This window comes from Amia ocellicauda, chromosome 22 (genome assembly GCF_036373705.1).
Source record: "Amia ocellicauda isolate fAmiCal2 chromosome 22, fAmiCal2.hap1, whole genome shotgun sequence".
NCBI lineage: Eukaryota > Metazoa > Chordata > Actinopteri > Amiiformes > Amiidae > Amia > Amia ocellicauda.
The window spans coordinates 8,858,668-9,117,597 of NC_089871.1; the positions used below are offsets into that span (position 1 = coordinate 8,858,668).

General features: G+C 46.2%; 11 protein-coding genes across 30 annotated transcripts; 7 read left to right on the top strand and 4 right to left on the bottom strand.

Moving 5' to 3' along the window:
• Positions 1-5,722: 5,722 nt before the first annotated feature.
• ulk2 (unc-51 like autophagy activating kinase 2) lies at positions 5,723-30,396 on the top strand. Its single transcript, XM_066695285.1, has 27 exons — positions 5,723-7,114; positions 8,987-9,079; positions 9,716-9,757; positions 15,035-15,067; positions 16,027-16,063; positions 17,247-17,420; positions 17,523-17,596; positions 17,688-17,789; positions 18,319-18,377; positions 18,736-18,818; positions 19,102-19,152; positions 19,243-19,331; positions 19,487-19,658; positions 19,856-19,916; positions 22,381-22,530; positions 23,299-23,444; positions 23,609-23,704; positions 24,309-24,586; positions 24,740-24,927; positions 25,206-25,315; positions 25,534-25,671; positions 25,911-26,122; positions 26,629-26,810; positions 26,930-27,048; positions 27,258-27,415; positions 27,808-27,943; positions 28,045-30,396. Exons 1-27 carry the CDS (start codon positions 7,025-7,027, stop codon positions 28,107-28,109), a joined length of 3,138 nt encoding a protein of 1,045 aa, XP_066551382.1. The 5' UTR covers positions 5,723-7,024; the 3' UTR covers positions 28,110-30,396.
• Positions 30,397-31,359: 963 nt separating this feature from the next.
• LOC136717945 (aldehyde dehydrogenase family 3 member A2) lies at positions 31,360-41,234 on the top strand. The gene is made up of 11 exons (XM_066695527.1): positions 31,360-31,545; positions 33,120-33,282; positions 33,851-34,082; positions 35,528-35,613; positions 35,918-36,126; positions 37,190-37,307; positions 37,438-37,579; positions 37,829-37,995; positions 38,192-38,291; positions 38,665-38,903; positions 39,806-41,234. Exons 2-11 carry the CDS (start codon positions 33,121-33,123, stop codon positions 39,818-39,820), a joined length of 1,470 nt encoding a protein of 489 aa, XP_066551624.1. The 5' UTR covers positions 31,360-31,545; position 33,120; the 3' UTR covers positions 39,821-41,234.
• A 1,114-nt stretch (positions 41,235-42,348) lies between these two features.
• LOC136717720 (aldehyde dehydrogenase family 3 member A2) lies at positions 42,349-51,747 on the top strand. 4 transcript variants are annotated; one of them, XM_066695186.1, is made up of 12 exons: positions 42,349-42,875; positions 43,264-43,350; positions 46,156-46,359; positions 46,682-46,913; positions 47,026-47,111; positions 47,274-47,482; positions 47,628-47,745; positions 48,087-48,228; positions 48,441-48,607; positions 48,795-48,894; positions 49,157-49,419; positions 50,378-51,747. In XM_066695186.1, the coding sequence occupies exons 2-12, from the start codon at positions 43,342-43,344 to the stop codon at positions 50,384-50,386; spliced, it is 1,539 nt and encodes a 512-aa protein (XP_066551283.1). In that variant the 5' UTR covers positions 42,349-42,875; positions 43,264-43,341; the 3' UTR covers positions 50,387-51,747. The 4 variants fall into 4 exon arrangements, with proteins under 4 accessions (XP_066551283.1, XP_066551284.1, XP_066551285.1 ...); XM_066695187.1 differs by having other exon boundaries at positions 46,196-46,359; XM_066695188.1 differs by lacking the exon at positions 43,264-43,350 and having other exon boundaries at positions 46,196-46,359.
• A 1,037-nt stretch (positions 51,748-52,784) lies between these two features.
• Positions 52,785-61,684, top strand: ca4c (carbonic anhydrase IV c). The gene is made up of 8 exons (XM_066695191.1): positions 52,785-53,114; positions 56,358-56,396; positions 56,684-56,848; positions 57,406-57,557; positions 57,716-57,808; positions 58,082-58,148; positions 59,379-59,542; positions 60,416-61,684. The coding sequence occupies exons 1-8, from the start codon at positions 53,060-53,062 to the stop codon at positions 60,599-60,601; spliced, it is 921 nt and encodes a 306-aa protein (XP_066551288.1). The 5' UTR covers positions 52,785-53,059; the 3' UTR covers positions 60,602-61,684.
• A 331-nt stretch (positions 61,685-62,015) lies between these two features.
• asl (argininosuccinate lyase) lies at positions 62,016-71,173 on the bottom strand. Of its 2 annotated transcripts, XM_066695190.1 has the most exons (17): positions 71,034-71,173; positions 70,681-70,735; positions 69,766-69,960; positions 68,675-68,758; positions 68,401-68,457; positions 67,134-67,231; positions 66,618-66,695; positions 65,490-65,567; positions 64,959-65,011; positions 64,763-64,825; positions 64,557-64,671; positions 64,304-64,388; positions 64,131-64,190; positions 63,900-63,983; positions 63,671-63,751; positions 62,695-62,801; positions 62,016-62,337 (listed from the first exon to the last, which is right to left on the bottom strand). In XM_066695190.1, the coding sequence occupies exons 2-17, from the start codon at positions 70,693-70,695 to the stop codon at positions 62,148-62,150; spliced, it is 1,443 nt and encodes a 480-aa protein (XP_066551287.1). In that variant the 5' UTR covers positions 70,696-70,735; positions 71,034-71,173; the 3' UTR covers positions 62,016-62,147. The 2 variants fall into 2 exon arrangements, with proteins under 2 accessions (XP_066551287.1, XP_066551286.1); XM_066695189.1 differs by having other exon boundaries at positions 70,681-71,152.
• A 5,772-nt stretch (positions 71,174-76,945) lies between these two features.
• On the top strand, positions 76,946-83,729 carry LOC136718561 (tapasin-related protein). Its single transcript, XM_066696322.1, has 8 exons — positions 76,946-77,142; positions 78,166-78,390; positions 78,819-79,103; positions 80,145-80,486; positions 81,050-81,379; positions 81,968-82,069; positions 82,235-82,254; positions 82,842-83,729. The coding sequence occupies exons 1-8, from the start codon at positions 77,094-77,096 to the stop codon at positions 82,854-82,856; spliced, it is 1,368 nt and encodes a 455-aa protein (XP_066552419.1). The 5' UTR covers positions 76,946-77,093; the 3' UTR covers positions 82,857-83,729.
• Positions 83,730-83,795: 66 nt separating this feature from the next.
• On the bottom strand, positions 83,796-173,149 carry rap1gap2a (RAP1 GTPase activating protein 2a). Of its 14 annotated transcripts, XM_066696313.1 has the most exons (25): positions 172,967-173,149; positions 163,019-163,054; positions 112,216-112,300; positions 104,973-105,008; positions 103,444-103,488; positions 99,372-99,404; positions 98,331-98,540; positions 97,867-97,970; positions 97,106-97,184; positions 96,701-96,754; positions 96,015-96,098; positions 95,444-95,544; positions 93,966-94,095; positions 92,491-92,646; positions 91,465-91,536; positions 91,124-91,210; positions 90,893-91,027; positions 88,767-88,904; positions 88,382-88,494; positions 87,872-87,985; positions 87,551-87,668; positions 87,155-87,272; positions 86,815-86,888; positions 86,683-86,728; positions 83,796-86,420 (listed from the first exon to the last, which is right to left on the bottom strand). In XM_066696313.1, exons 1-24 carry the CDS (start codon positions 173,008-173,010, stop codon positions 86,720-86,722), a joined length of 2,175 nt encoding a protein of 724 aa, XP_066552410.1. In that variant the 5' UTR covers positions 173,011-173,149; the 3' UTR covers positions 83,796-86,420; positions 86,683-86,719. The 14 variants fall into 14 exon arrangements, with proteins under 14 accessions (XP_066552410.1, XP_066552414.1, XP_066552405.1 ...); XM_066696317.1 differs by lacking the exon at positions 103,444-103,488 and having other exon boundaries at positions 172,967-173,148; XM_066696308.1 differs by lacking the exon at positions 172,967-173,149 and having other exon boundaries at positions 86,815-86,885.
• Positions 173,150-190,142: 16,993 nt separating this feature from the next.
• xaf1 (XIAP associated factor 1) lies at positions 190,143-196,637 on the top strand. Its single transcript, XM_066695950.1, has 8 exons — positions 190,143-190,233; positions 191,200-191,335; positions 192,321-192,377; positions 192,677-192,917; positions 194,211-194,278; positions 194,606-194,827; positions 195,066-195,141; positions 195,406-196,637. The coding sequence occupies exons 1-7, from the start codon at positions 190,193-190,195 to the stop codon at positions 195,111-195,113; spliced, it is 813 nt and encodes a 270-aa protein (XP_066552047.1). The 5' UTR covers positions 190,143-190,192; the 3' UTR covers positions 195,114-195,141; positions 195,406-196,637.
• Positions 196,638-205,872: 9,235 nt separating this feature from the next.
• Positions 205,873-209,446, bottom strand: tekt1 (tektin 1). Its single transcript, XM_066695912.1, has 8 exons — positions 209,344-209,446; positions 208,626-208,830; positions 208,318-208,483; positions 207,828-207,956; positions 207,322-207,465; positions 206,922-207,144; positions 206,447-206,643; positions 205,873-206,283 (listed from the first exon to the last, which is right to left on the bottom strand). Exons 2-8 carry the CDS (start codon positions 208,807-208,809, stop codon positions 206,124-206,126), a joined length of 1,203 nt encoding a protein of 400 aa, XP_066552009.1. The 5' UTR covers positions 208,810-208,830; positions 209,344-209,446; the 3' UTR covers positions 205,873-206,123.
• A 3,620-nt stretch (positions 209,447-213,066) lies between these two features.
• On the top strand, positions 213,067-218,659 carry LOC136717668 (tricarboxylate transport protein, mitochondrial). The gene is made up of 9 exons (XM_066695106.1): positions 213,067-213,438; positions 214,000-214,107; positions 214,588-214,687; positions 214,987-215,125; positions 215,510-215,594; positions 215,716-215,820; positions 216,052-216,167; positions 216,476-216,549; positions 216,852-218,659. The coding sequence occupies exons 1-9, from the start codon at positions 213,192-213,194 to the stop codon at positions 216,964-216,966; spliced, it is 1,089 nt and encodes a 362-aa protein (XP_066551203.1). The 5' UTR covers positions 213,067-213,191; the 3' UTR covers positions 216,967-218,659.
• Positions 218,660-219,855: 1,196 nt separating this feature from the next.
• On the bottom strand, positions 219,856-244,768 carry smtnl (smoothelin, like). 3 transcript variants are annotated; one of them, XM_066695103.1, is made up of 10 exons: positions 244,379-244,768; positions 236,864-238,452; positions 224,330-224,411; positions 223,660-223,959; positions 223,468-223,542; positions 223,223-223,304; positions 222,690-222,833; positions 222,429-222,549; positions 221,921-222,072; positions 219,856-221,161 (listed from the first exon to the last, which is right to left on the bottom strand). In XM_066695103.1, exons 2-10 carry the CDS (start codon positions 237,305-237,307, stop codon positions 221,035-221,037), a joined length of 1,527 nt encoding a protein of 508 aa, XP_066551200.1. In that variant the 5' UTR covers positions 237,308-238,452; positions 244,379-244,768; the 3' UTR covers positions 219,856-221,034. The 3 variants fall into 3 exon arrangements, with proteins under 3 accessions (XP_066551200.1, XP_066551202.1, XP_066551201.1); XM_066695105.1 differs by having other exon boundaries at positions 223,468-223,539; positions 244,379-244,767; XM_066695104.1 differs by lacking the exon at positions 244,379-244,768 and having other exon boundaries at positions 236,864-238,505.
• Between the last annotated feature and the right edge of the window lie 14,162 nt (positions 244,769-258,930).

A 258,930-nucleotide genomic window follows, 5' to 3' on the forward strand; every position in this document is an offset into this window, starting at 1 on the left:
TAAAAGAAGTTTCCATTTCTCACTCTGGACGTGATGCAGCCAATTTCTGTTTAAATTTCTCAAAATAAAGTATAAATTAGTAAAAAACAGGAGCAAGAAAAGAGGTCTGTACCTGGATCTTAGACTCGGGGAGCCCAGTAAGAGTGGCCAGGGACTCCTTCATCTTGATGTCGGGGTAGTGGGTGAGGGAGAAGGCCTTCTCCAGTTCGCACAGCTGCCCTTTGCTGAAGACGGTGCGCTTCCGACGCCGCTGGGTCTTGGCGTAGACGCCCCTCAGCATCTCCTGGTTCTCTGCGGACAGACAGACAGGGTCCAGTTAAACATACAGCCCACACAGCACCGTCTGGGCGTTTCGCAGGACTGTGTCTAAATGGCCCCTTTCCTAGTGGAAATGTTTATTGGTTCCCTTCCCAGCCTCCCCTGTGCTTCGCTATACTGAACAAGCACCACCGAGCTGCTCTGGATTTACTACCCTTGCCCAGTCTTGCAGATACAGAGCTGAGGGATATGCAAGCCAGTGGCTGTGAAAGAGAAAACACACAGCTGACTACAAATGTACCTAAGTAATAACGCAAGCGAGTGAGTGAAGGGGATGAGTCTGGCCCTGCAGGAGTGTGCCCGTGTTTGGGGGACAGTTACACACCTCACACTGCACCCCCACCCACAGGATGTGAGATCCCAGGGCTGCAGTCCCATCACACGCTGTCGTCCGAAGTCCCACTGGGGCCTTGAGGTGAGGAGTGGAAACTGTTTGGGTTCGCAGCGTCGCCTCAACAGCTGGACAGCCACCCTGCCAGAAAACAGCTCTGACCAAGCCACACGGAGACCTTCCTATCTTTCACATGCACCTCTCTATTTGCTCATAATAATAACCACAACAATACTTATACTAATGTTACAGCCTGTTCTGTTAAACAATATTTACAGTTCTACATAATGAATGCACTGATACAAACAGCACAATGTGCGCAAAGCAGCCTGACTTCATATCACACGCATTCATGAGGAACTCAAACCCAAACCCCGGGTCCGGTGCTACTACAGCCGACCACGACTACATCACATAAAAGCTCCAGGAGAATCCTTACCTTTGCCGGGGTGTGCCGGGGTCTGCTGGGGTGCGGCGGGGAAAGACCAGTGCTGGGTGTAAAACATGCCCATCCCGCCGGGCTGACGTGTACCATCCACGCAGTAATCCATCTCCACAGCCCTGTTGAGTTCCTGTTTCCGCCGTGTGGTCAACCTGCAGTGGTCTTCCCGATAAGGATGGGGTTGGTCTGAGGATGTGGACTTTTTATACCCACTCCCCGAGCTGGCATCTCTGTGTCCTACACGCCCACCCCTCACTCCCAGGTTGCGCTCTCTTGCCCCCCAGGCTACACAACTAGCGCCCTTGCCAACGCTTTGAAGTCTGGAGATGGATGTTGTGTTGCTGGGCCTTTGATCTCAACGAGCTCATAATCGCCCATTAGGACAGACGGCCAGACTGGGACTGGGAAGCTGCTGACTGACCACCGTCTCAGGAGGCGAGAGCCGGGTCTGCGGCGCATCCTCCCAGACACTGGTGACTCCTCTAGATGTCCAGCAGAGAGACTGTGTACCTGTGTGTGTATATTGCGTGATGATTGTACAGGTGTGTAACATCGACACCTCCTTTGTGCCGGAGTGTCGGAACACGAATTAGGACAGAAACGAAGGAGATCACACGTTTGCGTCATTTGTGCACGTTTGTGCGTGTTTATTGAATCGGCAGTTTGCATATGAGTTAACTAACTTATATATGTATTGAGAGTGGTATGGATGCACAAGATGTCAAATCTGGCGTTTATGCTGCGTATGAAGAACAGCAAGAGCATTATTATTATTATTATTATTATTATTATTATTATTATTATTATTATTATTATTATTATGTAATAGTAATATTATAATAATAAAACAACCACCACAACAACATGCCAATAAAACAAAACACAAACCACCCTTTAAAACGTGAAATGTGGGTTAAAATATAATGTGAGACCTATTATCCTAAAGTTATCAAATCTACTTTACAAACACTTCTCTACATTTGTTAGTGTCTATCCAGTTACTTACGAATGGCAGAAATATTACAGCCATTAGTCTTAAGGTTAATACTAACAATATATTCTATATGTTTGTATGCGTCGAGTAAACAATAATAGATATAACTGTTAAAAGGGTAGGGCGCAAATTTGGGGGACTTTTTAAATATAAACGTTTCTATGTTTTTGACGTGGTGTGCATTGGTTTTATATACCACATTGTTTGTTGGTCACAGTTTAAACATGACATTTTAAACTTTAGTATTGGGGTACAATTTGAGCTCAGTTGCTCTCCTGCAAACATAGGCGTTTTACAGTCATTTAAAAGGCATTGATTATACATCCGTACAGGACATGTTGGGGGAAAAGGGCGGTGACGTGTTGTGTCGCATTAAAACTTTGCTAATGGGGGGAACAATGTTTTATTGGGAAATCCCTTGCCTTTCGCATTAACAGCGAAACAACATCAAACGCTTCGGAGCCCCTATTGTTCTCCAGCGTCTTTTCATTCGGGATCCCGATTATTGCGCCATTAACACGAATTAAACTTAAAAGCAACACCCGCACCTGCCGGGGCTGCTGGGATAGCTGCTGTTAGCAGTCTGTAATCGCTGGGGACGTGTGGGTTTGAAGTTTGCGGTAAACTCAATTGTATAAAACAGAACAATATAATCCTTATGTTCTCGATACAAACTGAAATAAATCGGTGTTTTAAAATGCAAATCAAGTTGATGTTCTGATTTTCGCACCGATTCAAGGAAATGAATGGGGAATTTTCTAGGTCTAAAGATGATTTGGTACTTTTCTTTTTTACACTTTTCCCGACTTTAATTAAAGTCCACATCAAAGCATGCATGAAATGCGTACGTGCAGCCGGAGACCCTTACTGGAGAGCTGGTGACACACCCTGCCGCTAGAGGGCAGGCGGGACCTCACGCTTCTCAGGTTGCCAGCTCACATTGCCTTGGATGTGCATGAAATCCCTGCGCTTTGCACTGAACCTGTGCAGGTAACGCGGCACGGAAAGAAGTATCAGCCATCCTTCCTGATCCCCAATTCAAACTATTTTAAATAATATATATGCATTTTAAAGAAAAGTTGAAATTAACGTTTTAAATAATTAATAATTGTTTAAAATAAACATTAACTGAAGATATTTTAGCTGCAGTCAGTGATACAGGTGATATTATTATTAGTAGTAGTATTATAATTATTATTTCCTGAGAAAAGTGACTCTTTGAGGAACTTCCCTGATGTGATTTTGAGGTCTGGAAGTCTTGTTTTGTTCGTGGGTGACACTAAACTCCCCTTATTGTGCGATCACTCCACTCCAACCTGGGGAAAGATGTGAACCACTGTGCATAACAACATACACACACAGGAAGACGTAGTTGTTCTTAACATTGAAAAGGCCATTTCAGCTGAAAGTCCTGCAAGTCCCAGGGTGTTTAATCTTTCCCACTGGACTGCAGAACAAAACGTGTTTATCTGTGGAAACAGTACCAGAGAATCCAGTATGAATGAAACTAACCAGCTCAACTGAGTGAGTTTCAGGGAAACCCCAGTGAAACCCGGTGTTTGTGGCACCCATCAAGATAAGTGAGAGATAGTGTTGAAAACACACAATAAACTCCAGGGGTGTATATCTACATCTTATTATAATATATATGAATGATAAAATATATTATTTAAACTAAGCATGTAATTGTAAAGCCATTTCCTGGATTGAAAGTTAAAGAAACTCCTCTTGGTCTGGGTTGAGGCAGATGAACAAGCTGGCAGATCTGGTAGTGAGGGGAGGGTGATGCTGGGATAGAAACAAGTGAGGACATGTCCCTCTGTCCTCAAATCCTGCATGTTTAGAGACACTTGTCCAGCTATGCAGTGTTCCCTTACTGTGTAACTCAACACACTGTTGTCCTGTGCTGGCCAGAGTTGCGCAGGTCACAAGACATGCTATGAGTAAGTGTGATGTCATGTTCTAGTAATGTCTCATGTCTTAACAAGAGAGGCACGTATTACTAAAGGCTGTTGCTGATATATATATATATATATATATATATATATATATATATATATATATAAACAATAATAACTTTATTTTGAGAGCACCTTTGACACAGTTTGCATCCCACAGTGTTTTACATTCAAACATTTAAATCATGCAAATATTAAAATAGTAAGTTAAAAGAACAATAACAAAAGTAAATGACAATAACAAATTAAATACATAAACAATACACATAGAAATATTAAATAATTACAATTAAATAAATTATAAGTTATAAGTAATTTAAATAAAATAAAAGGTAGAAGATCATCTACAGACAACCTTAAGAAGATATGTTTTCAGTCTGTTTTGAATAATTTCCAGATCAGCAGGGACACACGCACCCGGGGACACAAATGGAAATTGGGCTTCAAGGCATTCAAGACAGAAAACAGGAGACACTTCTTCACACAGAGAGTAGTCACAATCTGAACAAACTCCCCAGCGATGTGGCTGAAGCTGAAACTTTGGGATCATTTAAAAACAGACTGGATAGGATCCTTGATCACTTAGTTATTAATGGACACCAAACGAGCACGATGGGGCGAATGGCCTCCTCTCGATTGTACACTTTCTTATGTTCTTAAGGTGCCTCTCTGATTGCTCAAGGTCAGATGTCCCAGAGTCTTTGGGCTTTGAGGCAAAAGGCTGTTTCACCAGATTTCTTGGGTTGACTTTAATTCAGTCAGTACTTCTGTTACATATGCTGTGCCAACATGGACTTCAAAAAACAATAAAATGACTTTTAAATCAATTCTATATTTCAGCAGCCAATGCAGTTTTTTATTTATTTTGTCAATCCTGTAATCTTTCAATAATTGTATTTTACATACAGTATAATAATCTGTGGATAATCTAACCTTCACTTAATAAAGGCATGGACTAACCTCTCAGCATCAGCCCTTGTCTATGTTTCTAAAATGGTCTTATTTACAATCTTACAATGAATTTGGACATTTAAATCAGCATCTAATACATACTGATGTTACTTTGACCTCCAACTCACACTTTGCAGCAGTTTGCAGCGCTATCTCATACATAAAATGCTATTTTGGGATTTCATTTGGAAAACAGAACATCACACTTAAGTGGTGTTTGTAATGTGGGGTTACTGCAGTTCATTGCTGGTTGCGTAAATAATAGATGTTAAGGAAGTTGTCAGGGCCTCCAGCTATCAGTCCCAATCCAATGCTTTGACACTGAAATATGAATGGACACCACAGCCCTGGGCGGACTGTTTCACCTGGCCGGCCACCACTGACCAGTGCGCCGCGCCGGGCAAGTTTTTCTCCGTATCCCCCTCGCTTCCTCACTGGGAGTATCGGGCCAAAACATTACGTAATTGTGTCGCGAATCCCAAACGCTCTCTCTGGTGCTGATACACACAGACCCCGACCCCCCAAAACGTCCACACAGGCTGGCATTCGCTCGCTTTAGTGGAGACTCAAAACTCGGATTCCTCGGTGGCAGCGCCCCGGTGAGGACCCCGGCTCAAACCCACACCGCACACACACACAACCCGACAAAAACAACACAACGCGAGGACTAACCTCCGCGGCGGAAGGGCTGCAAGCAGCGCCGCGGATGGATATGTCCAGAGGCCGGTGCTACTCGCTGGCCGCGGAAGAGGAGCGCTGTCAGTGTGGAGTCGGCGCCGTGCAGAGGTGACACCGAGCGGCGCTCAAACGGGAATTAAACCCTTTAAAACACAGTGTTTCACACGAGAAGAGAGCATGCACGACGACGAATAAACTCCTTGCATTGCTTTTTAATGTTTTGGCAACCTCCCCCCTTTGCTAACAATAAAGCAGGAGCACGGCAGAGACAGAGCGCGGTCTCCGTGTTGTTGTTGTTGTTGTTCTGAGACCCGAAAACCAAGCCCGGGACAAACGAGAATAAAGACCACCCAGCCGCCCGGAGAGACCCTCCACCCTGGACCCGACCATGCACAGATACACAGACACCCAGGCCCGCCGCCTTACAGGCGTCCTCGACCCCTGCGCCTGAGCCGGGGACGGGATTATGACGTGCGATGAGGAATAGTAACAATGTTTCTCCTCGGCTGGTGACGAGTGAGCTATTTCTGTGCGCCGCCGCTGTGGTCGCGCAGGCACCGTGGGGCCGGGTGTGATTTGCGCTTCTCTCCCTCACACACGCAAGGGCGACACAAAGCATGCCCGTGTGAGAGGAAAGGGGGCTTTGTGGTCGGGGTTGTTGCACCAAACGGGCAGGATCGACTTAAGATGTGGAGGGGGCAAGCCCTGAATCCCCGCCGGAGCTCAGAGAGACGATATTAGCGGCGTGGCTCAGAGGTGAAAGCAACATTGTCTCCAACAAGATTGAAGCCCTGTCCGTGAAGGAGGCTCTCTGGTAACATGGCTCTTGTTATGAAAGCTATTTTGGAGGCGGCAGGCATCGCTCAGTGACGATCTGGGTCATGCATGACAGCTGGCAGGAAAGAGACATTTTAAATGCATTATGTGTCTCCTGCTGTCCTGCCCCCACTCCGGTGTGCAGATTTAAATCGCTGTCGTCTTTGCGAGAGGAGCATCCGCAGGGCTGAGGCACCGTCCTGCACCCGGGAATGCAAGCACAACCAACTGTTTATTATTATTATTATTATTACTACTACTATTGAATAAAACAGAACAATTATTTTTTTGTATCCCTTTTTTTATTGTGGTACCAGCACCAAATGAAATCGTATTTGACTGGACTTCTCTCGCAGGTGGTGAGGTGGGACAAAAAGATGCCCGATAAATTAAAAAAACAATGATAGAGAGATAATTGAGCGATTCATAGAGAGCATTGGAAGAAAAAAAAAAAGTGGATAACTGTAACTGTACAAGAAAGAGCATAAGAAAAGGAAATCAAGCCGCTCTGGAGAAAGACTGTCTTCTTTCCAAAGATGGAGGCTGTCGGGGACTTTGAGTACAGCAGGAAGGACCTGGTCGGACACGGGGCGTTTGCGGTGGTGTTCAAGGGGAGACACCGAAAGGTAAATATGGTTTGCATGGGGGTGGGGGGGCATGATCTGTCATCTCAACAGCCTCCTTGTCAATGTGAGTCATCCATTAGAGGATGAGGAGGAGGAGGAAGATTATTGTTGTTATTATTAATGACGTCAGAGCACGCGTGCAGTGCAGGGCTGCTTGATCCCAGTTCAGATCCACCCCAGTGCCAGTGCATTGCAGCATAGGGATTACCGCTGGCTGCTGTGCTGGTCTTGTGTTTCTGTGTCTTTATTTGTCTGGTCTATCACTGTGTTTTGGAGCATCCATTCATAAAGCGGTGCAGATGGCTGAGACGCGACTGAATAGGATGCAGTGGGGTAGGTTGTGATGCTGCTGGGTTTGGTCGCTGCTCATTGGTGTTGTGCATGCCTACACTGCGGTGCCCGGACAGCTGTGCACTTGGATTGCTGCAGTGCTTCAGTAGACATGCTGCACCCTCTCAGAAAATCACCTGCTGTTTTCTTTAAAAAAATGGTATAATTATAGTGTGTGCCAAAAAAATCATATGTGTGTAGTACATATAAACACATGCATACACCTAATTGATATATGTAAAACTAAGACATTAATGACCATTACCGCTATGTTGGGTGCCAGTGCATTGACCCACGTGTCTGTCAAGAAGGCTGCTTAGCCGGGTCAGAACCTGACTGTGGTTTTGGAGGTCTTTGTTCCGGCAGGGCAGCAGCATGGCAGTTGTGTGTGTGTGTGGTGCGGGCAGAATTGGCAGGGCCAGTGTGTGTGGCTGCAGCCCTCCTGGCACTGAAGCTTTGTGAATGCTTCCGGGGATTGAAGGCCATGCTTACATAATACAGACAATGAGGTGTGTGTGTGTGTGTGTGAGTGAGGGAGAGAGAGTTAGTTAGTTAATTAGTGAGTGGGTGAGTGTGTGTGCCAGTCCAGTGCTCGGTCGTCGCCACACTTTTGCAGTTTACTCTCCCAGTATGAACCATTCCAGCTTTGTGCATTGAACCTAATTAGCCATGCCTGATCTTAATTAGAGGGATCTTGTAGGTCATGAGTTCAGGTCCACTCAGCTGGGCTCACGCACAGTGTAGCGTGGCCTGGTTAACCCGCTGGGCACTGTGTGGAGAGCGTGCCATGAACCCGGCAGCGTCCAGGACATCCGCTCGCCAGGGTGGTCCAGTTTGGGGTCACCGTGGCCGATGGGTCAATCCCACCCCGTCAGGGTGAGGAATCTCTCTGTCTTCTTTTCTGACCGGTCCAGCGATCTCAGGGTTGTGTGCTGGCTGCATGGGACAGGGCTGGACTGTGCAGGGTGTAGTGTGCTGCACCATGCACATGCGGCTAAAGCCAAGGCATCTCAGCACAGCACAGCATAGCATTACATCAACACTTGCATGTCTAGCTGATGGGGTCGTTCTTTTGTCCAGGGCGGGCTGTGCAGGAGTCCCGTCACGCCTGACTGGGCCGAGCTGTCGACTGCCAGCGAGGCGTGTGGCTGCCGCAGTGTCCTGTTCAGGGAGGCGCAATTAAACGGAGACACATGTGGGAAACAATTTTCTTTAATAGCCAGAAACTTTAAGTGTACAGGAGTTATTAACCCTGTTGGTTTTGCTGTGTGAATGCTGTCTGTCTGGTCTTTCTGCCTGATCTTACCTTGTTGGTATCCATCGGTTTCTCTCTCTATCTCTCTGTCTTATATATATATTTAAATAGTGCTTACCATTCCCCTGTCCAGTGCTGAACACCAGGGAAGTGTGTCAGTGAGCTGGTCTCATCCCCACAGGAACACAGAGCCGGTACTCACACTCTGATGTACTGGTGGGAGTGGAGTAAGGGACGGGGTTAATCGAGCGGGAGATTAATATTTATTCTCTCTCTCTCCTCTGTAGAAGACGGACTGGGAGGTGGCCATCAAGAGCATCAACAAGAAGAACCTCTCCAAGTCTCAGATCCTGCTGGGCAAGGAAATCAAAATCCTCAAGGTGAGCGCCAACCCTGCAAACACTCACGCTTGTCCTTTATAAATACCCCAGGTGTCTCGGGCAGTAATATATCTTGCTTTTATCTGTCTTCGCTCTCATTATCTGCAGCTGTTGGATAACTGTTTTGAGCGTTTGACCACTAAGATTTTACAGATGACAGAATAGTACAGATGGTCACCCTAAAGGTTTAAAACAGGCGTCCTAGTGCCTGAGGGGCAGCAGTGGGGGGGAGGGGTCTGACACCAGGCCGGGCGTGAGGTCAGCCGGAGTTCCCAGGTGATCCAGTGACCCCGGAGGAATCGGCTCGCTGGCTCAGTGCTGATTGTACGGCAGCTGCCGCACTGTAACTGTATTCTGAGGCCTGGCGAGAGTCTCGGAGCGCGCTGTTCGGATAAAAGCAGTGGATCTGTGTTTTTCGTTAGGAAATGACAACACTGGCCAAAAAAGTGGTGCCCTTCGGCTGGTAGAGGAAGCCTCACGCGTTTATCAGCTCTATTTATGTAGTTATTTTATTTAATGTACACTTCAGACAGATTTTCATATCATGCAAGTAAAAAGTGTCTGCAGACGGCCCTGAGAACAGTCTGCCTGTCCTCCTTCACTCTTTCACTGATTTCTCTCCATTTCCCTCCTCAGGAGCTTCAACATGAGAACATCGTGGCCCTGTATGACGTGCAGGTAGGTGGATGTGTGCACTGGGGTGTGTGTGTGTGTGTGTGTGTGTGTGTGTGTGTTTGTGTTGGCACTGTTGTCGTAGCCAGTGCTTGGATCAGGGAGACCCGGGGATAGGGTAATGTTTACGGGAAGTTAGGGTTTATTGGGTGATGACAGGGCTGGGCTTCATGCTGTGTGTACTTTGACTATCCTTCTCGGAGCTCTAGAAGTGTCTGGTTTACGATGACAAGCCCGGGGTGTCAGACTGCGCTCGTTCTGTCTATTGGCGTGTTCAGAGATATGGGGGCATTGATTTTGCTTCTGTTTGACTTGTTATTATTTGATTTAATCTAATCGATCCCTCGTGCTTTGGGGAAAATCCTTCCCTCTGTCCTGTGACCGCAGTGCCGGCCGGGGGCTGCGGAGTGCCAGGTGCTTACCGGCGGGCGGGGGTGTGTTGTATCTCTATGGGGTCGCACGCTGGGCTGTGTCATTGCGGCCCTCGTTTTCAGTGTGGGGGGGCCTCTCTCTGTCTCGTTGTTTGACTGAGTTGGAACCCCCCTCCCCGCGCTGCAGACTGCCCATGAGCCGCCCCGTAAGGGAGCTGCTTTGCTAATTAAATTGACCTCCCAGAGACAGCTGTGCTCGGGCGTCTGCCATCCTCACCGTGTGTTAACGAGTCTGCAGCTGCTGGGTTAATTGCAGTGGAGTGGAAAAATGGGAGACTGGGGAAAGGGGATTTAAAATCAGGAAAATGGAAAAGGTCTGAACCAGACTGTCCTGGGTGCCATTGTCTGTTTTGTACCCCCCTCGTCCAGTTATCTCCTGCAGAGTCCCGCTCAGAGGCAGCCAAGGGGCCCAATTAACAGACACTTGGGACATATGCCAGCTTGGACTAATTAAGCGATTGTGATCCTGATAAGTTGGTCAGTCAGAGCTCAGCACAGAATGAAAGCCAGGAGGAACCCTTTGGCTCTCCAGGCCGGTGCTACAGATCAGTGGATCCCTGGGAGTGGGCCGGCCCGTCTGAATCACGGGGGCATTGGGGTTCGACCACGGGGGCAACGAGGGGTTAAACCAGCAGCTTTTTAAGGCGGCACCCTGTGCCGGGTCAGTCAGTCAGTCAACCTGAAATACGCTCCTGAGCAGTGGCTACTCATAGTATGGAGATAGGCATGCTGGAATGTGTGCTGAGGCCTGAGGTGCCAGAAATTGTGCGATAATCTATTGTTAGAAGCTTTTGAATTGAGAATTGAGCAGTTTTGTTTTTTGCCCTTTTTGTTTTCTAATTTTATCTTTTTCATCGCTCTCACCAGCGCTGCTTTGGCAGTACGACCCTGATCGGCTCATCGAATCCAAAAATAACGTCAAACGTGGTTTTGTTTTATGTATTTTTTTCCACAACAACAACAACCAAAAAAATACTTCCCCTTGGCATCCTTCTCTAAATAGAAATATGTTATCTTTGGAGGATAAATGAATGAAAATAAATGTAAAAGCTTTCAGTCTCTCTCCGAATTTAACAGGACGTAGGTAGGTACGAAGCAGGGATGTCTGGATGCGGCCGCCAGGAGCATCGATTGAGCGGCCGCCCACGGGTGATTAGAGGAGATCGACAGGGACCTTCCGGTTCAGGATCGGCCACAAGGAATGCAAACATTCGATTTACAGACCCCGTTTAATCACCACGACCTTGATGCGCTTGACATTGTGCTGCTGCGACTCTAGTGGTGTCTCGAGTGATGGCTGTACAGTCAGTGTTTTCTTACCAGGCGGGGAAATCAGAGGAGAGGAGAGCAGGAGGAGAGGTGGTTGGGGGTGGGGGTGGTTAAGGTCGTTAGCAGCTGATTTACAGTCACACAGCCTTTGAAAGGGCAGCCGTCACACATTTCCTCAGCCTTGCAGTCCGGCTGACTCCTGCCCCCATTGTGCAGGACAAGCCCCCCGGTCCACGTGCCCAGACTGAGCTTAGCCAGGCGTGCAGTTGCCTCGTCAGCATTTTAATTACAGCCCCACGGCCGGCAGCACAAACCCCCTGCCGCAGCACATTGCAGTGAGCAGGTGTGAAACGTCTTCCTGCAGGCCGGCCAGCCCATCTAGGACAGGGGTTTAAATTGAAGTCCTGTCATATTGAGCAGTGCAGTTCAGGACTGGACCCCTGACACACACGGTAGCTGCAGTATGTTGGACCCGGCGCGCTGGTCATCTCACTCCAGAGCCACGTCTGCCGTGTGCTGAATGCACAGTTTCCACCTGCGTTTACGCTGGAGGTCGTGACCTCTGGACGGCCCAGTGTTCAGCATTTTGTCTGCGTTTGGCAGCACCATCTCCTCCCAGGAAAGAAGAGAGGAAGGAAAGGTGGAAGATAATAGAGGGATATTCTGTTGCCGATGTTAGATCTCCATTTTGGATTCCTTAGGCTCTTGAAAACGGTAAACTTTTAAAGTTGGATCCCATCCTCTTGAAAGTTCACAGGGTTCACTGTGTGACAGAGGAGGCAGAAAACAAACTTGTGCTGGACAAATTCAGTAAGAAAGGAGGATGTGTGTTTGTGACGGGAAGAGCAGGAGGAACAGAGAGGGACAGGGAGGAGGGTGGGGGAGAGATTGTTTACCAGAGTCGCATGTCTGAGCAGTAGCAGGCGTTCTCAGGCATCGAGCTGCACCCGCACGGTAAAACCTGAACTTCCTGCAATGGGACCGCGAGAGAGTGAGGGAGGGAGGGAGGGAGGGAGAGAGTGGCCGAGAGAGCACGTGCAGTGGGGGCAGCTGTGGAGTTTTCAGGAACTCGAGAAGCGATTCTTAGAAGCCCGAATGGAATGTCTGCAGGGGCTTGTTATTGACTCTCTGCACCGTTTACATTTCATTACAGGCTATTAAAGCCCTAATTCCCTGAGCCCACAGGACATAATACACCAGTCCCCTCTCTCAGTGACAGGTAGCTCAGGCCTGTCTTTGTGTTCAGACAGGAGGGTATCTGTCCCTTTTGTGTGTGTGTGTTTCTGTTTGTGTGAGAGTGCATATGTTACACATCAAGGCACTGCGGCGGTAATGTAAGCACACTTGCGTTTGTTTCCTACACTCCCTCTCTCTCCACCCACGGGATTAAATCTGAGCTGTACTGGGCCTCTTTCTAAGAAAATCTGAGTTTTTTTTTAAATTGATTTATTTATTTATATTTTCATTGAGTTCTCACTGCTCTCTGAATGACCTTCGTTGTGCAGAGTGTGGGGGAAGACAGTATCCAGCATCAATCATACAAGTTTTATGTAAGTTGGGTAAACAAGTAAATCCATCCGGCCTGTGAGAATATGGGGCTGGAGATCACTTTTTGAATTCAGGATTCCTGCAGAGATACAGAGAGCTCCTCGTTAAAAGTGTGAGGGCTGCTCACATCTGGATCCACAGAGCCTCGAGCCCAGAGTCACAGCTTTAGTCACACATCCACAGATTGTAATAAACGCAAATGTTCATTCATAAGATCTTCACACGACAGGGCTGAACCATCTGCCGCTGCTGAGACCACAGAGTCATCCAGCCGCCGCGCACCCTGAGACCTACGCTAAGATGTAGAGGCATTCAGGTTAATAATTCCCCACTCACCCCTACGCAGGTTTTCCTGGGTGAAATGCTGCAACTACATGTAGCACCTTGTTAAAAAGTGCCAAACGTACCAGGGTAAACTGGCATGACATCGGGGAACCGTTGCCAGAGCCGAGTCTGATGTTCTGGTAATTACACCCTGGTGAACTTCAGACAGTGGCGTGTTGTGCGTTTGTCCTAATATGTGTACGGGACGTGCAACGAACTGTGATCTTCACTCGCTCGCTTTTAATTGGTACCGGTTTGTGAACTAGACTGGAGAGTTTTGGAGTCTTTTTTGCTGACGCTGAGTGGAGGGGAGGCGGACTGCCAGTTGTCTGTGTGTCTGCACAAAGTCCAGCAGGTCTACAGCGAAAAGGGGAAGTTTCGGAGGCTGCGGTAATAAAGCGGCCTGTTTTAGAACAGCCTGTTCTGCCGCTTGACTTGTTTATGGGAGCAGACTCCTCAGGAACAGTGAAAAATAGTTTAGATCTGTGTTTGTTTGTTTCTGTGTGTGTGTGTGTGTGTGTGTGTGTAGTATATAGATGTATATTTGGGCTTTAGAAATGTCCCCGTCTGGAGCCGTGTCTGTTTCTGCTCCCTTGCAGTGGCGAAGTGTGTATTTGTTGGAAGTCTTTTAGGTCACTGGGGTTCGTAACGCTAAGGAGATGCTGCCACACTGGGAGGGGCAGGGGGCGAATCGCGAATCGCAGAGCCTCAGTTCTAGGAAGAGCGTAAGGGGATCCTGCCCTCTGTGTGGGTGTGTTTGTGTCTGTGCACCGCTGGGCCCATGTTGCTGCAGATCGTTAGTGTTGGGGAAGGAGAGGGGTCCCCTCCTCTCTGAGCACCCACCCTGCGGCCCCCCGCTCTGCCACTCCCACGCTGGGCCTCTCGGGCACGGGGGGTCTGCCATGTTTGCGACCCTCTATTGTTCCTAACATCGGCCCTTGAGATCTCGCTGCTGCCAGAACTCAGCCCCCTCCCTGTACCCCCCACTACAGCGAGCTTGCCCCTCGCTGGGCCTCTCCCTCTGTCCGGATTCCTGGAAAGCATCCAGCTGTTGAACCCCGTCAGTGCTGACAAGAGGAGGCCCCTGTAGAGAGAGAGTCACATGTCTGGCCAGCCTGCCTGGTGATAACTGCCCCCCCCCACAGTCACGCACACACTGACTCTCATTAAGGCGCTAGAAAACACACTGACTGCAGGAGGCCGACTGGCACGGCTCCACAGGTCTGTGGAAGATGCTGAGGGGTGGCAGAATCTCATCACCCTGCCATATCACAAGGAATCCTGGCCGGCACCGCAGAGGGTAACTATCGAGTCGGTTCCAGACCCCCACCACTCCCTGTGTAGAGCAGTGCCTCCCCTTAATTGCCACTGCCAGCCTGGGGTCCTTGCTACTTGTGGCTGCTGCCGAGAGAGACTCTCACATTGATTCCTGGCTGATCCTGCGCTCGTTGTCTCGTCCTGCAGCTCGGGGGTGTTTGTGTGTTCCCTTCTGGGGGTTTGGGGGTCAATTGGGGAGGAACTCTCTTTTAATCGATTGTGACAGCAGCTGCATAGAGTCAGCGTTTGGACCAGGATCTAATGGACTGCGAAACCCGTCGAGACCAAGGCTTGAGCTCGAGGGAAAAACAAAACGCAAACGATGACAATAGAAAAACACTAAAGAGAAATAGAACCGCTTGTTTGATCTCTTCTGTTTCTGTTTTTGTTTTAGGAAACTCCCAACTCTGTATTCCTGGTGATGGAGGTAAGATCACATCTCTCTCCCTCTCTGTGTGTGTGTGTGTGTGTGTGTGTGTCTGCGCGTATCTGCGCGCGCATTTGGACCCTCAGTACTGTACTCAGTACACACTGGTAGGTATGACCCGCAGGCCCTCCTGACTCCCCTGAGTAATCTGGCCGCATATCTGCTGACTGCCCTCACGTCTGGGTCTGGGTCTCAGTTTCCATCTGGGTCACATGGCCGTGGTGAGTCAGTGGCTGCCTGTCTCCTGGTGACACCTGGCCGCCACTGAGGGCATCGGGAGAGACACGAGGGCCAAACGCACGGCATTTCACAACACTGCCATGCTGTGTGTAAAACAATCTGACCACTCCATCATCCAGTACTTGTGATCGGCACATTTCAAAACCAAACAGTGTCTTTATTTCCCCACATTGTTTTTAAATCTGTGTTGCGATTTTTGCCCAGTCGCACACCTGCATCATTGAGCACTCTCTCTCTCTCGGGGGGCCTGTGCCAGCACTGCTTTAGCCGCTCTATTATTTTGGCACCATTTTCACTCGTTGCTTTAATCGGGTTGGCCTGCTAAATAACAAAGATGCCATTTCGCAATCATGCCCAGCGCTCTGGCAGTTTACAGAAGTTTTCCTGCCCCTGTGCGTGTTGCCCCGGCACAGCTCTTCCTCAGCGCGTGCTCTCCCCCCGCACAGGTCGGGCGGGCGAGGCGGTACGGGGCCATCAGTCTTCTAGAGAAGCACGCGAGGGAGTCGAATTTGGGGCAATACCTTCCCATCTCCAGTTTCCATCCCTAGTGTTCTCTGTAATGTTTGTCTGAGCTGTACGGCGGCTCCCTTTGTCAGTGGAGTTAGTGACACGGCACGGGCAGATCCGTTCTTTAAAAAGACTTCCTGATTGCAATCCTCACCTCTCGGCTGCCATGTTGTTGATGATGATGTTGACATTGTCCCCTTGCTCTCCCACAGTACTGCAACGGAGGGGACCTGGCGGACTATTTGCAAGGTAAGCATGAGGCCAAAGTGGCACACGGGCTAGATGTCATACACGAGTCCTAGATGAGGAACGTGTAGCTTTTGAGGCTCCGCCGTTGGTCCTGGAAGTTGACGATGTTGACAATGGGGAGGAAAGGAGGGGTAAAGGGGTATCTTAGTCCTCTGGTTTTGCCCTTTAAAACTTGTCCGCTATCCAAATCTTTACCGTTTGGTGTCGGCACCCTATCGGTGTGTGGGGGCTCACTGATGACCCTGTGACCCCATAAATTTAAAAATTAGCGCTCATCTTGTTCACATCTTAAAGGATTAGTTGGGTTTTAATGCTGTGCGGAGCCAGAGGTCACATTTCACTCTATATGGCTCAGTGTGTGTTTTAGTTGTGTGTGTTGTTTTTAAGGCACAAATTCAAACGGCTTCTGGGCAGAGAAAACAAACCCTGTTTCGCTTATGCTCAAACCGGACCAGCTGCCAGACCGTCAGGCTGCCTTTAAACGCGTGGGCGGGGTGAGAAACAGAGTTTCACTGGAGTCGAGCTGGAGTGTTTTTGGAAGCTGTCGTGACCCACCGGATCTGCCCGCGTTTCTATTTATTGCTGGTGATGACGTCGGTCCGCGGCCGCCCCCAGCCCCTCGACTCTGGCTGTTGAAGCTCTGGCTCTCTGCCGCGGAGGGTGTCAGAGCATTGATGCGCTTCCCTTCACTGCCTTGGGGCAACAGGGCAACATATGAGTGTAGCCGAACCTGTGAAATTATGGAGGGATTTTGTCAACACGTCTGCATCGTGCTGAACCAACTCCCCCTCACACACTCGCTCGCTCTCCCTCTGTCCCTTGTTTAAATACTGATCCGCTACTATAAATGGAAACTTGCCCACGGCATCATTTCCTCTCTTTGGTTGAGTTCTACTTTCCAGCAAGACCAGTGCCCTGTGCCCCTTGAGCTCTGACCCTGACCGCACAGTCGAGAAACGTGTTAAATCTTTGGACCTGAAAGGGTAGAATTGTGGGGCCTGTTCAAGAGGGGCATCCAGCTGTCAAAGCAGTAGGGCAGTGCCTTCTCGTGTCTCTGTTCAACCCAGCGTCGGCCATGCCGGGGTGAGCACACCGCAGTCGGATTCAGATGTTCGCTGGTGCCTGCTGGCCATGTCCGGTCGTCGGTGCAGTGATGCAGCTGTGTGTGTGTGTGTCTCTGCAGCGAAGGGCACCCTGCGAGAGGACACGCTCCGGGTGTTCCTGCAGCAGATTGCTGCTGCCATGCGCATCCTGAACAGCAAGGGCATCATCCACCGCGACCTCAAGCCCCAGAACATCCTGCTGTCCTATGTGGGCCGCAAGAAGGCCAGCCTCAACGGCATCCGCATCAAGATAGGTAAAGGGTCTTGGAGGATGCTCCAAAAAAACTGGCAAACACGACACTAAGACAATGTTGTCATGATGGGAGAGACACTGACTCCCCGTTCTCTCCCCCCAGCTGACTTCGGCTTTGCCCGCTACCTGCAGAGCAACATGATGGCAGCCACTCTGTGCGGCTCCCCCATGTACATGGTGAGTGTCTCCCCCCCGAAAGCCGGCAGAAACGAGCGGGTCACAGTCTGTCCTTTAACGGCCGCTCCCTCACCGCCTCCTCTCTCTTCAGGCGCCCGAAGTCATCATGTCCCAGAACTACGACGCCAAAGCAGACCTGTGGAGCATCGGCACAGTCATCTACCAGTGTCTGGTGGGGAAGCCGCCCTTTCAGGTGAGATGAGCATTTAATATGTAATAAAAAATGACCTTCTTGTATCAATACCATCTCTCACTAGCGTAGAAGATTGACCAGCACAGAATGGATGCAGTGTTATTATTACTAGTTTTATTATTTATTCCTCAGCATTTATTCCTTACCCAGGGTGCTTCACTTGCAGTCAGTAAATAAGAACATAAGAACATAAAGTGTACAATCGAGAGGAGGCCATTCGCCCCATCGTGCTCATTTGGTGTCCATTAATAACTTGGTGATCTGAGGATCCTATCCAGTCTATTTTTGAATGTTCCCAAATTGTCTCTTCAGCCACATCGCTGGGGAGTTTGTTCAGATTGTGACACCTCTCTGTGTGAAGAAGTGTCTCCTGTTTTCTGTCTTGAATGCTTTCAAGACCCGTTTCCATTTGTGTCCCCGTTTTGTGCTGTTCGCTTGTTAGAGATTTGTCATAAACCCGAGCCTTGTAGCGGTGGCGTGTGCGTGTTTGCAGCATGGCGTGTGACAGGCTGTGTGTTTTGATTGGCAGGCGAACAGCCCCCAGGATCTGCGTCTGTTCTATGAGAAGAACAAGAGCCTGATGCCCATGTGAGTCAAGCCCTTGAGACCCTCACTGCCGTCACTTACATCCATTAAGAGTAGCCGGCGTCACACTTCCCTGTGTTTTAATTTCTATATTTATTGATTGATTTGCCATATTGGTCCGCTGCCGGCCAAGCATCCTCTGTTAACTGTTAACTGCAGCTGAAAACTAAAAATGAAAAATGAAAGAGGATAAAGGAGGTGCGCTCCTCACAGCACCCCAGCTCAACACAGGAAGTCACTCTATATTTAAACGCGGCATAAAACTGATCGCTGATGGCTGCCGTGTCGGTGTGTCTCGGCGTCTCTGTGCGGTTGAGGTCTTCTGTGATTGGCTCTGAGCTCTGTGTGTTTCTGCCCGCAGCATCCCGAGAGAGACGTCCCCCAACCTGGGTGACCTGCTGCTGGGCCTGCTGCAGAGGGACCACAAGGACCGCATGGATTTTGGTGAGTCGGTCACACACACTCACACTCTCACAGACTTGCATGCACACACGTACACACACACACAAACACACATGCAGACACACACAGGAAGCTAAAATTTCTGATCTTTTCTGATCTCGCTGCCAAAAATACTCCAGGCTTTGAAAGGCAGCGCGTCAGCTCTCACACTGATGTCACATAACATTTAATTATAATGTCAACCCCCCCCATACAGAGTGTGATTCACACAAACATGCAGTTGGGTGCTAACAGCTCGCCTCGTCTCTCTTTCTCTTCTCCTCAGATGCATTCTTCAGCCACCCCTTCCTGGATCCCTTGTCCGCCATCAAGAAATGTGAGTGTGAGGCCGATCGTGGTGCCTTCAGAGCTCGGAGGGCGGTGTTATGTTGAACTGTGTGCTGAGTGGTGTTTGTTTGCCCCGCAGCCTGCCCAGTGCCCGTGCCCAGCTGCCCCAGCTCAGTGTCAGACAGCTCCTGTGGCAGCTCCCCCTCCTGCCGCTTCGCCTCCCCGCCGGTGAGTACAGAATCGCTCAAAGCGTGACATCCTGTCGGCCACAGAGCGCTCCCCGAATGTATGCCCGTGGGGATGCCAGGTTGATGGTGTCTCCAACACTCTCTCACCCACTGTTTGTTCCTCCCCCCCCCACCCCCCCCCCCCCCCGACTGCAGTCTCTGCCCGACATGCAAACGCTGCCCTCGGACGTCCTCTCCTCGCCACCCCTCGGACCCCCCAACTACCTGCAGCTGTCCAAGGAATCGGCGGAGAGCACCAGCAGCAAGAACTCCTCCTGCGATACCGACGACTTCGTGCTGGTGCCCCACATCCCCGTGGAGCAGCCCTGTAAGAGAAATGCACACGCATGTGCAATGCACACACACTTCTGAGGTTGTGGTGTGGTACACAGACAGACACGTTGCCACACACACAGACACAGACAAGCGCCTAAACACACACAACCCACACAGACACAATGACACACAAAGATGCAGACGGACACGTGAGCAGCCCTGACCCTCTCCTTTGCCCCTCTCTCTCAGATGACCTGCCGATGGGAGCGGCCGGGAGGCGAGTGTCCAGCGAGTTCCTGCTGTGTGGAGGGTGAGTGACCGTGACGGACAGGGGTCACCCCGGGGCGACTGAGGGGTCACTCTGTGGTAACTGTGGGGCTTTCCTCCCCTGTCCAAGGGGGCCACACTTCACCAACACCATGAACCCGAGGTTTCTGCTCCTCTGCGTCAGACTCAAATTATATACATACGGCTGTAACTGCAATCGTGTTGCGGCTGATATGGGTGTACTGAGAGAGGAAGGCATGATCAGACCTAATCAGTCAAACAGAGTGAGTCGGGTGTTTTAGTTTGAATAAAACTTTCTCCAAGTCTCCTGCTGTGAGCTGTGATGTGGGAGGAACTTGAGGGACCAGTGTGGCCCCCCAGCAACCATGCCATGCCTGTTATTTTTGGTGGTTGAGTTCCACTGTGTTTTCCATGAAAGATTTCGCAACGGAGAGTAGTGAGTGCATCCGCCACCCTGGGGATGTTTACTGTGCGCTGCCGACTCTAGCCGGTTCTGGAGCAGCTTCCAAGTGCCCAGCCTTGCTTTTGGTTACTGCCTTTCTTGTGGTCGGAAATAGAAGCAGTGAGATTTGCAATGCATAAGCTGAGTGTGTTTGTGTGTGTCTATGTGTATGGAGTTGCTGTGGATGTGGCCACGGAAAGAACTCCGTACTGACAGGAAGTGAGAGGAGCAGCAGACGGTGTCGGGCAAGTGTTCCTCGAATCCTCCCTCGAGGCTCACACCTGTCGTGACTGTGCCGTGCTGTGCTCAGCCCTGGCACACCGAGGGTTACTGGGGCCCGCGTTGACGGGCAGTGCAGCCTGTAGAGTTTCCATGACTCTGGTTTTCTCCGAGCCGCCACTCCCCTCCTGAGTAATCTGCCTGGCTGGGATCCAAGGCCTGCCGCCAGGGGGGTCATTGGCTTTCCCTGGAGGACTTTTCAACAGGTCGACAAGCTGTTCCCATGAGTCACAGGCCCTCTGCTGCTGCTGTTTTCCCCTTCCATGTTGCTCCTTCTTTTATTTGTTTGTAGTTTAGTTTTTTTTTTTTTTTTTCCTGATTTGTTTTTTCTCTGCCCAGTGTGTTGAAAGTAAAGGGGTCTCTCTCTCTCTCTCTCCCCCCCTGTCCCTGTCTACAGAAAGAGGTGAGTCCCTGCTGCAGTGTAAACTGCCGGGACTACATGAATCATTGCAGGGGATCCTATACTTTGGGAACACTTTATCACAGGCGGCCTTTCAGGGTTTGCACATGCTTGTATAATCTCGATTAGCGTGGTGTGAATCGTTTGAGCTAGGTAGGAAATTGACACACCTTGTTATAACGGAACTGGAAACCCTTATACAGCAGTGTTTTGTGTAAACTCTGGAGCGTTTCAACTTTCTAAATCTGATTGGATCAGTTTCGCCGTTTCTCGACTGTTTGGCTGACCTCCCCCCATCCCCACCTCAGAACTGCATGTTTAGGGGGCTGGTGTGTCTAGCTGGACTGAAGAGAGAGGCTGGGTTGTGCGCTGTCTAGGATCATGGCTGTGCCTGACCATTTGCGGAGGAACGCCAAGGAAGCTGCTCTGCCTGTGAGCCTCCCAGTGTGGAAAACAAGACAAACAGGAGACTTGCTGAGCATGGTTTCTTTCCTGCTCAGGCTGCGTCACGGGGCCTGTTAACTGCATGTTTTGCACACAGACACCCCTTCCCCTCCAGCCCTCCCTCCACACTGTTAGAGCTACAGGGCAGCAATTATATCACAGCCCTACCCCCTCTTATCGGATGAATCTCTCTCCCACAGACACAGGCACCACCTGCTGATGTTGTTCATAATTATACGTCAGGACTTATGCCCTAAGACATCGTGTTCCTCCGTTACGGAGAAAGGAGCAGAAAAGAACTCTTTGTTATGTTTTTGTTGGGGTTGACAGAAGGGCTGCCTCTTGACTCCCTATTGGCTGGGCTCGAGTTCTGCCTCTGCCCGGGACCCGTCCCCTAACACCGCCTCCTGGGCTTGAACCAGGCTGGTGATTGGCCACTGCCCTATGCTGATTACATGCAGGCCCCTCCTGCCCCGTGTCCTGTAAGGCAGGCCATGTGCCAGGATCGGGTTTCGGTGTGTTGTGAGACTCAGCCCAGACCTAAACAAATAACTCTTACAGACTGTATGCTTCGCCCTGGTTTTTGTGCTTTTTATAATTTTTCCTTTAATAAGTTATTAATTAAACCAGTTTTTGATTTTCTGATACTGTATATGTAGCTGACAAGACAGGAAAAATTTAAACAACAACAAAGAGGCTGTCCTTTATAATACCGGGAACTTCAGTGCCTTTTGTAATTCCGGAAGAGCTGTGTTATACGGACTGTGTGTGGCGACTCCGATCCTCTCCGTAAGTGGCTCTTGGCTGAGCATGGGGGATCCTGTTTGAGTGTGTGTGTGTGTTTTGGTGTGTATCGCAATGTGATGTGAAGAATGGTACCGCACTGCACCGGTTCTCAACCTTCTTCTCTCCCGCACGCAGGTCGCCACAGCCCCCTCCCGGGCAGCCCCCCGCAGTGTCACCCCGTGCAGAGACCACCCCCATCCCTGTGCCCACGCAGGTGCGCAACTACCAGCGCATCAAGCAGAACCTCTCCAGCAGCCCCACCGCCACGATCTACGGCTCCCCCAGGTAAGTGGAGGCGCGCGGGGTGGTGGGGGTGTTCTGTACAGTTCGTTAGGTAGTGACAGGATGGGGACAAAGACACTGTCTGGGCCAGGCTCGGGGAGAGGGAGAGGGAGAGGGAGAGGGAGAGGAGAGAGAGAGAGAGAGAGAGAGAGAGAGAGAGAGAGAGACAGACAGACAGACAGACATCATACAAAACCACAGGGTACGCCTGAGCGGGTGAAGGAAACCTCGTTCTGTTGGTTTTAGTGCAGGGGACATTGAAAACACAGCGCAAACAGAAGCCTGTGGCTGTGGCGGTGGGGGGTGGATTGAAAATGCATCCTGTAGATCGAGTCAAAATGCCGTTGCTGCCTCCAGACAGAGACGGGACCAACGGCAGGAAGTCACCCACAGGGTAATTAACTTTAAACAAAACAAACACTACTGGCGTCTCCTTTGTGCCGTGCTGTCTGATGCAACAGTGTGACACTCCGGGCCCGTCAGGGTGGACTGCTGGCTGCACAGAAGCGAGACAGTGTCGGGTGTTTTCTCTCCTCAGCAGCATATGACTGGCGTCCCCTCCTCCCCCCGTCCCGCTGCTGTTTTCTCCTCCCAGTGAATCGGCAGCATGAAGTGCTGTAGCTGCTGGCGGGCTGGAGGTTGGGGGGGGGAGTTTAATAGGCAGCATGCCCGGGCTTGCACTGAGAGCCTCACACTTTAGTCCGTGCTCCTCCTCCCCCGGCCCCTGTCCTTCTACGCGCTGTGCTGTAACCTGGCCTGTTCTCTCTGCAGGGCCGGCACCGTGCGCAGGTCCAACACCAGTCCCATGGGCTTCACCAAGGTGGGCTCCGGCTCGCCCGCATCTGCCGACACGGCCCCGACGGTGGGCCGCAGACTGTCCACTGGCTCCTCGCGTCCGTACTCCCCGTCCCCCCTGGGTGAGACTTTGCTGCTGCTCTCCTGTCTCCCTGTTTCTCCTGGTCTCCCATTCTCTTCCCTTTCTGTACTTTATCCATTCTAACTTTCCTCCTCCTCCTCTTCCTCCCCGTGCTGAGCGTGCCCATCCGTGTGCCCTCTTGACATGTGCTCTGTCTCCCCGCAGTCGGCACCATACCGGAGCAGCTGGGGCACTGCTGCTGTGGGCACCCGCAGGGACACCCACAGGGACACGAGTCACGCAGCCGGAGCTCCTCGGGAGGTGAGTCTCTCAGCCGCACCCCCGCACTCGCAGCGCAACACCACACCCCCGGTGATGAGCCCCTGTCCAGCCTAGGCTTTTCGATAGCGGCTTCAGTGCGGATATTATTACACTCACACACACGTTCCGGCTGCATTTGGTGCTGGACTGGCAGTGGCGTGATGAGGGCGCAGAATAGTGGTGTAGGTTTTAGGAACCAGGCACTTGGGCCCTGGCAGACTGAGCCATCAAGGGCATCTGTGTTGGGATGAAGTACAGGGCTGATCTCTCTAGTCTGGAGGGCCCCCTAGTGGCCACAGGGCAAATTGTAGCCCTGGAAACCCAGTGTTCAGCTGACTGGAACTCGACACAATGTACACCAACAGGGCCAACTCTATAAAATAAAGGTTATTATGATTATTATTATTATTATATAGTGCCTTTCATATCATATAAAAGCACTTTACAATTAAAAAATGAAACATAAACACTTTAAAATAACCAACACACACAAACACACAATAAATACATTTATTGAACACAGAGGGGTGCAGGGGGTGAAATCGGCCCTGCTGTGGCCCCGCATCTCTCTTCTCTGACCCCTGAACTCTTCGTTCCCCCCCAGGCTCCCCGGTGCCACCCTCTCAGCTGCTGGGGGCCCGCCTGCAGAGCGCCGCCACGCTGACCGACGTCTACCAGACCAAGCAGAAGCTCCGCAAGCAGCTGTCCGACCCGGTGTACCCCTCCACCGGCGGCGCCGCCTACTCCAGCAGCCACTCCCCCCAGTTCAGCCGGCCCGGCAGCCTGGGCACTTCCCCCACCAAGCACCTGGGCTCGTCCCCCCGCTCCTCCGATTGGCTGCAGAAGACCCCGCTGCCCACCATCATTGGCTCCCCCACCAAGGTACGTTTGTGCTCAGTTCAGATGCTGCTTTGGAGGAAAAACTGAAATTGTCAGTGTTTATTCAGCTGATTACGGTCATATTTCACCAATTCTTGTGAAAAATAAGTGTATCGTCCTGTGACCCCGGTGTGACCTGTCCCTCGCTCTGCACAGGCGACCGCCCCCTTCAAGATCCCCAAGACCCAGGCCTCCTGCAACCTCCTGGCCCTGGCGGCGCAGCAGGGCCCATCCGACAGCCCGGCCCCCAGCAGGGCGCACGCGGACCCCCGTGACCTCTGCACCTACCACTGCGTCCCGTACCGCCAGTCTGCGCCTGAGCACGGCAGGACCACGTTCGGCAGGTAGGCCTGTCGCCCCCGCCTCGCCCACTCCCAACTTCCCACTCTGCTCAAACCCTTTGACGGACCAAATTAATGAACTGCTTTCAGCACCTGAAAGTTAACGCACCAAACTCCGAGGTCCTTGTGGACACGGGCCAAGTATTCCTGGTCAGGTGCCTGTGTGAAAACGCATTAGAAGCTATGTCTATCGATCACCTTCCAGATGTCTGTCCCGCTGCCTCTAATCCCCGGGTCTGGGCTCGGCCTCTCTGACCGCTGGCTGCTGCGTGTCATTGCAGGTCCGTCAGCACCGGGAGGCTCTCAGAGACGCAGGTCCGCATCACGATGGGGGGGCAGCCCTGCCAGGGCAGCACCGACAGCCTCAACACGGAGAGACCCATGGACACAGGTAGGACCCCCTCCCGACCGCCAGAGGGACAGTATTGCGCAGTGTCCCGGCAATGGCGTCAATCTGTCTTTCCCTGAACCACACGAGATACCACTGAGAGCCTCTCTGTCACATCGCTCTGTGATTGGCTGTGTGTGAGATTCCGGCTGCCCTGGTTGGCCGTGTGAGCGAGCGAGTGATGAAGTGAGTGACCGCGGTGTGTGCATCTGTGTCCACAGCTCCGGCCGGAGCCTGCGGAGTGCCCTCCCCGAGCGGCGCCAGCCCCCGCTCCGTACTCTTCACTGTGGGCTCCCCCCCCAATAGCACCACCCCCCCAACCTGCAGCCACCTGGGCACCCGGCCGCGGACCACCTCAGGTAAGATGCCCGCCACCCACTGCTGACCGGTTAATGAGCTGTGCATCTTACAGAGACATTAGGGACTTGCAGAGCGCGGGGGAACGCACACAGGGCTGTTAATAGTCTGTTTCATTGATTCATTCATTCACTGTTTAATTTAGTTTTTGTGAGAAACAATATCATGCACCATCAACTTATTATGTTCATTGATAACAATGTTTTTAGCTCTCTCTCCCTCCCTCTCTCCCTCCCTGCAGTTGGCTCCAACAGTTCCGCTGGCTCTCTGTGCTCCACCAGCGGCCGGGTGTACATGGGCTCCCCGCCGGGCGTGGCCATGGGCACCTCCCCCCCTGCGGGCGAGGCAGCGCCCAGCAGTCTGCGCTACGTCCCCTACGGCACATCCCCCCCCAGCCTGGAGGGCTTCATCACCTTCGAGGCCCCGGAGCTGCCCGAGGAGACCCTGATGGAGGTAAGGGGCCCCCGGGGTCTCTCCTGTCCGCTGTGCGAGTGAGGGGCCGTCTCCCTGCCTGGGGGGGTGGCCGAGGCAGGGCCTAACCTTAACCAGCACCTCTGCCCCCCTGCCCTGCCTGCCGCTGGGAAAAAGTCAGGGCTGAGTGAGTGAGGGACGCGTCATCCTATACACCAGCTTTGTTGGGTGTGTCTTTGTGCGTGCAGACAGACAGCGAGACATTCTGACTGACAGACACAGTGGTGTCACAGCTGCTGTCCCTGTGTAAATCTGGAGATTACCTACATATGAGAGAGGGTGAGAGAGATGCAGGCAGACCTGACATCTGCACAGGCTGCTGCTCTTTAGAGACACATTAAGCTCTCGTCAAAATAGAATAATCTCTCTCCCTGGATCTTTGCCTTCTTCGCTGGCTTGACCAAAACATATTAACCTGTGTTTGAGTGTCTGTGTGTCTGTGTTACATCACCCTGGCTATCTGTGTAACTCTGTGCCTCTCTGCGTAGCGGGAGCACACGGACATGCTGCTGCACCTGCGCATGATGCTGTCATTCACCGACTGCGTGCTGGAGATCGCCGCAGCACGGGCGGGTGGGGGGGCAGACCTGGGGGTCTCTGCGGCTACCCTCTATCCCCCCCAGGACAGCGTGGTGGTAGACCAGATCAGCCAGCTCAGCAAGGAGTGGGGGTAGGTAGAGACAGATCAACCGACTGACCGGTGGACAGAGTGGACTTGTAGAGGCCTGGTGGGACTGGCCAGTCTTCCTGTGTCCTTGTGCTCAGTGTGCGCTCTGTCGCCCCCCGCAGACAGGTGGAGCAGCTGGTGCTGTACATGAAGGCTGCCCAGCTCCTGGCCTCCTCCCTGCACCTGGCCAAGGCCCAGATCAAATCGGCCAAGCTCAACCCCTCCTCCGCCGTCAAGCAAGGTGAGCGTCTGTGTGTCCGTCTGCTCAGCCCCACCCCCAATTCCTGTCCCCGTCCCCGTCTCTCTGTGCTTGCGTCCACTTGTTTCATGTTGCTTTTTGTGCGTAAAAAGATACTGAAGTCAATTTCCGTCAATAAGTAAGATTCATTATTTAGAGGTGATGCTGAGTGAGGTGGTAATTAGAGAGATGTTGTCTACCCCCCCACGTAGTGGTGAAGAGCCTGAACGAGCGCTACAAGAGCTGCATCTCTCTGTGCCGCCGCCTCACCGACCGGCTCAACCACTTCTTCTCGGACAAGCAGCGCTTCGTGGACGAGATCAACAGCGTCACCGCGGAGAAGCTCATCTACAACCACGCTGTGGAGATGGTGCGTGAATCCTCCGTCACTCTGTTCACAGGCCTTCTTCAGCTCCACAGCCGCGCTCCCACAGCTTCACACTGGCCCCTGCGCCGGGTCCAGCTCGATCAATTAGGTTCAATTAACTAATTAAAGTGCCCTGGTGGAAAGAAAACTAGCAATGTTCCAGCGAGTTGGGGCCCGTGGCAGGTCATCTTGGCCCGGTCTTTGATTAATTCTAGTTCCAGGAAGGTCCTTAATAGACTTTCAATTCTCACCCAAAGAGACACACCCATAATTGTGTGATTTCTTACCTGTGTTGCTAGCACACTTTTTAACATCAGTTTCTCTTCATCTCCCTCTCTCACTCTCTCCCTTGCCTTCTGCTCCCCTTGCTCTCTTCCTCCCTCTCTCCCTCTCAGGTGCAGTCGGCGGCGCTGGATGAGATGTTCCAGCAGACGGAGGACATTGCCTTCCGCTACAACAAGGCGGGCATGCTGCTGGAGGGGCTGTCCAAGATCCTGCAGGACCCGGCGGACATCGACAACGTCAACAAATGTGAGTCTCTCGCCCTACCCGTTGCTCTCCTGTGCGTCGTGCGCTGCTGAGGTGCAAGTGTGCGACAGGAAGACTGACCCCGTGCGTGTTTGTGTTTGCAGACAAGGCGAGCGTGGAGCGGCGCATCTCCGCATTGTGTTACTGCACGGTGGCTCTGTATGAATAGACGGCGAGGGACCAGATGCCAGCGGGGCGGGGAGCTCTCAGTGACGCCAGCAACGATGACAAGGAAAAACGAAAAGACGAACCAGGACAAAATGGAGCGAGAAATCCATGTTTTTCCCCTTGTAGCATTTTCTGCACTTTTTTTTTTTTTTTTGGTCTTGTTTTTATTATAAAAGACAAAATATAGACACAAAAAAATGGACGATAGTATTAAAGCCTTTTCGCATGGATCGGCTGCCAGAACAGGGAAGGTGCACAAGATCACAACCAAAGAAGACCACGAAGACGTGATGAAGACTCATGATGAAGGAGGAGGAGGAATCTTGGAGACAACTGAACAATTCCTGCCCCCCCCCCCCCTTCAGGCTCCTCACATCCTACTGTACGACTGCAGGGTGGGGGGGGCGGGGTAGGGCAATTTTTTCAGAAAAGGATCAAAATCATATTCCGCAAGGAATTGGATCTAGAAGTCGGCGACACCATTGGAATTATTCGCATTTCAGTTTTTTATTTTTTTAATCACAGTTCTTATTGTAATTCTTACTGTTATTATTATTACTGTTATTAAAATTATTTATTTTATTGGAGGAAATTAACAGAGTCTGTAGGGGGATGTCGGCATGTACTTCCTGCCTGTTCGGCGGGGAACACGAGCTGAGAGGCGGGACTTCCTATGACCCCAAAACCCTTGAGCAGAGAAGGAAGGGCCAACACTGGAAGACACACAAACACAACACACACAGGTTGCATCAAGACGGGAGGAACCTTTGAGGATCCGTAATTAGATTTTTTTTGTTTGTTCGTTACCTTAAGCACTTTATTAACGAGGAGGAGGATATCAGTGGACAGTTGTCCGGTACCAGACGGACGTTTGTTTCGAAGGACGCGGTTTTCAAGCCGGTGTGTGCGGTTGGGGGTCCTCGGGGTCGGTGGGATGATCACCTGCACCGAACTGACCCCTTGACCCCCCAAGCCCACCTCGCCTGGTGCACCTCTCGGGACTGACCGTGACGCCGGCTGTGGGGGGCATCCGAACCACGGGGAGCGAGGAGGGACGCCGGTCTTCCCAAAACAGCGGCTGGACTGAATCTCAGCCAGTGGAGGAAGAAAAGGAGGGAGAAAAAGAACAACTGGGGATAAAAACCATGAACTGGGGGGACTTTTATAACAGTTGGGTGGAGCCACAGTTTAATCACAAAGACGTGAAGATCTGCTCTCCAGGACGCTTGTGGCCCCTGGCGGAATCAAAACAGTCAAATTATTACTTGAGTAGATACTTAACAGTTGCATTTTGTTTAATTACATGGAAAGTGTTTTTTATGTTAATATTAACACTATAGTTATTATAATTAATGATTTTTTGGCGGGGCAAAGACGTTTGGTAGGTGTTTGCAAAGTGTACATATTTTTAAGTTGTGCATGTGTTTCCTCTCGGATGGGTGTGTGGGACAGTGGGGGTGCGGGAGAGCGGAGACGTTTTGGCTGTAGTCAAGGAGCCGGAACGGGCCGGTTGTTTCGTTTAGTGTTTTTAAGGATGAGGAAATGCTGGGAGTCGCTGCATTTCTCCTGGTTACCGCCGTGTTTGTTTATTGATACTAGAACACTGTCATAGTATGCCTGGTGAGTAAAGGGTGAATTCCCATCCTTCAGGGCAAAATCGCTGGTAATCGATGAAGGCATGCCCGAGCTGCCTCCTTAGAGCTTCCCGTCTCTGCTGCCCCCCCGCGCTCAGGGCAGTGTGGCGTGAGACACAGCCCACGAAATGGGCTCCTCAGAGCCTCGATACTCAGGAGGAGAGAGGTTTTTCACAAGGCCTGTGGGTTGAGGAACCGTCCCCAGCCAGGGTCTTCCCTCACTGTACTGTACTTTAACTAAACCTTCCCTGTGAGTTCCTGTGACTTGATTTCCCCTTCCCAGAGAGAGCACTCCACACCACCTACGGCCTTCTCTGTACAGACAAAAAAAGTTAAAGGTTAGAGACTTTAAGCTCTCTGTACAATATAGCACAATTCAGGCATATCCGTGTAGCGCAGACTGCAATCCCTGGACCACGGGAATCTGTAAACACAGGGTGGCAGCCGGTCCCGAGCGTGGAGTCCTGCCCCGGGGGACAGAGGGGTGCGGTGCCCCGCTGTAAGGGACCCCCGGCCCACTTCCACATTCGTGTGTACCTACTTCTGTTACTTCATGGTGGGGGTGAAGAGAGAACTAATTTATTTGTTAATGAAAGTCCATGCACTTATTTAAAAAAATACAATAAAATAAAAAAATAAATGTTTTTAATCCCATGATCTGTTTCATGGATGTTTTTTTTCACTCTTGTGTAGACGCCACGACTTCAGACTTTGTTCACTTAAAGAGTGCAATGATGCAATCCTGGTTGACCTCTGTGTGCTTTGCTTCGCTCCTCCGCTACGCTGTGACACTGTCACCAAGGCTTTACTGCTCCTAACCGGACTGACGTGTTTGGACTGTTTCATGGTAACAACGGGCCCGGGGGTTAACAGTTGGCCAGGATTCAACTTGGTCAGCAAGAACACAAGGTCGATGTGTATCTGATATGTCCTGTAATATACTCTCCCCAATGAGAAGGTGATCACCTGTGTACTGTTGTGTACCAAACTGTCTTTTTGTTATTGGGCTTGTATTTGCATATTATACAAATCCCACACTTTGGGGCAATTTCACTGTATGAGGATAATACTGACAATAATACAATATACTACTACTACATATATACACTATTTTACTAGTTCATTTTGCTTTTATATTCGAATATTAATGCATACTATTCATGAACTAAATTATACTACAGTACTACTACTTCCATTAGAAACTCAGTAACATACAGACGAAGTATCTTCATACTTAAGATGTATACTTGGATGCTATTCTCACTGTATGATCAGTTAACAACAACAACGATAATTTATACTAATAAACTATAACTTCTTAAATGCCAAAATGCTCAGCCCTCTTTTAGCACAGCGTTTAAACCCTGTAATTCACTGTGAAGAATGCTTCCTCTGCATTTAGGTTGCATAACAGAACTGCTCTGAAGTGGCAACAATTTCGACACAGTAACCAGATCAACGCGCATTAAGTTTGCAATATTTTCCACTAAACGCGTTTCCAAAAGCCTGCGACCTAGACCCGCCCACTTTCCCGGGGATGCTTGATTGACGTCGCTCCTGACCAACCAGCGGGCGTGTTTCAACCAAGATGGCCGCCTGACGCTATGTCGCCGGGTCACTCCTGCAGATCAAAGTGCAAAAAGCGGCTCTGTTTACACTACACAATATCTGGGCAACTCGAGCTGAGCTCCCAGCTGATAACGACAACTCCGATAAAGGTCGTGCATTCTCCAGCCAGAACCAGACCCGTGTCGCTGCAGCCCAAGGACTATCAAAGGAGCTGAAGAGAATTGAATTATTGAGGTAACTGTACATATAATATAGATGTATTTCACTTCCGTTGAACTGATTAGCTCAACTTCCACATAAGTATATTTTTAAACGCTGCCTCACTTTAGTGCATCAGGAGGTGTTTTATCACAGGCCGAATCCTGTTCTTTATATTTGTATACGTATTTCATAATAACACGGTGTCACTCTGCTGTCGTTGCATTGTTGGTTTTTGAACTAATTGAAATTTAGATGGATAGATAGTCCCGCCGTGCGCTGGTGCGGGATGAGTTATTGCTGCCGAGGCATCAGATGCCGTTTTTACTGTGCGAGGTGTGAACTGCTATGCTATGGATGTGAAGTTGTGTGTAATGCAGTGTGTGTAATGTGTGATGTGTGTGCTGTGCACGGCGCATTGACACATGTGACACATGCCTGGTCGTGAGGCTGGTTTGGCTGCCCCCACCCCAGCTGTCTTGCTTGCCACTGTGTGTGTGATTACAGGCCCGAGCTGTGCATTGTCAACACCGCGCCCGTTGCTGTTGTGGTGGCTGTCCGGCCAGGTTATTGGCATCTGTATTTTCCCTTCTACTTCGAAGATCCGTTAAACATGAATGTATAGTCTCTTTTAACACATGCTTTGCTAACTTTATAATAATCATAATTGTAATTGCACCACCGCTCCTGTGTTTGAACGACGTGTCCTTTAAATCGGCGTGTTTTACATAACGGTAGGAACACACCCACCCCTCGGTGCAACTGCTGCACAATATAGGCTGCAGGTGATTGGCGGAGAACCCGGAAGTCGTGTCTGCAGCCGGGCGTTGCTGTTTAGGTGTGTGTGTGTGTGTGTGTGTGTGTGTGTGTGTGTGTGTGTGTGTGTGTGTGTGTGTGTGTGTGTGTGATGAATAAATGATAAATGAGGTATCTTTAAAAACGTGGTCAGCAAGAACACAGGGTCGGTGTGTATCCGATATGTCCTGTAATATACTCTCCCCAATGAGAGGGCGATCGCCGGTGACACTTTTTTTGTGTATTGTTGTGTACCACACTTTGTCTTATGATATAAAAATATCACTCTTGGGGGCAGTTTCACTGTATGAGGATAATACTGACAAAAATACAATGTACCACTACTACACATATACACTAACCTATATATATCATGAACAATGTAATTTGCAGATATCTTTTAATGATTTAGAGAGATCTTGAAATATTTGCAGATATCTTTAAATGAATTAATGATATCTCTAAATGGTAATTTGGCTTGCCATAGAATAGTCTGTTGCAGACTATTCGATTAAGTAGGAGACGTACCATCAACTAAGGGGATCTTTCTTTCTCTCCCTCTCCTCGATTTAAATCCTTTCTTTTGGCTTATTCTTAATTGTAACGTCCCCTCTCAACGGGTTAGTGGAGTATTTCAAAGGACCTCATTGTCACCTTAATCACCTCAGCCATCCAAGTAGTAGACAACTGTTCATCCTCTTTCTCTTGCTGTGTTTAATTATAAATATTTCCTGTGTCATGCTGGGTCAGGGGTAATGAGGGGAGGAAGGGGCTCGCCGTTGTTGACCCTGTGGTCTCCATTCTCCCCCTCCCAGCATGTCCCGCGAGAAGCAGGCAGTGGACCGAGCCAGGACGGCCTTCAAAACCGGGAGGTCGAAGCCCCTGGAGTTCAGAGTTCGGCAGCTGAAGGCCCTGCAGAGGTTCATCACGGAGAGAGAGAAGGAGATCGCCGAGGCACTGAAGAAGGACCTCAACAAGGTGACGAGGTTGGACAAAGCACCCTGTCTACTACTGAGATTTTACAGACAGCGTGACTGCGTTTACAAATACATATGAGTTCCTTTGAAACAATGTACCTTTATAATCGATCAAAGATGTTTCTTTTAGATTAATGTGAAATCCAGAGGTCCCTGTCCCCAAAAGCAGCGGAAAGGATGCAGTCATTGCACTGTTTTTACTTCTTGAGTTTAGATGTATCACTTGTTTGTATTCAAGGAAAGCGAGTCTCACAAAGGAGTCCCACTACACAGATAGGTAATCCTTTGAGATTAGTAACGAATTGTGAATTGACTGTCTGGCCAGCCCTGGGAACTCTCTTGTTCCTGCTTGCAGTGCATTGTGGGTTGACTGCTACTGCTCAGGAGTAAAGCCATAGAGCTGAGCTGCACTAGGCTGCCCTGTTGCACTGAAGCCAGTGGCTGCTGATCATATTTGCTCAGGGAATTGGATGTCCGGAGCAGGGATAATGGTAATCCAGTACTGGGTTTTCTGGGGTCTTTAGAGCTGTGAATGCTAACTCTGTGTGTGTGTGTGTGTGTGTGCGCAGAGCCAGTTTGACACCCCAATGTATGAGCTGCTGGGCCTGGAGGGGGAAATCTCTCTGTCCCTGGAGAAGCTGGCAGAGTGGGCGGCGCCACGGCACGTGGAGAAGACGCTTCTCACCATCTCCGACCAGGTGTACATCCAACCCGAGCCCCTGGGCGTGGTGCTGATCATCGGGGCCTGGAACTACCCTCTGGCCGTCACCATCCAGCCCCTGATTGGGGCCATCGCCGCCGGTACGTACAGGACACCGACCGGACGGCTTTTATACTTAATTCCCCATTCAATTCCAGTGTGGCATTCAAATCGGCATGAGAAACGGTCTGGTTCACCTTTAATTTACAGCACCAGATCATACCATTATATAAGCAGGTTGTTGTAGGCGCTATCAGTCCTTCTCGGGGTGAAGTCTATTATTCTTCTACTCTCAAGGTCTAGGGCGGTGATGAAAGACGGGGACGAGGTGAGTGCAGAGCTCGTCTCGCTGGTGATTGGTGCCAGGGCTGTGCACTGGGCTCTTGAGACGGGGGGGAAGGTCATTCACTTGTGAACACATGTACACACTCTCTGTGCTCTTCTTGGGGTATAAGGGGCTGGTTTTCTGTTTTTATTGATTACTTTGTGTCTCTGATTGGTTTTTGGTAGTAAATTCTACACTCTGTCGAACTGAAAGTGTTGGGACAATTTATCATTATTATGATTTAATATCTCCTTTAACCAAGAGGCTACAAGTGCAACACAAGCCATCTAAGTGCTCTCTTCTCTGGATTGCGTTGCTCTCTGTAGGGGGCAAAGTGCAAAGGCCGATTGTAGGACTGCAGAGGAGTTGGCAGACCTCCCAGCCCTGACCCCAGGGATCTTGGGTTATTTAACCCTTTGTGCGGAGGGCTACGATGGTGATAGTTTGCACTCCTTCCCTCTGTGTGTGTCTGCGTGTGCGTGCCGTGGCCCGGTAGCCCCCCCTCCCCCCATCTGCAGACCTCTCGCCTAGCGCTCAGTGTTGAGAGGGGTTACTGCAGTTCAGTGGGTCACAGGGCAGCGCCGGTGCGACCTTGTCCGGTAGACCGAGCAGAGAGCAGGGATTGCAGAGTCACGATTTTAAAGAGACAGTGCCTCGATTTTTACCTTTATTTTTGAAAATGGGAGAGACCACGGCATTAACAGCTGAGACAAATAAATAATATAGATGAAGAGAAACGTGTGTAAATGTGCCTTTTATTCCTCCTTAAATGTTACGGCTTTTAATCTAGGTGACGTGACCTGACTAAGCAAACTACACCACTGTGAGGAAATCAGCCCAGCTTGGTTTAACCCTGATAATCCACCGGCACTCCCAGTGATAAGTGTGAGGGAACATGCTTTAGGCGTGACAGCACATGAGAAACACAATCCTCAGTGGGACGGCAGGCTGGTAATCCAGTGAGTCCTAGGCCCCCCAGTCCTCTGACACCCCCTTTGATATCTTGTACACCTTTTTAATTGAACCTGCCTCGATGTGTCCTGACACCACAGACACACCCAGCTGTGTGAAGGGAAGATTGAGATCCGCCTGCAGCTGTACAGTACACGTATGTAACGCACATAAATTCAGTGTCGGCACAGATCGGTGCTTCAGTCTGGACAGTATATCTCTCCCATTACAATTCTCTTAACCCCTCTCTCTCCCTCATGCCCCCCCCAGGTAATGCCGCTGTGGTGAAGCCGTCGGAGGTCAGCGTTCACACAGCCAGGGTGATGGAGGATTTCCTGCCCCTATACCTGGACAAGGTAAAGCCCCCCCCACCCCCAGACCCTGCCAGTTACAGTGTGGGTGTTGCTCAGCTCTGTGCATTTGTGGCCTCTTTCACTGGTGTATTGTTGTGTATTATAGTCTGTGTGTCTAGCTGTGCGTGTCTGTGATTCTTGCACTGCCGTGTATAACTGCGTTTTGCTCTCGTCAAAATAGAATAATCTCTCTCCATGCATCTTTGCCTTCTTCACTGGCTTGACCAAAACTATTAACCTGTGTCTGTGTGTGTGTGTGTCCGGTGGTGTGCGTCTCTGTGTGTCACCCTGCTGTGTGTCCCTGCAGGAGCTGTACCCAGTGGTGACGGGGGGGGTGCCGGAGACGCAGGAGCTCCTGAGGCAGCGCTTCGACCACATCTTCTACACGGGGAACAGCGCGGTGGGCCGACTGGTGATGGAGGCGGCTGCCCGCCACCTGACTCCCGTCACCCTGGAGCTGGGCGGCAAGAGCCCCTGTTACATCAGCCCCGACTGCGACCTCAGCATCGCCTGCCGGTCAGACAGCTTGGGGTGGAGCCGGGGGGGTATCAAAGGGATATTATTCAGAAGGCTACAGAGATTTAAGAACATGAGAAGAACATAAGAAAGTGTCCAATCGAGAGGAAGCCATTCGCCCCATCATACTTGTTTAGTGTCCATTAATAACTAATTGATCCAAGGATCCTATCCAGTCTATTTTTGATTGTTCCCAAATTTTCAGCTTCAACCACATCGCTGGGGAGTTTGTTCCAGATTGTGACACCTCTCTGTATGAAGAAGTGTCTCCTGTTTTCTGTCTTGAATGCCTTGAAGCCCAATTTCCATTTGTGTCCCCGGGTGCGTGTGTCCCTGCTGATCTGGAAAAGCTCCTGTGGTTTGATGTGGTCGATGCCTTTCATGATTTTGAAGACTTGAATCAAGTCCCCACGTAGTCTCCTCTGTTCCAGGGTGAAAAGGTTCAGTTCCTCAGTCTCTCAGTAGGACTTTCCCTTCAGACCTGGAATAAGTCTGGTTGCTCTCCTCTGAACTGCCTCTAGAGCAGCGATATCTTTCTTGAAGTGTGGAGCCCAGAACTGTACATTGTGGACATTTTTGTTACCTGCATGTAATATCTTGCACTTGTCCACATTGAATTTTATCTGCCAGGTGTCGGCCCACAACTGAATATTATTATTAGATATTATTATTATCTATCTTTGAATATCTTGTGCTGCCGAGATTGTATTGAGCCACCTATTTTAGTATCATCTGTAAATTTCACAAGTTTACTAACTATCCCAGAGTCCAGATCATTAATATAGATTAGAAACAGCACAGGCCCTAATACTGATCCCTGTGGATCTCCACTAACAACCTCACTCCAGTTAGAAGCGACTCCTCTAATCGACACCCTCTGTTTCCTAGACATCAACCAGTTCATAATCCATCTGCTTACATTACCCTGAATGCCTTAGAGGATCAGTCTTTGGTGTGGAACCTTATCAAGACTATGTCGTTCCCAGACTAGGATTGATCACCACGCCCCACCCCAGACCTTCCTGACTGCCTGCTTTCCTCTCCTCTCACCCTCCCTCTGCAGCCGGATCACCTGGGGCAAGTTCACCAACTGCGGACAGACCTGCATCGCCCCCGACTATATCCTGTGCGACCCCAGCATCCAGGACCGGGTGGTGGACGAGATCAGGAAGTCCATCAAGGTGTGGAGCTCTGCCTCACTGCCGCCGATCTGCCCAATTCTGATGCGTTGTTGATAAGGGAATCGATGCCGGGGGAAGGGAAGGGGAGACGGAGGGAGGTGTGACGATGTCTCTCTCTGTTTGTCGGCAGGAATTCTACGGTGCCGACCCCAAAACCTCGCCCGACTACGGCCGGATTATCAACCAGCGCCACTTCGGCAGGGTGATGTCGTTGCTGGACGGCTGCACGGTGGCGCTGGGGGGGGAGAGCGACGAGTCCCAGTGCTACATCGGTATGGCATCCTTTGGAATCCCTGACCGTTATTGTGTGCGATATATTTGCACCAAAACTCAGTATAAAGAGTGGCAAACAGTCACGGCCACACACGGAGCTGCTGTCAATACTTTGCCAGGCTTTTAACTCTTTCAAATGAAACTAATGAAACTCTCTGCAGTAGGAGAGTCTCGTCCAGCTCTGCTTGTGTCGTACCCCTCCATCCCAGGTCCACCCTCTAACCGCAATCTGTGATCCCCCCCCCCAGCCCCCACTGTCCTCAGGGACGTGTCCCCCGATGCCAAAGTGATGCAGGAGGAGATCTTCGGGCCAGTGCTGCCCATCCTGAGCGTGAGCAGCGCGGATGAGGCGATCCACTTCATCAACGAGCGGGAGAAGCCCCTGGCGCTGTACGTCTTCTCCGCCGACAACAAGGTAACGCACCGCTTACACACTGCTACACACAGCTCTACACAGCCACACTGCAACACTTCACACTACCACACACACCAGCACTCTGTTACAGACTGCTGCACCGCTATGCTGGCATTATAAACTCTTTCACACCTGTGCACCGTGCTCTGCGGGTCTCTGTGCCATCTCGCTCTATCACCCCTGCTCTGTGTTACAGCTCATTAAACACATGATCGCAGAGACGTCGAGCGGGGGGGTGACAGCCAACGACTGCCTGCTGCACTACTCCGTCAGCGCTCTGCCCTTCGGGGGTGTGGGTAAGCCAGGGCGCTCCCTCACACATTATGGGGTGTGGGGTGGTCAGGGATGCATCTGCCCAGGGTCTGTGAGTACCTCTGACTCGGGGATGTCTGGTTAAGCCAAACTATTTTAGTACACAATTTAATTTATTAAGCAGATTGTTACATCAACTAAATCATTAAATTAAACAAGAAAAGGTTGAAGAATTTCAGTGCCTTTAAACACATTTATATTCTCCATCTGTTTAAAATTATTAATTAGCTCTCATTAGGGCAAATTACTAGTTCAGTGGAGTCCCTGAGAGCAGCACAGTGCGGCCCTGGGACCAGTGCATTGAAACACAAGTCAAAACGTTGTGGGCCGCAGTCTGAGCTCTGCCGCCCCCTGCAGGTAACAGCGGGATGGGCTGCTACCACGGCAAGCACAGCTTTGACCAGCTGAGCCACCTGCGCGCCTGCCTCATCAAGTCCCTGGGCATGGAGAGCATGAACAAGGTGCGCTACCCCCCCATCACCGCCGAGAAGCTGCGCTGGGCCCGTTTTTTCATCCTCAAACGGGTCAACCTGGGCCGCGTGGGCCGGCTGGCACTGGTGGCCGTCCTGGCGGTGCTGGCCGCCGTCGTTCTTCAGGTAAGGACCAGAGAACCCTCTATGTCTCCCTTGGAACAGGAGGCCTGTTCTGTCGGGCTTTGTTGTGATTGTTCATCAGTTGTTCTCTACGAAATCTATCTGAGATTTGACAAACTGAACCACAATTCAGGGAGATATTTGCCACCACAAACGCCAAACCACCGCACTGAGGGAGATGTTTGTCTTCCCTTAGATGGGGGAATAGCGTAGCGAACGTGTTGATTTCCTAAATTACAGATTATATCTGTTCCTTGATTGATGCCGGGGGGTTTCTGATCACACAGTGGCTTCTCTCACCTGTGAGGGTTGCCAAGCCTTTGTGACCAGAGGCATCTCATTGGTGGGTTTGCTCCACTGCTCACCTGCACAGAGACCCTGTGTGGTTTGAGCACCGCAGTCCCGAGCGGGGAGATCGGATTGAGGGCTGACAACAGCCTTCAGTCGGACAGCCTGTGATTGAGAGCACCGGCTCAGCGAAGGCAGTAATGACAGGGAGAGGCTGCCATCACTCCTCCCCTGCGGCAGGCTGAGCCCTGAGGCCGGGTAGAGGGAAGCGCAGAGATGACAGAGTCGGCAGCACTAAGGAGCACAGATGCACCCGACTCACCGACCAGCCTGGCAGAGCTGGCGTATCTAATTGTGCCCCCCGGCCCTGCCCCCACTGGTGCTGTTTCCCAGCCTCCTCCAGTCCCGTCTCTGGGAGCTAGTTCCTTGGTGGGGGGGTGTCAGCCACAGAGCTCAAGTTGATCAATATGTTCTTTAATTATTTTTTAAAGCTGGATGTCAATATTAACAGGTTTGCCCTTTATTTTCTAACTGTGTGTGTGTGTGTGTGTGTGTGTGTGTGTGTGTGTGTGTGTGTGTGTGTGTGTGTGTGTGTGTGCGTACACTCTGTCTTGCAGAGGTTCCTGCAGTGAGGGCGAGCTGAGGGGCGCCGGGTCTCTCCCTGGGGTTTCTGGCCGACCCGGCGCTGCGTGGCGAGAGCCCAGCGTGGCGCTGCCTGACAGATCCCGCAGCTCCGCACTGCTGACGGCTCCTAGATGAAGGAAATCAAACCCACTTTTATGATTTTACTAACCTGCAAATAGACGAAGACTCTTTCAGTTAATTAGGAGAGGGTAATTAGCCCGGCCGCGTTGAGCACTACTTACTGCTTCTCTTAGAAAATGATGGTTTGACGCTGCGTTTCCCATTAATATTGAATGCACTGGCTTAGGTAGAATGTGTTGAGACCAAACCTAGACCTGCAGGTTTTTTATTTGTTTTATACCATTTTAAATGAAAAATAACCTTTAATTTCCATTATAGCACAAATGGAAAGAGTTCTAACGTTTAGAGTTCTAACGTTATCTGGTGCTTTGTCGCGCGTGTCCATCGCCGCCAGGAACAGAGCGTTTAATGAAGGATTGTAATAGAATCTAAATATGATGACTGTGGAACAAATGAAGGCCGCGTCCGTGTGTTCGGACGTGGCACCTCCCATCCCTGGATCCAGCCAAGACCATTTCAAGAGCCCGACATTTCCTCATTTTAAATCAGCGTTTTTAAAAGTGGCCTCAATCGTCCACGAACATTTCAGAAGGTCTCTGGTGCAGCTGAGCGAATGCAATATGGGGATATAGCGACCGTGGTGCCGCGTAGTCCAGGGGTTCTGGTGCACGGTCATTCGCGGTGCAGCTGCCTCAGTCCCGGTCCCAGGGGTGCGGGTCCTTATCCACTTAAATGCCTGATCACTTTAATTGCATCACAGCTTCGTCTTAATTGGTCCGTTGGGCGGCCTGCTGGGGGGCGATGATGGGATCTATATTAGGGGAAATTACTGGAAAAGAGAAGCTGTGATCTTTTGGTAGATTTGTTTATTTTTTTTGCCTTCTAGATCTTTAAAAACCTGCTTCAGATTCAGATGGATCTAGGAGCAGCTGAATGTTATTTCGGAACAGCACTTTTTGTTTTTAAGAAATGTATATTTTTTTATGTTGGGAAAAAAAGGTTCATATCACTTGCTAAACATGCATTTGTGTTTGTCAGAGTGTAAGATGTGGCATAAAGGCAACACATAACCTTTAACAGTAACTATAATATATATAATTAACCACTGCATCTAAAATCCTGAGCAAATTCCACTGAAATATATATTCTTAAAGCTTCTGTTCTCTATCCTAGTGAAATATATACTTTTTATTATCTCTTAGATGTATTAAAACATGTTTATTCCATATTCAATCCATGTTCAATGAAGGAAAAGATCAGAGCATTAATATCGGACTGTGGACAGGTCTTCCTTTCCTGTAATTCTCACTGTATCCTAATAAACAGAACGACTGACTGACAGTGCCATCGCTCCTGTGCTTCCTTCCCACTGGGACCAGTTTCTCTCCCTTATTCAGCACCGGCTCATCTCCACTCATATATATACGGCTGCTATCTATGAAGATGACCTCTGCAAATGACTCTTCTGTGGCTACGTGCTTGTGTAATTATGAAAAATCTGTGCTTTTGGACAGTCATGTCATGATCTTCACCTTGAGTCGCCCACTCACTCCGCAGTGACTCCAGAGATGTCCATACCAGTGCTGCTTGACTCCAGGGAATGTCGTTGCCTCTTCCGAGGGCATACGTGTCCACAGTCTCGCTTCCAGGGTCAACACCGGGCTTGTCATGCACTCTGCGCTGCTACACACACATTCATTTTTAAATCAATACACGGCTGTCCTGTGGGAGTCTTTATTGCGCTGCGCATGAGATCTTTGCAGCTCCAAGAAATACCATAATTCATCAACAACAGCTACAGTTTAAAAGTGCGTGTCACAGTACTTTTGATATCGGTGAAAGTTTATAATTGGACTCTAGTGATATGGTTTAGGTTAGCAGTAGTATCAGTTATCAGCTATCGTAGGTAAAAGTCCTGTAGCACCCCAGGGTGGCTATATTTGGCTTATTAATATATAGGTGAGGCGGAGGGGCTCTGCTTCAATCCATATATGAATTTCCCCTTATAATAATGCACAAAAGAAATGACCAGTACCAGACCAAGGCAATAGTAAGGCAATTAACACAAAAGCCATATAGTGTGACATGAAAGTAAACCTGTAACAGATATACTGTGCCTAAATGTCAAACGAAACACAGTGACCTGATCCTTGACCTGTGAGTCTCAGACATTATCTTAAACGGCCTACTTGTAAAGTCAATAATAAAAATAATAAAGAAAAATGCTGTGGAGGTGTTATTCTTGCTAATAAACCCAAACAAAGATATGTCTCCACAGACCTTTCCAAATAAGTTCTTAAAGTCACAGACAATTAGAAGAAAACTCGTTAAAAAAATCGTAATAGCTTGTGTGTGAGTTTGTGTGTGTCAGTGTGTATGTGTTTGTATGTGTGTGTGAGTGTTTGTGTGTCAGTGTGTATGTGTGTCAGTGTGTGAGTGTTTGTGTGTCAGTGTGTATGTGTGTCAGTGTGTGTGTGTGAGTGTTTGTGTGTCAGTGTGTATGTGTGTCAGTGTGTATGTGTGTGAGTGTTTGTGTGTCAGTGTGTATGTGTGTCAGTGTGTATGTGTGTGAGTGTTTGTGTGTCAGTGTGTATGTGTGTCAGTGTGTATGTGTGTGAGTGTTTGCGTGTCAGTGTGTATGTGTTTGCGTGTCAGTGTGTATGTGTTTGTATGTGTGTGCGTGTCAGTGTGTGTGGTGCTGGTGGTGGGGGGGATCCCCTAGTTCTGCGACACTGTCTGTAACATTTAAAATGCAATTAGTGGAGCAGACAGGCCGACCCCCCGTGTCCCCGTCGCGGCGCTCCGGAGCAGCGGGAGCAGAGAGAGAGAGAGAAAGAGAGAGAGAGAGAGAGAGAGAGAGAGAGAGAGCATTGCGCACACGGAGCACAGCAAACACACCGCATAATAATATAGTGACTGCAAGAAGCACTGACACCGTTCACATATCTGTACTTACTGTACGCGGAAGACGACGGCTTTAAGGTAAGGCTTTAAAACTGTGTTGCCGGTGCGGTGCTACTCCGGAGTTACTTAACTTATACAGGAAGATGTCGCTGCTCTAGAGGCAGTTCAGAGGAGAGCAACCAGACTTATTCCAGGTCTGAAGGGAAAGTCCTACTGAGAGACTGAGGACCTGAACCTTTTCACCCTGGAACAGAGGAGACTACGTGGGGACTTGATCCAAGTCTTCAAAATCATGAAAGGCATCGACCACATCAAACCAGAGGAGCTTTTCCAGATCAGCAGGGACACACGCACCCGGGGACACAAATGGAAATTGGGCTTCAAGGCATTCAAGACAATGACTTGTTCTTTTATTTCTATTCCTTCATTATTATCTTTTTAACAGTTGTTTTCATTCCCTTCGAAGAGATCAAGGTGCAGGTGTCACGGAAGCAGCCGACTGCGTCCCGCCCTGATCTTTACCCCGCACCAACGTCTCGTCAACATGCTCAACGTGAGCAAACGTACAGATTACACACACACTGGCGCTGTCCAGACACACCTGCGATCAGGAGATGATAACGTAGAACATGTTAAAAAACAAAAGAAAAACACAACTCAATAGCATTTTCACACAGTAGGATCCAAGTGGTAGATGATAGATTTTTGGTGGGGGATGGTTGTGCTGGTAAAATTAAAGGTGTCAATTAATGAAGGATTCTCTGTGTCTCTCTGTGTGTCTCTGTCTCTCTGTGTCTCTCTGTGTCTCTGTCTCTCGGTGTCTCTCTGTGTGTCTCTGTGTCTCTCGGTGTCTCTCTGTGTGTCTCTGTGTCTCTCTGTGTGTCTCTCTGTGTGTCTCTGTGTCTCTCTGTGTGTCTCTCTGTGTGTCTCTTTGTGGTTCTCTGTGTCTCTCTGTGTGTCTCTGTCTCTCTGTGTCTCTGTCTCTCGGTGTCTCTATGTGTGTCTCTGTGGTTCTCTGTGTCTCTCTGTGTGTCTCTGTGTGTCTCTGTCTCTCGGTGTCTCTATGTGTGTCTCTGTGGTTCTCTGTGTCTCTCTGTGTCTCTCTGTGTGTCTCTTTGTGGTTCTCTGTGTCTCTGTGTGTCTCTGTCTCTATGTGTGTCTCTGTGGTTCTCTGTGTCTCTCTGTGTCTCTCTGTGTGTCTTTTTGTGGTTCTCTGTGTCTCTCTATGTCTCTCTGTGTGTCTCTTTGTGGTTCTCTGTGTCTCTCTGTGTGTCTCTCTGTGTGTCTCTTTGTGGTTCTCTGTGTCTCTCTGTGTCTCTCTGTGTGTCTCTGTCTCTCTGTGTCTCTCTGTGTCTCTGTCTCTCGGTGTCTCTATGTGTGTCTCTGTGGTTCTCTGTGTCTCTGTGTCTCTCTGTGTGTCTTTTTGTGGTTCTCTGTGTCTCTCTGTGTGTCTCTCTGTGTGTCTCTTTGTGGTTCTCTGTGTCTCTCTGTGTGTCTCTTTGTGGTTCTCTGTGTCTCTCTGTGTGTCTCTCTGTGTGTCTCTTTGTGGTTCTCTGTGTCTCTCTGTGTGTCTCTTTGTGGTTCTCTGTGTCTCTCTGTGTGTCTCTATGTGTCTGTCTCAATGTGTGTCTCGGTCTCTCTGTGTGTCTCTGTCCCTCTCTGTCTCTCTGTGTGTCTCTGTCCCTCTCTGTCTCTCTGTGTGTCTCTGCCTCTCTCTGTGTGTCTCTGTGTGTCTCTCTGTGTGTCTCTGTCTCTCTGTATGTCTCTGTGTGTCTTTCTGTGTGTCTCGGTCTCTCTGTGTGTTTGTGTCTCTGTGTGTCTCTGTCTCTATGTGTGTCTCTGTGGTTCTCTGTGTCTCTCTGTGTCTCTCTGTGTGTCTTTTTGTGGTTCTCTGTGTCTCTCTATGTCTCTCTGTGTGTCTCTTTGTGGTTCTCTGTGTCTCTCTGTGTGTCTCTCTGTGTGTCTCTTTGTGGTTCTCTGTGTCTCTCTGTGTCTCTCTGTGTGTCTCTGTCTCTCTGTGTCTCTCTGTGTCTCTGTCTCTCGGTGTCTCTCTGTGTGTCTCTGTGTCTCTCGGTGTCTCTCTGTGTGTCTCTGTGTCTCTCTGTGTGTCTCTCTGTGTGTCTCTGTGTCTCTCTGTGTGTCTCTCTGTGTGTCTCTTTGTGGTTCTCTGTGTCTCTCTGTGTGTCTCTGTCTCTCTGTGTCTCTGTCTCTCGGTGTCTCTATGTGTGTCTCTGTGGTTCTCTGTGTCTCTCTGTGTGTCTCTGTGTGTCTCTGTCTCTCGGTGTCTCTATGTGTGTCTCTGTGGTTCTCTGTGTCTCTCTGTGTCTCTCTGTGTGTCTCTTTGTGGTTCTCTGTGTCTCTCTGTGTGTCTCTTTGTGGTTCTCTGTGTCTCTGTGTGTCTCTGTCTCTATGTGTGTCTCTGTGGTTCTCTGTGTCTCTCTGTGTCTCTCTGTGTGTCTTTTTGTGGTTCTCTGTGTCTCTCTATGTCTCTCTGTGTGTCTCTTTGTGGTTCTCTGTGTCTCTCTGTGTGTCTCTGTGTGTCTCTGTCTCTCGGTGTCTCTATGTGTGTCTCTGTGGTTCTCTGTGTCTCTCTGTGTCTCTCTGTGTGTCTCTTTGTGGTTCTCTGTGTCTCTGTGTGTCTCTGTCTCTATGTGTGTCTCTGTGGTTCTCTGTGTCTCTCTGTGTCTCTCTGTGTGTCTTTTTGTGGTTCTCTGTGTCTCTCTATGTCTCTCTGTGTGTCTCTTTGTGGTTCTCTGTGTCTCTCTGTGTGTCTCTCTGTGTGTCTCTTTGTGGTTCTCTGTGTCTCTCTGTGTCTCTCTGTGTGTCTCTGTCTCTCTGTGTCTCTCTGTGTCTCTGTCTCTCGGTGTCTCTATGTGTGTCTCTGTGGTTCTCTGTGTCTCTGTGTCTCTCTGTGTGTCTCTTTGTGGTTCTCTGTGTCTCTCTGTGTGTCTCTCTGTGTGTCTCTTTGTGGTTCTCTGTGTCTCTCTGTGTGTCTCTTTGTGGTTCTCTGTGTCTCTCTGTGTGTCTCTCTGTGTGTCTCTTTGTGGTTCTCTGTGTCTCTCTGTGTGTCTCTTTGTGGTTCTCTGTGTCTCTCTGTGTGTCTCTATGTGTCTGTCTCAATGTGTGTCTCGGTCTCTCTGTGTGTCTCTGTCCCTCTCTGTCTCTCTGTGTGTCTCTGTCCCTCTCTGTCTCTCTGTGTGTCTCTGCCTCTCTCTGTGTGTCTCTGTGTGTCTCTCTGTGTGTCTCTGTCTCTCTGTATGTCTCTGTGTGTCTTTCTGTGTGTCTCGGTCTCTCTGTGTGTTTGTGTCTCTCTCTGTGTGTCTGTGTGTCTCTCTGTGTTTCTCTGTGTGTGTCTCAGTCTCTCTCTGTGTCTCTCTGTGTCTGTGTGTGTGATTCAGACATGCCCATGGAGAAGCAGGCAGTGGATCGCGCTCGGGCGGCCTTCCTCTCTGGGAGGTCACGACCCCTGGGTTTCAGAGTCCAGCAGCTCAAGGCGCTGGGCCGAATGGTCACCGAGAGGGAGGCGGAGATCGCAGCGGCGCTCAAACACGACCTCAACAAGGTGTGAGACCCGCCGCCGGGAACCATCACGGAGGGGTGCTTCTCTGTGTGTGTGTTGCAGTTCTGCCCCTTTTTACACTTGTGTAACTGTACCTGCTCTTGTGTATTTTCATTTAATTGTGTTTGCTTGTGCTGGTACACATCCTATATTATCTAGAACTTGCAGTTTAATCTTAATCACTAACTTGCCTTGGATAAGGGTGTCTGCTAAGCACATAATTGCATACATACACTCATCAAAATTAGTAACAGTACTCTAATACTCAAACCTCATTCTGAGAGTGTATCAACTGGCCTGACCCCTGACCCCGGCGGTGTTGCAGAGCCAGTTTGACACCCTGCTGTTCGAGCTGGTGGGCTTGGAGAGCGAGATCCGGCTGGCGGTGGACAGCTTGGCGGAGTGGGCGGCCCCCCGGCCCGTGGAGAAGACCCTGGTCACCATCACCGACCAGGCATACATCCAGCCCGAGCCCCTGGGTGTGGTGCTGATCATCGGGGCCTGGAACTACCCCATGGCGCTGGTCCTGCAGCCGCTGGTGGGAGCGATCGCAGCTGGTGCGTCTCACGATCTGCCTCCATCTGTCTGTCCATCTCTCTCTGTCACACACACACTGCCTCGGTCTCTCTCTCACTCTGTTTCAGTCTCTCTGTCTCTCTCTTTCTCTAGGCAATGCGGCCGTAGTGAAGCCCTCTGAGCTCAGTGAACACACATCTGGGCTGCTGAAGGAGTTACTCCCTCAGTACCTCGACCAGGTGAGCGTCCCTCTGTTGCTCTGCCTGCATTCTGACACCGGCGCTCCTGTGTTTGTGTGTTTGTGTGCAGGCTGCGTCCTGTTGTGTCTGTGTCTGTGTGTGTGTGTGTGTGTGTCCGGTGGTGTGCGTCTCTGTGTGTCACCCTGCTGTGTGTCCCTGCAGGAGCTGTACCCGGTGGTGACGGGGGGGGTGCCGGAGACGCAGGAGCTCCTGAGGCAGCGTTTCGACCACATCTTCTACACGGGGAACAGCGCGGTGGGCCGGCTGGTGATGGAGGCGGCCGCCCGCCACCTGACCCCCGTCACCCTGGAGCTGGGCGGCAAGAGCCCCTGTTACATCAGCCCCGACTGTGACCTCAGCATCGCCTGCCGGTCAGACAGCCTGGGGTGGAGCCGGGGTGGGGGGGCATGCTTGGGTCTCGTCAAGAAGTGTGACAGCAGAGCACACAGGCCTGCTTCTGTGTGTGTGTGTGTGCACAGTCCTGCAGCAAGGGTGTGTGTATCTCTCCCTCTGCAGCCGGATCACCTGGGGCAAGTTCGCCAACTGCGGACAGACCTGCATCGCCCCCGACTACATCCTGTGCAACTCCAGCATCCAGGACCGGGTGGTGGACGAGATCCGACAGACACTGCAGGTCCGACGGTCCTTCTGCCTCTTTGTCTGTCAGTCTGTCTGTCTGCCGCTTTGCCGGGGCCTCTTCTCTCTAAATCCCCATGTGCAACAGTAGTGCCAGTCAGACTACGCCCTCTCTCTGCGGAGTGAAATCAGACGCACAAACACAAACCACTGAGCCACACAGAGAGCTTTGACACCAACTGTAAAGTATCTGTAAAAGGGAGTGGGAAGTCCCTTTGGCAGGACAGGGCTGCCAATCCAACAGTAGCCGGTGCAGAGCCGGGCGTTGTGCCATGTCTCGCTGGGCAGCCAGTCCGAGCGCACACTGAGCGCCGCTGTCTGTGTCGTCTTTGTCGGCAGGAGTTCTACGGCGCCGACCCCAAAGTCTCACCCGACTACGGCCGCATCATCAACCAGCGCCACTTCAGCAGGGTGATGTCACTGCTGGACGGCTGCACGGTGTCCCTAGGGGGGGGCAGCGACGAGTCCCAGTGCTACATCGGTACGGAGACTGGGCGGGGGAGGCTGTTAATAAATGATTAATAAGTGACCCTGCAATACAGCGGGCGCAGGCGACCCTGGCACTTCCAGCTGCCCAGTCTGTGGTCCAGCTGTTTTTGAGTGGTTGTAGTCACTCCGGCTGCCGGGTCAGAGAGTGCTAGATCAGTACACCATTGTTCTGAGGTCACATGCTACTCCTCCTTCACCCCCCAGCGCCCACCGTCCTCAGGGACGTGTCCCCCCACGCCAGGGTGATGCAGGAGGAGATCTTCGGGCCAGTGCTGCCCATCTTGAGCGTGAGCAGCGCGGACGAGGCGATCCGCTTCATCAATGAGCGGGAGAAGCCCCTGGCGCTGTACATCTTCTCCGCCGACAACAAGGTAACGCACCGCTGTTACACACTGCCCCCTGCTGGCGCCACACACTGCTACACACACCAGCACTGTTACACACTGCTGCACACTCACACAGGATGGTCACAGGCTGGAGACAGGGGATTGCTTTGACTCGAGGGGTCTTCCCACCTGACCTCCCCTCTCTGCCTGTCTTCCTCTCTCCCTCTATCAGCTGATCAAGCGCATGATAGCGGAGACGTCCAGCGGGGGGGCGATGGCCAATGACGTGCTGCTGCACTACACCCTGGACTCGCTACCCTTCGGGGGCGTAGGTGAGCGGCACGGCCGACCGGGCACTTAAGTGTGTGTGAGAGGAGTCGATAATTGACAAGTCACGAGTACAAACTAATCTGCCAAGAATCTAAAAACAAAAACAAAAAAGTTGAATTTAACCGAGTCAACCGAGAAAGAAAAACATTGCTTTTCTAACCAGAACACAATGAAAATCTCGTCTGGACTCTCTCTCTCTCTCTCTCTCTCTCTCTCTCTCTCTCTCTCTCTCTCTCTCTCTCACTCCCTCTGTCCCCCCTGCAGGGAACAGCGGCATCGGCAGCTACCACGGCAAGCACACCTTTGACCGGCTGAGCCACCTGCGCGGCTGCCTCATCAAGTCCCTGGCCATGGAGGGCCTGAACCAGGCACGCTACCCCCCAATGGACCCAGGGCGGCTGCGCAGGGCCCGGTTCTTCATGCAGAAGCGTGTCAGGAGCCACTGCGGTGGCTGCTGTGTCCTGGCCGTGTTCTCCTCGCTGCTGGCCCTGGGTCTGCTCATCGCCCTGCTGGTGGTCCTGCTCAAGGTACTGTGGTCAGGGGTTGGGGGTGGGGGTCTCAGATGGGGTGAAGCGGATGCTGGCGAGGGTCCAGTCAGGAGGGATCGACTGTTTTGGATGTTGTTCTTTGTTTAGTTTAGTGTATTGGCGGCCAAGCTGTTATCTGCCTACGTGGGAAAATAACAACCCTTTCTAATAAATAAAACAAATATATACAGACGGGTGACAAATTAAAGGAAAATCCAACATAGTGTCTCAGTAAGGTGTTGGGCACCACGAGCCACCAGAACAGCTTCAATGCTCTTGGCACAGATTCTACGAGTCTCTGGACTCTACTGGAGGGATGAACACCATTCTTCCAAAAGATATTCCTTTATTTGGGGTTTTGATGATGGTGGTGGAGAGCGCTGTCTAACACGTCGGTCCAGAATCTCCCATAGGTGTTCAGCTGGGTTGAGATCTGGTGACTGCGAAGGCCATAGCATATGATTCACAGCATTTTCATACTCATCAAACCATTCAGTGAGCCTTCGTGCCCTGTGGATGGGGGCATTGTCATCCTGGAAGAGACCAATCCATGCCAGGAAAATGCCCCCCACAGCATAACAGAGCCTCCGGACCCCCTCACTGTAGGGTCCAGCAGTCAAGCCTGTACCGTTCTCTTGGTGTCCCACACATGCACTCGCCCACTTGTGCAGAACATGAGCCAGTTGAGTGTCTGTGTGACTGAAGCTCCTGCCATTCGTGCCCCAATAATGACCCCTCTTTAAAAGTCACTTACATCCTTACATCTTGATCCAGAATCAAGGTCAACTGGGCCTGCTCAGCATTTGTATACATGCCACAGAGCAGGATAGTACACCTGTTTGGAGGCATCTGCATTCGTTATGTTCCTCCACTCATTTATTTAGGTTTGTCATTTAAATTGTCATCCTTCTGTACGTATCAATACTGACTATTTGTGTGTGTTTTTGCCTCTTCTCAGGGCAAATGAAGACAATGCGAAGAGAGGGAACTGCTGTGTGACGCAGCTAAGTGGACATCATGTTCTGTTGTCACTTGTTTGTTCATAGTCTTATGTTGTCGTATGATGATTGTTATTGTACAGACAGTACGGATCTTTTTTATGCTGAGGACCAATTTTATGTTTCTTTTAAAACCGTCTGGATTGCCAGTCCTGTGCGGGGGGGGGGGGGGGAGCGTGGCTCTGTTTGTCTGTGCAATAATCATCAGGTGTGTATCCCCCCAATCTCTACAGCAGTGTTTCCCCACCTCTTCAGACCCCTTCCCAGTAATCCCTGATATAAACTCTAATACAACACTGACCTCAGCTTTTAACCCAAAATTTGGATGCTTGCAAAAAATTAATAACACATTATGAAAAGGAAAATACAAAAGATTTCACCAGTTGTAATACAGTAATTCCCTGGATTTTGTTCCATACGAGCTCTCAATTACTTAATTGAAGTAATTATCTCCTAAATCAGAGCCTTTTAATAATTTTAAACAGTAGGGGTTTGAAGTTAAGTACAGATGTGTATAAATAACTTATTAAAGAACCAACTCTTTTATTACACAATTTAAACAGTCAAATCCAAGCAGATTATTAGTTCAATTAAAGGTCAATTAAGTAACTGAAAGCTCGGTTGGAACAAAAACACAGTGTTGCGGTTTCAGGAATTCTGAGAGGATACACCAGTGAAGTGTATTCCAAAACAATAAATACATGTGAACCCGGAGCCCTCCTCCAGTGAAGTGAAGAAAAGAACTGAGGATGTGAGTTGGAGACGCCTTTTATATCTTCAGATAGACAATAGGATGCAGTCCAATCTATCAGAAGTGATTACACCTTGTCAAATAAATAAAATAGTACAATTGTACAAATAGATTTACCACATGCATAATAATTAACATAGACCTCAGTTTGTTGCTGTTGTCGTTGTGTTTGTTGAGTTAATTGGTGCTGGTCAGCGTTCTTCAGGCAGCAGAATTTTATCAAAGCCATGGTTTAAAGCCCTCAACTAAATGTCTGAGCCCCAAAACACGCAACCTGTATACTGTTTGTGTAGATTGAACTAACCTAAAGACAACATCTGTATACAACTCCAAGACACTAATTAGCCCCCAGAAAGGAGTCAATACAAACTAATGATTTGCTTTATAGACACAACAGAATTAACATGAAATCACTAACAATACAGAGAATATAAAGAAACAAAAATGTAAATGTATCTCTAACTTTGGTGTTGTAATGTCATATAGGACTGACAGCTGACGTTGAAAGTGTTGACAGTGTACGTGCCATGAAAACTGTATAAACTGTACAAGAATAAACGCTGTGCTGTTTGTTTTAAAGTCTGTCTGGGGTCTGATCAATCCGTCACCTTGTACCGCCTGTTGCGCGCTGACACTTCCTGACAGGGGGACCAGGGATCAGGGTCCGGTCAGACACTGTCACGGGTGAACCAGCTGGCCTGTCGGGGGTCGGGGGGCCGCCAGTCAGACAGAGCACAAGCTGGCCGCGCCCCTCATGTCCATCAGTGATGCGGTCTGACAGGCGTGGTATTTGCATGTTGTATTTGCTTGTGATATTTGCATGCGGATTGAATGCCTTTTGATGGTACTGGGGTCTCCTCTGTGAGATCACGGAGAGAGGAATCGGGGTGTTTATATCCGGCCGAGTACGAGGACAGGACAGGGTGAGGACAGGGGCACTCTTTGTGTGTTCTTGATCCATTTATATTTTTATGTTTTTACGTCTGCTTCGGCCTTGATCCTGAGAGCCACCGCAACAAATCAGAGAAATAGTGTGACAGGGTGCAAACGTGATACCATTCAGACACAACAAGGCCATCAGTGACTGGGCTTGTAAAATGGCTAGGATTTTCATTTTATTGTCTTTATGCTGTATTTTATCACACAGCCAAATGATGATGATTACATTATTCAGATGATATTGGATTTGAATAATAAGGTTTTTTGGAGTGTGTCCAGATCAAGTGAGCCGCGCCCCGGGGTGTCAAACACTGTGGCTGGAGAGAAGAGACTCCCCGGGATTTTAAGGGGAAACTAAATTTGAAGTGTCCGGAGGGGAAATGACTGCGAGATTCGTCTGGGATGTGTGGTTCACCCTCTTCCCACTAGGTGGCACTCAGACCCAGGACAAGTTTGCTCAACTGGTGGTTCTCTTGGAAGTCCCTTGCAGGAGAGAGACTTTGACAAGAGCTGAAGCGAGGCTGGTCGTTTGCCCCCTCACTCACACCCTCCCCGAGCGAAGGGGCAGTCCTGGAAGACGGAGGGGCGTCCTTCCTCGGCAGTGTCCAGCAGTGCGTTTTGAAAGGGGAGACGGCAGCGTGGTCAGAGACACCGAAATGCTGGCGGGTAGGAAAGGCAAAGGAGACTGAGCAATGCTGTCCATCAGTCTGTCCTCCCCTCCCTCTGCTGTCTCTGGAGGGGTAAGAAGAGGGGTGGGACATAGGAGGCAGGAGGAGTTGCTGATCCTTCTCCCTCTTTCTCCCTCCCCCTATCTCTCTCTCTCTCTCTCTCTCTCTCTCTCTCCGTCCCTCTCTCTCTCAGAAGCGCACCTGTGGTGTCCCGCTCAGCCCAGTGATCTGTGTCAGTCGAGCCGTCCCTGTCTCAGCCTGTCAGGAGCCTCAGCTCAGCAGTCATGTCCAGCGCTCTGTCCCTCGCCGTTCTGCTCTGGACCGCCGCCCCAGCCGCAGGTAGGACAGGCACTCGCCGGCCTCCCGGCCCCCCGGCAGCCTGAGACACTTACTCACAAATAATGGGCACTTAATATGCGTGGTGGTGCGGAATTTGCAGCTTGCTTGGCACACGTTCCCTCTGTGCATTCGTGAGTGTGTGGGAAAGTGTGGGAGTGTGTGAGTGAGTGGGTTTGTGAGTGTGTGAGATTATGTGTGTGTGTTAGTGTGATTTGTGTCAGTTTGTGTTTGTGTGTGATTATGTGTGTGAGTGTTATTATGTGTGTGTGAGAGTGTGATTGTGTGATAGTGTGTGTGTGATTATTTGCGTGTGAGAGAGTGTGTGTTAGTGTGCGAGTGTGTATGCGTGTGTGTGTGTGTGTGTGTATCATTATTATTGACTTAATTTGATAGCAAGCTTCAACACAGGCTGACTTTCTTTACACTTCTCAACAGATTTACACAACACAAAGTACAATAAGTGCAAAATACAATATACTGCAACATACAACGTAGTTAATGTGAATTTAAAACAAGTGCAAAACACAGTTACATCCGTCAGGGTGGGCTGACCAGGTATCATTATCAATATCACCTTTAGCGATAATAATCATAATGTTTTCATAATTAAGAGGAGATAAACAGCGACATTATCGTATTAAAACTGGCAAAACAATTAAAGACGAATTCGCATGCGTTATGGGCCTTTATTAGGCACTATAAACACTATTGCAGCATAACGGGACTGAATTGGGCTTCAACAATGTAAATAATGCCCAATTACAAAGTGAATGTCTTTGCGTTTAAAGGCTGCTTTAAAATCCCACTGGGTAACACGAGAGTCATTGTTGCCCAAGCTGCTGCGGGGAGGACAAACCCTGTGCGCTGTAGATGTAGCCTTTTCTGCTTTACGGTAAGTCTTGAAACATCACATCCTGACACACTTGCTCCTCTGTGGTCTTACCGATGAAGGTGATACTTTTCAGTTTTAAAAGTGACTGAAATGATCGAATGGCACAGAACAATCACAGATACAGTTGCTTATAAAATATCCCGGGGCCTGGATAGGTGTTTAAATGTATATATCTAATTAAACAATTAGACCAATTAAGTAATTGAGGACTCTGTTGGAATGAAAACCATACACACCGCCCTTTGGAAATTGAGTTTGAGACCCCTGCTTTAGAGACTGCGATAGCTCCCCTGCAATAGTCGCTGATTTTAGGTCTGTTTTACACACACGTTGCAGAATGTTTGTCAAGAGCTGATAACCCCAATGAGCCTCAAGCCATTTCACTCTCACCTACACAGTGCAGGTGACATTGGGCCCCCACACGAGGGCCAACGTCAGAGTGCTGTGAGATTCGTGTAGAGACACAGCTGGCTGCTGCTGGGCCTGTTTTTACATGGCAGCTCATACAGGCTCATTATGAAAAGTATAGGGCTTCGGAAATGTGTTGTGGTCAAACTGCTTATTTCTGACACGCAAATAATGATCTCAATGGAAATAGTCCCCCCAGGGTGTTTTCCTCTCTGTCCGTCTACAGATGTTCAGCTCATGATATCTGAGGCAACCTGACCACGCTTTGTGTATCAGAAATGTGTTGCACAATATCTTTTTAATATCATATAAAATCAATACTTCCCTCATTACTTGAGATTATACCCAACGAATTTGCTTATTGTCAATGTCACAGCATCAGTGTGTGGGTTAATTGCTCCGTGTCAGGTGTTTGTATTTACATCGGACATTGTCACCCCGATGAAGATCTCTAGTGGATCGAAACGCTGATCTCCTCTCCGATAAAGAGGACTGTTTTGGAGCAGGGGCATAAGAGTGTGTTTTCTACTGTATCTTTACTCTTGATCTGTCTTTACCCAGCACCGAATAACATTTTGGAGGAGGTGCGTTTGTTCCTTATTTCTCTTCGAGTTGCATTCAGGAAATAGGGGTATTTGATTGTGCGATAAGCTGTCCACCGCAGGTTTTCTCAACTCTGTGTGCTCTGGCCTGCGGTTGGGACACGGTGATGGACCTGCATCTGCTCTCGTCTGCATTTCTGCCGTGAGGGTGCTCTCTCCCTGCTGCCCGGCCCTGTGGCACCAGCTGGTGAAACTCCACGCCGTGTCTGCATTCATGGGGCCACGACTGACTCCATGGTTTGTAGCCGTTCTTCCGGTTTTCATTGATGCTGCAGACATGGGCAGAACCCAGAGGTGCTTTTGTAACTGCTCGGGAAATATCTGTTCGGTGCCGCCTCGGTGGTAACCCACTGTGTCGGCCTGGGTGACTCGAGCGCTGTGCCAATGCAGAGTTGGCACTTTGTTGTTGTTTGGTGGTTGTTGTCATTATCAAAGCGTGAGAGGAGAACAGTGTGGTGCGCGTCCCTCCCACTGTGCCGTGTCTGCAGTCCGGCCTCCACAACACATCCGGCAACCGGTGCTAGCTTCGTCCTGTAGCTTTAAAGTCGACGGCATCCCACATGCAGAATGCGTTGCCTCGGGCCAGTTTGTTGGTACTGAAGCATATTCTGCCTCATTAATGCTAAAATAACAATGATTATTAGTTACTGATTAACAGCTCTGATTGGCCCGGCGCAGAATACGGGCTGCCCTCACCCCCTATGTTGGTTGGGGATGTCCATTAGAGTCATGTGGAGAGAGAGTGCATTCCGGGGACCTGTTCCAACTGGCCAGGGTGTCGTTATATGCAACAGCCCTGGCGTGTTAACCGCTCTGTCTGGAGTGTGAGAGTGGTCAATAGGCTGCAGAAGTAGCTCTAGAGGAAAACTGCCCTAAAGCTCGTGGATTTTTGTCCGCCTGTTTAAATTCACCATCTCAGTATCCCAAGTTTACAATCTAAACTGGCAGGATTTGATTTCACTATGATTTGTTATTCAAACGTTTATTATTTTATATTTTTCGTGCTTCGCGGACAATGGGAAAGCTCTGAGAGGCGACTTACCCTCCAGCGCTCTCCCCGAAGGTATGAGTCACACAGTGCAGGCCTCTCCGAGATCTAACACAAGGTCAGGTGGAAAAGCTGCTTACGCAGTGAAAATGCCAGGTTATCGGGGCGAGGCTGTTTAAAATGTAACCGAATAACTGCAGAAATGGCATCGTACTTTCACAGAGAAGCAAAGAATCCCCCTTTGACCAGCCAGGCTTAACCCTTCGGTGCTAGTGAAGGGGAAGAGAGTGGGCTTTTGAAAAGGACAGTGCTGTACGTGTACTGATGGATTGATTTCTGTCTCTCTCCCCCAGGTGACTGGTGCTATGAATCCAATAACACCACCTGTGCAGGTAAATCTGTATTATTGTACTTTGTATTGCTCTTATATTTTAGACAAGGGCGTCTGCTAATAAATAAATAATAATAATAATAATGAATCGGCTCCTATGATCTGTGTTCACATTGATTTGCCCTTCCACCCCGTCCTCATGTTGACCTGTCCTTGTTCAGCTTTTAGTTTATCACTCACCTGAAACTCGGGAGAAGCTCGTTGTAGCTGCTGTCTCGAGCCGGTCTGAGTCCTGTGTTTCCGCCCGCATGCGTCCCCGAGTGTGACTCTGACCTTGTCTTGTTTCAGACCCCAGCCAATGGCACGTAGCCTATCCCAAATGTGCGGGGAACCACCAATCGCCAGTCGACGTCGTTACCAAGGAGACCCACTACAAATCCAGCCTGAAGCCGTTTACCTTTGAAGGTTACGATCGGGCCCTCAATGTGACGGTCAAGAACCTTGGCCATGCTGGTGAGCCTGTGCATGTTATATTTATTGACTTGTTTACCATCATATTATTGGTCATTGGGCACAATGTAAAGGCTCCTGCAGTATAACTTTATCTGAGACAAGATCATGCCCTCGTTGGTTTGGTAAACACTGGCTGTGATGCTGTAATGTTGGGTCCAGTGTCACCTTACTATGTGCCAAGGACACGCAAATCCGGTTCCTGTCACTCAGCCGTATTGATCCCGTCTGGGCCCTGTAGGGGAAGACGGCGGGTGCTTTAATCCAAAATGACGGACATGGGTTCCCACTTTCAGAGCGGCTGTCTTGTTTGTTTCACTGGAGCACTCAGAGCTCTGACTCTGAGCTCCTCGGGTCAAGGGCACAGCCGCAGCTTCTCCGCCTGCGATGGCGACCCACTGTCCGCCAGTTCCCGTCCCAAACTGCCGTACAGCCTTCAGGGCTGCGCTGACAGACAGACATGCAGGGGGACTGGATTGGACAGGAACGGGTTGCACCGTCCCTCAGTGATCTGGGCTGCGGCGTTGACCCCCTGCCTCTCCGTCTCTTTCCCCTCTCAGCACGCTTTGATCTTCCCGAGTCAGGGAAGGTCGCGGTCCAGGGAGGGGACATGACCGGGAGCTACAAAGCTGTACAGTTCCACCTGCACTGGGGCGCGGATGCGGGGCCTGGCGCGGAGCACACCTTCGACGGAGAGAGATACCCCATGGAGGTCAGGCAAGGCCACACACGGCCAAAAGAATGGTTTTGAATGGCCTGCTGACAGCATTGCATTGAGAAGACTTGTGATAATACTATTCTTGGTGTTTAGCTTCCCCACCCCCTCACCTTCTCTCTCTCTCTCTCTCTCTCTCTCTCTCCTTCTCGCAGCTCCATATTGTGCATGTGAAGGAGAAGTATCGCACTTTGAAAGACGCCATGCATGACTCTGCTGGTGTCGTGGTGCTGGCATTCTTCTTTGAGGTAAGCCGGTTCTGGAGGACGCTGACTCACGGGCTCAGGAAATGTTTGTGTCGACACCCTCAGTCTCTCTTACAAAACCTGGCATTGCAAACAGCTCCCGGGGGCTGTGTGTCCTGACGCTGCACAATCTCTTCTCCGTTTGGGAGGGAAAGAGAAAACGCAATTTTTTTGACCGACTGGACTTGGCTTAGTTTCTCTCTGACCAATAATAATAATAATAGTAATAATAATAATACTCTGCATTGATGTAGTATCCCTCCTCTTTGCCTCCAGAAATCCTCAAATGACAATTCTCACTATGATGTGCTGATTGGGGCCCTGGGCAGAGTGCGCAACACCAGTAAGTGGACTGATGTGTGTTTGTGTGTGTGTGTTGAGGTCTTCTAAAGAAGGGTTTCACGTCAGGAGTATTCAGCCCAGCCCCATTTCCACACAATTTGCAGAAGAACCGACTCGAAAACATTTCCTGAATACATATATACAGACAGGTAACAATTAAAGGAAAAACCAACATAGTGTCTCAGTAAGGTGTTGGGCCACCACAAGCTCCCAGAACAGCTTCAATGCTCTTGGCACAGATTCTATGAGTCTCTGGACTCTACTGGAGGGATGAACACCATTCTTCCAAAAGATATTCCCTCATTTGGGTTTTTGATGATGGTGGTGGAGAGCGCTGTCTAACACGTCAGTCCAGAATCTCCCATAGGTGTTCAACTGGGTTGAGATCTGGTGACTGCGAAGGCCATAGCATATGATTCACATCATTTTCATACTCATCACACCATTCAGTGACCCTCGTGTCCTGTGGATGGGGGCATTGTCATCCTGGAAGAGACCACTCCCATCAGGACAGAAATGTTTCACTATAGGATAAAGGTGATCACTCAGAATAACTCTGTAATGATTTGCAGTGACCCTTCCTTCTAAGGGGACAAGTGGACCCAAACCATGCCAGGAAAATGCCCCCCAACAGCATAACAGAGCCTCCGGACCCCCTCACTGTAGGGGTCCAGCAGTCAGGCCTGTACCGTTCTCTTGGTGTTGCCTCAGTAGCCAGTTGAGCATCTGTGTGACTGAAGCTCCTGCCATTCGTGCCCCAATAATGACCCCTCTTTCACAGTCACTTAGATCCTTTCCTCTTGCCATCTTGATCCAGAATCTAGGTCAACTGGGCCTGATCAGCATTTGTATACATGCCACAGAAAATGATAGGATGTTATTTGTTTAATTGTATCATGCAGTACACCTGTTTGAAGTCATCTGCATTCGTTATGTTCTTCCACACATTTATTCAGGTTTTTCCTTTAATTTGTCACCTGTCTGTATATACATAAACAGGAACCACGGAAATCAGTGCATTATAAAGGAAGTACGTTGTGAACAGTAGAATAATGAAAATGCTGCCAACATCATTCTTTAAAATCAGGGGCGTAGGTTTAGTTCCAGAAGTGATATCGTAGACGGAATGATCAGTTATGTTTTGGTGACATTTTGCTTTTGAGATTTCCTTCAGTATTTTAGTTTCCTAATCTAATCCTAAACTTCTGCCCTGGTTCTGATCTCCGTTCAGATTCCAACACCACCGTCTCATCCCTGCGCTTGGACAGCCTCCTCCCCCAGCCCGAGGCGCTGGCCAGGTACTACTACTATACCGGGTCCCTGACCACACCTGAGTGTGACGAGGTGGTGACCTGGGCCTTGTTTCAGGAGCCCATTCTGATCAGCGCCACCCAGGTAGGCCTGCAGGGGACGCCCCCACACCTGTGCCACCGCCACACCTGTGCCACCCCCGACCGCAGCTCTCGTTACTCACTGCTGGTGTGTGATGGGGGCAAGCCAAGCCAACGATACCACAGGCGCTTAGTCTCCAGCCAACAGCTTTAATCTCTCCGCCTTCCATTCCAGACCCAAACACAACCTGTACCACAATCCACATCCTGATAATAGGTTTTTAATCACCCCCCCCCACCCTTAGTCAAACGATCAAACAGATGATGATAGTTCTGCACCTGAAGCCACTTTGACATTGGGAATCCAGTGTAGGCAGTGATCAGCACAGACACACTCTCTCTCTCAAACATGAATAGACACACACACAAAGGGCTGGTAAACAAATATGGCTTTATGTCTGTTGTGCACAATTAAGGTTTTCAATGGGCCGAGAACCGGAGGCAGGCTTTTCTGTCCTGAATAAACATCAGCGGGGGGGGGGGGGGGGTGGGTGTGTGGATGTCTATTGGTTTCCTGTCCGAGCAGCGCTGAGTCGACGCACTTCACTCTTGAGCGGACAGCAGAACTACACAGGTCACGAGTGAGAGACACCACGCTGGGGGCGGGGGCGGGACACGAGAGCATCACCTGCGGGGGTCCGAGGGTCATAATAATCAGAGGGGGCCGACGTCAAGGTGTACCAGAGGGCCAGAGCCAGTACCCCCCACTGCTGGTCTGACACTCATTCAGAGAAACAACCCATAGACGTTCCTATGATATATAACCCACTCTCTCTATATAAATAAATATGTGATCCATTTACTTTTTTAGCGCATTTGTTTTTATCAAACTGAAACGCCAGGCAGCCCTGACCCCTGCCTTCTCTGTGTCCCCCAGCTCACCACCATCTCCCAGAAGCTGCTGACCGAAACCGGGGCGCCCATGAAGAACATATTCAGACCCATGCAGCCTCTGAACGACCGCACCGTGTTCAGGTCTCGTGCCGCCGCGCTGCTGCACCGCACCCCCGCTCTCTGGCTGGGCCTGCTGTGTGTCGGCGGCCGGGCCTGGCTGCCCGAGTAGGTCCATCGGTGCCTCATCTCCCTCCCCACCCCGGGACCCCAGCGCACCTCTACAGGGCAACCCGCCAAACCCAGGGTTCGAAGGATTGACTAACAAATCAGCGAGAGTAAATATCTCCTAGTCCAATCTTTGCAATAGCAGAGACAATTTCTAATCAGAAAAGACAAATAAATATAAATAAAAACGTCCCGTTCCGTCTTCAAATGCTGAGGTGTAGACTGGGTGGGCTGGGGGGCGGAGGCAGGCTGTCGAGGGCCAGCAGGTCTTTGTGAACCCGGGTCCTGGGAGCGGAGATGCGTTGACAGGCGTGCGGACACGGGTGGGAGAATGAGCTTTGCTTTACCACGGTGGCCACGGCAGGTTTCCTGTGACAGCAGCCATGTAGTTATTTCATCGACTGTGCTGTAGAGGAGCACGGGGAGTACGTTAGCTCACATGGGACCAAAACTTGCAGTGGCTTCCAGTAATAAAGCCAACTGTTACCTACAGTTACCTGCGCTAAAGAAAAAGAAAAATAGAAAAGAAAGCTAATCCTGCTACTGAGAACTGATAGTTGTCATTGAGATCTGGAATCAAATCTCCCCGTTTTAATCCAGGCCCGAATCCGTGGCCGATTGAAAAGTGCCTTTAACTGCAGCAGACTGGCAGTGCTGACCACTGACACAGTATGGTTATAGTAGAGTGTAGTGTCTGGTTGTAACACAAATGCCATCCGTGCGTTAGCCGGGGACATCAATCATTCATAGACCTCAACGCACAGGGCAGGTGGGGGTTCACAGGGAACGGGGTGCAACACCAGCATTCTTGAGTGTGTGTTTCGCTGATGTATTTATTCATGGTTGTATTTAATTATATTTATTTTTAGTGACCTGGACTGCGACTGTACAATGCAATTTGAAATTATTCTTGGAGAGCAGTTTGGGTTTGGGTTGGAGGTGTCGATTTCAACAGCCGTCCGGCAAAATTCTGTCACTATTTAAATATGTATCTTCTTCTTCTTCCCTATGGTGGTTTGTTTATGGAGATTACATGAAAAAAATAAACATTTAATGAAAAAGTCTGTCTGTTTCATCTTGGTTTGAGTCTCGGTGAACATGTTTGTGCCGCCATGGACTGGTTCGGCTGCAGGGGCAGCAGCAACTGACTTTATTGCGATCTCTGAGCGGAGCCTCTAATCCGACAATCAGTGGAATAAATAAGGATGGTCCACGCTGCCCCCTTGTGGCCATGTGAGCTGTCCACACTAACAAGGGCTAAAGCGGTTAGAATTGTTTTCAGGATAACAAAAAACTCCATCATCTCTATTTATAAGCAGTAGAAAGTGGCTTCAGACAATAGAGGAAGGCAGGATTGGTTACAAGATTGTCATTTGTAATTTGGTGGGTTTGATTTGGAACAACGTATACAAAAGATATTTTATCGATTTACTCATTTATTTTAATGGATTGAGATACAATGCAATGATTCTCTAAGGGTCTTCCCTTAGAGAAGCCGCCACTACAATAGGCCGTAAAAAAAGCACAGCTGTATGATGGCGACCTTTCATTCACATCTGTGAGGGCGTGTCCGGTCCTGTGCCCGTCTGTGCCGGCGTGGCGCGGCGTGATGAGAGCCAGTCCCGGAGTTGCTGGATCTGTGCCATGACGCTGCTCCGGGCCGTGCCGCCGGCTGCACTGTACTGCTCCACACTGCTGCCGTAGTCCCACACCGCAGCCACGTCGCTGCCGAACAGGGGGCTGCGAAGACAGTGCAGGCCGGTCACCAACAGGACCGCCAGGAGAGCAGCGGTCAGGCAGATACAGACTGCATGTTGTCAGTTACAATGTGTGTCACTTTCTCACTTTGTGTGTTTGTGTGTGTGTCTGTGGCGATGTATGTCCCATATATCAACAAAGGTGACTTAAAGTGTCACTATCCTCTGAGCGACAAAATATACATGTATTAAAAACAATCGTGAAGCGTGGAGATGAGTAGCACACGTCTGGAGACTCTCAACACACACTGACTGTCGCCAAACTGGAAAAGGAGCACAAGCAGTGCGTTGTGCCCAAGTTGTTGCCCAGGCGTGGCGGGCGGGGCACATAGGCACACACCTGACAGTGCGCAGGTCCTCCACGGTCAGCTGGTTCAGGGGGACGCTCTTGCTCTCTGCCAGGAACACGGCTTTGCCCGAGCAGCCATGCGCCTCCCGGAAGGGCATCTGCGCCGGAGACAAGAAGAGTGTCACAGCTACGGACTAACACGCTTCTCCAAGTCCAAGCACTTCCACCTTTCCCCAATAGATGCCGCCATCACCCTTCCTTGTCAGTCACTTCTCCCAGCTCCCTTCAATCAACATTCCTGAAACCCTTGTGCACTCCTGCGATCACTCCCTGCTCCCATTCGCCCTCCACCTCTCATCTTGTTTCTCTGCTCCACATATAAACCCTTCACTCTCTCTCAATCACTGTGAAGTTTTGTCAGTTTACATTACAATCCCAAGCATTCTCTGTGAGCCTTACAACCTTTTGAATTATCCACCTCTTGCTTTCCCCCTTGACCCCGACTTTGGACTTTCGTCATTGCTCTGTTTGCCCGATTGCCCAACCCTGTGACCACGACCACGTCTTTGCCTTGCCCTGTCCTGCCGGTACCCGACCCACGCCTGTCTGACCATCCCTCTACCATGCACCGCAACTGGGTTCCCCTATTCCTGTGCCCCGCGGTACGTTACAGAGACGCCAATATAATCTGTTATTATTGCATATGAATCAGTATTTAATATTTTCATTTATTCTTCCTTATTATTCCCATATATAGACTTTGCTTTGTTCACTTTCTACTTCTCGACCTATAAATGGCCGCACCTATTTCTATCGGACACTTCGCAGAGTCTGTGGATCTTCAATTTCCTGTTTCTCTAGATTATTTTATTACTATTATGCAATAAACTGTATAATAAATACCCTGACCAGGCTATACAAGTTAGCTAAGGTCGGGAGATGCATCGGCTGAGGAGTGCTGTGTTCTGGGAGGAGCCCGGACAGCTCCATCGTCTCCCATTGGACATGCCGGTCGCACATGACTCACCCCCTTCCTGACGAGGTAGTAGGCCAGGTCCGTGGCCAGCATGTCGGGGCTCAGGGCCGCCTGCATCGCGCTGGTGTTGATCTGCGCACAGAAACAGGAGAGCGTCGTCAGACATGTGCGCAGGCAGCGTGTGTCTGCTGGGCAAGATTCAACCCAGGCTGCTGTGAAGGATCTCCTGGTTTCCATCGTGGAGACCCTGGCCAATGCAGTCATGGCCAACGGCTCTCACCTTCAGGGTGGACATCACTCCGGTGGCCACCTGCAGGACGGCGTGCACAGTGTCGTAGCAGTCGAACATGGCCTCCTTATCCTCCTGCGGGGAGCACAGGGTTATTACTGCACAGGGTTACTGGACTCGCGTCTCGGTACTTTTCAGACTGAGGTTTCTACCATCTACTGAATTGGAGTCACGGCTCACAGCGAATTAAAATTAAACTCAACACGTGGATGAAGCCCTTACCTGCAGGTCTTTGTTGTAGGTGCTGGGGAGTCCCTTCAGGGTCATGAGGAACCCGGCACACTTGAGTCACAGAGAGAGAAACAAAACATGACGTTAGAAAATACAATCAACACCGATCTCCTGAACACAAAACCCCCCAAACCCACGCTGCTGCTCCACTGCAGTCCACTCACGTGCCCGAACACGCGTCCGGCTTTGCTGCGGATCAGCTCCAGGCTGTCCGGGTTCTTCTTCTGCGGCATCAAGCTGCTCCCGGTGCTGCTCGGAGACATCGGCACATTCACTTTACTTTCTTATACTCTGACACAGACACCCCGAGAGGTTTCGGCGACCCTTCCCCACTGCTTTAGCATTTTTACCCCCCCTTGTGTGCACTTCTCGCCGCAGTGACCCTTTCACGAACACGGCCCTGGGTGCGAGGTTCACCTGTAGGCGTCGGAGAGCGAGACGAAGGAGAACTCCTTGGTGCTGTACAGGATCAGGTCCTCGGCCAGCCGGCTGGTGTGCGTCAGACACAGGGAGGCCCAGAACAGGAACTCCACTGCAAACACAGACACACAAGGGCATCACACGTCACCCACGCTGAGCCTGTGTGATCCGCCCCCTGCCCTGGCACCGACCCACGTACGTACCCACGAAGTCGCGCTGGCCCGTGGCATCCATGCTGTTGATGCTGACGGCATTGAACGCCAGCTCTGGAAGAGAGGGAGAGGTGACAGGTCAGGCCGTGTTGTCTCACAGTCATGAGGAGAGCCTGGGCCGAGAGCCGGAGAGACCACAGAGAGGGATGCTCCGAGCAAGCGATACGGCACTGTAGTGTGGAGTCACCTTGGCGCAGCAGCTCCCGGTCGATTTGGAAGGGATTCCCAGCGATGGCTCCGCTGCAGATCAAACACAAACACAAGAGTCAGTCAGTCTTTGCCTCTGTGCTTTCCCTCCTGACTGTGAGCTACAGCCGGATCCGGAGCTCTGGAGTCGGTCAGAAGGTGCTACACTGCCTCCCTGACCCACCCTGCTGGGTTGTGTCCTCCTGTACGGTCATAACGACAACTGTGTACAGGTGCGAGGGCCTCAGCCATGTGTGCCTTTTCATGCCTGTGCTTCCTGTGAGGCCCAGGAAAGACTGTGATCCACTGCAGTGTGAGTCCCAGGTCCCAGACAGGCAGCATGTTGATTTGAAATACAACTAATAGTTTGCAACATCATTCCCTTGGCTGACGAGCCCGGGCACCGTGTGTGAGCATTTCCCCCACATCTTGCAAGGGTGTGATTAATGACAGTGTGCAGATATACTAGTGTATGGAAGAGACAGGGAGAGAGTGAGACAGACAGTGAAGGAGAGAGAGTGAGGGAGATCACCTTCCCAGTGGCAGGACGTTCACACGTTTCTGCACCTCCTCCAGCTTCTCTGCGTCTCGGCACAGCGCGGCCACGTGGCTGGGGGACAAAACACACCGTTACCCACAGCGTCCCTCGACAGTACGGCAGGCATCAGTACCAGATATACTGCATATACGCCACTCTGTGTCCAGACTCAACCAGCTCCCTGCCTGAGGTCAGACACTGCAACCTGAAAGTCACCCAGCATTGCACTCGGCTCAACACACTCCGCTGCTTCATTATGGAAACAGTGTTTGGCGCTAGAGGGACTGTCAGGTGTATCAGGAACAAGGAAGTCTCAGAGAAATAAAGACACCTGACAATGCACAAGAGGGCGTTCTCTACGGCAGGCATGTCACTGCCCTGCAAACCACACAGTACAGACACTACAGATACCGTCTCACTTTAAGGACGTTAGTTTAGAGTCCCTGGGCAAATGGCTTCACAACCTGCGCTCAGTTCTCGTGGCAAACAGCGGATCCACTCTGCAGCACAGAGCGCTGAATGGTGTTCAGCACAGAGAGGAGGGGACACGGTAGCCGGGAGCCGGATTAGAGTTTACCAGAGTTCAGCAAGCCACGAATCTGTCACTTATTAGATATTACCTGAGAATCACACAGACTACAACCCTGAAGTAAATGGCCTGTTTGCCTTCTGGATTTCTTACAGTTGGCCCTACATGTACAGAAATGATTGCACTGTTTTCATGTGTCACAGAAAACATGTTCATGGGCAGAAAAAATATATATATATATATTTATATATTATCCAGCCTTCCTTAAGATCACAAGCAAAAATAAGTCTGTTGTTTTATTTTGTCTGGTTTCCTGTTAGGGTGCAGACAGTAGAAGAACCTGATTCTGGTATCTCTCTGAATCCATCTCTGCTCCTTGTTCCTTGTATATCAGGTGGGATCCCCAGACACAGTTGTGACAGAAGGGAAAAGCGGAGACTTATTAATAAAGACTAGTTTAATCTGGTTTAGTCTAATAACTCAGTTAGCCCTCACAAGAAACCACACCTTTCTATATTTGAATAAAACACTACTTCAGTATCAATACAATACTTTTGACCTGAATTTTCCTTTTGACTTTCCACAGACCCTACCTGAGTATCCAGTGGCTCCACCGGATTGGCTGGGCCCTCTGCATGTGGGTGTAACCAGGAAACAGCACGTCAATCTCCCTGGGACAGGTAGGGGGGAACTTTAAACACGGTCACTGTACGGTGCGCTCTGGCACTGGCACTGGCACACACACCTGAGCTGGGACACAACAGGGCCCTGACAATTTAATTTGCATCTTTCAGTTGCAGGAGGTAGGGGTAACTGTCCGCACCACTGCTATAAAACCTGACATAACTAAGACTAATTTGGAGTAGTGGCTGAAATACTTTTAATGTTAACTCTAAAACTTACTATATATCTACAGATCTGTCCCAATTTGACCAGCCCTGAGTAAATATACTTTACCCAGAATGCAGGACTAACCCAGTTGTTTAAATGTGTAATTGTATGTACAAATAATGTGATACATTGTAATAATTGTAAGTGTGCCCAGATAAAGGCATCTGCTAAGAAATACAATCGTAATAAAATTAATTCAACAGTATATGGTGACTCACGCATCCGCTCTCTGCACCATGGTGTCGATGAGCTGCACGAGGTTGCGCTTCAGCGTGCCGAGGGCCTCACGCAGCCACAGCCTCATGTCCGTCACCACCTGCTCAGCCAATCACAACACAGGATACTAGCGTCGGCACCGCGCCATTCGGGCTCTTCAGCACAGAGAGCAATGGAATATAGATACAAAGTAACACATTGTCTGTGACGAGGGTGTCTGCGATGGAGGGGCTCCGGTTACAGTTGGCGACTGCAAGATTATCACCGTTTTCACCGGGGAGATGAACAACGGCAGGTGTGTGATGTCGCCCTGGGGGGTTGTGGATAGAAGTTAAAAATCGAGGAGGGTTTGAGACCCGGGCCTGAGACTGCACACAGGCGGCAAGGGGTGAGGGGGAGCGTGCTGTTATTCATTAAAATCAGATACAGTAGCCAGAGAGAGAGAATATTTGTAACGGTGTGAGCGGCGGCTACTCTTGTTATTGTGTGTTTGTTTTACAATGTGTCAATATTGTGTCGAAAGGGCAGGAGACTGAAGTAACTCGACACAGTAACATGGTTTGCGGGTGAAGTGAACACGCTCTTAATCCGGAGGAAACAAAGCTTGAAAAGAAACCCAAAGAAATACTTGGACAGGATTGAGACGAAGCCCACGGGTGACATTTGTGTCGGCCTGTGTGATTGAGTATCGGCATCATTAGATACTCCAAAGAAAGAAAGTCAATCTGAGCTGTGTACGCTCTTCCAGAATAAGATCATTATTTCCAGAAACATTTCATTTTCACACGTCATTCCTTGTTTATTTAGGTGTGCAGAGTCATAATCCACTAAACGAAAAGAAAACATGTTATCTTCAGTTGCGAGAGAAGATTAAATTAAACCGGATGAGAGAGTGGTGGTGGTTGTAGTAGTGATCATTTATTATATTTGTAATATTGTGTCGTTTTGTACGTGTAATTGTCTGTGAACTTAATGATAAGGTATAGGGGAGCTGTGTCATCACAGTGTTTGCCGCTCCAGAGATGCAGACTAGTGCAAAGCTGGCAACTGGGCTGTCTTAACAAGAGACCAGTGTAGGGCTCTGGCAGCTGCTAAAACACAGGCCACAGTCAGCCTTTACTACAGACGGGGAGCTGGGCTGCTTCAGACCAGAGGCTGTGGAGTCCTTCTGTGTGGCAGTGGCAGAATAAACATTATTACTATTATTTATTTTCACTATACTAACTTGATGCCAGTTCTCAATATAAACCAGATGCATCCGGGCCCTACCTGGTCATTCCGGCTTCTGCCAGTGTGTAGCTTTCCTGCCGCTTCTCCAATCAGCTCCTGACAGACGGACAGATTGGTTGTTAGTATTTTTTATTATTATTAAGTATTCATTTAGCATATGTCGTTATTCAAGTTGAATTGCAGGTTATACGAGAATATCATTTCACCCGGTTTGTCACACTGTGGTGTACAGATCGGGTTGGGCTGTTTCTGTGTGTTTTATGGGGGGCCTTAAACAGTTCTACTATCCATCTCAAGGGGCAGAGGGCTTTACCTTCAGTCTGCGCTCGTTGGCGGTGTGAATGTCCTCATCTCCCGCCTTGATCTCGAAAGTGCCTTTGGACCACTCTTCAAAAACCTGCGGGGGGACGAGTCTGGTTAGGAGACTTGCAGACTTCAGGAACGCAGAGCAGTCTGCAGATCTCACTGTTCCTGCAGTTTGGACGAGTGTTTTTTATGCCAGTAGAGCTCAACAAATAAATATATATTACAAGAAAGAAACACAGTCAATATACTCATGGCGCTTTTGTTTTTACAGAGACTGGGCGATGGACAGCTGTGGGCCCCACGGTATGGAAGACCTGCTGAGACCCATTTGTTCAGGTATGATCACTCCATGCACATAAAGCAAAAGTGGGATTTGCAACACCTGTTCTGCAGGCTGCAGACATAACATGCATGACACATATAGCGTCTGATAATTGACCTTTCGGTTCCTGGATGCATACACCAGGAAACTCTAAAAGTAAGAGAGAAAACAAAAAGGTACAAAACTGGTCTGAAACTGGGTAAATTCCACATTGGTGATATGCCACAGTAATGCATCACATTTAACATGAATGGTCTTAGTTCCAGTCACTTTTACAGGAGGGTCCTTGTATACACCAATGGGGAGACGTTATTCAGGCGTCAGGTCAGACCCAGTGCAAACCACAAAAAGGATGTGGCGTTTGGGAGAGGACGTGTGCTGGGGCGAAAGCCTGTTGTTCTACATTGATAAAAAAACAGCTTTGATTTCTGTGTGCTGTCAGTTCTAGCAGTCACTGGAAGAGCGCTGGAAAGCATGTGGGCTGACGGCCGATTGTCTCCTTTTATTAGATATGGGGGGGTAGGGTGAGTGCGCCCAGTCACGCCTGCAACACAAAGGGAGAACCAGGACAACAGAGCGTGCCGGCGTGAGGTCTGTTTCAGGCTCCTGTACCAATGGCCTATCGATGAAACAGAAAACGCTTCATCCTTCAGCAGCACACCTGTGCTCGGTGCCGCCTGCTGCACAGTCCAGGAGCCAGTCAAGCCCGAGAGGGCAACGGGAGTCTCATTATCTCTGGTTTCCTAGAAGTACCACTTATCCCTCACAGAGCTCACCTTGCCCATCCCCTGCAGGATCTGCTCCATCTCCGGCCTGCTGACCAGCCCGGCTTTCTCCAGAGCCTTTACATAGGCCTTGCTGCCCTGAATGTCTGCCGCCCACATGCGCTTGTCGTAGACAATTGAGGCGTTGAATTTCTCCATGATGGGGTCTGTGTCCCCGACGAACCTCCCGCCCCACAGCTTACCCCCCTGCCAGAGAGGGAGAGATGGCAAGAACAGGAAGTGAGGACATTTTAAAACAAACTAAAACCTTCTAGTTATTAAGTCACAAGAAAACAATTTCCATGTTTCTTGGGTTAGCACACAGGGCGCTATACAGTTGTCTTGAGTGCGCAGTGGTCTCTGACCCGCCCGGTCAGCCAAAATCCAGTTAATTATTTAGGCTAATTCACCCAAAATCACTGATTTTCAAAAACAGGCAACAAATAAGTCACCGATTAAGTTAAGTGTGTGATCGAAGTCTTGGGTCAATAATAAATAAAACAACACAAGGATAACTCTCTGTCTCAGTCTGAACAGCAGACCGTTTATCTTGGGCTGCAAGTATTTTTCCCACAAATGTTTGCAATGAGGACAACAATAATAATAAGATGATTTATATTCGGTTTGCACTAAACCCCAGCGCAGAGCCATAAGAACTGTAGACATATTCAAGACCAAGTCCCTGACTTTAATAATGAAAAAAGGGAAATGTAATGATTCTTTTAAGAAAATGAAACTAAAAAGCTTAGTCGTGTAGCCTTTTTGTAACATTCAAAGAAATAACAGAATTCCATAGCAACAATTTCCTGGCTGAGCTATAATAATACTAATATTTAAATCATTGCGGCGGTGCAACTTCACCCTCGATAATCCACGACATGATGACAATCTGACTTTATGTAGAATAAATATAGTCCCAGATCTTACCTCGGAGCTGGACATGGTGCTGCTGTGGCTTCAGAGTGTGCAGTCCTCAGTGAGCCTGTAGGTTAACCATGAATGAGAGTCGCACTTCATTAGCTACATCTCTCAGGTGATAGAGATCTCCATCTCTACAGTGTGAGCAATAATACAGATACAAATCGGTATTTGAACATAATCGACGTACACGCAGCTACGTTGCTAGTTAGCTTTAGAAAGAGTAGAACGGAACAACCGATTGCATCATAAAGCCAAATGTTTCAACATATATGTATTGCTTATTAATACCCTCGCTTACAGAGGTCTAAATGAATGAATACGAAAGTGAACTGTGATTTTAGAATATATTTGACGCTTACTGCTGTTTGACACGGAGACCTGTTGCTCTACAGACCCGAGATTGCGCGTTTCTTTGAAGCTGCTTTTTAAAGACGCAATTTTGGGGAGAAGCTGTCAGTCCCGCCTCCCGAGGCACCAACCAATAGGACCCGAGCTTTTAGCAGCTAAAAATGTATTCATATGCATTAGCAGCGCCAGCCGCTGAGCGTAACTCCGCCCAGGAGGAATTGGGAAACCTGTCTTGCGAGGAAAGGAGAAAAATAAAGCGTGCAGGGGGGGGGCCCTGCTGGGGGCCGCTGTCACTGCACAGAGGCTGACTGTATTACTACCTAAACCCGACCCTGTCAGTCAGAGCAGTGCCATAGAGAGACGCCAGGCATGCGCTGTAGGCTGCTTTCTCATTGCAGTTGGGTCACATGCAACCATTAAACTCACTGAACTGTTCAATCGGTTCTCATGTTGCTATAGCTGCTATGTGTTACACAGGGCCGCTGCACCCCGGCACCGCGCTGTGGACACTGGCGGTACTGCACCCCGGCACAACGACACCCAGCTCAGCAGGACCAATCGTGCATTTTCTGGAGACTAATATTTATTGACTTATTTATTAGATACTGTGAAGCCAACAGGGACATCACGTGTTTGGATGCTGAAACAACAGTAACGACTTTGTGTTGCCCATTCTTTGTGGAGATTTCACCAAATGGAAATCAAACAGTAAAAGGTCCTTTGCATTCATATTATTCACCCCCATATCGTTGTTGTGAGAAAAATAATTAGAAAGTCTACTCGAGTTATAATTATTATTTATTCCAGCTCAGCTGTCGGTGTGTTGTGTCCATACTGTACTCCACCTCCTGCAGGCCTCGCCTCTGCGGACACATTATTGCGCACAGCGGCCATCCGCTTCCCCAGGGATAAAAGGCGCCAGTTTTTACAATTGAGCTGATTTTGTTGAACCCACTTTGAAAACCCATTTGAAGCCCAGCTTTTGGGGAACCGCCCGAAAACGGCGATCCCCCAAAATCAGCCGACGTGGCAGAGAACGACCGCCACCGAAACTCACCCCATCAGAAGCCAGACCCCCGCCTGGGCCCCGATCTGGATTCTCATGGAGAGGCCAGGGGCCACAGGGACTAGAGGCTCTAACTGCGAGCCCTGGGGTTGAAGCTACGCGTAGCCCGCTGAGCCACCACGCCAGCAGAGAGAGACGCGCCTCTTCCCGTGTCAAGCTCTCCTGCGTCAGCCGCTAATTGGCTCATTAGCCGCTAATTGGCGCACCCCTAGCTGACAGCAGCACCGTGGACGTGTCTGAGGAAGGCAGACGGCGGTGGCGTCACGGCGCAGGCGCGCTGCACTCAGTCAGACAGACAATGAGTTCACTGTACTAAACTGGCCCCCACAGTCACCAGATCTCAACCCAATAGAGCATCTTTGGGATGTGGTGGAACGGGAGCTTCGTGCCCTGGATGTGCATCCCACAAATCTCCATCAACTGCAAGATGCTATCCTATCAATATGGGCCAACATTTCTAAAGAATGCTTTCAGCACCTTGTTGAATCAATGCCACGTAGAATTAAGGCAGTTCTGAAGGCGAAAGGGGGTCAAACACAGTATTAGTATGGTGTTCCTAATAATCCTTTAGGTGAGTGTATATTACATCTTTAATAGTTGTATGTTACTATATGTATGTGTATGCTGTAGTATAACTACTATATTAATCCTATATCTACCCTACTATTAAGGTATAGGTATATAGTAGTATTAATATAAGTATTTGCTCCCTTCCCCTCAGCACATCTTGTATGCAATTACGATCTAGGAGTTGTATTTTGTATTAACTGTATATTTTATGTATGCACTTGTGTAATTGTATTATGGTTTGATCTGTAATTTTATACTGTATTGCACTTTTGTAATGCTCTCAGATATTGTAAGTTTCCCTGGATAAGAGCGTCTGCTAATAAATAAACCGTACATACACAGACACCACTATTACATATACTCCAGTATCGTAGTGTATTTATTTTATAGCATTTGTGTATATATTCATTATTTTAGTATATATATATAGACACTACAGTATATTCACTATTGTAGTAGTTCTGTGGATATACATTATTTATGTATATTGAAGTATAGTAGCATCTATAATACTTGTATTGGAATAGTAGTATAAATCTATATATACACTACTATTATATTATTAGTGTACATTAATAGTCTGTACTTACACTACTATCAATGAATGCTACACACTATATTGTAGTATTACTGTATAGAGACACTACAGTTTATATATGTACTGCAGTATTATATAATGTAATTCATACAATATATTATAGCAGTAGTCTATATACACTCATAATGTACATGCATTGAATACTATTACATCAATTATATATGCACTATACTAGTTTTATATGAGAATATTAGTATGTATTAAACTACTACTATAGTTTTATATATGTACTGTAGTATATTCATTACTATATAGTATGGTACTGTGTATGTACATTACTATTATGGAATTGTTTCATCTAATATATTTGTAGATATACACAGTATAGTGTAAATCTATATATACTGACTAGAGTATATATACTACTATTATACTATAGGATATATATATACACAAACTATAACTAGTCTTTGTAGTCACTTCTATATACACTGTTCTAAAAATATATAGTAGTATACTATATGATGTGTATATATAAAATGGTTGTAAAACTAGTACATGTAATACTATTATAGTATATGCATCTCTTAGTTATTGCTACTAGAATTATATGAAGAGAACACTCTAATGTGCATACATAAAACATAAAACAGCAATTCAAAATAATACATTTTACAAATTAAAAAAGCAAGTACAGTAAGTGACTTCCTACATCCTGGACGGTGAAAGCTAAGTGCTGTCAAGATGTAGGGCCACAGTCAAGGGCTACGGGAAAGGGAGCAAGGAGGAAAACAATCAAAAACGCAAGAAGCATAATAAAACTGTGAAGAGCTATCTAGCAGGGATAGAGGACTAATATTACAAGTGCTGTCGGAAGAGATGCGTCTTGAGTAAGCGCCGGAATGAGGTCAAGGACTCTGCTGTTTTGACTTCGGTGGGCAGGTCGTTCAGGGATGAGAAGGAGCGGCTTTTTGTATATATATTTAGTGGTATTGCTATAATAGAGCCTCACTGGAGCACCAACAACACAAGCATCACACTGAACACACAGCTCTTTAATCAAGGACAACACGGCACACGACACCAAGGCTCGGCCTCCTGAACATCGGCGCTTCTCCCCAGAAAGGCGCTGCGCTGCTCCTGCTCCTTCAGGACACCTGAGAGACAAAGACAGAGGAAGATGCTGCTGCCGTTATCAGCGCTGTCCTTGTAACACACAGCACAATGCAGCCGTGCGCGTCAGTAGAGTGTCTTACTTGTGTATGAGAGCAGCCCGAAGAGCCCGCTGTGGGCAAAGTGCAGGTGGCAGAGACTGAGCCGCTCAGGCAGGACTGCGGGCGCCAGCAGACTGTGCCCAGTGTCCCGCTCCCACCGTCCGGGTCCAGAGGGGCTCGGTCTGCTGCCACGGGGCTCCAGGGCTGGTGTGGCTGGGAAATGAGCCTCCTTCCTGGGATGGACATACATTAATATAGAGATAAATACCAAGCTGTACATATTATTTAGGGAGAACCAAAGTGGCTCACATTAATTTTGTTTAGCTGAAAAACAGAGAATACATCATATGTGCCGACCACCTCCAGCAGATCAGGTGCAGGTCAGGTGAACACCCGCTCTCTCTCACACAGTGAAGCTGCTCTGTGCAATGCAGTGCTGTGGACAGTGGACAGTGACAGAGCAGACAGATGGATCTCAGGGTCTGGAGCTGCGATCTGATCAGCACTGACACCCACCCGTGACTTCAACCCGCTTCACCAGCAGCGCCTCTACAGCGCGCCTGCGCACTGAGCCCCTCCGCATGTGACACAACAGACGTGGGAAAACAACCTGTATAAACCGAGACGGAAACACTACAGTGCAACATCTAACAGAAACCACGTTCAAACCGTCTACTCTTATTATACTGTTAAAGTTCACACTGATAAAGCTAATGACCCAAAAGAGCGCACTTACCGTGAGACGCGTTGTTGTCCGAGTCGACAGTTGCTTTTCACGCAGCGCACACAATGGCAGCACCGTTCTGCACATGCGCACTAAACGCGTCTCAGCGCAGCCGCTGCTGCTCAGACAGACTCCGCTTTAATGACAGTGTCTGATGTGAACAAACTGCGCCGTTTCTCTGCGCCGATCGGTGCGAGTCCGTCTGACTGAGTGCAGCGCGCCTGCGCCGTGACGCCACCGCCGTCTGCCTTCCTCAGACACGTCCACGGTGCTGCTGTCAGCTAGGGGTGCGCCAATTAGCGGCTAATGAGCCAATTAGGGGCTGATGAGCCAATTAGCGGCTGATGAGCCAATTAGCGGCTGACGCAGGAGAGCTTGACACGGGAAGAGGCGCGTCTCTCTCTGCTGGCGTGGTGGCTCAGCGGGCTACGCGTAGCTTCAACCCCAGGGCTCGCAGTTAGAGCCTCTAGTCCCTGTGGCCCCTGGCCTCTCCATGAGAATCCAGATCGAGGCCCAGGCGGGGGTCTGGCTTCTGATGGGGCGAGTTTCGGTGGCGGTCGTTCTCTGCCACGTCGGCTGATTTTGGGGGATCGCCGTTTTCGGGCGGTTCCCCAAAAGCTGGGCTTCAAATGGGTTTTCAAAGTGGGTTCAACAAAATCAGCTCAATTGTAAAAACTGGCGCCTTTTATCCCTGGGGAAGCGGATGGCCGCTGTGCGCAATAATGTGTCCGCAGAGGCGAGGCCTGCAGGAGGTGGAGTACAGTATGGACACAACACACCGACAGCTGAGCTGGAATAAATAATAATTATAACTCGAGTAGACTTTCTAATTATTTTTCTCACAACAACGATATGGGGGTGAATAATATGAATGCAATGAAAATTAACACCAAAGGACCTTTTACTGTTTGATTTCCATTTGGTGAAATCTCCACAAAGAATGGGCAACACAAAGTCGTTACTGTTGTTTCAGCATCCAAACACGTGATGTCCCTGTTGGCTTCACAGTATCTAATAAATAAGTCAATAAATATTAGTCTCCAGAAAATGCACGATTGGTCCTGCTGAGCTGGGTGTCGTTGTGCCGATTCTTCATATGCGTTTTAAGGAATTGCTGTTTTTAGGGTCAATAAGTAACTTTTGCTTTTGTATTTTGTATGTTAGCGATTGAAAATCATAAAGGCGTCTACACTACAAACCCGCAGCTTGTGAAGAGGGTCTCTGTGTTGTGAGTAAAGTCTTACTGTAACAATTATGTTTTTGTTCATGTTGCTATAACTATACAAGTCTATAGCACATCTAGATGCATTTGAAAATAGCACAATGTTCAGTTAGGCACATACTATACATTAAAATACATAACACACTCAAAGCACTTCACATGTTAAGGGGTCCCACCTCCTTGGGGAGACGGGGTGCCAAATATTGCAGTGCACTTGTTGAAATCAGTGGTATCCCCACCCCAAGAGAAAACAGGGGATGAAAAGTAATATAAAACCAGACTTCGAAACCTTCAAATGTGTTGTTTTCAGTATGATACAATTTACTTATTTATCTTCTGTGCATCTTCTCATTACACCAAGTACTTCAGCAATAGCATTAGGCCAGTTACCAGAAGCCGTGTCTGAGCAGGCCAACACCTGCCACTAAACCTGACCAATCAGAGACCGCCTTATTCCCCTTATTCTTCTTGCGGTCCTTATAGTGCAGATGTCCGCAGTTCTGCGCAGTTCTGCAGAATCCCACCGATCCCATTGGCGGAGCAGCGCAGCACTGCGGACGTCAGCGCCACAAGGACGTGATCACTGTACCACCCGAGTGCTTTCACTTTTATTTCAATTCGAGCTCAGATATATTAGAAAAGAAAGTGAAAGTGAAAGCTAACTTAATGCCCGTATTTAATGGAGGCTGTAGACGCAGACCCGTCGTTCCTGAAGATATTTATTATAAAATAGCACTATGATAACCTCAGCGGTACGACTGCTGCTGCTCATGCTCATGTCCTCGGGTAAGACACCCCTCATCTCTGTTTTGCACTCTTCTCAGTGTTAACGGGATAATGCACACACGCTATCGGCAGGTACAGGTGTCCATTACCGCCACGACCCCCCGCTGCATGGGGACTAAACACCTGCAACAAGGTGTATTTAATTTATACACACTTACTGTACGTGTGTTTATCAACAGCCGAAACCAGCAAGTCAATTACAAACATGTCTGTCTCATTCTATATGAGACTCCATGAGTCCCCCTGCAGAGCTGTAACCGCGTATATTAGCCTACATGTGTATTATTATTATTATTATTATTATTATTATTATTATTTTTGACACAAGAATTATGCCTACCGTGTGTGCTACTTGTGTATGTAAAAAAATATCCAACTGTTTTGCACGTATTCAAATATCTGTACTGCACTCTTGCAAAGAAAAGAAAACGGTATTTCAAGCAATAGCTTCTGGTAAATATTAGGGATGTCATGTACAACATTGGATTTGTCATTTGCACACAGATACACCTTGCAAATGTTGTAGCTTATGTACTTCATAATCTGCGTTTTAGTATGCAGTTAGGAAAGTAAATAAAAAGGTAAGATAACTTGCAATTAATCATTATTTACTTAATGAAGTAGTTGAATAAAATGTCTTTGTACAATTTGTGTAATTCACGTATTAATAGAAACCGCGGAGAAAATATTCACATTTCACAGCTGTACTAGTATTAGCTTGACAACTGATGTCACACAGGATCAGCCACTGGTTATTGGTCATCTTTTTATTGGAGACTCCTGATAAAAAAACAAAAAAAACATGGAAAGTTTTATGTCAATTGAATGACTGTTGTGTTGCAACTTAATTTGTTTTTTCGTTACAGACATTTTACTATTATTGAAGTGCTGCTGACCACAGCTGCTGTGATCCCACCAAATTTGTGTTTGTGCAGCAACCAGATGAACAATGTGCTCTCTCAGACATGTTGCTCACACACACACACACACATTGCTCGGTCTTTGACTCATCTTATGTTGCAGACAGCGGCTGGGTCTGGGGCGGCGCTGAGGGGGTGACGCTGGGCGAGGCGGGGTGGCTGGACTGTGAGCTGGTGGAGGAGCGGATCCATACGGGCGTCAGCGGGGGACCCGAGACCGAGTACGTCCGCAGGAAGGCTGCCCTGCTGCTGAGCAACACTGAGAGGGACGCCGACCACAGACTGAGGGACGCCCAGAAAGAGGGCATCATCGCTTTCCTGGTCACAGGTTGGCATGACCCACAATCATTAGAGGGACCACGTTATTAGTGGTAGTAGTATGAAGTTATGTACAATATTCCCTTTTCCAAGTTGACTTGCATTGTTTAACAATCACAAACTGACCGACCATGTTCTACATCAGGGGTAGATTGCCTGGCTCTGGAGTGCTGCAGACACTTCTGATAGCCTTTCATTGATTAATTGATTCAGCGATTGGCTTAATTGGTCAGAATTGCCACGTGTTCCAGGTGTTTAGAGTTTGACAATTGAGAGAGGTACAAAAGCTGGGGGTTTGTGTCCCTTCAGGAGCAGGATTGTCCAGCCCTGTCATGCATAGTTACCCTCAGTGTCTCTGTCTCTGTCTCTGTCTCTGTCTCTGTCTCTGTCTCTGTCTCTGTCTCTGTCTCTGTCTCTGTCTCTGTCTCTGTCTCTCAGCCTCCACAGTGGATGTTGCCCGCTTCGTGGAGGGCAGCACGGAGCAGCTGCAGTGCGAGATCAAGAGGTACTCCACCGCAGGCATCCAAGTGGACTGGCCAGGGAACAGGGGTGCCAAAGCAGGTGGCGAGGATGCCTGGTTCTCCTGCACCATCCGACACAGTGCCGAGGAGTTCATTGTCACGGCCTTCCTCCGCCAGAACCCCCCCTCCGGGACCCCCGTGGCGCAGCAAGACTACAACCAGTTCCCCCCCATCACAGACGGAGATGCTGTGCACATGTCAGGTAATGCCTCCCCCCTGATTGAACCGGTCAGAATACTTTAATGGTTTTAAAAACAGCCCTTGAGGAGCTAAGAACACGGGTGTACGATTTCAGAATCACTTCATCTTTCTAGTACATTCTAGTATTAAAAATAAGTGAAATATCCTAATTGTCCACCTCCCTGAGTGAAAGCAATTACAGCTGTGTGTCTGTAATACTAGACACTAGACAATACTAAATACTAAAATCATAGTTTTACTTTCATGAAAATAATACATATCCAGCCATGATATTGATGAAACCGATGAACATTATTCATATAATTATGTCCCAAACTTAATTTATTAGAATTATTTAGAATTAATTAATTAAGAACTGACTGATTGATGTTTTTTTTTTCACTAAAGTTGTATTTTGAACAGGACTGTTTGTTTTCCCTTTCAAACTGGTAATAATAGCCCTCCAATAGGCAGAAATTGACCTGATTTCCTCTTGTTATTTGGACATCATTAATTACGTGTTTTGTTTTTATCTAGCCACTGACTAATAAACATTGGGTTTCCTATTTTGATGGTTTATTTCTGTTCCTGCCTGCCTACTAAACTGTAATTACCTTTGTTAATCCATTTCTGTATTTTATCATATAGATCTGATCCATGTATTTATTAATAATTGTTTTCCATCTGACACTTTATACCACAGTCAGATAATGCAGAGTAATTAACTAGTCAGTCAGACTGGTTGCGAACAAATCTCATTAGCCAAGTTTTTTTTTTTTTTTTGTACATTTAAGAATCTCTACTAATGAGATCTGTTCTTGGTAAGTCTTTGTAATTACTATGTATCACCGGATTGCAGTTTCCTATCATTGTGCGATTCATCCCCAGATCTCTGATTTAATGGAGAAACTGATATGAATTAACAATGCTAATTACCACCTAAAAGGCAGATAAATATGAGCAGACATAAATGTCGAACATAAGCAGCCCTAATTGCAGTCTTATCAAAACTTTATAAATGTCTCTCTCCTCTCTCTCTCTCTCTCTCTCTCTCTCTCTGCAGTGGCGATGGTGGTTCTGACCCGGACGCCCACGGTGGACTCTGCCCTCCTGCGGGACGTGCGTCTGGACTGCGGGTTTGCGGTGGACCACACCCGGCCCGAGGTGACGGTGGAGTGGCGCGTGCAGCACCGCGGGGAGCGCCTCAAGCTCTTCAGCTACGCCAGCCGCACCGGCCGGCCCGAGACACAGACCCCGGGGGCCGCTGTGTCCCTGAAGGACATCCAGCGGGGGAACGCCTCGCTGCGCCTGACGGGCGTGCAGGTGAAGAGCGAGGGCACATACGTGTGCTCCGTGTACGTGCCACCACTGTATGGCAGCCACGACGTCCAGCTGCGCATACTGGGTGAGAGAGCGCCGAGCATAGTGTGTATGGTACAGATAGATATTGTAAAATGTGAGATATACATTAGATATCCATTATTACGGTAACTTGTTGTGAACTTTTGAATGCCACTGCATGAAAATCAATGTCTGTGCTGTAAGGATTTCATCTGGAAACAGAAACCGGCTCAGAAATACAATCATCCAGTTGATTGAAACTCTAAATTAATAGATAATACTGGCAAGTCCTCCAAAGATCTCAGGAGAGAGGTCCCTTAATACAGCGCTTTTACACATAAATCCAAATACAGAAAGACAAACATAAATCTTGCTAACAAGTCTCTGGCTGCACAGAGTTCCAGCAACCCATGTTGGGAGCTCTCTGCAGATATACTCACTTTAACGTTGATGTATAATCTAAGCACCTTATCTTTGCTTTTCACCAGATGACAAACAAACCAGAACACAAAATTCATGTTATATTTATCTCTAGGATTACCTTACAGTGTTCAGTCAGTGCTTTGGGTTCTGATATCCATATAAAAGCAGTCCAACGTGTGTTGGTGTGTGTGTGCGTGTCCACAGAGAGCCCACGCGTGTCGCTCAACGTGGGGACCACCCTGGAGCTGCAGGAGGAGGCCGACCAGAAGGTGGTGTGTGAGATCACGGGCTACTACCCCCTGGACGTGGAGGTGGAGTGGCTGCGGGAGACGTCGGGGGTCCGCATGTTGCCCACCCTGCTGAAGAACATCCTATACACCAGCCACCGGCACAACGCCGACGGCACCTTCAGCATCTCCGCCTTCTTCCTGCTGCGCGCCAACCTCCCCGACCACGGCAGCCGCTACACCTGCCGTGTGTCCCACGTGTCCCTGCGCACGCCCATCCGCAAGAGCTTCACCCTGTCCGTGTCAGGTCAGCACAGCCACATTGGAATGCTTACTTTCTTTGTCCTTTTGGAAAATGTCTGGGAATCAAAGTACTACACCAAATCAGAATTTGTATGTACCAGCGAATCATGAATTACAGAAAACGTGTTCTGACAAGACACTAGACCGCCATTCCTGATGAGTTTTTGTTATTGTTAAATTATTTGCATACATTAGATTCAAAACCCAGGCGTTTGAATGGGATTGAAGTTCTGAGTGATTCCCTTTAGGGGGCACCATTACACAAGAAATAACTGTGGGTTCACTTCAATACTGTAATACTTACAATTCCTCTGAATGGATTATAATTAGGCTTTCTACTATGCTACGCTACTATGATTTTGGTATGATTTATTGTCTATCGAGCGTTTCCAGACCAGCAGGGAATGTGTGAAATCAATCTTAATGCTTTAAACAAAAAAACATCGGGAGACATCCTTCTAGATCTCTTATTTTTGGGTTGGATTTGGACAAACTTTATGGTCTTGTTAAAAAAGTAGAATGCATTAGTACTGGGTCTGAGGTGACCAGTCTGTGTCTGTCAGTGACAGTCATTGCATTTCATCTCTTTCAGAGAACACGAAGCTGGGCTCCGTCCTCTGGGGACTGTTCCTCTGTGTGTTGATCGCTCTGCTGGCTCTGATCTTGATAGTGCTGCTGCGCTCCCTGCACAAAGGTGAGTCTCCCGTCCCGCTCCTTCACACCCCTACAGCCCAGTCTGATGTGTGTATTTCTAGTTGTTTCCGGCTGCTGTCGGAGATACAGGCACTACAATTGCTATTGCATTTAATATCTTTAGGAGAGGTTTTAACTTGTCTTTTGTTTCATTCTTTTTTTATAGCATGGTCAGAAGCAAAGAAGGTGAGTCTTGATTCTGTTCCATTTTGATAATGTCTGTGATTTTTCATTAGGAACTCTTTTCTCATTAACACTGACAGACGGAAATGCCCTCTAGACTTTAGCCAACAAGAGCATTTGTTAAGGGAAAAGATTAAGTATGTATTTGAAAAGCGCTTTAGTTGGAGATGTAATTGGTCAGTGCCTTCGGGGGAATTCTCCACAAGCTTCTCTGATATCTATGGCAGCTTCCATAGATGTCAGCTGGCACTTGGCTTGGACGACTTGACCCAAAATAACATTGGGCTTCCCAGACAAGTGCTAATGTGGGTCTGTGAAAGCAGCTTTATATGATATCAATTCTCTAAAGAAACAAGACTATGCATGTACAGGATTGCTTATATGTTGGGAGTATTTGTTTGTGTAGCTGTGCATATTTATATAGTTTATGTAATTGTATCATTTCAAAAGCTCTGTGTTGTGCCTGGTTTTGTTTAGGTTTGAGCCTTGTATTATAAATTAAATGTAAACATAATAGAAATCATAAAAAGACAGGACTTTGGTTTCCAGAGAGTTTGCGGTTCAGTCTGTCCATGTTGTCCGTCTTGCAGAGGAAGCCGTACTGAGCAGGACGGCGCTGTGGGACCCTGGGTTGTGCTCAGACAAAGGACAGGCCCCAGGTCAGCCCCCATTGCCATGGCAGGTGTTAAGCTGCTGTTTCCATGCCCTGTCCTGCTCATATAAGGATTAAGGCCCATAGATCACTACAGTTTACAGATGTGGACAGCTGTTGGGATGAAGATTACACTGATGACAGGGACACTGGGAAATCTTACTGAAAAAGGACAAATTGGATTAATTTCAGCCCCATGTTATTTTTTTTTACCACAACAGTTATATGTATCACCATCACCATCAGCCCATAACGATCCACTGCTGGATCCCCAAGATGTTTCCAACTGCTTTGATCTACAGCTTCTCTTTTCCATGTCATGCCTGAAAAGCTTTATTTAATCTTCCCATTTTTTCTGTGGTCGTCTTTCTTCATCTCGGTATCCATTCAATAACTTCCTTTTCCATATTTGATCTGTTCTTCTTGCCATGAGTCCTGCCCATTGCCATTTCAACATTTTAACTCTTTCAATGATGACACATTTTGGTTTGTTCTCAGATCCATATTTTGCTTTCCCGATCTCCTCGTTATCCCAAGCTTAAATCTTTCCATGCTCCTTCGTGTCGCCCGCACTGCTCATATGCACTGATCAGACACTTCACTTTTCTCTTCAGGCAGACTTCCTTTCAACAGTGTGCAGTTTCTTAGAAAATGATTATAATATAGATTCAAACAAGGAGTCATAAAAGATTGTAATTAAAATGGCTTGAAATTAAACATCTTGGAATGTATAAATAGGTTGGAAACTTTTTTTTTGGAAGGAGAGGTGGAGAAAGATGCTGTTGTAAAAATTAAATCTGTAAATAAAAAATCATTTTTTCCTGCATTAACTGACCTGCGAAAGTGACAACCAGGCGCTCGGGATTGGGGTAATGAGGCGGCACACACACCATTGACACAAAATACAACATTTTATTATTTTATAGCAAATTTCGCATGGGCACGTTACATAAAACCAAATATACATATACATGATTCTCTTATAATTTCTTAATTTAATCTCTCTTTTTTTTATACATGACAACAACATTGAAGGCAATGTGCTAAAAAGCAATAAATTAAATTCTCAATATTTACATCATAGAGGTTTGGACAGCTTCTGTATTGAAGCCAACAGACAAACATACATCAATCACATCATCAGCGCTCCTCTTTCTCCTGTATCATCTGTGATCTGATATCACTTCCCTTTGTATGAATCCAACTGAGGAGTAACAACACCAGCTGTAGGGATGGATAGAAATGTAGACCTTAAGAGAATACAGTTCATTGGCTTCTGCCAGATTTAAAAGGGGGTTAGTGGTATTAATTCTCTTCTGATGACTGCACCATTAATAAAGTGTAGTTCTTCTTTTAGTAGTTTTGAAACCTGTCCATATCAGCTAAAGCTGCACTTTCAAGTACCATAAAGGGAATTCTGCGACTTCTATTCGTTTTTTTATTGTTTTGTTTTATGATAAATTGCCTGTCCAATCCTTGCTTAGTTAAATCTGTTAATAAGTAAAAGGAGAAATGGTCTTGCCGTCTCCAGCTGATGGGGAAACGATAAAGCTGATCAGGAGAGTGGGGCTCAGCCTGGCGGCCCCCCAGCATCAGTACCGCTCAACTGGACACGGGGAACCGAACACCAGATCGTCTCATGAAACTTCAAGTTTTCCAATACCCAGGGAAGTGATACAGAAAATAAACAGTTCAAGTATTCATAGTACTTCTTTCAAAATCTAAGCAACAGAAAGTGCCATTCACAGTCATTTGAGGTACATCCCAGCACTTGGCCATCAATCCGTTCCTGTTTCGTCTCAAAGCACAATCGGTCCCGTTACAACAGGGCACAGTACGAGTACAGCAGGAGAGAAAGTGCAGTGAGCGTGGGCAGCATTATCCCGTTCTGTTTCCCCTAATCGCTGTACACAGAGGTGCCGGGCTGTTCACAGGGGCGAGGACGTGTTTCTGGATTAAGATCGTTAACGCCCAGCGGGATCTTGAATATTGTGCTGATTGTCAGTTAGTGGAAAGACGTTTAAAACGCAGCACTGGGCCTCTGGCAGGCGTGGACTGAGCTTTCTTCAGAGCATCAGCCACTTTGAGCGCAGTGCAGGAAAAAACTCGACAATAGAAAAAGTTGCAGATTTAGATTTGCCATGAGAACAGATTGTCTATAACCTGCATTTACTTCGTAACAGAAGGCAGTGTTTTCTGGGGGGTTTATAGGGCACTGATTTAATTGTACAAGCAGGCAGTTATTTTCCTTATTTGTTATAGCAGCAAAGGTCTGGAAGAAGGGCATGATGGGAATACTCTTTGGTCCTCTGAGGGGTCATTCTGAAATCATCTCTCTACAGGGCTCAGGGGCCAACACTGGGGATATACTAAACTCCCCAACCTATGATTCATACAGAAAACAATTGTTAATTTAAACTTTCACTACTTTTGTTGTAGCTCGAGTACAGGGATCATTTTTTACTACGAAAGTGAGGGGCCCAGGGACTACAGTTGGAAATTTTATCTAGATCATATTCCACCTGAATATATTTCACTTCCCCAATCATTTCTTTACCAGGACTATATATATACATGAGTCCAGATTGTCCGTATGATTACTGCACAGCAGGAATTAAGCCTGCGGGATTACTGACCTCTTCTGGTCAGTCAGAGTGGTCAGATTACACTACAAAACTGGAGTGAAGAGTGTGTGAAGTGAGTCCAGCCACTGGACATCAGTAGGAGATCAATGTAGATGCCTTGATCACAGACCAAATGAAATGGGGATTTTTCACAAAAACCATCGCAGGTCGTGCTCATACGAAGAGTGTTGAAATATTCCTTATTCTCATAAAGGACGACGGCATTTGTCACTGAACATCAGCAGAGTCGCAGTGTGGATACAGCCCATACTAACTGAAGGAGATCAGACTCGAATGGAGGCATACATATCAATTCTTCTGCAGAGTGAGAAACATTAAGAGATTTCTACTGAATGACACCCTAGATGTCAACGCATGTCTATATAAGTGCAGGGCAGGGTGGATCCCCACTGCGGACCAGTGATCGACTACGGTAACAGTATAGTAATATATGAGGGAAGCTTACAGCAGAATACCAAAAACACAAGCATGTCTGGAGACAGAAGCATCTCATGTGTGACGTTTGGCTTACCCCCCCCCCACCCATTCCTCTAGAGGGACTACATATTCAATGGAGCGTACTGTAAGCGTTATGGATACTTCATATGTCAGAGACGCATGGCAAAACGGTGCAAACTTGCTGATGGGGGTGTGAGGTGACGTGCTCTTTTCACTGGAGGTGCGTGAGAAACAGGGCGTCTTCATCCTCCCGGTCCCATACTTCTTCCTGCCGCCCACCCCTGGCCTCCCGCTCGCCGCTGTACACAGGGAAAGGATGGTACCTCAAAGAGTGGGGACTACCAGTCACAGCAGCCACAGTCGATAGTGGTGTGGAAGGCAGATGCTTGTGATGTCTTCCCTAACCTTGCCTGGCCTCCGCTGGCTTAATCTGACTGCGGAAAAGAAAAGAAAAGAAAAGTTACAAAACACGCAGAATATTTTTTTCCCTCCTTTAAATGGAGTTGTGATTCTTCTGGTACATGATGGATGGGTCTAGCGAGAGACTGGTTCATTATTTAAACCCAGGAGCATCCCGTAGAGGGGAGTGGCATGGCTTTGTTTTAAACCTTATGAAACCATTTAATGGCTGTTAATGCCTGATCCCAAATGGTGCTCTGATTCTTGGGTTGAGGAGAATCTGATTATCAAACACACCTGGGTCTCCTTTAACACGCCTCCTCTCAAGAGTCCGCTAGTGTCCCTGCAGAGAACAGGAAGTCGGTTACGCACGTACAGGAAACAGCAGGGCTGGGCGGCTTCAAGGCTCCGCGAAAGAGCTGTACTTACTGCACTGGAGTGACTCAGCTTGTCGAAACGAAACTTCAGGTTGGACCTGGGCGACGTCTTACTCTTCACATCTGCTGTAGAAGTAGAGGCGACGACAGCGTAAATACATGTGGAGGAACTGATCAAAACTGATGACACCAAAGTCATCTAAGGCTGGCTCTGATAAAACTATTAACTAATTGTATCAACTTAAAACTTCCTTGTTCTCGAAGAACAGACACACAAAACACTTGTACCGACTCTATCAGCAGTCAGCTTCATTTAGCAGCGTTGATGTCACATGCCTATGTCTGGGCAGTGTGCAGAACCCCCCCAGCCCTCTCCCCAGCAGCTCACTCACCTGTGGGGCTGCGGCACATGATGACGGGGGTGGCGGGGCCCTGGCTGTCGGTGCTCAGGGACGGACTGTACACAAACTGCTCCCCCCGGAATGGAGAGGCTGTGGACGGCTGGCTGCTCTGTGGGACAGCGGAGGGAGCGGATCAGTCACCCAGACACAGAGCCGGGCCTCGGGGGGACCTCAGTATAGCACAGGGGTGGGGAGGACAGGGAGGCTGAGGGCAAACAGGCTGCAGAGAGGACAGCTCTGCTCCATCTGAGTGTTTAAGGAAGTGTTTGGTCTTATCTATCTATATCAGTTGACAGCATCTGTGTGCAGCTCCAGCCTGGTACTGAGAAATGCGTGTGGTGATGAAACATGGGAAGAGTAGGAGAAAGTTTCCTCTGCGGGACTCACAGTGCTGTCCAGCTCCTCCAGCACCTCGCTCTCCCCCGCTGTGCTGCTGAAGCTGCTGGTGCTGGAGGATGAGCGCGAGATGTTGGCCCGGCTGCAGTCCTTCAGCTTGATGCACGGCCTGTAGGGACAAACGCTGAGGATGAGCCTGAGCCAACCTACCCGCCAATCACGCATGGGTATAATCCTGCACCCAATCAGGTCTCCTTTTATTGACGGGCGACACAATGTACTATTTATACATATAAACACGATTGGGTACAAGATTATGATGTCCGCATATCAGGCTGCAGGCTGCGTGGGGCGGATGTGGGCGGCCCTCACCTCTCCTTGTGGGGGCAGATCTCTGGTGAGCTGGGGTTGGATGAGGTCTCTGACCTCATATCCTGCGACACGTGGCCACTGTCCGGCGTCCTCTGGGCTCCGGCCAGATTGTCACTGAGCAATAAAGAAGTGTCCCAGAATGGTTTAATGCCCCTGCTGTGTACACTCAATATTTCTACATGAAAAACGACATGGCTAAATTGGTCTGCAGTCGTTAAGGTATTGCAACAGCTTGTTGAAGGTCTTCTGACCGAAACAGCATGTTTATGACTCTGCTTCGAATAAATGCAGCTATAGATGAGTTACTAAACGCCTTCAACTTAATCTATACTCAGTTAATATACTGCTCAGTACGTGGTCAAATCGGCCAATCTGCACAGAGCAGGTGCTGAGTAGGAATTCAGCTGCACTCCACTGCCGGTCCCTCAAGCACCATTAAGTCATTAAGACGTGATAATTGCATGCAGTTCCATTAGCTGAACGGCACAGTGCTTCAGCAGTGCTGCGTACCTGCGTGGGCGGCTGTCGGTCTGGCTGTCCGCGCTGGCGTGGAGGCGGGGGAACAGGCCGGAGCGCCGCTTCACTGGGCTCTTCAGGGGGCTCTTGGCAGACAGGTTGGGCGGCTGAGACACACAGAGCACACAGCAGCCATACGTCAGCCTGGGGACAGCAGCTGCTGGATAGACAGCCGCTCTAGGGTCCCTGTCTTTGCCTGTTCTGGTTCCTCCATTGCTTAGCCCCTCCCTTTCACTTTCTGTTTCCCTCTCCCTTTTCCTCTCTTTCATTCAGCATCTGCCTCTCCCTCCGCTCCCCTCCCACATCCTCCTTTCCTTCTCCCTCTCTTCCTCTCCCACTCCCTCCCGCCTCCTCCCCGATGTCTCTCCCCCTCCCTCACCGTGAAGGTGCTCTTGGTGCACTCTGTGCTGCTCTGGGAGATGACTCCACTGAGGCTGCCAGGGACCCCCCCGCCATGCTGTTTTTTGTGGGCTCCCACCATCGTCTCCATGGAATGGCTGCGCACTCGCATCGCCCTCTGACACACACGGACACAGACACAGAGAGAGACAAAAGGGGACTTTCAACTTTTCTATTTCCACCAAAGATTACACTGAGAGATCTGGGACTGTGTCTGATCCCAGTGCTGAGGAACAGGGCACAAACGACATGAAGAACAAACGACATGAGAATATAAGGAAGACAACTGGAAAAATCAGTAATTGCCATCATTAGAACTGCTTGCATGGAGTATGTCAGAGAGTTTGTGTGGTTGTATTTCCTCCTCTATTACCATACAGTTCCCACAAAAAGACAGCAGAGGGAGCCCCTCTCTGCACTAAATCCCCAGTCAAGAGGAAAGATGTGTGTTAAATGGACAAAAGTGTCTATTTCCTGGGAAACATGTCAGTGATTTTAGATTGAAATAAAGCATATGTATTTAAATACATATATGTAGTTGTTCATTGCCTTTCTGAATCAGATGTGCATCATAAAACTGGTCAAACGTGGCCACACCTGCTTGTAAAAACACATAAGAAGTCACCCGGACAGTAAAAGCTGCCTATAAGAAACAGCAGGTGCTTCAGACCAATGAAAAGAGACCCAATCTGTAAACATGCCCATGTGGGCCCAAGAGAAGAAAGCAGAGCTGCGCAAATGTGAGTACACATACACTATATTGGTATAGGATCCTTTCTATGGGTGTATTTCACTGTCACAGCTGGTGCGACTGCACCAGAATATAAGGCAGCTGAAAAGCTATACTGGACAACACAAAAAAAGCGCAGTCAATGGGGGGGTTCCACAGAGCTGATGTCATTATGCTGTCAGTATGTTGAGCTTTTCTGTAAGACTATATGACAATGAGATATATGAAAAAGTAACAGTTAAAATATATATATTATATAAACTTTTAAACAGTAGCTCCAAAGACTAAAGCAAATTCACAGTAAAATAAGTTTTATGCATTGTAACAGGTCATTTGAGGCTGGGTATACATTCCTTGGAGACCTGCAGCTGAAATGATTTATGATGTCAACTTCTAATTAGATTTTTTGCAGACCGTGATCGTTGGTGCTCAGCATTCTCCACTAAACATACTGCACCTCATCATTCTTTGTGTAAAAAAATCTTTGTGCAAAACAGCTGATATACCAAAACCAGTGTCAGTGGATACGTGAATGTGTCTAGAGATGCACAGGAAAGATTAATACAGAAATAAAATACAAATAAAATAAAACTAACAAAAACTGCAAGGAAAAATATATATTTATTACTCATATAAACATGTTTGTGTGTGTGTGTTTGGGGTTAATGCACTACATTAGTGTCAGAACATGGTACAGTCCAGCAGCCAAAACACAGGCCAGCAATGCCATCCACGGGGCCCAGGTACCCAGGTCTGGGAGCGCCGTGCCCACTCTCCTCAACAGAGGTGTCACCGCCGCCTGCAAACGCCAAGGGAACCAAAACAGCCAGGGTCAGCGCCCACCTAGCGTAACAGTGCACCCCTCACACCTGCAATACAGATGGTACGGCTCCCTGAACCATCCCAACTTAAGATGCCCAACTCTGAGAGACAAGAAAACAAACACTCACTACGGTTCAACTTGGGGTGATTTTAAAAAGTTTTTTGGTGCTAAACGGCGGTGCGGATCAGAGCACAACACAACACACACAACCCCGAACCCAACACACCCGACCCAGTCGGACCCCCAACACACTGTGACCAACACCATCTCAGATGGGTCCGCTGTGTTGCTTCTCAGAGGAGGGGCGTACCGGGCTGCGTGAGGAACAGGTGGGGCTTTTAGTAGACAAGTAGCGCGACAGTGAGGTGATCAGGCAGGGACATGGAGGGGCAGTGAGGCTGTGAGATGGAAAAACTACTAGGAGGTGAGAGTATGAGACAGAGAGACACTGAGACAGTGGGTCAGTGGGAAACAGAGGCAATGTGGGGGGCAGCAGGACTATAGGACACTGGGACAGGAAGTGAGCGGGGCACAGGGGGTGGTGGTGCCATACCTTGAAGGACTCCAGCAGGCCCCCGTGGCTCCCGTTCTCCATTTTGTCATCGTCGGAGCCCAGCCCCAGCATGGCCTGCGTCTGCCTGTGCAGCTCGTCGTGCAGGTTGTCCAGCAGGGCAGCGCGTGTCCGGCCCTGAGAGAGAGAGAGAGAGAGAGAGACGTTCTCATTTTAAGTCCATCATTTCTATATTTATTGTCACGCGTACAGATACATGGCTCTACTGCTCACCTCCAGTCTGGCAAACTTGTCTGATTTGTAGCATGCGTTTTCAGCGTTGATGAGCTTTGTGAGCAGGAACTCTCTGAACTCTGGACCCTGGAGAAGAGAGAGAGGAGAGAAAGCGGTTGCCACACTGTTCAGCAGCTTTTAACTGTTCTATATTTTAGAGTTACACAAATATGAAATCTAAACAAATACAACAAAATCGCCGTGAAATTTGGAACTCATTTATTGCGTGACAACAAACTGGGGTCATGACCCTGGGGATGGGAATCGCTGGTGTCAGGGTTTGTCAAGAGCTGCAGGAGCTCAAGCCAATGAAACCTGCCTGGTGTCGCCACAGGTCTTACCTTCTTGAAGACAGCCGGGTTGGGAAGGGGCGGCCCGAAGGAAGGGACGTCCTCCCGCGCGGTGACGGACACCTGTCAAGCACACAGGACACATTCGTCAGGGCTGCTGATATTCCCCCCAGAGACTAAACAGTTTCTCCAATCAAACAGCAGACCCTAATCGTGCCACTGAAAAGTGCAGATTTGGACTGAAATGCGTCTCAAAGAGAGTGACTCAGAAGAGCTGGACTTGGCACAACCCTGGTGTTTCTATCCTGTGGGTTCGGTGCTGTAACTGTTTTTCCCCGCAAGCTGCCAAGTCTCCTCGGTCGGCAGGCGTGTGTCAGCGAGAGGCCAGATCACACTGACAGCGCTCGTCTCACACGGGTTGTGATGCAAGGCTCTGTGACACGTCCCGGGAGGGTACAGGCGTGCTGTGGGAAGGAGTGGGGGGGCAGCGGGGTGTTGAGAGACGGGGGGAAGGAAAGGAGCCGCAGAGACAGGGCTGTGAATAGACAATGAGAACTCTGCTGCAGAGAAATTGACCTTGCTGGGCCCAGGGGGGGGTTAGCGTACATCACCCATCTAACTGGCAAGAGAACAAGGCCAGCCTGACGTGCAGCAGATGCCCCTCTGAATACTTGATCAGCAGGACCAGGGGCACAGGAGAGACCGGCCTCGTACAGGAAGCCTATAAGGATGACACCGTAACCTGACTCTCTAATAGAGATTTCTGAACGCTATCAAAAGCATGCAGGAAAGAAAAAATAACTAATTAAATTATGAACTCTTTTACTAATCTAGGTTCCTGACTCCCTGTGCTCACCAACCCTGCTAACCTGGGCGAAATCCCAAAGTGGCTAAACAGCTTCTTGGGATCCCTTGTGGGCGAAAGGCACTATATAAACTCACAATATCGTAAATAGTATTATGCTTTACCCTGTAGATGCAGGTTTACCTTTCTTTTAGGTTTAAGACATTCATTATGCCACGCCAGTGTACTAATTGTGTGTGGGGTCAGAGGCTTTAGGAGCTGGACCTGGTTACCTTGTAGGTGGTGTGGTCAGTGCAGGCGTTCTCCACCTGGACTACGATGTAGGCGTGCAGGAAGTTTGAGGCGATCATGTCAGGCACAAAGGGCGTGTTCTCTTCTTGGAAGATGGCTGCCACGATGTCATTCCCGATGTGCCTCTTCCTCTGGAGCTGCACAGCGGAGAGAGAGAGAGAGAGAGAGAGAGAGAGAGAAGAGGAGGATATAATAGAGTTCTGGGAAGTCACTGTGGAGTTAATGAAACAAGCGCAGCAACGTTTACACTGGAAAAAAGGACCTTCTGAAATTAGCCAGGTTGCCATGTGGCTGTTATTTACAGCGAATGGCTCTGCCATCACTAACAGTTAGAGACGTCTCTCTTAGCTCTGCAGCCCTGTCACACTGTCTCAGCCCATCTGAGCAGCCCCAGTAACACTCCCCTCCACACTCACCCAGCATCTTAAGCAGCAGAAGCCCACTGTGGGTTAGACATGCACAAATGAATCATTATATTTTTCATTTTCCACTCTATTATATATGATAATATATTTCACCCGTTTTCTTTTCAAGGTTTTCTTTTTATGGCTGTGCACAAATACAAATAATCAAACTCTGACCTTTGAAACGAAAGGTAGCAGGCCAATTAAACCTGTCACCTAACCTGATTGCTTAATTACTTTCACCCACCTGCTGTGATGGGTTCAGACCCCTGCAAATGAAATAATCACCTCCTGCTTTGTACTAATGTAACCAAGCTTATTAGGAAAACAGCACCTCTGTCACAGTTGGACTACATACATTGATGTGAAGGCTTTGTCGTTTTAGGACTGACGCCGTTTAACACAGACCAAAGAGTAAATAGCTAATTAACTGAACGTTATCACTGTAGACAGATGCACTTTCCCGTCACTCCGTGTACCGATAACGCCAATAACAAGTGTCAGAGTCAGCGGAAAACAAAGCTACGAGGTTCTAAAAAGGTGATTGTGGCCTTATGGTAATTGCTTTACAACTTATAAATAAACATCTTTGTGTTTAACAATCTCAACAATTCCATCAGCACCTTCTGTACAGACGCCTGAAAAAAGTTCTTAACCTATGAGTATTGCCACACAATTTCACATAGTGTACATAGTGTAAATCGCTACATAGAGAGATTTTTTTTTCACGTAATACTAAAAAAAGACTAAACCTTTGTCACTCTTGGGTTTCCAGTAGTCTTGCTATGCATAATGAATGAGCCTAAATTAAATGTTCCAGTTTAATGGAGTAAGACACATTAATGAGTGCGTGTACTGCCGGGAGAGGAGTGAATGTGCGTTCCCGTTCTGGATTAATGGTTCATACAGCCCTGTCCCTCTGACGGGCTCTTTCACTCAGTGCTCACGTCACTGCAGTCGCTCTCCCCGCCGCCGGCGTCACTGTGGGGGCCCCGTGCATCGGGCGGCTGGAGGCAGGGACGGCAGGGGGCGAGGCTGCGCGGAGTGCGTACCTGCTGGGGGTCCCCCTCGGTGTAGGGCAGCTTGGTGGACACGTGGAACATGATCTCCTTCTCCCTGAACACAGTGTAGACCGAGTCTGTGCCCGTCTGGCCGTGCGCCACGTCCAGCCCGCCTCGGAAGCTAGACAACGTGGGAACAAGGGCGAGACAACGCATGAGCGCGTGTTTGAGGCAATATCCTTAACACCTGTGTCTGCACATCACTAACGGCTAAACTGATAAGACTTGTTTAGACAGGCTTAAAAAGCACAACAGCATTATAACACCAGTTTGCTCAGTGTGTAGGCAAACAACACCCCTATAAGCACATGTCAGAAGGTCAAGCAAAACCTAGGTAATTAACAAAATAGTTTGTCAAGGTGAAGAGCAAGGTGTTATAGCAGTTGACAAAGTAACTAATTAGGTGAAGAACTGGGAAAATAATTGGGGATTCCAATCTTGTATATATAATTAAAAAGTGCTGCCAGGGCTCAGCATATCGAGCTTCCAGTCTGTGTGCCGTCTGCCCTTTACACAGTGAGATATTTCTAACACTTCGTATGGCCGGGACGGGCTAATCTTCAGCTGTTAATTAACCGTCCTACAGCTGAGTAGGCTACAGAGAGACTGAAGTCAGGGTGTTATCAGCTCGGTGGCAGCAGGGCCGAGTTAAGAACCAAAGACTGCGTGTCACCGCAGCTCAAACAGTAAATCACTTCAGAGAATTAGAAACAGTTCAAATATACTCTGTGATTTGCGCTGCCTAACAAACAATGATGGACTTTTACATTTTTTGGGGCTGTCTGAACAATTATGTTCTGTTTCCCTGGTAACCACCCCCCCCTCATTGTTTTCCATCAAGGCTGTCAGAAAAAGCCCATCCGCTGTTTCCATGGCGATCGCTGTACTCCGCACGCTGTCGAGGGACCGAGCGCTTGGGTTTGTTTTACAACACACTTACGCAGAGTGGCGAGGCGCTATTGGTGGGTTGACCCCCGCCTGATTACCGCAGGGTCAGCACTGCGAGGGACAGCTCAAGCTGAAAATGTTCTATCAGCGTAGGACTGATAAGTACTGAGGGCACAGCTAATGATTACTTTATCTTCACACTGCTATATAACTCCATCCCTCGAATCACCAGAGTACACAGAAGAACTGGTGAAGCATGGGTTATTATTTTATTAAATGTCACAATATGCCAAAATATCCCAGGGTACCATGTGATTGAAAGGAAATGTGCGGTTCTGTCTGTAAGTATTTCCTAATGATGTTTAAGCGAGTCTCTGCTTAAAAGGCAGGTAGGGGTCTATAGTCTGGACACGTCTGGACCGGGTCATGGCCAACTGAGGAAAATTAATAATAAAAATTAAGTATTTCTCGACAGCCGTGGATATCTATATGTGTGACACGCCCGCGTTGCACTTTCAGTTGAACGTAAGTGTGCTTAAGACTTTTAAGACTTTAATGACAATAATAATAACTTTGCTTACCCTTTGAAGTCCAGCAGCTCGATCTTGTCCCCCAGTAGATTGAGGAACTCTGTGAAGGCTGGACTCTCTTCATTATTGCCGAAGAGATCCTCCTCTGAGATCTAGGGCAGGAGAGCAGCACTTTCAATTAGAGCAGAGATAACGCTGCCCAGTAACATGATACAGGTCAAGCTGCATCTCAATCTGTTTGAGAGACTGGGGAGCAGGAGCAGGAGATAAGGATATATATATAATGCTGCTACAAAGGTATCACAGCTGAACAAGTGTATAACAGCTGACAATATGAGTTACAACCTTCTTTTCTGAGGGGTTACACTGGATGACTGATAGCCTATGACTTATATAATAAGACTGGCATAGGAAATATAGGAGGTGACTTCTGGAACTTGGGGGCAAATCTTCCTAGATATCAACTTCCCTTATTTCACGCTCCCACACAACTGGGTGCTCAGCAAACACAAACGTGGAATGGAATTGTATCTATTCCCAAATCTCACTCTAGTCATCCATGGGAAAATAATTATAACAGAAGAAATCTAATGTTTTTCAAGAAATCTGTTTCCCCACTGACCTGTCCAAATTTCTGGTAGATCACTCCAAACTTGAAGGTGTTGTTCACCTCATGCTCATCATAGGTGACTATCAACTGAGAGGCCTGAAGTCCAGAAGAAGAACATTTGAAGTGGGTTTAAGGTGTGGATACATTGACACATTTGGTTTCTCAGAGAAAAAAAATAAGAAACTACAACTTCATACATGTATTTAACCACATTCACACTGTTCCTGGTCTGTTCCAACTGTGTCAACATTTTGTAGTATAAATATTAACTAAAAGCAAGAGCTGGACAAGAGCTATTTTTTTTATTGACAACAAACCAAACGTGATCTTTATGTACAGAAATATGCAACAGGATAAAGGACTATAATTATGTCACAATCTCTACAGCATTGGATTTGCTTCCTGGGTTGTTCTTCAGTATCTGCTACATAACAAGTAGAGCATACCGTGAAAACACCATGAAACCTGACCTGAAATTGAACATAGGGTAATTGTTTCACTTATTTCAGGAAGACTAATGCCTAATTCGATCGGGAATATCCTAATGCACAGTGAGCCCAACCGTGACCGAATGGGATAAAATGCATAAATAGAGAGAGATTGGTGTGCAGCCCTCTCCTGTGTATGTGAGATGTGTTTTCAAGGTGCCAATGTGTTGGAGCAGTGTGGTTCAGCACAGCAGCCAGACAGAGACCTACCCTGGGGTAAAGCACGGGGTAGAACTTCAGCCCAGTGACATCATCACAGAGCAACTGCAAACGGAGGGCACAGATCAGATGGGTCTGGGAGAGGGGGAACTAGGCAGTGTGGACATTGCCAATAAAGCAAAACCACAGCTTTTGGGCACAGCAAATTAGTCTGATATAGATTTTAAACAAAGAAGTTCAATAATAATAACAACAACAACAATTATTATTGTAACAACAACAGTGGAGGGAAGATAGTAAGAGGATTATAAAGGCGAAGATGTTGGAGAAGGAGGAAGATTAAAACTAAGTTGGATATAGAAAAGAAAAAAGAGAAAAGATACACAGGTTAGGCCTTTTTTATTCTCTCTCTTCCCAGTCACTGTTCAAGTACCCAGGCTTGCTCTCCCCCCATACCTTGGCTATCTGTGGGACACTGGGCAGCTTGCTTAGCCCTGCCAGGGAAATTCTGTCATGGAGAGTCTTAGTCCTGGACCTGTGGGGAGACACAGTGTTTAAGGAAATATGAGTCACTGTGCCGGTGAGTGAGTCAGGATGGTTTGGGACGGACGCACATACACACACACACACACACACACCATGCAACAGTCCTGCCGACTGGAAGCTCACCTTCCCTGCTCTCTGTTCAAGGTTAAACCAAACACAGAAAGACAGAAAAAAGCATGCGCTGCAGGGATAAAAAAAAAGTAAACTTAATGCATCACTGCTTCTGTATGCGTGTCCCCTGGGTCCTTATAGTATCGATTCAATGTAAGAGAGGTTCTTTTACAAAAGTGTCTTCATACTAATGAGCCAATAAGTGTCACAAAAAGTTTATTTTTTTAATATAATAAATGACCATGTAACCGGCTCCTAGATAGTAGTATAGGCAACCTGCGGACAATCCAGTTTGCTTTGGATGCTTTGGATGCTTTGGAGTGGCTTTCGTCAGATGTGAGCCATGATAACGGAAATAAATAAATAAATAAATAAATAAATAACTAAATGCCCACAGTCATTTGGGAATGGTCAATTAAATTGAGTAGGGTATTTGTGGATTGTTCTCAGAAAGATTTCATTATGGATCTGCAGTAGTTTCAGTGTCACCAGCCCAGGTGAGCAAATTACCCATGGTGCACTGCAGAGGCCAGTCCAGAAGGTGACTCAATGTGCCGTACCTGAGGATGATCCGCAGATATTCCTGTCCTTCCGCTTCCTCGTACTTCAGTGACAAGATGAGGTTCCCCAGGCTGTTTGTTGTGCAGTAGAAATTCAGGTGCTCCTGTCGAGATTTTTTTAAGGACACAGTAACACTATGGTAAGTACACAGGGTGATTTCAGCACTGTAGCCTGGTTACAGCTTAAATAAGTGTTTACCAAGCAAAGAGTACAGAAAGAGTGTTTTGCACATCCCTCACAAAAGTAGGATTGAGGATTGAGGTAAAAGTGGTTACAATAGTTTCTTGCTTTTGCTGTGGAAACACCGGTGAAAACAACAGAAAAACCCACTGTATCGGAGAGCCAGCTGCATGCTCTTAGCTGTCCCTGACTCTCTAGCTCTCGCCCTCATCATGGCCTAAGTCTTCTGATCCCCCCAGTGCTCCAATGTGTCCAACAACTAGCCAACCAGACTTAGACTCACCTTGCCAAGGAAGTGTTTGCGATAGGCGCGCACCGTGCCATTACACTCCAGCTTATACCCAAAGGTTCCCGGGCTCAGCCCCCCATCCTCCTCCTCGTAGTAGCTGCTGTCAGAGGAGGTGGGCGTCCCCACGTTCTCCGCGTCCTCGATCCAGTACCCCCCAAACTGCGGCAGGATGACCAGAGAGTACGGCCCTCCTTTCTCCACGATCTGAGGGGAAGGGGGTACACAGCAGACAGTTCAGAGAACTAAAGTTGCCCAGAGGCCTGCTGTGTGCCACATCAACAGCCTTGAAATTAGAGATCAAACGTTCGAGATCATACTTTAGAGACAAAACACCAGGCACCAAAAGGAGCAGATAATGATACCATGGGTGTGGAAGTATTGCTCTAATATTGAAAATATAAAAAATAAACTATACAAGTATAACATGCAAGCAGAACACAGGAAAGTTAAACATTATGATAGATAGTGACTATAAATTGTATTTTATTTTGAGCATTTGAAGAAAATATAAAAAATTGAGAAGTGCTTATTTTAATAAGGCAGGGGGTGTACCATAATTGTACTATTCTCTTAGGTGTTTCCTCTTTTTTATTCTCATGGATGATGTGAATTCCACTGGTTTATAAAATGAACTAAAATCGACTTGATATCTGAATAAAAGTACGTCATTGTAATAGGTGCGTTTTCAGACTGGGCATATATTTTTGTGTTTGTTCCTTGACGTTTTTGTATTCTCACTTTCTTTTATAACTGCAATAACTGCAACCACAACACCTCTACAGTACATATTAAACAGAACACATGAATGTTCGAGATGGTGTCATAAAGAGGACTATCAATATGATGTTGAAAATAAATGTTGGAATTAGTTGTACGCATATAATAATCACGGCATGAATATTGGAAAATTCCTCATTTATTAATTTTAGTCATTGATATGTCACCAGCCTGCTTATGACAGTTTCACCCTCAATAGTCAGACGCTAGCTAGATTCAGAAGGAAGTTTTTATTCAGCGTGCCATGGAATGACTCACCTCTTCAATTCGTGGATAAGGGATGTAATCATCCTGAAAGAAAGAAACAAACCCAATTTAAACAGCAGATAAACGTCTCCCGTGTCAGAGGCAGGGCTCGGGAGGGGGGCTGGCCGGCTGCCAGTCCTCGGAAGGTTTAAATGTGACACACAAATGAGTTTGACACAGGTGTTCATTAACTGTGCTCGAGCTTGCCCATGGACACAACAGGGCACAGCCTTTGATCACTAACAAAAAATGATAGCAGCACACAATCATGGAGATCATTAATAGTTGTTTATATACAAAATATTAATGAAAGACTGAGACACTGAAAATGGAGGGGTGGAGAAACAAATCCATGCTTACAATGAAAGCCCTGCCTTTGAAATCCCATGTTTCAGTTATTAGGTTGTGCCAATCTCTACCCCTGCCAGCCTAGGGAACCAAATGTCCCTTAAAAGTAATCTGGTTCCCCATCCCATTGTTCTGTGTATTTCCACTCTCTGAGGGTTGCAATCAGATGAAAATGTATGAAATGCACTGTGGCTTTGCTCGCCCGTCTCCGGCCACTGTATCAGCAGTCTATCACAGCGCTTCCTGGGGTAACGGCAGCTCGGGGGCCCAGTGCCTCCTGTCCCATTATGTTTCTGAGGACGCTTTTTCACTGGCTATTTGAGTGCTTGGGATTCTATACAAAAGAAGATATCTTTTAAATGCGGAGAGCCTTTAAGCTTCTTACATTAGAGAGAATCCCCGGAGACAAGCTGAAAGTTATTGTCAACAGAGCTCTGGCAGCAGGCTTTACTGACTGTGGGCTTAAAGTGAGAAACACCACAGTCCAGTCAGAACATGGGCTTTCAGCTGGGTCCACACTTGAGTAATCAGTTGTCGAACTAGTTTTTTTTACAGAAATACATATTATTATTAAATACATATTTTTGCATTGCTTAATATGAACTACATTTCAACTGACAACATGCAGTAAAAACTAGAGCTGGTGCAATTTAGGTTACACTTACTCACACCACTGTGGCAATGTCTTTGAGTTGGTAACGCACTATCAAAAATAAAAAATAACTATTCAATTGCCACTGTAAGCCTTTCATTGAGTGTTTTATGTTAGCTTGTGCAGATTTAGGTATTTCACAAATGTATTGAAGTGTAACTGGTACGCCCACATCAGCAGGCATACCATTAAGAATTAAAATCTGCTGGCCCCACTGCAGGCAACTGTAAGCTCCTGCCACCAGATCAGTCTTCAGTCAAAAGTGGGTTTTATCCCAACTCCAGCTTGTGGAAAACTCTTTGTTAGCATTTTAAGAGGGAGTGGAGCAAACAATCAAATTACACCAGTACTGGCAGCCCTACACTGGCTCCCTGTGAGGTTTGTGGCCTGATTTTAAAGTCATGCTTATTATCTACCAAGCAATACATTCATTTTATTCCTCACACGTTTTAATATTTTAATCCTATTTAATCCCAATACCTGGAGGACCAGGGCAATCGCATTATAGGAGATTGCTTTCCATCCCTATGATTGAAAATAAAATTAAAAAAAACATAAGAGGAGGTAGAACATTTGCACCCCTGAATTATAAACTTGACTGCCTGGGTCCTGTGAGGGAGGCACTAACCGTTACAGTTTTTCTCAAACTTGATCAAAGTCTTACTTTCAGAACCTAAACAAGTTCCCATCTTAAATGTTATTTGTATGTCCTTGCTTTGTAGTGCATTTTACGCCACATTATATTGATTTAAGATATTTTAAGTTATATTCCAGTTTTATTCTAGTTCTGCAAAAACAAATTGCTTTGCTGTACTGCTGTAAGAATCCTGTAACAAATTATTTGGTGCTATATCAAATTAAGATTGATGAGGTTGGATTTGTTTCTTTTTAATTAAGCGAGCTGCATCTGTGTAGTGCTTGTCTCTCGCCAACTACAGTTGAACCCTGAACCTGCCAATTCCTAATCTGACCTTGGTGAGACTTAAACCTAGGACGCACTTTATAGCTGCTGCCTATAAGGTATTACTCCTTTTCCATTACAAGATTCACTGAATCAAAAAGTAGTAGTCTAGAAAAATATACACACACAGATGCATAATCTATTGTCCCTATAACCTCAGCTCCTGGAAACGGACCTGATACGCCCCATGATTGTGACAAAGCTTTAGCCACTGTATCCATGCAGCATGTATATGGCTTAGTTACTGTCTTCAATACTGCATTAAGGGTTCCAACAGAGGGCACAGATTCGAGGGCCCACTCTTTATGTGTAATAAATGAAAGCCACTGTGGCCAAGGCAATAACACCACAACTACCACAGAGAACAGGAATTGTGTGGCTTAACCTACTGGACTCTTCGGGTCAGGTGGCCAATCACTCAGGTGGGGACACAGCTCTACCCCCCCCCTCACATTCACACTCTGTGACGTCTGCATGATGACAAGGGAGTTCACCCTCTCGCAAAAGGTTACACACTCTCGTCAGTCCCCTCCCAAGAACACGATGCATCCATCCACCCAGTGTCATTAGACAAACACGCACGGCCCACTTTCAGCTCTGAAAGTCACCTGTGAAATTGCGCAACACTGGAAAAATGGCAACAAAGCAACAACGTAAACTTCTGGTGATGCATATCTCACTGATTTGAATATGTTGCTCAAGACCCTTGACACTTTGGTTACTTCCTGTTCCATGTATCTTAAATCATAGAATGACGCTCATAATCATAAAACCAGAACAACAACAACAACAGTACAATATACTTCTGTTATTGAAAAAGGCTTACCATGGTAATAGAATGTTTGGCCTCCTATTACTGAGTATGTGTAGGCGATAGAATAGTGGCTACTGGATTTTACAGCAGTTACACAAGAGATGTACCACAGTAAGACTTTAGGGACCACAACACAGACATATTCACATTAGCTCTTTAAAGTTAGTGCCTCTTGAATTCTAGGTCTGAATGGAATGTCAATCTGGTGTCTCCGATTGAGGAAAGTGTTACATTATGTCAATCTTCTTTTCAGAACGGTGAACTATAAAGAACTAAAAAACTCCCACTGATGATACAGCTTCCAGAAGTTAAATGTTGCATTGAAGTGAAGATATACATTGATCAGCACTGCAAAACTATTGTTCGAAGATTTCAAACAGCCAGTGATGAATTGGGCTACTAGTTAAAGACATGTACTGTGGATCCAGATTCACACATTGATACCTATGATTTTGTTAAAAGGATAGGAGATATTCCATTTATAATTGGCATGTTATTTATATAATATGTAAATAGAGAATTAATTAACTGTAACAGAATGTAAATAGATAACACATTAACTTACTTAGATTCTTTAATGACACTACATGATTGGTTAACTTTAGTTTCTCTTCAGTTCTTAATAGATCTCTGTGCACTAGTATCCTACCTCACCATCGGCCTAGATAAATGCTTTATCAAGTACATTAGTAAACATACCAGTAATAGATTATTCAGACAGCCTTTTTTGTTTGAATTTCTTTTTAAGCTGCAAAAAAAAGCAGCCTTTCATCTGTAGAGGCAAGAAAAGTAGCCCTTTCAATGGATGCAAAATCGATTGAGATTCAGTTCAAGAGGCACTTACTGTCACCCACTCCCACTTCACAACACAACACAACAGCGCTACGGAGAAGCTGCAGCCATGATCATGCTCTCTCAGAAATACAGCCAAGGGAGCCTGCATCAGGACAACAATGGATGGAGGCTCTCAGACTGGACAAATACCACTGACAGGAAAAAGCGCAAAACACAAGAACACATGGAAGCCAATCTGGAACCACTGATTGGAGGACAGGAAACGAAAATTAATTAAATGAAAAAAGGATGAACGACTGAACCCAAAAGGGTAACAAACACGTCACTAGCACAAGTCCCAAGACAGAATAAATGGCACCTCCTCCGAGCCAGGATTGACTGTCACTCAGAGCAGGTGCGCTCATGTCAACACCCAATTGGAACCAGGAGAGGGGAGTTTAAAATAAAAAAGGCGTGGGGGGGTGAATAAAGTACTCCTCTCAGATGACAACACAGCACCAGCAATACAGCTGACCTTGTTTTTCTGGGTCCCAGTTTTCTGCTCCTCTGCTTTAGGGACCTGGATTCAGAAACAGAGTGACACTTTCAAATGCCAGTCCCTCCCCCACTCTCACTCTCTCTCTCTCTTTCTCTCTGTGTGCACAGGCCACACTCTCACCCAGACACCCATTCCATCAGAAATGAAGCAGCAGTTTGAAGCCCTTGGAAATGATGAAGATCTGGAACTCCCACTCCCTCTCTCTCTTCCCTCTCTCTATCTCTGTCTCTCTCTCTCACACACAACCCTGACCACGTATTCAAAACAGGCCGCCCACGCTTTAGCAAAACTATCGACTCTGGCGGCATGCACCACATCAGCTTCAGTCATTGTCGTCTTTTGAGACACTGCCTCTTCCACCGCCCCCCGCCACTACCCTCACTGGTCACTACCCTAAAACCTGGTCAAAGTCACAGCCTTGAATATGGTTTACAATCTTGCAGGAGGACCTCATGCCCAACAAATAAGGAACTAGACCAGCTCAAAATATGACCAGGCAAGAAATGTTGCTATGGTCTTCCTGTCACAGATGTAACTGAGATAAGTTGTCTTACATTTCGTTTCATATAAATTCGTAATCAACAATTATAATATTTTGGAGAAAGGTGTAGATTCACCATCAAGGCACTCACAACAAAAAGTCTGTTTGTCTGTAATGTCATAGTAGAAATGAATGCACATCAAAAGTGTCAATATCGTTTTAAGATTCTCTCAATCTCTCTACGGCAGTATGTAGTATTATTTTGTATTATAGTTGCTTAGATATCAAGTATGGGCCAAATTACACAAGTCTTTCCAATGTTACTTCAGGATTAACATTTTCAGTGCTACATTATTTAAAGTGTATCCTGGACCACAAAAACAACAAAAAAATAATTTGAAAAAAGCATTTAAAATATGGTATTAATATACCTGATATCAAATTAATCCACTCTGTTCTACAGATGGGCTGTTTCTGTAAATAACCCTTCTTCCAGTAAACACAGGGAGTGTGGGCAAGGTCAGGGTTGAGTGTCAGCGCCCAGTGCCCACACGTCCCATGGGCTGGGCTCTGTGCTGCTGTGTGTTAGCTGATAGCAGCAGGGTTGTGAAATGCACAGCTGCTTTGGGGTCCGCTGCGCACAAAACACGTTAAGCTACATCAAAGACAGCCAGAACACGATAGCAAATAGTTCACCACCTGTATGCAGGTTCACACCACAGGCTTTTACCATCGTTTGCAGGGGATTCCTATGCTTTTCTTGTGCTTTAAAAGTGGACCATGGGGATATAGCCTACTGTAGTAAACAGGCCTTATAAATTGGTTGATATATATCGTGGTCTTCCCCGATGCATCTCTTTCCCCCGCTGCAGAGTGAAATCCGCCCAGTGTGAAGACCTTTCTGCTGTACTATGCCCTGTGATGGCAACAGTTTTGTCAGCCTTGCTCTGTGACTTGAGTGACGGGAGGAGAAGTCTCCCGCTTGGCTAAAGACACACAGGAAAAGAACAAATCTCAGGCCTACCTGCATCCTTTCCAGCATATCGAAGAACTCGGCCGACTGCAAAGCAATGGAAATACAGATTTAGGACAATCAACATCAACATCTCGCAGTCTTTCTGCTGCTAAAGCTATCTGAGGATGGAGCCCGGCATCAACATCTAGATGACTTCATACATCCCATTACTAACAAATTATATTATTACATGGCTCTTAGTATTAGGCTTAGGGCAGTGTTTCACAAACATGTCCTGGCTCCCCCCCCCAAACTATGTATAACAATATATAATACAGTCCACCTTTATGATACCTTCAAGCCTGCGAGAGGTATAGAAATGGACAGTAAGAGGGGTTAGCATTATAAAGGTGAATATACAAAGAGAAAACCTTCAACCGGTGCAAAACTCAGGAGGGAGAACTGTCAGTATGCCAGGGAGGATAGAGAAGCAGCGGCTGCATTTGATTAACATTTCAGAGTAACTGCTTTCAAGATGGCTGTATTATAACTATTATTATTATGATTATTAGAATTATTTTCACTTTTCTTCCATGATTCAGTTTCCTCCCCCAGCCCAGGCTCGGCACGAGAGGGACAATGATTCCAATCAAAAAATAAAATAAAATAAAAGGACAAAACAATAAATTAGTGTTGCAATCACCTCTCCATTCACAATGAATCAATGGGGATTATCTTAACACCCTGCCACGGGCTCTCAGGCACATCAATCCCAGCTCAATTAAAGCACAGACTGATCGGGTGAAGAGGGACGCACGGCACTGCTCTCCATGCCACTCCATGCCTGCCCTCTGGAACCCTTCAACTGGGTTAACCCTCTCCCTGCTGGATGCTTCTCTATGACGCCAGAAAATACTGTTGTATTCAATGGTCCTGAGGTAATATCAATGTATTTCAGTTTCAGGGTGACTTTATAATCCAGTTGAGTCTCAAAGTGTCATTGTGGTCAACTGGCAAGTGGAGAGTGGCCAACCTACCCTACAGTTAATTACTCATTTGGTATCAGCCACACAACCACTGCACAACACAGTCACAGAGGCTTTTGAAGTCCTCTTAAAATGGAAAATGACACTTACATTTTCATTCTAGCACAGCAAGTTTTGTTTGTGTATTTCCACCTGCCTTTAAATCTCTGATTGGCATTTTCAGCCCCTGTCTGAATGCTCAATCGAGTCTGTAAAGATGTGATGACAAATCAAGCACTTCTAATGCAATCAGGGGAGAGGGAGCAACACACCTGTCTGAGTGACGAGCTGCTCACTCAGTGCTGATGACACTTTTCTAACAGCAACCCGGCTAACTAGAGACTTCGATGACAGCGCACTGACAGATCCTGCAGCAGGTGCATTGCTGCATGTCACCTGCTCTCAGTTTGAAGAGCGTCTGTTTTAGATAGGAAGCGATGACTTGTGATTCAAGACTGCGATTGAATTGGGAGCTGGAAACAGCTGGCCAGGGGCTGGGCAGGATGGCAGGAATGGCCATGGACAGTAAGCTAATTAAGTTTGGTGAGCAGCACACACCAGATGACAAGACACCGCAGCTCTCGGACCAGGGTCACCCAGAAATGGGTTCCTGAGACCAGACATCCTTTTACAGAGTGAGGAGCTGTCACATAATGAGTGACATCATCTGAGTCAAGCTCTAAGATCAGCAGCCCGAGAGCGCAGTGTTGGCATACTTACTGCATACATTAATCATGGCCAAACCACATGAACCACCTGTTAACCTCCATTCGCTGTTGTATCCTTTCCACAAAGGAATAAGGCTTAATCTGGAAGCGTAAACTCCTGCCAGGGACAGTCTTATCCAGCCGCCAGCACCAGCCTGTGTTTTAGTAACGATTTCCATCCCCGAGCACTAGCAGCCCAACACAGCAATCTCAGTGGAGCTACCGTTGCCATCCCAACTCATTACAGCACAGCCTGAGCACAGCGAGGTGACGGGACACAACACGCAGTGCCAGAAAAACGCCTGCCGGCTCCCATTTCACAGAGAGAGTCTGGTCTGGGCCGCATGTCTATTAATGCGACCCTTCCCATGCTACACAAGAAGCTTATCTCGCAGCGTTTTCATTAGCAGACTGCGACAGTGTGCTGATGTAATAGGAAACAAGTTGCAGCAAAAATTCTAAGAACAGACACAAGCTGTTAAAGAAGAAAAAAAAAAAGGATGAATGCTTTTCAGTTTCTCGGTCTCCAATGCAGACAGACATGCTTGCACTATTGCCTGTGCAAATGCAAAACGTCTTACCTTATGCATGCATTAGGGAAAGCAGATCTCCCCTTCGTTATCCTTGCCAGTACTTTAAAAGGTCAGCGCTGCGGCGTCAGTGCTGTGAATATAAGTGTGTGCGTATGTGCGAGCGTGTGCGGTCTGTGTGTCTGTGTGTGTGTGTCTGTAGTTGAGAGCACAGTTAAGGTTACTGCTTTCATGGCTCCTGATTAAATGGCCAGGCGTTATCGTGATGTTAATATTTAACCTTCCAATAATCCCCCGTGAACATGTTCAGTGGAGTCAATATGTCCTGCCTGGCTCCCAGCAGGCCCGACTATCTTACGCCGCTCTGCTCTCTCGTTGTCGTCTCATTCCACAATGCTGCGATTTAGACCCGAGCCTTTAAAGACTGTGCGCATTCCCCACAGATGCTAGGAACAGCCCCTGGCTAAAAGTAGCTTCATTTGACTGACAAATGTGTGGTATGTATTTTTTCTCCTGGTGACATGGTGATAGAAAATTCGAAGATAAATTCTCCATTGGCTTCTGCTATCACCTTCTGCTGCCCTATAAAGGTCTTTAATACATTCCCCTAAGTGGAGAAAAAGCTTATAGTAAATAATAGAAAGCAAAACAACTTGTAATATAATTCTGCAAACTAACAGAAAAAGCAAATACATTCCTGATAGAGATGAAAGATCAGTACTGGCTATCTCCCAAACCCAATGCTCTTGGCAAGGTTTAGGACCTCCCTGTTTGGCACTGGGGAACCAGGAGTGCCAAAGGCATCACCGAGGCATCCCCTACTGCCTCCCAGGAATACAGACTTAAATATCACGAGGGGTGGAGGGATCTCCTTATCTAACTACATTTTCTACATAAAACCAATTTTCTTATCACTCCAAGATTTAGTGGTGCACCTCTCTGTGTCACCAGCGAGAGGTTTAGGGATTGAAAGGAAATGCAGACAAACGTGTGATTGGTCATCAGATCTCTGGCACTGAACTGCATCAGAGATGTGATTTAACAGCGCAAATTCACATATTTCTAGGAAGACGCGGACAGCAGAAACACTCATTGCAAGTAAGCAAGATTACAGATTGGTTTTGATTGCTCCCAATTCCAAAGCCCTCCGGTCCACGGGGGGGATGAACAACTCCCTAGTCTGAGCTGATGAAGAGGCTGGTAAAACACTGCAGGACACCAGTTTATGTGGTGCGTCCCCCAACCCCTCTTCTGCTTCCCAATCAAGACCCTGTAGCCAGGCTCCTAATTTCTCACAGGCCAGCCTCCCTCAGCACCGAGATGGGCCAGCGCAGCCCGCCACTAATGAGGAAAAACTCAAACTCGATTCCTGCTGTCTTCCCGCACCAGTTCTTTCATTGTTCTGAGGAATGGGGTAACTGTGTGCATTGAATACCTCTCTACAGACTGCGAATGATGTCACAGGAAGTGGCACCTTGAGTCGCAGAGATGCTGTAACTGACGTAAAGATGACGATCACTTGAGAAAATAGTAATCACAAGCTGTAGCTGCACAAGACGACCGAAGAACTGATTTGAAACCCACAATCTAGTCAAACTGCATTAAAATCGTTCCTTTCTAATTAAGTATGGTAAGGAGTTGTGCGGGTAAAAGTGTATTTGTCTGAACATTTCCTGCGTGAAACTCAGATCGTCTTAACATTTCCTCTTTTACATCAGTACACACACACACACACACACAGACGTGCATTAAAACACAGACAGGCTGTCGCTTGCCATTTTCAAATGTTTTCAGGATTGTTGCTGATTTCACAGCAGCTAATTTTGCATGCACTGTAGATGTCACATAGGACAATAACATACAAAACAACTGTCCCGCCATGTCAACATTTGCAGTCCTGGACGGAGAATGGTATACAGCCCTCTGTAACAGACATCAGCGGGGCACAATGAGCCCACTGTCAAATGTGAGGAATATTCATCATCATCATAATATTTCTTCTGGCACTACTGAGTTCTTGAGGAAGGGGGAAACAAATATGTAAAATAAAGCAATGAAGGCTAATTCTAATTCTAAGACAGACTGGAATGTGTTCTCTACGCTGCTGGCACTTGCTCAGACAGTCTGTGCGGCTTCAGCCTGTCTAAAGCTTCTCAACAGCTGGACTGCTGCCAGATGTGCTAAGAGAGGCAGGCTCCCAGCATCCCACTGGCACCAGGTCTCAGTACAGACCCCTTATAGCCAGGCATGACCTGTCACTCACCCACCCCACCCCCTTTTCCCTGCTGTCCACTCACTGCCTCACTGCCCCAGTCGGAGAGGCTACTCACAGCTTCTGCCTCCTGTCCTGCTCCGTCTCCTGTCTCTCTGGCGACTGTGATCTTTTGTCGAAACAGGTAAGTCAGGTACTTGAGTCAGCTGAACGAACCCACTATACTGAACAGGTTTTGCAAGTTTTGGCTGTCTGCATTAACCTCCCCACACACCATCACCTTAACCCTCTGTCCCTTCTCTCCCACTCTCTTTCTCTGCACGTGTGTGTGGGGACCTCCTCCCTCTGCTCTCTTCTTCTGAAAGAGATGCTACTTTCATTTCTTCCTTTGCTGACCACAGACAGTTTGGGAGGGGTGGCTTTGGGGCTTGAAGACAAATAATACGGTTTCTACTAATAAGTATTTTATAGAAGCTTTGTCTAGTACTACATGCATATTTATTTGGCTGCAGTGCAGGCCTCTCCAGAAATAGAAAGTACTTTAGTCATGCAGATGAAAAGGCTCTGTGCATTCCAAGAGAACAGGTTAAACTGCACCAGTCCAACTACAGTCCACACCCTCGCCTGGGCAGCTGAGGTCATTTTTTCGGAAAACACAGGATTGTGCAACAGAAGAGTTAATTTCCTTTTGATTTATAGTCTCTCTTCACTGACGACAGCAGGGACTTTTAACATCTGCCCACGATTGTTCATTTCTCTGATGACTCTTGGGTGTTTTCAAAACGGCAGCAGCGTTAGGAGTCTCTGCCATTAGGCGCAATTGCCACCTGATGACGACACCATCCAAATGCTTCCAAATTGTATTTCTCGGAAAGGTATTTGTAATGCCAAAGTGACCAAATCCAAAACTACGGTAACTTACTGGGCAAAGTTCGGTGGCTGTACACCCTCAGAAACATTACATAAAACACACAAACAGACACAAACAGCACTTGGACTTGGATTTCAACCCTGAATTTCTCTTTACTGCTTAAGTGCTTACAACATGGAGTGCAAAGTAGAGCCATTATTAACGTAAACCCTGGTCTCAAAGGAAGGCCTTGTACAAACCAGTTAAAGGAACTGAATCTCTTTAGTCTTCTGCAAATAGGAGGGGTTTCTTTATACTAAGAGTGGTGGGGGTCTGGAACAAGATATCAAGCCATATAGTTTGAGTAGGAATCTCTCAGTTGCTTCAGAAATAGCTGGTGCAACCTCTGGGGTCAGTTTACAAGTATAAAACAATAAGAAGGTGGGCTGAATATTAGTCTCCCCTCATTAGTAAGCTTTTTTATGTTATTATGTGTTTTCTTGGGGGGGTGGGTATTCAGTAGTGTGATCTACAAGCACACCAATTTGTAGATTCACTCTGTCCAGCCTTCCAGGAGTTACTGCACAGAAGTTATTCTATTACACAAAGCACCCATTTTTTCCCTTCACTGTGTTTAATCACACTGTTCAATACAGCCTCCTATCTGATCCCCAGGCGGCAACGCTCGGCTGAATCTCAATACATCTTGTCTGAGCTTCTACAAGACCTCACAGAAGCAAGAGGCACAAATATATATTAAGAAATGTATCATAGAGGGAGTGCTTAAAAAGGGAAATTCCAAAGCAAGATGTGTGTGTGTATGTGTGTGGAGCACATGATAAATCCAGTTTAGGGAGCTAGTACATTTTTAGGATAATTAGGGTTGTCTACACCACACATTAGACACGCTTTTTAACATTTGTAGAAACAACGCACTGCAGTGGCACAGCATCACAGGAAAAAATGTATAAAGCAAGTTTAAAATTCCCTGCCAACATGTATCTTTCAGTTTTTTTTATATAACATTTGTTTAAAGTTGACAAAGTACTGTGCCCTCAGCCTGATGGAGAATACCATATGCACGTGTCCCAAGAGCTCACTCTGAAAGCCCACTCCAGTCCCTGCCTGCCCCGGCCCCCTCTCTCTTTCCACCTCTCTTGCACCACGGAGGTCAAGTCAGATACCCTTTAGCATCAGACCACCTCCTTGAGACGCAGCTCTTTAGATCTCACGGGTACACTGTTCTGATCTCCTCTCATAGCTTTGTGTTATTCACTGTAACGTGTAAATAGATTTTTATAGTGATGATATTAGCCTAGATACTATGTTTCTGTATGACACTGTATGTTAGTGATTTTAAAACTGTGTAAGTGGTCTTGGATAAAACCATCTGGTACATAACATCATAATACTAATATGAATGCTCTCTTCCCATTTCTCTTCTTAGGAGTTTATTCCAACCAAACTCTTGGCTAGTTAACTGGACCACATTTGGTATTCTACATAAGTGTACTTTCCAAAATCTCTCGCAGGAAAAAGATGACAGAATTCACTGGCCCTCAGATACACAATGCACCCCATACCCAACACACACACTCCAGCAGTCCTTTAGCATATGCAAATTGTTAATCAGTTCTTTATCGGCCCACAATGAGCCTGCAGATTCAGCTTGGCCCTGTACACTGGGCCTCTCCCAGCAGGGGTGAGATTTCAGCTCTCTGGGCAGATAAAGCCGCTGTCACCCGCTCCTACCCTGGTCAAGGTGACCGCAGCACTGGCCTACACTCAGAAGGATTGCGAAAGAAGAACAAGGGCCTACAAAAGCCTGATGAACACTGACTAACGTAACTGCGAATCTAAAGTAAACGAACCACACTCAGTTTGAGAAGAGCACAAACAAACGAGAAAACGGCGCAAATTCTTATTTATTTTTCTCGTTAGCACCCTGCATACCCCCAATGAGGGCGTCAATCTGATCAGTCTCTTACCTTCATTGTGGGGGGCGCTGTGCGGGGTGGAGAGGGCGGCCGCTCCCCCACAGACGCATTTGAGATGGTCAGTAGCTCCTGCTTCCTGGAGAGACAAAGACGAGACAGAAATGTGAGCTGGGCAGCCACACAGGAGGCATGGCAACTGCTGTGTGCAGTTTACTTTCTGCACCAACGCATGAACGGTACATTTTGTGTTGCTTTGTGCACCTGGAGAACAAGCTGTACTGATTTATCCTTCATGCTTTTTGTTCTTCAGCTGAAATGCAGCCGGACAGGAGATAAGACTATTTGGATTTGAAATCGGCGGTGAGATCGTGGCACTGTTATCAGCAAGCCCGCTTAAGTAAACTGCTGCCACTCAAAATAGCCGCCGCAACCAGGTTAACAGCAACTCTTTAGAATTCAGCTCCCAAAAAATCAGAGCTCTAACCCTCACTGTCGACAGAGACCCCTGCAGTTTTATGGCTGGTGACAGAACCTGGCACAGGCACTGTGGCACTGGGCTTTCAGATACACGCACAACCATGCACAACCCTGACTTCTTTTCACAGACAGATCCGAGTCTTCGATATTCTCGGCAACACACCTGCCTCAGGGTGGACTCGACCACACATACCGTCGGATCGCCACGGCATGCGAGGTCTACAGAGCTTTCTGTGTGAACCCAGCACCCTGCCCCCCCGCTGCCTCTCCTCACCCCAGCCCCCTCACACACATACACCAGTGCAGAGTCAGCTGCACTGCAACAAAATCCAAGTGCTTTGGAAAAAAACAAAAACACCGGATCCCCAAAACAGAAGCAGCCTGGCAGTCAACATGCCCCACACGGTACCTGGTCTCTGGGGCTGGCCCAGCGAGGAGATGGCAGTAATAGCGGCACAGCATGGGTCGTGATCGGCATGGGGACCCGCCCTACTCACTGCCACAGACAGAGGCAGCCCAGTGGAGTGTCCAGAACAGCAGGTTTCTGGCCCTGTGTGTGTGTGTCTGTGTGTGTGTGTGTGTGTGTCTCAGTCTGTGTGTGTGTGTGTGGACAGTGTTGTGTGTGTGTGTGTGTGTGTGTGTGTGTGTGTGTGTGTCTCAGTCTGTGTGTGTGTGTGTGTGTGTGTGTGTGGACAGTGTTTGTGTGTGTGTCTGTGTGTGTGTGTGGACAGTGTTTGTGTGTGTGTCTGTGTGTGTGTGTGTGTGTGTGTCTGTGTGTGTGTGTGTGTGTGTGTGGACAGTGTTTGTGTGTGTCTGTGTGTGTGTGTGTGGACAGTGTTTGTGTGTGTGTCTGTGTGTGTCTGTGTGTGTGTGTGTTTGTGTGTGTGTGTCTGTGTGTGTGTGTGTGTGTGGACAGTGTTTGTGGACAGTGTTTGTGTGTGTGTCTCTGTGTGTGTGTGTGTGTGTGAACAGTGTTTGTGTGTCTGTGTCTGTTTGTGTGTGTGTGTGTGGACAGTGTTTGTGTGTGTGACAGTGTATGTGTGTGTCTCTGTGTGTGGACAGTGTATGTGTGTGTCTCTGTGTGTGTGTGTATGTGTGTGTGTGTGGACAGTGTTTGTGTGTGTGTCTGTGTGTGGACAGTGTTTGTGTGTGTCTCTGTGTGTGTGTGTGTGTGGACAGTGTTTGTGTGTGTGTGGACAGTGTTTGTGGACAGTGTTTGTGTGTGTGTCTCTGTGTGTGTGTGTGTGTGTGTGTGTGGACAGTGTTTGTGTGTGTGTCTGTTTGTGTGTGTGTGTGTGGACAGTGTTTGTGTGTGTGACAGTGTATGTGTGTGTCTCTGTGTGTGTGTGTCTGTGTGTGGACAGTGTATGTGTGTGTCTCTGTGTGTGTGTGTATGTGTGTGTGTGTGGACAGTGTTTGTGTGTGTGTCTCTGTGTGTGTGTGTGTGTGTGTGTGTGTGTGTGGACAGTGTTTGTGTGTGTGTCTGTGTGTGGACAGTGTATGTGTGTGTCTCTGTGTGTGTGTGTGTGTGGACAGTGTTTGTGTGTGTGTGTCTGTGTGTGTGTGTGGACAGTGTTTGTGGACAGTGTTTGTGTGTGTGTCTCTGTGTGTGTGTGTGTGTGTGTGTGTGTGTGTGTATGTGCACGCGCACTTCCCTTCACTCCCCTCATTCACACTGTCTGGAGGTTGCCAAGAAACAAGGGAAGTTTCCATGACAACCCCATCATGTTGAAATCTGTATCAGGCCACTGCTATCACTGCACATGCTGCACTAATGAGGCCTATCTCAGCCTGACTGTCTGTGCATTTGTTCTACCAGACCCTTTAATTCAAGTTAATTAGTTCTGGCGATTGCAGCTCCTGGATCGTCTTCATTATTATTATTATATTCCTGGTATTCCAACTATGATCAAATCTATTAGCAGTGATATTGTTTGTTGTACCACAGCTAGTAGAGCCATCTGTAGAATTTCAATCAGCTTCCACAGGTTATAACAGTTTGTGTTTTATAATCGGACAGAACATTAACAGGGACAGTATCCTTTTCCAGCTGAATAGAGGAGTGATGTGATGTGAATTCCTAATCTGAAGCAGGATTTTACTTGACCAAAACTGTTAAGATTCACCTAAGAAAAGAAAAGAAAAGTAGATTGTCAGTTTTGAGAGAGTGGGTTGGGATTACTTTAGAAATTGAGCTCATACGTGTGATTCACTGAGAGGTGATTTTTGACAATGCATTAGACAACCATGATTGGACCTCATATACAGGGACACGGTCTACAAATGTGAGAAGTGGTTATTATTTTGATTATTCGTGAGGTGCTCAGGGTTTTATAAATAGGATGATATAGACGCACTACAAAAGCTTTCAGGCTTAAAGGCTTTAAGGGAAAAAAACACAAAAAAATGCACTTGTCTGTAAATGAGAGTGGTTGGATCACAAATGTCTTAAATCAGCACCCATTTATTTCTGGTCGCTTTATAAACTCAGTTTTTTCTTAACACACCATTACTCAAAAGAAAACTAAAAAAGGCTCCCTTAGTAAAAAAAAAACAATCTATAGGAGCAAAAAGAAAATCGCTCTAATACAGCTTACTGCTGCTGTCTGTGATCCTACAGTGGCAATTATACCCAATATAGTGCTTGCTTCAGCCCAGACGAGCCTAAATTGCTAAAGTGACTTATTCCAGAGTCTCCAGTCTGAATGCCTGTAACTACTCAGACTTTCCACAAGGGGCCACTGCTTCTTACAATGGCAGGGCCTGTTGTTGCTGCAGCCGCTGGTCTGTGGATCTGCAATACATCTGATAGATGCCTGGCTGCCCAGTGCAGAAACTCTGAAACAGATCTTGTCAGAGGCTTTTGGCGGTCAGACTGAAAACAGCAGGCAGCTGCTAGGGATGGAAAACAGATTCTTGGGCTGTGGAAGTCGGTGACATCACAGGATAAATGCAGGGACGTGCAGCCACTTCAGTGCACGGCGTCTCCGAACATTGTCTTGGCAGTCCTCCAGGGGAGGTACGTGGAAGGGGAAGGTGATCGGGCTGAGAGCATAGTGCTAAAAGGGAGCCACAGATACACATCTCTTCAACTGCTGTGGCACCAACACGAGCTCCATAGTGAGACACCTGACCTTAGATCCACCACTTTAAACTAACAGACAGGAAAACACTGGACTTAATTAGAAGAACAATATCAGAGCCCTATAGTAAAGTCCAAGGGATGAGAATGCTGTATAAAAGTATGGTAAGGTGCCGTGGTCCATAATACTATCATTACAATTTAGTGTCTATTTCTAATACAAAATGTGGCAATTAACTCAGCAATGAGCAATTACAGCTGACAAAACTACAGTAAAACTAATATGTCGTGCAGGTTGCCATGCTGTGTCTGTCAACAGTTAAAAGAGCAGCAAGACCTACTGAAAACAACACTGTAGGCAGAAGTTGGATCTGTATGTAAAACACACCGAGCACAATTCTGAAACCAAAGTAACCTTCGCCTGGCCTGGCACTATTGCAGGCACAGTAATATTTACAAATGAAGCTGCATGGAAACAGTGCATTCTCAACAGCAAACTACACTTTCAACATGAACCCTCTTGTGAGCTAGTGTAGCCATTGCCTTCAGCAGGGCTCTTTCCAAATGCAGAGCTTGACATAATTGGGAAGCAAATGATCCCAATAAATAAGTAACTAGGAGTACCAGGTAGAGACACTGGGTGCAACTCTGTGCGCGTGAGTCACACACAAGCCCTGGGATGAATAAATACATGAGGAAATACATCATATTTGCCAGAGTGGAAGCGGTTGAAAGTGGAAAGTGGAAATGAAAGTTGACGCACACAGGTGTTCGACTAAGGGCCCCTTGACTTTCAGCTTCCTTATCTCCTGGCAGTATTAATGAATCCGCAGAGCCGTGCTGCGGAGAAGCCAGATGGCACCAGTTCCCATCAGGAGGGAGGCGGCTGTGCTCTAACCTCACCCTGCCCGAGGCTGGTACCGCCTTCCTGAGTTTCTCCGCACAGAACTTCAAAGAGGTGGGTCGGGACTTAAATCTGGGGCTCAGGTCTTTAGAAGGGGTTCAGATCTTTCATAGGGAAGGTCTGCTCCCCTGTGTGGAAATGTCTGCACAGCAATACAGCCATAGGGCCAGGGGTTATAGTAAAGATTGCAACTGCAGCCAAATTAAATGCCCAGCCCGGGGCAGCAGCTGCAGAGGGTGACATTAGCACGGTGACATTCGTGTGCGTGCGGTCTAAAATTGGTTGGCATGGCGTCTAGCGTGTTGGCGCTGGAGGGCCGTTGGCACAAAGCTGACTGGCTCGGTAGCTGGAGAGCAGACGGCTAAACAGTATAGCAATCCACCTGTGTGGAGGAGAATGACAGTTGTGCCTACTGGAAAAATAGGTTTTCATTTTATTCCATTGCAACACTGTTATTCCATCTGGAAAACACGGCCTGAGAACACAATGGCAGCCACTGCGTCTGCAAAGCAACAGGCCAGGCCCTGTACCCTCCCTGACAGTTACAAAAACAACTCCAATCCACCAAACGTACAGATAAAAGATCTCTTCAAAGACTCCTCACACACAACCATCCTGCCTTTAACATGCGCCGTGTGTTTTCTTGTGCGTGTTCATGCTGTGCTTGCGCCTTGTTTCGGGGAGAGCTGAAGAGTTTCTATATCAGGGCTTGTTTAGATCTCTCTCACAGCGCAATAATGAAGGCGCTAGATGTTGAATCTTTCGCTGCCCTGCTGAGTCTTCTTCCAGTACAGTACTCCCTTGTTAATGTGAACGTATTCTTCTGAAGATGGACACGAGCAAGAATCGCACCTCTCTGATGTACCTGTGAGGAACCTGTCTGTCAAAAAAAACAGACTGCAGGATCTTCTGTATGGACCAGTGGCACCCAGCTGCAGTCCTGTACGGTGTAGTGTGGTTTACTGTTGCGTTTAAGTATTTATTTAGGTGTGAGATATGTGATTAAATGATGAAGCAACTAGAAGTTTGAAAAACAGCAATCCACTACTGCAAACAAACACAAACAATCTATACCATATGCATATGATGTGTTGAGTGGGGGGGATCTGTGCATCGTTCCCACAGAAAAGTGCTAAACCCTAAACCAGTCCTGTTTGGTTATTAACCGGTTTGGCTTGTCGTCAGGAATTCATTTACACCAGAGGAAAAACACTGAGGGAGTTTCTGTGTGCGGTTGTTTACATGTGAAGTGAAGACGTGTGTGTTGGAGGTGCAAAAGCTGGAGAAAATCAGGTTTCTGGATCTGAGGTCTCTATCACAAATAAAACAAGGGCCAGACATCTACTCATATCAACCCAGACAGCCCCAGGACCCTATCTGAGAGGTGTCCAGGACAGATCAGTCACAGCTTTATAACTTTGACACTTTGTCACTTAAAGAAGATGTCATTTGACCACCATGAATCTCGTGGTGAGATTACATTTTCGATGCGCACGGAAATCTGCAAAGAGTGCTATCAATCATAAAAACAAAAAATAAACCATGAACTATAATGCATCTTACAAAACATTTCTTAGTCAAAAAGATAAGGATAACTTTTTATCCTCAGATGGCCAGTTTTCCTCAATGAGATTAGGATGTTGAAACACCACAATATGTATATTCTGCGGTTCCCATTCTATAGATGACAACGAAACACTATTTTTGATGTTCTCTGGCAAATGTTAGGTAAATGTTTGATCCCTTACAGCTCATTTGCATATTAAGCCAGTCTTTCATTTGTAAAACTCGTAAAACTGCGCCCATGAAAACACAGACAGATAGTTATTTTTCACCTGGCAGCATCACAATATCTTGAGTAGAATTAAAACACACACCCAGACTGCACTATTCACTACTGGCAAGACAGGCGCATACACACAAACCCATAAACACACGCACACAAAGATGTACACAAACACACATACAAAGTCTGCACATTTGGAAAGGAGCAGCAGTTGCTGGAAGAAAACAGCCCCAGAGGGAGATGTCAGCCACGGTGGGTTTTTTCCTCTGTCACATGCAGCGTATCTGTTTCCAAGGCAACGCAGCTGGGCGCGTCATGCGATGTGTCCCTGGAGTTGGGATGCATGAGGAAGTGGTGTTTGGGGGAGGGGGGGGGTGTGGGGGAGGATGCGGAGAGCAGGGACCCGAGATCGCAATGAGAGTGCGATCAATCTCTGTCTGGACGCATTGCGCTGAGTCACTGCTGTCCACGTGGGCACCCCAGCAGACTGCCATCAGGCCAGGGCTCACCTGCTGGGAGAGGTCAAAGGAGGCACACTGCAGGTACACTTTCTAAACTTCCTGTGGGGTACAGCTGCCCCGTGCCTGAGGACTGGGGTAGTGGATCTGTTAGCTCATCCGGGCCTGGGCTCGGCACTATAAAACCTAGGCCTTGACTGCAAAGGCTATGCATGTGACAAATCCCCAAACACCATTTTTTTTTCATTCTTTCCCTATCTGGAAACTAATAATAATATATCCAGCTGTCATGTACATGCAATTGCTCCAAAGATACATTAAATATATAAATTGTATATCCACAAAGTCAAAAAGAAGATTCTCAGCTCTTTAACAGCAAACTGGTGGTTTTGAGGAATAAATAAATGAGTATGCTAGTAAGTAAATACGTAGAATAAATTTTTCATTGAGCAGGCATCCCCCCATAGGCCATGTGAAGGTGAGATAACACTAATACACAGCTCCCTATCTGTGAAAATTGCCTCTGCATGGAGTTTACACCACTCCACAGAAACTCAATTACAGCTGCCTGCTGTGAACTGCCTAGACTGCCTTTCCTCCAGTCACAATAGAGATTTGACTCCCGTTGACCTCTTTGACCTTTGCCTGTGCTCCCCTCTGCCAATCCTCACGGTGCCCTGATGCGCAGACGGCACACTAATAAAGCACCACCATGGCAAATCATCCTGTTATCATAGAGGAGCTTAGCAGAGCACAGATGAGGCATTCGAACACAGTCAAAGCCTGGCAATATAAATGGATAGTAGAGCTATAGGAAAATGAAGGTGCAGAACTAAAATGCACATTACCCATGGTAATAATTCATATGCCACTTACAAATGCTGCCTCTCTATTTGCTTTGTTTGATTACACTCATGCGCACACGGACGCACGCACACACACAACAAAGGACAGGTAATATCAAAGTACAAGGATTGATCTCAACACTATCATCCAAACCAAAGCGTCTAGACGGGAAGCAGAATCCGCTCTGTCACAAAGCTTTCTCCTCCGACTTCTGAATAAAATCTAATAATGCACCAGAGGACATAAGTCAGAATATTTAGCATTAATATATTAGCACCGGGCTGCAGCCTGATTTAATATAATAGGATCCGCTGTATTCAATACGCATTACAGTCCCATTCATTGTCAAAAGACTGTTGTCTGCTAACTTTACCTGAATACTAAAACCAACTTGGGTACAGCCTACAGGGAAAGATAACAGGTGCAGATGTGCTTGTGTCGGCTCCGTTTTGGGTTTTGTGTTGTGTTGCAAATTATTATTAAATCTATTGTTGTTGTTGTCTGATTGCATTATCCAAAGAGACTCATATTCTGCACGGAACAAACAATAAAATTCAAAGGTATAAATAGAATCAAAACACTGTCAAAGATAATAAACTGTGTGTGCCATGCCCTTTCACACATGTATGGTCACACTTGGTTATCAGATTGAGATGCACTCTGGTCTGCATTGTCACTCTCTAAGGAAACGTGTTCCTTTAGGTTATATGGTCCAAAGTTGACATACCCTAGCTAAACAATCTCCACTATCTACAGCCATGCTTCAGCTACTGTGGTGCAAACAGATCAGGTAATTCAAGATTCCCCAATTATCTCAATGAAAACCACAATGCATGGTGTGGGAAATGACGAGTCATGATTATAAATTGCGACATGCCTTTCCTCAAAAGAAAACCCACTGACAGCGTGCCTAGGTTCAGTTAGTTCAAACCCTGTTCTTGTCTTGTAACCGGTTATCAGCGCTTGCTCACTATCATGTGGGGAAGTGGGAACGGTTGGCTTTGAGAGATGCGTGAGCTGACGGGGTTTGTTTAGCATGATCTAACAACTATCTAAAGTCTCGCTCATTCTGGAAATCCATATCCGCTCCTTAAATGGCAAAGGAAAACATCCACGTTCGCCAAACGCAAACACAAAACCCCCTTGCGGAAGGTTTACCCCTCCCTGTATTTGTTTGCACATCTCTGATTGTTTGCGAAACTCTTCCAGCGTGCCTGACCTCCTCCCACTTTGCTGATAACAGTCACACCCCCCTTCTGTCAGGAGACAGGGCTGCTCACTTACCCTCACTCGGCCTCCTGACACAGGCCTTCCTACACTTCGAAGACCCCGGCACATTGACGATTGCCCTACTGCATCTACCTGAGTAGTTCCACCATGAATGGTATCTAATAAATGACCTGGGGGACACGACTGGAAGTGGAGTCTAGAGGCATTCAGAACAGAAAACAGGAGAAATGTCTTTAAACAGTTGCGGTTTGCGTGGAACAAACTCCCTGACCCGATGACTGAAATTCATCTTTGGGATCATTCAAAAGTAGACTGGGGGTGATTCTCAGACTATCAAGTGACTAATTCCCAAACAAGCAGGACTATGTTGAGTAGCTGGAGAGTTGTGGGTTCAAATCCAAGATCCTGCAAATTGTAGAGCAAGGTATTTTACCCAGAATCCTCAATTTCTGCACTCAACTGTTTCAATATGTATCAATGTTTTGATACCTTGACACATTGGATACAATCATCACCCTAATATTTTTGTTAGATCTTATGTATCTGTGTGGTTGTTCCAATGCATTACAATTTCTTAAGGAAAAATATACCTAAAGCTGTTTTCCTTTTGCTTAGGAAATCCTCAAATTCACAGTTTCTTTATTGCATGATGTAGGACGGTGTATTCTGACCCAATTCTTTTTGAAAATCAAATTTGGAGCCCTATACTGCTGGCACGTGTTGCAGGCTGTTTCTTACACTGGCCAAATCCCAGGAATCGGGACTGTGAGCGGGATGTCAAATCCTCTGTGGCCGCTTGAATTGGCTCAATCGCCGTTCCTGGGAGAATTCCCCTGTTGACGGCCTGCCTACTCGCCAGTCTCTGTGGAGGCGCTGTGAAGCCAGGCCCGGCTGCAATTAACACCATCGCACTGCACTTGACCTGCTTACAGGAGCGGCCCGTCTGCCGCAGCTCGGCCGTCAGAGTTGACTACTGCACGACAGCAGCTCTCAGCCACCCCGGGAGAGCTAATGAATCCTTCACAGACCCAGAGAAGCCACATAGGTCAAGCATCAGGCACTGCGTATGCCAGGGCTGCTTCCCAGAGTCCTTCAGCAGCTACGGTTTTAATTGCAGCCTTGCTGAGGGGTTACATTACATTTTGGTTTATTATACCACACCTTGAGATGCTCAGTCTGCGAATCTGTTCTGGTTGAGTGACTTAATATCAGAATAGTTAGAGTTGATTTTACAAACATCTCTAAAATGTCATCTTTTGTAACTATCCTCATATGTCCCCTGTACATACACACTGAATGTGACACATACAGTGAGGGAAAAAAGTATTTGATCCCCAGCTGATTTTGTACGTTTGCCCACTGACAAAGAAATGATCAGTCTATAATTTTAATGGTAGGTGTATTTTAACAGAATAACAACAAAAAAATCCAGAAAAACGCATTTAAAAAAAGTTATACATTGATTTGCATGTTAATGAGGGAAATAAGTATTTGACCCCTTCGACTTAGTACTTGGTGGCAAAACCCTTGTTGGCAATCACAGAGGTCAGACGTTTCTTGTAGTTGGCCACCAGGTTTGCACACATCTCAGGAGGGATTTTGTCCCACTCCTCTTTGCAGATCCTCTCCAAGTCATTAAGGTTTCGAGGCTGATGTTTGGCAACTCGAACCTTCAGCTCCCTCCACAGATTAGGCCACTCCAGGACCTTAATGTGCTTCTTCTTGAGCCACTCCTTTGTTGCCTTGGCTGTGTGTTTTGGGTCATTGTCATGCTGGAATACCCATCCACGACCCATTTTCAATGTCCTGGCTGAGGGAAGGAGGTTCTCACCCAAGATTTGACGGTACATGGCCCCGTCCATCGTCCCTTTGATGCGGTGCAGTTGTCCTGTCCCCTTAGCAGAAAAACACCCCCAAAGCATAATGTTTCCACCTCCATGTTTGACGGTGGGGATGGTGTTCTTGGGGTCATTCCTCCTCCTCCAAACACGGCGAGTTGAGTTGATGCCAAAGAGCTCGATTTTGGTCTCATCTGACCACAACACTTTCACCCAGTTCTCCTCTGAATCATTCAGATGTTCATTGGCAAACTTCAGACGGGCCTGTACATGTGCTTTCTTGAGCAGGGGGACCTTGCGGGCGCTGCAGGGTTTCAGTCCTTCACGGCGTAGTGTGTTACCAATTGTTTTCTTGGTGACTATGGTCCCAGCTGCCTTGAGATCATTAACAAGATCCTCCCGTGTAGTTCTGGGCTGATTCCTCACCGTTCTCATGATCATTGAAACTCCACGAGGGAAGATCTTGCATGGAGCCCCAGACCAAGGGAGACTGACAGTTATTTTGTGTTTCTTCCATTTGCGAATAATCGCACCACCTGTTGTCACCTTCTCACCAAGCTGCTTGGCGATGGTCTTGTAGCCCATTCCAGCCTTGTGTAGGTCTACAATCTTGTCCCTGACATCCTTGGACAGCTCTTTGGTCTTGGCCATGGTGGAGAGTTTGGAATCTGATTGATTGATTGCTTCTGTGGACAGGTGTCTTTTATACAGGTAACGAGCTGAGATTAGGAGCACTCCCTTTAAGAGACTGCTCCTAATCTCAGCTCGTTACCTGTATAAAAGACACCTGGGAGCCAGAAATCTTGCTGATTGATAGGGGATCAAATACTTATTTCCCTCATTAATATGCAAATCAATTTATAACTTTTTTGAAATGCGTTTTTCTGGATTTTTTTGTTGTTATTCTGTCTCTCACTGTTAAAATACACCTACCATTAAAATTATAGACTGATCATTTCTTTGTCAGTGGGCAAACGTACAAAATCAGCAGGGGATCAAATACTTTTTTCCCCTCACTGTATAAATTATACAGCATTTTGTGAACATATAAGAACATTACGATAAAGGAACCAAAATAAGACTTAGTAGTAAAAACAATAACATTGGTAGTTGCAAAAACAATACCTGGCATTTTACCTGTTAACTTTCTCATCGAAGTATCATAGCAGAACACTGCTGACGGATTATGCTCAGATAGGTCAGGTGACTAGGGGGTTGAACAATTCTAGATCAACACCTATTGGTTTTCCTTTTCCTTTCCTAGTGTCTTAAAATCTCTCTTTCATTTGCTTCCATTTCCTCGCCTGTGATGGTTCTGTTAAAAAAAATACACCTTTTCTGACAGTTCGCCCGCACTGAATACCCATCCGAGAGGGCCTGTGGATACATGACATTTGATGCACGTTAGGGCTATGATAACTACAGCTTCCTGAGAGTGACCGAGGTCAAACACCAATCAACCAAATCAACTGTAAAACAAATCAAATTGTTTTAAATGTACTTTTGCACAAGCCAGCTTCCTTTCTTAGTTGGATTTCAGGAAGATTTCTAACAATGCTGTCATGAAGATTGTGCATCCGTGGTGCAAGAGACTGTAGACAACAACAATTAATGGGGGGGCATGAGGACTGGCCTGCATAGAAAGACTTCATACACACCAACGATTAAATAAACACCCTCATTGTACATTCCCACCAACACACATCATTCCCAATATCACCATCTCAGATACTGCCATATGATATAGATGCAAAGGACCGTGTTTCACAGCATTTAGCAACATTATCTAGCTATTGTTCTCTATTTGCAATAAGGAAGTTACTTTGCTAATGTGTTTTTTATTATTATTCACTCTTTGGCTGAACTCGTATAAACCAGAGAATTAATAACATCCCTCTGCGGAATACACGCCTCGCAGACACACAACCGCAGAGGGAGCTGGTCGTTAAAAAGCCATAAAGAACCACCACTTCCGGTTTGACTTTAATTAAACCTAATAAAACCGATTCCAGTTGTGAATTATCTGCGTAAATCCAGGTGTTAAAAAGCTGCGTAATCGGGACAGTAAAAAAAGGTTATTAAAGATAATTTTGTGGTTAATATCAAACATCTCAATTGACAGTGATAGGGTCTCCACAACTGGCAAATTAGTTCGAAGAGAAATGTCAGAATTAATAAGCCGTTTGGGGGTTTTACATTCCGATATTGTTTTTAAATGACACACTGGGAAACTAATATAGACCTCGCCGTGGGAAATCCCAACTGATGCAACAGAAAGACGCAGTACTGCGTTATTACTTCTGAGTAACCCTCTTTGCCGCAACAATATCGAAAAAACAATGCTGTAATGCTGTAAACGCAAATGTTGACAAGAAAAAAATGAACAACAAAAAAAGATGTAGACTGGATTCATGTAGTCAGTCTCTCTGTTCTCATTACTCTTTAATGAGTGTAACTTAATGACTTCTCTTTTTGCCTTGTTTTTCTCGAATGCGCTTCAGCGTCTGCTATCGACCCTGACCTCCCCCGCCTGCGCAGGGCCCAGTGGTAACCCCAACCCTAAACACACAGCAGCGCAGGTGGAAATGGTTAGCGATTAGCCGCCCTAATGTGAACAAACACTCTCTAATGAATGGGCTTCTAAATATAGGACTCGGCCATGAGACTGGGCACACAGCCACGCTCTCTTTACTCTCTCAATAACACCGCATGGCAGAGGGAGCAGGCTCCACGGCCCGGTATACTCACCGGCCCACACATACACACACACACACACACATATATATATATATATATATATATATAATCGTAAGCACAAACCCACACACACATTTGAATACATATACACACACACACGTCATATTGACTGGAGGTTGGAGGTGGGTAACAACCGCAGTTCTGTATCTTACTGCAATAAACATATAAAACATTGAAACGTCTTCAATGACGGGACTAATTTGATTGTTTTTTCATTACACTGTGTCAATAGTATTTCCTTTTTTTAATGGGGGGCTTTCGTGACAAGAACTGGAGCATGCTGGGAGAGCATTAACACCGCTAACCTGGTTTAACCCAAAGGATGAGGACAACTTCAAGACTACTGTCACACACAAACTCAAGACCAGGCACACTCTATGTCAGTCTATGGAGATGAGTAGAGTAGGTTTGTGGGGGGCGACAAAGTCCCAGTAAAAGTAATCAGGACCTGAAAAATCATCTGCCTCCACCATGGAAAAATGAATGAGTGTGTTTTCGTTGCGTGTGCAAGTTCCCCCTGAACTTAATTTCCCTGTAATCGGACCCGGTCGATAAGCTAGTTATTGTTCTGTAGCTTTTACTGCAACTCTAACAGAAGAAACGCTGCTCTCTCCCCTGACTGTGCAAATGCAGGGGTTAACTATGAGTTGGGCTTGTATTCTCCTGCCCCAGTCCTCAAGAGTTAAAAGATCAGCCCGCTGTCAGGGCGTACTGTTTGTTAATGCAGAACGTGACACTAATACTGCGCTAATCTGCAGGATTAATGCGGTGACTGTCAGCACTCCAGGCACACTAACCTTTCAGGCAACGCACACTTTCTAGTGCAATGGGCCGCGATATAAGTAGGCTTTTATACTTTTCATTTTTCCTTGCACTTTTATGCACTTTTAGTAGGAAAGGACTGAATCAAAATTCAATTATTTAGGGACTGTAACAAGTAAGCAGAAGGTATTAAATATTAGATTGATTGTTTTATATGAACTCTCTACCCGATTTCTCCGCACACCTGCTGGAGAAACGCCCATCCCCAAGTACACCCCCACAACCGCAACGCTATCTGGGGAAAGTGCTTCTTCAGTGTCGAGAGTGACATCAGACAGACAGCAGCCTAGGAGACACATTCCCTTCACACACACACACAAGACGATCTTTACAAAAAGAGATCGTGCATGACTCTTCACCTATAATAAAAAAATAAATAAAAATAAAAAATCCAACGTGTTCAGATGAGAACAGAGAAAGAAGTGATGGGCATGCTGCTGAAAGAGCTCCAACGAGATGAGATGATGCTTGTGAACATTAATGAATTGCCATAAATGACACAAATCTCTCCAATTTAGGCAAAGCTGTTTAATCCCACTCCACAATTAGTAGATATCTCACATACCAACATCCTGATTCAACACACACTTCAAAAATGGGTGTGATTTGCAAAAAATACTCCTATGAAAACAAAATACTTTAGAGACTTACGACACCATTGTGGTGTATCCTACAGTATAGCCACTGAGGTGTTAAGACATTGTGAAAACATATTAGTACAGATATGAGGTCACAGCCGTTTTCAAGACTGTTTTTAATGCAAGTTTAATTTGTCTTCAGCTTTTGGTCAGTACTGTTTTATGCACAATAACCTGTACATAACATAAACAAAACTATTATACTGTATGTACTACTATTGTAAGATGTTTTAATGAAACAATGTCAATATAATATTTTTTACAGATTTGCATGAAAAGTTAAACAAAAAAGAGAACAGACATATTTATGCCAGGTGACCTTTGTCGTGTTATTTCCCGTTTAAACCATCCGATTGAATCAAGAGAGCAAACAGATAAAGAGAAAGTGTTATGGACTTCTGCAGATGCATTTGCTAAAGAGCTATAGGCCTTGGCTTGATTTTGCATGAACAATTCCTGGTTGTTGGCCTATTTATAGCATCCTGTTTATTGCTCAGTACAGTAACACTGGGTCCAGGGGGTGCGCTGGGCCATCACACACACCTGATCTCCACACTGTGTCTCTGCGCTGTGCCCAGTGCCGCTGTATAGCACTGTAGTGGAGCGCCGGGCTGTTTAAACAGATCTGCCAGGGAAGACATCTCCCAGTCAGAGGAACAGAAGTCTAGATGCCAGCCCCCCCATCTTTTCCTTCTACAGTGTAATCTGTTTGGGGTTATTTCTAAAAAAAAATCCCTGTCTCTCTCTCTCCTGGCTCTCTGTCTCTTTGACCTGTCTCACTCCATCTCTCCTGGCTGTCTCTCTAATCTCTCTCTCACTCTCTCTCTCCCCCCTGCCTGTCACTCTGCTCGGTCTGGATACTGATTTCTTGGCTTTGTCATGCCTGCTCTGTGACACTATCGTTGCTCTAACCACAGCCTTCTCTTATCTCTTTGCCTTTTTCTTTCAGTCTCTCTTTTTGCTCAAAAGCCCAGCAAACCTGACAGAGGACAAACCAGAGGGCACAGTTACTGTACACTGCGGAGGAGGCTAAAAATAAAGCCCCGATCACAGGGACCCTATCTATCTGGGTAACGAGTCTTGTGTCTTGTTAGAGAACACAATGCCATCTCATCCATTACGGCGCAAAGAGCTCCTTGCAGCAGTAAACTCCACTCTGAAACCTGACAATGTGAAATGACCGGCCTGGCTGACAGTCTCCGACTCCCCAGCTCCCCCCACATCACCACAGGCACATTTCAGTGTGAAGTAAACCGCTTCCCTGCCCTCTACACACACTCACACACACGCACACACACCCCAGCTTAATGCACTGCAATCAAAAACCCTTTGCTGCACTTTTCAATACACTCCATTTAAAAGCATCTCCCTTCAGGATAAAAGATTGCAGCAATGATCCCCCCCCCTTCCTTTGTTTCTCTCTCTTTCCATGAAGTCAAAAGCAGTGACTATTGTGCTGAAAACCATGGGAAGAGATGAAATCAGAGCAGCCGACGCAGCGGTTTAATGATAATGCTTTTTTTACAGTTTGCCAGTTAAGAGTACCTCGACAACGGAGCACACCAAGCTGTTTTCACAACACATGATGTAAACCTCCGTGATGCAGACTGTCACCTAAAGACATTCAAGGTTTGCATGCAAAGAAGAGCATTTACTTTGAACATGTGTAATGTGGAAGGTTGATTCTATCACTCCACATTTATGGTATTATTTCCCCAAACTGAGTCAATTCGTTTTAATTCTAGCACCCCTGAAACCCCCTACTTTGAAATCGGTCGTCCAAAAAGAAAGAATGCGCTCAGAAAAACTGAATCAGAAATGTATCTTCTGAAAAGGACCCTTCCTTACGTTTCCATGAGAAGCCAACAAAAAGGTAGGAAATTCTCTCCCGAACTTCACAAATGCACCAAATATTGAACAAAGCGTTTACGTTTGGCTTTTGCAAGTGATATTTGCGGTACTTTTCTTTTTTAATGAATCAGCATCATTTCCACAGATACTCCCGAATCTAAAACACAATCAGTCATATTGACCAGTTGGGACAAGGAAGCCTACCCACTTTCAGATGAGGTTAAATTAGCTACCGCACTGGCACTGCATTTATTTTATCAGAGATTTATAAAAATAGCAAAACAGCCAATATGGGTAAAATGAAAATGAATTCTGGTTCAATTTATGGTTGGTAAATGCAGTAATTTCACACTCCGTTAAATTCAATTTGTTCTCGTTTTGGGGGCATCTCTCAAACCTGTCCTGTATCGTAACCCCCTTTCTCCTCGCACACACACACTGGCAGTTGACATTTAAAAAACAAACAAAAAAAAAACACCTTTCTCTCTAATTTGACCTCAGCTCTCATTATCTGCAAATCACCTGCTTATTGTTCAAACCAGCACGGGAGCCAAGGGGGAAACACATGGGCATGGATTAAATTGGAGTGGCTGTTATAAAACAAAGACAACAGCAAACGAAACTCCATTAATATCAAGGTAAATAGTTCTAAGCAGAATATGGAAACAGAGGGCTCGTTTTCAAGGTTAAAAAAGGTTAACTGATGGGATCCGAAAGGTACGTCTTGCATTCCCATCTGTCCATATTGTCCTTCCCACGTCTCATTGGCCAGCCCAGGAAGAAAAATACCATTTATGAGTAGCAATACAGTATTATAGGAAATGTATCTGTATCAACATCAGATTAAAAACTATAGTCAGCATATTTTAGTCACTGAATCTACATGTAAAAGAGAAAAGTGTTTACGGTTTCTTTTTTTGGTGTAATTGCTCTGATATCAACAAATTTAAATGATTTTATTACTTGATAATATTATTATTACACCATATGACTACATTCATATAATCTGTGTTGGGGAAAAAGGCACATAATGTACTGTAAGCTCTCTCCTATAGCTGTAGTCTTTGGTTTCCGATGAGATTGCTATTGTTTAAAGCTGATAGATACCACCTGCATCTCTCCTCCACTGGGATGTGTGGAACAAGAGAATGGCAAATTACAAACTCGTACCCTGTCGTCGTTCCATTTGTAAATATTAGAAAGCAGCTTCTGGCAATAAATCAAACGGTCATCGTGTAGAAGTCTGTAATGGATTTGGCCTAGGCCGCAGTCTAATAGGGGATATTGTCGCATCACCAGGGTCCTGTATTGTTTACGGCTCCACAACGCTCGGTGTGGCCAGCTTGCTGTGTGGCAGAACCACGCACCTCGGCTGCACAGTAACAGACAGCACAAAGTGGAGAGTAAAACAAGTGTCAAGTGGAAATGGAGACGCACTCAAAAGTCATCATGCCTGTCACAATAACAGCACATACTGTTTGAAAGCAAAACACTCATTTGCCAGGAGTGTATCATTACCCCATTTACAGCAAACATCAGCCGACTCTCAATTACAGCTATCAACAAGGATTTGTTTTTCTCTCTCACATTGGTAATCCTTCTTTAATTTGCGTTTTTTAGTTATACTGTACAGTTGTGCTGTGTAAAGTTTCACACAGTTTTTTTCATTTAACCTTCCCAATTTGGAATGGGCAGGTTTTTTGGGTGTTTGTTTATTTTGCTGTATTTATCAACTCAACCTGATACCTGTGCCAGCACGAGCAGCTAAAATGTGCCGTCAAGAATCAATACACCTGGATCTTTTCACACTATGGGCGCCCACACTAATATCAGAGGTGGAGCGATGAAGGCGGGGTAATGGAGCTGTCGTGCAAAAAGCTGGGGAGTCCCTGGCCAACACATGCCCACCCAACGCAGGCACCATGAGGACAATAATGTGTCATTTTGTAGGGATCGCAGTCACAGTCCACTAAGACAAAATTCAGACAGGAACCAGCACTGTCTGGACTATAGGGCTTAGCCTATGCTCTGAGGGGTGGCTTTTAGCACTGAGTACCCCACTGCTGCAACATGAAGCCAAAAAACGAAGAGTAATAGGACAGATATGGACAGTTCTGCTTTCTGAACCTGCAGGGCTACTACAGAACAATGAAGCTGGGCTGGTATAGTGACTAGAATGGAACTGCACTATTGACAGACTCCTTATGTCTTTAGTGTTATTAACGGCCATGCTGGGAACCAGAATGGAGAAAGGCGGAGGGATTTCTTGCCCTGCGAATTTAAGATGCAAATGACAGAGTAATTTAGCAGCCATTTATCACAGGGCAGATGCTGTGCTCTCCAATCCCACCGGCCAAGACAAGGGGGTGAATGAACTGGTAACATCTGTTGCTGCTGTGCCAATTACAATAGCATCTTGGTTCTCCAGAGTGATGGTTAGGGCCCTGGACTTAGGGCCAGAGGGTGGTAGGTTCCCAGCTGTCCCTGAGCAAGGCATATTACCCAGAATGCCCCAGTACAAACAGGATTCCTTGTTAATTGCTTTGGATCACAGTGGCAGAGAAATAACGCTACAAAAGGTTCAGTCACTTGCTCAGGGTGACGCACAGTGAGTCAGTGGGAGCTGGGCTTTGAGCTGGGAACCTCCTGCTAATGAGGAGGACCCCCTGGCTTCCTTAACATGGAGTCTTCTGATAATGAACTGAGTGATTAATGAGAGAGATTCGATCAGATTTTGTCTCTGTTGCTTTCCCCCCATGCAAGTAAGTCTAAGCTTGTCCCCTCTTTGGGTGTGGTGCCAGTTTACATGAAATCAACCGTGCACAGCTGGGATACTAGTGCTCCCCAGAACCAACTCCACTTACACCAGCCAGTGCACTCCAGCAAGAACAAGGGAGTGGAGTCCACCCTGGATTTGTGCCACTCCGCACTGGAACCAGCCCTGAGAACAAAGCCGGGTGGTGTCCGGGATGGGTCTGATTCACACGAGAAGAAACTGAGATAGACCAAAACACTCAAGTATCATTACCTGATATACACAAAACAACAACTGCCACATCATCGTCAGAAACACACGTTTACTATCAACAGCGTATTATGTTTTTTTTTTTTTCTTACATTAGTAATCCTTCTATCTTTTACTTTTTTGTTTGGTTATAAACATTCTTCCTCTTCAATTCAGAGCGTGCAGTTCACAAGTGTTTACTGCCACCCAGCACCAGCCACTATACTCAAGTAAGAACAAGGGAGCTTGGCCGAGTCCACCCAGGATTCGCGCTCCTCCACATTGGTACCACACTGAGCAGTAAGCCTGGTGGTGTCCAGGATGCATCTAATTCACACGAGAGGGGTTTAATTAAGATCTTTGTTGAGCCTGACCAGACTGAAGCTATCTGTGACACCCTGGAAGCACTGCCCACCACACAATGAGGACAAACATTGGCTTATCCTTACAGCTCAGGGTGTCCACAGGTTGGTGTAAATAATGCAAATAAGCCCCACCAGGGGATTTTCTGTTTATACATTTCTCCACAGAGGTAATTATATTCTCGTTAGCAACTGTGAGTCTGGATTTTGTGGCGTTCCAAAGCCCGTGTGAAAACAATTCTCAAGGTCTCTAGTCTAACAGTGTTTCAGTAGGAATCTGAGAAGCTTCATTTGTCATGTTTATAAATGAGTGAGATTTCAATTAATAATCATATTCAGAATTATATTTGTGCAGAATCATTTAGTTTCACATCAAATTATGAAGATGTACCTTCACAAAGAAACCAAATCCGAAGTGTTGCCATGTATTCCTCAGGCTGTGTTGCTGAAACACCATTAATACGTCCCAACCGAGTGGAGACTTTTCAGCTTGTGTCTTGTGATGAGAGAAGCTCCCGAGATCACCACCCCTACCCTGCCACCCACCTCAACAGTGGCACGGAATGACCAGCCCTGTGTTCTGGGTGGCAGTGGATGGGATGTAGCTGGAATGATGTTGACTGGGGGAAGAGTAACACTTTACAACCGAGCAGCAGCTACAGGAAATCGTGTGGATTGTGAGCAGCACTTTGATGGAAAAACATTAACCAACGGTTTTCTGAGGCGAGCAGGGAATGGAATTTAACTTCGCAGTGATCGACCGCAAAACAAAACTTGTTTTTGTTAAGTTTTTTTTACTAAATAAATTTGCTTAACTGGTATCTGGTAAAACCAAATAACTTATTTCCAGCTAAAGCACAGGTGACAGATAGGTGACATTTGCCAAACAAATAATCCCAATATGAATTATTCAATAAAGTAATGGTTTTGTGCAGCTGTATCAAGTTCAGCTGTGGGACAGGGGGGAAACAGACCGTTCGCAGTGGTGAATGTACCTTAGTGCTCTATCCTTTGACGGGGAGCTATATAAAACCAGGCAGACTACAGTGAAGCTGAGCCCCATTCAGCTAGCACACAGAGCTGTGGCCCTTTCACCGACCCTGCGCTGCTATCATTGAAACAGACAGAGATGCAACCTGGTCTTCTGAAGAACTGCAGGTCAGCTGCAATCTGTCTCTATGCTGATCCTAAAAACAAATTCATCGATCCAAAACCACTGCAACCTTAACATTGGGTTTACTGTGGTTTGCTGAGGAGCAACATTGGGTGCCTGTGTGTTAGTGTATTCTGCATTCAGAAAGGGGAAATATGCCAGAGGCTAAAAAAAACATCATGACCAAATCTGGAAGCGAGTGTGATTTCCTCAAAACAACACAGCTGTCACCAATGCTTTCTTTTTTTTATCAGTGAGATACACTGGCAAAAGAAAATCAAGCAAAACTGAAGTGAATCTGTATGATGTACAGTTTTGTGCTGATGCTGTGTCTGCCAGTTTGTCACCATGCTGAGCAACTGCGCTACATCACTAATTTACAGTCATCTGAGAGTTAATAAGATTCCACCAAATTGAACATCATCTCCCACCATACATCACCTGGGACAAAAGGTTTCAGCCAAACTTAATAAATGATGATATTACTAATAAATGACCCTGGTCCACAGGAAATTAATAACTGCTGACAAAGCCAGTTCACAGCACTGTTGTTTCACCGAGAGTACATTTTAAAGTCATGCCGGTCAGAGCAGACACAGCTCCTCCATCTCACCATTTCAGAAGCTTGAGTTAGACCTGCTAAGGAAACTTTCCAGGTCGTTCAGTGTGAGTCAATTTACACACCGACCGTGCGGGAAAGCGCTTGGTAACGAACTGAGGACTGGCACCTCCGACACACGCGTCCACCTGTCACTCCTCACTGAGCCCAAACAGGCAGCCTGCTCAGAGGATCACTACATTTCTAATATGAGGCACTATAAACTGTTTACATTTCAAACACAGTTTACTACCTGGCAAGCCCCCCAATCACCCTAGCAAGAAGTAGACCCCAAACACCCCACCGGACAATCACACCTCACTCACTCGCAGCATCCTTCTTCCCAACTCGCTCTCAGACGCTTGCGGTCAAAGTTTTGAATCCCAGTAAGCGGGGATGCAAGACTGCTGTGGATGTGCAAAAGTCGTGGCAGCACCAACTAAAGGAAGACTCCAAACCTCCCAAAAAAGTTGGAGGTGAAACTTTTTTTCTTTACAGAAGAGCAAAGGAGAAGAGGAGGGAGGGAAGACTGAATCCAGTTACCGCTCTTTCTGCCTCCGGGACTTGTGCAGTAATCCAATGAGAATGACCGCGGCTCGGATCCCGGCTTTTTTGGAGTGGACCCGGCTGGCAGGCTCCGGTTCAGACATAGTGGCAGCTCTCTGCCACGGGGTAGAGTGGCTCTGTACTTCCAGCAACTAGCAGAGCAGTGCTGTGTGCATGTGTGTGCATGCGTGTGTGCATTAGGCTGACCGGCTCTCTCTCTCTCTCTCTCTCTCTCTCTCTCTCTCTCTCTCTCTGTCTGTCTGTACTCCTCCCTCCTCCTCAGCCCTGTCCACGCCTGCTGTAGTCTGATAGGCAGGGCTCCTGTTTGCATAAGGTGATTGCTTTTCCTTTGCATTCCCTCCCCTCCTGCGCCTCTCTCCTTCCCTCCCTCTCAATCTCCCTCCCCTTCCAAGTCTCTCTCAATCTGTTCACTCACTCACTCTCTCTCTCAGTCCCTCTCCTCTCTCACTCTAATACAGTTCCACCTCTTTCATAGTGTTAGTCCCAATAGAAACTGAGACAGTCAGCTCCAGGAGCTTAGGTGTGAACTGTACAGTTGTAACACATCAGGCTACTTTTGTTAATTTTCCTCTGTCCTTGTTACTTTGGTTCCTGTAGTTTACATTACCACTCTTCTTTCTTTTAATTTTATTTTTAAAGAAGAAAAACGCTCTCTCTCTTGATTCCTCTTCCTTGGATTCTCACAGCACCTGTCTGACCTTTATCCTCTTTTCCTCTTTCCCTCTCTGGTTCTTCTTTAATTTCCCCCTCTCCTTTTGCATTGTCACCCTTTTTCTTTTCCTTCAAGTATATACCATAACCCCCCCCACACACACACACTCCTTAACTCCTGCACGTTCTCTCTCTCTACTTTAGCTCAGCAATGACCTTCATGTAATCTGTTTTCACTTGCAGACAAGCAGAGGACTGTGTCGCATGTCTTTTTAGAGAAAAACACTCGCACAAAATCTCACACCCACTCCCACATTCACACAAACAAAAATCCTTACACAAATACACATTCTCACATTTGCCCAAACACACAGATTTATGCACACACACACACACACACACACATACAGCCTCCTGTTACATGAGATCATCAGAAAATGTAAAAATGAGAAGATCCCATTCTGGTTTGGCTAACTATCCAGGTGTTTTCTGCAGCAACCTGGAGAGTGTACTTCACCTACATGGATGGCTTGTTCGAGTTGAGTGCACGAAGCACAGGGAGCACGTCCCGCGTGTTCGCTGTGTGGCTGTGGGGTGGTGAGCGGCGGCAGGCACGCTCGGCTCTAGCTGGTGACTTTACTTTAATACAAGCCATTGATTTTTATGTTTTTTGTTTGGCCGCTGACATTTGCAGTTCTTCCATAGCTGCTTCCCTCGATTCAGATCACTGCCAGGAGCCTGCTGAGCTCCTCCTCACGTCCAAAGCGAGGTTCTAGACGGGAGGCGCCTTTTGTGATCCCATTCAGATTCTTCTCAAATAACCCCCTCCCGTCCCAGTGAAGCTGGTGGTAAGACTTGATTCAACAACTAGTGCCGATGCCAAGTAAGAGCTGACCTCAAACTTGAAACTAGACCGTGAAGGAAGAGCTCGAGTAACTGCATCTAAGAATGTATACAGAAGCTCGATGGCAAGATCATACTGCATCTTAAAAGCAAAAGCATTTATATTCCCCTCTGACTGCGGCAGAAAGCCATCCCGGACACCAGAAATCTCCCAGCCAGATCATTTGACGGAGGATGTTGCCACTTGCCCTGCTGCAAACACAATGTGTAAGGAAACCCTTGCAACTGAACTACTGTAGTGCTTCATCCCTCCATCTGGCAGGCGTTTCTGGATGGCCTGCCTGTGTTTGTTCAGCCCGCACACAAACCGAGGTCTAAACGTGCTGACCGGTGCTTCTCCGGGCCGATCATTAGAAGGCTGTGGGGGCAGGTGTCATTTTTAAAATGTGGCCTCCCTCAGAGCTTCGAACATGATCACTGCTGCTGCTACTATGACTACTGTTATGCTAATAATACACCCAAAACCAGCTCCTTCAGGTAGTGTTTGCTTATTAATAATAAAAAGCTTGGTCTGACTGGTGCTCGTCTCGTTGGGGTGTCAGTGTTGAAGATGAATGAAGTAAGTCACATTGCCCGGTAATTCAAAAATCTAATCAAACAAGAAAATATGAGTCATAATATTAGCAATACAGATAAGATGCTGTAATAGATTTTTTTTTGGGAGGGGGGACTGGTTCTCTTATCAAGCTCTGCTGGTCGGGTGGTAAGGTGACTCTGCACTCTCTTCCCGTGCACCTCCCTTCCTGTCTCCAGGGCAAAGTTAGCAAACGTGCAGGCCCCGCCCCAATGGTGGCCGTATCCCTTGTCAAAGGAGACATGACTGTTCCTAACAATGGGCCATGCAAGGACCATTTTTATCTCACTAGCCTTGCTCCCTGAATCCCCCCCTACAAAAAAAAAAGAAAATAATTAGAATGAGATATAATTGAAACAATGTTTTCTCCAACTTGCTATTGACTAATCTGGCGTTTCTTATGTATGAGTTGGTGTCTCCTATTTAGAGGGGTCTGGCCCCTGGGAGGAAGATGATGTGAGTGACAGCAGCACTTAACGAGACGATGTAACGCTAATTCGTGGTTAGGGTGCATTAACACTTCGAAGTTGCTGTCAAAATGCTGAAGCAGCCAACAACAAGCAGCGGCACGCTCAGTGAAAGTTGACAACGGGGCACGGATTTAACACCCCGCCCGCCTGCCTGCCTGTTCGATATCTGCACAGCAGCCCAGAGCATAAGAAAGCCTGCACTCAAACCACAGTTCCTGCAGAAACAGTATAGCTAGGTAGTGTCATCTCAAAACCAGACTGAAATGTACTTTTATTGGTGTCCCTGTGCGATACAAACTTAGTAATGAAACTGACAGTACTAAAAAAGAATTGAAAGTTGCCTAGTTACGGAGCCCAAGAGATGAAGCATAAGAAGGGAAAAAAAAGGATGATTTTGTGATCACAGTTTAGCCTAATTAGTGTTCATGCTTCTTTAATGTATAACTCAAGATGGCTTTTTTGTAATATGTGTATGCACTTTAAAAATTAGGGGCTCAATTTAATAAACCTGTGAAAACAAATGATTGATTATTATGCTTTCTAATTTGTGGCCACACTTTCTTAAATTATAGTCCTGACAAATGAATTAGCCATGCTCAAAAATTCAACAACCGTAAACACTTAAGTACAGTTACAATATTACCTGTACATAGAGAAGAAGCTGTGCTTAAAATGTGTCTGTAATGACTAAAGTGCTGTACTTTAAAATGTGCTATGATGTTACTCATACATCCTGGTACCTATCAGATTTTCTCCAACAGTCCTAAGATAAGTCACTAAAGTATCGTTTTCTCCCCCCCCCCCAAGGAGAGTTACATTGGTATCTGAGAAATGTTGTTTCCTCATAGTAAGCCAAGGCTCTTTGTGTATGTTTCATTGTGTAATTGGCACAGTACGGCAGGTCAGGGCGGACAGTGTTTGTACTCTTTGGGATGCTGCTGTTGTAGTATTTCACCTAGATTGTTCCAGTTAAAAAAACAACTACTGTATATAATTGAGAAAAGAGAGAGAAAAAAAAATCAATAAGATATATTGTAACAATTGTAAGTTGCCCTGGTTAAGAGAAATGTAATAAAAAATAAATAAAAAAACAGTCAGCGGTAAACAGTGTTTGTTAAACTGTTCACTGCAGTTGGCTTGTTGATTGAGGAATTAAAGCTCCAAATGGCATCTGCTGTAGACATACACGGGCTAAACGCCAGCTCTAACCTTAATACTACCCTGACAAGTTACACTTTCCTATATACATCAGACTGAGCCCAGCTTTATTAGTCTTGCATATCTCAGCTATCTTGCACTGTTTGTTTTTTCTGCTTATATCTCTGTTTTTATTGTACCATAAGTCATCTGAGCATTCTGTTCGTTTGCTTAGTACTCCTGTTCAATGAGAGTCACCTTGGGCAAAGGCATCAGCTAACTATTACAACAATAATAATAACAGTGTAGTATGTTACGAAACAGGTTTTACTATTCAAATAATTACCAGGATGTTAAACAATTCTTTATATGTGTTTATTTATATAGAGCCTGTAAGTGTCTATATTTCTTAACCGCAACATGGTTAAAGTGGTTAGCAGACTTATAATATATCACATGATTTTTATATACAATTACCCATTCATATAGTTGGATTTTCACTGGAGCAATCTCGGTATAGGACCCTGCTGAAGGGTGGTAGCAATCCTCTGCCTGGCTTTGAACCCACACCCTGCCACTCAGCAGCCCAGAGCCCTGACCACTACTCCACACTGCTGACCAACAGAACGCACAATGATGTTCATGGGAGACCAACTGAAACAGAGTGACCTTGAAATGGGATTTGCTTAAAGCTGTAGGTGGGACAGTTTCTCATACCACTTCCTACACATTACTGCACTGTCCCAGCTCTTCACCATGTGTGTGTATTTCAAAAATGTTATCAGTTACACGGCTTGGAAATTAAAGATGTTATGCTTCCCATAACACTACTCATACTAGATCTAAAAGTGAGGTATTTCTAGGGCTGGAATGATTCGGTGTGTTGATTTTCCTTATCGCGGCTAGCTAGGAAATGTTAAATCAGTTTTCTTATCTACAGCCACACTGTGAGATCTGCGTTACATTTGCGGTGAAGGGCAATGGACAACGGGGACACCTCCTGTACTAAACTACATAAAGTTACATTTTTAGTTTTAGTTTAGTTTTATCCCAGCGTGTATACTATTCCTGGCAAACATACCTGCTATTCTAACGCATCATATGGCAACCCTGTGCCTCAATTTAGCAGCTGTATTTTGCTCCTCTCTCTAAATTAAGTTCAAGTAGTTGTTTTTTTTGGAATGAGGTTTGCCCTCCACGAAAAGCTAATCAACACAGTAGATGTCTTCCAACAGAGAGATCGACCGCCGCTTTCTCCTTAATAATATTCAGCGACTTACGGTTTCACTCTTGTTGGGAGAGAAAGTCATTAAAAGTCCGTGCGCACCGGGAAGAGATGAACGCGACTCACCTCTTCAAATCCCCGGGCTTGAGCCAGCAGAGTCTGACGTGACAGTTTACATGCGTTTATCGTTTTCTCCTGCCTCTGGAAGGAGAGAGAAAAACTCCCTGTGAAGCTGACAGACAGACACGAGGCACAATCTCAGGCCACTGACTCGGGCATAATTGCCTGGCGTTGATTTCGACACAGCTGGAAACCGAGACAAACTAAAACAAAAATAAATAAATAAACAAAAAACCCTGCATGACAACATGCTTGTGTCTGCAGTTTGAATTGATTTTTGCAGTTGGAATTGAAAGGCCCGGATTTCTCAAGTGCTGTCCTTCAGCTTGAGAGATTCACAGCCAGATCTTCAGTGAAGTTTTGTTTAGCTACAAATGTACAAAGAATCTCTGGACGTGTCCACTCAGAGCCCTACATGCAGTGAGTCAGGAGTTGGGTTACCATAAAACCCCTCAATCATTTGATCTACAGAGTGGAAAATTCCACTGCTCAAATTCAAAGAATTGTATGGACTGGCACCTTCCTGTCTCTCAGATTCAATCCCTGAGTCTAGGGCCTAAATTGAGAAGTACGGTCTACTGAGCCTGACTTGCTCTGTGCGCCTTCCTTAGGGACTGCTTCCTCTGGGTAATATTCCTTTAGTCGCCTGGCACTTGCACTTTGGATCTCTCTCCCAGGGGCTATAAACGGTATTTCTAAATGATCCCTTCTTAAAACCACTCAAATGGTAAAAAAAAAAAACTCTTGTAGTGTGTAAAGTGTCTTAAAATTGTATGTGTGTGTGTGTGATGTGATGTGATAAATTAATATTGCTTGACTGATTGATAGAAAATCTGTCTGTACTTCTCAAAGGCTACAACGAAATACGCAAATGGAGGGACCAAATAAATATAATTTCCGAATCACAAACTGTTGCTGCATTATATAGCAGAGCAAGGACTACAGCGTTCCTTTACATGTCTGTAGTCTGATTGTTACAATAGATTCACTTAATTGCTCCGGTCTGACAGATGACCTGTGTGGAGGGGGCTTGGATTAATCGGGGGGTCAAGGGCAGTCCAGGAAACTGTTGGACTTCTCCGAGTGCCTGAAGGGCTCTACAGGCTTGTGTCGCCACAGTGAGTCACGGGAGCTCTGGGAGCCCTGCAGCGTTCTCAGCGAGCGCTGCGTCAGTCCTCCCGACCGTATTCAAGCTCTGCCGTTTGCGCTGGGGGACGGGCAGAAAAGCAGGTGACCTGACAGTGGTGATTTAGGGGGACGACTGTGTGTGTGTGTATGCGTGTGTGTTAGCCGGCGATCAGCAGACACACAGGTGCACCGAGCTTATTAGCAATTGCCACTTCCGAACTAGGAGGTTAGAAAAAGGAGAAATAATTGCTGATGCCAAAATATGAATCAGAAGCTGACCTTTACGGCTGAAATTGTATCTCTGAAAATGAGACACAAGGGACAGTAACATTTATACTGTGACAGCATTCTTCAAAGCACCAGGATGCCCTTTTTCTCCCAGTGATGTCAGCCAGGCCACTGGGGCACTGACTGGAATTCATACCCTGCTGACCCCAAAGACAGGTCTACTATATACCTGTATACAGGCAGCCCTCCCACAGATTGTGTAGCGTTTGCTAAGGATTCTGTGCTGACCGTCCTGCTGCTGCCCCAAACACCAACCTCAACTGCTTGTAACAAACGTCTCTGTCCATTACCCCCCACCGCTTACTGCCAGCTTCTTCATCAGGGGGAAGGTTCAAAGCTTTTATATTTCACTTCACGGCAACATCTGTTCCCGATTTTCCCTGAAAAGTACGATTGATGTTTAAAAGTCCATATCTGGCAAAGAGGATAAGGAAAAAGACCTGAAAGTAAGTTTTTACGACTTACAAGGGCTTGCAGCTTCCATATACAGACACGCTCTGTACATCTAGACTATACAGATCATGAAATACGTCTTCTGCAATGGAAAAGGACTTTGTTCTGTGACAACATGACAATCCACTGTGATCTAAAACAATTCCAATGGGTTCATAGCTATGAGCATGTTTTTAAGGAAACTGGATCAGACAGAGATATAGTATTAGCGCTCATGACGGGAAATCCTCAAAATATCATTGGGAAAGAAGAGACGTTTTATGGAAGAAAAAAAAAGCTTTCTATACTGTTTTTGGAAATACACTTTTGAAATTTTATATCAGCATTAATATTTGGGAAGCCGTTATAGTCAGAAATATATATTTTGGGAAATATCACTGGAATTCTCGAAAGCAGGGTCAGACACTCTTCAGTTGTGCAGCCTCACCCTACGCCTCTCTCCATCCCTCTGCTGCTGCTGGGTGCACAGTCTGCGAATGACACTGAATGACATTGGAGACGAGACTGAAAACCAGTCCCAGTAGGACACGTTCCACCCCGAGCTGCGCGAGTGCAAAACAGCGAGTCGGCCATAAAGAACGTGGAGCCGCCAGACTCTTACCGGTTATTGTTTAAAAAGTAATGGCCTTTTAAAATTTTGATTCGGTATTCCATCTTTGTGTGTGCCCATGTGGAAACTCCATCACAACACGCATTGGGGACTTGCAGCAGGCGGGGGCTAGGACTGAGTTTGAGTGCTGTCTTTTTGTTTCCTGATTTGCGGACTAGCGGTGGCGTTGTTGTTTACATGCGGGTAAATAAGTCATTACAATAGAGGCAGTTGTCATGACCTATTTTAAGGTGGTGATGGCTTTTTAGACTTTTGAAGCAGTTTTGGTTCCTGTTTGAATACAAAATGAAACCACAAAACGAAACATTCAAGGTCCAGAGCAGGAAGTGTTGGATGAATACAGTATTAATCAGAACAATCTGAAAGTACAACCCAGCCGGACCACCTTAACAAAGTCACGACGGTAGAAGTTCTACCGTCATGACTTTTGAACTGCATATGAACCGAGCCAGGGAGCGGCGAAAGGGCCTCATTCTTCAAAGCTGGTTCCCTCTCCTGCACTTAAGACAAATGGCGGCTGGATCAGTCTGGGAGATTTCCTTGCAAACGTAATACAGAGCCAAGCACCAGCCGCAGCAGCCAGCATGCTAGAGCAGTATCAAATCTAATACAGAGTATCGATTACAGCTGGCTAACAGTTTAATTGTTTCTTCTTGCAGGGGAGGGCGATATGATTTATACAAGCCGGGCTGCACTGGGGTCCAGCTAAAATTAGCCACGCATTGGAGCAGTCAGTCTTACCCTTGAGCGCGGCCCATTAGAGCATCACTGGGACAGACAGCTAATTCACTCAGTGGCCCGAACCTGTCACAGTGAAACGGGTTATTTTCGTGCCTGCTGACCACCATTATCCGAAAGCCTGAGCGTAGTGACAGTCCTGGATAAACCGCTGACCCGTGCACTTCAGCACATTAAAATATTTATAGCAAATGTAATGATGCCACGTAGAGTACGGTTACTGGGGCGGGCAGGCTTTTTTTTGTTTAGTTTTTATCACCTCACTGTTGGTACTTTAAACTGATTCTAGACAAGTCAATTTGTGAAACCCGGACACTGAAACAAATTAGGATGCCAAGCCTGGTCCCTCTGAAATAATACACGACTTGCGAGGCTGTGTCCTTGATAATGGCACAAGAAGAGGGCATTGTCGTCATGGCAGTGTGCCAGCTGAAGGTCGTGGGGGGATGACTTTAATTATTCACTACTTGTCTATTATTATTAGTTGTAGTAGTATCAATTTGGCAGATGCCTTCATCCAAGTAAAGCTGTACAAGTGTACAATCTAATCAATGCATAAGGCTCTATTTCCAAACTTGTGTAAGGATGCACAGTTGTATCAGATTACAAAGTGCCAAGCAAAAATCAAATAGGAGGATGACAACAGTATCGGCGAGTGAATGAGCAGCCAGGGAGGGTAATGCAAACAGCAGGCTGGAGGCAAGTATAGAGACAGACAGGGTATGTATTAATATAGAATAAAATGATCATGTACTTGCATCATTTTGTGCACTGGAATGGGTACTAGGATGCATCTTTTGAGTCTCTGTGCTACGTGTTGCATCCATCTGTTTACTGCTAAGCATTCGTTGCATTAGTAGTACAAAATTGAGACTTAATGTGACTGCATTTTCTAAAACATGGAGGTCATGTCAACTCACATGTAGCGGTGGTGTCAGCTCTCAGCAAGTGCAAAACAAATTGTAAATTGTCTGTCAGCGAGAGGTGTTGGGGGAGCAAACAGCAGCAAGCAGGAAGCCGAGAGGAAAGGCTTCATGTGTTTTTACGATGCATCTGCACGTCTCCAGAAATTAACATGGAAAAGTAAGCATTTATTGGTCACTGCCCCGAATCTGAATATAGATTGAAAGGAGAGGCAAGGTGGAAAGTCGAACTCAGTCACAGAGCTGGCTTTGCAATTGGCTCTGCAGATGCCTTAAGGGAAAAGATCTTTAGGACATCTTCTTGGGAGAAGTTTGGAAAATCAGTAAGTGTTTGAGGTCTGTTTGTCACAGATCGGTCATAAAAGAAACCAAAAAAAAAATCTGAATTTTTAGCAGTTGGTATCTGTGGATGGATACAACCCAGCATGCCAACAGGAAGCGAGAGAGAGGTCTTGACATTGGCACTGGGCTCTATCTAAATCCCCAGGGGTCAAGATCCAGTACTGAGTTGCAGACAAAAGGGTTAGATAGCTACGCTTCAGCAACATATTCAACATATTCTTTGACACGATACAAACATGGCATTACACATGAGAAGCAGGGGAGTTCTGCAGTTTGTTCTCCGTTCAACAATGCACTCTGATTTGCACAGCTCTCCACACGACAGTGGTGACTTCTGTAATGAAGCGTCACTTCTCGCGGGCATCCTAGTTTCCCGAGCCAAAACCGCAAAGGCTACCCACGCCACTGCTTACTAACAGGCGCAACAGACCGCAATGCACTGCACTGTTTTTTCCGTGACGTTTTACAGCGGCACCTCTCCCGCACTCCAGGTGCATTAATGAACCTCAGGACGATGTCACTCTGGCTGGATCAACAGGCCATGAAAGCAGGACTTTAAAGGGTCTGTATTGAATCAAACACAAAAAGGGGGAGGACCACAGTACCTAGAGCATATTGAAGGTCTCCGATTTATATGCTGATTAGTTCTGTAACATTAGGAATGATACACTAATACACTAATCCTCTCAAAGATTCATAATCTAGGGAGAGCATAGCAACACATGAAGTCACTTGTGTTCTGTCTCGGATTACAATTATGATAGGTTTGATGGCATTTAAACTAATTAAGATTGCTTGATGGCTTTTCAACTGTTCCATTTAGGACTCTCTCAGTAATAGCGACCTGGCTCTCCACAACCTGGCCTTCTGCCCCCTGTTAAACAGCCAGGGTGTGAAAGCGTGTCACCTTCCTGTCATTGGAGACGGCACTCAATCAGAAGGTGGGCCCCACTTTCACTGGCACTAAAACCAGCCGCAATAACCGGCGATCCGATTCAGCGCCCAGAGAATCGCATTACTTTCATCCGTCTACTCCGATAGCCTTGGTTGCACCTAATTTCTCCGCTAATTTCAGTTCCTAGACTGCATGGGGTTAGAAAAATATAACCACCCCCCCGTATGAGAAAATATGATCAAACTTCAGGACTTTATTTCCATTTGTCATTAAAAAGCAGACCTCAAGAGCTTGATAAAGCTCCACACAATCTCCACACTAATACCGAATTTGTGATTTTTCTTAAATTACTTTCTTCAAATCATATTTAGTTGACCTTTAATCTGTTCAGACCCAATGAGAAGAAACTGATCCACAGACTGAATCCTGATATTCCTTTACAAAGTACCTACAAGTACAAAGTCTTTCTCTCTTTGTTCTGCTGCGTGTTTAATCACAGATGTCACCCCCATCATAATCAGCAGCCCAGACAGATTCAGACAAGGACACCAGTGACATTTTGGTTTTCGGCACATTTAAAAGGTTCCCAGCTACAACATCGCACACTGCAAGCTTCCTCCTCACTCGTCCGTTATCACTCTCGTCTCCTCTCTCTCTGTACCTTGACTCGTCCTCGGACTACAACAAGACAGCCTGTTTCTGCTTAACCTTTCTCGCTTCCTGCACGCTTTAAAAGTCAGACCGACACCAAAACTAGATATTTTTGTATTTCTTGTCATGATGAGTTTCGCCGGCACTGTCAGAGAGCGAGAGAAGTCGAACTCCACACAGCCAGTCTGTGACCATTGTTTCGGCAATTCAATACACCCATTCTCTCTCTGTGCTCACAGGCAATTTCTACTGTACTGCGACTGAAAGAAAATGTACAGCCCCCAGGACTTATTGTGCATACTTTCCTGTCCTGTATCTAGATGTTATTTATTTAAGACTTTGTTGGAATTCAGGATCACGTTATAAATGCTGACTTTACACAACACGTCACTGCAGAACATGCGTGCCTCAACACCAATGCTTTTGGCAAACGTTCTCCATTGCCATTCATTTACATCCACTTCTGCACTAACTCCTATTAAACATCAGGGACTCGACATGAGAGTGACCCCGTGCCGCTCCATAATCCCCCGGACGCTTAAGAGACAGAAGAGAGTTTTTCAATTTTCCCTTAGACAGAAAGAAATGAGCATGTCCATTATTAATAACTTTGTCAAGAAGAATATTGATGGTGCGCGCCAGACGAGGCTCTCTGCATCAGCCGCTTCCCATTTCCGGACACTGATTAGAACAGGTGAGCAACTGATCAGCGTCTCCCGTATGATCGGAAGAGAAACGGAAAGATAGAAATGCTTTTTACTAACAGATTGTCTTGGATTTATTGATGTGCCGTCTCCAATGTCCAAGTCTGCATTAATCGTCTGGTAGATAATAAAATAATTTGCCATTTATCCTCTGGTCACAGAACACTGATTGCACCGCAGATGAGTGGCTGGCGATATGAAACAGCTGCTCAGAGTGACTGGTTAGTCCTGGGCTGTAATTAGGCATTAGCATTCGTCTTTGCTTACGCATTCACTTCTATCAGTTTAAGGAGCAAGTGAAAAATCTCTGGTCTCTGCTTGTCTGAAGAAGTTTGGAGCCAATGTCTCCCTAGTCTAAACCCAGTGATTGACTCGATTGCTTGCTCTTTCCAGCGGTGTTGCCCAGCTCTGGTGCAGGAGGGCCACAGTCCAGCACAGTTTATAGATCTCTTGGAACCATGTAGGGTTAAGGGTTATATTGGTTCAGGCAAATAATCGGCTCAATAACTCAGTTCATGTGTTAGAGACAAGACAACAGACCTCTCTCTCTTTGGTCTGGCACAGCAGAGATAAGGGAGAGAGTTGACACAAGCCTTCAAAATCCCGAAAGGTCCTAAAAGGGGGACGACTGCAAGATCAACCAGGGAAGTGAGGACCAGAGGACAGCAGTGTAAATTCAGACGAACCGGGTTTAGTATGCACAATACCCACATGGAGGAAACAGACTTCTTCACATGTCATAGAAACATATGATCCTTTGTAGTACATATATACTTTGTATATATTTTCAATGTGTTTCAAGAAAATGACTTGTTTCTCAGCATGCAATCCTCAGAAAACAATAAGCGACTAGAGAAGATACAGTCCATGGAAACATCAGTGTTTCTACATATAATCACTGTGAGAGGGCATTATCTGTGACAGTACATAGATGTGGAAAAAATAAGCGGATTCAATTGTAGAATAGCCAAGCTTGACAACACAGCCTTTGTTTCCCATAATGGACTTGTCAGCTCTCAGCCCATCCAGACAGCCAGCTGCGAGGACCTCATTGGAAAATGAGACAACTACTTTGATTTTTATGTCCCCGTCGCAGCCAGCTATTAAGGCCTCTGTTTGTGGGGTGGGGGGGGGGGGGTGAGTGATGATTTCTGACAAGGCAATTTATCAGACACAAATCAGGGGGGTCCTGAGGAGGATTTGAGGCAGGCAGTGGAGAGAGACACCTGCTGCAACCTGGAGGGCTGTCAGAGAAGAGATGAAACTATCTTGGTACTGAGAATGTGAAATGTCACTGAGCTACAATGAAACAGACAGAGCAGAGGGTGTTGCTTTTTCATCCTGCTTTTGCCTCTATTCAGGGACAATGTCTTAAGCAGCAGGAAGTGAGCATTGGTACAGCACCTCTGCACACTGGGCCTTTGCTTGTTCTGGTCACACACGATTTTAAATTCATCAGGGCAACTTGTTTGCAAGGAACCTGCGCAGGTTTTAATTAATTTATCTAATTGAATAGTAAGGCTACATCCATCTTGTCAAGTGGTTACTGTGGGTAACACCCGGTAAGAGCTGTTGAAGAGCGCCGATGCCGTCCACACTCGCCTGTCCCTTTCTGCAATTTGCACCGCCCGTTATTACATCGTTATATTCATAAGAGGCTCTGGATTTGTTTTCTGAACAATGGACAACTGACAGAACGCGGTCAATGCATTTTAATGATGGGTTTCTGAGGCTGGTTAAACAAAAAACAATTTATTCAAAAGGGGCGAGCCAAGCAGCGATTTTAAAGGCTGATCTGTGCTCACTTCATTATAGATTTTGCAGAGATGCAGAAAGTGGATACATGGTGTATAAATGCTTTGTAATCCCTTGTTACATGTGTAGAGTTTCATTTCAGGAGAAGAAAGATGGAGAGTAAGACATAGAGAAAAAGCTGTATTCACTACAAAATTAAAAGAAAAACAAAAAAAAACTCAGTTTGTACCTTCTGAAAATCCTAGGAAAGTGCCCTAGGAAATGTGCATAACATGGATCACAGCAGTGTGCTACTTACATATTATTATTTTAACAAAAACAATTCAAACACTAGACTGGACACATCACAACACGTATTTCTGTGTCTGCCTTGTGTTTGTGGTCCAGAGACTCAAAACCCATGTTTCGCATTTTACCCTGACAATCACCTTGAAATCACTTAAAACGAGAAACAAATGAAAATCTAAGACCCATAATAACGGATTTGTTTGCCAATTCTAGCTGAATCAGCCACTGTAATTGGGAACTGCCCTTATCAGCTCCCAGACTTTCATTATTTGGACAATTACTATTACAACCAGCCACGGTAACGGCTCAGAATTAATCCACGCCTTCAGTGTCTCCTAAGCTCTTGCTTCAAGCTTGCTTCTCCGGCACAGGTGGGACGGGAAGGGAGGTGCAGAGTTTTAATAGATTTTGAGTCAGTAATTGAGAGAGGTAGGAGCTGTGGGAGATGCGTAACTCTGTTCTTGCGTCCTTTCATATTAAACAGGAGATGAGATTGAACTGGGACAGATGGGGTGCTAAGGAACTAAGAAGGAGGAGGGATGGGGGGTTTATAATGAGATTTCGGGGATTGTTGTGCCGGACAATGGCTGGCCAAGCAGCAGGGACGGTCAGGAGCGAGATCACCAGCCCCACAGTGTTTTAGCACATTCACGCCTCCCCCCATTCACATGTAAAGCTGTAGGAAGTGTTAATGAAAATGTGGAAGGCGAAGCGACCTAGTGAACCACAAAAGTATCTGGAGATTCTCCCCCCCCCCCCCAAGTCGCACAAAGCGAGAGCGACGCGATACTGCTCAGTGATCTCCCGTCTTGGTTTCCCATTGTGATTTATTCCGTCTTTTTCCCCCCCCGTCTCTCGCACCTACGCAATCTCTCCTTTTGTGTTCTTCTCTCTCGGTCCCGTCGTCAGCTTCAGGCAAAAAAAAATCAAAATGATGGTGGTATATTAACAACAACCAAAATAACAGGGAACACGCCCCAAATAAGTAGGCTCTAATGCTAAAAGTACCTGCAAGAGGGTAACATCACAGGAGATGGAAAAAACAACAGCACCAAAATTCATAGAGAATTGGAACTGGAAGCAATATTAGTCATTTTCACAATCCTCTCACAATTTACTTTTTGTAGATCCCTGCCTAATTAAGACCCTGCTGGGCTGACATATTCTGTGATCCCTGTGACGTACATACAATTTTTTGTGCGTTACTGGAATGTGACAATTTTTTTTTTTTTCTTTTAAAGGGCTCATGTAAACCTATCAGCGACCCGTGTTCAATTCAGTCTTAGGTGTCTGCCTGTGTGGAGTGTGCCTGTTCTCCTGTTCCCCAAAACGTGCACTCTCTGGAGGTCACAAGGTCACGTGATGCTTTTGGTACTTTCCGGAAGAGCACGTTTCCACAGCCTCCGAAACGACGGGCCTGTGATGACATTTATAATTTGGTTAAAGTTGCGCTCCCGGAATGCACATTTCCGGAACAAAATCAAATCATATTCAGTCGCTTAGGGATCCTCACGAAGGGATTTAATACAGCAGCGATAGGTTTAAGGTGCATTTCATAGCTAATTAACAAATATGAAACAGAATTGTGTTTGTTTGGTTCATTATTACTTGTGTGTTATTATCTCCGCGGAAGCAGCACTAATTGTCCTTTATTGTCTTGGTAGAGAGAGGAAATAAAATCACAGAACATCACACGCCTCTGCTGTCTCCTCTCTTCCCATGCTATTGTTGACAGCAGATCAGAAACAGGAAGCTCGGCTCTTAAAGAAGGGAGATAACCGTCTGTCCCCTTTCCCTCTCTTCCTGATCTGGCACATCGAAGAGGCCATAGCAACATATATATATTACCTATCTATATCAAATGGTAGTAGCGTCTCGGCTCTACTCGTGCACAGCAAGAGGCTTTCTTAGCACAGGTTTCCAACAGCTACCGTGCTTCTCCATTTCTCTTCCCCCGCCTTCTGAGTTCGAGCTGGATCTCAGTGGAATGAGTGTCATTGATAACCCCCTCCTGCTCTCCAGAAGTTGTAAGCCTGATTGTAGTTAGTTAACCTGCTTCATTGTGCGGAGTCCAATAACACCATATCCTCTCTTTCACACACTCTCTCTCTCTCTCCGTGTCTCACACACTCACCCTCTCTTTCTGTCTCACACACTTTCAAGTGGCCACTTAGGACCCAAACGCCATCTTATTTTATAGGCCAATCAATAACACCATCGAACGCCACACACCACACTGTCGCACACAGCCCGGATGTGAGAGGCACAAACTGAAAACTGCATGACCGTCTCAAGGACTCCCAGATTTACGTCCCATTACAACGGCAGAGCTGCGTTAGTCCCCTATTAAGAAATGATAGGAAAACGAAAGCAAGAAAGGATTGCGGACGGCAGTGTTTAGCAGGGGATGTTCCGAGCAGGGTTCAGTGGGGTTCTGAGGTCGAAGGTGAAGAGGTCAATTAGGGTTAAAGTGGCAGCTGGTGGCTTAACGTACAGAGGGCTGGAGAAGTCCTGCTCGTACATCTGCCACCACTTTGCCGGACAGTGGCGCTCAGCAGGGGGCCTGTAGTTCTGTGGCCCCAAACACGGGACTCTCACAGCTGGGCCTCAAAGATTACAAAAAAATCAATGAGTTCCCTGGAAAAAGGGGACGGTCAATCCAGTAATTGAATTCACATGCGGTGACAAATCACCTGCTATGGATGGCACAGGCCATGTCCCAGCCATCCATGCTAATTAACATTGGTGAGTTACATCAGGAGAACAGAAAAACAGAGGAGGAAGAAGGAGAAATAATATGGATTTCAAGTATTCACAAGGGGAAGCCTGTTCAGTTGTTAATTGCGATGCAACACAAAGTTTCACCCTGGTGTGTCTTTTCCCTACACAGATATTTCTAGTGGTCCCAGCTGCAGGGCGGCCTTGTTGTCCTCAGTGGGGAGGAGGAACAGCAGGACTCCACGCAGAGGCCACGCAAGCCGAGACTGGGCCACTGGGAGCACAATACCCTGACTGGGTTGTCGGGGTCTGCCATGTCAATTATTTACATGCTTGGCCTGTGACCAGACAGACACCAGGGTGGTTCTCAGACAAACTGGAGGAACTGAGGAACACGTTTGTTTTTACAAGAGCAAAGGACAGCGTCAGCTTAGAGGTGAATCACGAACGCTGCTGTCGTCAACGTAGCTCTTTTGTTCGTTAAGCCTTAAGGTGTTTATTTGGCTTTAGATCATAAACAGGGGGAAGGAAGGGAGAAAACAAACGCTTGTAAAATCATATAAAGCTTTTCCTAATTGGTGTCCCTGGCACTCTGATATAGTCCATCTATTTACTGGAGCTGCCATTCAGTCGTAAAAAAAAAAAAAAAAAAAAGCGCTTTTGATTGCCGATGAGAGCACTCTGTTTAAAGCCTCATTAAGTGAACCCGGGGCAGATGGCTCTCTTATCAGTCCCAGCCTTTGCACAAACTGTAAACATTTGTCTCTCCGGCCGCCGTTTCTCAAGAGGTTGCAGGCTCCAGGAGTCGTCTGCAACATAAAGCACGCGTCGCTCAGCTAAATACCAAGTAGAAAGAGGAGAGATGAGGAGATGTGCCTGGGCGGCCGATTTTCGCTTTCTGGAGCGCGATAACAGCACTGAGCCGCTCTCGAGCCCGAGCCCTTGGGGAGGAGATCAACAGTCAGGACGTGGGCTCGGGCGCACTGCTATGGTCGATACGGCAGCTCTTCTGTGACACGTGCTGCGGATAAAGCGAGACCGGCTCTCCTGGCACTTGTTGCTCCGCACACCTGCCACCCCCCGGGGTCCCGAGACGGTTCTACAAATCTTGCCTCTCACGCACTGACTCCCCCTGCCTACACAGCTGTCCCTGCACGCTTATATATGCTTGGATAAAGACGTCTGTCAAATGAATAATAGCAATAATAATACAAAATAATAGGGACATCAATCTCTGTATTACTCCCGGTTAGAGTGCTTTAGTGCCCCATTATAACACATTGCCCAGCCATATTCCAAGAGAGAATCATCCTGATCAGGTGGTATAGTCACCTTTTTTCTTTCCCACATGCAATAATCAGCCCCTTTCTGCTTGAGCATGCACACAAGGCCCTGTGGTGTTGGAGCATGCTCGTTTTTGTGCTCGGCACTTTCTCCAAATGGCAAAGAAGGTCCATTTTCACAGTGTACATATACGCTATTTTATAAAATGCTCTGAGTGGTTTGACCAATGAGGCCCTGCTTTGAAGTGCAGGAAACAGCAGCAGGGCTCCCAGGGCACCTGTCATACATCTGAAATGGCTCTCTGGTTCATGGCGCGTTTATGTAGCCTGTCACTTTCCTCTCCTCTCTGCCTTCTGCCTTTCTCTTTGTTTATGCCCTTGCTTTATCTTGACAGCTCTTCTGCAGGAACAGCGGCAGCCCTTGACACTGGCAGGGCTCTGGGGAGGCAGCTGGCCTGCAGGCACACTGTATTGAAGTCACCGGGTCTAGGCTGCTCTCTCCCGGCCTGTTTACACACAGCACCTGTACCTACGGCAACACGCCCCTCCGGAGAGCTCAGCCTCCCAGGGTCACCATGGCATCGAGACCCAGCCTGTCCTCGGCACTGTAGCGACCGTGAAATCCCAGGAAAAACAAACACGCACAATCTACAGCAAAATAACACTTCTGTCCAAAACATCAGGGTAAAATACTACAGTCCAAAACAACTATAATAAACACCTCCATTTGTACTTTTCCACTAATTACCTTAGCGCACCTGTAACAAACCTGTAAGGACTGTATATCACAGCTCCTTCAGTAAAAAAACTAATAGTAGGACCTACTGTTTGACTGACAGAGTATTTTGCAGAGTCATTTACAGCCACTCGTCTGTGTTTGTTTGCAGTATCTTTTTCAGTTGCGAATTCAACTCGTGAATCAATATAGGGTTCCACTAGGAGCCAAGAGTTGCTAAGAGCCTAGCAGTCACAGCTTCAGGACACAGTTCTCTGTGGTTTGGATAGAAATCCCAGAGGACAGCACACTCTGCTGGAGAGAGGTGAGCACTGCAGTCACCTGCATTAAGCCTGTACCAAGTAATGGGTTTCAGACCGAGCTGGGGTCAATTCCACTTTTTCAATTCCCTCTTTCAGCCCCATTCCAAGATCCAGTTCCAGTTATTTCCTGCTACTGACAGAGTAGGCTCTACTGGAACTGAAACTGAAATGACAAATGAATTACGAACAGAATTGGTAGGGAAACACTGGAACTGACCCAAACCCTGGTTTCAGTCCTCTGGTCATTGACAGAAATAACATGAATTAAAGTAACCTAGAGAACTAACTATAGTCAGATACTAATAGTCTGACACACACACACACACACACACACACACACACACACACACACAGCACCACCTATTGTCAAGCCTCCAGCAAGAACACAGAACAGAGCACGGCTGTTACATGAGCTACTGCCGCCCTCTACTGGACTCCATGCCTTGTTCGACACACTCACTATTCAAAACAGTCATTATGACCTCAAGTCATAATCTCCTACATCCCTGTCTCTTGTGCTGCGTTTTGTTTCTCTGCCATTTTTTAAGATAATCATCATAATAAACCAGTCAAACCGCTCCATGTCCTTTCTGACAGCTGAGATGCCAACGCTCCTCAGCCTAGCCACATTAAGATCAAATACAGATATCATGCAGCAAAACACCCAGCATGCAACAGAGCAGACACAAACAACAGGAGATGGTATCTTGAGCTTGTACATCAAACAGGGCCTTGTACTGTTGTGGGAGCATCACACAAAAGGGTTACTAGCTTGAAAATGAATGGACTCTGCATTTGCAACAGGAGTTAGGTTTCAAATACACAATCACAATAGGAGGCCGTTTTATGATTTGTTTTTAATGTATTAATTAAATAACGCCCAACGGAAACCCGGGGTCTTGCGTGGCACAGACTTCTGTTTTCCAGAAAGTGCTCCGAGGCTGTCGGGGGGAGCCGTGTTTCCTGCGGTGCACCGCAGCGCAGGCGGCCGCCAGGTGTCTAACCGCAGCGGGTATCAGGGCCGGACCTGCAGCAGAGCCGGCGCAAACACGCACCCTGCAGCGGCTATGCGCCCCCACACACAAACCTCGTATTTTCATCAAGTCGGTTTTGCATATTATACATGCGTCTTTTACCTGCAGGTATATTAGCCCCCTGACGTACACAGTGTTAATCAAATTGCGTGCGATGACAACCAACTTAAACCCGCTACAGCTTAAGTTTTATTTATGTATTTAAGATGTATAAAATATCTCCGTTGTTTTGAATGCAATCAATTAGCATATTCCTCCTGATACATGTAAAATATGTACAGTAGCCTATATCCACACAATGCACGCTTTGTACGGAGTCAGCGACGCAAGAGTCTTAACACAATGAATAACATGTCCAGGCAGAAGCTGTCCGGAGAGCAATACTTAGCAAAGCGTGTTGGTCTGTGTAAAGACGTGTTTATCGTTTTGTGAAATAATTTACTAAAGCTGCATTTCATTTAAAGGCTTCAAAATGCACCCCTTGTCTAACCACAGCAGTGTGTGGTACAGAGACCAAAAAGGTCCCTCTCCAGGTGCAGGTCATGATTCAGCTTTTGAGTCTCACCTCTTCCCCCTAATACCCAGTTACACAAACACCCCTGTCTTGTTTATTAATATTAACCCGGGTATTATGTAATCCAGAGAAATGCTGAGAAAACGAGACAGCACTGCTCACCGTTAACCACTGAGCTGAGCGACTTGGAGCTGCAGTCCTGTGGCCTGACGGCTTCACGGCAGCGCGGGGGTTAATGTGCAATTGTAACAGGGGACACAGAATTGCTTCCTGCAGCTCAACCAGATAATGAACGCAGCAGTTAAAAAACATGGGGCCCTGAGCAACGCGCGACCTTATCAGAAGTGATACACAGCACAGGGGACTTGGGAGCTTAATGCGCAGCAGCAACGATACAGCAGTTCACAATCCCCTCTCGAGCGAGTGTCTGGCTGGCAGGTCTCAGAGGGCCGGTGTGGCGCAGTGCTTGGCGAGGGATCTGGGATTCCCTGGGTGTTGCCCCGGTGCTGAGGGAGCCGAGAGGAAGAGAGCCACAGACAGTGTGTGCCACCAGCCTAGGCCTGCAGAGACTGCCACCCTGGGGTGGGTACCCAGCCTCGACATCACTTCCTGTGCAAAGCCTTCAGTTTAGGCTGAACTGTAACACATGCATTTGGCATAGACGTGTGTGTGTTTGCATTTGCGTGAGTTTGGTCTTTGAACAGCAAATCTGGAAATGAAAGCCTTTCCTTTTTTAAAAAAAATGCAAAAGTGTCGAGGCTGCATTTCCCCTTAAGCCGACTGCACCTGATCTGCCTGGGGAGGGAAATTAACCAACCGATTCCCTCTAATTGTATTAAAGACCACAGTGAATGCAATAGGATTAGTCAGTTCCTAGTCATTACCTCTTTGGTAAGGAGCAAGAAAGAAGGAAGTTAGATTTAGCAATAGTATCACTGTGACTACGATGAGCATTGCAGAAAAGCACTCACCATCTGATGTTCCTGATTTTAATTGCGATGTTGCATAAATCATATTGGTCTGTGAGACACAAATGTATCCATAAAAACAATAAAGAAGGTATAGCTGTGTAATCCCCAAGGTAATCAAGTATTATATAGAAAAGGATGGCACTTAAAAGACTTCAATATTATGGTTTATATTCATTTTTTAAGTTAGAATTTCCTTCTTAGGACAACTACTCGACGTCTTGGCTGCAAAGCAATTATCAAGCTTCTAGAAACATCAAACATTTAAGAATTAAATGCCGAATGTAAAGCAATAGCATTACGTTTTATGTAATTCTACCGAGTGCTGTCCTCTCTCGTAGATAGTAATTGCGATGTTACAGCCGAGTCCCACCCTCCAATTACAGCAGCTGGAGAACATCAAAGAGGCACACAGCTCTCGTTTCAGCCCAAGTGGGGGCCCCGGACTAATTAGCAGAGACAATCCAGTGTTTCTGCCACTCAGTTCCAGTGGGATCATTAGGGGGATTCGTTAATATGGTAATACCCTGCTGTTCAAGGGGGGGGGGAACACAAAAAACCTAACAACCAAAAAAACGAACATTCAAACATCTTTGCACTAAGCTGAGAACTGAAGACTCTCCCACCAGCTTTGCGTCGAACATGATCTCCCCCATCCTATCTGGTTGTGGTATGCATAACATAATCCCCTTTCAATAAAGAGAAAAAAATATATACTGAATACATCACTATCATATTTGCCTGAGGCAACCCACATCTAACAAGGAACTGTATTGTACCGCAGGATTAAATACGCAGGACACCATGTACATTTTTAGGAGGACCTCCTCGTCTTGGTGGCATTGACAAGAAGTACATCCAGGGGAATCCAGCGGTTCGGTGGCCAACCCTCCCTGGGGGGTCACAGAGAGGTGATCGGTAGTCAAAGTGACAGTGGCAGGTAGGGTGCCGAGCTGCGAAGGGAGAGCAGCGCGGTATGGCCTCGGGGGGCCTCTGCAGAGAAGCCGGGGCTCAGGGCACACATCCCAGAGAGGTCACGGACGGCCCGCAATGCGATGTGACAACTGCTTAATATCGCTAGGGCTGTTGTTGCGTAACGTTTTCAGGCAAGAACACCCTTCTCGTCTTGGACTTCTGGCGCCTCTGGGCTAGTTTGGCCAGTGAGCTAGAAACCACCTGTGCACGTAGGTTTCTTCCACCGTGGGAGGAAAGCACTGCGGCGTTGGAGCAGCACAGTTACATATTTAATGCCACAGTTAATGGATCCAAAGATCAAACCAGGTCTGTAGTTGCAATGCATGCTTTGTGTCTCCTACTTTGCCATCCTCTATACATCCTCCCTCCCATTCCAATTTGTGTCTAGTGCCAAATTTAAATAAATATATCACTATAGGGGAGGAAGTGGTCACACGTACTATCTTATAGGCCATCTCTGTACATGATGCAGCTCAGAGAATTAGAACAAAGAGAATCTCTGTGGGTGCCGTATGCTGCCGTATTTTATTTTACAGCTCAGCAGCACTCTTTCAAGGGAATTCTCCCTCGACTTACAAGAGATATTTCAGCAACAGCAACGCCAAACCACACTGCCATGTCCGATTCACCCACCGAATGATGAAACTGCCATTGTTTTTTTTTTTTCTTCCTTCTCCCTTGCAGATTTTCCATACACCACAGTGCTGTCACTCCAGATTCTCTACCCAGAGAGTGCACTTCAGACTGAATTGTGAGAACACCTCCTCAGTATACAGACCCCTACGCTTGCAAGAGGGAGGCGTTTGGCTCTTATTAGTCATGTGTGTCTAAAAACTCTGCTCTGCAAAACTTGACAAAACTCTGCGGAAAAAAACAAAACAAAACAATATAAGTCACATATAAGTTTCACGGTAATTTCGTACAGGACGTTTTCGCAGAGTCAGACAGCTATGCGATCAAGACTGGACCACATGGTACAGGAAATAGGACACCATGTAACCCTCAGAGAGAGAAAGAACCCACACTGATACAAATCACGTAAACAGGCCCTTTTAGATCATGCAGCATCTAAAAAAATGTTTTTGTTTTTCTTCTCATGCAAAAATTACAAACACAAGACTTCACACAAGGCTGCCCAGTTTCAGCCTATAACAATCAATCTGCCACTTCATCTCCCTGATAGAGATTTCTCCTGAACAAACCTGTTGCCCCTGATACTGGGCAACCAAACCCATTTCCCTCCAAAATGCAAACACCACAGCCACCATGCACAACTCACCAGAATTTCCTATGCATGTTTGCAGCCAGACCCAGTTTTGGTTTTAGTTTTTGTTTCTCCCAGAATCAACTCCCTACAGGTGAGAGAAGCACAGGCACACCCCAACTTCCTCCGGCTTCGTTTTTCAAAAGCTATCGGAGCATCCCTGCCTCCTCTATAATGTGAATTCATGAATGTGAGCTGCTTAATATGTTGTGAGGGGGGAGTGAATGGTGCGTGTGTGTGTGTGTGTGTGTGTGTCTGTGTGTGTGTGGTGTGTGAGTGTGTGTGTATAGTAGGCAAGAGGAGGAGAGGGGGTAGGGGTGGGTTTGGAGACTATAAACGTTATGAAAGGCACATCAGAACAAGCTGCCAGCGATCTCCCTGCTTTGTGATCCTTTATCTCTCTCTTTCTCCCCCTCTCTTCAGGGCAGCTACACCACATTACACACACACACACACACACACGCACACGCACACACACACTGTCCATACACACACACACCACCTTTGATTTAGAATCCCCCGAAATGATATTCTCACGGGTTTCCATGGCAACTAATGACAAGTGAATTATGAACAGCTCTTTGAGGCTCCGCAGGTCTGCATTACAAAGCTGATTAATTTAAGTGGCACCCGCGAAGACGCTTCACGACGCACACCAAACAAGGGCCGGGGTGGCGTCTTCAAAAGAGTGTGCAAAGTGTTTCGGAGAGAGAGCGAAGGAGAGATAAATACCTATCTGAGGGGGGGTGGGAATCGCCGTTTTACTACATCAATAACAGAGCAACCTCCTGGTTAATTATTATTATTATTATTATTATTATTATTACTAGGTGAGTTTCTGTTCCATTCTGCTGCCGTGCAACACCTGGGGCCTGGTTATCGTGGCAAAGCTGGCTGATAACAACACACTTTGTTCTGGTTAAGAACTGGCCCCATTTTGTTTGGTGATCTGGGTGACAAACCTGCATAGAAGACAGGACTGCTTTTCAGAATCAACAGGCCTAGACCAAAGCATCTGACCTGGCTTGTGCTCTATTCTGGTCCAAGAGTGAAGTGGGCCGATTCGGGTCTAGAATATATCTCTCCGTGCTAACGATGGGGTCTGTGTTGCTAAGCAAGGTCAGATTTTACAGCTCTACTCTGTTCCTCTCTCATCTTAACCACTACATACCCACTATGTTTAGAACGCAGCTTCCTCATATCTGAAACTAAATCTTGAAGAAGCAAAGCACCAATGCATATTGTCAGGATTCACAACTTTGGAATACATTATAGACAGACAGATTAGCTAGCTTATAGATAGATAGATAGATAGATAGATAGATAGATAGATAGATAGATAGATAGATAGATAGATACAGATAGGATGCATTTACAGTGGGGGAAAAAAGTATTTGATCCCCTGCTGATTTTGTACGTTTGCCCACTGACAAAGAAATGATCAGTCTATCATTTTAATGGTAGGTGTATTTTAACAGTGAGAGACAGAATAACAACAACAAAATCCAGAAAAACGCATTTCAAAAAAGTTATAAATTGATTTGCATGTTAATGAGGGAAATAAGTATTTGACCCCTTCGACTTAGTACTTGGTGGCAAAACCCTTGTTGGCAATCACAGAGGTCAGACGTTTCTTGTAGTTGGCCACCAGGTTTGCACACATCTCAGGAGGGATTTTGTCCCACTCCTCTTTGCAGATCCTCTCCAAGTCATTAAGGTTTCGAGGCTGACGTTTGGCAACTCGAACCTTCAGCTCCCTCCACAGATTTTCTATGGGATTAAGGTCTGGAGACTGGCTAGGCCACTCCAGGACCTCAATGTGCTTCTTCTTGAGCCTTGAGCCACTCCTTTGTTGCCTTGGCTGTGTGTTTTGGGTCATTGTCATGCTGGAATACCCATCCACGACCCATTTTCAATGCCCTGGCTGAGGGAAGGAGGTTCTCACCCAAGATTTGATGGTACATGGCCCCGTCCATCGTCCCTTTGATGCAGTGCAGTTGTCCTGTCCCCTTAGCAGAAAAACACCCCCAAAGCATAATGTTTCCACCTCCATGTTTGACGGTGGGGATGGTGTTCTTGGGGTCATTCCTCCTCCTCCTCCAAACACGGCGAGTTGAGTTGATCACAACACTTTCACCCAGTTCTCCTCTGAATCATTCAGATGTTGGCAAACTTCAGACGGGCCTGTACATGTGCTTTCTTGAGCAGGGGGGCCTTGCGGGCGCTGCAAGATTTCAGTCCTTCATGGCGTAGTGTGTTACCAATTGTTTTCTTGGTGACTATGGTCCCCCTTGTGTAGGTCTACAATCCTGTCCCTGACATCCTTGGACAGCTTTTTGGTCTTGGCCATGGTGGAGAGTTTGGAATCTGATTGATTGATTGCTTCTGTGGACAGGTGTCTTTTATACAGGTTTATCCCTTTAAGAGAGTGCTCCTAATCTCAGCTCGTTACCTGTATAAAAGACACCTGGGAGCCAGAAATCTTGCTGATTGATAGGGGATCAAATACTTATTTCCCTCATTAACTTGCAAATCAATTTATAACTTTTTTGAAATGTGTTTTTCTGGATTTTGATGTTGTTATTCTGTCTCTCACTGTTAAAATACACCTATCATTAAAATTATAGACTGATCATTTCTTTGTCAGTGGGCAAACGTACAAAATCAGCAGGGGATCAAATACTTCTTTCCCTCACTGTAGATAGAGAGATAGATGCATTTCCCCCCAGATTATACCAGTAAACAGATTAGGAGAAATAACAAAAAGCTTTGAAACTGCCCCAATTCTAGACAGTGTTGCATGTCCATTCCATTGTGCTATAGTGTTACTTCTAAATGCATTTGTACAAACTGCCTCTATGTTAAATCAGTAACATTTTACAAAACAAACAAACAAACAAAAACTTGAAATACTGATATACTGTGCCTAGATCTCAGCCCTTGGTAAATGTGAGTGTTGTAGGCTCTCACTTCCTCCTGTATCCCACAATATGTTGGGTTACAACCATAAACTGTGCCACAGACCCGGTTCACTGGTTCAGTGGCACAGTGACCGCATCATGAGAAACACAGAACCAGAAGATCTGCAGACTAGCGCAGAAACGCACCCTATTTGTCACGCGTATCACCCATAAACTACATTGGTAATGGTGAATGGGTAGTTTCTGAAAATCAAGATTGCATTTATATAGCTTTTAACATAACTGCTGATGCTTATAATGAAAAGGAGAGGTAATTGCAGATGAGGTATTTTCTGTGTGTGTGTGTGTGTGTGTGTGCGTGCATGTGTGTTGCTGCCCTCCACTTGTAGCCAGAGTGGGCCACAGGGTGCCCATGTCAGAAAAATGAGCAGGCCCATGTGACATGCCACCCAGGGGCACTCTCTGACACTGTCTACCGCGGCCCAGAGCTCTGCAGATAAAAATACCCCTTAACTTGCCAGGCACAGATCACCCCAACGCCTGCCCCTGGCTCCAGACAATCTGGCCTTTCGCTCAATTAAAGAGCGTCACCTGATTGACTTCGAGACGCTGGAGGCGACAAGAGGGTGACTCCAGTTTAAGGGGAAAGTCACTTGACCAGCCCAGGAAAGCAAAGCCTATATTAAAAATACAATTTAAAAAAAAATTCTGTTATGAGCTCCTGCTTATTTATAGGGTGCAGTGCGGATAGTTGTAAATAGTTTGGACAAGAACCTGTAAATACTGGGAGGGAAAAATGACTTTAGGAATCACAGTCTTGTGTAGTTCTGCCCAGATTACAGCACTGTGTTTAAATTACTATGCTTTTAAAAAAATGTAACAGTTGATTCTCTTGTATTTTCATTTTGTTACAGTATTACTTATTAATCACTTAACACAAAAATACTAAGCCACTTTAATATATATTTAAGGACGACAATCCATCATCACAACAACACATTCCCTGTAGTTGGTAGAAAATGCACTTAATTTATTTCCGTGTTTGTTCAAGACATGCAACAAAAGAAACGCATAATTAAAAAACGATTTCATGGAGCAAATGGGATTATACACAGTTGGCTGTTCCTTATGTGAATATCAACACTTAATGAACATTGGGCTCAACTAGAATCAGCAGTGGGCCAACGGGCTTTATTAATCAGTAACCTGCAGGGGGGCACAGAGCTCACCTCGGCCATGGTAAATTTACACTGCATGGAAATGACTAGAATACTGCGGCCAAGTTCCTCTGGCCAAACCAAGCACAAGGGTGAAAATCATGGTGGGAAGACAGCAACAACAGACCCACCCCACCAAAGTGCCTAACCATCTAGAAGCCAATTTTTACTACACAATTGTTGATTAGGCGATTCTACATTATGCAATGCAATGGAAAGTACAGCCTGCACCATATGCTGCATCTTATTTTGCTCTGTGCTTAAGAGCCTGGTTGTCACACTAGAAGAGCGTGAGATCTACTATATAATATGATGTAATCTAGACATGGGCTTTGCATGCAGTAGTGAAAAATTAGATATTTTGTGTGGTGTTCCTGGACTGCCGTGAGACCAATTCATTTTACATGCAACATAAAGCCTCTGCCCGCAAGCCCCGAGCTATAGATAAATCGGCTGTGCACTGCTTCCACTGTGACAGATTAGCAGTTTGTTCTTTGCATAGGGAAATGGGGGAGGGATATCATAAGCGATCGCTATCACAGGAGAGCATTCTGCTTGTACAGCCCTGGGAAGCTCGCAGGGCCCCAATTATAACGACACACACACACACACACACACACACACACACACACACACACACACACACACACACACACACACATATTCTGGATAGAGACTACCCCTTATTACTCACCGAGCCCTGAGGGAGGCTAAGGTTGACTTGTCGATCCTGCAAACACAAAAGCAACAAAAGAGAAGATGGTAAACAAATGAGAAGCAAATGCCTGGTCAGCTTTCAGTCCCTGTCCCCCCCCATGCGACTGTCGTCCTCTCTTTGCCAGCAGGCTGAGGCAGAGTGCGTCGTTAGCCCTAGGGGTTACGCCTGGCGATGTTGGCCGGCCGAAGTTATGTCCTTGCGAGGGACTGAGGGAGCTGTGAAGGATCGGGGCTTCGGTGGAAGAGGGTCTGTCGCCGCGCGCCGCGTACGGGCGTAGGTGTATCTTTACGCAGCTGCCCCAGTGCACGTCTCCGTCAGCAACGCAAGATGACTCAATGCAAGCTTCTCGCTGTGAAATCACTACACAATCACAGTTGCTTTGCACTCCCCTCCAATTCACACAGCATATGTGCAGCTATTTATTTGATCGTGCTGGAGACATTCTTGGTGGATAAATGAGCTTTTCCACCGGCATTTGATGGAAGTGCCTTTAGATGCACGAGTGAGTGGGACAAACAGGGCGCGCCCAACACACACAAGGGGATTGCGTGTGTTGAAAAGAAAACGGCATGCAGAATACATGAGCACAGCCTGTTACTGTTAACTACATTCTCTCTTAAACTGCCTTTCCACCTTGTTTTAAATGGAAATTGTGAGCACTAGCCCTATCCTAGCAACAACCCCACATGTTCAAAACTCTCCCCACAGGGTTACCTGCCTGAACTTCTCTCTGCTCCACAGCGGCACCTCAAACTCCTCTACAGGGCCCCGAGATCACTGCCAACACAGCCCGAGGATGTGAGGGAAGGCAACAGCAGGGCGAGACACAGATGTAATGGCGGGGTGAACGCACTGCCACCATGTGCTGCCAGTCATGCAAATTTGCACATTTTGCTGGGTTTATAGGCCACTGTCCTATTTCCCCTACATTCTTTCTGCCAATGATGTCTGCGAGTTGCACGCCTCCCTTCCCCGTCACATGAGTCCAGCAGCAGTGGAGCAGACTGGGCCGCGCGGACCGGGACTTGGACAGACAGTTAGTCACAGCCGGATAAGGTTTGGAGTTTAAGGACCCATCCCCTCAGGTGACTGGGCTTGGCTCGGTACCCTGATGGTGGACAGGTGTCTGCTTTTGTTTGCAAGAATTAAAAAATCGAAAGCCATCTTCACAGGCTGGTTGTGCTGTCTTGCTCTAACTAAGCATGTGTTGAGCAGAGGAGTGGAGCACTTCTCAGTGCAGCAAAATGCTCTCTATGGTTTAAAAAAAAAAAAGTTAAACTCAGCTGCATTTGCAGATCTTTCTGAAGATTCTTTTCTCAGGGTTTATCTGAGTCTGATCTAAACAACGCACACAAAAGAACAAAAACATCAAAAGCACAATAGCACACACCCATATATCCTTAGATTGCCAAAGTCACTGAATCTGGCTGACTGGTAAGATACGACCTCAGGAGAGTGGATTAGCTCTAAGACTCACAGCATTGTAAGGCTTTTCAAGGTTTTATTTAGTAGGCAAACACATTGCTAACAGGAGCTGAAGAAGGATTTTCCTGTACGGTCCTGTTAAATAAATCAGGCTTCTGGGGCCTAAAATCCTTTCCAATTCCTGCTGATATCCTACAAGCTTCTTAAAGGAACCCAGAGAAAAATAAAGGATTCCCAAAGAAACCAGGCAGCAGTCCAGGTTTTTTTTTCAAGTGCGTGTTTTTCAGAATCTGCATGTACTAAAAACAAATGTCGTTTGACTAACCACACGGCCTGCTGAGTGATTAATTGCTCGCCGTCAGGCCGCCACACTTGCGTATCAGATTGTGCAATACCTGCGATACAGTAACACAATGCTGCCTCATGCCTCTTTCAGAATACACAAGACTGCTGTGTTTTAGTTATCTGACGTTGCTCCAGCTTCCTGTAGCTCATTATGTACCTACTTCATCAGAGCAGCGCGCTGTGCTTGCACTCCCCCCTGTGTCTGCTGCTGTATTTCAATTCTGTTGACCACAGGTGTCCACTGAGATCTCAGCCGAGACCACCACCCTCACTGGTTTCTGTGGCTGGAACTGGTCTGAAAAGCAGTCCTCGAAATGTAAAAACAAAGGGCAGGAGCAGACAGTCTTTGCAACAGTCTGATGCTCAGCACTTGTAATGACCACACTGGCTTTAACCGAGGGGAATGCATTAGTAATCCTCACTGTGTCCTCGGGGTGCTTATACAGTTACAGCACTTGCTGCATAATGCAATCACCACGACAGTAAATATTAGTTGCAACGAGCTTATAGGCACCTTAAATTGCACACATGTAATTAAGGAGGGTTGTAAATCGATATTAGGAAGCATTTTCATGTAAAATGCAATTAACACTGTCTTCAAAAAGCAGACAATGGAGTCACTGAGACATTACCGTAGCCTCCTAATTAAACCTTGCTGAACCACTAGATTCTTGTGCCACGATGGTTTGGAATCCAGCTCCACTCTGAAGAGAATTATAAGGGATTTTTGTCCGAGAGTCTCCCAAAACAAACTGACATAACCTTTGCACAGATTTCTTTTTTTTCTTACAGTGCGATGTTACAAATTCAAACCCATTGTCTCGACTAGTCTTCCTCTTTCCAGACCACAACAATAGAAACCAGAATTGAAAACAGAGTGCGCAGAGTTCAGCATGAAAAGATGCAAAAAGAAAAGAAAAAAAAAAACTGACTTTTCCAATTTTGATTGGGGAAGAAAAAAAAAAAAAAAGATTAATTTCACATATAATGTATAGCAAGTTATTTTAAGCTTGGTGAGTTTTGAAGGAGTCATTTCAAGCATGCTGTGTTTATGCTGATGCTTGCATGATCAAATGGAGGCCCAACCCCCACAACAGTGCAATTCCCCAAACTCAGATACTTACACAATCATGGTATAAGTGTCCGTGTCTTGCATCAGGATCTGCAAGCTACCACATTCAAATGTGTTTGGGTGTGCTCGGCTTTATGCTTTGTGTTGAGCCACAGATGCAGGTGCTTTGAAGGTGACAAAGCTATTGCAAAACACTTCCCCCCACAAAGGAACTCTGACCGCCTCACTACACTCCACTAAGAACCGACATTTTGCAACTTCAGAATTAGAAACACAAACACCATTCTGCATCAGCATATCACATAGCCCATCACGGCTACACCCTGAGATCAACTTGAAAGGGGAAAAAGAAAAGAAAAGAGATTCTGTCTTTAATATCTCCATTGGGCACTATTCAATATATTTCAGTGTGTGGAAAGCTGGGTTATTTTTCTCTCTCCAGGGCAACATCAGCTCACCATCTCAAAAGCAAAATGCTTAAGGGTGCAAATCTAGCCAAAGACCAGCTTAGCCTACAAGGACCATTTCTGCTCTGCACGCCATGCAAGTCACGCTGTCCTTTGTGCAAAATCTAGGGCTGCAGTGTCCGCAGTGCCGTCCGAAAAGGCTTGCATTGCTCTGGCTGCTCTGGCTGCTCTGGCTGCTCTGGCTGCTCTGGCTGCTCTGGCTGCTCTGGCTGCTCTGCCCTGCATTCGCGCGACACACACAAACTGTGAGCCTCGCAACTGTTTCTAAATCAAGTCTCACCTTTGAAGCAGTTTTGATGGTTAACCTCAGCACCTACTCCACCCATCACAGTGTGACACTTGACATGATTATTGCTCTGACTTTTGTAAACCTGCAGCCAAAAAAATAATACTATTTTAAAGCTGTTTTTTGTGTTTACCTCAAATACAGACTGTTGTAAATATGTTACCTGCATATTTTTGACTAGAGCTTGCAGAAAGTGGAGCAAACACAATAAGAAGTGTTGTAAGCACAAACACAGACTACAATTATGCTGACCATAGCATGGGTACCAGCAGTTGTTCCTCATAGTGTGTATTACAGCAAACGCCTTCATGATCAAGCTATAGTTTCTCGTAAAATAACCCCCCTGCACCACCCCCCCCCAACCCTAATCTACATCATGTAATGCGAGTTTCCAATGCTTTTAGCCCTGACCCATCTGACAGGTTATTAGCTGAACAGCTTCTGTATCAAAAGGAGAAGTGCCTCGCCACAGTCTCCATGGGAACGCAGCGTCTTTCTCAGACGGGCCCTCGAGCCGCGCTGCGTTCTCACGGGAAGGGCGTGTGCGCTGCGAAACTGTGGGGAGCGCCTGAGCGGTGGCGACTGCGAGCAGGTGAACGCAGCTGCGGTGACTCCCCAGCTGGTGCCGATCGAGACAGCTGCGTGTTCGTGTCACTCGCGCACTCCCGCTTTCTGCTGGCAGAGGCAGGGAACGACGCACTTGACAAGAATCTGTTGGTGCCACAGGATCCCTCCCCACACCCACACCTTTCAAAAATATATAAATAACACATTAAAACCAGAGAAGACAATGCATTTTTTTTTGTATCTGGTAGTGGTTGCTTTCATGCCTTGCCTTCAGTGCAGATGTGTCCTCACCCACACCCTGAATGACAGAATCGCATTTTCATTTGGTCTCAGTTGGAGTGTCAGTTTACCTGAGTCTCATACTATAATACACAGTCTGCTTGCTATAATCAGGGTGTACAAACTGCAGGTTTTGTGTCTTCTACTTTGCTTTCCCAAAGGCAGGAGCAGGCGTTTATGAGATAGCTCCATGCTTTGTGCATCTGTGTAATTATTATCCAAATATAGCCATAATTATTTCCAGGAGTTGTTCTATACTATTTTTGTTAATTAAAAACTGAAACCGTTTTGCCTGGTTTCCATTCTTTTTTCCACAAACAAATAAAATAACCAGCAGCACTTGAAAAAGATTGGCTCATTATCCATTAACCATTTTCTTGTTCCATTAAGAAGAGGGGAAAAAAATAAAAATCAAGCCTTTTCAATATTTTTAGGACTTTGGTCATATTCAGTTTCCAGTTTGCGTTGTGGTGGCACATGAAAAAGGGTACGAGAGGTCATGGGGCTCGATGTTCTGACAATCTTACTACAATAAAAGCACTGAAGGAAGAATTAGTATGAACTGCAGAGTCTTAGAAGGACCAAACAGACCCATAGAGATGCCAATTTCCCAATAAAAGGATTGCAGTTTTTTTGTAATCTCTTTTAAGATACAAATCCTTTAAGAACATCGCCTCTTGGGTTGTGCCTGGAGCCCTGCACGTGGAGATGAAAAATCCAGGTCCAAAATCTTCCTACCCCCCACCGAAAGCAAGCATCTGAGCACAGCCAGGCTCTCTTAATACACAACAGTGTGCGAGTACGAGATTACCTATTTGATCTGATTTGATATTCTGTAGCCGGAGTAAAGCCAACAAACCCATTACATGGAATGAAACATTTACAACTGCCCGAACGACACCTCGCTGTAGCAACAACAGCCGTTTCCGCGAAATGTAATATTTGACGTGCTTTGTACCTGGGCCTGTCTTGAGGTTTGGCAGCTCAGGGTAATTTATGGGCCCTGATCTTCGGAGCATGCTCTCTGTGTAACTTCTACCGCTCATTTACTACTGCTCTAAGGTAATTGCAAAGCTCTCTGTAAAGTAAAGATTGACACAGGGAATGATAGGGACAACCTATTTAGGATGTTACAATTTGAAATCTCGCCTACATTAAAGAAAGGCTCAAAACAAGATTAAACTGTTCTCTTATCTTTCTTTCATAACATCAGAAGGAGGCCCTGCAGTCTGCAAATTAAAGCAGTCCTTAACTTCCCAGCTATCAATTTAATGTTGTGATTATCCTGTCACAATATTCTAGTAATTCGAGAACACAATTAGCACATTCTTACAACATCCTACCAACAATTATTTGTATTTGACACGTTTGTGAAATGATGTTACCAAAGCATAAATCTACACTTTACACAAGTATACTGAACAATCTGAAATGTTAAATAATATGAAAAATAGTGTTGAGTGACTATGGGATTTGTGTTGTGTCCAGCAACATTCAGAAATAGTGTGACAATGTTGAGTCTTAGCTGGGTTAGCAATGACCCTGAAGGTACAGAACAGCCTGCAGTGAAAGTAGTGACATCTAAGTCTCCCTATAGTTTATATAACAGCATCTAAAAGGACTATGGTCTAAACATGTTATATGTAAGCACTGATGGAAAAATACTGCGCTGGTCAGAAGTATTCACAGTAAAACACACATGACACTGTCGGCTGGCGATTAATTTGGACTATGGTGTTACATAAAACAACGTCAACTGGTACAAGTACAGCTGTTACAAAAACACTGTGGTAATTTATTGTAGTATGTAGTTTCCTGGAAGTTACAGCATATATTAATGAAATCTGCGCTGAGCTTCTGGTATGATTTGCGTCTTGTGCGGCCTGGAACTTGGGCCTTTGACCCGTCACTGGTCAAGCACGCATTAGCAAGCAGCCTCATCTCCAGACACCTCAGCACTCTTGCTCTTACGTGTTAGGGAATGCTCAGTTGGGTGCTTGGGGTTGTGGGCAGGGTCCATTTTCTCTGTGGCTGGGGGAGGGGGGGCTCTGCGTGGCATTGGAGGGTTTGAAAAGGACTGGTCCCCCCTTCCACCACTCCATCTGTCTCCGCACATCTCAATGCACTGAGCCGCCCAGCCAGTCCCATTTCACATTCTTCCTACTTCGGTGCTTTGTTTGCAACGTGAGCCAGGGAGCATGGTGTACTTTATCCGTCAGTGGTTAAGAGGACCCCCAGCTGGTTTGATAGGTTTGTAGCTACTGATGCGTTCATGCACGACCCAGTTCTTCCAATGGGCGAGAACACGACGGCCGTGATAAGGGAACAAATCCCCCCACTTAATGTGGAAAAACTGTGCGGTCTCATGCCTCGGTCGGCCGTTGCGTGCTCGTCAGCATCAGCTGAGCAGGTGTGGACTGTTTCCATGCTGGTGGACTTGTTAGAAAGGTACACGCGTTCGTCTGTTTAATGTATCATGTTGCTTTGAAGAGAAATCTGTTGGGGTTTGTTTTTTTGGTTTGTTTTTTTTCCGCTCGCCGAATCTCACGGACGGTGTTTTTCGGCCTGTGCAAACATCTGTGTGGTAAACAGCACGCTTCCCAGGGGCTCAGCATGCCTTCACTGCACTTTACTACACTGTCCCATGAGCAAACCATGGTCTACTGTAGTAAAAAGGCCAGACATTTATCACAGTATTCCATTAGTCCATCCCACCCCCATTACTGGTCCATCTAGTCTGAGTGCTGAGAGAAACAGAATCAATCAAGGAAAGAGTATAGAATTCCCTTTTAAGTGTTCATCAACACTGGTGACTGAGCAGATCATTCGTCATTCATTTTATCAATGCACCACAGACCATCTCCCACTCCTCCCAAAATGGAAAGCATGAGTTTGGGGGACTCCTGAAATACAAAGACACAGCTGGTGAAGAATCTAACTCTGGCAGCAGATCAGTTTCTAGGCCTAGCACTCATATTGCTTCATTACTGTTCGTATTGCTTCAGATGTAATCACTTTGCTTGGAAACGCGCACAAGGCCACCTCTCCTGCTCCTGTACAGCTGTGCCATGTGCTGAAAAGCACGTCTGGCCTTCTAGGCTCAAAACCATTGTCATGGATGTTGATTAGATGGAGTTTTGGGGACCAGCATGCCAAAACATTACACCCTCTCTTCCCAAATGAGTACTGACTGGTGCTGATTAGGAGCCCATACACACACGACCTTCTTCTAAAGCTTTGTGGTCCCTTGCTAGGTTCACACCATTACAGCTGTTATACTCTCTTTCAGAAAACAGGAGTTATGGGCCCTGAGGTACAAAGCCATGACAACCACACATATGCAGGTAAGATCGAGACCATATCAAGCCCCTAGGCTCTCCCTGAACGCAGTGTATTTTCACCTGCATTTAAATACTTTCAGTTTCCTCCCTGACCTATATATATTATATATCAGAGTGGGAAGGGGCAGGATGTCTAAGTTGGTGTCAGTCTATAAATAACCTGCCCCTGGCTCGGGCTGCGCAGTGCCGGTTGATCTCAGTAAACTTTCTGGGCCGAAGTGGGGAGCAGAACGTGCCATTTATAATGCATGGCTCTTCCACTGCTGAGGAACCGCTATAGGAGTCACCCATGCGGAACCCAGCCTCTCTCACTGGAAAAGAGTCAATTTCCATTTCCACCGTGACACAGCAGCTGAGACACTGATTACCTGTGTGTGCTTTCTCTCTAACTATAATACTAACCAACTTACATTTGCAGTAAAACATTATGACCGTGGAAACTACCGAGCTGTTCTTTATGTATCTTTACAGAAATACAACTTCTACTTTTGTTAACTGCATAATGAACACAATGACCACCTGAAGACTGATCACATAGCTTTCATTTTACAATATCAAATGTATAGCAATCATATTATCATTGCTTCACACTGTCTTCATTTTAAAACACTAATTTGAACACACTGGACTACTTTCTGACAGACTGACTCGAAGGCTCTGGTCACATGATGACATGAACCACAGACTGAAGTGGCAGATGAGTATAAGATTGAATTGTAGCTCTCTTGCTGCCCCCTTATTGCAGCCCCCATGCAGTGTGCAGCCACGCACTGCAAAGTGCCTGGAGACAGTGTGTCCATGCAGCACACTGATTAAAAGGACCCGTATTAAACTGGAGTGTTTCAGAACGGAGGACCCTGGATCTCAAACAATGGACTGATCCCTCACAACGCTGTAAAAAAAAAAAAAAAAAAAAAACTATAGCACAGTGTGGTGCAGCACACAGAATCATGGTAAATAACAGATGTGTTTTAAAGCATGATGCTAACAGGGAGGGAAATGTAGCTAAAGCGGACTGAATTGCACAGCAGAAGCAATTCTGGGGCTAAGAGTGCAATGCCCAACCATGCCACACTGCTTGGAAACTGCCTGCAACAGAAAGCAGCATTGTTGTGTTGAACAGTAGGTGTGACTGTCTTGGCAAGACCGCTGGGTTCCCACCTGTCTATTGTGCACAGGCCACCCTTTGTTCTCACCTGACTGCAAAGAATATAAATTGCTGTATGAGTAAACAGCTGCTTCACCTGGACATCAGCATTCCTGGACTCTACAGGCATTCCTGTAATTACTCTAGGTAAAGAAGAGGAGTCAGAAAAGGGTTAAAACACTTATGAATGTGCACAATGTCTGATGTGCCTGACTCAAGACATGCTGTGTGACTGTGTTTTTGTTATTGTCAGAGTCCAAGCTGGATACAGACAGACACATGACTGGTTTGAACGGATACAGACAGACTGGAAGTGAAAAAGTGAAACGGAGCACAGCAAAGATCAAGTGGCCTCCAGATTGACAAGGTCTGTAATGTCACATTTCCACAAATCAGGGTTTCAGACTAGCCGAACATCTTCCATTGCCTGATGATCAAAAAAATGCTGAAATGCACTGTCCACTCCAAAGACGCACAGACCTGAAGCCACGCTTCGGTTTGAAGAGCAGATCACACACATATTCAGCCGCTGACACCTGTGATAAATTACGCCCTGTATTATTCAGCACTCAAGGTGGAATACAAGATTGCTATTCTGCACAAGAGCTAACACTGCAGTCTGGACAAGTGCCTTCCAACTCTCACTACATCTTAAGGCACAAAACTAACAACAACGAAACACTTCTAATAATAGCAATAAAAACAATAACGAATGCCATTATAATAGTTATTTTGATGCAAGATGCAAACTTTGTAACCTTCTAGAATATGTAGAAAGTACAGAAGCTTTGCAAGTGATAATTTCAAACAGGACAAAATCATATCCTTGAACTTTCCAAAGAAGATTCAAACTTAGCAGAGTAACCGTCTAAAATAAAGTGTCATCTCACACACATGACAGTCCCTGACAGATTGCAACCATTTACACAGATATAAACATTTAATGAAGAACTCATGAAGTGAATGGAGAGACGGGGAGAATTTCAAGTACCTACCATCCAAAGCCTCCAAAAGACACACTCCTCTTTCTTCGCAACATCTCTGCCTGTGCTGTGCTGTGCTGTGCTGTGCTGTGCTCTCACTCTCTCTCTCGCTTCCTCTCACAGCACAAGTGCTACTGAGCCCACAGTCTACAGTCACCTGCCTCTAATACACAGCAGGGGAGGCAGTGTGTGAGAGCGAGGGAGGGACAGAGAGAGAGAGAGAGAGAGAGAGAGAGAGAGAGAGAGAGAGAGAGAGGCTCTTGCTGTGAGAGGGTTTTCTCTCGTTCCCCTCAGCCCTGCCCCTTTCATCAGGAAGGGCACATTCACCACTTCCTTTAGATTTGACTTACTGTTACATCTGATAACTTCCCCCCCCCCATTGGCTTGTAAAGTTTTAAAAAATCATGGGGAAAACCGTTGTAACAGACTGACTGACACTCTTGGTGTTGGCCATCTGAACGGCATCTGTGTTCAGCAGTAGCACCTTCTATTTTCACAGTTATTACAAGGCACTATCTTTCCAATTCCAGTCACAACACAACAATTACCTTAGCTGCCCATTTCATGCATCAGAAGATATATTACAGATAAAATCACACCGCTACTGCCAACTAGACATGTGTTGCTGTCTAAAAGTTACAATGAACTGCTACAAACAAATCAAATGGCAGATCTCGGTTGGTAAGCGGGCAGTGAAACTCACTCAGTAATACAGAGACATGAAAGAAGAAACACTACACGTCAGTCAGCGAGGAGGTGGACGAAACACATTTACCACAGGTTACACCCTAACTGGTGCTATTCAAAAAACGCTTAGGGTTTGTGTGGACTTTCAGAGAAAAGCCCCTTTCTGCAGTAACTGATGCGCTGCCCTTTCAAAGAGTCTGACTGTATGCGCTCCAGGGGACAGTGAGGGCCTGCAGCTCCCCCAAAAGCAGGCTGAATTTAAGGTCAGTACACAAGGTTAATCATCCCCCTCATTTCTGCCCTCGTCCCTCACTGGGCTCGACACTGAGAATGTGTTTCCTCGGCCAGAGTCTCTGCCTTGAAATGATTGACAGAGCCTGGGAGTCTTCAGGAAAGGCTAGGAAGAGAGTGAAATGTTTCCTTTCTTTCTTTCTTTTGGGTTAACTGCCAAATGTCAACTGACTGGGCTTGGGCCTGTACTGGCCCAGGAGCGATGGAACTCGCTTACGTTTGCAGACGTCCTCAAAGCAAACATCAGAACCAAACATTTGTAGGGAGGACTAATGTACTTCTACACAGGTCACGGTTGTGTAATCAACTCCAGCAGCACTCCCAGTCCCAGTACACTAGGACACAACTCAACAGAACAGAACGGCGGAAATAGTCAACACGGAAACACTGCCCACCAGATGTGGCCTTGGCAATCCAAAATAAAGGAGCTCCCTTGCATTTACTCTGGGTTTAAAACAAAACCGTTACATAACATGCATTGTAACGTATACACGTGTGTGATAAATCTGATACAGCGTGCCTGCAAGCAAAATGACAGAAACAGCAGCAGCAGAAAAGGCTTATAAATGTATAATCCCGCTATGCTGGAGAGAGCCCCACTGGATGTTAGTGTGCATCCCAGGGCACTTTTGTTCATCCTCGAACCAGCAGGTGGAAAGTAATTCACCCCTTATACTATAGCCGCTTTCACTTTGACAGCTTTACAGTGCTGCCTGATGGGATGCCAAGTCACCACACTGCTGCATGTTCAGGGCTTAACTTCTTCCCCTGCCCTCCCCAAGCACTGTCTCTTCCACTGCACCCATCCCCATGCCTACACTAGAACAGAGTCTGAACAGTGATATTTAAGAGGCAGTACCAAATAAATTAATCTGGATGCACTGGGCAGGAACAGGAGAAATAAGATGGAAAGTAGACCACGTTATGATTTGGGCTCTGTTCCCAGGAATGGCACTGCAAAGCTAATCCGGGATGCAAAGAACAAGTCATAGCATTGCTCTGCAACCCTGGCCCTGAAAAGCATTTTTTTTGTAGGTCACCTTAAATCACCTCTCATTTAAGACTGGGAACACATGAGATTGATTGGTCAATTAAGAAAGCCACCTGTTTGAATTAGGGACCTTGATCCACGAAGGCCAAAGAGTGTCTAGTTGAGTTAATCAGAATTGACATTTTGGAAAGCCGGTAACAAGTGATCATTGTCTAGTTACGCAAGAAACTGTACCTGATGTGGGGGACAGGCAGATCCCTGCTCTATACATTCAGGCAGACTAGTACAGCTCTTACTGACAACACACTGGGCTCATGACAGCATGGTAAGCTACAGAGGTCACAGTTGTGTGGGCAATATGCCATGTTGGGATTAACAGGCAGGGCTACCGTTTTGAAGCTGTGATGCATGATGTTAATCATTTACAGCCTCTTCTTTTCTCACAAATCAAATCAAAATCAGAAGAAGAGCACAGCCGCTAAGGAGGGAGGCGCAGACTGAAATCAGAAATGCTCACAGGCTTCCATCACAGACGGGAGACATCTAAAGGAAACTGCACTGGCCTCTGTGTCTGGGAGCCTTTGTCAGCACTTCTCACTTGAAAGGTCCTGCCCTGAAATAGTCTGAAATTGAACTTTCCGTTTAGGGTCCCAAGGGACAGAGGTGGCTATGCCTGCTTGGCTTTCGGCCGGTCAGAGATACTGTTCTGGAGCACACCTGTCAGCAATGATGGAAGCCGAACGTGCAAAAACAACTTATATCGGCAGCGAGGGCACGGCCTGCGCCAACCCAGACCAGGGCTTCCACAGAGCACCACCGACGGCATTGACGTTCAGGTGACAGCGCGTTAATTGCTACTCGTCGATAGGACATTTATCAGACAGGTGACACAGGCAGTCAGGGTGCGATGGAGAAATGACAGCTTTCATGGTCTGTGGCTGTTATTCATGGCAAGTTCCCAGCCCCAGGCTCAGACATGCAAGACAAGGAAGGGGCGTCTGGAATTGTCACAATTCTCAACTCACTAAGCACAGTGGCTGATGCCTATTATTATTAAAATGTTTTTAAAGCAGGTGGCCTTATTCTGGGCCACATACATGTCTTAAACACTAGTGAACAACAGTCTCTTTATCAGTGGTTGTCAGTTCAAACCAAGCTGTCAATTACTTAATTGAACCAGTAAACTGAATTAATCATTTGCCTAATCGGATCTAGGTAATTATTTTTAACAACAGCTGAAGATTTCTAGTTAAATATAGATTAATATAAGGCATTTGAACTCTACTATGTTTTGTAAGCTAAACCGTTAAAATAAATCAAATTATGCAAATTATGAGTTTAAATAAGGTGGCAATTATGCCATTCAGAGCTCAGTTGGAACAAAAACCTGCGGGACTGTGCAGGACCAGGGTTGCAAGCCACTGCTCTATATACACAACATTACAAGGGTAGCAACATCCCTAAACACATTCATCTACACATGACAAAACATACAATAACAAGAGAAGATCAGAGTGGTTTGCAGGTATGTACGCATCTTCAGGAGAGGTTAACAGTGCGAAGAGACGCTGTGCAACTCTGACGTTCACGGGCAGCTCATTGCACCACTGTGGGGGTGTGACAGGAGGAAGGGAAAGAGAGAGCCTGGGCAGTCGGACACCCCAGGGAAGGCAGGACTAGTGGGGCTGGGGAAGAGGAAAAGCGGAGGGCGGACAAGAGAGTGGAGGTTAGAAGGAGCAGTGAAGAGCGTGGAGGGAACAGACTTGGCGGAGAGATGTGACCAAGAGAGTGCTCCAGAGCCGGGGGTGGGGGTTAGAGTCTCAAATTTCTCTACTCGAGGAGTCCTGGTCTGTGAGGGGCAGGGCTGCAGAGACGCTGAAGAGCACACAGTGCAAGAAAACAGGGCCGCTCCCACGGTCTATTTCTGGAGCGTGTGCTTCCTTTATCAGATGGGGCGGCCATTTTCAGTCAAAAGCAACACATGTGAAAATGCGGCAGGCTGGGTGTGGCAGGCTTATGAGAGTGAACACAGAGCAGTTGGCAAAGGTCAGAGGAAGTGCCAACAACTGCTGTGACACAGACCCCGGAAACAGAATACTATCTGCAACACTACTGCCTACACTTCTTATCAAACTGTGTAAGGTGAGAGGAGGCGATTCACATATTGGAATATATTAGGTACAGTGTATCGTTGGTTCACTATTTGTGGGTGGATTAGGATGTTGTAGCAGGTCTTACATGTATGGGTGTTTATTGTGTGCCAAAGCTCTGTCTATTAAGGTATGTTCTGACTTTCCTTGTTGTGTTGTGAGAACAGATCCACCAAAATCTGAACCACCGAGTGATCAAACTAAAGAATAAATGGAAAAAAGAGAAAGGCAGATCAAAGGTAAACAACAGAGCAGACAAATCAACAGCACAGCCGCATTAAAAGGTGTTGACGCTTTCAGGTTAAGTGGAGCAAAAAATCTGCCTGTGGTTCGGCTGCTGCACCGTGGCGAGGAGAGCAGGGCCAGAAAAACAGCGATGACGAGACACGGGTCTGGACTGATGGGAGCAGCTTTACCTGCCCATGCTTGACGAATGCTGCACTTCATCACTCAAGAAGGGGGGAAAAAAGCTTAATTTAAAAGATATGGATCATTGACTCTCCTGTCTGAGCTTCTTTATTTATTTCCATCTCCTCTAGCAGTGGCACAGACCATGTTTGACTCCTTCCTTCCTTTTTCTCTTTCTTGTACTAAATTCTGACAGACAGACAGACAGACAGACAGACACACAAAACTAAAAGAAAACAGCCCTTGAGGTCAGAGGGTCTTGTGTGGAGGAAGAACATTCCTTCCACAGAATCAGAACCGTATGAGAACTGGCCATCAGAACTAATGGAGAAGAATCCCAGGATGTCATGCTCCACAAGAATGGACAACTGTACCACGAGTAACTGCAGCACACTTTTAGAAGGGCATTATATTCAGCACGAAACTGCCATGCAAGTCTGCAGTGACAAGAGCCATCTCACAGCAGTTTTAACGCTGCATATATTTGCTTTCCAAACCCCTTTCTTAAATTAATCTGTCCTTCCCCTACCCTCTCCCCTACTCTGTAGCAGCCCAGGGTACACAGCAGCAGATGAGAGACAAGATGCACAAAAATAACACCCATGTCATATCTTAAAATGCTCAGCATAGTTTGGATTATCCAGTTTGCCCCACAACTTTTTTGCACCCATTTTCAGAATAGGCTTGATACTTAGTCCAGCTTTACCACCAATAAAACTGTAAACATGTCCTCTCGTTCTCAATCACAGTGATCTGATACCAAACCACATATTTGGTAAGACCTTCCCATTACAAAGACAGCTGTCGGTTCCAGCTGGGCTCTCAATTACTTAATTGCAGCCTTAACGGAACTAATTACTTTCTCAAAATTGACTTTTACAATTGATTAAGTTTTTAGAGATTTCAGGTTGCTTATATAATCTTATATTTAACTTGAAATCTCCACCTGTTTAAAATTATGAATAAGCACTGATAAGGGCAAATTGTTAGTTAAATTCCATCACAGACACTGCTCCCATTCATGCTCCTCAGTGTTGTGACCCTCCCTCTGGGCAGATCGGGGCTCTGGGGGGGCAAGGCCCAGTGGGGGGCGCGAGCAAAATGAGGAGGCGGGGGTGGGGGGGATTCTTCTCTATCACATCTGGGGCAGGGTGCTGCTAATAAAGAATACTGCCTCAAACCACGCTGCCATTCTCCTCCGCAGAGAGAGAGAAGTCAGCATCCTGCAGCACAGATAGCCGGTTTTGAGAGAAGAAAACAAACAAATCAAAGTTGCCATGGAAACAGGGGGCATCTCTGACCCACAAATCTGCAGAAAATGTACTTAACCAGCACAGCTGCAGCAGCTAAAGACTCCAGCCTCTCAGTGCAGAGCATCCACCTAAATGCCATAAGCCCCTAGTAGGAAAAGCGTCCTGCTCACTGTGTCACCGAAGCTCTGACGTGTTTACACTCCACTGAGTGTGACACGGCTTTTTCCACATTCTCCTGCACCTCAGCCTGTCCTCCTCTGCTGTACTGGGAGGTTATGTGCTTAACCTAGGCGACGCCATCAGAAAGTCATGATTGCAGAACAATTTTCATTTTAAGCAATTCATCCACTGGAAGAATGGAAAGTCGCACACTTTTGCAAGCCTTTAGTTGAGGCCGAAGTCTTCACTGGGGACTCTTGTTATCATTGCTTCTGCTCTTGTTTCTGCGCTGTAGATTGTTTTCATCAACGTCATTATGCATTCCATCTAAATCTCGGGGGTTTTGGTTTTCTTTGCCCAGGTGAAGTTACAAGGATTTTACAACTCTTAAAAGACCTGCTAAGAGGAGTTCGGCTGTATAGTATAGCTAGGTGCGAGAAACGTGGGTCATGTCATTAAAACAGCAGTACTTTGCATGCTGTGCACAGTGGCGGGAGAGAGACAGGGTTTCGATTATATAATAAATCGGGATGACCCCAATGGGAGAGACAGTGTGGATGATGCAGGGAGGGGGTGTGACATTGCCAATGGTAACAGAGCCGTCCCGATTTCATCCCGGAGATGATTGACGTGCGCAGTCGCTCTCGGAGATGCAGTTGCGCTTCGGCTGACACAGCTGGCTTCAAAGTTCCTATTGATCCCACACAGAGCTGTGAGGCGAGGGAGGGGCGGCAGACTGGCAAAATAACGGCAGCAAGCAGCTAGCAATGATAAACAAGCTGGGGGATTTTTTGTATTCATTTCAGTTACTCATAACATGAAGACAAATAGGACAAACCTCCTTATGGCAAAGTTTCTGTAGAGACTGAATCCACCTCATGCTCGAATACATCGTCAATCGTGCATGGACAAGTGTTGAACACTTTTGCCCTGATGTGTACCTCAACTCTCCTTGAATGTCTGTTCAGAGACTGCAGGGGATGAAGAAAATATAAGCAACTGAAAAGGTTTGGTGAATAAAAAACAACCGCAGTGCATTGGAGCCCTTCTCACAAGCAATCGCTGTTGTCCCCAGCTAAGGTGCACAAAACAATGCTTCAATTCATTCAATTCACAACACAGGAACAATCTGACCCCTCTAGCTCGTTGAGTTAGCTAGCAACCTCACTGATCCCAAAGGGTGGCTAGGTAGCTAGTTCCAGACCCCCACCACCCTTTGTGTTAAGATGAGCCTCCTGTTTTTAATGTTATCAGCTATGCTCAAACTCTTAATTCCTACAATCAAGTCCTCAGCAATAAGCTTTCCATGGAGACGGCAAACAATTTAACTCATTTAAGCATTTTCTTTAATGACCTGAGCCAGTATCCTTTTCACACCTTGTATCACACATTGACAGCTGTAATTGCAGGGGATGTACACATTTATATGCACTTTATTACTACTAGAGGACTGCTGCCACTTTAGTGTGATTCAAACATAAACTCCTTAATGACCCCCCCAGGAAAACAAATCACACGAACAAGTAATTACATCAATTAATAGTCATATTAAGGGGGAAGAGAGGAAGAAAAGCCTTGTTGCCAGCAGCTTCTGTGGGATGATATTCAAATCTGCTGCAGATGCTAATATTAATGTTGCCTTCTGCTGCATAGCTGGTGTCTGGCAAAACAGCATCAGAAATACATAAATAAATAAATAAATAAATAAATAAATAAATAAATGTGTTCTCTCAGATTTGTGCAGGATGGCTTAAGACTGTAAATCAGTGTTGACAGGATCTAATCAACGAAAGGTCAGTGTCAACCGGAGAGACGCCAGCCCATCTCCATCACGTTTTTCACCTTTTCTTTTCATCTATTTCATTGCACTCGGTGCTGTTCTATTGAATCCCTGCTCACGCCACTTCCTCCCCCCCACCTACACACCCTCTCTGTTGCTGTGGAAAGATGCCACTATCGTGGATGCCGTCTTCTGATTACAGATTAATAAAAAGTCAATTTCCGTTTGTGTGTTATCAAAGCTGTGTGGCGTACACCCGCAAACAGCTGCAAAATGCAATAGATGCAACATCCCTCCACGCAGCCTTGCCAGGCTGGGGAGCCCACACTGAGATCCCTGGAAAATGTGTTGCTGGAATCCACTAAAAGAAATAAAGAACCATTCACACCAAACGCTGCTTCACTGAACTCCAGCCTTCCTCAATTCCTCTTTGTGACCAGTGTCACTCACAAGGAGTTTACAGGTGTATGATCTAGACCTTTACCGGGAACAGCTGAGTGACACAGACCCACTTTTGGACTCCTTGTTTAATTCATTGTTTTTCACTTCAGTGAGTCTCATCACACCGGCTCAATACAAATTAAACACAGCATGCCTTAAAGACACCAGTGGTGAAAAGAAAAGGACAAAATAAAAATCAAAAACTTTTTTTTTTTCATTCTGGTTCTACATAAATGCTGACTGACCCCATAGCTCATTAATACCTAGAATTTCTCTTTGAATTCATTAATCACCACCCTGGGCCCTGGAGTAATATAACAAGCATGATGCCTTAAATTCCTACGGTTAAATGATCAAAACACAGCGTTCACTGTAATACTATCTAATGACTGAAATCATATGAATCCACAATATAACCCAGCATTCTGCCATCTAAAGATCGGCATGGATAAATGATCAACTGGAATAAAACCAGACACTAAAGAGCAATTACAAAATTTGACAAAATTACCTTATTCTTACTAATAAGGACACTAATAACACCTCAAAGGGGACTATAAACGGAGGTCAATTTACGTTATATGAGACTAAACCACTTTGCTTATCCCCGCACATCATGCACAAACCAGGAGACTCACAGGGACGCAGAGAGTTAAACATGCACAGATCCTTATGATACCCTGTATGTTAAAGACTTGGCAGTTCTGTTTAAGTTGCAGACTATTCTGCGATGAACACATGCAAAATCTCCGTACTGCACTCGTTCCCACATCATAAAAACTGTCCATCGCAAAACTGCAGAGAGGAACACAAGCTTGCAATTAGAAGACAACATGCAGCAACAGTTTTGGGTCATAAAAAATTAACAGGTTATGAGACAAATACTACAGTAAATACATTAAGGATTGGTTATCCAGTACATTTCTGTTTGTTTGCTCTCTTATATGGGTAGTTTAAAATCTTGCCTGGTCTCCCCGACTGTTCCTTTGCAGACTGGAATACCGGTGGTAAACATTTTTCCACAACTGCCTGTTCGAACATTAGAGATGCAATTACAGAGAGAGGAGAGAGAGAGAAAACAAGAGAAAGGGAGAGGGGGAGGGCAGAGAGAGAGAGAGAGAGAGAGAGAGAGAGAGTGGGGGAGGGCAGGGGAAGAGAGGGATGAACAGGATGAGACTGAATAAGGAGAGAAGAGAGTAAAAGAGCGAAAGAGAGAGAGGGAGGTAGCAGATGACAGTAGGAGACAGAAAAGGAGACGGAAAAAGACAGTGAAAACTAAAGAGCAGCCCCTCGATGCTCTCTGGGAGGCTGTAGCTATATGCATATGTTGATTTTATGAGATTAGACGTTTGACTTTATTACCATTCCGCTTCACTGGCCTTTTTAAACAGCTGGCAGAGATGCAAACACAGGTACACACAGAGTAAGCCTTAGTCCACACACACCGCCCAGCACTGCAAACACTGTGACACCACACGGACACCGACTACAACCAAACTTTACACTCCGGACTCTAAAACATCTCATACAGAGTCCTGCCATCATACAGCAACGGAGATAAAAGAGCACGCACAAAAGGGAGTGGCTCAACAAGCACAGTGAAGCACCAGGAGGGGATGATAACATAGGAGTATTTTTTGTTGTGGTTTGGTGGTGGGATGGTGGGGGGGTGCGGATGCATATGTCACAAGATCATAATGGACTCACGAAAAGGATTCAAACTGCAGAAGGTTTGTACAGCGTAAGACAGGGCACAAAAACAACAAAATACCAGAGAACATTGTTTTAATCAAAGCACATAATTACTGTGTACTAATTGTGCTTGTGCTTCCTTTCCACTGAGTCTCAGCACCCAACTGGACTCCAAAGACTGCCCTACCAGACTGAAGTCTACTAGTCTTTCATAGCACACCAAAATCTGGATCATCCACACTGTGCTGTTCCAGGGGGAGGTTACACTCGGTGCAGTCCAGCCTCCAGGGCCTATTTAATCAGCTTTCTCTCTCTCTCACTAGTCCATGCTGCTGTATGTAATGGTCTTGTTTCCTTTCCTGCTTGGGGTCTCAAAGGCAGCACAGCCTGTACAACCAACAATTCTAATTGGTGAAGATACCCAGGGGTTGCCAAGGAAACTATTGTTTAAAGGGACGGGAGAAGTTGAAGGTAGTGATTTGAAATAATCCCTGCATCACCGCCCTGTTTGTTAGCGGTGCTTTCTTCTGTAAGGTAAGAACACAGCGCCAAAAACCAGGGGATTATGGAGCGCGTCACACTGTGGGTTGAAACCTTTAGACCCAGGACTCCCGCCCCCTTCAGAGAAGATACCAACCTCCTGTATGCACGACGGCTACAAGAGGCTGAGGTGTTGGTGTGTGCTCGGGTTGGTGCTTGGTGTTGTGTCACAGTTGTCTTACCTCAGTGCCTAGTGGGGCAAGGTTGAGCTAATTTAAAAGTGGGTGGATAAGGCGGGCATGCTGGCACTGTACCTGTCAGTGGAGTGCAGGTCTGCCCTGCTGACGATGCGGTGCTGGTAGGGGGTGTAGAGCCACTGGAAGGCCGTCAGAGTCCGCTCCTCGATTCTAAACCGGCCCTCTCTGACGTGCCTGCATTTCAAACAACGCACAGTATGATTAATCGCCTTGTTGGGATTTGTGTTTAAGGAGCAAACAGCAGAGGTTTCTCCACTTACAATCGCAGCATTGCTCATCTCTGCCTCTTGCTTCACTTACGTGTCACCCCGAACGGGTTTAACTGGCACGTCTAGGGCAATCGCTTTCAACACACCAGCATCAAATTGAACCCTATCACACCGACGATTACGATCTATGGTCTGTGTGCCTATTTACCCACTTACCCTGCCTGGAGGATCAAAGATTACTGTAACTCATTTACTGTAATGAACGTAACTTTTTTTTTTAAGGCTGTGAGAACACCCTACCCCTTCAGTCAGCAGTCTCTGATTGCGCTGCAGCTGCACAGATTTTATCATCTGTTAGCAGAGACAAGAGCCCTGCTTGACTTTGTCACACATGTAACTCCCCTCATAGGAGCTGCCTAGTGGTTCTGAGCGTGCTTCAGGATGCTGACAATCAGCACTCAGAGACAGAAACCAGAGCCTTCCGCCCCGCCGAGGCAAGGGCGCCGTCGATTCAGTGTTTATAATGCTCTCTTCACTCGGACAAGAGCCGTGCAGCGCTGCATAATTAAAACGCTGTGCTCCCTGTGTTACCGGCCCCTGTGGCCCTCTCTGAGATCAGCGCTGAAGAACCTGGAGTCAGCCATTCAGAAGCATTTAAAGCACTCTCTTTGAAGAGTACGATGCACCAATTACAATTTAACTGGGAACTATTAGAAAGTGGAATTAAATGGCATGAATAAGCAAAATGTTTGTTAATTTTATCTGTGAAGATACTTTGAGGATCCAATATCTGCTGTCCAGAGAGAAAGGTACCTTCAGATACACTCACAGCCTGACATAACTGACAGCCGTGAGTACAACAGTACTGTGTCTACCTCTTCCTGCTGTATTAGATCGGCATGTTTGGCATGGCTTATACTGCCAGCTTCTGGTGAATTCATGGAACTGTAACAAACAAATCATGATCTATTCATGTATGTATTTACTTAGCTAGAGAATAGCAAATTCTAGCCCATTTGCCTCCATCTGTTACTTTAGAGAGGAACTCATAATCATACAATAATTATGATTAAAATAGAACTGTGTGGGTATTTTTTTAGGGGGGATACTGATGTAAGAGATAATTTATGGAAAGGCAGGGGCAAAGGGAAAATTAGGGAAGTTAAGATACACCCCTTTTGCTCCCCAGAAATGGGTTGCCATTTACCCTCAGGGCTATATTTACCTGCAGATTATGGCAGGTTGTTTAACATCACCCTTTCATGCAACAATACCAATTTGACCCCTAAAATCAAACAGGGAGAACAAAGGGGCACAATTAACCTGTGGGTCATGAAAGCTATTGTGAGTGCTCTCAAAAAGTGTAGTAAAACTGCTGTGGGCACAGGCAATCACAGGACTGAGAACTATGTGTCAAGCCAATTTGCCATCTCATCTGCCAACCCTTAGAAATGCCATCAGCCTAATTGCTTTTGTGCCTGCAGGCGAGCCAGACCTCCCAGACCGCCGAGACCGTCTCAAGGATGACTCACCGGGGCACGGCTCCGGATGCAGACGCTACAAAACACACAGCCGAGTGGCAGAGCCAGACCCAGCCACTGACGGACAGCATATGTGTGTGTGGAAAAAAAGGGTGCCAACGCAGAGCGAGCGCTAATCTGTGGTCTTCTCAGTGGATTGAGTGTTGGATTTTTTGCATCGATATTTGCTATTCCAATGCAGTGTTTAAACAAAGGTCTGTGCCTCCACACAACTCCAGGGTAACTCCATGGACGATGCGCTGGTGGTAGTATTAGCACTAACACTCCTCTATCGTGTAAAATCAGTGTGTTAAACGTCCGTGCTCTCCAGGTCTTTTCTCAGATTGCCCGTTTTCATTTCTCTAATCAAATGTTTCCCTACCAGATGTGATTATTGAATTACACGCCTTATTTTTCGAGGCTCAGTTCAACAGCCCAGGCTATATTACAAATTCACTTTCTGCTACCATCCTAAAGTTAGATTCTGTAGAAAAACTATCATGATTAGACTGACTAAGTCTTTTTCTTCCATTAAACATTTTTGTAAACGTTTTAGCACAAGTCATTAAATAAAATAAATAATTACTTCGATAAAGTACTGACATTTGTGCATATTAACCATTTTGCCTATAGTTTATATAACAATCTATATCAAATTACATGTAAAGTACATTAATCTGTTTTAATTAATCAAATTACCTATAACTTTACTTGTTTAATAAAAAATACAATGAGTAGCCAGTATAGTTGTTTAATTGGGAACAAAGGTTTTTAGTTTTTTTCACAAGTGGAGTTATTGGACAAAACATTGATCTAAGCCAGCCAATCAGAAGGGCTCTCACTATCTCAGGATGCAGGACAACTGGACCTAGGCCGAAACATGTATTGACCTGGATGCTTTCCTGGCAACGAGATGGAAAGCATCAGGGAGCTGATTGCTGTTTGTACCGAGTCCTGCCTCGAGCCTGTTGGAGGCGAAGAGGATGAAAAAGAAAACTAAAAAAACAATAACAACACTAGTCAGAGCTTTTTGCCATACATACTTGAACTGAGATGCAACTGACAATACTCCAAGATGCACCTTCAAATTTGTACCATACAGTTGCGTGAATTGGCCAAACAACATGATTATCAGCCAGTACTCAGGCTGTTTTGTATGCGATGTATGCAGCACCCACAGTGTCTGACATAATTGGATGCATGACTGCCTGCCAGTGACTCTGCTGTTGGCTGAACAACGTGATGGAGCAGTGTTGGGTCTCGGGTCTAAATTGGCCCCATTTTAACTTTCGTAGAGGTGCCTTACAATGGTTGTGCTTGCTTTTCAAAATTCATGCTACAGCAGAGCTCTGAGTCAGCCCGGAAATGTGCTCTAAATGATAACTAATGAAACATTTATGAGCCTTGAAAAGCAGAGAGGGGCAGATGGAGCACACACACAGAGGAGCAGGCTCAGTGCTGATGCGTCGGCTGCTTTAACACACCCCCGGTTCCACGACTGGCTCGAGAAGGCCGCTCCCTCATTCCCCTACTCCCCAGCCAGACTGCAGGCCCCAGTACAGCAGCACCAGCCACTGAATGCTCTGAAGCAGACAAGCCCACCCGTCTCACACCCAGAATCTCTTGCAACAATTCACGCTGCTTTCACTTACAGTGGATTCCAAAAAGTTATTTACTAAGTTTCTTAAAAAGTAGTTCTTTATATTGAACAAACAGACAAATAGAAGACAGAAAAGCATTCTTTCAAAGTTTTTCAAACAGGCCCTCCCCACCTGGCAAAGTAGGCAGCTTAAGTCACTGTTTGTCAAGTTTCTTTAGAAGGGGAGCTCAAACATACACTACAGTACAGAATAACGGCAATAAACAAAAACAAGTGTCTGTATTAAAACTTTTCAGGTTAAGACACTTCAGTGCTTTAAAGACTGGCACTGCCTTCCCCTTTGATAGCATGAAGAAAGGCACCACATTGCATTACAAAGGAAAGCATTGCCTCATCCATGCAAGGAATAGAATTCATGGTAAATGCTGTAAGTTAAAGTCAATATTCTGCACCTTGGCACTTCCACATCCGCCCACCTCAGCTTTGGCTCTGCAGTCGGTGAGAGTTATACTCCTGAAGAAACTGCTCCAGCGACTCGGTGACAGAAAGGCTCTTTGCGATACAGCAGCCATGCATGGATAAGACCCCACTGACAATCAGAAGCCTTCACTGCCAGTGAAGTCAATATGCACCCAAATACTGGCGCGCATAGATATTGACCGTGGCTGTGGTCTCCGCAAGGCCTGACTGCACTTGAGCATCTTTTTGCAACCCAGTCGTAAAACTGTCACCTATGGCAGGGCCGTTCTGCCCCCGCCCCTCATTTTGAAGGCAGATGTGGTTTTCAGGAGGCAACGGCACAGGACAGCAACACACAAGCACAGCACCTCAAAGCAACACACAGCACATCATAGCACAGCACAGCACAGCAACATACAGCACATCACACTTTTCCCATTAACTGCTCCAAAGAAACAAATACAATTAGTACTGTGACAAAGTGTAGCCCTAACTCATGGGAGAAGCTAAACTAAAATCAATCAAAGCTGAATAAAAAAACATGTTGCAAACACAGTCCTGGAAAAAGGCTTCAAATTGCTACAACAGCCTCCCTGGAGAGCAGCTGCCGGAGTCATCAAGAACAGTGCAGGTGATAAATGAACTCTCTGATGCGCTACATGAGGGGGGACAGGCTGCCTGCGCTTCCAGTTGTCAGGGTGATGCCCAGCGTTCCTCCCCCGATCACAAGCCGCCGAGCCAACTCACCATCTCACCAGCTCCCAGCGCGCCTCTGTCTGCTGCTTCTTGGATGCCATCTTCCCTCGCCCGCTTCAGTTACAGTTTGCCCTTGGATCACCCCTGCCTGTGTCCTGCGGCTCCGCTGCACAGCAAAGAGAGAGAGGGAGCTTGTGCCTGTGTGTGTCAGAGTGGGAGAGACAAGAGAGAGAGAGACACAGAGGGGGAGAGAGAGAGAGAGATAGGGTGAGAGAGCAGGAGGGGAGGTAGCAGTAAAGAGATGCTGCAGTTTCTCCGATGCAGTCTTCAGCAATACTGAACGTGAGCCCAGAATGGTGTGGTTTGCATAGGAAAAGCAGGAGAGGAAAAAAAAGTTCATGCATAAGCACACTCACTCCGTCTTTTTTTCTTGCCGTCTCTCACTCACTCACGGCTATGGTTTCTAGCAGGAAAGAGTATTCAACAAGCTTGCAAATCACTTGAACTGCATCCAAATGCGTCACCTTCCAAGTGTAGGTGGCGTACTTTACTCTTCCCATTAGATCTGCAGTCAGGGAATGAAGTTGGCAGAAGCCTAGATTTTGCATTCTAGTTTTAATACATGCTTTACTCTGTGTGAGCCTCCCAGTTTTTGTGTGTACACGAAAGAGGTTTTGAGTACGTTTATAATTACCCTGAATAAGGCAATGGACAAAACGGCTCTGTCCAACCAATAAAAAAAGACTCTTCTTTTCAATTAATCTCCTATTTTTGTTTTTGAAATCAGTCTTGCTTCGGGCCCCTGTTGATTTGTGCTTATTTTTTATTTTTTTGCATCCCGTAGCTGCCAGGGTTGGGTGGCCTAGAGTCAGCTGGAGTATACTTGGTTTGCCTGGGGCCAGCCAGGCACCTGCGAGCTCTGCAGTGTTATCAGAGAGATCTACAGTTAAGTGGCTTATTGTGCTCTGGTTTGTTTCTTTTCTGTACTCGAGTGGCTGAGCAGCACATGTCTCAGAGGATACAGATCAGCCACACAATTCCCTCCCGTGTACAGAACGGGGACACCGTAGTGATTTATATTTGGCGATGGGAAAGTATAAAAGAAAATTCGAAGAGGGGGAAAGTAAAAATAAAAACAGAAATACATATTATTAAAAAAAAAGATATATATATATATATATATATATATATATATAGTAGCCATCCATGAACAGCAGCACAAGTCAACAGCAGACATAAGAGGGACCCATGCTCATGACGAGGGGCAATAAAAGCAAGAAAAGTCTGACAGCGTCAAAGAAAATGTTCCACCGGCGTGCTCGGCTGTCGATGTACGGCTGTCTTAATGAAAAAGCTTCAGAAACACAGGCAGTTACTGATCCTTATTATGATGCATTTCAACAGGAGGCCTGGCAGTAAACCTTGGGGGGGGTAATACTTTCTTCCGATAATAATAAATCCCAAGGCAATGGAATAACCCAGGCACAATGTCACACAGGGAACAGATGGCTCACCTGATGTTCAGCTTTAACAAGCAAGAGAGGAGTACAACAGTACCTGAGAGGCAGTACCTTCCTGCCCACCATTCTTCACTTCCTTTTGTTGCGTTCGGTTCTCCGGAGACTCGTAAACATTTGTAAATCGATAACCTCCATCCAAACAGCAGCTGGATTGACAAGTCACGCATTTAGAGCTGGCTGTGATGAAAATGCAAAACATCTTTTAAATAAACTAATTCTCGACAGCTGCATAAGAAGAGTCACAATAATGTGGCATTTTCTATTTATGTAAAATAGTGTGGATCTATACCTTGTCAGTTACTTCACTGTTAAGAAATATTAATACGATTTATTGGCCTCACATTAAAAATATTTGTTCTTGTTTATTTTTGTTTTTAATGCACAGAATGTCATATAGTCTGCAGCCATTATACCGATCTTGAGAGAGCAAGATTGTAAATCATTCTTTCTGGTTTAAAATATATATATTTGAATATATCACTCAACTTCCCCTGACTTTCTGAAGAGAGGATATGGCCTGACACACTAGACTGGGGCTCTTACAGTTTACAGCAAATCTGCTTGTGAGCGTTTCAGACTTATGAAATATTAAGTGGTTTCAATTTCAGTTTCTCAGAAGTGAAAGAAAAACAACCAGATCTAAACATGGAGGAGAGAGCAGGAGACAGCAAAGTGTGCAGCAACTGGTAAGGACTATAAACACCCCACGACTTGTACTTTAACTTTCTTTAAGCACTTTTACAGAGTCAAGAGGCTTCACAGTGTTCAGAGACCTAAGACTCAAACCAGGGTAGTGGGGTCGAGTTTGCTAGGAAGGTGAGAAGGGACAAGAATTAACTGAGGAAACCGGGTGTGGATTTGAAACAGTTTTACAAATAAGGCTGTTCTGACAGCTGTTGTGAAAAAGTAAAGTTGTTCTGTTTTGTTCTTCTTCATTTCTGTTTTGTGAAATAACAGTGTTGTCCAGCACAGAATCAAGTTTAAGGCAGACAGGACTGAAAGTAAATGTATTGAGTTACGAAGTCAGAGAGGAGTAGCAGGAGAGCAACATGATTGGTGGAGTGGAAGCAGGTTTAGTTGAAATTAATAAACACACCGGGGTACAGAGAGCAGTATATCTGATTACAGAGGGCAAAATTGAATTCTTATTCTGCTGTGCAATTGCCTGTTTTTGTCTAACTAATTCTGTTTCACTGTATTGATATTCTTACCACTGTTTTGCTTTCATATAACAATAGCAGCACATATAATAGTAGCACAATAAATAAAGTAGATTTAGATTTTTGGTTGAACCAGCAGCTCCTGTAACAGTCCACTAGACCACAAGAGTGCTACTGCATGAGCAACACTAAACAGAATTCAAAATCATAGCTGTCAGTGATAGAACACAAAGCACAAAAGGGAGCACACCTAAAAACAAGCAGTATCCAGCCTCTGGGATCATGAATCCTCAAAGGCTGATATTAAATCCCCGGGAAGGCACAAACATGTTGCGGGGGGGTTGCTATCTCTTCATTGCTGTGGTGTTCTATAACCAGTACTAATGTTTAACTCTTAACGGCCAATCTCATATCCTGAGACTGCAATATGTTAACCCTCTCCACCCTTCCTCCTCCCCCTCCCCTCTCCCATGCCCTGGCTCTCTGGCACAGTAAGAAGAAGGTGGCGGTGGCCAATTTCGCCCTTCACGAGCCGCACTGTCTGCGCTTCCTGGGTCTGTGCCCTGACTGCGATGAGCCAGTGCCCCACGACCAGCTTGAGGAGCATCGCCAGACTGAGCACAGCCAGGTCCGAAAACGGGGTTCCTCACTGGCACGTATGGTGTCGAGCAGCTCGGGTCCTGGAAAGCACCCAGAAGCCACATTCATGGGCTAGATTTAATTGCTGCCACCTTCCCTGGTCTAAGAGTGCAGGTCGGAGTCACACTGGCGGAGGGCACCCTAGCACAGGCCAGCTCCTCTGTGAACAGCGAGGCAGTGAGAGTAATCGTATCTCCAGTGTGGCATGTCATCCTGTGTACCTTTCAGAGTAGGTGGGGGGGCTCTCCAGCAGGGCTCTCATCCCGTGGTGCTTTTGTTGAGGAGCCTGCTGACAGGATCGAACTAGGGGGCCAGGGTGGGGGGGAGGTGGTAGCTTTGTCGTCCTTTCAGGTTGCGTTAGTGATGCAGAGCGGGACTGGGCCAGTGCTGTGTCTTTGCTGCTCCTGTTGCATAAATGATTTAGGGCACTTACCCGCCTAGTTCACTCACAAATCATTTGATTTGTTGTTCACTTGTAAACAGACTTTGTATTTTTCCCCACAGCTTAGGTTCGATTTGTTTCACACCAGGAAAATATAATCGAACTTGAATTTCTGTAAAAGGGAAGGAATTCAAGTTTGTTTGTGTCGTCCACCTGCAGCTTCATGCAGACCACAATTGTACCGGTTTCACATTTGTGCTATTCCAAACGCATTCGGCTCTCTTACAGTTTACTTGAAGTTCTGTCATTATAAATAAAAACATTTAAAAAATCGAATATATGCTGTAACAAATAGGCTACTTATAGCATAAACTCCACCATACAAGCCTTTTTGTGGCAGCACAGAACTAGGTCAGTCGCCCCATTGTATGCAGAATACATTTAATTTGCAGTGACTGACCACTTATTTAGTTTTCTTGTGACATTGTTTGCTTACTGTGTTAATATTACTCTCAAAGCCTATCAGAATATTTTTTTTTCTTTCACTTTAAATCATGCAGATTTGTTTTCTGTTCACGCCCTCTCTGCCCAGGTCCGATGTCCGCAGTGTAAGAAGAAGGTAGAGAACTGCAAACTGGAGGAGCATAAGGTAAAATAGTGCTGGAAAATAAATCCAGTTTAACGACCTTTGAGTTTTGCCCTTTGCATGTCAGAATTTGCATACATCAACATCTCTTCTGCTAGACAATGTCAGGCCCAGGATATGCACATTTAGATGCACAGAGTAGTACTTTCATTCCCTTCATTTTACCTGATCCATAGAAATCAAGGGAGTGGTGGTCAAAGGTTTTGAAAGTGCTCCTAAGAGAGAGTGTGCATGTGTGTGTGTCTGTGTGTGTGTGTGCGCATGTGTCTGTGTCTGTGCGTGTGCGTGTTCCCTGTCCCCAGTCTGAGCAGTGTGAGAACAGGGTCTTGGGCTGCGAGTTCTGCCAGCTGGAGCTCCCGTTCAGGAAGCTGCAGGAGCACCGGGAGCAGTGTGGGAGCAAGACCCAGCAATGCCCCGACTGCGGCCGCTACATCAAGCTCCGGGATGTGGATGCCCACGCCCTGACCTGCACCCCTACGGCCCCGACCGAGAGTGAGGTGCTGGAGGACACAGCGGCCCCTATCCCTCGGGCTCCAACACAGAGTGAGTTGGCATCATTTCCTGTGCCCTTCAGTGTCTGCCAGTGCCAGTGTTGTGGGAGCCCTGAATTCTTGGGTTTTCAATCCTACTAACATATAGACTGTGAAATAAATAAGGAAGTTTGAGTTAGTGATTCATTTAGACTGGAAAACAGGGTTTGATTAAATAACCTGGTGCCCGGCTCAAAACCTTGTATCCTATGTCATCAGCAAAATAAGGAGCTGTACCAAGCAAAAACCCACTGATTGAGCGATTGATTACTGGATTGATTCTCTTCATTAGCATACAGGCCCTGATCTGGTGACAGCGAGCACAAAGACAGGATTTGGGAAGCAATGCACAGCCCTGTCTGGATGTTTTACAGCACAGCTCTGTCTCAGCTGCTGGCCAGGCACCCGCAACTGCAGATTTCATTACATTGAACGTTACTGCGAGAGAACTGAACGCGCTATTAAATTCGACTCTTTAAATATATCTATAAATGATGTACAGGTATATATCCCCATGGCTGCTCAGCACTCTATGCACTTATTGAACTCATTACATGACGCTTCCTTATACTCCTGCTTACTTATGTACTGTTAGCATCTCATTTTACTGCAACTCAAAAAAACAAAAAAATATACACCATTACAAACTAATTTCCACATAAACATCACTCCTTCTGACTTTTAGATCTCACTGCTTTTATACATCTTAAGGACCATAACCAATTTTGTTTATCATTAATATTGCTTACTTCATTATTTCAAACTGATTCCCATTTTAGATTTTAGAAATCATGGTTTTGTTAATCACTTGTCCTCTTATACAGTTCCACAAATTAATTATTATTCTCCCCTTTATACGAACGTGTAGCAGCTGCAGATCTCAAACTGTGGTTTGAATAAAATCCTTCACACTCAGCTTGTTTACAAATATCCCCTGTGATATGGGCTGTCTGATTCATGTGAACGGGTTTGAAAGGTCACTGTGGCACCAATGTATTTTATGTATTTTATTTAAAAACTAAGGCTGAACGTCAAAGTAGCAAAATCCATATTACTCAACCTCAACTAATAACAATCCACCATGCTAAGTGTTGTAATAATTCAGTATCTTGTTACTAACTCTGGTGGATTATTTTGGCCATTCAACACTGACCGTGGTTTATACCATAGCAAACAAATCCCTCAGAGCACAACTATGTTAGTGTGACTCTCCAGGACCAGGGCTGCAGACTCCCATGCTAGAGAGTGTGGTTATAGGAGAATATCTAAACCTGTCTTATCTTTCAATGTTTTCTGTGGTCTGAAGAGCCCTCCTCTGAGCTGTGCTGGTACTGCATGAAGTCCTTCCCCCCTGAGCAGCTGAAAGCACACCAGGTAACCCGCTTCACTCACTGTGACCCTGCACTCCACATACACTGACAGTTACAGACTGTCCTGACACACACACACACACACACACGCACACACAAATAGACAAGTTATCATCAAAACGTTAGCCCTTGGTAAAATAAATGCCTTGTTATTCAGTCTGCCAGATTGCCAACAGAATTAGAAATTGATACGCACATCCTTGCGTATGAGGAACTAAAACATACAAAACAATTTGATCATGTCAGTCTATTTAACGGTATTTACAGTAGCTCAGTTAATGGTGGCTCCCCATCTCCTAGCCCTTCACCCCTCTCCTTTCTCCGGTTCCAGGTGGACTGCTATACGGAGTCCCCCCCTAAGGATGAACCCCGTTACCAGCAGGACCCCCGGCCTCATTTTGGGGTGCCCCGCTCCTCGCGCTCCACCCCCTATCCACTGTGGGGGTGCAAGGGACCAGGCTGGGAGGAGACAGAAGGCGCAGACTTGGACGAGATCAGGACTTGTTCCAACTGCCACCTGGCCCTCCCGGTGGCCACTCTGCGATGGCACGAGGTAATGCTGCAGAGTCCAGCAGTCTCCACACACCACCCCCTGCTGGCGGCCTGCTTTTATTCAGCTATAGCTGCACCTGATGAAAAGCCTCTGATCAGATCCTTGGGTGGCCCTAGAGTAAGGGGTTCACATTATTTGTTATTTCTGAACTTTCAGTTTGTCTTCCACTAAAACAAACAGAAGGTCTCTACACTAGATTTTACTGTGTTGGTTTTGATGCACTCTCTTTTTTTAAAAGGCAAAGTGTCTGCAGTACAAAGGCTTGAGGAAGGGCCTGGCTCAGTGAAACCGCAAGCGCACCAGGAACAGGAGAGGTAATAATTTCACTCATCTGAGTAACACATAAGCCGCTTTGATCACTTACTACTGTGTTTCATGTGTAATGCAACATTAGCGTTGATTAATTGCAAACATTTGGGTTTAGATCGATTCACTGCGATACATATATGAGTTAGCATAGTCTTTTTATAACTGCAAATATTTAAATTCTAAAATAGCTCAGGTAATGATGGCTCCCCATCTCCTATTTTACCACTTCATCAGCCTGTAACAATAATACTTCTCTTACTTTTTTACAGGATCAGCTCATGCGACACCCTGCCGCACAGAGAACACACATGTACAGAACGACTGAAACTCGCCGTTTCTTCCTGCGACATATCAATATCCTATTGGATGTTGTCATGCCTTCACCCCACACTTCCCCGGTTCATCGCAAGAGGTCACAGTCTCCCGAATTTTAGTTTTAGTTGTTTTTCTTGGATTGTTTTCTTCAGCACCTTGTTAAGGCTAATGGATCCCCGTTGCGAAGTCATGTTTACCCTCCAAGTAGCCTTTCTGTGCATTATCTTCTTGTGATTGTTTCACACCACACTTGGGTTCTCTATCCCAGACTGTCACTGCGATACAGAAGTCTAGATTATTCTTTTTGCCCTTTAGGGAGCTTTTTCCTGTTTTCTTTGTTAGACAACATCTGAGACTAACATTTCTCTTCTGTATGTATATATAGAGAGAAAATAGTTTTTTTTTCCATTAATTTATTTCCCTGACAGATTCTGTGTTAATTCCCAGTCCTGGGGTGTTAAATTGGGCGATAAGGACATGAACTCATTTCGATCTTTAACCATTGTGAATATTAGAGAATAGATAATGTGTGTGATAAGAGCAAGACTTTATTGCTTAGTTTACAAAGCCATGGTGTACTTTTCTGAGGGGCACCCCTGATTGGAAACATATGCAATGCTGTTGTCATCATCCCCCTCTTCGTAGTTCGAATTTTAGTCACTGTTAATCTTTCCATCCCACGTCTGATAAATTCCAATAAATCACCCCATCCCCCTCTAAGAATTTCACTCTGCCATGCTATTAGAGCGGTACAGTTAATGGTCTTGACCCCCTCCAGAAAAATCACACTACGCCACTGTTTACTGAATATATGTGTATATTCTCAGATATGGCGCTTTGGGTAAAACATTATTTATCTCTATAAAATTACAGGAGCTCATCAAAAAATATTGCTGGAGATTATTAGGCTTGAATGTGGAGGAGACCAACCTAATGAAGTTTTGATCAAACCTCCATTCAAATTTTGATAATTTTCAGGAGTGATCAAAATCTACCACTGGTTCCACTGCACTACACTGATACTACACTGTTTAGCACTTTTAGAAAGCATAGTCGCACAGCCATCATTAAGTAATCAGATGTTTTTGAGTATTAATAGTAGGCTACAAACTAAGCAGCTACTGTTCATTATCATTTTGATTGTTAGTTATGAGTTTTTGCTCAATAAAGTATCTTTTTCATTGCATGTTATCGTTTCATTCAATTAAATTGTGCAGTACATTCAAAACAATGCAGGGGGCGTCTTGGTGGCAGATCCTAGGAGGCCAATAACCCTTGCACCGGCCCTGTGTACAATTCATTAAGTCATAATTAAACTACATTACTTGAGCATTGCTCCCTCCTGCAACAAAATGAGTGACCGCTCCAGATACAGGACTTACATACACACTGCGATACATTACGTTTTTAAGCACAAGGCTGTTGATGATTTTGCAACTGCATGACCATTGTGTTGCACCCTCCCTCCTGTGGGTCATGGGTGCGGAGACATTCTTGCAAAATACTTGCCTCATGTCATTAGTCCGAGTTATGTATTTTCCATGTATGTATGTATGTGTGCATGTGTGTTTATATATCATTACCACATCCTCAGCCCATCGATCCACTGCTGGATGGAAGCTCCCCAAGATGTTTCCACTTCCTTAGATTGACAGCTTCTCTTTTCCATGTCATGCCTGCAAAGTGTATGATTTAGTGTATGATTATATATATATGTGTGTGTAAGAAACATCATCACTATAACATCTGCTTATTAATATATCAAGCAATGATTTTTAACTTGCAATTAACTTTGTGTTTCCAGATTCTAAAAGACTATTTAATTTAATGAGCGTGCAGCTTTGTAATGCAAAACAGCTTTTATGTTGCAAGTTACAATTAAGCAGGCGACTTATTTCATTAAGTAGACAACTGCAATTATCGCGTGAATGTGAAACTGAAAATGATTCAGCTAATAACACAGGGCAAGCAGTACAACTTACTACAGTTAACTCTTGTCACAATCCAACCCTTGATTTCACAAGTCACATACCCAGTTGTTGTGTAATTTCAAACAAACCAAAGGTGTCTTTGAGTACCAAGAGTAACCCTACCTACACCGACCTAAATTCAAGAAAACTAATCTGCAGGTGTGTGTCAGCGTGGTGATGTGCTGAGCGTAGGAGAGAGCAGGATCGAGGGTGACTCCTAGGGACTTAGTGGAAGAAGAGGGAGAGAGTGTCGTAGATTTCAAGGGAATTGAGATGCAGAGATCAGCAGAAGGAAGAGAGGAAGGGGGGGGGGGGAAAAAGAGGAGATCCGATTTGGAGAGGTTGAGCTTGAGGTGGTGCGAGTGCATCCAGGCGGAGAAACGGGTGTGAGCAGTCCCAGATATTCCAAGGTCAGCGAGGCAGGAGAGGAGGATGGAGTGATCGACGGTGTCAAATGCTGCAGAGAGATCGAGGAGGATGAGGACTGAGGAGAGGGAGGTCAGCTGAGGGGGTCAGTGAGTCAGGAGAGCCGTCTCAGTGGAGTGAGCTGTGGGGAAGCCGGATTGCAGAGGATCAAGGAGTGAGTGTTGGGAGAGAAATGCAGAGAGCTGACCGTGGAGAGTCTTGGAGAGGAAGGGGAGTAGGGAGACAGGGCGGTAGTTCTGAGGAGAGGTGATGTCAAGGGTTGGTTTCTTGAGGAGTGGGATGACGGCAGCTTGTTTAAAAGCAGAGGGGAAACAGCCAGAGAGCAGTGAGGAGTTGAGGAGGGAGGAGATGAAGGGGAGAAGATCAGGAGCGCTGGCTTGGAGGAGGCGAGTGGGGATAATAGTGCTATACAGGCTCTAGCCTTTCCTTCACACCTGCTTTCAAACCTGCGAGGCAGATGGAGGCGGATCCTCGGAGGCTGTAAAGCATATCTGCAATTTGATTCATAGATTCAACAACCCGAGGTAGATTTGCGAGTCGCAGACCCTAAAAGCCCGGCCAGCCGGACGGTTACCGAAAGCTTTCCGAATCGATAAGTATCAAAAAGATCGGGACAGTATCGAGCAGCTCTTCATTAATAAACACCATTTACACACATATATACTGACATTCATATTGTCTTCTTAATTTGTATCGCTGTGTCTAACCACCTTTCTCAGCATGGTTTCTTTTCACAGCATTATTTTTATTTTCCAGCAATTGAGCGCGGGTTTATAAAATCAATAAAACTCCTCGGACTCCCCCTGTTCCCTTGTCGGGAAGGAGGCGCCTCTTCCCCGGAAACACCACCTACGGGCTACTGGGATGGCATCTGCCTTCCTCCCAGGGCTCTAGGAGTTGGGCAAAGGAAAATGGCAATTAAGGCAAACCGAGGTCACCTCCGCTGCGTCCAGTGTGGCTCCGTGTGTTTAAACGCCGCGTACCTGCGGCCCCGGCGATCTTCAGCCCGGCGCGCCGCAAGTCCTGAGTCCGAGTACCTCTCCCCGCGTCCGGCGCGCTTTTAAACTCCACCCGGCGCTCCCTGCCGGTGTCGTCACAGGCTGTGCCTGCACTGGGGGCCAACCAGAACCGCCCCCGAGTTGCTAGCTTCCACCACGCTGCTGCTCTGTTTATAGAGTCATATATTTGTATTTTCTGTTGTTTTCCTATAGTGACTGCCTCACTGTCTGGATACTCTTTATTGACCTGGTTGCATATAGAGAATATATATAATTATCTTTATTATCATTTTTGTCTTCCCAATAGTGTGTTTATAAGTCTATATACACCTATTGTGTACATTATATATCTTGAGCAGCCCCCACCCACTGCTACGATGGAGCACGGTGCCACAACCACCCCTTGCCTCTGTGCCTCTGGCACTGCTGCTATGCCCAGCGCTGACGCTAAGGAGCACTGCATGGCCTGCTTAGGCACTGAGCAGGCCCACAGAGCCCTGGAGGACGCGCAGTTTTGCCCCATTTGCGTGCAGTTAGGCATTCAACCCCAGACTGCTCAGGGCATCTGACCAGAGGTCACAGAGGTTACAGAATCTGAGTGCTGCACCTACGCAATATGTGGGAAAAAGAAATCTAAAGAGGCTCCTAAGGATTCACCATCCAGATATTTACTCAAAGGTTACAGTCAGCAATTAAACTGTATTAGATTAACATTTGCTAGCAACTTTTGTTTCACCACCATTGTAATGTAACATATACTTTAACTTTAAATATACACTATTCAGCTTCACAGATTTCATTCATTGTGGCTGAAACAGCAAATTCGTTCATTTGATTGCTAAACTAAAAATATAAACATACAATACGCATACATATCTAAAAATAAAAGGCATTGTGATGCAGTGCAGATTCCTTCAATTTTTACTAAGAGATTAGAAAATATGGTATTTTATATTATCATAGTCATCAGTCATCATCAATGTTATGATCATGCTGTACCTACAGATGTTTTAATTACCATACCATATTCTCTTTTTAGTCTTTCTTTCTTTCTTTCTTAGCACACACCCTTACCCAGGACCACTTAACAGTTCTCACTAGAAACATTTTCAAAACCTGTGTAGTAAATACAGTCAGTACAAAATACAACAAGCACACATCCTAGTACAAAGTGCAGAAATAATAGAGTTCTGTCCTTGGTGTGTGTGTGTAAGAAGTTACAGTAAAATGATAAAAGTGCTACAGTTAGATTAGTGGGCAAGGGAGGGAACGCTATTGTGTTTTACACTTGTCTTAGCTCCTTTGTACTAGGAATATTTTATATTTTGCACTCATTGTATTTACTGTACTTTGTAATGCTTTGACTATGTTTCTTGAAAATCCGTGAGGGTGAATCGTGATTGTGATGGAGCAAGGCTCATCTTTTAAAACAAACAGACTTACCTGGGCTGGTGTTGAAGAGGGTCCATCTTTGTAAAGGAGTAGGAGTTTACAGATCTTAGCAAGGTGCTTTATAGACCTGTGAGGGGCTTGAGTGGTTTATTTACTTTGTTTTTTATAGTTTAGGTTTGTTTCATAATCCTACATCACCTCTGTTATAAGTTTGTTATTTTCATGTTAACATATTTTAGGAATAGATGTAGATGGATGTTTTAATGTTTCTTTTGTTGCCCCTATTTTCTAATGGTTGGGTCTAGAGGGCAGAGCTAAATTGATAGAGTATGAAAGAGGGATCAAGGAGGTAGTAATGGCAAAATGAAGGTGTCTGTCACACTGTCGAAAATGGGTTCAGTACTCAGAGCCTCGTATGAGAGAATGCAGATTGCTCTCTGCTAGTGAAATGGATGTAGCGCAGCATACCCGATGACTTTCGATGTATATAAGACCTAAGAATGCATCATCAGATCTAAGGTGTGTATAGTCTAATGGTTACAATTTTGCCCTCCTAGACAGTGGACCCCGGTTCAATTCCCCTTGTCTCAAATCATACTTTGACTTACGTTTTTCAATATGTTTCAAACTTGACAATAAAATATTGTGTGAATATTGTTTTACAGTAAACACAAGGACAGAAGAACTAAAGGGATAAAGAAAGACAACCAAAGTGATGAAGTGGAAGAGTAGGGTACATGTGCTAAAGTTGGACACTGAAGGTGCTTAAAGACAGACTGTATGTGCCACTGAGCAGGTAATTCAGTGATTCTGTGGTATGTTGTGATATATATTAAAGCACGCACTGGAGCTTCAGTGTCAGACGTAACATCACTAGAAGGTGGTCAGTAGGAGAGAGCTGGCACCTGCACATTGTGTGATCCTGCTTGGAGGTTTAGGTTATTTATTTTTCTTATACTTTAAATTCTTTATTACTGGGTGCTGGCTGTGACTTCCACTTGTTTTGTTGCTGTCCGACATATCATCAACACCACAATGATGATGATAATAAATAATAAAGGAAGCAAGGTGGCTTTTCTGCATCTTCCATTCATATTCTCTCAAAGCCCTACTTTTCTCAGAGTTATTCTTAAACATGTGAAGTCAAGTGTGACCAGTTCTTGAAAAAACAAAAAACAAATAAGTGCCATCAAACAAAATAAACATTATTGCCATTAGCAGAGCATGTTCGACCTTGGAAAAACCATCAAATGCATGGAGTATAGATAAGCCCAGAGCTGCAGAATGAGCTGGTCAAGCAAGGTTCCCCTCAGGTTTCTAGTGTCCAGTAAGGGACCATAAACACTGGAATTAAGAATCCTAGCCCACAGCCTGTAAGAAGAATCCACTCTACACCTCTACTGGTGACACAATGTAACCGCTACTATAGTTGAGCTACACAAGTCCTGCAGTACCAGTACCAGTATGAGAAGTATTTCGTGGGATAAAGTTCAGTGACTTAAATTCACAAAATCTTTCATTCCATTCTTATTAGTATCATTGTGTCCAAACAGCAGGAGGGAAACCCCTTTCTGGGTGTAAAGTTAAATTAATCTTTCAATGTTGTTTTTATCTTTCAAGAGAAGATTATATTATCGTCTTTTCTCCCGCAATTAAAATACATTGAATCATTTATGAATATCCTTCATAGTCTTTTATTTTGTTGGGAAAGTCACAAAACAAACAAGAAACAAGTCAATCCATTTCAAAGCCTTTAATAGTAGGCAGACGATTGTCTCTTTGGTTGCAGGGGTGGTTCTGAAATCCAGTCCTTGGGGCTACTCTAGGTTTTCCAGTTTGCATTATAACTTATTTCAAACTCCCTGGTTTAAGTCAGATTCCCATGTTTATTCCAGGTGGTCCTAAACAGTTGCTAATTCAAAGGGCATCTAATAAATCCCATAGAAACCTGTCTGAAAATGATCAGATACACATTAAATACAAGCAGGTACATCAAATACACTGTAATTAAGTTATTCATGACATGGTGAATGCATGTAAGTACTGTTTAAATCATATAACCGGGCAAGTATTATGCTGTACTAATACTACATTTAACAACATGACTTAATTAAGTTACAAATGTCTCCAGATTATATTTAATCACCTTACGATGAAAACTTCAGAGTTTAACCCCATTTTAACTCAAACTTTGTAACTTAAACCTGTGTTCAATTTTATTATTAAGATTCATTTTCTTAATAAACGCCAACGTACACAATATCCCAATGTTTTATATTTACAGTTACCCATTTATACAGTTGGGTTTGTACTGGAACAATCTAGATAAAGTCTCTTGCCCAAGGGTACAGCAGCAGTTCCCCCCACCTGGGACTGAACCCACAGTCCTCCACACTAGTGCAGAGCCCTGACCCTGCGGCCCGTGTCCATATATAACGCACTGATATGAAACACATTCCTCTACGAAAGATACACACCAGTACCTGACACAGAAAGACATTTGTCGATGTAATTACAATGTGTATCAATGTCATTTATTTGGAAGTGTGCAGTATTTTTAAGTGACACTCTAGTTCCCTGGTAATAAAAGGTAACCAGAATGTAGTTACATTGTGCATCATGGTAATTACAATAAACCAGTGTAATTAAATGCCATTCCCATGGAAGTGTACAGTATATTGAAGTGACGCACTAGTCCCTGGTAATAATAACACATTGGGAATTTAATTACAAGGGATATCATAGTAACAATAAACCCAGTCTCAATACAGAAACTTCAACAGGCTAATGCCTAGGCACTGCTGTTTCCTGGAGGAAACACCTTACCTGGATAACGCTTTCACATTCAACCACAATGCCTCATGGCTGTTGCTACGAAGGAGTACTCCGAGATGGAATAAATAAATACATTTGCGCAAAATTAGGCTACATAAACGTACTTAATATAATCATAAAAATACTGCTATTTCTGAAATAATCTAACAACTGTAAGCAGGGTAATTATTTCCTTATGTACTAATAATCATTTTCAAATGCAAGATTATGCCATGCAGTATGATCAGACAATTATATTATGTGAGACAGGTAGGTATTTAGGATAATTTTAGCACATACACACACACACACACATATATATAGGCCTACCTGATCATGTTTTGTGTAGTACAAATGTACATTGGAACATCGAAAACACAATGGAAATGCAATACGTGCGGTTGTTAATGCCAGTATTCATTCAATGCATAATGTAAATATATAAAACAGTATATTTTAGTTAATTCTAGCCAGTCACAAGCTCTCTGACGCCTGATTGGTTACATGCCTATAGGAAGCAGGACATATATGATGCGCTCGCTTGGGGAATTTACATTTTGAAGGCGGGACTAAGCACAGTGACAACTCAGAGAGACGGAATTCGAATACATTAACCAATTAAGCGCATCATATATGTCCTGCCTCCGAAAGGTAACTAGCCAAGCAGATGTCAGAGACCTTTCGACTGGATAGAATTATAGAGATAAGATAATAAAGATAATACTGGAGTTTGGAAAGCTCCCTGGTAACCAGCCGACTGGCTGGGCCTCCAGGGTATGCGACTCGCAGAACTACCTCGGGCAGTCACTGTATGCATGTACGTATAGATTTAATAAATGTAGCGGATTCATATATTCAACATTAATGTAACTATATATTGAACGTGAGTACATTTCCTCAAGCACGTGTCCTGTATGAGCAGCAGGTCATTCAATAGGCCTGTCTGTCACTCCTGTCCTCTGTACCGTAGCCTATATGTGCAAGTTTCAATGCTATGAATGTGGTTCAATATATTACAAATCTAGTTTTACTTTCACAGATAGGTCTGACAGAAATGCTTTATTGACTGAACTGGGCTGCTCGTAAAGAACGGGTACCTGGGGTAATGTACTCATTATATACTATATTAATGACCAGGGTTTTCACACAGATCCAGAACTCGGGTATTGCAGTGCGTCTGCTCTGCATGTCACATAAACACAGCTTCACTGAACAACACGGGGCATTTGCACAGGATGAGCACTGTGCAGCTTTCAACTCTATCAATACGCAGGTATCATGTAGCCACTTGATGCAAAACTGTATGATTAATGTTGAATATATGAATCAGCTACATGTATTACATCTATACGTACATGCATACAGTGCTATATTGTTGTATTTTATATATTTACATTATGCATTGAATAAATACTGGCAATAACAACCGCACGTATTGCATTTCCATTGTGTTTTCGATGTTCCAATGCACATTTGTATTGCATTAAACATGATCAGGTAGGCCTATATATATATATATATATGTATGCGTGTATGCGCTACTATTATCCTACATACCTACCCATCTCACAATAATAATATAATTTTCTGATTGTACTGCATGGCATAGTCTTGCATTTGAATATGATTATTAAAAAATACATAAGGAAATAATTGCCCTGCTTACAGTTGCTAGATTATTTCAGAAATAGCATTATTTCTATGATGATATTAGGTAAGTTTATGTTGCCTAATTCAGCACATATTTATGTATTTATTCCGTTGCAGGAACAGCCATTGTGGTTGAAAGTGAAAACGTTATCCAGGTAAGGTAATTCCACCAGGAAACCACAATGCCTAAACCAGGGGTGTCTTACCCTGGTGCCAAGAGGCCCTTTCCAGCAGGTTTTAGAGATCACCTTTGTATCACCAATTTATAAACAGCTGGAAGTATTTAATCCTTATCAATGAAGCAGATGGTGTGGTAAATTCAGTCCTTTAGAAATGATTGGAGCAATTATCTGAATACCTACAGCCTCCTGAGGGAAGAATCCCCTTGGTTGACTTGCTTAATTGATTAATAACTCGCATGTGTTCCCAGTGTTTAGAAATTGGTGATTTAGGGTGACCTATAGGATTAAGTGGATTGGGGCTGTCCAGGACCAGGGTTGGACACCCCTGACCTAAGCATTAGCCTGTTGTAGTTTCTGCATTGAGACTGGGTTTATTGTTACCTTGACATCCCTTGTAATTAAATTCCCAATGTGCTATTATTACCAGGGACTAGTGCGTCACTTCAAAATACTGTACACTTCCATGGGAATGGCATTTAATTACACTGGTTGATTGTAATTACCATGACACACAATGTAACTACATTCTGGTTACCTTTTATTACCAGGGAACTAGAGTGTCACTTAAAAATACTGCACACTTCCAAATAAATAACATTGATAATTGTAATTGTAATTGTAATTGTAATTACATCGACAAATGACTTTCTGTGTCAGGTACTGGTGTGTAGCTTTCGTAGAGGAATGTGTTTCATATCAGTGCGTTACACACTGACAGGGGCCGCAGTGTGCGTAGCGGTCAGGGCTCTGCACTAGTGTGGAGGACTGTGGGTTCAGTCCCAGGTGGGGGGCACTGCTGCTGTACCCTTGGGCAAGAGACTTTATCTAGATTGTTCCAGTACAAACCCAACTGTATAAATGGGTAACTGTAAATATAAAACATTGGGATATTGTGTACATTGGCGTTTGTTAAGAAAATGAATCTTAATAATAAAATTGAACACAGGTTTAAGTTACAAGGCTTGAGTTAAAATGAGGTTAAACTCTGGAGATATTTGTAACTCAATGGAATTCAAGACTGTTGAATTGTAATTACAGTGTATTTAATGTACCTCTATTTTGACGTGTATCTGAATGATCTACCTAGACTTTAAACCAAATTACATGGGAGTATTTAACATTTAGATGAGTAATTGCGGTCTAATAAATGTAATTAGATTTTACACAAAGCAGAGGACATTTTTGAATAGTTGGTGGATCAAATGACTGGATTTCTGACCCACACTCTACCAGATGGGATTCAGAACTGGTAGATGGTGATGGACTGGTGGAGCTGCACACAGACCACCATGTCGATGTACAGCGTCTGTGCCTTCACATCGATCTCTTCCTCCAGGGACAGCTGGTTGCGCACCAGGGCTCTCAGTTCAGCCTCGGCCAAGGCCAGGGTCTCGCTCAGTCTGTGAACAGGGACACCAGGAGGGATGGTCAAACGGGAAGGCAGAGGGACAGAGGGCTGTGCGGAGTAGTGGCTGGGGGTGTGTTTTAACTTTTCCTTTTAGTAGAAAACAATCACATGAATAAATAGCGAGGGCACCCTGTGTTCCCACGGACCCCCCTCACCTTTCAATGTTGCCCGTTATCTCTCGTACTTCCTGTTGCAGCCTAGACTGGGCTGAGTCATGGCACAGCTCCACGTTGGGCCGCTGTGTCCTGGCTTGCAGTCGTGTCTGGGCCACCTTGAGGGGCCCTTCCAAGTCGGCGATGGCCTGCTTCAGAGTCTCGATGTTCTTCTCCTGGCTGCTAATCTCATCCATCACCTGCCAGGACACGGAAGAGGCAACACATGCACCTCAGAAGAGCAGATAAACTCTGTCCTTGGCTAGACTAACAGCAACAATTAGTTTGGTACTTAAAATAGACAACCATTTTGACATATATGACAGAGAACATCATGCATAGTAGCTTTCCATGACAAACACAACTGGTGACTAAGCAAAACAAATGGGAAAACAGTACAGGAGGATCCCGAACACTGAACAGTTAGTCTTGGTTGCCTGTCCAACACTTGTCTGGGTGATCGGGGGGTTTTGTGTACCTTAGCCAAGTGCTGCTCCAGCTGGGTCTTGGCTCTCTTGGTCTGGGCCACGCAGCTCTCCAGTGCGGTCCCAACGGCCTGGTGCTGATTATGCAGATCTCCAGCCGTCTGCTGTAGCAGGCCGTCCACCACAGCACGCAGGGTCAGGGAGTTATTCTTCTGCTTTTCCGCCTTCACCACATTGAGGTTGGAGAAGCCCTCCCACTGTCCAGGAGTCACGGGGCTGTCAACGAGATGAGACACACTCTCAGCTGGCTGGCTTTGTTCAGTTTGGATTTATTACATTTCAATAAATGTGTCATCATTAAATGGCTCATCCTGCATTTATTTACACAGGGTGTTTCTGTTCTGACACCACTGAGTGTGAGTTGCACGCGCTCTCGTAGACGGGCCCGCTCACCCCGTCATGCTACTGCCTGACCCGTCGCTGTAGTCCACCTCCGGGGTGTTACTGGTCAACATGGTGCAGTAGTCGTCAATCTTCTCGGCCTGGAACTTGTCCCGCAGGTCCTTCTCCAGTGCAAACTTTGAAGCTCGGTTCAACCTGGAGACCACAGACAGAGCAGCAGGTCGAACAAAACAATGGCAAAGCCTTCTTCCTTCTCCCTTTGATATATATTTTTTACAATATAATCGTAAATCTCGAAAAACTACTCCCTTCTAAATCTTTTGTAGTCATTTTTGTATTTGTATTGGTCTAAAGTGAATGGTATTGAACACAGGCATAAAAACAAAGCACAGTGCACTTGTATTGTGTAGAGTGGACATTTGTGATATTTAACCTTCAACACGTCTATATGTGAGTCTTTTGAGTGGAGCCTATGAGAGCATCTGACTGAAAAATATGTGGTGATTAAAGCCTTGCCAGAGTAGGGCGTTTGTATACAACTTTGTCTCCCCCCTCACCTGATCTGCTCATTAGTCTGGTCCAGGGTGCGTCGCAGGAGGGACGTCACTCCCTCAATGACCTCCAGCTCCCTGATGAGCTTGCGCTCCACATCGTCATAGACCAGGTCGATGCCGACACGTTTCTCCCTGTCACACACACACAAACACCCTCAGATAAGCCACAACCATACACTTGATTTACATAGTGTTTCATGGGCCTGAGACTGCGGTCGCAATCTGTGTGGAGGTCTGACCGCACTCGCTACAACATGCACTGCAGTAAACACAGGTCAAAATCACACATTTCCCCAACCCTCAAAGTCAGATAGTGTTTAAATATCCACACAATCAGGGGGAGATTCCGTTTTAAAGCAACGGCGGGGTCTCAAACCTAGATCCTGGGGAGCTGTAGGCTCCCCAGGTTTGCATTTGAATCATTAATCAGTGAAGATGTCAGGCACCATGTCAAAGTCACTGTATGCATTGGTGTGTCTTATGCAAATCTCACCTCTCTACCAGACACTGCTGGGTGACTCTCAGGGGATCAGCGCTGCTCTCCAAGGCCTTCTCCAGGCGGATCCTATAGGTCAGCAGCATGTCGGTCTCCTTCACAATCCCCGCCAGCTTGATTTCCAGCTCCTGTTTCCAAAACCGAATGTCTTCAAGCCTTTGTTCTGAAATACAGGGTGGGAAGACGAGTCTATGAGACTCCCTGCAGACACGGTTGCTGGAGCACGCTCTGATATTTGACTCCAGCATATTAGATACACCATCAGTGCAGGAGCACTGCAGGAGAACAGTCAGACTCAGCCTCACCCAGCTTCTTGCTGACATCCTGTTGAGAGCGCTGCGTCACTTTGGTCGTCTCCTCCACCAGCCGCCGGCTCTCGGCCGTCAGACGCTCTGACCGTGACCGCTCTGCCTCAGCGTTGCTGTAGCTTATCTGATTAGCCAGTTGCCATTCCGGGGGCAAGAACTTCGGGGGCATAAGCTTGGACATGGCTCCAGTCTGCCTTCCAACCTGGGGAAAATTTCAATTAAGGGTTCAATTAAGTAATTGAGAGCTGGGTTAGAACAAAAATCAGCAGGGTAGGGGGTCCTCCAGGAGCAGGGTTGTGAGAATCGCAACCTACAGTAAATTAATTCAATCCATCGACTGCAACTCCAATCAGACAAGAAAAACATTACATAATTGATTTTATTATAATAATAATAATGACTGAATAAATAAATAAAAACATACATACATACATACATAAGGTACATAACCAGAAATGGTTGAAACAACAATGTTAAAGTGCTCTGGAAAGATAAAACAAAGCTTAAAGTTCTACAGTATGTGTGAAGAACAAATAGTATAACCAAACTAAATGACTTGGAGACAGTTTGGACTGAATTTGAACACAAACAAAACAAAGGCGACACACAGATCGCGCTGCAGGAAAGGCTTGGACGTGACACAGTATCCAGCAGAAAGCAAGAGACATGTGAAACGGCGTATTGCTAATCCTGACGCGACGGATTGTGCGGCTACCTGTGCTGAAGAGCAGCGGGCCGGGCGGCCGGGCGGCTGTGTGTGAGCGGGGCTGCGGGCGGGCGGCGCGGCGCGTGCACTGTCTTCCTCTCTGCGCACAGACTGAGCGCGTCCCGCAGCGCCCCGCAACGCCCGCAACGCCATGGCAACGCGCGCATCCGGCCGACAATGGGCTGACGTGACGTCACTGTGGGACGGGGGCGGAGCTGCGGGATGGCTGCGGGGGTTTGCGGATTTCTTGAGCGCGTTTGTCCGAACAGAATTCACTTTTTCAAAACAATTAACACACCGCCCCAAACTGAAACACATTGGCCAAAATGACAGATTGCATTTGCAAAATGCACTAAGACTCTCAAAACACTACATACATGACACAAAATCAACTGCCTCCATCAAAACATACAACTTGTGATCAAATGGAAAGATGTTTAAATCATTCATTACATAATAGCCCAATAAATACTAACTACAACTTTCAGTATCCCCTAACATGGTTAACCTACTTTGACATGTCTGTGTCATTTGTTTATACTATAATTACAGTATGTACCATAAAAGTAAATGTTATCACAGCATGCGCTGTATTCTTTTTTTCCTAAAATGATTTTACCAAAGATCAAATATCACTCAAGAGCAGGAATATCCAGAACCAACAGGCTATATTTGACCTTTTTTCATTTTGTCCTTTACAAATACAATGATGCTGTAGATACAGAGAATACAAATAATATACTCCAAGCTTACAAATCAATCAAAACAAAGCCATGTCAAAACAGGCAACACAAATCAGCCCATTCGTTGCTTTCAATCAGGCCACATGTTTTAATCAAAGTCACACTGGATGCTTTCCCTCACAATGCAGCGAGGAACAAATCTCCTTGCATGGCACATCCACGCTTGGCTGTCCTCTGCAGTGATTTCCAGACAACTGGCATTCATTGCATCTAGGAGAAACATCTGGTCATGTTTACAAAAATCATGAACTTTCCACCTCCAAGCAGAGAAGAATTGCATCACAATTCCTGGGTACAACAGTGCAAACAGCTCAAATGTGGGCTCTTTATGCATGAATAAGAACTGCTTGCTGAATGAACAATTGTGCAAAGAAGTTTTGCACAGGTCCAGAAGAGGTTCACATTCATGGCTGTAATTTGTAGTAGATGTGATCAAATGTTTTAATTTTGTTTGAAAGGATTTACTCAACTGAGTTTTGTGTCTTTTGTAGAGAGTTGTGTTTACAGTTTTGCAAAACCGTGCTTAACATTTGCATTATGTGTGAAAGCTGTGAGAAATTACTTAGTGTTTTGCAAAAATGAATACTGTTTTGCTCATTAGGTTAAGATGGAGATCAAGCTGACTGCAGTTTCATTAAAAGTGTCTTAGCAATCAAGAAAAACTGTAAAGCTGAAATGGGTCATATTATTTACTGGCTCTAAAACTATATTTAAAAGAGGCTGATGTTTCCAATGACAATCACATTCATGTAGGTAGCACTGTGGAGTAATGGTTAGAGCTCTGGACCCTTGAACAAGGTACTTCACTTAGATTGCTCCAGTAAAATGCTCAGCTGTATAAATGGGTACAAATGTAAGTCGCCCTGGATAAGAGCGTCTGCTAAATGACAAATAAAGTAATGTAGATACATGTAATAAAATACAGAGAAGAGCACCTTATATACTCAGTGCAGTGCGGGAGAAAATAAATATACTAGCACCAGTGTCGATTCTAGAGTATGTGGGGGCCCCAGGCAAAATAATTCCTGTCGGTGTTGGTTGAAGGAAAGTGATCAATTCTGTCAAAGTGTACAGCGCTTACTATCCTCGGACGTACAGGCATTTTGATCACCTTTACTGGTGGCTCAACGGCTGTCCCCTTTTCAACTTCTGCGAATGGATCAGTGCCTGGGCAATGTCCAACCAGAACACTTTCAGTTTGTCAAACCTCCTTTTCCCCAATGCTTTGACCACCTATGTGATTTTAGGTCTGCAATACAGAGCTATCATCATGGCTGCCACATCTACACTGCCCGTGTGTGTTGTATTGCTTCACAATAGTAGGCAAGGAACTTCAATTTAAAATAATAATAATAATTATTATTATTATTATATAATAAAACTACTAAATAATAATGATATTGATTATATTGGTATTATTTACCTATAAGTGTAGGGAGGACTTCTAGCTTTCTGTGTAACAGAAACGTCTTTACTGCTAAAGTAAATGGAAACATTACTAGAATTCCTACTGCTACTTTCAACTGCAAGTGCAATTGTTTTTTCAGCCTGACTTGGATTGAGGTATATAATCAGAGTCTAGATCACCTTCCTCTCACTGGATAAGCCTATGTCTGAGGTTGAGGACTGCCATAAAACGTCCTGGCTGAAATTCCTTACAAAATATATTCTGTATTATAATAACACAATGAATAATAATAATTGAATCAAGATAATCCATGCAATTATATTTAAATACAGCATAAAACACAATGTATACATTTTTATGAACTGGAATAAAATTGTGGGCCTAGTGGTATTTTTTAAGCTGTGTATCCCTGGAGATACGTAGAATTAATTTCAAAATAAAGTTAAAAAGTAAGTATGTTTTTTTCTGTGATTCAACTTTACCCAGTCTAATAACTGCCTAACAACAGAATTTTGCAGATATTATACTAAATGCATGTTATGAAATATATAAACAAAATAAAATGTTCCATACTGTCGTCCACACATGGAGCGGAACCAGCCATGACAGTTTTCAGTCAGGCCTGATGAATGGATCTCAGGAGCCTGAGATTTTGCACAGATACAAATAATGAATGTGCAGACTTGTGTGAAAGTAATGATACATGGCTGATAGAGGGCAGTATAGAGAATGTATCCTGTGGCGCACCCATTTCTCCATAACACCACCAGTCAAATATATAATTTTTCTATTTAAATCTCTTTAGTCAGTTTCTTCATTTTAGTTTTTCTTCATTTCCCTCACTCCGCACTGCTCTAATTATCCCATTAACAATCAATTAAAAGGTGTGCTAGTTAGATCAGACTGGGGAGGTTAGATCACTGTCAAATAACGTTAAACACAAAATAAACCATGCAATAAATAAAGTGAATAAATAAACTAAAAAAGTGAAACTATGCAATGAAAGAAAAAATCTTAATGATAACCCTGTTACACCCTTGCGCTGTTAAATATTATTATTGGTTACAGTTTGAAGACTTCACTTTCATGGACAATTATTCCGAAAATAGCATGTTATTAAACGCAACTTTCTGGCCACTGCTTCACATGGGCAACCTGTGCGCTTCAGTCGCCCCAGCCCTCACCTCACCGCTCATCCCATCCCCTGAGCCAATCAAACACACGCTGTCCCCCGGCCACAGCCAATCACAGCTCACAGATTCTGTCTGCCTCTTTCACTCTCCAAACAAACGGCACCGCCCAATAACAAACCCAGCCTCTGGCAGCAGCCAATGAGAGAGCGCACCACGTCCTCGCTGGCCAATCCAGAGAGAGCCTCCGCAGCGGCGTCCAATCACAATCGACAACACGGGGTACAGTATTCACAAAGAGCGCCCTACTGTCCTGCGATAGACCCGCCTCGACCCAAATGGTGCAATACTATTGGACACCAGGGACAATTCATATAAAGAACCCATTTTCGCATAAATAATGCAAATGAAAGAGGTAGCCAATAGCAATGGGAGTATCCGTCCCAGACGCGGTTTCCTCGATTAAATATTCATGACCAAACCTGCTATTCGCTGGTGTGTGTGACTTTGTACCGAAACCGGGTCTGTTCATGCTCCCAAGACCCAAATCCAGCCAGATCCCAAACGCCGAGCACAATGTCGTCCTTACTAAAACCATTCACGGTTTCCGAGGGACCCTGCAGTCTGGGACGGGGATGCCCGCAGCGGTGCACCCCGCCCCTGACGCCCCATCCAAGCCCGGGGGTGGCAGCCGGGGCTCGGGCAGGGGTGCTGGGCTGCTCCCCCGCGATGTGTGACCTGCCTCCCGGGAGAAGAAGGGTGTTTTCGGCCGCTGCTCTTGGAAGAAGAAAGCTCACACACCCGGGGAAAGCTATCTTAGCAGGTAACACCCTGCACCGGCTCTGCGATGTTGGGCAGACAATGTCCAGACAGGCTGGTTCACTCGCATTGACGCAGACAGAGCTTGCAATTGGACGGATGCATGTATCCATCGCTTAATGCAATGACCCGCCGTGGCTACATGTGATCGGTAATATTGTAGTGCACATCTCGCTCCATACAAAAGCGTGGTGGCTGTAGGATGGGCCACTGTAGTGTCATAATCCCGCATCCGTTATAATGATGTGTTCATGTGATTTATGAATCATGCTTAGCCTCATGTTGTATTAAAATGCACGTGTTTGCAGTGTCTGTTCTAATGTAGCGACGCCTGTTTGACCCGAGCCTGACCAGATTGGCCAACGGTATACATGCACACACACACACATGATGTATATTCGCATCCGTGCTATCTCATTGTCATTGTCATTGCCAGTAATGCAGCAGTACTGGTTCACCTTGAAGTTGCAGCGCAGGGTGGACGGATTGTGTTGTTGTTGCTGACAATGCAGTTTTCACCCACTTCTGTTGTGTGTGTGTGTGTGTGTGTGTGTGTTGTGAATAGGGGGCATTGCGGGAGGTATTGAAATCTGCATCACTTTCCCCACGGAGTATGTCAAGACTCAGCTGCAGCTGGACGAGCGGGCCAACCCCCCGCGCTACCGGGGCATCGGTAAGAGCAGGCAGGGGACAGATGATGTGATCCTGTGTTTTAAGGCTGTTTTATAACATGTTGCAAGGCTTGGGTACCTGCAAATACTGTGCCAGAGAGGCTTTTTAATGATTATTTCCAGCAATTATTTTAATGGCTGTGAAGATTAGAAATGGACTGAGTGTTTGCATTCTTCTCCTGACCTCACAATTGCACCCAGTCTTTGAATCTATGTGCCATTTTGATAGTGTCTGTGTGCCCATACAGTACAGGCTGTACACAATTGATTAATTGAGTATTAATTGTATTCTCAAAAACATTAAATAAGAAGGGTAGGGTTTTTATATTGCAGGATTTACAGATCTGTCAAAGAACACGTTCAGAGTTGTTCACATTGGAATGTCCTTGTGGTGAGACTCAGTGACATCTTCACAGGGTGCTCAAGCAATGGTGGGCAAATCCCAGCAGGTGAGAGTATTAATGGCGTGTTATGCTCTGCAGGGGACTGTGTGAAGCTGACCGTGCAGGACCATGGCCTGAGAGGGCTCTATCGGGGGCTGAGCTCCCTGCTCTATGGCTCCATCCCCAAATCCGCCGTCCGGTAAGAGCCAAACTCTGGCACACAGCGCCCCATCAGCCTGCAGGGCACAGTCTTATGGACACGGCGTCTAAAAGCTCCACCAAACTCGGAAGCAGTCAGCTGTAGCCCAGGTTTTAAACAAGGGATCTGCAACACCAGTCCTAGAGCCGCAATTCACTGCGTCTTTCTCGGGGTGCGCATGTATCTTTCTGTGTGCGGGTCTTTCTGTGTTTGAGTCCGCGTGTCTCAGTCTGTCTTTCTCTGCGTGTGTGTGACTTCCTCTGTGTGTGTTTGTCTCTCCGCGTCGGCGGCCCTGGCAGTTTTGGGACCTTCGAGCTGCTCAGTAACCCGATGCGGGATGCCGAGGGGAAGCTGGACAACACGCGCAGCCTGCTGTGTGGGCTGGGGGCGGGGGTGGCTGAGGCCATGCTGGTTGTGTGCCCCATGGAGACCATCAAGGTGAGTAGACCCTCTCCACCGCCACTCGGACCAAACAGCCCCTGTACAAGCTGTAAACACGCCTGGTTGTTCAATTGGAGGAGATAGAACATCAATAACAGCATGATTCTTAAACAATGTGAGATATGAAGCTACTTGAAAAATAAAAAATAAATGTAAAGCCTGATTATATGAAACCAAATCATTCAATTTATGTATTGATCGATATTTTATTGATATTCAGTTTCTTTTCAAAGATGCAGAAAGAGGAGACTTGACATTTAGTCTAACCCCTGAGAAATGAGTTCATCAAGCGATCCCAAAGAGCTTTATAGAGATTGCTTTGCAACCAGCTTTTTCTCTCATGCCCTATCAAAATCCTTCTCCTTGTCCTTGGCCCCCCAGGTCAAGTTCATCCACGACCAGTGCTCCTCCAGTCCGCGCTACCGGGGCTTCTTCCACGGCGTCCGGGAGATCGTGCGAGAGCAGGGTAACTGGACAGGGCCGTCACAAGCAAACGCAATGCACGATCTGGTACAATAGCAATCCCGGTTGTTTTGATGAGCTCTTATGGTTGTAGCAGTGTCAAACCTGCATCACTGTCCCTGCAGGTCTCCGAGGGACGTACCAGGGAGTGACTGCCACCGTCCTGAAGCAGGGATCCAATCAGGCCATCCGCTTTTACGTCATGACGTCACTGCGCAACTGGTACAAAGGTAAGGGATGGGACGATCACAATGCTGCTTATAATTTGATTTGAATTATCACAGCTGTGACCTGTAGTGATCATTTAAGCACTGCGCGAGGGAAAAGATTAGTATAGAAGTTCCTGAGGGGAACCACTAGTGGGCAGTGAGCCGTTGCTTGACTTCCATTGAGGCCCCTGGAGGTTTGTTTGCTTGGCTGATTTTGCTTGATTGATTGATTGACATGTATTGTCCTCCTAGGTGATGACTCTCACAGGGAGATGCACCCCCTGGTGACAGCGGTGTTTGGGGCCACCGCGGGGGCTGCCAGCGTCTTCGGGAACACACCCCTGGACGTCATCAAGACCCGGATGCAGGTCTGTTGTGGGAGCGTCTTGGCAGAAGGGTGGGCAATGCCACTCCTCAAGGGTCCTGCAGGTTTTCAAAGCACCCTTCAGTGAAAAACTGAGGACGACACTGGGACAGACAGGGTGATGTGACTTGCTGTCCTCAGAATGACTCATGACGAAACCCCTTCAGCCCTTGAGGAGTGGATTGGCCCACCCTGGACCAATTCTGAACTCTACTGGACTATAGGAGGCCATCAGGCTGTGCTGATTTATTTACATCTTAACCCAAGGTCTGTATGTTGTTGTTTTATATATAGGTGTGTGTTTGTTTGCAGGGCCTGGAGGCTCACCGCTACCGGAGCACTGCAGACTGTGCCTTCCAGATCCTGCGCAACGAGGGGCCACAGGCGTGAGTGTCAGGGGCCGGGGGCACAGGGGGTACCACATGGCAGGCCACGTGCTTATGTACACCGGGGGTTAAACGGACTCTCACCTCAGTAACTACATCAAACCACTGTATGTTTATCAACCTGATACCCAAGTGCATCAGGACAGGTTCTGCATATTGTTTCCTTGGTGAGAGGGGTGGTTGTTTTAAGATTATGGCTCCTTAGTCTCTGAATGCTTATGCCTTTTTCCCAACCAAATCCTACCCCCCCCGCTCCCACTCTCCTGGCCTCCCCCGGCCTGACTTGGTGTCACGCCCCGCAGGTTCTACAAGGGCACGGTGCCGCGGCTGGGCCGGGTCTGCCTGGACGTGGCCATTGTCTTCGTCATCTACGAGGAAGTGGTGAAGCTGCTCAACAACGCGTGGAAGACGGACTGATGAGAGCGGACAGACTGAGGGGCGGGTGGGCAGGCAGGACAGGCGGTGGACGCTGGAAGGTGGGGGCCCCTTCACCGCAGACCTCTCCCAGGTCACCCTTAAATCACCTGCTTCTCGAGACTTGTGACCGCTTCCTCCTGATCACCTCCACGTGCAAACACACACAGCCTTGGAGGGGCGCATCATCCTCTCTGGAGCACGAGCTTTTCTTCATTGATCAGTTGCAACGGTATTTTCATAGTCTTTGCAAACGAGTGATTTAAGGAGACGTATAAAGTGAACTGCATTAGAGCAATCCAAGACCAACACCTCAGACCGCTGCTCTACTTGAACACAATCCTCATCACCATCCTCTCTAGCTAGGCAGTTTCTGTTCGCTCCATTTCTCACATGAAGTCTTGAAGTCTTTACGCATCATGCCATTAACGCCAGTCTTCAGGGAAGCTCTTCTCTTAACCATAGCCTACTAACCATTGTGTCTTTATAACTGCGGCTGGAACTGCTTTTAATAACGCACTGTACCATTGCACTCCACTGAAGGGCCAGCGGCCAAAATGCACGATGACAAGCAGAACTGGACTAAGCCGGCTTAAATTAGTTTTCAGCCTTCAACAAACTGGTCTTGATTGTTACAGAAGCTAATTATCGTTCAACACACCGTTCACAGTAGCTCACTCGGCCCGTATTCATAAAATCTTTATTGTTGCACTCATTTAATTCATATGTTACTTAATGAGGAAACACAAAGATGTAGGGGAAGTGTCACATGAAACATACAATGCTTGAGTTACGTTAACAAATGTAATGTTTTTTGGTTTGTTTTTGGACCACTGGGTGGTTTTCAGGAGGGGACAGGAAATTGAAGACACTGTTCAAGTTTTATGAACGTAGGCCTTTTCTCTCTGAGAATCTATGAATGCTAAAACACAATGTCTCCGTGCTGCCTGGTATGTAAAAAGCATGTTCTGTGCATCTTGCCTTATCTGACAGGAAAGGGGGTGACTAGCATTAATGTGGAGCTGACTCTCCCACAGGACTGGGATCGTCACCCAAAGCGGGAGTCGGTAGAAAGTATTGTTGCACGTTTCCACGAGGACTGAGCTCAGAGACGGAAGCTGTTCATTCAAAATGGGAACTTCCATCTGTAGAAGAAAAGGGATACTAGATTCAACTATGGAGGAGTGTTGTTTTGTGAATGGAAAAGAGTGATGATGGAGATAGGGAATAGAGAAAGGAACTGTGAAATATAACTGCGGTTTTCCTTTCAAAAACAAACGAGGTGAAGGCTTGGGTTGACTGGGGTTCAGGGGCCGTTCTCCTGGAAGAAGTGCGCCAGGCTGCAGTTGAGAGTTGAGATCTTTGTCCCGGGTTTTAAACCAGCTCCACTGGAGTGGCCTTTCACACTTACCACAGCTGCGTTGACCAAAGCACCCGCTCTCAAGAGCGACTGTGACTTCCCCGCTCTCCAAATGCATCCAAGCACAGATTGTATTTCACTTGTGCTCTCCACGCCTCCTGCCTGCTCCTGCTGACTGACAGACCCAGCACTAGTCTGCTCCTGTCTTGCTTTTACCGTGGTGTGCCAATGTTTTTTTGTTTTTTTTAAGTGAGAATCGGTGACTGTTGCTTTGTATAATTTATTACAAACCGCACTCCGTTGCATTGCTAATAAACTGCAGCCTTGTTGTTTTCAGACTATTTTGTTTCGTTGTCACTTCAGTGCACACCATGCATTGTCTTCTTATTCACAAAATCGGCCTTTGCACAAGGCCCAATCACTGCTCATGAAAATGACAAACTAGATGCTGATTAGCCAAAGTGTACAGTAAATCAGCAGAGTGCTGAGTAAGCAAGGCTTTAGCTGGGCAAGCAGAAGTAATTTTTCTTTGCTGTGGGTCCCCTGACAGCATTGGGGCCTGGTTGTGATCGCCACCTTTGCAACTCCTCTCATGACGGCACTGCCATTACTTCTGTTGCCTGCATTCTTCCACTGCTAAAGATGGGATTGGGGAAGCATTCAGAGGATATTAAAAAAATATATACAGGACTCTCCACTGGGTGGCACTGCAGTACCATCATCACCAATAGCTAAGTGGTTACAAGGCGAATGTCCCAGGAGCTCCCCAGGGGTCTGTGAGATTCACAAGAGAATGGGGCTGTGCATCAGATTACACACTGGATTATTTCAAGGTAACTGGAAGCATCTGTCTAACAGTTTGGTAGATAACTAAAGGCAGGTCTTTGGTACAAACCTGCAGCACTGAGTCTGCCCACCCACCTGCTAATATAATCCAGTCAATTGTATTCTACTGCCTTGCGTGTGCTTATAACATGTGCCAATTTAAAAGAACGGGAGGGTGTTCATAGTAACACAATACTCCACACCCCCAATGGGTGGTGTGCATTGGAAAAACAGACCCAGGGCAATGTAACAGTGAAAACAGATGGCACTGCAGGGAGACTCACCCGCCCCCTGCTGGGCAAGAGAAGAACCCCCCCTACAGGTAGAGGGGTTGTCCGACACCATGGTTTTTATCCCGTTATACAGTTGTTTCAGCTCTAAAATGAAGCCAAAACTCCTTACTTTTTAGTGTTTATGAATCACTTCTGCACATCCGCACAGAGACCGTGTAAATCTCCCTGACCTCACAACCCTATTAAAACGTAAAAAACGAACACCATGTGGAGTCCTATATTTGTACAGCTGTTACTGTAGTACCACAGAATGCCTTCCTGCTACAGTTTGCCCCTGAAGCAATATGCAATTTGGGGGCAGTTAAAACAGAAACAGTCCCCCTTTGTGTTTCTAAGGAAGGTGCTCCAGAGTGCTTTGAGTGGTAGCTGTAGGAACAAGAGAACAAACGCACAGACCCTGGAATGGCACACCTGTTGAAATACAGAAGGAAATGGCTATGGATCGGCTTTATTTGTGGCAGGTAGCTGACGTTTGACAGCATAACTCATTTGAGAGAGATCCCCCTCCAAAAAAAAATGGAATAGTCCAGTGTTCTTGTAATGCCTTCACATAGTTCTGGACAGGCTGTGGATAATGGGAGTCTGGCAATTATTAGAGCAGTGTGTGTGAGGGGGAACGGGGGGCTTTTTTCACACAGCAAACATACAGGCCACTTTGGTAGGGGTTACACGAGGAGTGATAGAGTCTCAGTGCTGAGGAGAATCCAGAGGTACAGCCCGGAGAAAGGACAGGTCAAGTTTCAGGATGGTCGAAGAGAAACAGAACTCAAGTCAAATTAAATGACCAAAAAACACAAAGCAACACTGAGAGGTCATGCCCATCCCTGTGTTTCCATAGCTCTGTCTGTTTCTATGGTCAGTTCAAAGACAGGGAGCTTTCTGTTCAGTCTGAAAGTCACTTTACTCCTTTGGAAACATATGGGGGATACGGCAATCGTGTCTTTGCCGTCGGGGAGCGCCGCCGTTTCGACCAATCAGCGCTCGGAGCCGAGGTTGCGTTGTGTGTGTTCTTTTTCGGTTGCAACAGGTTGTGAATCCAGGCATGGCTTGCATTAGGAGGGTCACACTTTAGAAGAACACAATCGAAGCGCACCAAGTGTTCTTTATGCTCTTAGCCAGCAATGCATGGTTATATATCAGGGCAATAAAAACAAGAATCCTGGACATCTGGAGGGGCCAGGGCAAGAGAGACAAGGAAACAGCAGGAGAACTCAAGTCCCTGCAGAGAGCAAGCGAGCGAGAAGAGGAGCGAAACAACCAACCAAACGACGGCCACAAAAAAAAAAAAACATAGCCATTAGCAGCCCTCGACTGTTACACTGAGCTTTTTGGCGATGATGGTGGGTAAGGGCACTCTTGTACTGTTGATCTGCCCAGTCACCGGCATGCAGAATTGAGTTCAGCAATGCGCTCAGGTAGTCTTGAAGGTCATGCGTGTCTTTCCTCTGGGCTGTTAAGATTCTGGTCCAGCTTGAATGAACCTGACTGTGGGGGTAAATGGGACGATGACCACAGTTTTAGGGATGTGGGGCTCCTGTGGCTGCCCCCCGCCCCCTCCCTGCCTTTGCTTCCAAGTGGGGGACGTCCAGGGTTTCACTCGAACCTGCGAAGGTGGTTGTAGAGCGACTGCACGTATGTGAACACGCACATGGGGTCCGGCTTGCGGCCCATCACCATCATGTCCTCCACCTCGATCAGCCGATCACAGCTGGCCCGCTCTCTGCAACGACATGCACACACTGAGTCACACAAGCACACTGACACATTGACCGAAGCCCTGAACCATTGACTGACTGACTGCCTTGGCTGAGTGCCTGACTGACTGAATGGCTGACACACGAGCTGATTATATTACTGACTGATAGACATGCTGACTGGCTGATTGACACACTTTCTGACTGACTGACTAGGGCAGTGGACACCTTTAAACAAACACCTTAAACACTCTCCTTAAGTGAGTTTGAATTTAGTTTGGGAAAGGATCGCTGATGCACATCAAGCTGGGAGACTGTGTGGTTTCACAGAATCAGACCATCTAAACGCACTGTTCTGTAAACCCCCCCCACTGCTTGCGCTTATAGCCGCCCCTGTCCTGTGTTAATGTAAGGGTTCTGCTGCTGCATAGTTTGCTCATGAAGTCAGCTGGCCAGCCACATTGTGCGGTGATGTCACTCTGGAGGAACGTTACAAAAAAACCCAGGCTGGGGTCTCCAGTGGAGGGGGCAGGCAGGAGTGTACAGGGAGCTGGGAGAGAGAGAGAGAGCTGGGAGAGGTTGTTCAAAAGTGGGTCATAACCCAGGTTGGGGTGCCAGTGTGAGACGGGCCTAAGACAGAGCCTTGACATTGGGTTTGGGTTTATTCAAGAAACCTATTGGACACACAGTTTATGGCACACTGAGATAGTTCAATTGTTTTTATGTTTTAATTTTATTGCAGCTGCCGCCCACACAGTCTGCTCAAACTCCCATTGGCTACTCACTCTGCCTTGCTGAAAGCCATCTCGAAGTTTTCCTTGCGGTTGACGGGATTCAGCTCATTGTAGTCGAACTCCTCTGGGAAGAAGGAGTGCACCAGGGCACAGAATGCCATGCCATCGCTCCAGCTTGACGAGAAGTTCTGGATGTCGATCTTCTGCTCAGGTGCAGACGGAGAGAGCAGGAGAGGGACATGGAGGAAGAGGGGAAAAAGACAGTGGGAGAAGGGCAGGGAGGGAGTGCTTTAGTGCTATAGAACATGGATATTGGCAAAAAAACCAATGCTATTTCATCAGTTATTCTAGGCTGCACAGGGTTTCAGACACATGCCCCCCTGCCAACTCTGATTGGTGACAGGACTTAAGTGAATGAGCCTCACTGAGTGCCAAGCCGACTGAAGGATCTCCTCACTTGCAAACAGTAATGGGTGGATAATCGTGGGATCCAGTCCATTGTTACCAGAGAGAGGGTGTGTGGAGGAGGCCTGCGCTGGGACATCGGCCCTACACTCACCTGGTAGCCGATGGTTTTGGACCGGCACCACTCCAGCAGGATCTGCTTAATGCTGCTGGCGCTGGAAACTCCGAAACTCTGCGAACGCTTCAGCTTGGGCTTCGAGTCGCTGATTTTGGGCCTGCAAAACAGCAGCCAAGAAACACCGGTCAATACAGTAATACAGAATCCTATACGAGAGAAATCACGGGATAAAAACACACTGGGTTTATAGCTATATCACATTCTAACCCATCCCATTGGATGAACTGCATGTTTTACCTGTTGGGGTCGGAGTCCAGCCTCTCGAATATGGCCCGGCGAGCCTGGGCGCCCATGGTGCGGGGCAGAGTCTGAGACCTCACCAGCTCCCGGCGCCGCTCCCCCGGCTTGGGCATGGAGGGGTCAGCAGCTCCGTCCACAGCCCTGTCACGTACAGAGAGGCGCAGCAACACAGACAGACAGACAGACACATAGAGAGCCTGGTTATTTGAAAGGTTTTGATGTTACAATCTCAAAATTCTTCATTTGAGTCATCCCAAAAAGAAGTGTGGAGGCTTCACTGTAACTGAGTTACATGGAAATTCAGGCATCCGCACTCCAAAACAATTGTGAATCTCTCAATTCCCATTGAATAAAGCACAATTTTCTACTGGAACCCATGCCACAGACATCTAATAAACTACAATTATTGGCACATGTAGTTTGCTGCACCAAGCAGTACAACCTGACAGAAAATGCTGATGTTTCTGATGTGCATTACACACATATAGACATATATATAGAGAGAGAGGGAGGTGGATGATATTTCTCACCTGTCAGAAATGGGGGGATTGTTCACAGGGTACCCCAGAGGTGACAGTGGCTTTGTGGTCATGGAAACAGGTTTGTCTGAAACTGAGAAGCGACAGAGAGTGTGTGAGGAAGACAGACGGACAGATAGAAGTACAGACTGATTGTCACTGAAAGGAACGGTGCGGGGGTAGGAGCGGGGCAGTGATTGGGAGACAGAGGGTGAGACAAGAGGACAGGAAGCACATTACAGTGAGTCAGCTGGTACCTGTGGCGCGGGAGGAGCCCATTGTCCTCACTGGGCTTGCCGTCCAGGTTTTCACTGGGGAGAGAGGAGCTGCTGCTGACAGGTGGTGGGGGAGAGAGAGGGACAGAGTGAATCGGGGAGGAACCACTTCACACTTCCGTGGCATTGTCATGTGTTTGTCGGTTATCAGAATAATGTGTTGTTTGCACTCACCTGATTGGCTAGGGGATTCGTGCACAGATACAGGCTGGCTGTTGCTGACTGCCGATTGGGCGACAGACACAGGCTCCGTCACAAGGGGAGGCGGGGCCCGCTCGAGGGTGCGGCTGACGGGAGCGGTGGGCGTCTCCGGGGATTTGGTCAGCGCGCCGGCGGAAGGATCTGCAGTTTTTTTCATTGCGGTGATGGGGAGGTGGGGCCTGCGTATGGCCACAGACGGGGTGTGTTCCTGTGGAGCGTTGTTGGTAGCAGGTGGAGGGGGTGACCTCACTTCCTGTAGCCCATGGGAGCTCTCTGATTGGTGAGGAGGAGAGAGCAGAGGTTAAACGAATGTAAATAAAAACACTTTCTTCCTGTATTCCTTCCAGTTTGAAGTAAAGCATTTTTCATCAGAGGCACAATACATAATCCAGACAGTGTGTGTGCTTGAGTTGTTGGGTGAGTGTGTGTTTCTCTCTGTCTCTCATGTGAATGATTGCCAGTCTTACTGGAGTGTGTAGAGGTTAATGTGTGGCAGCCAGTGCAGGAAGATTTGCAAGAACCCAAAAACTATTTCAGCCATCTTGTAATCTGTTTGTGAGTGTGTGTGAGTGATGCACCATTTGAGAGCAGTTGTGTTGTGGGTAGTACGTGGTCAGTGTGTGTCCTGTGTGACTGATGTTACCTGAGGAGGCCTGGTGTCCATTTTCCACCACTCTGTTGGCGGCAGCAGCATCCACCTCTATGGGCTCCTCTCGGTCAATACTCTATAACCAACATAGAGAGAAACCACATTAAAAAATACAGTCGCATCCACATAAAACAGATGGCAGACTAGGAATCGTCCAACCACGCTACACAGCCACTACCACAGGAGGGAGGAAGAATGTTAAATGGCCTTTAGGGACTCTTTCACTGTCATGGAAAAAAGTTGCGGAAGACATTGCATTAGTACTTGGAATGGATTCCTTGTATCAAATGATTCTGTCCAGTATCTCCATTTGTTGTTGAGTCCCTCTGACACAATTGTGTTGAGTGACTAACATACAGGCACTTATTCTCTTTTACGATTCCATACCCAGTCCAATTTCAGCCTATTGGCAGTTGACATGTTGGCAGACATTCATGTCCTGCCCTTGACTTTCTTGAGAGCCAGGGAACTGTTTTTTCTTATTGGAGTTCTTACAATGATATGCGTTTGAAGTGCCTGGATGATCTTGCACGAATCTCCTGGTCATCTCTCCCAAACCACATTTTTGCAAGGTTATCGTTGGGAATGATAGTCTTGCGAATACATACACTCTCACGCTTGACAATGTACAGCAACTGTGATCAGATCTGTGTTCATGTCAAGTTTGGTATAATTTTATCTTGCAAGGTTGGGGAGGGGTGTCTGCAGGGCTGGCGTGACGTGGTGAAGAGACCAGATAGTGATCTCCTATCACCACTTCTTTCATGTCTTTTACAGGTGATGCACTGATAGCATATATAGGTACAGCCTTTTCTCCAAGACCTGAGACAGACAGACTCCCAGCCTGGGCTGTGCCCCTCTTTTCACTGCAGGACCCAGGAGGCTGACACAAGACCTGGCTCAGGAGCTGATGTACTGATAACAATGGGACCATCTGTAAATCTCAGAATGTCAAATCCACACATCTGCAAACAGGCTGGCACCATGCTAGGCTTGTAGCTGAACCTTAAAGATAATTTCCAAAGGACAAAACAAAACCAAAATTCAAATGCATACAGTTTACAACAAAATGTTATTCCATGATGCAACAGTCTCAAAACTACAGTAACTGAACTTTTTACTGTTTGGCACCAAGAGATTTTGGCTTACAGTTCAGTCTTGAAGTCATACCTGCTTAAAAGAACACCAGCAGAACAGTATCTTGGATGTTGTGTACCTGTAGTTTACACCACAGCTGTTGAAATGCTACACTACATCTGTGCTGACTCCTCTTGACTAAATACTCAACTCGGCACTGTGACTTGCCTCGTTCTTGTAATTATTCACTAGAGACGGGGGTCTCTAACTTTCATTCCACCTTAAGTGACTTAATCACTTAATTGAATCATTATTAGGAGAAGTCACATCCTGTTTATCACAGTCTCTTAATCAGTTGCTAATTGAAAGGTGCCTCGAAAACCTGCAGGAACCCCTCGAGGACTGGAATAGCCTACCCTTGTACTATGGTATATATAGAGAGTCATTATCAAATTGAGACCACATACAACTACACAACAGCTGTGAGATCCAGCCCCAGTAATCCACACTGTGAGCCTGGTCCTCCCAGACACAAACACTTTGCTGTGCCTGCCTTCATCAGTTTAGTCGCCAGTTATTAAAAACACAAGCTCCACGTCCCAAGGCCTTGAGAAGGACACTTAACATATTTTAGGTTGTTAAAATAATATTTTTCTTCAGTTTAACATACATTCCCACTGAGACAATATGTACTGTAGTTGTAACAGCCAAATGTATGTTTATTTTTTCATATTGCTGTCTGTACAAACAGGTAATACATTGAATTAGTTTGAGTAGGTCTTACTGATGTTTTACTGCAGTTGCTGTGGTATAAACAACACCCCCAATTTCGTTATGGTTTTAATGACTAATTATTAATTTATCCAAAGAAACCAAGATCAGGATGTACTAGATTATTTTTTTGTACCTTTCCATAGCATATTTGTGGGAACAGTAACGTTTATAATACTGATGTGTTTTTCATTTTTTTGCTGGGAATAAGGCTCAGCCGCCTCTCTCTGTGCGAATCAAGGTCAGGTTCTCACAAGGCGTGTGGACTCAGTTCGTGACAAGCAACCCACATCTCCCCAGTCAGGGACAAACAGGCCGCTCCCAAGTCCCTGCAGACCGAAAACCCTTTTTTAAAGCAGCAAAGTGGGGAATTAAGCCGGGCTTCTCTGATGCAATTTCTTATTGCTTGTGGGGGCAGGGGCTGGGGGGGAGGGTGCTACATAGAGGAAATGAAAACAATTAGGATCTCATGTGGAAAGCAGTGAAAGGAGAACAGAAAATAAGAAACTTGACATTAGATACAATTTACAAACTAACAAGACCCCACCACCTGTACCCCACAGCCCACTTCCAATCACACGTTCTTCTCCCCCCACGGTACAACAACTCTGTGTAGGCCACATTATCGTGCAGCAGTGCAATATGAGGTGACTGCTTCCCACTTCAGGACTGGTCCACACCCCTGTGTCTGTGTCACACACCAGAAGGAAACACGAACATAGTGTTTTATAACACTACAATAAAACTGCCATTGAGTCAGAAAACAGACCCGTCGTGGGTCGTTAAATAAGTGCTTGTTCTGGTTGTGCGTAATAATCCTTTATTTCTAACGGCACCACGTGATTTTTCATTTTTCCAAATAGTTTTTTCCACATTAATCCCAGCATTGGGAGCACGACTGCAGGTTTTAAAGCAGCCCAAAGGAGCTACAGAACTGGCTCTGGCACAGAGATGGGAGGTGCCAGGGGAGGGATGGGGTGCTGTTATTTGATTGGTATTTTTGTATTAAATCACACCCCACCACACACACACACAAACACCCTCTTTTTTATATTGCCCCACATGCGCTGCGGCTCTTTGGCGTCCCAACAACAAACAGCTGAAGCTCTCCCCCCATATAGGACACCTGCTTTTCGGTGACAGACCTACTCTGCAGAACAGCGCACACACACACACGCATGCATGCACACAAACACGCACACACGTACACACACCATTGCCTCACAGACAGACCAGTATACAGGCAATTCATATAGGCAAGCAGACAGACAGGCAAGTAGAGACACAGAGAGATAGACTGGATCAAATCGACAAACAGACACAGCCAAGGACAACCATGTAGAAAATCTATGCAGATCAAAGGAGTGCGAATTTCTGCCCCAAGAATAACTAAACATAAGACTTGGCTTTGTGGGTAGGAGAAAGGTGGCCAGAGATATGGGACTGTGTGTTCTGACAGATCCACTCCAACCGCAAAAGCCACACCGAGCCGGGGAGAGCTGTGCGGTAGGGGAGGCGCTGAGTACTCCCACCACAAACACGTGTAAGACAGCGGAGCGTTCCAGATAACGCGTGTAATCTGTAATTGGGCTGCAGGGAGAAGAAGGCCAGGTGACATCATCTACTGAGGAATGCAGGGGGAGGTGCGCTGGGTGTAAACAGCTGGCCGTCGTGCTGCTGGGGGAGATTGATTGCACGATAAAAAGGTTTCAGATACTAAGACCCAGCTGTCTCTTGCCATTTCTCATCTGGACATGCAGTTCTGAGACACATATGACACGGGTAACGTGTCAAAGAGAAATAGATGAAACACAACAAAAACAAAAACAAAGAGTATTGAAGAAATAACGATTTTTATAGCATATGTGTTTAAACTGCATTTTCTACACACCCTGGTAAACATGTTTTCCCCACTAACTATGTATTGAATTTCAAAGACGTCCATTTATGTGCTATTTCATGCCATAATCTACCGAAGTTTCCAATTAAAGAGTCCAATAGCCCGCTGTAACGCAACTCTTTGGTGTTGAAAGGACTGCATGAACTGTGCAAGTGTTTTCTCAGTGCCTGCAATAAAGAGGGTCTGGTCATACTGTACACCCCTGGCGAAAGAGAACCAGGCCTAGATATTATTACTGAAGAGGACCAGGAGTTACCTGTCCCACTTGGAAAGACACACCTCAACAGAAAGTGCCTCTTAACCCCCTCACAGTGTTTTGTGTTTTTGTCTTTCCTCCTCATGCTTGGAATAATAAAATCCCTGCAAGTTACAGAATGCGTCATCGATTTTGCTTCGGGGAACAATAAAACAGAGAGAGAGAGAGAGAGAGAGAGAGAGAAAATAACTCCTTGCCTCCTATTCTGGAAAACAAAAGTACAGTATCCTGTTCCTCTTTTCATTTCGTTTTTTTTTTTTTTACTGTGGCCTGGAAAGCAATTATGTTTTCAGCGCAGCTCACCACCGAGAGCCTCTTCACAATGACGCCTTTCTGCCAGGGACCACACACCCTCCCGGGGGAATTACACCTTGACAGCCGGTGAGAATGGCACCCGAATTTCATCACAACAGACGGCGGGGAACACAGCTGCCCCCCTGGCCCGCTGCTGACAGACACGATGGTGGGACTCGCAGCACAGAATAGAGCAGGCTGCCTTTAAGACACAGTAATCCAATTCAGTCGCCCCTTATTGCTAGTTTACCTGGGATTATTTATTGTAGGATTTTTGTACTTTTAACAGGTATTTTAAGATAGTTTTACAGTGGTATACCATGATACATATTTGCTGTGGTACACCACTTGTCCAGTCTTACCCTTTGGAGTTAAAACCTTTTTATTTTCATGTAAAAAAACAAAAATCTACAATTAAGTGGGATTGCAACAAAATGTGCGGATTACTGTCTTTCAACTCACGCTCAGAAACGTAATCAGGTGTGCTGTCGAACCCCGAGTTAATCCCCAGGCTGCTGGATGCTGACAGGTGTACAATGAGGGATAATACTTGAAAAGACAGGGAACATTCACTGCACTGTAGTTAACCAGTCACTCAAGTGTATTTAATACATAGAATAGGTGTTGTTACAGTAACATAACAACAGCGCTGATCTCATTCACAAATAATACAAGTATTCTACCTCAGTAACACATTACACCCAATCAGAAGGGACAGTGTGGGAAGAAAGGGTGTAAGAATAACAGCACCTGGGATGGAGACCTCTGAGCTACATGTTATGGCATTTGTGCATGTAAAGAATTGTGTTGACCTACATTGAAATACGAGCTACACTAGACTGGAGGTGCACTTTTTGCACTGTGAAAAAATAAAGTATAAGATGACTAAGGCCAAACCTGAGATATTAATTAGAAAAATAAGGCTGGAGAAACATTCTGGTTTTAGGATTTTCCATCTTTTAACTGTATGTACTTTATATGTATTCTGGATATGAAATACACTGTGGTTACACTGTAATTAGTACATACTGTATAATTTTAACTCTGTACTTTGTTAGAACAGAAAACGGCAGTTAAATTCTCCTGAATGCAGGCTTTACCATAAAAAGGTTTTGAACGGCCTGTTCCCAGACTTATTAGTTGCCGGCTAAGTTTTATAAGTTGTTATCCCCCCCCTCACATGGAAACTTTAAATAGACTACAGAAGATGAAAATAAAATAAGGAAAATTCAAACCCGACTTAACAGTGCCACCGTTTTTAGAAATGTCTCCCTGAGCTCAACAAAATAAAAAAACAAGGTTATGAGAAAAAGACCCTGTGGATTTAAGGATGATTGAGGGAAGCGGCAGAAAAAATCTGGTTGAATTATAAGAAGAAGGGAAAAAAGAAGAAAGATATTTTTCAAAGATTCCCAGCGCTTGTGTCTGGGAATGGAGGATCACAATGATGGCCACGGCTTCCATTTATGGAGAGGTGAAAATGTCAGGGCCAGCTGCATGGCTCCGCATTGCCAGAATGTCGGGCAGGGTGCGAGCCGGGTGACACGGCCTTTCTGCTACAGGGCGCGCGATTATAAATAACTCTTGACTTGTAGACTTCACATTTTCCTATCACCCCTTCTAATCTCGGTGACAGGGCCATTATAAGAGTTTATTGTCCCAAAGACGTACCCAGGGTATGTTGTGTCCCCGATGAAAATCCCACCCAATCACAAGATAGGAGAGGGTTCAGGCCTGCAGATGTAAAGGTTACCCATGAATAAACTCCTGTGTTTGTGGCTTAGGAATGCCCCAGAACACTGAACTCACAATGCCTCTGTTTGCTACAATAAAACATCTTTTTACATTGGCCAAAAAATGGGCAGCACATCCAGTAACAGCATTTGACTTGAGTGCAGGGTGCGTCCTATAGGCTGGGACAAGCTGGCCTCCCATCCAGCCACTGCCACCGCCAGCTTTGGCCAATGGGCGGCGCATCTTCTGAGGTTGATTGGCTGAGGAGCAGATACTTTCGTCATGGTTTGAATGTCAGATTCCCTAACCAGTACAATACCAAGCTGTGGGGCAAGTATAGCTCCAGGATACGGCCCTCAAAGTTAAATAATTGGCGAGATGTTATAGTCTCAGTTGTGGGCAGCCAGATGAGGTTATGAGGGGGCACTTGTACTTGAGCTGGCCACAGGGGCGGTGCAACCATGGGGATATGAGTGTACCACAATTTGGGGGATGCTAAAAAAAGATTGTGGACTCCAAAAACCTGAATATCAATTACAAAGAGGGTGAGAGACAGGAAACCACTGTACAATCACAGTACAATGAATAGAAAAAAATCCTGTGGAACATTGACCGGGGTAAACTTGCATACCAGTAGTCCAGTCAGATTTGTGTCAATATTAAAGTGACACAGATTGTAGCCGAGTCATGGGGTGGGGTGCGGAGGGGGGGTAGTTGTGGGGTTTGTTGTAGCGACAGTTCATCCATATCCCATATCCCAGGAGGGAGTTTCCAAGTGAGTAAAATTAGTGCCCCCGACACCGGAGAGCTGCCACCATTTGGGTGGGTGTGACTCATTAATCTGCTGTGATTTATGCCGAGGTTTCCCTTTTCACACCTCCAGCCAGCGCCCAGAGACTGACGGATTGACAGCAGACCCCTGCTGTGTTGGACATCGGCTTCTGTTGCGTAGTGCTTCCTCATAAACATGTCTCCAGATTGGACCAGGCTCCGGACTGTTACGGACACCACTGTGGTGATGTTTAGTATTGTCAGGTATTCGCTGTTTACACCCACCACACTCTAATTACCTAAATACCTTGTGTCAACTAATCCCTGTAATTGAGCATGCACTAAAACTGTTAAATCTAAAGTAAACTTACATTTAAAAAGGCCCGCTCTGGTTCTGTCAAAGAGCAAACGGTGCCTTTTATAGCCGAGCCCCTCGCTGCTAAATTGGAGGCCTCTTGGTTTCTTTGAAGGTGTTTCTTCTTCGCATTTTCTAACAGGTGTTGTGTGTTTTTTTAATTCTTTGTAGGAAATTACAGGCTGCAGCACAAAAATGTAAAATAAATCATCTAGTAGGGGGACCCTCTCTGACTGACTGATGGAGAGCTTTCATCCAGTGTCTGTATCTGTTTCAAAACCCTTACAGAACAGCTTTTGAGATTACAGCCGGTGAAGGAATGCCACTAGTTCACTGAGCAACCTTGGAGGAGGTGGGGACTAGCGGTTCGAGCCCATGTCTCTCCATCGGTGCTAGTCTGGAGCCTGGTTCAATCCGGAGACATGTTTATGAGGAAGCAGAGGCCGATGTCCAACACAGGAGGGGTCTGCTGTCCCTGGGCGCTGGCCGGAGGTGTGAAAGGGGAAACCTCGGCATAAATCACAGCAGATTAATGTGTCACACCCACCCAAATGGTGGCGGCTCTCCGGTGTCAGGGGCACTAATTTTACTCAGCACTTGGAAACACCCTCTTGGGATATGGATGGACTGTCGCTACAACAAACCCCACAACTACCCCTCCACCCCCGCACCCCACCCCACGATTCGGCTACAATCTGTGTCACTTTAATATTGACAAAAATCACAGTTGTGTGACAAAACTGCATTTTTAGGGCCTTTTATTGTCCCAGCACAAGGTGCACCTGTGTAATGATCATGCTCACTAACAGGGATGTACACAAATCTGTGCACAAAACGTGAGAGAAATAAGCTTTTTGTGTGTATTAATGTTAATACGTACAATACTGTTACTTATACACAATGGATTTTGTAGTGAATACTTCAATTGTGACACAGTATTTCCTGCAAAAAAAAATATAGCAGGCTCCTGTGGTATTTTTCCTGGGATATCAGGTGAAAAATTAATGATCACACACAATCCCTAGGCATTTTCGTGTCTGACAGGGAACTATGATCCTGACGAATGAATTTGCACTGCCAAGCACAATTCTGCACATGACTTGGGGCAGGCACGGCCGGGGCCTGGGGCAGGCAGGGTGTGCAGCGGGCTGATCGTGGAGCGTCTCAAACCACTTTAAAAGACAGCCATGAAGATCTCCCCAAGGGTCACAACAGCTGGCATGCAACGGTTTGTGTGCCGAGCGGCCAGCTGCAGTTGACTACACTTTCACGCATCTGGCTGAACCCGGGGCCAAAAACTCTCTAGAAAAACTGACTGGTAATCGAGATTTACAGCGGAGGGGGGGTAGACTGGGAGGATTATGTGACATTTGACTAGAAGTTGAAGGACATAGGAAAATAACTCTTGATAGATGCCTCCATTTGCACAGGACCTGAGCTCATACATACACTATGGGCCCATCTCTCTCCCAAGCCCCTCCCAGATGAAATGTTCCCTCTCTGTCGACCTCCCGGTGACCCTCTCCTGTGGCTGCCGAGGAGAACAATGGATCTCGCAGGAATGAGGTCACTCCCGAGCAGAACTTTATTAACCCGTAGCCACGGCAACCCAGACACATTGCATTGTCTGCTACTCATTAACCTTAAGCTGGCAGGGCTGTGCAGCGTTCTCCGAGGGTCTGCCCGCTCCACTGTACTAACAGGCCAGGCCAGATCTCCTCCAGGAATGCACGCCAAGTGGGAAGCATGAAAGAAGGCTTTCAGTTAATGGGACTGTAAGCTGCTGGGGGTATCAACTGCAGCAGTTCAAATGTCAACAAGATCATTTTTCCAATACTGTACTTTGTGCTCCTATTCAGAAAAGTTGGTCCCATTTTTCCCCCCCTTCAAGTAAAGGTTAAATATCCCAGACTGACGACATGTGTAGGCTGACAGAAAGATATTGAGAATATGTTGGCGTTAACATGATTTTACTGTTGGAATGAACTCAACCTTGTTTGTACTCTAGGACACTTGGGCACGCTGGAGCTAAATAGCCTTTTAAAAAGCCACCTTGCCAGTGTGTATTTAAAATGAAAAAAATAAATGCAACTTGCAACTAACTGATAATAAGAGGCAGCTGCCAATCAGCAAAGCAGGGCTATTTTTTCCCATTTGTAATTCTTGGAACTGAAAACAAATGCACCAAATATAGAATTCACTTTTAAACTGGACGACAACCCTGTGTGCTAAACGTCACACGCCTGCCCAAGATTAGACCCACTCTGTCTGGATGAATAGATTTACACAGAACACCTCTCAGCTTCAGTAGGTGTTCGTCTAGATTTGTCTTCCCCGCAGCACCTTGTTCAAAAGTTCAGGGGTTCTTTAGCATTAAGGTGTTACCCTAAGAGTAATAATATTCATAATAATAATACAGCAGGCCGCAGCAATGACGACAGTTTCTATTTGATGTTTATTCAATTGTTGATAGTGTTGTGTATTTTTGGCCAGTTGCTCTGATTTGTGTGTGTGCGTGTCTGAGAGTGAATGGAAGCATTGGCGAGTTTCTGTGTGTTCTTATCTCCCCGCCTTTTGGGCTGTGCGTGTAAAGTGAGCTAAGCCGAGAAGCCTTTACAAAGTGTTTCTGAACCCCGGGATTTGCTCTGACCAGACTGCAGATAAGGCTGCTCCTTATCTCTTCCTCTCTCAGTAGCGTAATCTCCCAGGGGACTGGCGATGTTTCCTACTCTGAAAGATAGCGGACAGCCCTGGTGTGAAGTAATTCTGCCCGCACAAAGCATGCCGTGTACGCTGGGATCCATGAGGCCAAGTGAGCCCTAGTTCCCTGAGTTATCCCGATGCTGAATTTCAATTTTTCAATCAGTGTTGTCAAGTGGAAACATAATGGAGCAGTTACCCTAATAGTATCGCTATCATGCAGCTTCACAGCCCAGCTATTACACCAATCTGAGTATCTGATTCAGCTGGATCTTCAAACACTCTGAACCTCCTGGCACCTCCTGCAGTTTCCCTTTTGCAGCCACCTCTGTAGCAAAGACACAATTGTTTTTACTTTGACAGGAAGCAACAGGCTGTGCGAAATATACCCCCACCAAATCACCTACACTGCATTGGATTATCATTTCATTTGCTTTCGTAACCCAGAGCTTTGCTGAAGCAAAATACGGAAGACATGAGAACAACTACACTAGACATTTATGCAAAAAATGAATACGTAAATAAACCGGTAAATAAATCAGTTATTTCCAAAACTCAACTTCCTTATTTCCGCCAGTGGTGATAACCCAATTCCATTCCTGCCCAATAGAGGGCCCTCCTAAGAAATACCTCCCTGTGCTTCAGGCTGGACACCACTCCCCATTTACAAGATACACTACGAAACTGTGCTTTATTTTAGTTTGAAAGGGTAAAGGTATATGCTGGGCAGGATGGATGGAGTAAAACAAACTTTCTAGTCAGTTAAATTGAAGGAATGTGACCTGATGCTGGCAGTACAGGAGCGGCCTGCAAGTCACTCCTGACCCCTTATTCTGTGTCATTCGGGGATATCTGCTAGACTTCCTCACAATGATCCTCCCAGGTTGTGTCGATGCTCTCTGCAAACAAACACTGCCAGAGCAAACCAGCACAGCCTGGCTAATACTGTAGCACGTTTCCCTGAGCCATATAACTGGCCTTCCACAGCCCTTAAACTACAGGGAAGTCCCATTAGTGCGTTGCTACACACACATTCATTGTTCTTTGTTAGTTTCTAATGCAAATTATGGTTGAGATGGAAGTCAATACCTGTGTCAGCACTGACTTCTCTTTTTGGTCCACTCACAATGACAAGACTGATATTTAAGAGCCGCTAAATGTGTGTGTGGGGGGGATTAATGTGAAAGTGGAAGCTGATTAGTACTGTTTGGGAGATTATAATCTGCTACAGTCTCCCTGCATTGATGGGCCTCCAAGTCCATTTAAAGTGGAGTTGCAGTACAATAGCAACCCCCCCACACACACACAAAAAAAAGAAAGAGAGAGTCACGTTTCACTTTCTTGACATCCAGTCCATTTTCTGGAATGCCAGCCTGCTAGGTCATCTGGCGGCAATGTTTTCACAGAATGTAGATAAATATGACCTCACTTTCACACAGCGGCGAGTTCCCACCAGCCCCGGGACCTGAGCTGAGCTGAAGTGTGACGTAACGGAGTCTGGTGTGATTCATAAAACAATACAATAATAATCACTTGATCTGGATATTTGTTGACTCTGGGTTCCTTAACATGGAGTGGGTTTGGTTATATTTGGGACGCTTTATTTATTTATTTTTTAATTAGCATGAACTAATGAAGGGTGACCAGATTTGCCCACAATCCAAAGTGACCTTACAGTGAAGGAAATGAAAGTGTAACTTGAAGAGTTACACCTTTGCTAATTTCACATTTTGACTCATATTTTGAGTTATTTCTAAAAAACAAACAAGAATAACACTGAAGTGAGACCAAATAAAAGTAATGTATTGTAAATGCTGTAATGTGTTTTTTCAGCTATAATAACATTAAAATATCAGTGTAGGCATAGTTTGAAGCAGAGTACATATCACAATACATTTAAAAACTATACTCTGGGACAGGTTTTCCTTTTGCGTTTTTTCTAATGTGGAAATGATAAACAGCCTCCCCTAGCGGCACACAGACTTTGCCAGTAAATTGTGACAGATTCTTCAGACTGACTGTTGTGCAATCCACGTTTTCTCCAAGTTGAACAAATCTAATCCGCAAATCTATTGAATGACCTCTCCAGACACAGGGAGCGGGGGCTGAAAGGGCGATCCTACACATTTAATTGCATGGTAGTCAACCCCTCCCAAAATGTTTACATTGGAGTACAGCGTATTGAAATCATCATAAAATCACAAGGAAGCATCCACATATGGTCATTATCTATGTATTATATATTTGAACGTATGGATGTGTAGTGAAAAGGGGAAAAACGGGGAAAAATGCAAAAATGACCTTTTAAAAGCTTGCCAAGAAACTCAGTGGTATGGCAAAACAACTTTGCATAGCAGTGTTTGTATGTAAATATCCTTTCACCTAATACCTAGGTATGAGAGTGCAAAGACTATAACCATGGCTGACTTTCAACTGAGGGGCTGCCTATTGGGAGAAACACAAAAGTCAACCTGCCTTAGAGCAGCAGTATCTACAACTTTTCAGAGTCTCAAAACTCAAGGTGGGAGAGGAGAGGTCTTGAAATCAGTACGGGTGAGGACCAAACTGACACAACGGACCCAATGAACCAATCAAAGGAGGACATCTTAGACAGTGGGAACTGTAACCTAACCTCTAACACCCATCACCCCTCCCTCAGGCTCTACTCACATTGCTCTTGCTGGAAACGGCGAAGGTGGCACTGCTGGAGAAGCGAGCGGAGTTGAGGGTGGCCATGGGCTGCTGCGACCCCGAGTTGGAGGAGAGGGGCTGGGGGGATGAGGCAGGCGGCTGGGTGGCCTCGGGGGTGCTGGGAGACTGGCCCACGCCCCGGTCATGGGCGGCCGCCATCAGCAGCTCCACCTGCCTGGTGAGGGTCTCCAGCTGGATGCGGAGCTGGCGGTTGTCGTGTTGCAGCTCGGCCACAGCGCGGCCCAGGGGGCTGACCAGCCGGAGGGTCTCGTCCACGCGCCGCTCCACGCCCTGTTTGAAGATGCTGATGTCCACGTGGATCTCGCGCACTGCATCCCGCAGGGTCGTTTCATAGCGGCCCAGTGCCTCGCACACCGTCTGGGCCTCCGTCCCGTCCAATCCCGTCAACTCGCTGGCGTCCATGTTGCCGTCCCTCCTTGACACCTACCTTTCCTGCCTACCCCTACCAACAATGCCCACACTTATCTAGGAAACTGGATCTCGATTTTTCGATTTTTGGCGGGTTTTTCTCACACACTCTCCCTCTTTCTCTCGTTCTGGGCCGTGTCTGCAATCTTCCAGGAGCTGTCAAGTCAGGTCCAGGATATCTTCCACAGGTACAATAGTTTATATAGCACCAGATACAGTAAGGCTGAACTCAAATTCAAATGTATTTTCTAACAAGCAATCTAATTTATTAATTACTTATTTTTTGGTATTGCACAGTAACGTCTAGTTGAATACAGATTAAAAAAATATCTTAACTCCTGTAGAGTCCTTCTTTAATTCTGTGCAGGGTGCTTTGCGTCAAAAAGAAGAAGATAAAAAGAAAGAATCTCCAGATAGTTGAAAGTGCACAAATACCTTTTCAAACTTTGTCCATTCAATAAAAAAATAACTGTATAAAAAGCACACACTTAAAAAAACATGTATCAATTAAGAGACTCTGGTAATTCCAAAACCTGCCAAGTTTGGTTCTTCACTGTAAACGGCGTATTGTTATTAGGAGCTGAAAGGCAGATGAAAGGAATTCAATTTCGGCAGCATTGGTGACTTGAGGAAGGGGGAGAGTGCTATCCTTCCACCAGCAAGGAAAAGAAAAACAGAAAGCAGGAGAGCGACCTCCAACAGGCTGCAATGCCAAAGAGTTGGGCTAACCTTCAGAGCTGCAGACACCCCATCGCAGTCTCTCGACTCTCTGTCTCAGTGTGACCGGTCTGCTCTGCCTGTTGGGAGTTTTAAAGCACGAGTCACACGTCCAGGTTAATCTGGTACTTCTCAAGCCTCAGAGCAGTGAGGAGGGGAGGGGAGGGAGGGAGGGAGGGATCAGCTGCTGGAAACACTCCTTCTGTTTGTGTTGTAGTTTTTTCTTTTTTCGTTCCACCTCCCCTTGTCTCCTCCTCCCGGTGCTCCCTCTGTTTGTGTTTCACTGGAGCTCTGATCCTCCCTCCCTCTCCCTTTCTCCCTCTCTCTCTCTCTCTGGAGCTCACGGACAGATTGCTCCTCTCCTCAATTCCCCACTCTGGCAGGCCGGGGTCTGGTCCGCCAATGCTGTCATAGATCACAGTCTAGAAAAAAAAAAGTCACAGTCAGGCTTTTACTTCTTCTTTCTCTCTGATGCAGTGGGAGAGGGGGGAGGTCCTTCAAAAGGTTGAGAGAATGCAGTGTGTTGAATCTGTGTCTGGGTGCCCTATCTCTTCAGGGTGAGAGATAGGATGAGACAGAGCTAAACAGCTTGCGTGGGGGGGAGGCAGAGTCGTGTCAAGAATTAAAGTGGAGGGGGTTGGGAGTGGAGGTGTGCGTAGAAATAGGCAGGGGGGAGAATTGGTGGAAATTCGGTCATTCCCATATGTAACGAGATCCCGCCAAAGCAAACATTCCTTATCAGGAGCAATGGGGGGGAGCACTGTCAGAGAGAGGGAGAGAGAGAAAGGCAGGCTGGATGACACACTCTCCCCCTCTCCTGCTAGAACCGGCTCACTGTGGTGCCTGTAAATTAAAAGGTTTTCTAGTGAACACCTCATTGCGGAGGACCCCTGGGGGCAATGCAAACGCAACGTTAGGGCAGACGGGTGCATCTTAGAGGAGTTGCACAGCTCAGATGAAGACTGCTGAGATGAAGACACGGACAAGACAAGTCCTCGCCCACACACAAGTGTGCAGCTTCTGAACTCCGAGACGGTCGGCGCTGTATTGTTTCACCACTGCGTCTGACGTGCTTGTCTGTGCTGCTAGATTGTGATCACAGACACCTTTATCTGCCTATCCATGTGCTGCTCAAACACGCAACTGTGTCACACACTGACTTGTGAGGGAATAAATGTAAGGAACACACATAGAACAGCAATTTTATTCTTCAAATTAATCCGTTATTATAATTATTAAAAAATAAAATAATATTCCTTGTATTATGATCACATGCCTTTACTGAAGGCACATTCATCAAGTATGCATTCTAGACTGAGATCTGTGTATCTGGATGGGTGCTAAAGTATTGCGAAACTTATTTCCAAACATTATATCCAAAAAAACTAGTGCATTTCCTCCATTCACTTCGCACAGAGCACCATCTACACGCCACAACACTTAAAACGCTTCCAGACTGTTCATTATCTTATAAAAACTGTGTACAAGTAGAATCCCACATTGAAATTACTAGCCAGATCTACATCTTCATTTCCAACCACTTTCCTCTTCCTTCTCTTTAAAATGGATAAAAAGAGAAACACAGTTTTCCTCTCACCACAAGAATGACAACCCGTCAGAAGTGTCGGGACTAATGACGGAAATAAAATAATTAACGGCAATGATGGTGTGCGCAATTCCTCTCTGTAAGTCTCCAGATCTCTCTGGGATCAGTTTTACATAGCTTATTCCTCATGAGAAACATTGGGGAGGGGGGGCAGTTTTCATTTTGCTGGCAAGAAGGAGTAGGAGCAAATGGGGTTGAATCACTCTTTACACACAGAGAGTCACGGCTCCCTGGCCCACATGCAAGACACCCCAGACCTGTTTGCAAAGACACTCTACAGACGAGGCTTGCGAAGCCCGAGTGATGTCATTGTTTGGGCTGATAGCACCTGTTCAGTGTAATCTTGCCTGAATCAAACTGGATAGGAATCAAAAGCAATTCATTTGGCAGCTCCAGACTGTTTCTTCTCTTTGTTTATGCAGATGACTGTAGCCGTGAGTGATGAATGATAATGCATTTTTGATTTATATCTTTCTCGCTGTCTGTATGTGCCTTGCGTGTGAATCTGAATGGCTGTGCATTTATGGCCTCGTGTTGGAGGTGTCTACCCGTATATATATTGAGCTGTGTTGAATGTTTGTATGTGCTTAAATGGGGCTTATGTGTGTATGCAGAGTACTATATTAGAAGTATGGCTACTGTCAGAGAAACTACAATAAGCAGTTATTTTAGTGGTTTGTCCCAAACCAATTAGTGTCAGTCCAAAAAACAAATGTAAAACTAGTAGGGGAGCGACTATGGTGGCCTCCAATAGTGAGCACGGACGACAACAAAACATGTGATCACAATAGTCAGCCTCCCAGGACCCATTGCTACTGCCGATTGAGTGGCAGGGGAGGAAGGTGACATAGGATTGTGGGTAAGGAGAAAGTCAGCTCCAGGATCCCTTCTGATTGACAGTTTATTGTGACCTTCGCTGAGCTTCACTGGCTCCTTTGCCTGCTTCCCGCTCGCACTGGGTTCCAAGGAAGCGTAATTTCCAAAACCTTAAATCATGCTCTGCCCATTCACCCTCAACCTCTTCCCCCCACTCCCACACACGCGTCTCTGGGATCCCCCCAGGGGCTGTGACACACTATATGGGCTGGCCACAGTCACAGACCATTCACAGCAGGAATGAAGAAGACAAACCACACAGTAAAAATATAGACAAGGATGAGGAAGGGGTGTGGGTGCAGTTCAAAAGTTCGGCATGGGGATCGGGCAATTACGCAATAATTCGGAATAAAGAGTTCCTGGAAAACGAGGGCCTGCTGGGAGTATTATTTTGGGAGTAATATTGCTCTGTGTCTGTCACAAATCATATGTGATTGGTAGAGACATTGCAGTGCACTCTAGGTAGGGTTCAAATAAAAATATAGAAAAGTAGAAACTTGATATGGAAAATGAGTTCAAACGGAGTTCAGATCCAAATCAGAGGGAATCACATTCATCAGAACCAGGCTGGGCTGGCCGTATCTGGAGAGGTCAAACTGAGTGTGCCAATGGACCCCACACATCAATAGGGGGCACTGTGGCACACACCAGGATATCAGTGGCAGCAGTTTCCAGTCCAGCAGTCAATTCGGTTTGTTTTATGCTACTCTCACACTGGCACACCAACCCAGGTTATGAGGTACGATTTAGCAACCTGGGACTTGCTGGTGTGAGAGCACAGACACGGGGAGAAAGTGGCTCGACCCGTTCAAGAGCATGTGTGACGACAAAACGATTCCCAATTCCAAACTGAAAACAAACAAACAAACAAACAAACAAACAAACAAACAAACGTATTCAGTTTTGCCTAACCGGCTGCTTAAATCTAAAGCCACAGGGAATAGAGAGGTGCGAGGTCCACATTGACTCTGGCTACAGTTGCAGAGCCTCACAAACACTGTAAACATTAGGAAGGGTGTAATGCAGTTCAACCAGAGAACAACTTGTACAGCAAGACCAATTAAACGCTGCAGAAATGTACACGGCCAGTCTGACGCATTGCATGGAGCGCATAAATATTTAGGACTCTATCGTGTATGGAAATCTGCTTAAGAAAGAAAAAAAGAAAGCTGAGGTATGTGAAAGCCTCCACAGTGTAAGATCCAATCTTGCTTCTGCAGAAGTTCACCAGTCTTCCTTGTCGACCAACCGAGATTAAAACAACCCTGTGCCACCCCCCTGCCCCATACCCCCCTGGCCCCCGCCACTTGATTTTATTACACTTACACTATTTCTTGGCCTATCTCTATCTGTTCTGCTAACTCTGTGGTTTCACTGAAAACATGCCTGCATGGTTATTAGATCATAGTTTCCATGGGAACCCCAAATGGTCTAAACAAAAGCAAGTACAAAAACAAAAACAAAAAAACACACACACACAAAAAACAGCCACTTTGATGATGTCACGCTCACTTCAATTAATTGCAGCCAGAACCAGAAAGGAGAAAGTGGTATTTGGAACAACCACAAACGACCTTGTTTAAGGCCAACCATTGTGTGTTCTTCAATAGGCAGATTCATATTTACTGGAGTCGCTTAACATAGGCTACAATGTGGTTTAAGCTCCCTTGGGCTGGTAATGGATAGGACTAGAGGGTGGCCATACATCTCTGAAATCACCATAACACTTTTTGACAGGACTTTTACCATTGCCACTGACATGAAGTACTGCACCTTTACTAAACTGAGTACTGTTACTTAAATACCCTGCACGGCAATAACAACTTATTTAGACTTCAACACAAACGCAACCCTTTCTTGATTGATGATATGAGCAGTTTGCCGGGCTGGAGCCACTGTGCGTAGCGTTTTGTCATGATCAGTCCTGGCCGTTGACAAGCCATGATAAGGCTAAAACATTATTTTCAAAGTATGGGCGACACCAGGGTCTATGCCAGGACACGATGACGTCATCTTGGTGTAAGTGGATAACAGGAATACGTGCTTAAAAAAAACACACATGAATGTGTCAGCGTTCCCTCCCCCAATCACAGTCCCCAGCGCAGTCTCGGTGCCGTGGCGGTCTCTGGAGAGAGGCCGCGTAGGCCGCTGGTGTGAGTTTTAAGCACAGAAACTCCAGCTGCATTAAATCACCTGACACACTCCACTAACTTTATGTTCGTCATTCGCACATTCTCGGAAACAGTATTTACGAGAGATATATATTTTGAATATGAGGTGGCATTTTTTGACTCCAGGCTGCAAATGAATACTCTGTGCATAATAACATTATAATAATAATATGTTTAATTTGTGTAGCCCCTTTTAACACAGAAATCTTTAAATCGCCTTACAACATACATTAAAACTGGAAGAAAAGTCAAGTGGTAAAAAATGCTTCTTCAGTCCAAATGCTTTGTAGGGCACGCTATCACATGTGAAATCTCTCTCTTTCAGAAAGACGGGAGAGAAGTGAAAGAGTGTTGTGTAAGGTGGGGAGCAGTGTGGGTTGTGCGCCACTGTCCCAGTTAGACTGTCTACTGATAATTACAGCCCTGCACTGACTTTCAGCACCTGCTGCACACATACTGGCATACACACGCCACACACTGACACACACAAACACACACACACACACACACTGACACAGATGCACAGAAAAACACAAATGCATCGAGACACACAGACAAACAGACCAAGACACAGACCTAAACTGACACGCAGACGCAAACATACACAGACACACATGCACAGTAAATCACACACACTAACACACAGTCACACACTCACAGTAAAACACGCACACTGACACACAGACACACACACACACTGAAACACACATGTACGCTTACAGACACACATATATACACTGACGGACACAGGGATACACACACTGAAACATGTCAGTGTGTGGCTCAGAGGGAGTTATTTCGCACCGCCCACTCTTCTGTAGCCCGGACTCAGTCCAGAGATACAGTTTTACGATTAGAACTGTCCAGAGTTTTCCTATACAAAGGTTTTATCCTGTACGATTCTGTCTTTTGTGTTGATGTGACTGGCGGAAATCAGACTGGAGTGGGAATTTCAGCAAAGGAAAGGTGACAACATGTTAGTCAACTTGAGAGAGACTATGACTAAAGCACAGACAACGCTGTCTAAATGAACAGTGACACTCACACACACTCAGACACAGTGACGCACCCGTACTTACATAGACACCTATACTAACAGAAACACTGGCTGACTGTCTACATGTCACCTCCACACACATGCACACATACACTGACGCTAACGCCCAGACCCACTGCTACAACTAACCTGCTCACACACAAATACCATGACACGAGGCCAACATGAACCACCTGACACAAGCTCAGACAAATAAACACCGACACGCAAACACATGCACTGACACATTAACACACACAGGCATACGTAAAGGTCAATTTTCCTTTGAGTGCCTTGGAGAAAGAACAACCCAACAAAAGCCACGTCATTTCTGACACGAATTCCACAGACGAGACTCCACAGGAACGGGGAGACTGACTTTTTTTTTGCATCAGCTTTCTTTTGTCAAAACACAACCAACATCTTTTAAAATTTAAAGCATGAGCTCGTTAGCTGGTTGCATTAGGATGTATGCTTATTGTATTTTGTACGGATTGTATTACTGCACGTTTGTAATGCTAGTGTAAGGGCGTCTTAAAGGTATTGAAGTCTAAATGAATACATAAACAAACATCTAGGTCAGGTTGAAGCAACTGTAAGACCTAAGATGAACAGTGTGCATTTACAAACGAGAGGAGGAATGTCCACCCCTACGTTACCTCGTGAGATCCCGAGGAGTTAATTGATCCCAGATTTTCATCCAGACGTTTCTTGCAGGGTCCTGTTCGGAGTCATTAAGTTGTCGAGATTGGGCTTTATGAACACTGTCTTTGGCGATATGCATTACGTCATCCCCCGTTCTGCAGCGGAGTGGAGCGACAAGCTTATTGAAATCAGTTTCCTCCAGCCTGCAGTGAAGTGAAGCAACAGGTTGTAATGACTTGTGAGCCAAGCAAAAAAAAACATTTAAAAACCAGAGACCCAGGCTTTGATTTCCCAGGGGTTGGAAAGGGAAGGGGGGGAATGTAAAGGAATAATACTTGGTATTAAATGGTGTATAAGGAGCACTTGCACTTGTGTGACTTAGACTGTAAGCGCAACACACACACACACACACACACACACACACACACATGAACACACCAGCGTGCTGCAACTGCCCCCCTGTGAATCACAAGGCCCCCGATCGTGAGGCAAGACGACACTGGTGTGGTACGAGTGCGCTGACAGATTCATTAGGAAGTGCCTGATGTCATCCACCCAGCCTCTGCCAGGAGCTCTGTTATATCCATGAATTGTTTTGTTTTTTGGGGTTTCTGTGAGCTGTTTTTCTTGTCAGTTATTGCGCTCTCACCCCCAGCCAAGAGGATGAGAATGTGATTCAGGATGACATCAGCCTTTCATTGGCTGGCTGTTCCCATGGGCCTGTTGGCTGGGATCAGAGCAGACTCTCCAGCAGTTAAGGTGCTGTGCTTACCTGGCAAGCACGGTCTCACCACCCCGGCACAGTGAGGGGCAAAGAGCGGGCACTGTAACTCCACAGCACTGCAGAATAGTATCTCAGTGCTACAAATGCAGTGTGCCTGCATCATGCTGTACTTGAACTCATGTCAACTTGGCCGGGCAGACGTCACACGCATGGAGATTTCGCAGACGATGCGTGTCAGAGCAGTTCACGTCTGAGGGAAAACAGCCCGCTCCCAGCACATCGGGTTTGCACTCTTGCATGGGAAATGACATGACAAAAACAAATCGGCAAGCAGCGACAAAAAACACACTCACAGACGCTCACTCACATATAGGCACCGCAGTTTCCATCACCCGCGTGCCGCTTACGTTTCGATCATAGCGCATGTGTGTATTTTTTTGGCGGAATAGGCAGCTCGTTAATTCGGTGATGACTCAGTTCTTATCCAAATGGGATGGATTAATTCCTGCCTACATGTTCATGTTTTGAGTTTCACTTTTAAGCAACTATTTCAGCTCTGGATGTGGACTGGTGAATGTTTACACTGATGGGCCAAAACATGTGCTTTCCATTGTACAGCCTACTTTGAAAGATCTAACAGTCTGTGAAAGATAAAGAAAGAAAGAAAAAAAAACCTCCATCCCTTAGACCAATTTGTCCTAAAAAGTAAAGCATGGCAGACATAGAAGACTGCAGGAATCTTTTCATTAAGGCCTATAGATATGGATCCTCCAGCCCTGCCTTTCTGACACAGAGCTGACCTTGACTTCAGATTCATTCCTGTTGGCTTTTCAATGAGTGACGGGTTCTTTGCTGGCTGGTTTTATGGGATCAAATAACGTTGAAGGCCAGGCAGCGCAGTCTCTGTTTTTGTGTGTGTTTCTTTCTAGTTAAGTGCATATGATGAGATTTCCACAAGTGCCGTAGCAATTTTAATCCCAAAGGAATCCCAAAGGAATTCCACTTTAACAAATTTTGATCAATTATCGCCCTGATGATGATGAAGATGATTAGCATTTGATTAGATTAATTATTTTCTGACCTCTGATATTTGCCCTGGTCTTTGGTGTGATGCAGTCGCTCTCTGATTTACAAAGCCATAAAAATAAGTCCTATTTCTCCAGGATTGCCGGCAGTGTTTGAAATACAGGATGTGATAACCTGCCGTCCCCTCTCCTGCCTCCAATGAAAGGGCAGACAGCTCCCAAGCCCAGAGACATGCGGAAAGTTAAAGTGCAGAGCTGACATTTCTAACAACAGGGTGCATGGATACCCCCACCCCCACAAACACACAGCAGACAACATAGTGCTATGAAACAGCAGTCTGCCAGCCCAGAGACACACTCTTCCTTTAAGGTTAATGAAATACTGTAATTACACACTGTGCAGCTTCCCTTCCTGCTGTGCTGAACTCTGCCCCTCTTTTGGGGGTTTTAAGATGAGGAACAACAAGAAACAAAATAACAACACACAAAAAAGCAGCTGTTAGCTTTGTCCTTTTGATTTTCCTTGTAGCCCGTTACCACCCTAAATGATTTAGCCATGTGTTTTGTCTGAGATGCTGCCTCCACAGCCAAGTAAGTGGATGGAAGTTTACCAGTATCTTAGGTTCGGCTGGACTTAGCAACGGGCTTCAGACACTTAATCGCATATCGGTGGGGTGGGGGAGGGGGGAAACTCTCAACTCTCTGTTCTTAGCAGTCTCTAAAGCTCGTCAAATAATCTCCACCAATCACTCCCCTCCAGCCTAGCAGATGACAGTGAAACGGTCCCTGGCCAAGATCTTAATTCTCAGCTCAGGCAGAGAGTGGCTTGGCGAGACTAGAGCAGCCAAACTGCGATCAGGGAGAAAGTTTTGGATCGAGGAAAGAAAAAGGGGTGGACGTGGTACACAAATCCTGCCCGCAGCTCAAAGCTTCAAGGCCGCCTTTGCCCGGCTTTGTCTGTTCAGCAACACTGGAGAACAAAATACATTGACTGCAAAATGAGTCACTGGTGCTGTTTCTTCTCAGCAATAACAGACGATCCACTAACACCTCTTAATAGACTCTGCTAATGTACCCCTCAGTCCTGTCTGGGGCCGCATCATGAACACCAGATTAAGAGAAAGTTTATCCCCCCACCTCTGCCAAAACACTGCCTGGCTTCCCCACCCGTTTCTTTCCTATTAGGAAGCAGCTGCCTTGACTTGGCATTGCCATCTGAGACGTCACATGTTTAACTTTTATTTCGAGGGATTATTATTGTTATTATTAATATGGCTTTGCACAAAGACCATCTGTGGGAGTGCCTTCATCAAGCTGTCCCTTTGCCGGGCTGGAAGGTAGGGTAGGAAGGCATAACAAACCCAGCACGATAACATCCGAAACTCTCCATATAGGGGCATCATGCAGAGCACGCTTACGGTGGCTGGTTAAGTACTTGTACATCTTGTCCTAGATAAGTGGCAGGTTTACAGAAAGATCTTGTGATTAGATAAAACTATTCTTAAAAAGAGTTTATAATAGTTTCTGAAGCGAATTGAGGCAGATGTTTTTCCATATATAAATACTTGTGTTTTTCTTCATGAAAACTCAATGCCCACATGCTCGTTGGAATGGCACGTTTTGTCTTGAATTCTGGTCGCAGAACCCTAATGATGAGGGTGGCCAACTGATCCCACAAATGTAATGCTCTGAGAAAGGGTCTTGCTTAGACAGTGAAAAGGCATTATCTGCACCAACAGAAGCTGTGACAATTCCTCGTACTATTCAGAGATGATCAGCCTTTTTAATTTGAGTTATTTTCACTAAGTCTGTGTAAATGAGGGTAAATATGACAAGACCAATGGGATATGAAATGTGAATTACAGTGTTAACAACTGGTGTTAAAGGAAAATATACAAAAGGGAGACATTTTATCCCACCAAACATTATTCCCCAGTTAGTCTTGCCTGCTGTTCTGTGTCTGTGTCTCTGCTGAACTATTGGTGGCACCCCCAGCCATCACCCCCTCCCTCAAACCACAGAACCCTCCACCTTCTTCATAAAAAGCCTCCACGATCAAATCAAACACTGTGGAATTCGTGGGCATCAGGAGGGTAATTTATACTGCTTTTAATGAAGGAAGAGTAGAAAAAAAAGGAAAAGCCAATTTTCACTCATCTGATCACTAAATCATCGCCGCGTCTGTCTCAGTCGGTCTGGTCTCTCTCTCTTTCTCTCTCCAGTACAAAACAAAAGAAGGAGGCAGCCCCCTCTTTGATACACAGCCAGTTGCAGTCTGTCAATAACACTCTCAGCTTCCTCCCAGGCCAGCTCTTGCCTTGTATTAATAACCCCACAGTCTCCACGTGCTCCTGTGCAAACCCGACTGATTCACATTTTCCCCTACAGGCCTGATAAAAGTCGCTCTCTGACCTCACTTCCTCCATCATGCAGAGATTGTGTGTGTGGATGTGGTGGTGGCGGGGGGTTGCAACTGCTTTCCCGTCCCTTCGTTTTTTTTTTAAATGCTGGGAATAATGCTCCTGACCTTTCCCATGTGACACTTGTAAAATGGGTTATTTCTGTCCGAGGGCTCGCTTTCTGGACTGCTGACACCTGCCTGTTCACATGGGTCTTTATTTATGCCTTTGCCATGTTAGCTTATATCTGTAGGCCTAATTGCCAATTGCCAGGAGTCTGTGGAAAAATGTTTTTTTATTTTGGTTTTGCAATCAACCACTTCAAAGTTTCCGAGCAAATTTCCCGTCCGGCTGCTCCAGACCGTTTGGCCACTGTGGCGGCAAGAAGTGGAGTTTGTAGCACGAGCCGCACAACTTGCTCAGTTCTGTGGTATGGCTGACCGAGTGGAGTGGGGTGTGTATTATGACACAGTGGCCTGGTCCGAATCAAATCTGTGACCTCCCCAGGAATCGCAAACTTGCACCCTGTTGTCTTTTGATCCAGAAGAAGTAGACCGTAAACAATAAAATGAACCGCAATAGGGTAGAGAATTGTACTTGGCAAACCATGGGTAGGGAAATGGTTCGATTTGTATCGCTGCAATTTGAGAACACAGACTATTCCATACAGATTTCCTTCTAAGTGTAACAGGGGTTCATTGTGCACATTAGTTATTGGCAAGTCACTCCACTAGACTTGGCAGGGCGTCTAACCCCACCCCCTTTGGGGAGGTTTGGCATAGCCGGTTTGTCGCTGATTTGGGGGCTGTGTGGATCAGGCACTCAGAGGTTTGCATATCTGACCACACAAATTGTACGTATGCAATGTGTGTGTGTGTGTGTGTGTGATTTCTACCATTCCATGAGACTCTCAGGCTGGGAAGGATCCCGGCGCGTGTGTGTGTGTTTTGTGTTCTGCACTCTTATCTCGTCTCCCAGCACTCTTGCTGCCATCACAGGAAGCTCTGGCTCTTGTCAAAGACAGGTGAAGACTCGGCAGGCCCAGAGATAAAGAGGAGCCGGTAGAGGACAGACCGTATCTGTGCTCCCCCAATACTCGTTTCTAGCCCAGGCACATCAATTAGGCCTCCCTTTATCTGGTGGTCGAGAGCTGGATTACTTCGTACTGCCGCACTGCATCAATCCCAACCCCCCCAGCGCTCCACCCACTCCCAACAGGCTTGTGTTTCTGGAGCAGTTTTCCCAGGACTCATCAAGCAAATCCGGTGGAACCCTGTGACAGACGGGAAGGGAACGCCAGGCCAGCCAATTAGGTGACATCCTGGGTTCCTCAGATGCCACTGTGACAACCCTCTCACGTTCCCGATGGCAATGGCACAAGGACAAGACAAGGAGAGAGAGAGAGGCTGGGGGGACAGGGCATTGTGGTCTCAACGAAGGGCTTGGGAAGCGATCTTCAGCATAAAGGGGTCCCACTGGCAAACTATAAAACTGTTGATTGAGATAAGTGTCATGTAAAGGTTGTGAATTATTCCAAGAAGATTAGAATCTGGCACGTTTGGGAGACAAACACATACACACACACAGGCATGCACCCAACACCACCATTCAATCTCTGCAAAAAAAATCCAGGCTTTGAATCCAGCTCCAAATTACGATGCGATATTTAACAAATCAGCCTGAAGTGATCGCAGCGCCGACACATCGTTGGAAGCACTGTCCTCGCGCTCAGCTGGTGATTGTACCCTAATTAGGCAGAATGTTCTCTTAATGTGATGGCCTACGCAACACACAAGATTATGTAAGCGTGGCCGGCCTCCAAGGCTCTAATTTGTTTCTGGCGAGTGCTGCAGCAGCTAATCTGCGATTTAAAGGCCAGGGGGGGAACCCAAACTAATAAATTCACGGCGATCCATTACACATAGATCAAGCAGAGTAATCACAATTATCTCAAATGGAGAAACTTTCTTCAAAAAGTCGACGAAATGGTTAGCAACCACAAAACAACAGAGGAAACAACAACATCAGTAATAATAATAATAATAGCCGGAGTAATTGCATTGTCAGCAAGTTGCCTTGAAACCGGCCACAACATCAAAAGCACATAGCACTGCAAAGCTAAATCCGGGGGTTGCTAAGAAACTGTTTATCAAATTAACCTTTTCCCCCCGTGCTTAATGGCTTTTAATGCCAGTGGAGTTATCAATTCTCCATGACATGCCTTCTCTCTGCATTGGGATAAATATAGCTCTGTACTGACGGGTTTGGATGGTTCTCAACACCAATGATCCCCTGTGTCGGGCGGGAGAGTATAAAAATAAAATAATAAAAAATACGCAGAATGCTCCAACAGGATGCGCTGAAAGGATTGCTGATCAGAGTTGAAGTGAATCTATAGCAATTGATGTTTCGAATACTGCTCATCACATACCAAAAGTTAAATGGTTTGCTTGATTGAAATAAATAGAAAATAGAAACTTTGACCTTCCCGCAAATGGGAAAGTACGGACATGTTTCACATCACTATTTAGTAGTTTTTATTTTTTATTTCTGAGTTAAGTCAATGTTTTGATATGGTCCAGGCCTTTGTATAACACACAGTTCAAAGTATTGTTCTAGTTAGGGGTGATGATATTTTTCAGTGATTTTGCAAGGCTTTCATTTCAACACTTCTATATCCTTCCGATTGTGAATTTCCAACATGGGGAGGAATCTGCCAGCATTTAATTGGAGAACATTGTCAGCAAAGTTGTAGCTTATGTTGTAATGCTTTCCTTTTTTTTACCGTTTTTCCTTTCCTCATTTTCCGGACGTGTTTTCTATGCTTGGTGAATACAGGGCTTTGTCTGAGCTGGGGACATGGCTGGAAAGTGTCTCCAAAATAAGATCAGTAATTGCACTCCCTTTGTAAATATGTATGGTGACATGTCACCAAAGTTAACAGAACTTTGAATCTTTCAGCAAGAGAGGAGAGAGTAGGGAGGGGGGGTGGATAATGCTACAGCTGCTAAACAAAGCTGTATTGCCATAAAACCAAAAGGGTATGAAATATGGAGGATAACTGCAAGGATTCATTTGAATCATTACTATTAACAGACAATCGGAGAGGATATTAAGTGAAGCTGGCTGTGACTGCTAATAAAACTGATGGGGAATTCACAGCATATACAAAGTCGAGAGGAAGCTGACGGACAAGAGATGCGGGGCCCCAGGGGGCCACAGTGCTCCTTTCCAACTCCTGCCAGCTGATATTTTTGAGCTGCTGAGCTAGGGGGCACTGAGCCCAACTTAAGCTGCCACGCTTGGGACAGGTGCACCTCAAAGCAGCACCTATATTTGAAATGGGCTGCTGTAGGATGCAATAGTTACCGGCCTACGAAACTTCCCAGGTTGACCTCCGGTACCATTTTGATAGATTTTTGGAAATAAAAATGGCACAGCGATACATATTCACTGAGCGATTACAGCTTCTCTTTATTTATACCAGTTTCATATAGTGGGTTCATTCCTCTTGATGTGTTCTTATTGTTCCATACTGTTCGCCACGTTCAAACCTTCCCGTGTTGGCTTCCTCGCGCTCGTGTTAAAGTTGCATTAATAACTTGACCTGGTGATAAATTGTTGGATCACATTCTACAGATAAGAACATAAGAAGAACTTAAGAAAGTGTCCAATCGAGAGGAGGCCATTCGCCCCATCGTGCTCCATTAATAACTAAGTGATCCAAGGATCCTATCCAGTCTGTTTTTTAATGTTCCCAAATTGTCTCTTCAGCCACATCGCTGGGGAGTTTGTTCAGATTGTGACAACTCTCTGTGTGAAGAAGTGTCTCCTGTTTTCTGTCTTGAATGCCTTGAAAGAAAATATTGTGAAGTATTCAAAATGATACTTTATTTGAATAAAAAAATGTAATTGGGAATCAACCTTGGGCGTTTTTTAATCCTACACCAGGTCAGGGGGAGACGGACTGGGTTGGGTCCATTCCCATAGGCGTTCAGGTATCAATAACATGGGTTTTTGCGTCAGTTAGAAAAAGGAGCTGGCAAGCTGCAGATAATGGATGCAAGCTACCAAATGGGAAATTTTTAAATTTTCCAATGCCTACCTGTTACACAATCCAGATTCCCCTGTTTCCTTAGAGGAGATTTGAGGCCTTGGTAGTCAAACTTGGGAAAGATGAGATCTGTAACGCTGCTCTCCACATTTCCTCTTCACACCATACACACTGACATACAAAACACACTCATGCATGAAACATTGAGACACACACTTTTTCTTCAAAATGCAAAGCCAGTAGTGATCATATAAAAATAGGGTTTTGAAATACCATGGCATCTGATTTTAGGAAATGGAAAATTATGACAACCAGATTGTGTGTGTTTGTTTGTTTGTTCATAAATAGGGTACTAACAAAGTATTGGAATAGTAAACAGAGAGCAGAGCAGCCTCTCCTAGCCCCCCCGCCAGCCCAGGCCACCCGATACCCCTCAGAGAGGTTTGCAGCGGCTGCTCTCATTCTTTCCACACCACAGATGGTACCGTCCTGTGACATGGAAGCCGAGAGGGGCGCTGAGATTCTAGCTGGCACCCGATCTGGCCGGCACAGGTGCGTGTGTGTTTAGTGTGTTCATGTGATGTTTGTGCGTGTGGGTTTAGCATGTTCATGTGTACATGTGCACAGGCTTTGTTGCTAGTTTCAATTCAAATACACACCACTCCTTTTTAATTACTCTATATTATTTTCATTATTTTAATCTATGCATTGACTCCTCCAGTACATTATACAAAGTGCCTGTCCAATCAAACACTCAGTAGAAGGTGTGTGGTTTTCTGGATCTTATTCCCTACAGGAAGCTCTGGAATGTGTTTTGTTGCTGTTGTTGTTTCTTCTTTAAAAAGGAAATGCAATAAATGTTGAATCAGTTTGGTTCCCTGCAAAATCTTGGCTATTCACTGGGAAAGATTCTTGGCCTGTATTGAGCTGACTGGAGTTCAAGTGTGCATTTAATCGCATCATTCTGGGATGCTTAATCTGTTTCTCTCCCAGGGGGCTTTGGTGACAGACCAAGAAATACAACTGAAGACAAATAAATCACTGAACTTGCACATGCCCTGCTAATCTTACACCAGATGTCCACTGAAGGAAAGAGGAGAGTGTCAGTAACACAGTCCAATCGGGCTAACCTTCTCAGACAGACCTACACCCTGAACTTGATCCCCTGCACAGCTGGGTGATGTCCTCATACTTCTCTTTCTCCTATTGGGGAATGCGCCATTCTTTTTTCTCTGATCCACTGAGCTCACTATGACCTTCATACTAACACAAAAGAGATGTAGACAGCAGACACACAAAGAGACACTGAGACACACAGACAGACATACAGACATATAGAGAGACACACACAAAGACACACCTTTTCCAAAAATATGCCCACCGGCAAGTGCCAGAACTAGATGACTGGAGGCCACCCAACCCTGACAGCCCCCTGCCAACCCCGTGCCCACCCTGTGGAGGATCCTGGCCACAGTGGGCTCTGACACAACCCAGACTGGAACCAGTGCTGTCTGGACTGTAGGGGCTGCACTGCGAATAGAGGCTTTAAACAGTGGAGCCTGTTCTGGAGGCCCGCTGTGTCTGATGTTTTTCATTCCAGGCCCAATTGTCACCTGCTTACCTGAAAGAGCTCCACTTGTTAATGAGCTGAAGGTTGACATAAGACAAATTCAGTTCAGTGAAAAGGTCCATTAACAGCTCAGCTGGAGTGAAAACCAGCAGACACTGGGCTCCTACAGGACTAGGGTTGGGAACTGGCACATGTCAGGTCTGCTAACTTATGACCTAGTACAGCAGAAAATGTATTAAACCATACTATATTTCCATATTCCATATAAGTAGAAGCAAACAAACTGAAGAGACTGGGAGGCTAAAATGACATAATTTTAACCTACCTGGTGCATCTGCTCTAGTAGAAAATAGAAAACCATTGATACCCCACTGAGTACTTCACCCGAAAGGTCGGCAGATTCCTCATCTTTGTTACAGCACTTTTTAAACATCTTTTCTTTGGGCACTGTGAGCGCTTTAATTTTGAAAACAAGCTGTAATGTTCTCCCTGGGAAACGTGTTACACAACTGTTTGATCTCTCTCCCCTTTTCCTTTAAACAAACACACTCGCAGGTGCTATTGCTGACTGCAGGCCATGTTTCGCACCTTGGAAACCAAACATGCTTTGGTTTACTTTAATGAGCCTTTTGTTTCCCAGAACCTCTCGTTTCTTGTTTGTTTAATCTTACAGGTGTTATTAAACCTCCGGCTATAACGCCACAGCTAAGGCTGGCCTCCGCGGACTGCTATCTGGTGGACTCAAGCCAGTGTGGGCTTAGAAGTCACAGCAAGTTCTCAGCTGTAGCCACAACCATATAGATTGCCTACGAGCAATATTTGAATGTGATGTATAAACACGGTGGAGAAATTCTAAACAACTGCCAAAAGTGTAAGTCCACACACACAATAAAGAAGACACAAATGGGAATTCAGTTTAAGAGCTTTTCAGGGCAGAAACCCAAGGGCACCTTTCCACACAGGTGTCGGGAAAACAAAGTCTTCAGCCACACTTCTTGAAGCCAACTCTTAAGCATCCTTGGAGAAATGCTTGATAGAATTCTTGCAGCATTAAGCTAAAAACATTTAGACCATTTGCCGTTTGTCTCATTTGTCTTCGATTAGTTACATGTTTAGAGAGGAACCCGTTGCATGTTTAGGAAGACTCAAAGAGGAGTTGGATCTCATTTGTTTTTTGTATGTCGGTTTATTTTAACCAACGGAGCACTGCACATACAATTCATAGTCACGTCCTGTCACTGTACCCTCTGCTTTGTGCTCTGTGCTTTCGTAGACCCTGCCTATATAATCAAGCTCACTATAGTGGTCATCCCTCCACGATGCCACAATACAATAATAATAATAATAATAATAATAATAATAATAATAATAATAATAATAATAATAATAATAATAATAATAATAATAATCCTTCTGGCAGAATGGCAGCTTGCGATCTAAACCATTTCAGCAATTTGAAAGCAAAGCAGTCCAGCAGTGAAGAGTCAATCCACACTGGCCCGTCAATCCATTCAAGTCAGACAGCTGCTCTTCAGACAGCAGGTTCCAGTTTAGAGGTTCTACACTGAGCCAGCCGGGCCGCCAACACTGCTGACTCTGACACCATGACCCTGCAACCCAGGGCCCGTGCAGTCCAGGGCCTCTGCTCTCGCTCCTCAGTTGGCTAAAAGCTAAATGCTGTAGTGGAGAGGAGCGAGGAATGTGTTCTTCATGGCCTCCCCAGAGCTCCCAGCCTTGGCTAATAATACCAAGGCTGCTGAAATACAAAGGGCCACAAGAGATCTGCGCTCTTGGCATCGCTGGCTAATGATTACAGATGCAGCCAGAGCCCTCTCTTTGCCCTCAGCCTGGTGGGCCTCTGTGGGCTCCTATTGCTGCCTGCTCTTATTACCTCTGACTTGGCTAAAAAAAGGCAGTGCTCCTTCATCATCATTATCATCATCATATTTTATTTTGGCCAATGACAAAGCCAACTATAAGAAGGAGCTGTGAAAAGTGCCAGTCAAAGGTGACATATTGCACAGTGGTTTAGGTGTTTAGGGTTTTAGACATGTGGAGAATGGCTACTCTAAGATGGCACTTGCTTCCTGTGAATGAGCACGGAGACAGGCTGGGGCAGCTGAGCTGTGGAGGGCCTCAGGATACCGCGGCCCACCTGAGCTTTGCCGAAGTCTTCGTTTGCTGACGTAAAAGACTTCCATAAATAGTGAACCACGTCCTTTTCCTTTGAAGTGTCTTCGTTATGCAAGCCGCCCAACAGCGATTCCGTCTCAAAGCCCCCCGGACACTGAAGCTGGAATCTGAGAGCTTGCTAATGCGAGTTTCCATCAGTGCCTTTCCGACCTTGCAATTAGACAGTCTTCCTTCCCTGCCAGGCAGCATACTGTGTCTCTGGATAGGTAAACAGAGAGGGCTGAATCAGTTCCACTCACAGATATGTCGATAAGTGTTCCTGAGTGGTCTCCCTTCTGGGGGTATATAGATGCAGTGGCTACTCTCCATACAGTAGTTGCTATTTGGGGAACACTTCCATCGCCTGCACTTTACTGAGAGATATAGAGATCGAGTCTTGGTTGTTGCACTATCACCAGACCATGGATGCTATTCCTTTGTTATCCAGAGGGATTCCATACTGACTGCGATGGATGAAGTCTGGTGGCTGAAGACTCAGGCTCCCAATATAGGTGACACCACTGCCAAATCGACTGTAAAATACAAGGCTTTGACTACAGGTGGAGAATCTCTACTGGCACATTTTAAAAGGGGTATCTTAAAGTGAGGCTGTGGTATTGGGTCCCATCATCTCTCCCCCACAGTGGTGGATGAGAGTTGTATGAAATGAGGAGTCAAGGAAGGTCTTTAGGGAAGCAAGGCAGGTGTCAGTGTCACTCACACATCAGGGAGGGGAGAGGGAGAGCCGAGGGGGACAGCAGTTGTCACTCAATAGCTCTCCCCAGCTGCCCAAAGAGAGAGGGTTGAATAGTAGGGCATGCCAGGGGACAGAGAGGGCCAGGGGGGTGACACTGTATAGCCCCCAGATATTGGTGTCAAACAGAGGGTCTGGGAGTTGCGTGCTGGTTTCTGCTGCCGGGGATCTGATAGTATTACACCATGCGACTTTGCCTTGTGCGGAATGGTGACTCAGGGGCTTGGTGTGCTGCTCGGGGTATCAGAGACGGGTATCGGGGTTCGGCAGCTATTAGTCGTCAGCAGCAGTTGAGTCCCAGCTGGCTCACGGACTGCCAGAGTACACTTGAAGTCGTCCAGCTTTCTGGGAACTCAAGAGGGCACAAGCAGTTACAGAACGGCGGCTTTTTCACGAGGAGCCTGGGGACAGCCGGCGCAAAGCCAACGAAAAGGGCTGAGTTACATACATGGGGCAGGCAGTATATACCCCACACATTCAGTCATATTCTGGATCAAGCAGAGGGGGACGGTGTCATTTTTCTATGAGTGACTGGAAAAAGAGGTCCCATGCTAGATAGAAAGTCGACACTTTTCTACCGAGAACATAAGAAAGGTCACCAAACACAGGACTTCCTTTTTTACTCTTTGCACAACCCTGTCAAGTCTCACACACCGAGTGTCACATTCACATGTTTGGACGTTGTGTGAATTTCTCAAGCATTTCTAAAATTGTATGCAGACGTAGATGTGCACTACAATATTCAGAGCAATGGCCCGGTCACAGTTGGAGTGTTAATGACCTCTGCAGGAAATATCAGCGCACATAAACACAAACCGCTTATTTTAAGTCTGATGCGGTTGTATGCTTTGGAAAGAAAAATACCGAGCGCTATGTCTGACACCATGTTACCGTACCCAGCGTTCCCATTGTGAAAATGTCAACTTGACAGGTCTATTTTTGGCTGCAAGTCACATGTACTCACAGAACCCAAGATTCCTCCAATTTGCTTCAACTGTACAGGCTTGTGTAACAGTCTTTGGCGGTACTTACATGTAAGTTTCTTTTGTGCCAAGTGCTGTGCTGCATGTGACAATGTTTGAGGCTGAATTACACTGTTATCATGCAGGTTGCTCTCAGTAACAGCAAGAGAACAATTAAAATGTCAAACACAAAATGCAGCTGCACTACACACAAAAGCATGTGGACACAAAAGCAAACAGAAATCATAATAATTTGGTGTCATTAGGTTTTAAATCCATGTTTTCAAATGTAATTATTGTGGGAGTAGGCACTCTTCAAAGAAGGTTAGAGCTAACTGGCCCATCTGGACAAAAACACTAAGCTTTTGCAATTCAGTGTTACACATTTACTTTGTTCACTTTTCTACTGAAACTCTCACGGGAACCTGGTCATAGTCTGCCAGTGGAGGTAAACTGGTACTGTGCATCCCAGACTGCCATCTTACTTGGAGTACAGTAGGCCGATTTTAAATCCATATTCTGTGATGGGAGCAATGCCAACACCCCCGGTGAAATCAGGATTGTGAATCCAGTTCACTGTGGGGGGATGCCTTATGATCTTTACTTTTCACATAATTAAACAACACATCCAAGAGCCAGAACAGAGCTGGGCAGAAATCAAGATGCTTTATGTAGGTGGTTTGGCAAGCACACATTAAGTTTATTACACACACACACAAAACACATTTATTAAGTAAAGGATTTGAGTTACTCAGCCGCTGTAACACAAAGCATTCCACAAGGCTGTCAAACTGACAATGGCAACACTGTCATCAGTTACTGGAATACAGGAATTAAGATCACAGGCAGAAAATGATGTCTTTAAGATGCACAGCAACGTGTCATTTGCTGTATTTATTATACCAA

What these genes read in the sequence shown, in the direction of transcription:
- ulk2 (XM_066695285.1), top strand. Translation starts at nt 7,025, where the DNA reads ATGGAGGCTGTCGGGGACTTTGAGTACAGCAGGAAGGACCTGGTCGGA. An exon ending in GCCGCTTCGCCTCCCCGCCG is followed by an intron (nt 19,332 to 19,486) that starts GTGAGTACAGAA and finishes CCCCGACTGCAG; the next exon opens with TCTCTGCCCGACATGCAAAC. An exon ending in CAGCCGGAGCTCCTCGGGAG is followed by an intron (nt 23,705 to 24,308) that starts GTGAGTCTCTCA and finishes GTTCCCCCCCAG; the next exon opens with GCTCCCCGGTGCCACCCTCT.
- LOC136717945 (XM_066695527.1), top strand. Translation starts at nt 33,121, where the DNA reads ATGTCCCGCGAGAAGCAGGCAGTGGACCGAGCCAGGACGGCCTTCAAA. An exon ending in AGATCAGGAAGTCCATCAAG is followed by an intron (nt 37,308 to 37,437) that starts GTGTGGAGCTCT and finishes GTTTGTCGGCAG; the next exon opens with GAATTCTACGGTGCCGACCC. An exon ending in TCTGCCCTTCGGGGGTGTGG is followed by an intron (nt 38,292 to 38,664) that starts GTAAGCCAGGGC and finishes CGCCCCCTGCAG; the next exon opens with GTAACAGCGGGATGGGCTGC.
- LOC136717720 (XM_066695185.1), top strand. Translation starts at nt 43,492, where the DNA reads ATGATAGATTTTTGGTGGGGGATGGTTGTGCTGGTAAAATTAAAGGTG. An exon ending in TCAAACACGACCTCAACAAG is followed by an intron (nt 46,360 to 46,681) that starts GTGTGAGACCCG and finishes GCGGTGTTGCAG; the next exon opens with AGCCAGTTTGACACCCTGCT. An exon ending in CGAGTCCCAGTGCTACATCG is followed by an intron (nt 48,229 to 48,440) that starts GTACGGAGACTG and finishes TTCACCCCCCAG; the next exon opens with CGCCCACCGTCCTCAGGGAC.
- ca4c (XM_066695191.1), top strand. Translation starts at nt 53,060, where the DNA reads ATGTCCAGCGCTCTGTCCCTCGCCGTTCTGCTCTGGACCGCCGCCCCA. An exon ending in GAGAGAGATACCCCATGGAG is followed by an intron (nt 57,558 to 57,715) that starts GTCAGGCAAGGC and finishes TCCTTCTCGCAG; the next exon opens with CTCCATATTGTGCATGTGAA. An exon ending in TGCTGGCATTCTTCTTTGAG is followed by an intron (nt 57,809 to 58,081) that starts GTAAGCCGGTTC and finishes CTTTGCCTCCAG; the next exon opens with AAATCCTCAAATGACAATTC.
- asl (XM_066695190.1), bottom strand. An exon ending in TCCTGCAGGGGATGGGCAAG is followed by an intron (nt 68,759 to 69,765) that starts GTGAGCTCTGTG and finishes GTCCCCCCGCAG; the next exon opens with GTTTTTGAAGAGTGGTCCAA. An exon ending in CCGGACGCGTGTTCGGGCAC is followed by an intron (nt 64,191 to 64,303) that starts GTGAGTGGACTG and finishes CTGTGACTCAAG; the next exon opens with TGTGCCGGGTTCCTCATGAC.
- LOC136718561 (XM_066696322.1), top strand. Translation starts at nt 77,094, where the DNA reads ATGATAACCTCAGCGGTACGACTGCTGCTGCTCATGCTCATGTCCTCG. An exon ending in AGATGCTGTGCACATGTCAG is followed by an intron (nt 79,104 to 80,144) that starts GTAATGCCTCCC and finishes CTCTCTCTGCAG; the next exon opens with TGGCGATGGTGGTTCTGACC. An exon ending in CTTCACCCTGTCCGTGTCAG is followed by an intron (nt 81,380 to 81,967) that starts GTCAGCACAGCC and finishes CATCTCTTTCAG; the next exon opens with AGAACACGAAGCTGGGCTCC.
- rap1gap2a (XM_066696311.1), bottom strand. Translation starts at nt 134,620, where the DNA reads ATGTCTGAACCGGAGCCTGCCAGCCGGGTCCACTCCAAAAAAGCCGGG. An exon ending in ACCCCGTGCTTTACCCCAGG is followed by an intron (nt 96,099 to 96,700) that starts GTAGGTCTCTGT and finishes TCTGGACTTCAG; the next exon opens with GCCTCTCAGTTGATAGTCAC. An exon ending in ACCCGGCTGTCTTCAAGAAG is followed by an intron (nt 91,211 to 91,464) that starts GTAAGACCTGTG and finishes TCTCTTCTCCAG; the next exon opens with GGTCCAGAGTTCAGAGAGTT.
- xaf1 (XM_066695950.1), top strand. Translation starts at nt 190,193, where the DNA reads ATGGAGGAGAGAGCAGGAGACAGCAAAGTGTGCAGCAACTG. An exon ending in CCCTCGGGCTCCAACACAGA is followed by an intron (nt 192,918 to 194,210) that starts GTGAGTTGGCAT and finishes TGTGGTCTGAAG; the next exon opens with AGCCCTCCTCTGAGCTGTGC. An exon ending in CCACTCTGCGATGGCACGAG is followed by an intron (nt 194,828 to 195,065) that starts GTAATGCTGCAG and finishes TTTTTTTAAAAG; the next exon opens with GCAAAGTGTCTGCAGTACAA.
- tekt1 (XM_066695912.1), bottom strand. Translation starts at nt 208,809, where the DNA reads ATGTCCAAGCTTATGCCCCCGAAGTTCTTGCCCCCGGAATGGCAACTG. An exon ending in CAGACTAATGAGCAGATCAG is followed by an intron (nt 207,466 to 207,827) that starts GTGAGGGGGGAG and finishes TGTGGTCTCCAG; the next exon opens with GTTGAACCGAGCTTCAAAGT. An exon ending in ATAACGGGCAACATTGAAAG is followed by an intron (nt 206,284 to 206,446) that starts GTGAGGGGGGTC and finishes CCCTGTTCACAG; the next exon opens with ACTGAGCGAGACCCTGGCCT.
- LOC136717668 (XM_066695106.1), top strand. Translation starts at nt 213,192, where the DNA reads ATGTCGTCCTTACTAAAACCATTCACGGTTTCCGAGGGACCCTGCAGT. An exon ending in TCATCAAGACCCGGATGCAG is followed by an intron (nt 216,168 to 216,475) that starts GTCTGTTGTGGG and finishes GTTTGTTTGCAG; the next exon opens with GGCCTGGAGGCTCACCGCTA. An exon ending in CGCAACGAGGGGCCACAGGC is followed by an intron (nt 216,550 to 216,851) that starts GTGAGTGTCAGG and finishes CACGCCCCGCAG; the next exon opens with GTTCTACAAGGGCACGGTGC.
- smtnl (XM_066695103.1), bottom strand. Translation starts at nt 237,307, where the DNA reads ATGGACGCCAGCGAGTTGACGGGATTGGACGGGACGGAGGCCCAGACG. An exon ending in CGAATCCCCTAGCCAATCAG is followed by an intron (nt 223,543 to 223,659) that starts GTGAGTGCAAAC and finishes ACCACCTGTCAG; the next exon opens with CAGCAGCTCCTCTCTCCCCA. An exon ending in GGGCTCCTCCCGCGCCACAG is followed by an intron (nt 223,305 to 223,467) that starts GTACCAGCTGAC and finishes GTCGCTTCTCAG; the next exon opens with TTTCAGACAAACCTGTTTCC.